Source organism: Grus americana, chromosome 2 (genome assembly GCF_028858705.1).
Source record: "Grus americana isolate bGruAme1 chromosome 2, bGruAme1.mat, whole genome shotgun sequence".
Lineage (NCBI taxonomy): Eukaryota > Metazoa > Chordata > Aves > Gruiformes > Gruidae > Grus > Grus americana.
In genome coordinates this window covers 150,200,255-150,488,612 of record NC_072853.1, presented here as the reverse complement: position 1 = coordinate 150,488,612, position 288,358 = coordinate 150,200,255, and the positions used below count along the sequence as shown (strand labels likewise).

Here is a 288,358-nt window from a genome sequence, read left to right as displayed (position 1 = left end):
GATACAAAGCCTGCATAATTTTGGAATATGAATATAATACAAACATGCCATTTTGAACCATTGGTAGTTATGCACTGTGCATGCATTTTGCTGTGTACAGTGACTCTTGCTGAAGGCTTTGGACTGGAGCAAGAAAATATTTTGGCTACATATGTAGTTCTGGAAATCTATACCAATATTTTGGTACTTTCTATCATGCTCTACTGAAAGAACAAGGAAGGAAAATACTGTCATTTCGTCATTGGGAGGAAAGGGATAGAAAGACCAGATCAGAAGCAGACAGATTATTGGAAATGCCATGATTCAGAGGACTGCAGAAGTGGATTATTTCTACTGTTAAAGTTGCAGTTACAAATCAGGTATTAAAATTGTAATTGCGTAAATAATTGTTGTTGTTCTGATATCACTGCAAAAGTGAAGAACTGAAGAAAAAAAAAGTTTTGGGTCAATCTGGAATGGTATTTTTTTTTTGGATGATGTATGTTTTCCAAAGAAGGGGTACAACTGTTCTGGGTTGCACCCCGCCATTAAATACAGAACTGAAGACTGGCTCCCCCTTACGTGGCATTGCCTGTCCCCCGGCCAGCATATTCATAATGCTCATTTCCTCACGTGTTCTCAGCTCCTTCATATTAATCACAGTGGGACATGTGACAGTGGTTGTTCTCATGCCAGGCCAGGAGAAACTCCTCGCCCTCAAGTCACGTGTGTCTTGTGCGATACACAGGTCTGGTGCATGTCCTGGGTCTCAGACATGGGATCTGTCTGGTGCTGTGTCAGCGGAGAAGTCAGCTGCTTTAACATAGGTGGACATCTGGGGTTGAGTGGTTGGCCCTGAAGCGTTTCACGTTATTGCATAAAATACTCTTTAGAAAAAAAAAAAGATTGAATCTGCATTTATGCCTGCCTTTGCTTTCTCAACTGGCCACTCTGTACTTCTTTTTGCCAGACCAGCCAGGACAGGGCTGTGGCCCACGAAGCAGACGGACAGACTGTCCCTGCAGCAAACATGACCTGAAGCAATAGCCCACATTGTTGACAAAGTGTGTAAGATGTAGCAGATCGCCAAGAACAAAGTTACTTTATGGATCGTGGTAGCAATACGCTCAGTTCTCTGAGAGTATCTTCTCATGGCGTCTGCAATTCAAAGATATCCTGGCTTCTGAGAGGCTTTCTCCTTACCTTCATGAGCGTCCTCTCCTTCCACAAACTTTGGTCATTACCTTCTATCTTGTCTCGTTTCTCTGAGGTGGCAAATTGCCTTCAAACAAACATCTGTGATGCTTCTCTCAAAAGTCCCTCTAGGGGATTCAGCTCCTCATATCTAAGGCAGAAAATGTCAGTCCCAGCACTTCCATCATCCTCTGTGGTCTTCCTCTGGTCTACCTTAGAGCCTTTCCCCCATGGGGTGTCTCCTGGGATACTTACTGGTGTTGAGAAGGTCATCATTACACCTCATTTCCAAGTACACCCACAAAATTTTTGTTTCCAAAAACACTGAGTTTCCCATGTAGTGCGGAAATATGCTGATACAGATAAAAGTTAGAAATAATAATAATAATAAAAATGAATTTGGCAACTTTGAGCAGAGTAATTGGTTGAATGCTTTGAATCAGGTGGTGATGTTGCTTTTGTTATGGTACCACCTCCCTTAAACTGGAGAGTAAAATGAGTGTCTCTTTTCATTGGAAGGCAACACACAGGGTTTTCCTACTGCTGCTAAGCCTGGGAACAGTTATTGCCGTACCCTGGACCAAGCACAGAAAAGTTCAGGCAGAAGCCCCAGTTTTATACAGTCAAATACTTAAAGTCTCTTCTAGAAGCTGTTTGACTCCCTGTTTTTCACATGGGACCTTACCCACACACATGAATCGGGCTCAGTGTTTTGTGGCTGTGTTCTACCTTTGAACTTGGTAATTCTCTCCTCTCTTAATCTCCTTTTCTGTAGGAACTGGCAGCCTGCCTGGCTTTAAGCAGAAGCAATGCCAATGATTTTGCATTTTTGGCTTTGTTTTTTGTTTGGTTTTTTTTTTTTCCATTTTTTTGAATTTTTAGGGTACTGATCAATCTTGAAATTCAGATCTCCCTATCTGATATTCAGATGCAATGACCGAAACAGAGAAGAAAACAAGTCACCATCAGTCCAGTCTGTCTTGCAATATGGGAAGCAGTTATTCCTCAGAGCCCTATGAATCCCAGGATTTCCTTGATTGGCACTTGGGACAAGCAACAGTTAGAGCTATATATCACAGCTGGGCTATTGTGGCATATAAATGAAGAGGTATTTCCAAGTAGCACAGCTGATCCCTGGGGACACTGTATAGAAGGTTTGAGGTATCTGTCCTCTCATTAGATGTTGCTCTCCGCTTTCTCCTGCATAGACATGGCAGACACAGAGTCTTCCTGCCTGTGTCAGTTTACTTCCAGGTCAGATACGTTCAACTCACATTTGGGCTTTCTGTCCTTCAGGTTCTTGTTCCATGTTACTACTTAAGTTTTTGCCAGCAGGTTTAAAAATGTACGTTTGGAGACATAAGAGAAAATCTGAAATGTCTGAGAGTTAAGTCAGCATTGAGATCTTCCTGAGGCCACAGGTGCGGGCTTTATTACGGGAGTTCATTTCTTTTCCCTTAGCCATCTAGGCTCAGATTACTTTCCCCAGACTATTAAAAAAAGAGGAAGAAATCTTTTATTATTCTTCCAGTGTGGCCTCTGAAGGGCTTTGGCACATTGCTCCTGGGTCTCTGCTTCCTGAGACGCATCCTGACTCTGATGTGGTTCCTGACTCCATCCATCCAGTAAGGTGCCCAGCAGTGCAGGGCAGGATTTTCAAGGGTATGAAGAACATTTACGTCACTCCTGCAGCATCACATGAAGTGCATTCTTACCAGAAACATTGTGAATGAAAATAACATTGACTGTATGATGACAACAGTGCTTTTGATCTTGAGATTTACTTTCCTATTCTTTAATGTTCCTAGTCCTTTAAAGAGTAGGATAAAGACTGTACAAAATATTTCACAATTTTATTTGTTCCTTTTTTTAAAAACAGAATCAGCCACATCTCAGTCTCACAGAAATTGGAACATCAGCTTCGTGGGAAATATGAGATGTTAATCAACAGCTCGGGGCTCAGAGGAGTACAACGGAGAGATACTGAAGTTGCTCAGCAAGAATTGGGTTGAATCCAGAAGGTCTGTTAGATATGACTATGCTCTGCCTGTGTCAGATAGAACCTGGTTGTGTGAAAAACCCCCAAAAAACAAATTGCTGTCATAACTCTCCAGGTAACAGAAATTCAAAACAGACAGATCTGTTTTGTTTGCCAGGGTATATCAGTGCATGCACAACACATGGAAGACAAGCGATGTTTTCTCTCACTCTACAAGCAGGTCTGCCCCACCGCGTCTGGCACAGGGTGATGAGGGGATTGGAATTGCAGGCAGACGGGATGGGAAGAGCCTGTCTGCTGCAGTGGCTGTGGCTGCGCTACTGCGTCAGAGACACGCATGGATTGGGACAGATGAGATGCCGTGCTGCGTCACAGCCAGACAACCAGCGCTCTGTCTCTGCCAGCGTCAGCCAGAGCTGCTGTCTGGGGAGCACACATGAACCTGGCCACATTCTGCAGTCCATCCTCTCGTACCTCCCCAGCATGACTGTTGGATTAGGGATGTTAGAAGGACTGTCCCAGCCTAAGCCTTTTAAGAAACTCCTTATGGACTTGTCTGAAAATTGGCGCAAGCGCTTTTGAACCTACTGACACTGTTTGCCTCTGAAACCTCGCATAGCATCTGGTTCCTGCAGCTGGTTGCTACCTGCTGTGTAAGGAAGTGCTTTCTTTCATCTGCTTTAAACTCACCGACTACTCATTTCATGAAGCCCCACAGTTCTTGGATTGTGGGATTTTGTGAATAACAGGTTTGCATTCATTTCTTCCCATGACCTTCACAATCTTGTAAATGTTGAGCCTATCCTCAGTGGGGGAATCATAGTTGCCTTACAAGGACAGACTAAAAGGCTGGGCTCTCCTCCAGTGCCCCATTCGAAGGGTAGTGGTGTTCTCACCTCTCCTTGCAGTGCTGCTGTTCCACCCTCGTGACCCTCAGGCTACCCCTGCCCCTTCCACATGTCTCTCCTCAGATGTGCGCACCAGAACTGCATGTGCCGCTGAAGATGTGGGGTGCCAATGTGCAAAACACGTAGCACCAAAACTTTGTCTTGTTCTCAGGAGCTGAGAACATTTTGTTGGCTTTCCTGCTTGCTGCTGCGCATTGAGCCAATGACTTCAGGGTACCTGAAAATCAAGGATCTTCCTGTGTTGGGCCTGCCACTTCCATTCAGCAGCATCTGTCATGGTTTAGATTGTTTATCACTACCCAGCAAAGCTTAGTGCCATCTGCACTGGTCCACACTGCTGACTCTCCCCATCCTGAAAAATGACCGTTAAATACTGCCTCCTGCTTCTTGCTCCTTAAATCAGCTTTTGACCAGTAAAAGGACCTTTAATCCTATCCTATGGGAATTTAATTTCTTTAATAATTTTTGGGAAGAAACCCAGTCAACACAAACTGTCAAGGCACTGGGACCGATAGGTGCGAGCCTGTGCCCTGGCGTGGCTGGTTCCTCAAGCAAGTTTGTGTCACCTGGTGATGCAGGTCTTGCCAAGTGACAGGTAACGCCAGCACAGCAGGCACAGTAAAAGCTGCTGTTACGGTGAAGACACAAAATAAGCCTGAATGAGCAAAAACGGTGATGGGCAAGTCATGCGACAGAGGAGACTATCAATCAGAAGAAGAAAATTTTAGCTGCCATGCAAAAAGGGAAGGAAATGGACAGAGAAAACTGTAGGGTTGGAAGATGCGGTGTGTGAAGTCAGTTAGAAAAGCAGCTGCCGTCAGTTACCAGTGACTGAGGTACAGGTACCATATAGCCAACTGTAAGTTTGAGAGACGTCTACTTAGCCTCCCTGACTTTTATTGAGGAAGCCATAAACACCAGTAGGTCAGCAGGATACCAACACCAGTAGGTCAGCGAGGATTTGTGCACTCAGTAATAAACCAAGAGTTATTTAGAACTTTTTTTTTTTTAACTGAAATTTTCCAGACATTAATGCTGTGTCAGCTGTAATGGGACATCACTTTACTTTCTATTTGAAACATATCCTACCAACAAAGGAAACAATCCCCAAAACCTCCAAACCCTAGATTTTAGATTTTTTGGCTACACAAATTACAGCCGACATGAGGCAGGACATCAGTGAGAGACAGCCTCAGTGCAGCATCTCTGAAAGCGGCAAACAGAGATCCAGCCAAATGGAGTGATCTTTGGGAAATAAACAGATGTAGAATGATGCTGACATTGATGTGTCTTTATCACACACATCTACATGCATCATAAAACAGGAAGAATGGTGAAAAAATAAGTCAAAGGCAAAAATCTATGAGAATCATTAATCAATGATACGCAACGGAAAGAGATAAGACATATCAAAAGCACAGAATAATGACTTGGACACTTTATCACATAAGACTGGTATATCATTGACTAGGGACACCCCCCTCAACATAGAGAAAAGGATCACATTAGCACGGTTGACTCCCTCTGTCGTAAACTGGGAGGAGTGAACAAGGACTGTTCCTACAGCAGGAAAATGGGGCTATTACAGCTTTCTGGGTGGGCAGCAGTGGAAAGCTCTCAGCGCGTGCAGGTTGCTTCAGTGGTGTAATACCCACGACAGACGGTGATATAGAAACCCATAATAGTAACTATTGCTCTGTATTTTCCAGAGTGCAATCATTGCCAGACTAGAGATCAAACTGAGATGAGGTGTGACTCATAAGGTTAGTTTTGAAGAAAAAGTATTAGTCAAAGCTTTGCAAAGTTGTGCAAGGGAATTAAAATGAACAAAAGGTGTGTGTCAGAATCCCCAGACACCTGTGAAGAAGTTTCTGACAAATTGATATTTCTGCCTAGATGGCAGATTGCTAATAGAATTATGCATTTTAAAGGCAGAAAGGGACCTTTATCTTCCTTTGTTTCTGACGTCCTGCATGACATAGCTGCAAACTTACAACCGAGAGAATATTTTTAGAAAAAACATGCAGTCTTAAGACTTCAAATAATGGAGAAACCACTACTTTTCTAATGCATTAATTTGAATTGTTAATGCCACATACCATGAAGGATAAATACTTTATCAAGTCAATATTGTCCGGTTTTCATTTCTCATTATTAGATTGTATTGCCTGTCTGTAATATGACATTTCAATTAAATACTTTTATTTCCTGAAAAAAAATTAACTTTGTGCTGTGAGAAATATTCATCCCCTGCAGATGCTTACAGACGGCAATCAAGTCACAGTCAGTGGTCTATAAAAGGAAACAAAAACCATTTCTAATATATTACTGTTCCACATTGTTGTATCTGGTAACTTAACTGACAGTGTTCAATTCCCAGAGCTAAAATCACTTTTCTCTCTTATTTCTTCTTTCTCTCTTATAAAAGTTCTCTTTTTGCCTCCTCTACAGAATTTCCTTATAGAAAAAAAGGTAAAGATAGATTATTAGTGCATCAGCTTGACAGCAGACATTGAAAATTTCTTTTGTCAAGAACTTTCAGAGTGATATTTCTCTCAGTCTGTAACAGTACACTAGCAAAGCCTTCCTACCTAGGATACGTGTAATGAGAACAATTTCTGTGCAGCAATGGTAAAGGAGGGATGTCTTTATAAGGTGAAGTATGCTAGCATGTTCTCTAATACTGTTCTTTTTTATGTCCTCTAATAGTATTCTTTTTGCTTTTCCGAGAAGCATCCCCTTCTCCCCAGCTTGTTGCATCCATTAGAGACACAAAGGAACAAGCCAGCAAGCGTTTTTGCTCACAGATTACCTTGTTCTTACATCATCTTTGAAATGGATTCTCTGCTTTAAACTGTCTCTGTCTCCCTAGAAGCACCAACCACAGAAACTTATTTAATTATATTATATAGGAGGAACCTATACCAACCTCCCCTGCCTGCCCTGTCTCACACGGGGCACAAGTGGGCCCCTGCCATGCCTCTCAAATATACCTGCCCACTCCCTCCCACTGGTACCCGAGCGCTGAAACACCCCTTCCTTCACAGCCAGCATCACCCTTCTTCCCGCTTTCTCGCCCCCCTCCCGGTGCCCCACACCAGCAGCCAGCCCTGGCCCTGGCCCCTGCCACACCTCGGCACAGGCTGCTCCCAGGATGCCTGAAAGTCCTGGTTCTGCAATCAGAAAGGAATCTGCTTGATTAATAATAGGTACAAACATAGTTAAATGAGTTAAAATAATATCTATTCCCTATTCATTTTGTCTTATTTCTGTTTGGAAAATAGCTGGAACAATCAGAGAAGAAAACCTGCCAGTGACGGACCCCTAACTGGCAAGGCTCTGCACGTTCTCGGAGGTAGAAGGCAATTCCATAGAGGGGGAGTTCAGACAAATTGTAGAGTTACCTTAAAGGTCTGAAGACCAAACAGATTTCTTTAGACTACAGTCTCAGATTGAATCTCAAAATACCTAAGGAAGACCATTCAAAAAGCATATGAGAAACTAAATGTCTGCATTTGGGTTAAGAATGAGGTTTATCCCTCAGGGTGATTTAATTGCTTTGTTACTAGGAGGGACCCAGCCATACAAAGGCCCTAAAGCAGCTCTTTACAGGAGGAAGGAGTAAACGTGATCACACAGCTGAACTTCTCCATTTGCTGCTGGATGCCCAGAAACTAGAGAACAACAAACCCTACGTGTGTTTCCTTTTGCTAAAGGAAAGCCCTTGTTTATGTAAATACCCTTTTCTAGCAATTTACAAGCAGCTGCTAACCATGAGTGTTTTAATTGCCACTGCACTGTTTCAATTACTAATCTCTGCTTTGTTCCTACCTCTCTATGGACATGCTGTAAATTATTATAATTTGTTATGATGGACAGCATTAGAATGGCATCTATTAGCACTTCTATAATTGAGAGACCCTCATAATGTCTATTAGCAACCCTTGCAGGTGATGGCAATGATGGAGGGGAGGGACACCATCATATATCTACTGTGAGAGGAAATTCAGGCAACTGGGGTCTGAATAATTACTCTTTTTTTTTTGTCTGTCCATCTTTTCCCACTTTTCTTTGCCTGTCTTCCAGACATAAATATTGAAATATGTAAGTAAACTCAGTCATGCTAAAATCCCTATAATAAGGTTCTGCAATATTTTACTGCATTCAAGGCTATTTAAAAATCTAGCATTTTACAGACAATGAGTTCCTTATATGCTTAATGCTGATTTTTGGTACTTGGTTAAATATTGAAAGAGAGCAAGTTAGCATTTTAAAATGTAGCAGGAGGCTTATTATACAATGGGTGGCAACACAGAGTGGGCTAAGGAGCGAGACAGCTTTTCTGTAACCTTTCTGATCCCTGCAAGCTGTAAAAATCAATAAGAGAATCAAACCGATTAAGGGGTACCAAGACATTTACAGAGGCTGAAAATGGAACTAAGGGATGCAGTCATTGATTTATTGTCATGGAGTGATCCCAAATAATAGATTTATAATTCCATTGTTTGCTGTTGGATTCTTTTTCTTCTTTAAAGCAATCAAATAGAAGACCCTCTTCAAATGCAGGTGCATTAGGTAATTATCCTTGTGAAAGGTGCTTTTGTCCTCCTTGCTCTTTAAAATACTTGAAGATTCACTGAGACAAAAAACAAATGACTGAAAATGGTTTATGGCTCAGTAGGTGAGAGCATCATTCTCACTCTATTTCTGTGTGGATGGCAGGAAATGTAATTGTCAAAAAAAAAAAAAAGAAATGTGCTTCCTGCTATCGGTCCTTGCCTAGTGATAAATACCTTAGAAAGCAGTCTCCTGAGACATGTCCTGGTCTGAATCCATGCAGAGGAGAGCACCAAACCTCGCTCACCACCACTGCATGTCCGTTCTCCTAACCCAGCAAGGTGTCACACCTCTTCCCTCAGCTGCTCTGTGCTGCTGCCCCTTCACGGGGCTCCTTTTTTCTCATGTGCACCCAAACAAGATGGTTTCGCTCTGAACCAAACAGAACATTTTGCAGCAAAGCAGGTGTGAGGTTTTCAGGATGTTCTAGTTAGAACGGTACAAGGCCAACCACCCAGTGCAGGTGTGCTGGTCCAGGGCACTGGGTGGCTGATGTTCAGTTCAGTAGCACTGGTACAAGGTGGTCCCCTTCTCTGCATGTTTGAACTGGCTTCACGCTGCAGAAATTTAATCTCTTGAATATAAATAGATACACCCTTGAGTGAAAAGGTCCTTCCCTTGGTTTCACAGGTAGCTATGCAGCAGTGATAGCTGCCTGCAGTCAGGATATCACAGCCGTTATGCAAGGTGGCTGCCTCAGTTTGCTTTGAAATTTTCCCCAAATTATCTCATTTTTCAGCCTCTCTGACATCCCTCCTGGGTAATGTACTGGCTGCCATTTCTAATTTCTTGGAAAATGGGATGCTCCAGCCCAGTGCAGGTACCCTCCCTAGATGTGAGTTGCTCATGTGTAGTCCTCCTCAGACCTCCAAACTCAGAGCCACTGTGAGATACAGCTGAGCAATCCAGGAGCACTTTGGGAACCGAGTGGATCCATCCTTCGCAAAAAGCCTTTTCTTCACTTTGGATTACATTAAAAATGTATAGTTCTACCAAAGAGGTAAGACACAAATGTGTGGTCCATGTCCCACTGCCCTCATTGCTCCAGTATGTGACGAGGGAACCTGGAGTCCTACACCAAAATTGCAATTTCTCCCCTGAACTTTTCCTGTCCTCCATTCCTGCTGCCTCCCTGCCAGTGTCCTTTTTCTTCCCAAAAAAGATCCATTTGTGGTATGCAATTTCTGTCTTGTTAACACAAGCACAGAGGGTGTATAGAATAAAATACAGCATAGCTGACAATTGCAGTACAGGCAAATTTAATTATTTAATCACCCTCTAAGGGAGAGGGGCTAGTGAAGGTGTTGGAGAAGCAGCTGAACTAGGATGAAGGTCTGGCTGGGTTTGGGAATGAGGAACAGTGAAAGGTCATTAATGCCATTGCTCTGCTGCTGCTCATATGTGAAAGAGGGTAGTAAGCGCTTTTGGGAAAATGTATCAAAACTCTTTTGAAAGTAATTGCTTCTCTGCCAGTCTTCACGTCTTCCTTCCTCAGTGCCAGCAGTTGCCAGGCTGGGTCCTAGGGCTCAGCAGGGCCATGGGCACAGCAACCCAGGCATTGGGGGTCCTGAAAGCTACTCCTAAGGACACAAACAGTTCACAGGATCAAACTGGAACTTGCGTGTGGAGAAATCCCTCGTTTTAATACAGTTTTTTCTAAAAATCCATCTGAGATGCTTTTCCTTTTCAATGTTCCCTCTTCAAAGCCATTCCCTCTGGTTTAGTGTGAACTTTTAAAGATTCAAGTTCTGTATTGACAGGAGGATTATAATCTTCTCTATATTTACATGTTTTATTAGAATTGAAGTAATTGTCCTGGGTGAGATTATTAAATTTTACCTTATCCAGATACAAGTTTTTTGAAAGAGAAAGCCTAACAAACACACTCTCTTCCCTCCACACACCCCCTCCATCCAAAGGGGGAAAATCCCACATAAGATACGCTTTTTAAAAACAGCAATTGTCTAACTTCTTGTGTTTTCTTTTTTATTTTTTTTACTTCTTAAATACACAGCTGGCATCTGCTTTACATTAGAAATATGCGTGGGCACTGATGCTGAAGTCCAGAGGGGTTATTCGCGTTAGGTAGCAGCTCTTCACACAGGCAGTCCCCAGCTTCAAGGATGAGTGATGGGTCTGCATCTACACCTGTGTCTCAAAGCATGGTGGTACCACCTGGAAAACCGCTTTCTTGACTACACACGTTGCTTTGCTCTGGGCATCTAGCCAGACGATGCCACAAGAATGCCCCACTGGTGAACCAGCCAGGAAACCATCTAATCGCTTGCAGAGGTAACATGCTGCCTCTGCTCTTGCTGTGGTGCTCAGGGAAAGGAGCTTACTTCTCAGACTACTTCCTTCCTCCCCAAATGCTTCATGTGTTGCACAAGGCAGGGACAGCAAAGGCCAGGGGCGCAGCGATGGCCCGTGTGTGAGCTGTAGAGAGATGGCTGGGGGCCATGGAGAGGAGCTGGATGGAGCAGCGGTGGGACGTGGATGGGGGACCCTCACCAAGACGGCCCTGCAGCAGTCCAGCGCTAGCATGATTGGATGCTAGGGATGCAAAGGTGAGCAGCTGAAGCTCAGCAAACTGAACAGATTTGAAATGAGACCTTTTTGAAATAGGGAGAGTAATAAGCCATGGGAACAAATTGTGAAGTGTCCTTGCTGCCACTACTTGAAAATGTAAACAAATCTTGGGTTTCTTTTTGAAATATTTGCCCTGCTTCCTCCAGCTATTGCAGGTGTTATGACTGGGAAGTACAGATATTAATGATGGGGGTGGGGGGAGGGATCTTTCTCCTTTGCAATATCCACAGTCATGTAACAGCGAGCACAGCAGCCTCTTTCTGCCCTTACCACAGGCTGATCTGTCAGTCCCGTGACACCCGTCAGTTACCAGCCACATCTCAAACAGACCTGTCGATCTAACATCATCTAACATCTCATCTAATGTCATTTGCCTGACATGAGGAACAAGTGGATAACCACTGCCTTGGCAGGAAGAGCGGCACGGCAGCGGCAGAGCTGGTGAGCGAAGCAGTTGGTCCTGAGGGCCAGATGTCCGCACTGCCCACAGCCGGGGGCTGCTTTGGGTCATCTCCAAACACACAGGGCTGGCTGAAGCACCCAAGGTGTGCCTGCAGAGCCCAGCTTCTGCTTGGCTTCACCCAAAATGGAGACACTTTGCAGGCTCTTGGATTACACTGCATGATAGGTGGTGATGGTTTGCTTAAACAGCGCTCTCCTGATCAGAACCATGGTGGTGAGGTGCGGCACAGAAATGCCCCAGTCAAGGAGAAGCCTTGCCTATGACAATAATCAGCACTGGGTCCTCAAGATGCAGGAAAAATCACATCTTATGATTCCCATGGCCAATAGTGTTACACATTGATATGGAGTTGGGCTTAATATCAGCCTTGACATGATAGCAGGATCTGGCTATCTGAATGAGGGACATGTGTCTTTTTGGATCTCTGGGACATATGGTTTAAGTCAGTTACGTAAAAAGAAAAATATTTACATCAGCAAAACTAGAAATCCTGAAACATATGGAACGTTATTTCTAACGACCTGAGAGAAAATGTTGCCTAATAGCAGTTCTTGTCTTCTCTTTAGCAAGGCAAATCTTAGTCTTCATTTGTTTTCCAAATGACATTATTATTCAGTAAATAGAATATGAAGCCAAGGAACAGAAATTACTCAGTTCCTGGCAAACTTTCTTCTCATCTTGCTCAATAATCATGATTATAATGATTTTATTCATAAGTCACATTAAGTTTTTCCCTACGGTAAAATTAAACGCAATGGGAAGTGAATGATCTGTTCCCTAAATGTAAAGCTAAAAGCAATACATCTTGCTCCTACATAAAACAACTATATTTATGCTCCAGATAGTCAATGACTGAATAAGAAATAACTATTCTGATGAACCCTGGCATTCAACTCTTCCTTTTCTCTTTGTTTAATAGCAGAACAAAATGTCAGTCTAATAAATTAAAGCATTGAGATCTCTATCTATGGAGAACCCAGAATGTCACAAAGATTGATACTAAACTGTTGGATGCAGAGTAATCAATGTCATCTGAGAGATCAGGATCCAAGAGACAAATACGACACTGAGCAGATGGATTTGTGCCCCGTTTTATCTAAAACATGTGCCATCAACTCTTTACATTTCCACCAGGCTGAAGGGGACCAGCTTTAGGACTAAAAAGGTACTTTGGTGTGAACATTTTGCTGAATCGAGGTATCCTATAAAAGCAGAGGCTGGACGTAATTTGCTGAGATTTTGTTTTAGTAGAAAGTGAATTCTTACAGTGGCAGGGAATACTCTGCAAACCAGACACCCAAGGAAAGTACCTGGGGTCTGAAGTTAGCAGGCAAAATGTAAAACAATTCACCCTCTTAGTTCACTATTGCCTAGTGAAGGTATGTTGGGCTACAGGATGCCTTCTGAACAAAACAGGATAATCGTACTAAAGTCAAATAATCTTTTCCCTTTGGAAGTGAACCAGCTGATTTTTGGAGGAGGAGGAGGGCAAGCAGCAGCATGCTCACTTGGGGCTTGACACAATTCCCAAACCCGACAAAGGACAGAGAGAACAAGAAGTAAGAAAGGCTGCAATGACTCAGATCAAAAACTCGCAGCCTTGGGAGGTGAATGACTGATGTGCTGAGAGATGAGTGACTGATGTGTTTGTAAAAGGCACCGCAATTGTTTTATATTTGCTTGGCATTTGTGGAGGGTCAGACTTCTGGGTTTATACCTGTCACCTACAGCAGACTGAGGGGATTTGAGGGAAGAAAACTTAATAATAAACCTGCTAAGGCTGTATGAGTATAAACGGTTCTGTAATAACAGTGGTGGTATTTACCTGAGGTATCCACATTATTTTGGAGAAATGTTCACATACGATTTATGGTTGTGATGTTCAGCAATTCACCAAACCTAAACCATGTTTGATTATGCTTGAATAATATATATCGCTTTAATCAAGGCTATGGCATATCCAAGACACGACTTTCAGAGAATGAATGTCCCCACCAGTATTTTGAAGGCAAAATTAGTTAAATGCATGGGATCATTAAGCATAAAGAGGACATGCAGTCCTATTCAGGTTATCATAATACAATAATGAAAGGAGTCTATCGGAGAGCAAAGCAATACAGCTAGGCATGCTACATTGTGTCTGTCTCACCAAGCATATTTTCTGTAGTATGCTGAATTTTCCTGAGGTTTTGCCAGTGAGGTCCTTTTTAGGATTACCTGTTGTTAGCTTGGGAAAACTGATGGTAATTCCATGGGGTAGTGTGAGACACGGAGACTTATGAAGACAGCACAGGAGCACACCACCATTTCACCCTACCCTCCTATAAGTGAACATGGTGGACAAAAGCATCTCCAATGAGGTACGTGTAGGCTAGCTGGATCTGAAATGCACCTTAGCCCCTAAGGGTTGAAATGCCTTAGGTAGGCAAAAGGAAATTAGAGACCGAAACCATCAAAACCGTGCCGGGTCCTGAGCATTACTGCAAATATGACTGCCTGGCTTGCTCAGAACTCTGCTGCCTGAGAATAACCGAAGCAAATAATGACATCTATTTCTTCATTAATTTCTCTGTCTTGTTTCCAGTGGACTAGACATCAGGAATCTATGTCTGTCTAGTTCATGCTAAATTATTTCATTTTTATTGGTGGTGGCTGAACGAAAATGCGGTCACTGTTGAAGCCACATTCCCGCAAATAAAGGAGCTAATCACCTAGTTCAACATAGAGCACCATGGAAGCAGCATGTTTAAAGGAAATAAAAAGTTTTGAAGAACTTACTTTCATGTATATGTATGCATATGTGAGTGTAGTATGTGTAAGAGCTTTTATTTATTTATACCTGGTATGCCTATGAGTACCAGATACTTCCTTGAAGGAAAGAATATGTCCTTTTTGTGTGCCATGAATTTACCTCTTGAACTACATGTGGAAGAACATTAAGATTTACAAAGCTATTATAACTGACAGATTAAATTTCATGGGGATATGTATTTTAATTGATAACCATAAAGGCAGTGCAGTAAAGGTTATCTTACAACTATATTTGGAAAATCACTTTCATAACATCACTTAATTCCTCTGGAAGATATCTTTAATCAAAGAAACTCTTTGCTGATATTATTACACATATTTATCTGAAAGCGACCCTATTTTGTCCTGCTGTGACCTTATCTTATGGGTGATCCGGCAAGAGTGGGAACTCATTTACTTCCCACAGTTCCTTTTACTTCATATATCTTGCGTACATTTTCTATCCCCAAATAGACTAACCCAACCGTATAGCCACTTGCTATGATATACTGAAATCCCTGCTCAAAAAATGGCTGGCACGTAATGGTGTCCTCAAGCAGCCGACTACAAAACATTAGAAAATTATGACAGCTGATTTTTTTCCTCTTGTTTTTTGGAAAATTAAGATTTTGTGGGAGGGAGGTGTGTTGACAGAAAACCAAAATAATATTGCAGTGTCACTTACTACATATAACATAGAATCATTTTCATCATTAAAAATAGAAGAAAATAAAGACTCTAGATTTTGTCTTGCAACACCGTGTCATGTCTCTCCCCAGTGGCAGGCGGACAGCCCACGTTCCTCTGTCAGCGGCACAGTTTGCCTCCGCTTGGGTATCTACAACTTGAATGATGATATTGTGAGAAACAGCAATTTAAAAATCTCCCTAGGCTGTACAAAAGCATCACCATTTCAGGGAAACAACATCTTGGAAGGCAATTTGACTGGCAGCTTTGGTGTTTCAGTCTGTGTTTTCCCTCCTCCCTCATTAAGACATACCGGCTGTTCAGCAGTGTGGGGGGACAGGAGCGTAGGAAGGCTGTAGGGGTGGTGGCGGCAGTGGCTGTAGGGGTGGCTGTGTGAGCACTGGGGAAGTCGTGTGAGTGTGTTTCCAGCTACAGGACATACAGGATCCTGTGGTTTGCCTTCACACGGCTCCTGCTCTAACGCGCGGCACAGAAGAAGAGCAGTGAGCAATAAAGATGGAGGGCCAGCACCTCCTCGTAATGCTGCTGAAGAAGGGGCAGAGAGGCAGACACCTGGGGGTGTCAGAGGCATGATGGGAAACAAGACTGTGGAACAGGTCACCAAACCAAGAGTAAGACACACAGTCGGTGGCCTCGGGGTCCATGGGACGTATGTGACTGTGTCCCAGCGGCTGATGGGGTTCAGCCTGGTGGGTCTCAGCAGGAGCCAGGAGACCACCACTGTCACACTCTCAGCAAGGCACTGCCAACCCTCACTTGGCACTGCACAGCTTTTGAATGGTTTTTCCATCCCACCAATGTTCTGTCAAACTGGTTTATTTGTGTGAGGTATCATCAGACACACTCCATTGTTGGACATTTTTCTACCCTTTTCAAAGGAGGATGAGAGGATTTGTACTGTTTGCCTCACACTATCTTTTTTCTTTTTTCAACACGACAGTTACTATATGCATTAGATTACATATTCAATTGTTAACAAAGAACAAGTGTGCGGTAGGGAGTGTATGCATTTTGTGCATGAAAGGACAAGTGTTAGAATTACTATCAGAAGTGAGAAGATGTGAAATGAGAGCCCTGGTAATGCTCAGGTTGTTTTACCTTCAGTGCTCCCGTACAGCATGTGTACGGTACAGCCTGCCCTCCAGGTCCTGGTTATGAACCATCAGACTGTACTAGAGACATCTAGTACCAGATACATGTGGAAAAAACATCGTGAAGGGTCAGTGGGAAAAATTATGGAGCAAATATGGACAAACCAAACTGCAACAACTTGCTGAGACCAGATAATTTCCAGCCAGCATCAATAGAGAGATGGCCCCAGCCTGAATAAATTAATTCGTTAAAAGACAGGAAAAAGGGGTTAAGAATAAATGGTCAGTTTTAAAAGCTGAGGTGGTTATCAGTGGGCCCTGAGCGGTGCAGCACAGTCATAGACGATCTGGAAAAGGGGTGAGCAGCGAGGTGACATGGCCTGCTGGTGACACAAAGTTATTCAGGGAGAAACACACAAGAGCCAGTTGTTAAGAGCAGCAGCAGAACCCTGGAAGTACCGAGGGACTGGGCAAAAAAAAAATAGGAAATGAGGTTGAACGTAGATATATGTAAAGCACAATGAAAAAGGTTTGAACTGACTCAAGCAAAAACTTGGGCTGTAAGTATCCCATTAAAACTGTTGGCTCAAAGTTCAATAGCAGTCAAAGAAATGCACCAAACATGAGGAGTTATTAGGAAAGGAACAGAGAACAAATCAGAGGAGGTGGTTGTGCCTCTCTATAAATGCATGACACGTTTGTGTCTTGACTCATGTATGTAGTTCTGGTCAGGGGACATACTGGAACTGGAAAAAGTTCAGAGAACGGGAACAGGAGGCTTCTTGGTATAGTGCAGCTTCCATTTAAGCGCTGATTAAATACACTGTGATGCTTTTGCTTGGAGTAGGAACAAATGAAAAGGGTAGTCTATGAAAGCATGAGTGGCCTGGACAGGGGGAATGTAACAGTGAGGAAAGAACAGATGGACTTCAGATAAAAAGCATCATAGGCTCAAAGCAAATCAAATGAGGTTGTTTTTCCAATGATTTACACTAAAACTGTGCAACTCCTTACTGCAGAATTGTTGTGGCTTCCATAGGATCAAGGACAGAAATTCCAGGAAGAAAAATCCACTGACAAATATTAAATATAAAGTTGTTATTTCTGGCTCAAGAAGTGTCTGAGGTGCAAATTTTCAGAGGTTGGAATGGTATAGCCAGGATGCCTCATTCCAGGCTTTCCTTACTGCTCTCCAGGTGCTCAGGGCAAAGTCCTGGGCTGCCCGTGGTTTTCGTCCAGGCACTATAACCACTCTTGTGAGAAAAAGTATTGGACAATAAATACACTTTTCCACATTTTAGAATAATTATTTCAATACAAATAGAAGGAAAGAATTGAAAAAGTGGCAAACTGACATATGTCTTCCAGTGTACTAATGGATCCTGTGGTAGTTGCTGTCCTGCTAGGGTCTATCTAACGTTTCTATACATTTCTATATGCTTTGTTGATCTGTGTTAGGCTTGAACATTTTCATCTATGATCAGGTGAAAAAAAACAGGGGAGTAAACCTGCACTGTTCAGCCTGGCAAAGGCATCAAAACTGATATTTTATAACTGAACCAGTTGCACGACTCTGCTCTGCGGCTACAGAACTGATTGGAGGTTGGAGGACCACCGTGCTCATATTAATTTACCAGCTAGGATAAATAAGAAACTTATGCTCATATAAGATAACCAAATGAAATCATTGGTGGCCTTTATGCTGCTGTTTGCAGAAAGTACACTGGGGCTTCGTTACTCTTCTGTTATTTCTCAGGATTGATTCAGATTAATCAGAAAGCTCCTGAAACCTTTACATAGTATTAGAGAGATTACGCCAGTTCATCTGCATCTTTAGTCCGAGTTTTTTGACTGCATAACAAGTATATATCCTTTCCCTTTCCCCTCCAGGAACTGCACTTTCAGTGAATTAAACACAGGGAGACTGAAAAGTTCAGAAAAGTAGAGATGTACTAGGGGAAAAAAGAAAACAAACAAAAATGAGTACCTGCTAAGTGACTTCAGAAGCATATAACCTCCCTTTGGTCCCCGGTTTAAGGCCAGGCAGCCTTGGGGAAAACACATCTGGTTTGAAAGAGGAACCTGCACACTGAGAAAAATCTGTGGAAGCGAAAGAAAGGAGGTGTTGCAACACGCCTTTTGGGGGAAAAAATGTGCGGTTTAGATATGAAGAAACAAATGTTCTCCTGAGGCTGATATTTTTACTCATCTTTTGGCACCAGATACCATGTGATATATTTAGCATATATCTTATCTCACAACTGTTGTGGGTTCAAAACCCCTGTAGAAACACATCCTTCTAAGTTCTGAAGAGCTTTTCCATAAAATAAATATCTTCCTTTCCCAGTTGTTTTCTTTGCATACGTCTTCTTTAAAGGTTTTTGTTTGACTAAAGCTTTCTCCTTCAAAAACCAGGCGTTGAGAAAATAGCTCTGCCAAGAAATCCTAATCAAGATTTAGAAGAGCCTGTTGCTATGGAAATAGCCATGGCATCGTGTGTTCAATACGACTTCTGCTGCGTTAAAAACCAGGCTGAAAACCCCAGAAAACTCTGGCCTGAGTAAAATAAATCAACAGAGTAAACTAATCAAGTGGATTATATCAATGATACATTAATGGTGAAAATTTAGCCTTTATTAATTATGCTTTCATTGGCTTTTTTTACCTGCAGGCAGAGGGACTGTATTCCCCCCTCAGGCAGGTGGATTACAGCAGGGAGGAATTACTTGCACCCAAAATTAGTTCGCTATTTTGCTGAGTTTAGTTGGGGTGGTTGTACCTGCTCTCACTCAGCAGTGCTGACACCAAGGGTTGAGAAATCGTGACTTAACTCTGCAAAAATTAAGTAGTTTTTGGAAAGCAAAGGCACCCTGCTCCAGGGTAGTGTGTGCACGTGGGCTGCAGCCAGGGCTGCCGATTACTCTCATGAACTGGTGGGGCCCCACAAAATCTCAGCCCCACAGAAAGCCTATGACAGCTTATTCTACATCCCAAATTAATCTGGATGCACTGTCCAGGTATCATTTCTATCCCATCAATGTCCAAGACACAGTAGCCTGCATCTCCAGCCCACCCATCTGACAAGCCCCCTGCAACTCTTTTGTCCTTTCAGCTTCCCCACATCCCATCCATTCACTTAATTTTGGCTTTCTAATATTCAACTGCTATGCCACTTAAATTTAGGCAAAAGCATCATGCTGTACTGCAAAAATTGACCACAAGTTCAGGAGTAACAGGGTCTAATCCTAAGTCTAGTGCAACATCAATTCTTGAGACTATAGTAGCCCTCCTTTTGTTTAGTTTGATCCCAGTTAAGATTACTGAACTTAAAGATATAAATCATCATTTGTGCCTGGACAGTTAACAGCCTTGGAGGTGAATCAGGGTGATTTGCACCTCTCTCTGGTCCTGGCTCAGGATGTTTTCCATTCCAGGTAGATCTCACCACTTTGGCAATGCTCAAGAATGTGGAATCAATTTAAAGATGAAAGCTCAGGTTGTGGAACAAGAGCTGAGTGACTCCTGCCAAGCAAGATGAGTAGATGCACATGCGTTTTAGGGCTGTCCATGATCATATGGAGATTGTGGGTACAATGGTAACTGAGCTCTTTACAGAAATGCCTTTACAGCACTTCCACATGCTATGGAGGATTGCCCCGTTCATGTATAGCTTAACTGTATGTAGAATGTGCAAAAGTTTTTTTCTGGGGATCCTGCACCTGAATATTTGTTTTTAGATTTGGGAATCATCTGACTGCTGCTAAACCTTCCTGCAAAACTGTATACTTTTGGAGAAGGATGTGGTATTTGATGTACAACATGGAAAAGCCCATATTATACAGGATGCCTAAACCTAGTGTTGGCAGATGGATCTTGAAAGTCTTTGGCCTGTGTTCTATGAATCCATGCCTTAAGACCAAGCTGATCCAATGCAGATTCTTGTAAGCCATCTCATGCCAGTGATGACTGCAGTGAAACTACTTTTAAAAACTAGAACAAAATTGTCTAGTTATCTCAAGTGAAATTCTGCACCTTTTAATTTAACCTGATATGGCCTCAGGAGGAAAAAAGAAACAGGAAGAGTTAAGTCCAATGTTGATAGAAGGACATGCTCTAAAAGCCTGATTATCCAGATGGAACAGATAAATCTGTTACTCTTTCTCTAAATATCAACACTGCATAATTAGCAGCTGCTAAAATAATGGAAGCCAATTGAAGAAAAACATGGTATGCTCTACATTCATTTATTAAATACCTTATGTTTCCAAACAGAGCTTTCCATATTTGCTGCAAAACTATGTAGCTTCATGCTCTACACAACTGAGCAAAGATGACAGCACTGAAATGAGCTATTACTATTTCCATCAGGAAGATATGGGGAACTAGTCTGTGTCTTTGAGGCAAAAATATATATTCATCAAATGGAAAAGCTTTAAAAAGCAGCACTATCTAAGATATCAGCATCCCGTCTCCCTTGGAGACAGCTAAACCCCACATTTATCTAAATTATCTTGGTAATATGACAGAGTGATTGCTCACTAATGGTCAGTAACAGTTTTCTTTGTCATTTTCCTAGTCATTACCTCCTCAGAATGAACTCCAGAATAAACTGCTGATGCATCGTGACTAGAATATAAAGCGTACCGTTACAACAGAGACCATTTCTATTAAACTCACGAACCTGTACATTGGACTTCAGACATTTTCATTTACAAAAAATAATACCCCTCTATTACAAACCCTGACGAGCTTAGAGATATTTTATGCTTAAACCAGAAGCAAAGTAATATTTATTTTGCACAGCTGTCTTCTATTTTCTTCCTTTTCTCTCCACAGCTACTCATACACAGGAGCCGCATTCTCTGCAAAGCGAAGCGCACCGTTCAAAGAAGGCTAGTTTTGTAGGTACTGTATTTCATGGCCCATTCAGCTGCATTTTTTAATTTGCATGTTTAAGTCTATTTGCCCTTTTTTGGGAGCTGGAGAGAATCACTGATTACACAGTCTGCCTGAATCTCGTTTCCCCTGCTGAGTCTGAGAAAAGCCGTCACAGAAGGCTTGTGCACGTGGCAGCTGCTTATTGACTCCTTCTTCTCCTCTCGAAGAGTGGAAATTTTCAGTGCTGAGATCCATTGTCTTTATTTCAAATTAAATGGAGCTTATCTGTTGAGCTGCAGAGATGGAAGAAACAAAAAACTCGAGCAGAAGTAGTAAAGGAGCCCAATTGCTGCCGTGTGAAACTGCCTGATTTTGAAATACTGCGTCAGTCTAGAAAAACAGAGTTAGGGTGACCATAAAGGAGGATCGTAGGACTTCCCCAGGGTCACACCTAACAGATGCGTACTGATCCTTCAGGAAGTCCTAAAGGCTGAAGGGTTGGGGAAATGCTGTGGAGCTTCTACACTGCATTGTTTGACCTTCTTTTCTACAAGAGGGGATCCTGCCTGTTTGCACAGCAAATGGGCATTGACAACGTGGGCAGCCATAGAGTGACAGAGGTGCTTCATCCTGTGAGGTGTCAAATGCTCTTCCAACCTTGCAAATAACACATGCACAAGTAAGCTAGACATACAAAAAGCTATCAGTACTTTTTTTTAAACCTCTGTTGTAATTAGGAGGGAGGATCACAGCATGCTCTGACTCTGAAGAAAGAGGGGCCCACTTGAAAAGGCTGATATTTCTAAATCATTAAGGCACAAGGACTTAAAGAGTTAGATCAAATTTCTCTTTCTCTTAAAACAGGCCACCAAGCCACGTAATTTCCCTTGTTTTATAGAAAATGCCAGGTATCTTTTCTGGCCTAGCTTGACCATGGAGTTCAGGTCACGACCATGGAGGTCAGGACCATGGAGTTCAGGTCAGCTCCTCAGTTCAGCTAATCCAGAGGTGCACAGTTTACAAGAGAAAAACAAGGTTATGTAAAACAGTGCAGAGCCGAGCCTCATGAGGTGCCTTTCATAGCTGACTACCAAGAATAGGTGGTGGTTATTTAAATGCATTCAAGTTCTTCCAAAAAGTGCCTTCTGGCAGCATCAGGACCCCTCTTCCCTGGGAGCACGGGAGCAGAGAGCCCGGGGAGGAGCACCCCGAGTGGGGCTTCTGTGCTGAGCCACGTCCCAGGGCTGCACCACGCTCCCCTCACCAAGGTTTTGGCTTGCTTGTGGTAGCGGATTATACAAAAAGCTTGTTGCCAGCAGCTTTCAGGCACAACTTTCCAAGCAATACAGATGTATTCTTTCTCTTTTAAAGGGAGAGAAAAAGACATGGAGCCGAAGTCTGACCATGATTAAATTGTTTGAGTCCAGGCTGCCTCATTCCCATTACCTTCCCTGAAACGCAGTGTTGAAGATTGGCATATTTCTGTGTATACGCAAACAGTAGATCTCCTTGGCAGGCAATGTATTTACCTGAGAGGACAATGAAGGTCTGGCACAGAAAGAAAACATTTTTTCCTGCCAAAGTGTTGGTGCATCACGGCTTGTCATGTCTATTCAAATTCTGCTTTCTTATTTTCCAAAAGCCATCTACCATCTGAACGTGATCAGTCTCCTTGAGGGCTAAGAAACAAAATGGTGCATCTGTTCCACACGCTGGACGTGCCATGAGGCGAGGGCTGGGAAGTCATCCTGAACCGTAGGAGTCCTGCCCCCATGGGGTGAGGGAGGTACGCCTTCGGCACACACAGTAAGAATTCCCACTACATCTGTGGATTAGCATGGACTTAGTTGTTATCTAATATTCTGAAACTAGATGAATTTCTAAATTTTCTAAATGCAAGGTAAGAAACACAACAAGAACCTGAGAGTGTAAGACCCAACAGGCTGAGCTGGACAAAAGCTCAGGTTAGCTTATTATCCTGTCTCCAGTGCCCAGCATTGTGTGGGGATCCACATTCGGCATTTTGTGGCAGCAACTGAGTTCCACAGTTTAATTATGCATTCTGTGTCAAATTGCTTCATTTTTTGAGAGTTGCTGGAAATGTCATTTAATGCCCTTTAGTTGCTGCATGTGAGAAACAGTCACTAATTTTTCACCTTCTCTATACTTCTCTATCCCAAGTCGAGTTTTTTAAGCTGATCTTATCAGGAACGTATTCTCATAGACAAGATTTGAATGTTAAATGACTGATTTGCAAATCAAGTAACTTAATGAAATGTTTTTAAATAAAGCTAATATGCCTAAGAAGAATAACTATTTGAAGGTGGAGATCAGCTCAGATAGATAGCACTGAGACGGGTAAGATTATTTTCACTCTTTAGTCCTCTGCCCTTGCAACAAATTCAAACGCTCAAAGATTTGAAAATATATATATTGCAATAAAGTAGCAGTAAAAATATCAGTAGGAACCACCTAAGTATGTGTGGGAGAAGTGATAGGAGGCAGGAGTAAAGGGAGAATTTTAAGATAGCATAGAAAATTCCCTCCCCAAAATCATTTGAATGCAATAAGAAATTAATCTATTCTATATATTTCCCACTATAATGAGTTATTTTTGCCTCAGGCTGCCAATCAGTTCTGCTGACAAAGACCCCAAACCTTCAAATATCTTGCATCATGCTCTTACATGAACTAAAAATTTGCACTTAAATGTAACAGAGGGTTAGGAAGAGATATTGTAAAACTTTGCTAAATTTATCAACTGGAAAAGTAGCAATAGCTAATTTATAAGAAAATATTTTAAATCTCCAAGGCAATTTAGTCTCCCTGCCTTTTATCACTGCGTCTAAGAACTTAGCAGGCTACGTAAACAAAATAGCTCTTTTCAAAATGCGCAGTAGATCTGCAGACAGATGTTTTGACCCTTAAGGAGATTTTAATCCATCTTTGTGCAATCCTGAACCCAAGCTTCCCAGTGGCCCTGCCTGAGGGGGAAAATGAGGTAAAGGAGATAGTAATACTACAAAGAAACACCACTATCCCAAGCTGGCAAAAGGAGAAGTCTAGCAAGAAACCAGCCGCACGCCCGGGGTTTGCCCAGCTGCTGTGAGAGCAGGGTCCCACAGGGGATTTTCATGCACGAGCCAAAGGCTGGGGGTACCTCAGGACATCCTCTCTGGAAGTGAGAGCACCGAGAAATCACTGCTGATCCCACGCTGGATGCTTTCCTTACCAGACTGGCCCCTGAAGCGGATGAAAGAGATCTTACTCATCAGCATTACACATATGGTTGCATTTGCAGGGAAACTGAATTTTTAGGAAAATCAGTTTTGGTATTTTGAAAATGAACAGGAGGCCTTTTTGACCTTAAATGACACGCACAATTCTCTAATCCTCTCAGAAGCACCCTCGTCACGCCACACAAACAATTCAGAGGAACTCCAGGCCACTCTAGAATCAGGGGGGAATATGATTAGCATTAAACTGAAAAGCATTTTAATCCTGCTGCAAGATTAAAAGGGTGCTGAAAAACAAAGCGGTGTTCCTGTCTCCCTCACAATGAAATATTTCATTCAGTAGAAAACAGGAAGCTCTAGAGAAGAAATGCCTGCACATTGGGGTGGACAAGAGCGTGGCAGGAGTGCTTTTCAGCTTTTATACACCCAGCTATCAACTTCATGGAGGTTGCTCCAAATCTGCATTGCTGTCGCTGGGAGCAGACTGGTCTCCAGCCCTCAGACCTTGCTCAGTTCAGGAATGGCTTATCTGTAGCTCCCTAATAGAGAGGCTTACAAATAAGTGGCTCAGCTTGGTAAAAGCCACTTTATAAGCTGCCTGCTACAGTACAAAGCTTCCTTCTTTGATTAAAAGGTCCTAGATTTATAGGAAGACAGCAGGCGTAGGCCTTCCTGTTGGTTAATGAGAGCACACAGTTTTACTAGAGCAGAGAAGCCAATAAAAAAGCATAGGCTGAGTCAAAAGTACTTTGAGGGAGCTGAAAAATATTATTTTAGATATTTGTAAATGATGAACCACATCCAGGACACTAATTGAACACTTGAAAAAATCTCTCCATACTCACAAACTGTGAACATGGGGCTGAAGTTATCCTACTTAATTATAACAGCTGGATTAAGAGAAGATCATCATCAGCCTGGGCTTTCTCCTGGAGCAATGGGATCAAAAATGCTCTGAAGGTGGCTATTTCTCTAGGAAATAATGAGGGATCTTGGGTGATAAGGCTCCTAATTTATGCAACTCAGAAAAGTAACTGAAGTTCTTAAATCCAGGCCATAGACTGAAAATATGAGGAGGCATTACTGCCATCCTGCCATTCCTTCATTATTTTATCTGTTTAATTTGGTCTTGAACCAAGACTGGACAAGGATTTTCCCTCCGTCTCTATCTGTTTGTGTAGTATCTGTAACACACATAATGATAAGAAATTAAACCCAGAGTGCTGTGCTAAGATGGAGGACATACATTTATTCTCCCATCCGCATTCCATAGTTCTTGTCAAATTTCCATTCCAGCTAATGGAATTTATAGTGTATTGATGGAAGATGATAATTCCACATTGTGCAATAGAGGAGACAGAAAAATCAAAGGGAAACTTGCAAATTCAGTATCTTTTAATTTAAAGAAATTTCATTAACTTGTTACTTGCTTTGGATTCTTGGATTTAAGAAAAAAAAAATCTTAACCAGCCCTTGATGGGAAATGTGCTGCAAGAGGAGCTCTGATGCTATGGTAACAGAGCTGCACGCCTGCGTGAGCCGCACTGATGCGAGAGCCATGAAACACCAGCTTTCCTCCCATCGAGTTCAGTGGGAAGAGCTTCCATGATTTCCAGTGTCATAAAATCACTCCCTTTGTGCCAATACATGATAATCTTTCTCCAGATAATTTCACTTCAAGGTAAATTTTTTAAGGGAGCATGCATACAAATGATATATGTTAAATTGATTTCTTTGAAAAGACCTCCTTTATTCAGGGCTGAGCACCCAGATACCTACTTTTGCTTCAGCTGCATCTTAGATTTACTCATGTTCCTATTACCTTACTTTGCATATAGTCCATGAAATGTAAGGAACTAAATATATATGTCAAAGATCTGAAAAAGCCACACGCACCTTGCCCTGTCTCTACCAAGCGGCCAGTGTCCTCCTGAGTCTGTATTTTCGAGGTCCAACTGCAGACACCGTAATAGGTGCGTACAGGCAGATAGCAATTCCTTCCTATTAAACTTCAGTGATCACCGGTCATTCCTGAAAACGTAAGCTGCTGACTGCGTGCATGGAAGTGCTGGTGGGATCAGGGTCTGGTGGTGACTGACAATGGGTATCTTCTCAACAGCGTCAAATCCTTAAGGAGATTGCCTGACTTGAACTATAAAGCTCTTCAATTATTTTTCAATCTGCACTTACTTTCAGGCCCTGAGATAGTTTTACTGAAAGCAAACAAACAAACTGAGGTTGCTAATTTTAAATTGATTGCAAATGCAGCGGCACAGCTAACTCTGCTTAATGTCATAACTCAATAAATGGGTCACGGCAGAGAAGGGGAAGCGCAGCTGGGAGCTCAGTGTTTCTAGGGTAAGTGTAAGGTAGACTTAACCTTTACTTCAGGAGTTTAATTTCAGTGCTGTGTCCCCCAAATTTTGGGGGAGGGATTGCTGACTCTTCCTAACTTCTGTACACCCATGGAGAAAGGTGCTGCAAGTAGAGATCCAGCCTACCCTGCATGGGAGCCTCACTCCATGCACTGACTAGTTGGGGAGATCTGAGGGATCGCGGGGGTCCCCCGGGCTGCTGCAGTGGGGAGATCACCCCTTCCACTGAAACAAATAGCCAGATGGGTACGGTACGTGCCATAACCCCTGCTGTGTGCTCGCACCTCTTGTGAGGGCTGTGCGCTAGTTAGGGCACTTCTCCAGGGCAGGACCTGCTCAGCTTGGGAGGGACTGAACTCTGTCTCCCACATCCTAGGAGAGTGTTGAACCCACCAGAGCGAGGGATGCACTGGTGAAATGACTCTTTTGAGTGTGATCCCCTGGACGGGAACCCATGAGCCAAGCAGCCCAATGAAGCCCGCAGAGGAGGACGCCTGACTGAGGACGTCTGCTGCCCGAGGCAGGCGGCTGGGGCCCTGTTCCCAGCCTGGCTTGCTTTTCATTCATTCATGGTCCCATGCAGGCTGGGGAGGTGGGACCAGAAGCCCAGCAGAAGTGAGCAGGGGATAAAGCGTAACTTTATCGTTGCTTTAACACACCTTGTTAAAGAGAACCTTACAGCTTCATGATTTAAAATTGCTCTAGAGCTGGCTTTCCTTCATCTTTTGCCAGACAAGATAATAATTGTGGTGTTCATTTTTCCCCTTTAAAAGAAGCAGCCAAATGGACACTGTGCAAATAAAGCTATGGCCCTTAAAAAAACTGAAGGCATATATATTGAACAGATGTAACAGCACTTCATTAAAGATCTCCAAGCACATGAAAACCAGCCCTAACATAATATTGGAGACAGTAAAGAACTTTTTGTTTGCACATTGATACGTGAGAAGTTTTGACTAGGCCTGAAGGCAGCAGTAGTACTCAGGGTATCATGGCAGCGTTGTCCTCAGAAGTGAAATATAGTTCGTAAGCAGGTGTTTATACACTTCAACACAGCAAGTATCAATGCAAAGATGCAAGACAATAATAGGACGTTGCTCGTGCAACTTCCTTCAAGCGTTTTTGCGTGTTATTAGAATCAAAATTTGGGCTTCAAGACTCTGCTGGGACTTTGCATTTGCTAAAAGCTAAGCAAGTGCAAGTAGTGTAGCAAGAACTGGGCCCATGTCAAGATAAGAATATTATAGGGCATCTTGAAGATATTTCGAATGACTTTCAACCCTGCCCATGTTTATGGCTAGGTGCTACCCTCGCTGTCTTCGGTACCTCTTGTACCTCCCTCGTTTCCTCCTGCAGTGCTCAGGCAGCCATCCCTCCTGCCTCTCAGGAGTGAGAAGCCTAGAGCAGGCGTTGTGGGGAGGAGTACAGAGCTACTTCAAAAAGTCACTTAGAAAAGGAGCAGCTGAGAGCGAGTTCCCATCACTCAAATGCGTGTCTGATGTACCGATCTAAAAATAAACCTGTGCAGTCTGTGAGATGTGACAGTCCATTACAGCCTCCACCTTGCCTTTGCTCGCTGCGTCCTCACAAGTTACGGAGCAGCGCAGCTTCAGAAGATCACCTGAGCTGGTCTGAGTAAGCCTGCCTATGCCCTGACAAGTAAAACAAGTAGCCACTGAAAAATGAAGGCAGATCTTTGTGTGTGTGATGGTTCAATGCAAATAGTTGTCTAGACAGCAGCCTAAGACAAATCAATACCTGTAATAAGGCTCATCATGCTCCAATAACTGCTGCAATCTGCATAGAAAAACTCGTGCTGGACAAAGAGGCAACGTGTGCTCCTGAAGGAGAAAGCACTTCAGAGTAAATTCTCATTAAGTGAAAATTATTTGCTGATGAAAGATTAAGCCAGCTGGCAACTGGACAAAAGATGGGTGTATGGCAGGGAAAGAGCACATAATGTTTCCTAATAGATGCAGCCAAGTTTGCGTTGTCATTGTTCAATGTAAGCAGCAGAAAATACTGCAGTTTTGCTCCTTTCTCATCAAGCACAGCTACTTTTTAATTCCTTTTTAAGATTTTGCCCACTCTTCCTACAGAAGAAATGAAAGACAAATCTATTGGAAAATTACTTGAAAGATTATTTTTCTATCTTTAATTAAACTTTGTCAAGAAGTACATTTCTGAGAGAAAAATGTGCTCATATTATAGTGTGGGGTTTTTTTCCTGAAAGGTGTGGTTAGGCTATTAGGGGTAAGAGAATTGATGATTTTCTATATAGATCTGATGGAACAGCTTTTTCATTTACATTTCAAAGAAGGAACTGGACATGTGAATCATGCAAGAAAAGAAAGTAAGACAGAAGAAAAAGAAAGAAACCAAAGAAGAGCATCATACAGCTACAAATACCTCCTAGATTTACCCTGGAAGAAGAGTGTTCACAGCTGACTATAGCTTCATGCCTGACAAATGGCAATTAAAATGCAACAAATTTTGACCATTTTACTGCAGGAACAAGAGCGTGCATCGTGTTTTCAGGGGCTGAGAGGGAAGGTTTCAAATGCTCTAATTACTGAGTGTTGGCTTCACACCGCTAGTTAATTCCTCTTTACATCTGCCCCCGGCGAACAACCGTTCCTTGACAAACCCAGGGAGCAGCAGACCCGTGCAGACAGAGCCTGACTCTCATCGATGTCCGTGGGTCCTTGGGAAGCTGGACCTGGTGTCCCTTGGGACCTTGCAGAACCGATCACCTCTGGCACCACGCTCCTGCATCGAGCGGGACTCTGCTCCGTGATCGCTGGGGATGCTGGCGCAGAGGCAAGATTTGCATTCCCTCTGCTTGCTCTTGCCACAGCTAAAGAACTGAAACCCATGGTGGGGAGGGTGCCTGTCTCCAACGCTCTGCCTCCTGCCACCTGATCTCCCAGCCGTTCAGTCCCTCGCTCTGCTTTCCAGCCAGCAGCAGGCGAGAGCCGGCGAGCCCCAGCCGGAAAGGGAACAGCCTGGCCAAGACAGAGTGAGTACGATGATTTAAATGGAGAAAGTCGGATGGTTGTCAATGGAAAGGAAATGAGTTGGAATCTAAGTCTAACTAAAAGAAGCTACCCAGATTACTGACTGTAAATTGGATTAAAATTAAATCCTACAGGAAAATCAATGGAAAGCCATAAGGAAGTAAGTCAAAATGACAGCAGAATGAGACAGACGCTCTCTGAGAGCTTATTCAAGAGAAGTGGTCAGAAGTAGAAAAGAAAATTTAACTGAGCCAATCCAAATCTAAATGATAGAAAAATAAAGGGAAATTGGAATAGATTAAAGAGAAAACCAAAGGAAAATATTTTTCAGAAGGTTATAAATCAGTATGCAAAATAGAAAACAGGAAGAGAAGAGAAGAGAAGAGAAGAGAAGAGAAGAAGAAAAGAGAAAAGAAAGAGGCAATTTTAATTATGTCTTAGAGCAAGTGAAATTAAATGCCTGGGAATAATTTTGTATACCGTGCATTTGTTTACATAGAAGTAGACTTTGATTGACATGCAGATGTTGTTTTTCAGAAAACAGGGTGATTTTTTTTTTTGCCCTGTATGTGCAGTTACAAAGCCTCTGAAATGCACGTGTTCTAACTCCATGCTCTGAAAAACTCCTTTTTTATTTTTTTTTATTTTTTTTTCTCTTCTCTTTTACAGGTTCATCCGTTCCAGAAGTGCTGCCCCAGGCTGTGGGCAGCTGGATCTGCCTGTGTCCTGCCAGTGTCCTCCAAGGGGCCAGGGCAGAGGGAGCCTGTCCCAGGGCAGGCTTCACCTTTCCTCGGCTACACCTACAGTACCACTGGATGTCACTGTTGTTTCATGAAAGGCAAAATCTTACTGACACCTTTTTGACAGATAATGTTTAGTAAATAAATATATATGTACTTATATTCCCTTCCCCGCAACTGTTCCACACAAGGATTGAAATTACAGAATGACTGTGCAACCCCCTGGCTCTCACTCACATTTTTGATGACTGTTTTACAGTGATTGTGTTTATGGGTCCTTTTGCGGCAGTCTAAGATGCATCTTTTCTGTAAAGGATTGCTTTCTCCTGTGGTAGAAGTAGAGTGTGGCTGAGCTGCCAGAATGCATTTCAATTGTGGTGTTGATTTTTTGCTTCCATTTGTATTATTTCCTGGGAAATATTTTAACTCACCTCAGCTGGACTGATTGCAGCTGTGTTCGGGTGGTGTTTGTCTGCGGCCCTAGAGAGCCAGGCATTGCCCCAAAATTCGGATTACCCTGGGGGGGGGCATCTGCTTTTATCCACCATTACAGCAGAGTGTATAGAGACTCTGCCCCTAAATCAAGCACCTCCTGTACTGGGGGGCAGTGAGAAACTCAGATGCCATTTCTTACAAAGGGAAAAGCTTCCCACCACCACCCCCGGTTGCCTGAGGTGGTATTCAGCTGGCCAAATAATGACATATAACTCTCTTTAAGGTCAGTGGAGAGGAACAGGCAATTCCAGGAAAGTGATTCATCCCATCTGAGAGAACACTTCTAGCAGATAGGTCAGGTAGGCCAAGGCCTACTGGCACCCATTTCTGCCGACTGACACTGCAGGAGCCTTCAGTGACCGGCTGAAGGGTAGACCAGTGCGGCAAGAAGAACCCTACACGTTTTACCTGGTACAGGCGCCTCTGCAGCAGGGGTTTTTAAACAGTATGTAGATCTTTCCTACATAAACTTCACTCCACTATTAACAATCTCTGAGCCAGCTTTCAACATATTTCCCTAATGCTAAACATGCTAGAAAAGGCACGCGATGCCGAGTGACCCCCCCCCCCAAAGTGCCCACCAGGAATGGCCCCAGCCTGTGCTATCCCCCTGGGACTGAGGGTGGTTCAAAAGAGCCCTTGTTAGCCCCCGTTGAAAACACACCAGGAGCTGATCTGACAGTTTGGCAGTATGGGAAGTTGCATTCCCATGCCCAGCAAGGCTCCCAGCACCATTTCATTATCAGTGCTGCAGCCTAGGTGTAAAAAAATGTTTCCTGTTGGTGGCAGGTACATAAAACCCAGTTTCAGCATGGTTCCCAGCTCCCAAAGGCTTATCTGGTATATTGAGGACAGCAAAACTGTTGTTACCAACAACAGGACATGAAATACAATGCTAAGAAAGTGGTCCTCTATTTGCATGAAAATAGACTGGCTCTGTTAGCTGTTCTCCATCTCACACCCATATGAATATCAAGCAACCCCGTCAGAGACTTCTTTAAGACTTCAGTGACCTCACCCAGCACAAATGGTCCATGTAATGAGATAGCAGCTGTGGACTTCTGTACAGAAGCAGAGTATCAGAGTCCAGCTCCTCTTAAGAGGTCAGGCAAGTCTGAACAGCGTAAATAAGGAGAATAAGAAATTTCCGATAGTTGCCTGAATCACTTCATGGGGGATAACTAAAAGAAGAGGCGAAGCTTGAGAATTAAAGCCTAATTATTCCAGTGAGGAGCTAACAAATTTGGGGCTAAAGGTCTTGAATGCAGACTGGCCTAAGAGATTTGCCAATTTTAATTAAAAATTATGTCAAAACCACTAGGTGGAATAATGTGAGTTGTGCAAATTGAATAGGAGCACTCCTCAGTCCCTGCTGTTTTTAGCAGTGCTATTTTCATTCTGTATCTGTAAATAAAGGATTGTGGAATGACTGCCGTCACTTAATAGGGCACAGCAAAATGTGTGAGTCATGCAAAGTTAGTTTCAGGGAATCAAAATGATAAAACATTTCCAAAAATGAGGCTTCTAGGAGTAACTGCTTGGAGTGGGGCTCCTCTGGATTGTGGCAGGAGATTCCCCCATTTCTCCACAGCACAAACCTCTGCCATCACCTGCATCATTGGGCTCCTGGTACCTACAGAGACAGAGGAAGGAAACTCGTCTCCCCGGTGTGTGCACAGACACCCTAGTTGCATCTTCTGGGTCTTATTTTGATTGCCATGAGTAGGCTTGTATCAGCCAGGCGGCTTAGGGCACTCCTTGGAGGTGTGCAGTGCGCCAGGGCTCCAGCCCGTGTTCCCCATAGCCGTGGGCAGGCCAGGCAGCTAAGCGTGCCCCACTCGCCCCACGGGCACGTTGTAAATCGGTGGCTGCTGTCAGGCGGAGACTGCTGTGCTGCCTGCCCAGCCGCAGCCCATATGCCTGACAGGCAGAGCTGCATATAAATTATGCAGCATGCAGAGCGCTCCGAGAGATGCTGCGAGGTGTGGGGCAGGATGAGATTACAGCTCTCTGCCTTCTCCAGTGCTGTGGTGGTTGCACGAGACCCCGCGGGTGCAGGGAGCTGAGTAACATCCTGGCACCCTCACTTGTTCCACAGGTCTGGGGCTCCTCAGAGCAGAAGGCAAGGCTGAAAACGCCAGGTTTTCCATATGCATCTTTATATGCATTTTTTCCCTAATTTGCTGCCATTATTCCTATCACTCAAAGCATGACTGGTGATTTACAGAAGGTGTAGCAGGCCTGATCCTGTCCAGGAGAGCTCGCCTGTGTTTGCTTCCTGAGCTGTTTCATGGAACGCATCTCCGTGGCAGCCGAGGAGATGTGATCTGCTTCACGCTCGTGGCTCGGGCACTTGAAGATTGTCATGGGCAGGGAGCTGAGAAACGTTGGTCCTTCATACTCCACAGCACCGGGAGGCTTGGAGACAGACACAGCCTACCCTGGTGCGAGGACTCCTGCCGACACAGCAGCTCCTCCTCGTGGCTCTGGGCACCCCGAGAGCCATGCGCCAGGGAACCCCAGCCCTGCTGGGAGCATTTCAGGGGGGAGTTACACCCCGAATGGGAGCGGGAAGCCAACAGCATTGCTGTGCGGCATCCTTTCAGAAAGCTTTTTGCATTTGCTGTTATCTCCATGAGTTAAATGTATGCAAATTATGCATGGCTGGCAGCTGCTAAATAGGTATTTCTTGCCAAAAATATCTGCTCTCTGGGGTCCCCACCTCTCTTGCGTTTGCAAACTGCATCAGATGCTCCATAAGTCATTCTCCAAAATGTGCTGAAACCGATACCAGTATCAAGCAAGAAGTTCCCAGCCCTCCCTGCTTTTTCTCTTTAATCTTTTTTTCCATGATTTTAGGCTTTTGCTTTTACATTTCTAAGCAATTAATTTTTTGGCTCCCACATAGGATCAACAGGTACGGAATGACTGGCACGGCCCTGCTACGCTCCATCTGGTTGCTGCTGATAAGGTAATCCTTCGGGCTGAGGGGCAATATCTCCAATAAGCTTAAGAGGCAGCAGCCTAATCTATTTGCAAGAGAGAACAAGCCCCGCAGCCAACATTGTTATTCCATGGGAACAATTGGGCACAGACAGCATTTTCACAGGCACGGTGGGGAGGCTTTCACCCCAGCTATTTTTCCCCTGGGAGTGATGATTCACCTGGTGCGGTTGTACCCCCTTCTCAGAAGAAGGAAAAGCTTTGCTTTGTGAGTAACTTGCCCCCCCCCCAAATCACGATTTCTGAATCAAACCAATTATCACTTTGCTTCTTTGCCTCCATAAACTCTTGGTTCCTTATTTAATCTTCCCCAAAGCAATGGGAAAAGATGATGTCAGCTTCGTGTTGATAATAAATAATTTTTTTCTGTAACTTCCATAAAAATATTGCAGCTGTCAGGATCTGAATGCATGGTGTGATGAAAGCAATAGGGGTGTGCTCAGGGTGCTCTCTGCAGATGAAGGGCTCTGTTGTCTCCTCCATGCAGGTTTGGTTCTGTGGTCACAGCCAGGAGAGCTGCGCAGGCATGCTGAGCACCGACCGCCTTGCCTCCCCTCGGTGTGTTGTCCTGGCTCATGGCATGAACCACAGAGTGCTGCACGGAGAGCGTTGCAAACCCACGCCTGCGCCTATCGCAGAGCCCATTTTCTAGGATTTCAGTCAACAACTTTGGGGTTTATTTTAGTAATGATTTCTGTTCTTAGCTTTCACTATGTGCTTATTCTGTTCAAATACATTCTGTAGCTTCCCCCCAGCAAAACATGCAACGTGGGCTGCAGGTCCAGCAGGCGAGCTGTCCCGCCAAAGGCACCAGACGGCCCTGCTCCAGCTCCTGGGGGAGCCACAGGAATTAGCAGCTCATACCCTCTCCCCCGCGCTTGGGAAGGTGCCGAGGGCATTTTTAAGCTGGTCTCCACCTAGGAAAACAAGCGGGCAGTGCTCTGGCAGGCACCTTTCCCCATGCGCAGGATGAGGTTACCGCACTGCCACCGCACAAGGGCACTGGTGTGACAGAAGCACCTGCCTGCGGAGCCGCCTCCCCGAGCTGGACGTTATGCTCCAGTAACGAGCACAAGCAGCGTCACTGGCAAACACGGCACTGCTTGCAGTGGCAGGAGTTACCGCATCATTGCATCACGCTTTCTACCTTTGCTTCTGTCAGCCACAGTCATTTCTGCTATGTGCCTGCATAACGAATACGCTTGCCTGTGCCCGAGAGGGCAGCAGCCAGCAGCAGCCCTTCAAAGCGGGGGGAAGCGGGGAGCATACGGGCTCTCTTGCAGGAATAATTAAGCTTTTCCTCTTTTATACCTTGAGCTGCTGCTTGTGTCAGAGACTACACCATCTGCTGGTGAGCTAAGCGAAGGAGCTCACAGCAGTGAGGGGGATTTCTGCCATCATTTCCCCTCCGGCGGGAAGGAGGTGTTGCAGGGGTCTCTGCCGCTTCTGGTGCCCAAGACTCCCCAGGGGGAACTGGGAGCCTCTCACCCTGCCAGCTCACTGCAGGGAATCCCTGTGCCTCCATCCACTGCACCGGAGAGGGGCCAAACCCAAATACGTCCCAGAACATGCTGGGAGGACCACTGCCGTCCCATGTAATGGAGGCACTGTGATGCCAAGGTGATGGCCTTGCTGCAAGATCCCAAAGTGGGGTCAGGGAAGACATCATGGGAGGAGGGTGGGCAGGTGACCTGGGAGAGGTGGCCCTTGCAGGGGACACGTGGTGGGAGATGAGCTGCTCTTCGTGGGGGTGTTGTAGCAGCAATGCTGGGCTGCAGCCAGTGCTCACCCCTCAACTGTGGGGGGGATGAGGCCAGGAGCTTCAGTTTTAACCAAATACACTTCTCCTGCCCCCATGATTTATGGCATTCATTGACTTACCAGATGAAAAGCTAAGATTATCAGATTAAATATACGTAGTTGATTCTCCCCTCAGAGAGAGCTTCATCTCTGGTGCCTCCCTTCTAAATCCCCCAAGGACATCTGAGCACTGAGACAAGACTTCCAACTCCCAGTTAAGAAATAGGTAATGCCTCTGCCAGTACTTTTAAAATTAACAGCTTGGAGATGAAAAGTGGCTCTTCCCCCTCCCAGCTCTCCCCCTGCCCAGCCCCAGGCAGCCCCAGGGAGAGGGGCTCCAGCTGCACCTGCCTCAGCACCTCATTTTTCCAGACTCCCGCAGACCCCCTGCCGCCACCACGCCTGCGCCCACACCGGGTGCTCAGCGGAGGTGCTCCTGTTTGCACCGTGGACAGCAAGTGAGGAAGGAGCGAGCATCAGTAATTACATGGAACAGTTTACATGAAGCTCATGTATGTGCCTTTTGGGACAAGCACAGGGCACAGAGGTGATGGGAAAGGTCTGTGTGCTGTCATCCCATCTCAGACAGAATGGATAAGGCCAAAATTCTGATTACTTTTGCACCTGGGTAGCTTCACTGGTGTTAATTAAGTGGTGGAAATGGAGGATCCGTGTAAGCAAGATTCAAATCAGACACTGGTATTTAGCTCTGCTTCAGGTCCTCTCTATAGGGTTGCTTCTGTCAAAGTGAAGAATGAAACAAAGAGGGAAAAGCCTAAATAGTGATTAATGAAGAACAGTCCATATTTAATCACAGCTTTCAATTCAGACTTTATAATTTAAACTTCAGTAATTGTCTTCACAATTTTGGCATCTGCTTGTCCCAGCCTACACACTATCTTTGAACTAACAGCACGGCTTATCTTTGCAATTAGGCATTCAGTGTAGCAACAAATCTTCAATTTGGTGTGAGTCACTCAGCTGCTAAATCAAACAATGTGTCACTAAACAAACCCGTTTCCTCCTGACCTCATATGATGATAATAACGACTTGTGAAACCATCTTGAGATTTCTTTGGTATAATTTGCTGGTACTTTCTGACACACTCGTTTTCATAAATATAATTGGGTCCTGCATTAGAAACAGGATACAGCAGTACACAAACAATTGATAGTAGTTATTATCATGGAAATGCAGGCAACCCACCTCGAAACAGTTGCTAAAAAAGCAAAATAACTTTCTAAAAGTAAGAGCTGTAAGTACAGAGTGAGCCAAAGTGAGCAAAGCTCCGATGGGCAGGTGGGGATCCGGACTGAGGCTATGGGGATGGGCAACGCCAGGGTGGGTACTCCTGGCACAGACGGGAGCCCTCTGCCTCCATACACCAGCCACACGCCTGCTGCTCTGCATCACAAGTGTCTGCATGTGCGGTCTTTATTAGAAGTAATCCGTAATTTCAGCTTAATGTAGTCAAGGTGACATTTGGTGCCGAAAGGTTATGGTACATAGAAACTCCACGTCTGCACTCACCCAGAGAAGAGCAATGCTGGGGTGGAAGTTGTGATGTGCTGTCCTTGGGCAGGCTGGGCTCCCAAAATGGACGTTGCCATTTCACACAGATGAAGTTTCCTAGAAGCTGGATTTGGAGCCTTGGTGGACTTATGTTGCTTACACTGGCAGCATTGCCTTGTTGTAGCCACACATCTCCGAAGCTCATAGTGCACAGAAATTGGTAGTGTCCTTTCGGGTGCTTAGACTTTTAGTGCTCTGTGTCCTCAGCTCAGGAAGCCACTCCAGAGCTCCACCACAGCTCTTTCTCAACTGCAGCTGAAAACACTTGAGAGGGCTTTTACTTCAAAGGTCCAGCTGTGGGACATGAAAGCAGCTCTGCATGGGTTTTGCTGTTAGCTGACAACAGGGTCAGTGGTCATCCTCATTTCAGGCAGCAGAACTGGCTGCAGCATCGAGCTGACACTGCTGCCTGCCACCTGGGTCTGTGTCTTCAGGGCATCCTGGACCTCGTAGAGGCTTATCTAGCAGATACTCTATTGCAATGTCTTCAGTGGCGTACTCTCTCCTTAGCTGAAGGGATCCAGGTAGAAAGTCACTCACCTTCTTTCCCATTCCTACCTCTGATACAGCTCTTTGTCCCTTGGCATAAATAAGCTTGTTCCTCTCCTGAGGTGAACCTAACATGCCCAGGCAAGTTCTCATGTCCACGTGTCAGCTGGTGTCAGATGAATTTTGCACCTTTTGCACAGCACAAAATGAACTTGGCAATTTGAAAAATGTGGCCCAGAAGCTGTGCAAGAGTCAAGATGTCATAGTCATGGTGGCCTCCTGCATTCAGATGAACATATTAATCTAATTGTAGTATTTAATTAGCTTAATCGGATTTTTCATTGTACTGCACCGCTTTACTTCGGTTCTTAAAATGATTTCTAAAGGTAAAAATCATCCTTTTGCCAAAGGAGGAGCTTGTATGAAGCAACAGAGGATTCAGCATTAGATATGGGCCATCACCTGCCTGAATGAACAAATGAACCCTAATAAATAGGCAAAAAAGAGCCACTTACTAACATAATTTCACATTTCAATCAACGCAACAAAGGTGAAATAAAATAAAAAGTCACTCAATTTTGATAGCAGTGCCAAGAGAAATAGGCTTCATGCTCTGTACTCTCTTTAATTATTGTCTTTGTCTGGCTCAGAAACTACATGAGGTACAGTGAATGCTATTACCTACAGCAGAGCTGCTGATCTGTAAAAAAAGCAGTATAATCAGATGTCAGCAGGGAAAAGGCAAGAGTTAAAAAATCAGTTGTTTCTCATAGAAAGCAAGCAGATTTCAGGATAGATGACATTCACCACAGAAAAGGCAACCACTTAGGGAGACCCTGAAGGGATGACAAATCTTATTTGTTTTGATTATGCATTTCAAAAGTTTGATTTTGCGAAACTTCACCTTCATTTGTACCGCTGAGTTCACCAGCATCACTCCAGCAGCCCGGGCTTTCCTGGAACAGAGTCTGCTCCCAGCCCTTCCAAGCCTGGAAATGCTGCCAAGTTGCCAAACCATCTCATTAACAGAAAAAAATTAAAATGATCCAACTTATTCCCTTTACAATGGAAGCATGATGGGTACTTTGAATTTTGTACCTACAGACTGCTGTTACATGATGTTTTCATGTCTGTCTTCACAGCTGTAGTAATTTTTTAAAGGTGAAAGCTGAGATGTTCCTGTGACTCCAAGAGCTGGAAGAAGCATGCTGCATGTCACCAGGCTCACGGTAAAGACAGGTCACAGCTATAGAGATGTTCGTGCCATTACATGTAGTCCTAAGGAAGCGGTGCTAAATAGATCACACCTCTCAGACATTTCAAAGAGATGATTGAAAGATACAGTTCCCTCCAAACTCATGTCAGGGGGTGTTGAATAGTATTAGAAGAAATTGAAGATGCTTCATGCAAACCCCTCCAGCCAAAATTAGTTCAGCTGTTGTGAGTGATAGGTTTGGGGTGGGAGGATGCTCTGAGCTTTGCTATTTACTCATCCAGGCCAGCACACTGGTGTGGGACAGGGGATCACAAGCAGGTGGGTGGCCGGGCAGTGCCCACCCTGCCACCCAAGTCACATCCCAGCTCATGTTTTCTCCATGCCAGCACATGTTTTCTCCACCATCTCATTTGCCTGAATGCCTCCTGCAACCTCCCGTGGTGGGAAGTTTGGGTTTCATCCACACCAGTGACCGCATGGGCGGCCTCTCTACTTATAAACAGCTGTAGCTCTGCAAGGAAATCTGCCTGTGTGTGTCTCACCTCTGGTGTTCACTTACAATTTACTTACTGTAAATACCTGCTGGGAAAAATTTAGTGGCAGGCAGATTTCCTCACAGAGCTATGGCTGTAAGGAAATGGCAGGCCCGGAGCAAGTTAAGTGTTCAAAGTATTCCTTCAGTGTTCTTAGAAGAAAAGTGGGTCAGACCTTGCAGCTTAAGTCTTCTGGGACTTTGACTTTAATTAAAGTGTAAGATATCAGCACATCACCCTCACCCAGGCACACAACGGAGGGGATATGCTGCTATTACCACTTACAGATGCAAAAGCCCGTGGTGGGAGCTCCTCTTCCCCCTCCGCCTGCCTCAGAACACACAGAAATAGCACTTTTGACATTATGAATTCATTCAGCTGATACACAAATGATGTAAATGATGGAACGACACCAACAGGGCTTTTCTGTACATTGCTGACCAGAAGGAAGCTCCCCAGAGGGAGATGCCATGTTGTCTGAGCGGCTTTGCCTTCACAAAGTACTTGGCTTGGGCAGTGCATGATCCTGGGAGGTCCCCATGGGGGCAGAGCAGGGCGACAAACCAAACCCCCAATCTCTCCAAGCAGAACCTGGTATTTCAGCACAAATTTCCATGGCAACTATGTAATAAATTGACAGTTATGAGAAATGTTGTCAAGATTGAAGTCTCTAAGGGCAGTGAAAGGCTGACAGGGAGAGACATGTGGGACGCTGGAGCTGGTGGCAGGAACTGGAAACTGATGTCACAGTGTGTGGTGAGCTAATAGATTACCTCATTTTTATATTTCCAGAATGGGAGAGTGATATGGCAGCCTAAAAGAAAAGATTTTCAACTGGTTTGCGCAACTTATTTTAACTCCTTATCTTGTCATAACAGCACTTTGCTCCACCTGACAAAGTTAACACAACTTTTTGTGGATGTTTATATGGTGTTCTACTTGTACGCTGTCAATTCTCACAAGTTTTTCAAGATTCTTTTAATATTTTGTGTTCTTCTAGAATCTCAGTTAGTGGAGGTAAGGGGCATCCTCAGCATTTTAGTTTCTGCTTTATTTTAAAAATCTTAGCCAAAAATAATTTCAAAAATCCTCAACTGCAATATTTGGAATGCATTCTTATAATCTGGAGGATGGTGCCTTATTTTCCAATACCTGATTTTCAAAACATTATATTGATGCTGCAGAAAGGACTGAAATGCTTAAACACTATGACATTCATGCCAGGTATGAGTTTTATGCACTGGATGGCATACAGAGCCCTGGGCAAGTATTAGTCCGTATCTAACTAGTCTGCTCTAAACATTTGTGATACCATTGATAACTTTCCTCCATTTGCAGTTTTTAATTATCATAAAGTTCTGTTCATTACGAAGACATTCATTAAGTCTATTCAGCATTGGAATGAAGCTGATAAACCTGGGTACTGCTTCCCTGCCCTGCTCCATCACCCCCTGCCTTGCTTCTCCCCACCCAGGACCACCTTTCAGAAGCGCACACCAGTTTACACAGTGAGGCTTAGGTAACTCTAACTCAGTCGAGGTAGACATGGTTGAAGAAAAGAACTTACATTATCTGGCTTAAAACAGGTGACAGAAGAAGTATAACGGTTATATCAAGCCATTTAGGTCTGAGGCACAGGAACCACGCGTCACGTCTGTTCTTTCAAACCTCACAGTTCACACCTCTTCGCCACCTGGAGGGGAAGGGGAACTGGCACCTTCATGAGCGGTTACATCTGCTGATGGCTCTGCTTTCCTCCTTTTTCGTACATAAAACCTGAAGCAAGATGTCCTGGATTTAGCAGACAGGTAGATGCTGCTTAAATATCAGCAGATGCTGCCTGGTATAAGAACAGGAGGTTCGTGAGCTTTGCAATTTTATCACCAATTTCACCTGCTCAGGAATCCCAAAACACATGTATAATCTGAGGGAGCTCTGACACGTTTCCTGCGGTTTATCTTCAGCCAAAGAGTAAACAGGTAAATGGTATCAGACTACTGAGAGGGCAGCCAGGAACGGCAGCGTTTATACACCTGAGTGGTATAATACAGGAAGGAAACACAAACACATCATAAATCCTTATTTTAGAGCTGCAAGACACCCGTGCCCACACCTGGCACTTTTCAGCTTATCCTGAGTACCCATGAGGATAGGCAAATTGGTGATTATAGCATCTGATTTACACTGTCACCATGCCATATGTCCTAGAACATTTAGTCACCTCCTTTACACTTGTACAGAGATACACCATTTTTAGGAGCAAACATTTAAGGTGGAGGGGTTTTTATTATTTTTATACCGGGCACAGCACAGCAGACTGTATTTATGTTTTAAGCATTGCAGGAAAGGGCACGGGCTGTCAAAAGGAAAAGCTAATGATGCTGGCTCCATCTTACTGGTAGCAAAGAAAATATTTAAGATATGAGATGGAATTTAATATCTCTAAGGGCTACTTTAAGACGAAGCTTTAACAGCTAGCATAATCCCCTTTTGAAGCCAAAGTACATCAGCCCTGAGGACTCCCCCTCTGTCCCATTAGCCCTGTGCAGCCCTTCAGAATCCAACCTCGTTGTTTCTTTAGCATTTGGTGCCATAGGAGATTTCCAGTATATTTTGCAGCTGGGATCACTTACACTCGCTTGGCAACTGTGTTCTGGCCACGCTGGCATCTCCTCGGACTGGCAGCCTGCCTTGGTTGCAGCCCTTCGATGAGGAAACAAATTGCAGTATTGCCACGTGAGTGCAGGAGCGTTGCCGAGGTCAGCCAAGGAGAAGGGCTCATCCTGTTGGCTTCTGACGGTCATGCACCATCTGGAAGTAGGTTAGTATGCAGTGTGCGGCACTAATGTGCTGCGCTATCATGATATCCCAGCGGTAGATGAAGCAATCATGATCTGGCTTATTTTATGCAATGGAGAAAGCATGTGGCCTAGTCCTCTAGGTGTCCTCAGTGCAGAAAGAAACTGCTTTTATTTATTATTAATTTGAGGGAAAATAAAGGAGCCTTACAGCTCTAAGAAGAGCTTCCCCATCCTTTAACATAGTGTTAGCTGTTCTAGTTATCCTCTCCTAAATTCACAGGCAGCCCTATAGTTAAGCTGGAAGTCAGTGGCTTGGTTGGCTTTGACTACAAGGGCCTTTGGGGTGTGGGATTCAGCATGAGGTTAATGCAGATGCAAACCTAGATACCTACATACGTATATATGTGTGAGCTAAGTATATAAGCTGCATTATAGTGGATGGAGTCAGTAATGGTGAAGCGTTGGGTGTGACTGAGGCTGTCATAGAGTTGGTTTCTCTGGTAGAGTGGGCTGCACCACCCTCTGGCTCCACAGGCTGTACTGCCCACAACCGTGTTGGCTGTTTGGGACTATGGTTGTGGGACTGGGACATGTACCTGTGCTCCTACTCAGCCTGGTGCAGCTGAAGTCAGTGGAGCCCAGAGCTCACTGGCATCCACATTTAGATATCTCAGACCTGAGCTGAATCCCATCCTGGGTGGTGTCTACAGTTCTCCCTCTTCTGGAAACCTTGCCTGACTATCCCAAACAAGGAACTATTGTGCCTCTACCTGGGGCTGTGAGTGACCAGCACCCCTGAGGACCAAGGCATTCCTGGGCATCCATGCTAATTCCCCGAGTCGCGCTGCAATTGCAGTCAGGGAGGACTTCTGTCATTGTATTAGTTGAATGTAGGCTTTGTACTTGCAAGAGATTGCATCTGAGCCCCAAGTGCAGTTATCTTTGTACTGTGCACATATATGTGATAAGCTGGTTAGCTTTCACATTTAGCAAACAAAATCTTTTGCTGAAGAGAAACGGTTAAATGGAATGATTTAAGCACTAAGCATAGAAAATGCTGCTTAAGCAAAAGTATCTAATTTTCAGTCTTAATGAACTTTGCCACCTACCATGATGCTTTCCCAGGGAGTCACCCCCCTGCCTCATGGCTTTTGTAGACTATTATATTTTGTTAGGAGCCCTCAAAAGCTGGGTAATTAGCATTATTTTCTCTTTTGTTTCCCTGATGTTTGTTTAGCTCTTTTGTCAGTAACCAACCAGCAGTGAAATGGCCTGGGCTCAATTTCTAAGTACTCCAACTGAAAACGCTTGATTGACACCAGTTCAAGCCTCCATCTGGCACCCTGGGAAGCTCTCAGGCACGGCTGGCGTGCTCAGGGCAGAGCGGTGCTGCTCACTCGCCAGCAAAGGGCTGCCTGTACGAATGCAGCCGTGCTAAGAGTGTGTTTGCTGAGCTACCGCCACTCGCTGCTCCTCACCCCTGGGGCACCAGCCATCGCCTGCCACCGGTTACCAACAGTGTAGATGTGGCTGCAATGGCATAAATACCTAGCAAGCTCTGAGAAGAGATGTGAAGTATGAACGCTGTTTCCAAAAAGGCTTTATGAATTGCACCTGATGGCAGCCAGCTTCAAGTGTGCATGACCTTATATCTGCTCTGCCCACCTGGGATGAGTGTCAGCTTTCAGGGCAGTTTATGCTTACTGTCAGACCAGGCTAAATGCCTCCTAGCTGGTTTGGTTTATTCTATCAGTAAAGTTGACTACACTTCTGAGGAAGCAATGCTAGGCTAGCCAGATTGTCTTTTTTGGATATCAAAGCCAGACCCATATACTTCTCCACTCGTGACCCTTCAGAACAGTCAATGTAGAAAGACATGGTCTTGTTAAGTTCTCAGTGCCCACACTAAATTTTCAAAGCAAGCAGAATATCTAAAAATATTGTCATCAACTCAATGCCAGTTTTGGAAGAGGGAGGAACCAATGGAGCAATCTCATTGCTTGTCTGTTACAGAAAGCCACAGGAGTACAACTTTAGTATGCGAAGGACCACTTTAATGATTTGTGCTGGGTGATGGTACCAGAGGTGTGAATGGTCACCCATAAATGGGCACTGCAGGTATCACAAATGTCCTCTCTGTGTATACTGGTTTGGGCTGGGATAGAGTTAATTTACTTCATAGCAGCCCATATGGTGCTGCATTTTGGATTTGTGACCAAAACAGTGTTGATAACACACCAGTGTCTTAGCTGTTGCTAAGCAGTGCTTGAAAGCATCAATACCTTCTCTTTTTCTCATGCTCCCACCCCAGCACGTAAGCTGAGGGTGGCCAAGAGTCTGGGAGGGGACACAGCTGGAACAGCTGACCCCAACTGACTCAAACGGCTATCCCATACTGAATGACATTGTGCTCAGCAATAAAAGTTGGGGGGGGAAAAAGGGAGAGGGGGGATATTTGGAGTGATGGCTTTTGTCTTCCCAAGTAGCTGTTACCCATGATGGAGCCCTGCTTTCCTGGAGGTGGCTGAACACCTGCCTGCCCATGGGAAGTGGTGAATGAATTCCTTGTTTTGCTTTGCTTGTGTGCACGGCTTTTACTTTACCAATTAAACTGCCTTTATCTCAACCCATCAGTTTTCTCACCCTTACCCTTCTGATTTTCTCCTCATCCCTCTGCAGGAGAGTGAGAGAGTGGCTGGATGGGGCTGAGCTGCTGGCTGGGGCTAACCCACACCACCATGCCATCTACCATTTCATTTCAAGCATCCTGCAGCGTGTGGGCTGGCAAGAGGTAGGTTTTGGGGGGAGGCTAGAGGAAAGAAGAAAGTTGTGGGAGGTGAGTAAATCCGCTGTCACTACTGCCCATGTCAAGGTGGATACAACTGCCTGGAAGAAGTGAATGAACAGTATAATCCACAGTTGCTCCTTTTGACTAACTCAGAAACAATGTGAAAAATATGGTTGTTTTTTTTTTTAACAGAGCTCTTCCAGAGATAACTTTTTAAATTTAACTTTTCTGTTTTCCTTAGCTATAATCAAACACATTTTCTGAATAAAGAGTGGAACAGTTTCTGAGTTTATTCTACCCCTTTCCAATTGTATCCATCATAGCAAAGTCAAACTCCATTAATCTACTACCCTTGAGCTTCCCCAAACAGGACCGTGTCAACCCTATTATAGTGCCAGGAGCTTTCCACTAGCACTTGGCCAAAGATGCCCCGAGCACTCAGACGCACCATAGCAACCCACATCAGACAGCAGCCTTCAGGAGGGCATGGAGGCTAAAGCAGACATCATTGATGTACACTTCAGCTCAACAGTCATGCCAGTTTTCAGCAGAAAGGGGAATAAATTCTGGTCTCACTTACTCTGCTGGGAAATTGGAGTCATTTTACCAGTCTCCTTGAAGATTTTTAACATTTAATGATAGAATTTGGCTCTGAGATTTAGGTCTCAGGACTGATCAAAAAAGAAAAAGAGAGACACAATAAGTATCTCAGATGGCTGCATTCACAAAGGGCTGCTCCTAAAAAAAAAAAAAAAAACCTTGCACATCCATCCACATTTACACCTTAAAAAGACTAAGTTAGAAAATATGCAGAAGCTTGAGATCTTTAATGCTGCTGACAACAGTGTGGGTGCAGGAAGGATTTCTGTGCTGGGGCTACCAGTGAGCTGAAACAGTGATAGCAAATGCCAGTGGCTCATGGATGCATTGCGATCCACTTGTTTCTATGTCTTTCAAAGCTTACGTTGCCATCGGTTTGTTAGCTCCTGTGAGAAAACCTGGGAGTTGGATTTGATGGGGATTGCTGTGCAGGTGAGGGAACTGGCTGTGTTTTCCTGTGAATCCCTGGCAGGACTCGCTCTGTGGATCAGCAGCGTGGGCAGCCGTGGCAGGCAGAACGGTCCCCCTCCCCAGCCACCCGGGTCCCTTCACCTTCCCTCCCCGCTCTGCCCCTGCCTCTTGGATAACAGATTATTCATCTCTTGTCAAATCATTTAGGATGGGCATTTCTGTGTGTAGATGGAAATTTGAATGACTGCATTCTTTTGAGAAAGTCTAGTTTCTGATGGGCCCAGTGTTAATCTTTTCAGAGATTAAAAAATTAAATAAATAGAATCGTCAGTGTCAGTGAAGAGTATTGCTGCACTGCTACAGTTACAGTGATACTGTAACCTGCATTTAGAAACCTACATTAGACTCATGTGTACTTTAAGATGTTGTCTGTATCTGTGCAGTCATCCTCAGTATTTCTGCCGTGTCCTTGTCTGTGCTGTTCTCAGCCTGTTCCTGAGATTTCTCTTGTCTAACTTAGGAAAATCGAAATGCAAATATTTCATCTGAAATAATCACCTAAGTAAAAGTTGGTGGATCAGGATAGGACTTTTCAGAGGCAGGTCACTCCCACCTAAGGTAGGCATTTGCAGAGGACAGGTAGCTAACCCTTCACTATGGAGGTTTCATGTTTTGAGGACTAGCATCAGGTAAGATGCTGCTCACTGTTCAAATGAGGTTCACCCTCTCCTCCGTGACTTTCTCTGCTAACCCACTCATAAGGAAAATGTCCTCCTCCTGCAAAAAGAAGAAACCAGGGAGTGCAATTGCATCTAAATTTTAATTCCTTAGGAATGGCTCTGGGGAGGGAAGGGGGGAAGCAGGGGGCTGCTGCCCCTTGGCTACCAGGACACCTATGGCCGTGTGCCACCTTGGGGTGGTCATCTCAGAGCCACGGCGTGTCCGGAGACCTGGACAGCTGTTCCATCATTTAAACTGCTTCATTCACAGCAGCAGGAGACAAAGTTAATTTTCCCCTGTGGAGGAAGAAGGCAGTGGATGTGCTACTACAGCTCATTGCCATCACCTTATGAGGGTGACGCCCACTGGTGATGACAGAAGAGCAAATGAGGCAAGTTCATGTGTTATTATGGCAAAACCATATCAGATTTGGCCACACTTCACCTTCTAAAGTAGAATTTGTTGATATTTGACTTCGGTCTTTTCTTGACCACTGAACTGGGAAGGGGCAGAAAATGGGCACGTAACTGTGGGGGGCATAATTTTTCCCAGATCTGGATCAGAGACAATTCAAATGTCAAATGTAAACTAAAAGGGGAACAGGGAGAGGCAGCAGCCGCCAAAGCAGAACCAGCCCTCATGTCCATACTCCTTCCCCCAGGGAACACCCTGTGATGTCCTCCTGCTGCTGTAGGAGAGAAGAAACCTGCACTGGGCACCACAGCCAGCATTTGCTGTCTGGCATATGATTCCAAGCACAACTCGGTTTTACTCACCTCTCGCCCCGTTGACCGACAGAGATTGGCTTTAGGGAAACATCTCACACCTTCCTGGGCAGTCACACACATTTCCAGCACTTGCCCTGTCATGTAACTGCTTGTCTCTGCAGCTGTTATGACCTGGGGTTTTTTTTTTAGTGATCATTTAAAACTGCTTTTTTCCATTTACTCTTGTTTGGTGTCAGAATAAGGGTGAAAGAGAAATACCAGAACTCAGTTTTGGGGTTATTCTCTCTGTGACTTCTCACTGAACTCAGCTGAACATCTCTTAGTGAAATCTTTATTTAAACTTATTTAAAGATTCTGTGCTCTGCCTTGGCAACATCTTACATGGATGCCAGGAACAAGATAGAAACAATTAAGATCAACAGCCGTGCTGCAATTTCCATTTCCGTGCTGTAAGCGTACAACTTCTGCTCACTCCAGCCCTCCTGCCACCACATGCTGCACCTCTGGAAGCCCCTTCCAGCCTCAGTGAGACTCTGATTTTATGGCTGCTCAAGCACAGGCTTTTGTACACGGCTCTGCAGCTTCAACTGAGTTACATGTAATGAGGGCATTTGTTAAACAGCATGTCCTTTTGAGGTATGTTGATGCTTTTAGATTTCTTTTCATAGATGTTTCCTTGAATAAAATATCCCACAACCTTTATTGTAGTCACATAAAAGATTTATGCCTATCTTTTTCTGAGATGAGTGAAGAGAGGCATTCTGTACAGGAAAAGGGGGAGCAATGCTTAATATGTTTCCTCTTATGAATATTGAAATTAAATCTAAAAAGTATTTTATATTTAATTTGTCACCATGTTACCTTCTAAATTATATGTGCATGGAAAATTTCGTGACCTCCGCCGCCCCTTTTAGTGTGCCTTCCTTTCTTTCTTCCTGGAAACTAACATATCTTGGGTATTTCCATTGCTGTTTCCCCAGTGTAAGGAAATAACTAGTGTAACTTCAACTACATGTTTGGTCCTTCTTTTTCTTCAGAAGATTTACATCAACTTTGGAGGGGAATTTTCCAGCAGGATGCACTTCCACTGGAGGAAGCAGGCTCCAGCAAATGCCTGTTTCCTAAAAGAAAAGTTCACGCATTCATAGATAAATAAGAAATTAGTCATGAGTAATTTGTTGGCCTCAGCTGCCATGGTACCTGGTGGGAGTGACGTGGGTGCGGGCACCCTGTGGCAGCCTCTGCCCTGCCAAGCCCCATAGCGTGCCAGAGCTACACATCCCAGGAGGCAACACCACACGCTCTTGGGTCATTTCAACAAATAAAGACATTTTAGTTCAAAAGTTTGATTTCAGTAGCAAATGATGACATGCAAGTTATTCAACATACATGTTAAAAAATTCTGTTAAAAAATTTGTTCTTGTGGGAAAACTGTTCCAAATTTTTCTCACTTCTAAAGACTATTATAGGTGAGATCTCCGATATGTTTTCCAAACATTAGTCCTTCAGGGAATATTATTTATCTCAATGAAGAAAGGCAGTGACCTCCATGAAGAGCTGCTACCTGCATGCTGGATTGGAGCCCCCCAGAACCCCGTGACATCTTGGAGCAGAGAAGGGAAACTGCTGTCTCTGGCTGGCCCAGGCATCTCCCAAAGGTACAAATTTCCCTTGGAGGAAGGGACTCTGCAGAAAATATGCTCCAGCCCCTCTTCACATACCCGTGCCTTCCCGCTTCTTCCTCTGAGCTGTGGGAGAGAGAACGAGGCCAGTGCCACATCTCCATCCTGCTGTCACACAGCAATGGAAATGTTCCCAGAGTAAATATCAGCCTTTGCCTAGCCATGAATTTCTAAAACTCTCTGTACTGTGTGGGCTTCACTGGTGAATAAACTAGTTTTACAAAAAGAGAACACTTTTTTTTTTTAAGCTTGTTCTCAGAAAGGAATAGAAAGTAACGCACAATTAATTGCAAGTCATAATAATTTAGGTACTTAGGGATAATCAACCAAACAAACCATACTGCAAACGCTATTCAATAAACTACAGACACTGAAGTAAATCAAGCAAACTGGAGCTGTTTATAAATAGAGAGTTGAGAAAATTAAAAATTAGGACAGTGTCACAGAGCAACCAGCTCTTTGCTAGCATTTGGTTGGGAATAAACATTTTTTATTCACAGCAGAGAGCAGTTCCCACTGTGCCAACATTAAATAGTAGTCTTCCCTCAGTGATCCCACTGAGAAAGGAGAACTGACCTGCTGAGAACATTTTGCTTTGCAACGAAGCAAATTTGGAGTATGACTTTGAGGGCAGACTGAAGGAAAGTGAATATTCCCCATGAATTTTCTGTGGAAACCCAACTTCAGAGTCAACTGGGTGTGCTCGTCCTAAGCCCACGTGTCTCTCTCAAAACATGACCAAAACACACACAGTCTCACACCCTTTGCTCAAAGAGAAAACCTTGACGTCCAAACCAATATCTTACCCTGGCTGTTTGAAACCTCACCAACTGCTCCGTCTCCCTTCGCCTCCTCACGGGGACTGAAACCTGGACCACCAGGGCCATAATTTCCTATACAGTGCAGTTTTAAAATTAATACGGAAAGAGGATGTAATAGCTATGAGAGCAACAGGAGCCACGGTGGAAGACATGGTACCAAATACAAAGAAAACGTATGTGGGTCTGAGGGCTTTGGCCTCGGGAAGGGACTAGGGCTGCTCCTCTGCTCGCTTGCACTGCCAGCCCCGCGGTGGGGGGAATGAAAAAGAAGTTTTAAAACAACCTTCATTTAGTTTAAAGTCCTTTGTGCACAAATTTTGCAGGGTGACTCCCAGCCCTTGTAGGGGCAGCTGTGCCGAGTTACTGCTTGCCTTCTAGAAACCGTAATTTAAAATATTTCTAGCATATCTCCCTTTGGTGATCAGTTTTTCAGGCTGTTTACTTTCTCCTCAAACAGTAGCTGTTAGATACTCTGATCATCTTGAACACTACTTTTTTAGGCCTATTTTATGCTTTTGCAGTGTGGGGAAAGAAGGTGGCTCCAAATAATATCTCAGTACTTACACTGTGGCACGTGGCATTGCCCGCAGTAGTCCCTGCTCTCCCACTGTTAATTCCTGAATGGTCAGTTTTTCTCTTTGGCTGCTATCAAGAGAAGGACTGAGTTTTTCCTAGGACTCTGGGACCTTTTTCTCATTCATTTTGGGGCCATTTTACATTTGCAACTTGTATTTTGTCTCCTGCTTATCTTCCATCCCTGCTGCACGGATAGCACATGGCTACCTGCACCATCTGAGGGGATTACGTGGGCCCCTGTGGGGTCTGGCACCTTACTGCTCTTGGGACCATCAATATGCAATTGTATTTGGCATCACAAGTTCGGCTATTTGTTAAAAATTAAATCCCAATTTGCCCTCACTAACTTGTAAGCTAAATGCCCTCTGGGTGTAAGATGATAAGGTGATATTGAAGTCATGATGAGCTGACGTATTCCAGGTATGACATCCCTGCTGTCTCTGCTCTACTTTTCATTCCTTTATCCTGTGTGTTTTGTCAAAGTCCAGCTTTTGCTTTTATGATGAGACCCCCCCAGAGCTGTATGTGATGTTCAGACAGATGCTTTTCCTTTTCTCTCTGCATCTGCCCTTGTTTGGGAAGATGATTTTATGGAGGTGGGAAATGTGGTGCTCATTAGCCCATACCTTGGACAGATACGGTTACAATGTCCCTTTCTCCCACTGCCTACAGCCAACATGACTTTAGGTCTGTTTGCAGAGATGTTATCACGGATGTCAAACTTTTTGCTAGCATTCTTTTTACTTGCAGGGACTCAAAAAGCGCTGGGACACAAGCTGTAGGTGCTGCTGGTTTGTTCTGTGATGAGATCCCTTGAGCTTCACGTGCCTCATGCCCAAGTAGGGCCTGGGAGGTCCATGGACTTGCTCACAGGAGCAAAAGAAGCAGCAGCCAGCACCTGCAGCAAAGCATGCTGAAGTTAGTAAGTCTTTTAGGCTCCACCTTCATTTATTGCCTTGTTCTTTCTCCTTTGCTCTTCAGTGCTTGCAAACCCAGGAGGAGGCAGTGGTGATTTGCTCTTCCCCTCCCACGCCTGCTTGGAGGAGGCTGCCACACAGGTGTGATGAAGTGCCCGTCCACGCAGTACTCTGCACCAGGGCTGAGCGCTCAGCTCTCAGTGCCTGTGCCCACCTGCTGCAGCCTGGGCCAAGGGGCACCCCCTGGTGCAAGATGTTTCCATTGCACGCTTATCTCTTAAAACTGAGGTGTAAAACACCTTGCTGGAAGCACAGGCAGTTTCTTTTATTCTGATTACCAAAATGCTACCTGGAAAGGAGAAACTGGGCAGTATAGTAAAGAGGAGAGGCATAAATACCGCGTAGCATCCTTATATATTCACTCACTTACCTTGCACCTCTCTTTTCTATTATTTTGTAACCATCATGTAAAGGCATTTCTCCTTCCAACAGTCATCCACATCTTTTACTTTATGTTGCAATGGGCTTAGAAACCACTTGGGGGAACTTTTTCCATTGCGGTTAATTATAGATAAAGAAATTGTGTTGTCACAAATACCTACTGATCTGACTCAGCTGCTTTTATGAGCACTGAATATCACAGAAATCTAGCTGATTTCACTGAGAAATGTCAAATGCTTGGGACGCTTGAAAATAAACCACTCTTTAGATTCCCTACTCTGAGCGTATAGTTTGGGAAAGTTTGGATTTGAGTGAGTTCCTAATTAAGCATCAAACTGGCACTGAAAGACTTTTTTTTAAGTCTCAAACTGTATCCTGATCTACAAAAAGGGGGGAATGTTATTTAATTGCTAAATAGGATTCTGTAGTGCCATAAGATAACTATTGTGAACAATTTGATTGATGCCATGCTAGAAATGACTCAGCACAAACCACTGTAAATCTTGTAGGGCTTTTTTTCCTTAAAAATCCTTCATTTAAAGTATCATTTGGGCCCTCATAAGCAGAAGCTCCGAGTGAAGCTGGAATGAGCACCAGGAGCCTTCATGCACAGCAAATTGCTGCAGACCAGCGTTTCCCAGTCCCACCCAGGCGTGGCAGAGACGCAGCAGCATCACCAGGTGGAGCTCTGCCCATCTGTTCGCCTTGAAAAATCCTCCCTATAAATCTAAGGCCATACATCTTCCATATGTAAGGCGATGCATTTTACAAAATACAGTTTTTAAGGAATATCCTTTGAATTTAATTTTGGATGCTAAATAACATTGTGCAGGAGTGCCCATGCAGGGGATGCGTGGCGAGAGGTATGGAGCCTGAAAGACGGAGAGTTTGCAGGGAGGCTCTTTGGGGAAGGGGCACTGGAGGAGGTTCATGGGTGGGAGGCACAGGGACATCTGCTATGGGCACTGGGGGGTTGCATGGGGGTCTCCCTTTCCCTGAAGGAGCCATAGATTTCGTTAGACACTTTAATTATCTGCAGTGGACGTTTTCAGTGGGCCGATTGAGCGGTCCAGTCCCAGTGCAGGCACGTGGCAGCCCCAGCCATGGGGGAACCACCAGCACTGGTGGTTTCCTGGGGCGCTGGGAGACACAGCACCACATCCAGACAGCTCCAAGAGAGGGGATGAGGCCCTGGGGAAGGTCCCTGTGCCCCTCTCACTTATAGCCCTGTGAGTCTGCTGCTTGCTCCCGGTTTCACCACTGAACCCATTTCCAGCCCAGCTGCCAGGCGCCGAGCACTGCCCTGACACCTTTTGCCCATTAATCAGTTTTTCCCCTTGGGTGCTCTCCTGTCTCCCACCCACCCTGCCAGTGGGTGCAGCTTTGTCCGGCCAGGCTGCCCAGAGCACTTCAGATACCAGGATTACAGCATTTCTTATGCTGTGATTTTTCACAAAACGCCAACACAGTAATCCAAAATGCTTCTAAAAACAGCAGAAATGAAAAATTACACAGTATGGGGCCCAGTCACATCCCTTAATGCCTGAAACTACATCTAACTCCAGGAGCAGCTTTACTTAAAACAAATGGCTATTAAGGCCTTAATTTATGCATTTGAACACATCCCTTTACCTAGGGCAAATCATTGAAACATCCGTGTATGTTCCAGTGAAATCAATGGAGCTGAGGTCCACAGGTGAGGTTCGGCCTGCAGCTGGTGGCTGTCCAGGACTAGCACCACTGAACACTGCCCTGTCCCCTTCCACCTCCTCCTTTTCCTCCTCCTCTTCCTCATCCTCCTCACTCAGTGGGGCCAAGGGGACATGATCTGAGCAGGAAGATTTTTCTTTATGAGACTGTTGAATTCTGTGGCAGAAGCCCCACTGTCAGTCCCTGGGGCCAATACCCAAAGAGGAAGAGGCTGGGAGAAACCGGTAGGCTGGTGTGAGAAAGAAGAGAGGAGAGAGAAGAGAGGAGAGAAAATGAGAAATGAGAAAAAAGACTCCTGCTCTTCTAAGATCCTGAGAACGTTCTCCAAGAGCCTTGTCAGAGGAAGCCATAGGGACCAGCAAAGCTCAGGTCTGATCCTCCCCGCTGCTGCAGCCCCCAAGGGGAGAACAGGGAAGCAAATACATGCAAGGAGCAATAGTCCCAGAGGATTTTGTTATAAGTATCTGCCATAAGGTAACTCTCTAGCATTGAAAACAGGAGAGTAAATGCAACACATACAGGCAAAGATAATTCCAGTATTTAGATCTCATTTTTCTTCCTAATTAAACACCAGGATGTCCTGATATTAGTCTGCAGAAATCATCGCTCCCCTGGGAAATGTGTAGCCACAGTGTAGCTGAGACCTTCATGGTCTTGCGTAATTGAGCCTGAAGCACCTCATGGTGGCTGAGTGCTACTGAATAATCTGGAGGTGTCGTGTCAGCTTTTTAAAGGCAGGACAGCATCCCTTTGGACTGTGATGAGAGTCTGTAAACTACAGCCACTGATGGAAAAGAGACTGGCTGGTCCCCAGGTCACCCACGAACAACCACAAGAGAGGCAAAAGCTCCACAAAGCGAGCAGGGAGGAGGCCGGGCATCAGCAAACAGACGTGTCCTTTCAGAGAAGGGAAGGTTAGAGAGCTTGGAGGAGGAGTATCTGTCACTTTGCTGCTATTTTAGCACCCTGCATCCAGAAGCCAAGCTGACCAAAAGCAATCAGGACAGGGATTTGATGGCCTAAACTGCTACTTCTGTGGAAAGTGGATTTCATCTATGCCTCCCGATTGCCTAGCTGTGGGATGTGCCTACCTCCAAGAGAGAGGGACAGGCACATGATCACCATTGAATATTTGGGCCTCCAGCCTGCTGCTTTCCTTGCTGAAGCTGTGGCAGCACTTCTCCTCGGCACAGCCCACAACACAGGGCAGCACTCCCCAGGATGGAGGAGCACCCCAAGACATGCCCTGAGCGCCCATTTTAGCCACTTCCCAAATCATGACCAGTGCTGATGGCCCTTTCTTCTGGTCTCTTCTTTTTTTGTTTTTGGCATCACTGACTCCTTTAACATTCTGTTTCTCACCTCTACCATTTCACATGGTGGTTTAGACATGAATTATACCTACCAACATTTTATCTGTATTTTAGCTGTCATGTATTACCATGGGACCAATGCTTTTGGAGAATTGTGGGACAGATACAATGCCATGGAAAGGTGACTTTCTCAGAGTCCACAGGATACATCCTCATGGGCCTGATAGCAGATGTGTTCCCAGCTCTTCTGCAGAGGAAACCCAGTCTGGTCTGGCCTGGTAGGGCAAAGAGTTCCTGGAACAATGCATCTGCTAGCTGTTGAAAACGTTACCCACTAAGCTGAGCACAGAGATAGGACAGGATGTGACAAACATGAGACCTGTGAGGAGATCTGCTTTTTGAGATCACAGAGAACACACAGAGCACTCGATAGTCCAATGTATGCATATCAATAGTTATTTGTCAGGTTGTTTTTCAGTAATAAATATGATTTTGTGGTCCTTGGCAGGTGATTGGATAAACCTCAGAGACTCAAAGCGCAGCTGAGCTTGTGCAGCTGCCCTTGGTGGAAGGTCATTGGGATTTGCAGGAATTTGCACTATAAAGGCTTGGCTTTGACCAGATCATCAGCAGATTTTTTCCCCCAGAAAAACCAATAGATTGGCATTTGGTATCTCCCTGGTATGGCTTTACACAATTAACAGGAATCAAAAGGTATTACCATGAGAGAGGTCAGAGGTCCAGCGCTGCCTGACCAGCTCTTGCTGGGGCTCTGGTTTGCCCATCTCCCATTGGGAGAACCGACAAGAAACCCCTCAGGTTCTGGCTGGGACATCTTGGGTGCCTGAGGATTTATATCACCCTTTAAAATGTTTGAGTCACAGCAAGCATTGTGTCTATTATGGCAAATTTTTGAATAGAGATTGAAATGATAATTTTTCTTCTTACTGTAGGAGTACACGTTTTTCTTTGCCTCCTAGTCTAGAGGCTTAGGGTTGCCTGGTTACTCTGACTCAGAAGCTCTGTGAGGTATCTCTTGATGAAGGAGCAGATACAATTTGGCAATTAGAGAAGCTTGATTTGTCATCTAAATGTAGAAATCCTTAGGAAAAAATAACCATTTGAAGAGCAGTTGTTCAGAAACCACAGTGAGAAAACTCTCAGAACGTGCATTGGTACTGAACATTGCTGTTTTGCTTATTGTAGAGGCATGAAGGTCATTAATAATATATGCAATAATTAGGATTTTTTTTTTCAGTGTTCAATTAATAGAATCCTGTTCATAGCATATATGAATTGCAAATGTGATCAGAAAAGCTTTTTTGTTGAAGAATTTCCCCATGGACTAGCGCTATAAAAAGACTCCATTCAGCCGGCAATCTATTCATCTCGGGCTGGAGTTAAAGGAACCTGATGTTTTCAGGTGAGGGCCACGGTACGGCCATCACAGCAAGCTAAAAGTGTCTTACCTGCTTAAGTGTGTGTGTGTGTACATATCTATTTTTTTATATATACATATATATAACGTGTGTGTATAAACGCATGCAGATGTTCTTACGACTATATATTTGTGCTGATTTGGGAAATCTGTGATTGCAGAAATGGTTTTATTTTGCAAAGTATTTCCTTTAGAACTGAAGCCATGTTGTTTTAACAGTTGCTTCATAGATGCCCTTTACTTGTTTGCATTTTGATGAATGGCAGCAAACGCTTTAAGAACAAGGAGGGGCTGCCAACAGTCAGGAAGGTGGGGAATGTTTGTGGAAAAGCGAGATCTGTGGACTTACAATTTTGCTTGGAGGTCCAGGGAGCAGAAAGGCTCAGCCAGTGTAAACTCTGAAAGGTCAGAAATTGATTTAATGAACTTAACCTTCAAGAAAACAAGCCTTTTTCATGTAGGATATCCCCTTAGGCTTGTTTCATTCAACTAGCAATAAATGCAGAACAAACAGAATGATAAATTCCCATTTTGTAAATCTTGCCGTGTTTTTAATCAAGTGTAGCCAACTCATTTTATATAGCCTAAGATTAAATTTTGGCTACCTAATGCTGTACCTAGTAGGGGTAGGACAATTCTAGGGCATTGCGATGGTTCCTTTATAGTCTTGTGTTATGCCCACTACTGTAACCTACATCACTGAGGTCTGAATCATCATCTGTAACCTCTGCACCAGATATGCTCTCATAGACTCACTTTGGATACTGCTCGGTTGCAATGGGCTATTGGCTTAAACACCTTCACGCTGCTGAGATTTCCTGCTTCTCACAGTCTGCTTTTTTCAGGTCTTAAAATGCAATGGCTGTAAGAGAGAAACAGAAACCAGTTGGTGTTTCTCCTCTTCTTATTAAAAATTAGAGATAACTCCGGAAGAACAAACATCATCCAGGATTATTATCAGTAGTATGCAACTGGCTGTAACAATCAATAATTTCAAATGTGAAATGGTGAAACTCTTAGGTAGTCATGATATCATGAGATCCTTGCCAGAACTTTGCCAAAGAAAAAAGAAAAATAGTGCCTCATTAATCTCTCACTAAGATTTCTTTTTTTTTTTTTTTTTACCAGAGGCAATTGCACAGTTAATGAAACAAAAAAAATCAGGATAAATACCAGTTTTCAGCATGGCACAAGGCAAACCTAATGGACAGAATAGTCACTACAAGAATCATATCCAATCTGCTTACTAATTACTGTGGGAAAAGTCCAGTAAAATTTGCAGCTAACTCATCCCCCCCCAAATTTGCATTAAATTATGAGAAATGGAGAAGACTACAGGAAGACTTACTACAGCAAAGCTGGGTGAGCAGTGAGATGGCAGGTGGCATGCAGAGTGGTGCTGGTGGGAACAATTGGAGATAACGACAGTCTAAATTACTACTGCCAGTCAAAAATAGCTACGTAGTTCAGATGCCTGAGGTGGATGGTCGGTGACCTGTGGTACCTCCTCTTCTGTGTGCTCCAAGTGGCACTCAGAGCTCCATGTCCTCCCAGGACCGGAGGGACCCCAAGCTTGCTGTTGTTGGGTCGAACCACCACCTGTGCCCTCCCCGTCGCTCAGCACGCAGCAGAGCAGGGAACGGAGCAGGGAGAATTAGCTTAAGAAGAAATGGCATAAGAGATTACACTGAGGGTTCGTTGTTGCAGATGATAAATTAGCAATCTGTCTGTGACCAGCAAAAGGATTTAAAATCTGGTCACCACAACAAAACTGGAGTTAACGACAGGAGAGTGAACACCAGTGATACAGTTATTCCGAGTGAGTGGGCTACCTCCCAACTGGCTGCTTATTCTATAATGACCTATGGAAGCAATATTTGCATCCTCCCTTGAGGATCCTCCACTTGCTTCTTTACTGACCCGGTCTTCTGGGCAAGAGGTAGATGGGAGCCACAGATAGATGGAAGCCAGCATGACAATACTCGTGCTTCTATATTAAGACTCACTCACATGTTTAACAACATTATTCCAACTACTGTTATAGCTTTGACTGATATATGTCTTCTGTTCTGTTTTCTGAAGATGAATGACAGGATGAACTTCACCAACTTGTTTTGTATGTTTTCACTGGCCACATGTATGCCATATACTTTGTCTATACAGATAGTTTATTTAGAAGGACTTAAAGAGAAAATTGCAAATCAGACATACGTTATATTTTTCTTCCTCTCTGTGAATCCTTTTTAGCTATAAAGATTTCTATTTGCCTTTAGTCAGAAATATGGTCTCTCACATCTTTTGCCAGTTGTGTTATGGCTTGCAGAAGTTGCCACAGCACAGGGATACTTTGCATTTCCAGGTTGTATATGTACATTCACAGGATTCCCATGATCTCTGCTGCAGGGGAGGAAGGATGTGATATCACAGAAGTGGAAAGCCCAGGGAGAAGAAGGATCTACTTTTACCCAAAATTTCTCACAACATCAAGCTCTACTTTGCAATGCTGCAAGTATCAGGGTACTCCAGGAAGATTCATTTAACAAAACCAATTCTGAAATATACACAACACAGAGACAGAAAAAGCTCTCAGGTCCAAACCTGAATGCAAAAAATTTACAGAGAAAAAAAGAAAACACGATGTGGAGGAGACTGGATGCTCAAGCCCCGAGGGACCAACACTCTCCTAACAGAATTAGGTAAATACAGTTGCTGAAATGTTAGCCTAAACTGCAGCCCGCAGAAGGATCAGACCGGTGGCAGGCTGTAGAACTCCTTTCTGCACTTTTGATTTATTTTTAGTACAAGGAAAAGGATTTTAATATTGCTTTTTCTTGCCCAATGAGCGATCAAAGTTTTCCGTACGTTTGGATGGAAACATGCTGGGCCCAATTTTTTTCCTAGTCTACGCCCACACGATGCATCCACAGCCTCCCAGTGGAGAAACATTACTTGAGGCTCAGAGAAAGAATAAATAAATTAGTAAGAAGCAGTTGTATGGAATATACATCCACATATATAGCTCACACTCTGAGCTTCTTTTTACAGGCTAATCTGCAGCCTGGTACACTTCTGGCTTCCTACTGCGAACTGGTTCACTTCATTACGTATCTGGTGCATAACGTTAATGATATTCCCAGCAAATGAGGAGAATTACAAACACCAGTGATGACGGAGAAATAATCAAGAAGGAGAAGGAAGTTTCTAGTGGGAACATGGAGCCTCCCACAGAGAATTTCACTTAAAATACCATCTTTTACTAATTGATACGGCCACTGATGTTGGAGATGTTGTTGTTTTTCACCTGATTTAAATAGCATTCAAGTGATACTTAAATCAAATCAGACATGGAATTTGAAGTGCTTATTGTGTTTTTTCCTGAAGCAATGTGGCAAAAAGAGTATTTTAGAAACTCTGGAAACTCGGCAGCCAATGCCAGCAGTGCCCCAGCTGTGTGGGAAAGGGCTGGGACAGTGCAGTTCTGTATCGTTAGGTGGCCTAGGTACTCACCCAGGTATATCCACCTCTGCATGAAGGAGAAATTGGGATGGTTGCCTGGATCTCCAGAGACCAGTGCTGCTGGAAAAGGAGGAGGAGACGAGGAGAATTAACTCACCTGCCCAGTGAAGTGCTCGCTATGAAACCTGCAGTGGGGCAGGTATGGATTTGTAAGAAGGTTTCTGAAATGAAGACTAACAAAGTCCAGGTTTCTGGTTTCCTAGGCTCATCTGAAGGATTAAGCACACACTGCAGTGGATTTTCTTGCACCTGAAGCTGTGACTGCAGTGACAGTATTCACACAGGACCCCTAGGGACCCTTGAATCCATTCCTGACAAAAAAGTAGGCTGCATGTATGTGCTGCTGAATGTAGGAGTTAGCGGCTCTTCTGCCATGAAAGTATCCTCCTCAAAGTTATTTTTGTATAGCCGCTCTTTCTCTCAGTATGTGCAAAGCCTCAAGTTTTAATTGCCTTCTGATGTTTCAGCCTTTAGTATTCATGCTTTTATGATCCTCTTTGCAGCTATTTAATTCATATAAATTCATATAAACGAAAGCTGTTTTTTTTCCACCTAATAAAGTCCCTGCATTTAAGTAAAGAAACTAAAGACACACATTTCTTTCAAAGTACTAACTATTTATTTCAAATGTTTTTCTGCATTATTATTTAAGGGTGTAGGAGGAGGGGGAGATGGAAGAAATGCATTTCTCTCTGATTCAACCAGAGGTGCAAACCATGAGTGAAGCTGCTCCTCCAGCTCCCTTCCCAGCAAACAATGGTTCTTAGACACAGCTTAAGATCACTTTTTCATCTTACTGTTGACTTCCTCAGCATTAACTCTGAGGAAGAGAAATAATGCCATGCAGTGGTCTGGCTTAGTGGGAGATAGCAGCAATATCTACAGGAAGCTTTCTTAAGTCTTTCTGAAAGCAACATATCAAAGGGCAAAAGCTAAGCTACAGAGGATGCTTATTGTGCCAGGACAATAGCACAGATACCCTCACTGGAGCTGGTTAAGATATTTTTTTCATGAAGGCTTTTATATTGCTGTCAGAAAATGCCAGCCCATCAAAACTTTTCATGGCAATGTGCTGATGTACCTTTCCTCAGTAAGAGCTTCTTTAATTCATAACGTACACCTGGTCAAACAAAGAGAAGATAACTCTCCATGATGCACCAACATTGCCATGATCTCCAAGCTACAGTTACTCTTCCCAGATTTTTTAATTAAACTTGAAAAGAACCACAGAAGCAAGCAATGACACTCTCCATGGAAGAAGGTTTTTATTTTTCCAGCTCTCCTCAGTCCTCCCCTAATAGCAACACACTGTGTCAGCTCAAAGAACATATGTCTTGGAGAAGCTCTGCCAGGAGGAAGGAAATTGGATTACTGTTGCTAGAGGGGCAGAGCTGGGGTTTCCAAGGTATTTTAGCTATGTATTTCATTACTTTCAAAAATGCTCATATTTCTTTTAGATTTAAAATTGAGGGTGAATTCATGAGTTGGTACAGGTTTTCTTTTAACTTAAACATTTTAGATCTCTTCAGGCTGCTGCCATACATGATGAACCTTAACCATGTTCAATAAGATCTTAAAAACATTGTATATTGCCAGCATCAATCAAGTCTACAGCTGCAATAGCATAGTTATCTATAACACTCGTGTACAGAAGGTAGAAGCATTTTGTACATTGGAAACCTCTGAATGGGAGTGCTAACACCACCAGAGCATTCCTCTACTCTGGGAAAAACACTGCCAGATAGTAAACCCCAATAAACTCAGACAGAAGACAACTTGGATTAACATCTCATGTCAGAGTAGGTTGGAGTAGATTGGCTTCTTTTTACATAAAAGGATTTCTAGAGCAAGGCTGATGTTTCAGAGCTTCTTGATGTTTCACAGTCTTTTGTCGAAAGGTCTGCCTGCAACAAGCAGCAGTTCACTCCACAGTGACTCACTTGAGTAGATATAACACAGAAAACCTCCCCAGCGGCACTTTATTCTGAGTCACATTTCTCCGAAGTAGCATCTATTCAATGTACACGGACTGACTGTCACCTTACTTGATCAATTAAAATCTGGAGCACTGCATAAACATCACTGGATGAAAGGTATAGCCTAATGGATTTGCAGCTACAGTGGTGATGGAATACATCTGCATAACAATAACGTTCACCTACAGTACTAGTCTCCTGCTTTTAGAGATTTTCTTTGTATTTTTTAAATAACTCCTTTTATATGTCAGGGTCTTTAGACAGCTCCTAGGAGATAACGAGGGATAGTTGGATATAGTTGTGTATGTGTGCTTATGTGTGTTTAAATACATTTTATACACACACACACGTATACACATATACATACACATACACAAACTATTTTTCTATGTAAGTTACTTTGGTTGGCTATTCATGAAAGCATGGTACAAGAGGGAGTGTGAAGACTCATAGCAGAGCGGTGGCACGCTGCTGGCCGTGTAGCATCGGTGCTCCCAGAGGGATTCTGGCTGAAGTCAAAGAAGCCTTCGCAGGGCAAGAGGACATGTCGTAGAGAAGAGCTCAGGGTGGCTGGCTGGCTGGCTGGCGGTGGAGGAGCTGTAGGCACAGGGGCAGAGTTAAGAATAAAGACTTCACTTGTCTCCTGACGGCAAACTAATTGAATTGGTGCAAATTTGAGACTCCCTCTAAATTCTCTTAAGTGTTTCAAGCTTATTCCAGATAAGAAGATTACAATGGATAATTATAATTATGGAATATTAGGGGGAAAAAAATACAGTATACCCACAGAAGTTAAATGAAAGCTTAACAATTATAGCTATTGACAAACCTGACATACCCAGGTTTTATTACTCATAATTGAGTAGTAATCCTGCTTAACAGTATTCTGGGAAGGAAATGTGGCTTTCTCAGTAAAGACAAGTGGTGGTTCTTACCTCAGTTAAACTTAGACATGTACAAGGTCAGAATTGATGTTTGAACTTGAACCTTAACTTCCTTCATGTTCAAGAGAGAGAAATTAGTATAGACTCATAGAATCATTTAGGTTGGAAAAGACCCTTAAGAGCATCAAGTCCAACTGTTAACCCAGCACCGCCAAGACCACCATGGTTTCTGTGGACTGCAGAGTTATAATGCAGGGCAAAATACAACATGCATGCACAGAGAAATGTACGGATATTCATTTCTCAAAGAAAGGGTATGATATGTAGCTGAGTGGTGTAAAAGATTGGCTTCAACAGCAGGCAGGCCAGCTATGTATCTGGGGAGGTGTGATCACACTGCATACATCACACCTGTGCTATGGCATATAACAGTTTTTGAGGAAGAGAAAGAACTTAAATGCCTAAGTAGATGTGCTGATTTAGCTCAGTGGTAAGTGACATTTTGGGGGCAGAAAGAAGGGGTGGTTAGACTTCTGAGTGGGCTGGAGTGAGATGTACCATTTGCACCCTCACCATTGACATGGCAAATCACAGCCGCTCCCTGTAACCATACAGTAATTGTCCGGCTCTCCGCACTTGCTCGTGTATGGAGCATCTTTTAAGCCTCGCTTCATATTAAGCATGACCTGCCACATCATTAGCATTATGATCCATACACTTCATGGATATCCATTTTCACTATCATACAGATTTTCAAACTTGGCAAATTATGGATCCCAAATTCATCATATCCACATTTAATAGTTTCCAGTGCTGGGATAATTCTGTACTACCTAGCACTTCATACCTATGATTAATAGCCTTAATATTCACCTCACTATATACATATATTTTACCTGATACTGATACTATACTGCCACCCTTAATTTCAGTAATTTAAGGTATTCTTTCAATGTTTAAAAACTATATCAGTTTCAAGGGAAATTGCAATCCATATATTATTTAAGTCATTTTGAGCTTCAAGTCACTTGATATGACATCATTTCAATTAAATCCTTGCTCAATATATAGAGCACTTAGTCATAAAAGAGAATGAGTTAGTCAGATGTACAGAGTTTTCAAGGTCACTATATTGTTAATAAAACTTGTTAACTGACACAGGCATTAGTCATAAAGCTGAGTAAATGTAATGATTAAGCCACTCACAGTTCCTCACCATTCTGTTACATCCTGCCTTCTAAAGAGAGAATTTTTAGTTTGGGACCCGATTTAAACCTACTTAAGTCAGTGGAAAAACTCCCTGTGGCTTCGCTGGGCTTCATATCAGACTGCCCCTAGATAACAGAACCACACTGACGAAAGGAGCAGACAACAGGTTGGTAACTCGGAGAGACTCCTGCATACCAGCTCCTGGCACCACTCGTAGCTGTAACGTTCGTCTCAGAAAAACAGATGGAGCTTGACCAAGCTCTAGGTGGAACTGTAATTACATTTTAGTCCTTCAGACATCTCTTACTGCAGAAAGCATAGAATTTCCCTGCTGCAGAAAAGTGTGGAATAATTATTGCTTGGACTTGATGGGGGTTTTTTCATTCCCCCAACGGTGGGCTGTTACTCATTTGCTGGGTGCAAGGGACCAAATGAAAGTACACATGCAACATGCAACCATGCAGTGTGTGCGATAAACAGAATGATCGATAACCAAATGGAGACACTTTAATGAAATCCCCACTCAGCTCCTGGGAGAGATCAAAACAGATCGGCTCCCTTTTAGCGATAAGGAGTACATTATTTCTGTATACATTACCACTCTGTACCAAATACTAATGAGTACTATGTATTCTGTTTAAAAGTGAAGGATTTTGTCCGGCCTGTGTCTGCTCTGCCTTACTCAGACAGTCACTCATGCTGTAAAATTAGGTATTTGAATGATCCCTGCCAGATGAAAAGTTAGGAGGCTGGAAAGAGGACTAAGGCATTGTCAGTGCCAATATGTACAATATAGGATGATTCACGTCCTATGTGGGATCCCACATCTCACCTAGTATGAGACATCTTGGATACTTCAAAATCTGAGCTAGTCATCCTAATCTCCCTTGGAAAATGGAAAGATAGCAACTTTAGGGTGCCATTTAAATGACCTCCTGCAGGCATTGTCTTTAGTGTGAAATGAATTATGCCATTGACTCGAGTGACTATTGAATAAATGTCCATTGACCATACAAGGTCCTAAGAAGACTGTCTCATATGTGGGTTTCCACATGGTGAGATTCACTCAAATCACTCCCATCCTGGGTCGCACGAGGCAACAGAAGAACCAAGTTGCCAGTACCTGTGGCCACAAAAACGGGAAGAATCGCTCCCTGGCAATACCAGACCACTGCAATTGCACCCCTCAGGAAGGAGAGTCTGCCACAGACTAAGGGGCATGGAAATCCTCAACGAGGAGACTGTCCACTGCAGTCCCAGGTAGAAACAAGAACCTGCATATAGGAGAAAATCCCCAGTTAAACAGAAAACTTGCTAAAAAAATATATATATATATAGGCAGGGTGTACATAAAGTGGCTATAGAATCCAGAGAGTGAGGGATTAAATATACTGGAAAGTAGCAGGAGACAGGTAGCACCTCTGACAGAAGGCTGATCTGGTTGGGATCAGCAAGACAGTGAAGTCTTTGTCATTAGATGAAGCTGGAAAAAACCAGACTGTATGAACAGTATCATCAGAGTGTCACACAGCAGAGGGACAACAGCAGGAAGGTGAAAGGACTCCTCCCAGTAGTAATAATAAAAGGGAGCACTGAATTCAAAATCCAGGACACTTGAAAGAGGTATCCAGAAGGTACAGCAGAACAGCAGCAAAGACTTTGTCCTTTAGTGCAATTCATTTATTAGCACCGCAACCCCCGCCACGGCCAGCTGCCACCGAAACAGCTTTTTCTAAACAAAGCACATCCTAATCCAGCATGGTCCTTAGAAAGGAAAATCAAAGTTTTAGGAGATGGACCAGAAAGAAGCAGCAGTCCATGCACATGGTTAGATTTTTGTCGGCAAAGCAGCTAGAAAATGGAGCTATAAAATTCTCTTAAGAATTTGCAGTTTATGTTAACAAGCATGGAGTCTTCTGACATTATTGTAGAATATGTGGTTCATGAAACAGTATGGATACACACAGACTTTAGTTTAGTCAACAGAACTATTTTCATCTCTTAAAATTGTTTTTATCTCTTTTAGCTTTTATTTTTGCCTGAAAATACTCTTAACAAATGTTAAACAATATCTTAATAGGCAAATATAGCTGGAAAAGTGGTGAATAAATTTTTTTATTATCAGTGATGTGTTCACTGTACTCACATGAGAGTCACCCCTCTTCTTTTGCTTTTGTCTTCGTCTTCCCATAATCCCAGGCTGTAAGGACAAAAAAAAAAAAAAAAAAAAAAAAAATTAAAATCAGCACTTATGTTTGTATATGCATTTTTGTACAGTGCCTGGCACGACCCACATTGAGGCACTGCCACTGCCATTCCTGCCTTGTGCAGCTCAGAGAATGCAGAAAGGCTGGCGGGGATGAGGCGGGGGGTGGTTCAGCCAAGTGTCCGGAGCAAAACGCACGTGTCAGTGCGGAGAGGAGAATTCAGAGCAGAAGTCAGGGTGAGGAGCCATGAGTGTTTGGGATGTGAGGATGGAGCATGAGGTCTTTGCAAACTGAAATGATTTTGCTACGAGAACAGGAAAACCAGTAGGGTTTAGCAAAGGCACAAGCACAGGCCTAGTGGAAAAGGCAGAGGAAAACTGTAACACACAGTTTCCATGTCTGAGACAAGGATGGAGAAGCTAAGAATAAAAGACAAGGAAACATGTGGGAGAGACAGGGTAAATAGGGTTTTTGAAGAGAGGGGGAGAAAATGTCCTTGAAGGAGATCAGTAGAGAACTGTAGAAGGGAAGTTCAGGAAACGTACTTAAAGCTTTCTTCAAGAACTGCGTTTACTTTGCATGAAGGTTGCGACAGTGACATTAAATACAAATAAACTGGATGCTCACGACAGATTTGATCACCATATTGTGCCACAACTTAACTTCGTTCTGAGCAGAGTCAGCTCTGTTTACAGAGCCCAGCTATTTTAGTTAAGGATATAACGAGGAACAGACTTTGATATTATTTCTTTGCATTTACCTGGCTCCATGGAACTGAACAGAGATGAAGAGCTGTTGAAATTAAACAGATGTACACAACTGTACCAGATGTACCGGAGACGCAAATACTGCAGATCGTCCCTGTGACATTTGGATAGTATTTGGAGAAGGAAGGAAGATTTCTACTTCACTCTTCACGTGTACACAGGAATGCCGCGATACACCAGCAAGCTGTGCAGGTGGGCAAGGGAAATTCTGGAGAACTCCTGATGCCGGTGCTAAAAACCAGCGAGTTCTCATTTCCTGTGTTTGAACAACTCATGAACTTTAATGTAGGAAAAGGTCAGGTCAGTTCAGCTTCGAGTTTGTCTGGGTTTTAACTGTTTTGCTAAGAAAAATTTCAAATTATAAAACAGCCAAGAGGAAATTTCACATAGTATATAATTTCTCACATTAACCAAGCTTCCACAACTTGCAAGTTGATGACCACCTACTTTGTGAATCAATATGCATTTTACTGCCATTCAGCACTATATAATCCATTGCCATATAAAAGGTGAGGAGCAGGATCGTGCTTGTGTTTCTTAGTGCTGTCAGGAGTATCTGAAGACTGTAAGATTTTGACTGCATCCTTCTTCCTACCATCTTTTGGAAGTAGTCAGGTCATCCCCGCACAATGATGGAAAATTAAGGCACCGGGAGCTTGGGAGCCAGACCAGTACCTGTGTAAAAATCTGCCCCTAAATGATTTGCCAAATATTACACTGGAAGTTTACAGCTAGGCAGAAAATCGTTTTGAGTGTGGCTTTGCGTTAGCTATCTCTGGTTTGAGGGGGGGAAGGTATTTTTACCAAGACAGCTCCAGTCTGTATGGTAGCATGTGATTTAAAAATAAAGTGGGATGTTTCAAGAAGATGAGGACAATAGTGCTGCCATCTGCCCAGGACTTGAGCTCAGGAAAGTAACTCCAGGGGATCAAAAGCAGCTGAACAGCCAGGAGAAAAAGCTGAAAAGAGCTTTAGTTTGCAGCACAATGCTTCTGGCCTCTGGCTGAAAAAAGAGCAAAACCAAGCGTAAGCCACTGTGACATTTTTTTGTACTACCTGGAGGGTGGCAAAGGGCAGTAAGCACCTGGTGGGACCACCAGCTGGAAAGCAGGGATGTGAACAGGCAGAGGCAGCTCATGGGATGATGAATGCTTTTTTTGTTCCTTAAGGGTTTTGTATCAGGCGGATTGCTGACAGCAGGTTTCTGTTTCCCTGGTATGAATGTGAACCAAATCCTGACTTAACACAGGCCAGCTCGTTCGGTGGCCTAGTTAAAATGAGCTTGTGGTCTCTCCATCCCAGTCTATGCTGCTAAACACATTCTCTCTCCTGTTTGGCCCTAAGAACTCATTCCTGGTAGTCCAAAAAAGCATTAATTCTGGATATAGTCAATGTGTGGTCCTGTGTGCTGTTCAAAAGAGTTTCCCACACCAAGAGTCCACCTGGCTCAGCATCAGCCTATTTCTCCAAGTGGTTGTATGAGGGCATGGACTCTTTTGCTGACATGGCAGATTTGCTACTGCCATTTGTAAAGATTCATTACCCCATCAAAAACAATAATCTAGTCTTTCAGACTGGAGTTTTCAAAGAAGTCATTGCATTCAAAGAGGACTGAAGACTAAATTCCTTTTCGATGGCTTTGAGAATCAGTAATTTCTATGCCAAGAATTACCCAACTAATAGTTTGCCTCTCATTCAGTAACTTCATACCTCCTGTTCTCTAAGTCTTCTTTTGGGTCTTATTAAGGTACACTAGAAAATGTGTTTCCTGTGTGAGGAGACAAGAAGCAAGCAGGGGAGAGTAGGAACTCTGCATGAATAGTCCCTAAAAGCTGCATTGTTTCTTTTGTGTAAACGTATTTCATTTTATAACCTACCTGTTTGATACTCTAAACATGCACTCACTCTTGAAGTAACAATATCCAAACCATTTACTTCTGCAGAAAGGCAATTTACTGTGAGGTAAAAGCAGGAACAGCATAAAATGGTGCCTTAATATAAGCACAATCATACCTAGGCACGGACCTTCAGTATGTGCAGATGTGGTTTCTGCACCTTCTGTTGAAATCCATCCCCACGGGGTCAAATGCATCTCTAGTAAAAATTGAGTTTGGGGCAAGAACTACTAGATACGTACTTGTTTCAGCTGAAATCACACGTAATTTAAATACACAGAATGTACAGGGTAGTATTTGATCAGTGAGAAATGTAGTAAAGTTTGCTCTAAGCTCCTTAATACGAAAAATAATTGGTTCTGAATGGGAAAATAATAAACAAAATCCTCATTGTTTTGCTTTGCTTTGTTTTCTTCCCTAGAAATGCCAGGGTTTTCACATTTTCACTAATTATGAAACATGTGTTTAACAAAGAAAAAGAATTTGCAGTTTTGTCTCATTGATTTTCTATTATCTGCTAATCCATTATATTGAATTATAATGTTGTTCCCAAGGAATTAAGAATAATATCTAAATTTACAAGGTAATGCATAAAACACCAAAGCAAGTGGTTTAGCAAGCAGTTAACTTGTGTGTAAAAATGCTTGTCATACACCTATGAGATGGTAAAAAAACCCCCAAACCCTACCTGGGCACTGGATATTCATCATATTATGATTTTGCAATTCCAGTTGTAATGTAGACACCAAACAGTTGAATGGAAAGGTTATGCAGTGCACAACTGGAATCTACAATTAATCATAAATCCTGGAAGCAAAAATACATGTAAATACCACATAGTAACAAATGTAGCATTTTTCTAGCAGTTTTTACATATTACAATTTTGTTGGTCATTAAAACAGTATAGATAATTAATCAGAATAAAAAATTGTCAAAGTTGTATTTTAAAATATTTAACTATTTCTGAAGGAAAATTCCATAAATTTTGAACCTATTATCTTCTGACTTTGAACACAAAGAAATTTGTGAGGATAATGCTGGCCTTGCAACGGAGCAGCTCAGATGCAAATTAAAGTTTTGTAGCAAGTCCCTGTAAAACAATTGGGAAAAAAAATCATAGAGATAAAACTGCTGTCAACAAGGGGAAATTGATATATTATAAAAGCATTAAAATGAGTAGAAACATAACTATTACAATACACTGCCTACAGAGGAGCACTAGCCAATTTTGCTAGCTTACACAAATCATGTGCATTTGCCAAGTACCTCATAAAACGTGATGTGGGAACAGAGTTGGGCAGGTGTCTTCTCCAGTGCTGCTGTGATTTTCCCTTGGTGAAGTCTCCAAGACGATTGTTGGAACCACATGGTTCTTACCACCCTGCAGCTTCAAAAAAATCTTCATGGAACAAAGACATCATTACATGATACTATTTTTAGCAGTGAAGTATGTCAAATCAACCTGTTTCTCACCTGTAGTACTGCACCCAGTCTAAACTCCCTGCCAACATCATCTGCCAAGCAGTACAGCTAATAGCATTCAGCTCCAAAGAGATCCAGGCAGCCTCCAAAAGACTTTGTCAGCCCCACTCGGGCATCCCTGCATGTCCACTACACACCAACCCAGCTCATCGCTGCTGCTCTGGTCAACTCCCGTGTATGACAGAAAACCACCATTACAGATGTTTGCCAAGCAGATCAACCAAATACAGGTTTTTAAGCTTATTCCCTGATTCCCCATCATGAAGAAAGGGCACAGCAGGCCAACAGCAAGCAGGAAAGCAAGAGGTCACACACGTGGGCATGACACCATGCCACGGTGGGACTGGAGAGGCGCCTGCATTTGCTCTGCCTCAGAACATCTCTCCAACAGCCAAGAAGCAAACATGCCACTGAGCCCTAATTTAACACACATTCTATGCTGGGAGACCTGAAAGACTCCCAGTGATTTGAATTTCATGAGAAGACTTCCATTGAGGAGGCTTAGCAATCTTCCTTTTAATTGCTTCTAAAGGCTGCTACCCAGCTACTGGAAAACTTTGCCTTCTGCAGCTACAAAGATGTAATAATGATTCTGTACACTTGTATATAAGATATGTATATATTACACAGAAGATCAGAAATGCACATTTCAAAAATATATGGCTATTTTTGGTACAACGTAATGTTTTTCCATGCTTTGACACAATGAAAAATTGGACCCAACTCATATATCCAGAAATCTAAAATCCAATAATTTGATGGTAAAATGTCCAGTGTTTGATTTGTTTGTACACTTTCAGTGACTTAAAGAGCTAACTCATAAATAAATGGGGGAAAAAAAAGAAAAATCGCCTGCATAAATGGAGAGATAATGTTCAATTTTCCAAGTATTAAAGAACCAGAAGATTGAATATTACAACATGATGGCAGCCTGCCAAACCAAGGGAAACAATCAATATCTTTTACTAACTTTCTAGCATTGCTAAAGCTAATTTCCAAATTGATGAAAAAAGTTCCTTTAGAATTGGAAAAAGTTCACTCCAACCTCTCAGAAATACTATTTTATTAAGGGAAAGAAAAAAAAAAAAGTGTTCAGTTTGAAATAACTTCTCTGCAGGCAGGCATGCAGCCCCGTAACCCTGAACTGAATCAACTGCCGTCTTGAAGAACTGCATTCACAAGTCCCCCAATATTTGGAATTTCTTTAACAGTTCCTTCAGAATCCAGTACTGATTTTTAAAAATCCTCAAAGTGTTGCAGAAAAACATTATCCTTTTTTAAGGGTGGGTTTGTTTGTTTTTCTGGAAGACATTCTCTCAACTGTGCACCAGCTCAAGCACTCGCTCAACATAGGCAGCTAGAACTGTTCTTCCCATCCAGCTCTAAACAAAATAACTTCCTTCTTTGCTTTGTCACCATGCTCGCTCTGGGCTGTGGGGATCAGAAGAAAAGCAAAATGCCTTTCTATTACAGCAGCTGGTGTTTGTTCTGGGGGCTTGCCCACAGGTACGTATTGTATCAATGACTACGTATCCTGTACTGTTATGCAGGAGTTAAAGTTGCCTGGGGTATCCATCTGCAGGCTTTCAAAAGGATGATGTGAAGAACATGTTCTAGTAGTGAACACTGTTCGCAGGATGATAGGATCATTCAGGTAGGACCTTGGGAGGTCTCCAGTCCAACCTGCTGCTCAAAGTAGGATCAGCTAGAAGATCAGGACTTTATCCACTTGGTTCATGAAAAGCTCCAAGGAACTGCACAACCTCTGGGTAACCTTCTCCACTGTTTGACCTCTCATAGTGAAAAAGTTTTCCATGTATTCAGTCTGAGTGTCTCTTGTTGGATTTATGCCCGTTGTCTCTCTCTTCCTCCCACCATGCACCACTGTGAAGAGCCCATCTCTCTTCTCCATACCCTCCCCATGGGTGCCAGCAGGCTGCTGGTGGGCCTCCCCCCCAACTTCTTCTCAGGGCAGGGCGGGTGCACCCACAGGTTCCCCTCAGATGAAACATGTTTTATAACAGGAGAAGGAAGAAGGGTCACAGAAAATGCAGCTGTGGATTATTTCCAAAGCCACAAAACTTTGGAAATAATTCCCTTCTTAAAAGCTGTGAAAACATCCGAAGTGGAGCTCAGAAGGCCACTGTTAGTTTTGACACCCTGTGTCTGAGAGAGCAAAGCTGCCCTAGGTTTGAGCTGAGCCCTGTGAAGTGGTTCAGAGGAAAATCTCCAGGCCTTATTTTTCTGGTATCTGGACTTCTTGCTTGCAAAAGACTTGCACACAGTTCATTTACTGAATGTAAGTAATACCCTTCCCCTTCCCTCCCCCTCATGTCCCCATTACGCCTGATACCATGACTCAGACTGGTTACCCAAATGGCAGCATTTCAACCCAGAAGGTACTGGGAAAGGTACAAATGAATATATATGTCTGTGCAAGAACCTACCAGACCTCTGCACCAATAAAGGGTCATTAAAAAACAGGGATGAGAAAAGAAAATAAATTAATTGAGCTTAACTATCTGTATTTATGCGGACATAAGAAGGTACAGAGGTTGTAATGTATAAAATACTCATCTAGCACCGTATCCAGCAGTGAGTGATTATGGAAAGAACATTGGTGATTACCCAAAGACAATTCTCCTACTTATCAACCATCTACAGATTAGGGATTTAAGAGTTTTGTATCCACCATTTTCAGGGATATTGGTGGATTTCTCTTCTATGATCTCTCCAATGCTGTTTGAACTCATGAAATGCACAGCAACCTGTGAAAATTAGCTTCACAAGTTATTTATGCCATATGTAGAAGAAAACTTCATTTGTTTTAAACTTCTGCATGATGGCCGCTCTGGGTGTTCTGTAGTTTCTGCATGATAAAACCCAGCAAATACCAGTTTCCTAATTATCTTTGGACCATTCATAATTTTATATAGGTCTCATCCCTCTCTCAGTCATCTCTCTCCCAAGCTAAACAAGTCGCAGTTGATTTAGTCATCCCTCACACAGCAGCCACTCTCTGTCTCTGATCATCTTTGTTACCATTCTTTGTACCTGTTCTGTATCTGTCAGACATATTTTAGATGAGGAATCCAGGCATGCACACATATAGTACAGATGAGCTATAGGATTTTACAATGACATTATAAAATGCTATCTATTTATTTCCTAATATTTTCTAACATTCTATTTGCCATTAAATTCAGGAGAATATAGCATGGACCCTACAGTTTTGCTCTCAAAATTACAGCCACTGAGAAAAGACAGCTGCTGGTCGTGCCTTTTCCTTCACCTGAAATCCTGAACACAGTACACAGCTACTCTAAAGGTTGATGTCAAGAAAACATGAGGAAAATCTGGAAAATGCTAATGAGGTGATCAGATCATATAAGCTGTAAAATTCATTGTTCGTTAATTTATAAGTTTGATGAGAAACCTGTTTAGTTTGGACCAGTAATGACTTCAGAAAATCACAACACAAAAGCCTGCAGACAGATTTCATATAAATGTGCTTTATTGCAGAGAAGTTACATTATTTACATGCTGCAACACATTACAACATAAATCTATCAAGTATTTCATGGTGGATGCTGTTGGTTGCCAGATAACATTGTTATAAGAACCACATTATAAAGTGAAGAGACTTACAGCTTTATATACTCTACAGCTTGGAGTAGCTAAAATGTTAAAAGTCAAAAGGCAGTGTTTTCTCAGGCCTGCCTGTTGTCATATGCATGCAAAAGCCTAAGGAGAGCAAATATAAAAGTATTGTCCGGTTTCAGGTCTATGATGCCACCAAAGCTGATGATAGGTGTGTACTGATTTATATTTTAAAGCATATAATCTTGCATAAATTATACAAGTCTAATAAGATTGGTATAAATCTAATTAATTATAAACCATGGCTTAGAAATAAAGGAGAAATGCAGCTTGCACATGCATTTAAAAGGACAACCTAGCAAATGTTTGTGACCTTAGTGTTTATTATCTTCTCTCTCAACAGATCTGCTAGAAAACATCTTAATTCTAGAGTTGCACTTCTCTTGGCTTAATGACAATGAAACTCCAGAAAAAGACAACTAAGCAATCTAGCCAATATATGCTGGTGGAGAAAAATCTATGAAATACAGAACGTTATTTAAGTCTAACTTAGTATGTCTTCATTAAGCAATGTTTCTAGCAGCATCATAGTGAACAGAATAGTTGAGTGAAGTTTGGCCCCTCATTTTCTTAAGTGCAAAATAATTTGAAGTCCCAATTGAATCTGTAGCCCAAATATCAGTTGCTAAATAAACTGGGGAAAGCTTTGTTGCTTTCTAAAGGAAAGTTCTCCAATTGTATCAGTCTTAGGAGATGTAACTACAACAAGCCTAAAGAACCACAACAGACATTTTTTAAGAAGTGAGGGAAAGGGTCAGGATGAAAGAAAACAAAACCAAACAAGAACATACAAGCCAACGCCTTCCCTGGTAAATCAGCCATTCTTCTTTTGCTTGCTGTGCAGCTGGGCTGTTTTACAGCAGCCAAGGAATGGGCTTTGTTTCTGTGTTTCTCATGAAGTTACCTCTTAAAAAAGAAAGAAAGGGAAAAGAAAACGAGCAAGGAATTGTAGACAGGTAGTGGTGGCACAGATACGGTCATGCACGAAGGGCTTGATCCTGCCAGCGATGCAAGGGGCAGTGGTACTGTGTGGATGCGTTGCGGACGCGGATCCCCTAACCCTGGGTGCATGTGGTACCCTGACACGGCTGCCGCAGCGCAGGGGCAGCGTGTCCTCGCGCAGCCCTGAGGTAAGGGAGGGAGGGCAGGACGAGCAAGGGCGCCAGGGCTGGCGCCTGCTCCTTGTGACCATCTGTCTCCAAGAGGCAGTGAGTACGTACAAACATCTCCTTCCATGACTGCTTCATGGATGCCCACTTATAAGTGGCTGCAACAGAGCGCTGACTCCCGTTAGTGAGCCAGGGCAACCTGACATAGGCTGTCCCCCCTACCCTGTTCACACAAACCACCGCTGAGATGGGCTGCAGAACCTCCCTTCAGGGGCAGGAGAGGTGCAAGGTGGTCACCATACTCAGCAGGTTTAAAGTTGTGCATCTCTCTGCACACAGAGTCAGTGTACTCCTTGAGGACTCCCAGAAAGCTATGTTCCCAGGATAGACTTCCTCCCATGCAGGGAAGTTTAGGGTTACTTTCTGAAGAGCTGATCAGATCTCACTAAGTTGATGGTAAAGTTACTGCCAAATCCCGTGAGTGTCTCGGAGCGGGAAGGGAGAATCTGGGCACACCAGGTCTAACCTCCGCTCTTTGCCACACTAAGCAGAGAGCTAGATTTGGGCTGCACGTGGGATGCCACTGGCACTGTGTGCGCAAAGTGGGTGCACAGATGTCCAAAGCACCCAGACTCAGATGCCTGACTCCCTTTCACAGGTGAACAGGGATTGTGGGCTGCAAGAGTCCTGGCTACAAGATGTGTGTTGAAGGCAAAGACCAGATCTCCTAGGCCATAACTACACCCTACTAAAGAGAGGTGGGAGAATTAGACAAGCCCAGGGTAGCAAAGACCTAAGTCAGCATGTCCCCATGGTGGAATCGAGCACCGTCCAGGCTAACCAGGTTGGTTGGGGCAGTTCGGCCACTTTAATCTGGAGCTAATGAGCAGAATTTATGAGCGAGGCCAATGTGTTTAGACAGCACTGAGACCTGAGCTGACTTGTTCCCAGCTGGCTCAGGTGTCGGCAGGTTCCAGGTTAGGGCTTAGCAGAGGAAGATCGGATCCATCTTGATCTGTCAGTGTAGATGTGCCCATAGTCTCACGTCCTTTTTAAAGGACAAAAAAAAAATTTCTCATGCTCAGCTTATCTAAGTCTCTCTGCTCACTGCATTTTATCTTAAGCCACTTCTTCTATGATGCCACAAAAATCAGTTTATACTACATACGTGTATGTGCAGGTGTGCATTAGATATGACATTTTATATATATATTAAACATATATAAATATCTATTTTTTATATATATTATATATATATTAAACAACACATTCTATTCAATCATCCTCCTTTCATGTTCTTCCACTGAATCCCATCACTTCTCTCAAATCACGCAAGTTCTTTAGGACTGAGCTGTCTTTGTTTTGGAGTACTGTACGTATAGCCAATTCTAGTGAATAGCACTTTACTGGTACTGCATTTAGATGAAGGAGGGTTTTTCATTATTAGTGATACTCCTCAGAATCTTTACAATACGTCCTCAGGCCCTGATGGTGTACCATCACTAAGACTTGTAGTTGTGAATGGGCCATCTATGAATTAAGCTAATATACACGATGAGGACTGTAGCTATTACTGAAAGTTAGCACTGTATTAAACACTAACTTTTACTGTAAATGTATGTATAAATAAAAAAAAAAGTCAAAGCATTTTAGAGAGTGGGAGAGAGATGCCACCATTTCCACTCCCATTATCTCTTACAATTGCATATATGGGGAAGAGGAATATTTTGGACTTCTCTCCTCACTCCAAAGGCCAATTTTTGGAGGTTTGCCAACAGGGATGAACAGTACACTGTTGTTCTATATGAGCTAGCTAATATATTTCCCAGAGTTGTCTGGTTTTAGTAAAACAGGTGATCATTTCTGGGGTATACTTGTTGTCATTCTTGCTTATTTAGCAGGATATGCTCAGTGTGCAATACTGAACAAGATCATCACCATGGATGTTTAAAGTAAGAATTCTGGTTTGTTAGATGATATTTTCCAATTAGTAACAAACAACAGATAAGTTGTCCTAAGACTTACCAGAATATGCAGCTAAGACGACTGAATTTCCACTATTAACAAAGTCTATGAGCATTAACAGGGAAGTGCATAACAAGTAACTTACTGAGTATAAAACCCCTGAATAATACAGTATCAAACTATAAATTTAAATAACAGAGAATAAAGCAAAAAATTCACTATATAAATCACAGGAAACTGAAAAAAAATAAAAATCTCCAAAGCCCAAAGGAATTTCCCAATATGAATTACGGCTTCCATAGCCAGTGAAAGATTACTGCAATTCTATAGATAAACAAAAAAGTCTACAGCAGGTATTTTAACTTGCAATTAGAAGAAAGTATCTGCAGATTGCATAAATGTGTTGTTGTGTCACATAATATCAAAGTTATTTGCAAAAATTATACAATCTGGAATGCTTTAATATGAGACACAACAATGTACTTAAACACACAGTAATAAAATGACAGCAATCATTATATAAAATGTATTTTTGGGATGCATTGAGTTAGCAGTGCTATCTAGACTAAATATGTAAAGTGAAAAGTCGTCATTTTAATAAGCTGCTCATTGATACCCCTTTTTGCCACCAGGACATTTTCTGTGCCCTACTTCTGCTGGATCTTTAAAGTCCCAAGGGCAAGGTAAAGCCAGTTGCGGCATTCAGAAATAATTTGGTTAAGATCTACACTGTGCGTTTGTTACCATCATTTTTTTTTCTTTTAAAAGAGAAGTGACTTCACAAAGGCAGGTTGCTTTCAGTGACACAGTAAAATCCTTGGAGCAGGGACCATATTCTGGGCACTGCTAATCACATTGTTGGCACTCAACAAATAAATAATTACAACATTAATGATAATTTACTTTGCTTAACTCCTACTTATTTGTAGTGCTGACTCCCTTGATTTAAGTGATGCTCCTTAGGAATTTTTCAGATCCTTTTGGCTTAAGTCCCCTCTGTCTTTCCTGTTGTCTTTCTTCTCAATGCTGCTACTCTCCTCAGTCCAAAAGCCTCTTATTTTCGAGGTGTTGCTGTTTTATTTGCACTTATAGCAGAGGTGTTCGATAAAGCTACACTTCTTTCTGCATTTGGTAAATCTGGTGTATCATACTCCCAAGGGCAGACTTCAGCTCGAGATGCTAAAGGTTGCTGAAAGTAACTACTTGGCTTATGGGAGTCAGATGAAAGCACATTTTCCTCAGAAGAGGCATTTTTTTTCTGTTCTGCTGATTTATTGAGGTTTTCCTTTTCTGCTGCTTTCTGGGGTAGCTCCTTCTGCTCCCCAGCACAGGCTATAGGTGCATATCTATTAACATTCTCACACTTCAGGCCAGGGGAGACCTGAGACTTGGAATTTGACTGTTTTTTCTCATTTTCAAAGACCTGCTGCTCTTGTGTCTCCCGAGTGGCTGCCTCCACCTTCTCTGAGCTCTTTTGATTTGACTGTTGATACCCCTCAGGTGTCTTCAGCTTATGATGAGTCTTCCCCTTCGGCTGGGAAGGGTGGTTTTTCTCTGGCTCTGAGGAAGCAATAGACACATGTTTTTGAACTTTAGAGTCAGAAGGCACAGGACCAGGAGTTTGGTCATATATCTCCCAAGGACAAACTTCTCCTATGTCGAAATTGTCCTTGTGCAGAGACTTACCTGGGCCTGTGTCTGGATTTGCAGGTGTTTGACTAACCCTTTGCTGTTTCATAATTCCAGATTTATGGGTTTTCTTTGTTTCCTCAGTGTGGGTAGAGTTCTTCCGGTGGGAATCCTTATGCTCCCCTTTGTCGGAGGCTGAGTGCTTTTTGTTGGCCTCCTTACCCTTCTGCTGAGATTTATGAGTTTTAGTGCTTTCTTCTAGACTTTGTGTTTTACCCGTTAGTCCCAGAGTCTTTTCCTTGGCACTAGCAATAACACTGAGGGATTTTTGTAACACAGATGTTCTTGGATGCAGAGGCTTCTTATCGGCACTTAAGTTATGTGCACTTACTGATTTGCACACCAAAGGGACCGATTCAGTGGAGACAGCTTCAACTTTTTCCGGAGCGTTTTTGGTTAATTTGTTACCATTCAAGGAATCCAGAAGTGAATTCTCAGCAGCTATAACTTCTGCGCTTTCTGTAGTTAAGCTATTAGGTTCTTCTGATTGATCCCTAACATGATCATAAGTGCTGTGGGACTTTTTTAATGAAAAGACTCTGTTTTTCAAAGTCTCTTCTTTTGGCTTCGCAGAACTCGTAGAATCCTGTGGGTTTTTCCTCAGCGTGGCCGTGTTCTTCACAGCACTGTGCTCCATCAGGTCCTTCTCGTCCCTGGAACACTGCCTGGTGACCGTCTCGGGGATTTCTGTAATACGTCGCATTATCGAGCGCCCCAAGCCCTTTTTAGAGCACCTTTTTTTCTGGAGATGTGGGTTATTAGCAATCATCTTTTTCCTTTTATAGATTTCAAGCTGGGCATACAGTTTCTTCAACTCATCCTGCAAAGCAAAGCGAATGGCAAAAGTAGCATGCACAGAGTGAGTCCAGTCAAACAAACAGCCTGATGAATGCATTACCCATTGCTCTAAAAAACGCACTAAACTTTCTTCACTGTTTTTTCTAATTCATGAATGTGCCATTTCTCCATCAACTTAAATCCCATTTTTTTCCACTGTAAAAATAAGTTCAGCCCTCGTGCACAAACCAGTTACCTTCCACAGCTGCGCATCACATAGCATGCACAAATCATACACATTCATGCTGTATGTTTCAGATTGTGCGATGCTGTGATGCACGCTGTCCTACTGAACTCTACAGCTATTCTTTATTCTGCAAACAGAAGTCTGACAAGCTCCAGACAGAATTGTCCTTTTATCATGTAAGATAGGAAGTATTTTTTCTGTTAATCATGGGGTTTTTAATTTTATGTTAAATAGTTATGTATACTTATGTATATGTTACATGCAAATGACTAAGCACAGTGACAAGAAGTGCTGTTTGTACTTCAAGATAATTCAAAGAGCCTATGTAAACTGATAAACAGTTCTTGCTATGGATGCTTCCTTCTCTTCAGCCTCCAGTATGACTTCTACTACAACTAGTAATGCAGCTTTCTCTTCACACCAGTGAATATTTTCCATGAGATCTTACATGACCTGATGCCACAATCATTGAGAGACCTAAGCTGGCCTGTTTCACCTGGTATCTGTGAAAAAGTCAAATGGATGCAATTCAGAGTTTACTGGTACGAAAAAGTGTTGTTCTTGAAAAGAAATGATATCTAAATGAGTTATATATACCCGAATATCTTCAGGATCCAAACTATGTTCACTCCATGCTGAATTGATACTGCTGTTCAGATAGGATCCAGATCGACCCATATCAAGCTCGTCTTCATAAGCTTCTGTAGCTATATCATCTCTTGGGTTATTGCTTGAATGTGAAAACTGCAATAAGTATTCATAAAAAAGATGTTACCACCAGTGCAGAAGTTTACTTCAACATCGCTCTAAGAGTTTACATCAACAGTTTTTATGGCACAATCACCCTTCTATGGATTTCATGTGATTTTCTGAACTCAAAATACTAGCTCTAGGCATCACTGGCATTAGTAGTATCTTACAGAATATCAATATTGTATGGAGAAGGAACTCTTATTAATGATGGTCTAACTTGATAAGGCTTAGAGATTTGCATTAGGAAAAAGCCCCTTTGTACTTATTATGATGCTTCTTTGAACCTCTTTAAATTGTATTTAAAATTGAAAAATATAAAGAAATAGACTTTCAGCCAATTAGGCTTCTAAAGCTGTAAGACTGTATTTTATATTCTATACTGTTGAATAATCCTGCAGAAAGCAATTCTCCCATTTTAGGTCCTGACCCTGTAAAGGAAGAGCTGGGAAAAAAAAACCAAAACAAAAAAACCCTAAAAAAAATTTAGCAAACAAATACAAAAGCAGACAAGTTAATCTCTCTCTTCTAAGTGTTCCTAGATGCTCAGATCAACAGTTGGAGAGAGGTTGTCAGCTATTTTTTTATTCGTATTGATTCACTCATCTGTAGTTACTATTGGACACACAGTCGTCTGGCCTCAGGACTTTATGAATCGAACTAAACCTTATGAATCTTCTCTTAATTCCCTGAATTCTTTGTTGCTCTGGAAGAAAAGTCTGTGTAGTGTTACACAGATAATAAGCTAAAAATGGAAATGTTGATCAGTAGTTATGAGTCAGCTTCAGAAAGGTCAACAAATTTTCTAGGTTAGTCTAGAAAGGCATCTCTGAAGATACGTAATAAAGTTCATGAACATAAAATAGAAAATAATAAGACTATTGCCAGAGACCAGAAAAGTAATTTAAAATAAATAAGGTTATTCAGTATTAAAGCTGCATCAATGTGTCCCCTTGTTATGACTGTTTAATGTATGTGTATTTGACAGCTATCAGCACACCCTGTTCTGACACATAGGCAAGACCGGAATAGCAGCTTCATTAAACTGAAAATTCTATCAACTTGAACTGCTTAATGTTCTTCCTTCGTATGCAGCTTTCACCTTTACTGTTCTCTCTGTCTCTTGACCTTTTGATTAACATTATCGGTCATTTCAAAAGCCATTATAAAATCACTCGCTCCATTCCAATCCTACGGACTGGTGCTAGAGACAGGCGGAGCTGCCTGTGGTTCTGCTCCTGGTGAGACTGACATTGTCGCTTTGCTCCCAGAGCTGACGGGAGGCGTGCTGCCGTGCTCGGAGCTCTGTCTCTTCTCTTCCCTGCCTCCTGTTGTTCTCCATCTTCCTGCGTGACACACACATTCATCTTCCTACCCAGCACTGGCTCCATATCACAGGCCACGTCTGCTCTCAGTATGCAGCATCTGTCCGTCCCAGGCTCTGACTTGCAAAGGGTTCTTCTTTTGCAGCCTGTAACAACTGCCTGGTTTAAGTTCCAACATCTCTATCTCATGGCCAGTCCAAGCTCCTCATTCCAGTTTTACTTAGCAGTCTGTCCTAGTCTTTCTAAGCCCTCCCCTAAACTCTTTGTCTGATCTCAGCCAACTCTGGCAGCAGCATGGTCACCCAAATACCTGAAATAAGCATCGCTAGGAAGGATTCTTTCCTTCTTGTATTAATCACACCAAAATTTTAAGTACTTTAAACCCCTGGAATTTTGAAAGCTGAAAGAAAGAATATTTGAAAATGTATAAGAGTTTTTAAAATAAAAAAATATACAGCTTTTCAGGAAACATAGCCAAATTTTACATCTTCCTTTTCTATCAGTTGCTTGCTAATTTTATACAGCATTGCTTCTGCATGACCACGTTTATCTTCCTCGGTCTTGGCAAAAGAAAAGAGACAGGAGACTCGAATACCTTAGGGATCAGAAGTAGCCCAACAGTGACTGTCACAGTCAAGTGTGTGTGTGCAAAGAACAGCATCAGCATCCAGTCAGACTGAAGTCTTGAAGCAAGAATGAATCTGAAAATAGAATTCAGGGTTGCAATTCACTGCCTTTTCTCCAGTGCATTAGATTTAACATTTTTCATATTCCTTAGGATTCTTTTCATTGAAAGGACAAATACAACCGGTTTTCTTCTGTACTGCTTTCATACAGACTAAAAATTACATCTACATGCTTTACTTTTATACCACAATTTCAAAACACCTCAGAAAAAAACAACCAGCAAAACAAGCCTAAACAAAATATAAAAAGAAACAACAGACCTTAAAGGATATTGCTTATTCCATCATTCTCGCTCTACTTAGCTGGTTTTTTGGATGGTTTATATTGTCACAGCTTCTTTGGCCTGAACTGAGTTTTGGCAGTTTACATACATTAAGGATCTGAACAGATGATTTTAGACTAAGTAAGCACATGTGCTATGATAAATTGCAGTGCACTTCATAAATACAGGATGTCCACAGATCGCAGCTACAGAGTGCGGCTGATAAGCCATCAAAGAGAGAGCTGAACTGAAATGCATTTTAGCAGGGAGCAGAGAAATGGTCTTGATTGCAGGACCGCCCAGCTCAGTACCGCAGGGCCCAAGAGCCTTGCGAATGCTAGGAAATGAGTGGCTGAACCTCCCAAATGAAGCAATTCCTTGCTGAGCTTTCTAAAAGAGTGGTAGAACAAGCGCTGCGGTTAAAGCTAGCTGGAGCATGCTTGGCTTATCCGCTTCAGTGAGCTCCCGAAGACAGAAATGGTAAGCAATGCAACGGATGAATGGATGTACCACTGGCTTGTAATTTGCAGGTTTACAAAAATTGTTCAGATAGAAATGACATTTGCAACTTATCCAAGTCCACAGATGCACATTTTGCAGAAGCTTTTGTTAACAGAAATAGTCTGGCATGAAACACTGGCTTATATGCTATAATAATACAGTCACCATTTCTTGTTTAATACTTTGGAAATGAAATGTTTCATGAACATAATAAAATATTATAATTATTTCTTACAGAGATGTTGCTGTTGAGGTGTGCAGGGATATGAGGAGGCTCAGGCCTGAGGTTTTGCTAACTGAACACAGCATGAGAACTATTGAACATGACATGAGAAAGTGCTGGATATAACAAATAACAGTGAAAAGTGAACAAAAGTTACAGATAGTGCTGTGAGGGATGGCAAGATTTCACCGATGGTTAATGTGGAGTCATTTGATTGATGGCCAAACTTCACAGGTAAATGAAGGGAGCACTGGGGGTCTTTGGGGAGCAGAACTTGCAAGGTCAGTGGTACTGATATAACCATATCAGTAACAGCATGTCAGGCTGTGATTACCTAGCTAATGGTATCAGAAATACCAAATTGGAGTACAGATGTAGCAAAACTGGGACCAATAGGAAAAAAGTAATGAGGGGTGGGTTGTTTATTTGGGAGAAGACAAGGACAGAGACAGAGAGGGGCTGAGGTAGATGGGGAAGAATGAGCATGGAAAGAAGGGGGGATAAAAGGGGCTGGTGACATGTAAGCAAGTTGTCACTGGCTGAGCCCTGGACCTGATCACTGCAGTATGTCCTATCTTCTCATTAAATCCTTCTCCTAATGTCTGTGTGATCTCTCTCTACGCTGTGCATATGTGTATGTGCAAGTCACGAGCAAACTTCAGGCTGGACTAACCAGCACGGGGGAGACCCAAGGTCTCCGCCCGTGACTGAGTACAGGGCCCCAAACCCAAAGACTGATATTAGGTTGGCTTAAGGCCTGCACTCGTATTTGCAGGACCTGTGAATATAGTGTGCTTGTGAACCTACACAGGGTGCGTGCTTCATTAGTGAACCTCATCAGCTGCAGAGGAGGAAGAGGACCAGGCTGTACATGTTGGACCTGTGCTGGTCCATGTGGCCAGTCATGTCTTGCGTATGCCTGCACCCATGGCGGGCGTGCTCAGCCTCACTAGGTCTGCAAATAGAAACAGCAGCAGCCACATCCATCAAACAGAGATGGGAGAAAGGTCCCAGGTACTGATGCCCACCAGATTTGGCTAACCCTTAACAGCTCCAGTCCTCAAATTCTGTGAAGGCTTTTTGCTTGTTTTATGCATGAAACCTTGACTAAGGTATCCACGACATACCCCTGAAAGCAAAAGAACATTTGTAGTAGCCATTCAGACGTAGCAGAGATGGGGTTTACATTCAAATGAGATTTGTTCCATATAAATTTTGTTTTTCTCAGTAATATAAGAGAAAGAGCAATGAGGAATATAATGCTACACTGATCTGAAGATAATCAGGAATCCTCTGCTTCTGAAATGGGAATAATACTTTTAAAGGAAAACAAAATGCAAACAGTCCAAGGTTTTATTTAGTGCTCACATCAATCTTAAATGAGCTTTGTGAATTTTCAGACTGGATGGCTGTCTCATAATAGTAGTGTCCTTCAAGGCTCCAGTGCTTCATGACAACTCAGATATGTCACATAAATCTGAGTCTTACATTTCTGCTATTTCAGTTACATCCAGAACTTGCTGAGGAAAACGGAAGCAAAAAAAAAATCCTCACTAGGTCTGAAAGGCCTAGTCCTTTTCTGTTTCCTTCATAAGGCATGTATTAAAATGCCACATTTTCCCCTCTTCCCCTCTCTTCAATCCAAGATTACTTTCACCCTGTCCTACCTATTGTTAAAAGAAACTTGCAGCCCACGTAATAGCTCACCTACTGCACTGAACTGTACCTTCTAACATGGCCCAAAATATGGTTTAAGAACATTAATTAATGGGAGAAAAATTTGTCTGACAAGCTGTCATATTGGTTATAATCAATTCAAAAGTATTGTAACGGAATTTTATATCTATCAGGAATGAAAAGAAAAATGCTTCCATCAAATACTGAAACATTATTTCTGCAGATGTTTGTGTTAGAGAGGAAAGAAGATTTTGAGAGTATGTGATTGTTGAGATATAGGGATAGGAGAAGGTGAAGGAAACAAAAAGTTGCAAGCCTGAAAGTGGAGCGAACTTTACAACAATAATAGGGGAGAAGAGCACCTGGCAGGAATAGAGATGAAAGATTTGCTTTGCTGATGTTTACTCAGAAAAAATGATGCCTCATGGAAGCAAACATCAAGAAGGCAGAGAAAAATGTGAGTTCCAAGACAGACCACGGAACAGAGAAGCATATTTGAAGATTGTCAATGGAGTGATGTAAAAAAAAAAAAAATCTTACTAAAAAAGGTCTGTCAGGAGACAAAGGCAGGTGTGAGAATGTCATAAGAAAATCATAAGTATCTCTGACAGCATGAGATGAAATTCATGCTGCCTTGCTATTTTGGATTTTGTAGGACCAATTCATTTTTACAGGGTACTCTGTAGGAAAGGCATATATAGTAATTTTCATGTAGCTCTGGCAAAGACCTTTATTTATTTGTTGCTATTCTAATAATTTACAAGTATGAAATGTAGAGCTCATTATAAACTTTAAAAGAAACACGTGCTTTATATTACTGTTACAGCATCATATGCCTAACATTTTTTATGTCAGCATATAAAACACTGCGCTTCATGCACAAACCAGTACAATTATCTTACCATACAGCTGCACCTTGCCAATCTGTCACACACCAGGAAAAGCTCTTATAAACCAACATTCTTACCTGCTGTTTTTCTAGGGATACAAACCAGTGAGCAGTATGTAGATGACTGTAGACAGACGGTAGTTTTGCTATATCTAATTTATCATATATACTGAACTTGGATCCAAGAACATATCAGCTAGCTATACTGAAAAAACCCCGTAATTATACAATTAACAAGTTGAGTGTACCTATTATTGAATCCTATGGGAACAGTTTTAAGTTTAGTAATCACTTAATTTGCAGAATTAAATAGTTATGAGACCTGCCATTATGCATCCTATCCCACTCACCCATTTTAAGTTACACCATATGAAACCTGAAAGATAAATAGTTAATTACCAGATCTACAGATCACTTGCCTAATTGTATGGAATATAGCAGAGATAATGAGCTCATTGTGAACTGCAACAGCCATATAACGTGGCTCATGAAATGCTGATGGGACTGTCCGCACTGCATAGCAGAGATAAACACCCCACAAGAGGAATAAAAATTCAGCTGTGAGAAGAACAAAAAGAAATAATTTGCAATTAGTTTTATATATGAAAAAGGAAGGAAATTTATATATGAAAAAGGAAGGAAAGTATTATAGTATCTTCTGTATGTGTGAGTATCTATGCAAAGACAGTATACACTCATACATGTATATATGCACACAGATAGGCATTCAAACTCTTTCAGATTGTCACTGCACATGATACATTTGGGTTTCATTTTACACACTTTTTTCCAGATCAAGAACCTTTGCATTCATGGTGTTTCAGTTTTTCAACTGACAAACTTTAAGACAACGTCTAATAATGTCTTGCTTGGTTTTCAAATTGGTACTATACAAGTTTGACATCACTTAAAACGACAACTACTTTTATTTGTAACTCTGGTTCTTGTTATAGAGGCAGATACCGCTGATACTACTAGACTACAAGCTTTTTAAGACATCAGTTTCATTTCAAAGGTTTATAACTCAGATATAACAATATATTTTGGGTTAAAAAAATCCCTCTGTTCATGATAGGTAATTCTGCTGGTGCCCATAAAATGATGAGTCATTTCTGAGGGCCTAATGTAATTAGAACAAATAACATGTTTCTCTTGTTAGGAGAAAAATGAGTAAAGGAAGGAAGGACGAGTAAAGGGTCAGGATCAGCTTAAACTATCCTGGTAGAGCTAACTCATCTGCACCCAGCAGTACTCTGACTTCAGTTTCGAGTAGGCAGTCTGCTGTGACATCATTTTGCTTTTGATACAAATGAAATAATTTCATACCCATCTTGAAAAATCTCCCCTTCCACAAAAAAACCCCCAACCAACCCAAACCCAACAGCTCTGCCATGTAGTTATGAGTAGAGCTGGTGCCTGGGCCTCCTGCTTTGTGGTCTGGGTTGACGATGGCTGGAAGTGGTTGAGCCCACCCAGCAACATGCAATTCCATGACAGACCCCTGCAATGCTGGCACTGCTCTGGACCAGCTTCAGAAATTGAGTGTGATCCTGTTGTTACTCATACACTGCTTTTGCCTTGTTGAATTTTTGCAACAAATCCACTGACCACTGTATCCCTTTACTTACTGGCTGTTACGTTAGTGACGCCACCATATACTCAACTCTGCTGAGAGCAAGTTCATACACTTGAGAGAAAAAAGTAAAATGTGAGGGATGGGATTTTATTCACCTATGCTCAGCCACCGAAATGTGAGGTGTCTAGCTCAGCCCGTGATCCTTCTACTGCCTATGAGCAGAGTTAGCTCTACAGCGCAATCATCACATCCTGACACAACAGTAGGTGCCACGTCTCTCCTTGAATACCGAGAGCACTCTGATGAGTACTCTAAGCATCAAAATGTTAGATGTTCTGGCAGATGAGCCAAACCCTATCATAGCTCCTCATCTCTGAAATGAATTAAATTGTCTGCTTGAGCTAAAGGAAAGTCCTTTATTAACCTTTTTCTTGGTTTTGTGAATTTCTGTACTTTGTTATTGCATCTTGAATTATCACTGACTATATGTAAAGATAGAAAAAAATTACATATACAGTAAAAAATACAGTCAAATGTAGTATAACAGAAAATGAGTTTTCTCATCCTTCTTTTTGCCAATACATGTTATTATACTAGAAGAGGTGAAGAGTGACATCACCCTATGGTAGTGATTAGCAAATCATTACTGGTCTGGTTTGGATAAGGACACAAATGTTTGTGAACTCCCATTAGCAACAGACTGAAATAAAACATCTGCATGGGCTATCTCATGAGAAGTGGTCCTCCAGTTCTTCCCACTTTCAACAGTCCATAACTGCTGTAGATTACATAGTGTTGTAGAATTTTGAAACTTCTATTTTTGCTATGAATTTCAGCTAAAATCAATGAGATATTTTGATAAAATTATGTCAGTCACACAGATCTCTCTGTGCTCAGAGAGCTCAGTTTGAACAACACTTTGCTGTTTCTTATTTTTATCAAAAATAGATGGCCTAGCTTTAAACCTATCATTTTTACGAGAACATATCCTACATACACCCAGTGATTTTACCAGCTACATAAAACCAAACATCTGAAAAGGCATAATCCACACATGGCGCTGTTTTTGTGTTCTTCCTTAACAAAATCCCAACAATAATAAACCTTTTGACTTTCGTAGTTTGACTTGGGACCTTACTGAGCATCAATATGAAAAAAGCACAATATAAATCTTCTGAGACTATGTCTCCCAGCCTGGTTTCGAGCTTTATGAAAGCATGTATGCAGGTATGTCTTCCCACATTCCCCATGCAATCACCGCTTGGGCAAACTGGCTACTACTCCCATTCCATTCCTAGATCATTAGCTATGCTACCAGTGAAGTCTATTACTCTGGTTTCTTAAAAACACCTACACGGGAATGATCTACCAAGCCACCTTGCTTCTGAAGTCTTCTCTGAGCAACTGGAATACAAATTTGGCTTCAATGAAGTAAGAATAAAGGCTTCTTTACCAATGTTGGCTGTTTTGTTTTTTCTGTTTATGCACACTTGCCTTGCATATGCAGAATCATAGCACTGAAATGTATTGCTCTTCAAAGCACTGACATTTATTGCTTTAATTGCTCCACATTCATTTAGAAGAAATTGAAAAGGACAAAATAGTTAATTAGGTTGTTAAAGCCAAATCGTTTATCGTACTGTCCTATGTTCTATGGAAACTCTTCTTATTAATATGGTTCAGCAGGTATTCCCCAAAACATGCCAGAGAGCCTATTTCCTCTCATTTTGCCTTTCATGCAAAGTCCCCTTACAGTAAAAAAAAACCCAACCCATTAGCAGCAGAGCTGAACAGATGAGCTGTGAAATAACAGGCATACTCCACAAAACTACCCATGGCCCATCCTTTTTCTTCCTCAACTGAAGTGAGAAGAGCCCCAAGTCTCTTACTGATCAAAACGATCAGTTACAAGTGCTAACAGAGGCTGAGAGTTTGAAAAAGTTTGACTTCTAAAGGGATGAAAATACGTGTCTAAAACTCCATGTGCTGAAGGCATTCCCACTTAAACTAAAGAGTATGGGCCAAATTTTGCTTATTTTTACAAGAAAAAAACTTGTTCTAAGTTTGAAGATTTACAAGAATTGATTTTTTTAATACAGATTGAAAAAAACTTTCAAGGTATCTCAGAGAGCAAATGAAAGTCACAAAGCCACACCCCCATAATAAAAAGCAATTTCAGTGAGCTGGGCTAAGTAGGAATGAATCACAGAATCACAGAATGGTTTGGGTTGGAAGCGACCTCAAAGATCATCTAGTTCCAACCCCCCTGCCATGGGCAAGGACACCCTCCACTAGACCAGGTTGCCCAAAGCCCCATCCAACCTGGCCTTCAACACTTCCAGGATTCTCTGAGCAACCTGTTCCAGTGCCTCACCATCTTCACAGTGAAGAATTTCTTCCTTATATCTAATCTAAATCTACCCTACTTCAGCTTAAACCCATTACCCCTTGTCCTATCACCACATGCCCTTGTAAACAGTCCCTCTCCAGCTTTCCTGTAGGTCCCTTCAGGTACTGGAAGGCTGCAATTAGATCTCCCTGGAGCCTTCTCTTCTCCAGGCTGAACAACCCCCACTCTCTCAGTCTTTCTTCATAGGAGAGGTCCTCCAGCCCTCTGATCATCTTTGTGGCCCTCCTCTGGACTCGCTCCAACAGCTCCATGTCTCTCTTGTACTTGGGCCCCCAGAGCTGAACACAGTACTCCAGGTGGGGTCCCATGAGAGCGGAGTAGAGGGGAAGAATCACCTCCCTTGTCCTGCTGGTCACACCTCTTTTGATGCAGCCCAGGATATGGTTGGCTTTCTGGGTTGCAAGTGCACATTGCCAGGTCATGTTGAGCTTCCTGTCCACCAACACCCCCAAGCCCTTCTCCTCAGGGCTGCTCTCAATCCATTGTCCACTCAGCCTGTATTTGTGCTTGGGATTGCACCGACCCACGTGCAGGACCTTGCACTTGGCCTTGTTGAACTTCATGAAGTTCACATGGGCCCACCTCTCAAGCCTGTCAAGGTCCCTCTGGATGGCATCCCTTCCCTCCAGCATGTTGACCGCACCACACAGCTTGGTGTCATCAGCAAACTTGCTGAGGGTGCACTTGATCCCACTGCCCATGTCTCCAACAAAGATGCTAAGCAGCGCCTATCCCAATACTGACCCCTGAGGAACGCCACTTGTCTCTGGTCTCCACTTGGACATTGAGCCATTGACCACAACTCTTTGAGTGCAACCATCCAGCCAATTCCTTATCCACCAAGTGATCCATCCATCGAATCCATGTCTCTCCAATTTAGAGACAAGGATGTCATGTGAGACAGTGTCAAATGCTTTGCACAAGTGCAGTTAGATGACATCAGTTGCTCTTCCTTTATCCAGCAACGCTGTAACCCCACCGTAGAAGGCCACCAAATTTGTCAGGCATGATTTGCCCCTAGTGAAGCCGTGTTGGCTGTCACCAATCACCTCCTTATTTTCCATGTGCCTGAGCATAGTTTCCAGGACGATCTGCTCCATAATCTTGCCAGGCACAGAGGTGAGACTGGCCTGTAGTTCCCTGGGTCTTCTTTTTTTCCTCTTTTTTAAAATACGGGTTATGTTTCCCCTTTTCCAATCAGTGGGAATTTTACTGGACTGCCATGACTTCTCAGATAGGATGGATAGTGGCTTAGCAACTTCATCCACCAGTTCCCTCAGGACCCGTGGATGCATCTCATCAGGTCTCATGGACTTGTGCACCTTCAGGTTCCTTAGATGGTCTCAAACCTGATCTTCTCCTACAGTGGGTGGTTCTTCATTCTCCCAGTCCCTGCCTTTGCCTTCTGCAACTTGGGTGGTATGGCTAGAGCACTTGTTGGTGAAGACTGAGGCAAAAAAGTCATTGAGTACCTCAGCCTTCTCCATATCCCAGGTAACCAGGTCTCCTGTATCATTCCAAAGAGGGCCCACGTTTTCCCTAGTCTTCCTTTTATCACTGACCTACCTATAGAAGCTTTTCTTGTTGCCCTTGATGTCCCTGGCCAGATGTAGTTCTATCAGGGCTTTAGCTTTCCTAACCTGATCCCTGATTGCTTAGACAATTTCTCTGTATTCCTCCCAGGCTACCTGCCCTTGCTTCCTCCCTCTGTAGCATTTGATCTCCAGATCTGATTAATTCTGAAAAATTCACAGTTTTCAGTTTCACAATCATAGTTACAAGGAGTTCCTAAGACAAGAAGAGGAGATTTCAAAGTATTAATACACTGGAGCATAATAGTAGTTTGCACTATTTAATGCATAATGCTTTTACAAAAGCTTTATATTTAGAGCAGAGCTGGCACTCCTGTCTGCAGATAATAATTAGTGTGACATCTGGTATGTAACACAAATAGGGAATAGCTTTTAAAACACAAGGTAAAATAACAGAGTTCCTATACTTGCTAAGCCCAACGTTACAATAATTTCATTAGCAATAACAAACAAAACAGACTGATAGAAAACCAATTTATAATCTAAACCACTAATTACACAGCTTAAATGTAGCATGTAGAAGCTGTGCTTGAGGGGGGAAATCAAGTGCATATAATTAGCTACAGACTATTAGTGCAATTTGTAACAAAAATCTGAAGGTGTTATAAATTTTTGCTGTATCGTTTTTCTATACGGCCTTTTTGATTTCTCAACATAAAATAAGGTGATATAATAGTGTATGTATTACACCGATGAAAAACACACAGATATAACTTCAGATAGGTAGGTAGGTAGGTAGGTAGGTAGATAGATGGATGGATTGATAGATAATGGAGCACCTCTGGCCACCATGCAGCAGGGTTCTTATGTACTACTCATCTCTGAGGTCTTATTAGTTCTATCTATGCCACACAAGTGACTGTTTTGCACCAAATATCTTCAATGATTAAAATCTGTGAGATGTGATATGAAATTTCTATTTGGTTTGCTGAATAATTTCCCACTACAAGCCTGGTGTGGAAGAAAGTGACTTCCTGACCACTAAAGGACTATCTGAGCATAGTGCAAATCTGCCAAGACCAAACTCAAAGCTCAAAACACATGATCTTTTTCCTTTAAGTATGATTTATCATAAGGCTTACCAATTAGCCCATTTTACTTACTAAGCACAAGAACAAGAAATACCTTATTTTCCCCTTCTGAAAAATGATGAAAATTCCTAGGAGAGAGAGCTGTCAACAGCTATCTGGACAGAAAATGTGAAGTCAAAAAAAATAAAGTATAAAAGAGCACTGAAAAAACTTGCAGTAGCTACTCTATAACTATCCAAGCCAGGAATTCAGATTTCAAGCACAAATCTCTTGGTAGATAAGAGAATAAGAAAAGGCACAATTGCTTTAAAGGCATAAATGGACGTAGATATGAATGGAAGGTAGGGAATGAAAATGTATGTTATGTGCACAAATGAATTAATCTTTAAATATCTCTCTTCTTAGTCATTACCTATTTCTTATCCACATAACCTTTTATCTGGTCTTTGCACTATCTAATCAACCTTCTTAGTTATATCCTGTGGTGATTAAAAACCATGATTGTTCATTTTGCTTGCAATGCCCATCATGTTTTCAGAAAATGGAGTATTTTGGAACACTTAGCTTGGTCATCCAATACACTGGACCAGACTCATGCCCGACGCCACCAGCCTGTTATAACTAAGAGTGTGCCATGTCTGCTCCCTTGGCATTTGTTTAGGCCATTGCTCATATTCTGCATCTTCTGATAGCGAAAGACAATGATATATGCTCACAGTATGTGCTGCCTATCTGCTCTGTAGAGAAGGACAGACTCAGGGTTGGTATTATTTAAGTTAATCAAACTTCCTCAGAAGATTTGGGCTAATATATTTACTAGGTTTTGCTAAACATGCAGTTGTCCATGTTGCAAATTATTCTTTCATGTTTAAAGCCAATATGAGGCAAAGCCATATCCAGAGACAGTCTCTGTGACATTTTCTCTCAGTGTCCATTAGCTGAGTTGCGTCATGCCCTGCACAGCATGGCGAATGCAGACTGACCCACTCCCGCCTGTCCAGCCCCTAGAACAAGCAAATTCCCACGTTAATCCATATCTTCTGTCATTGCCTGCTCTGCGGATGTCTGTACTTTGCCTGACTGCACAGTACTGCAGAGCAAGATATGATGAACTGAAAGCAGTGATCAAAGTCACTCTCCTCTCTTTCAAGATTTGGAAAAGTCAATGAGAGCCTCCTTACACTTGAGTGGGTACAGGAAGAGAACACCCGCAGATGAGAAATGGAGTAAAGGCAGTAAGGGCATGACTTCAGGAGAGTTAAGGAAAAATGGATTCAGAAAAGCAAAGATCATATAAGGAAACATGAAAAATCAAGAAACGTGAAGCTGGATTTTTGAACATGGCTTACACACCAACCCTTCTTAGAGGCCTTAGGAAAATACTTCATCCTTACTTCTACAGCTTTGCTGTCTCTAAGAACTGGACAGCACTAAAATAAAAATACCACATATGCAGCCTTAACTTGCTGTCTTTTGCATATATAATCTTCAGTTAACTATGTTATTTCTTAAGAGACTAGACTCATTTAATGCATGTGACAGAGCAATTCCAGAGAAAAATCAAGGTTGGCTAATGAAGAAAGCTCTGTAATTTGTTGCAAATGACATTTAGATGTCTAGTGACTGAGAGAAAAGACTGCAGGGGGAAAAAAGCAATCTTGTGCACAAGCACAACTGAATTCTAACTTTGTCTGTACCTCAAGCTCTTGTGCAAATGAAAAAAGTCCCCACTCAAGGCGAACTTCGCAGAGATGATCAGAGAGCTATGCGAGGGCCAACCTAGGCATTTTTGCTGCAATTTGGAGCAGAACTAAGCATGCAGGGCTGTATTTGTAGCCAGTGAGACCATACATAACATGGTATATATAGATTTGACTAAGCTCTGTAACTGAGCCAAAGGCATTGCAAAATGAGCACCCAGATTAAATGGACCATATAACCCTAATCTTATTGTGCCTCAGCTCTGGCTGTGTAAAATGGGGATAATGCCACCCTGTCACCACAAGATGACAGCGGAAATAAATTTACCCATATTTGTGAAGAGCTTAAATCCTAAACTGTGAGTTTCCTTCCCGCCACGGTTGGGAAAGGAAAATGAGTTATTTCAGGCTGTCCTGGTTGCTTCTCAGCACTCCTACCCTGCCAGAAATGCCTTTCTCTTGTACTTCTTCAGGCCAGCCTCTCGGTGGAGATGGCTGTGGGCTAGAGCTTCTGAAAGGAGCTCCCTGGAGCCAGGATACCCACCCAACATTCGCTTGCACTCTGCTGCCCAAAAGCTACCTGCAAATAGAAGACACACCTGAAGGATTAAAGCCCATTTTCATGACTCTGTATGATGTTCTATGTCTGACCACACTCATTTACTTAAAAAGCACTGTCATAGGCCAAGAACAGGCCAGGGCTCTCCAGAGATGGTGACATGCTCTGCGTCCTTTCCTTACAGTAATAAGGGAGAGCCCATTACAGCTGCCTCTTGACTAAGTTCATTTGGTATTCTGAATTTTGCACTGTTGGCAAAGCAGTACTGTTCCAACAGTTACATCATTTTTTCCACTGGTTTTGGACACAAATTACTGATTGCAACTCTACTTACATCCATAACGCAGCCTCAACAACTCGTCTGCTTCTCCATCACACTTCATTTCATCAGACTAGAGTCTACATTTTAAATCCTCTTTACTGAAATGAAGTGAGGTATGGATCTAGAAGCACAACTCTTCCATCCGTTCATTCACTCAGGGTGCTGGCTGGAGCTGAGTACGCACCATTTTAAAATGGGAAAAAAAATTGTGTCTTTGATTGCTCCTGTGCTTCCAGCCAGCACAGTCTCTTTCTGCCTCACTGCGTCCAATCTCCCACCTGGAGAGTTGCACCATGTCATAGGAGTTTTTACTTCAACTGAAAGGATTTTCATATATTTCAATGAACTGTGGTTACATGTTTAGGGTTGAGTTATTCCTAGCAAATTATAAATTACTAGAGGTTTATCTGTCTCTCTCACCATATCTCAGCATCATTTTAATTAGCTAGGCACAGCAATACAGAGACCTATGTGTATAGTAAGACCTAATGGTGCCGAATCCTGACTTTTTTTTCTACCAGAACTTTCATGGCCTGTGGCACTGCGAGGCTGAAAGAAAAGCAGGGCTCCGTGGGCTGGTGGGGAGCACAGCACACTCCGTGCCCCCCACAGCCACAAGACTGCCTTGCAGGTCCACTCGAAGTAACGCGAGGGACATGCTGACCCCACGGTCTGCAGGTCTCGTGACTTGATGGTGACCTAGAGATGGATTTTGCTGGCAATGGAGACTTATCTACTGACCTGAGTGTGAACAACGTGCCTAGGAGCGTCACTGCACAAAACATAGGCCAGTGCCCAGGTCTACAACCTCCAGGAACTCCCTTCATTTCTGCACTTAGGCCTTATACTGATGCGTTTTATTCCTTCCTCTACACAGATGTGCTGTCCTGCCTCATTCCTTCCACAGTACACTGTTGTTATTAAAGCCAGCTGGCCATTCTTCTGTCTCTGTGTGCCCCATCATCCTCCTCACTTGTGTCTGGATGAAAGGGGGAAAACAGAATCAAAAAGATCTACCACCAGCAGCTGAAAGCAAGCTGAGTGTGGGACCTCTTCTCTCACATCTTAAAAAGGATGCAAGCAAATGCCAATAGTATCCAAAGTACTTGAAGGACTGGAAAGACTTGGAGCAGTACAAGAAGTGGATTCAAAAGAGAGTGGTGCAAAGACAAGATCAAGTCTTCCAGCCTCTTGCAAAGCCATCTTCTCCTGCAGGTGGCTTGCAGAAAGAATCTGAATATGCTATTTACCAATGTATCAGCATGCAGCTAAGGTAACCCAAATATGCTTTCCTTAGCAGAAATACTTTGTAGAAATGGCGCCTAAATAAAGGCGATGGGATTTCACTTGTGATGTAGCAGATACCAAGAAAAAGCAACATCACTGCAGGAAGTAATGCAACCCAATCTGCTCAACCTGTTCCAGCTATTTTTGAGAAAGGAAACCAGAAAAACGTTGACTAGTCATCATTAGAAAAAAAGAACTTTTTTTTAAAAGCTCCATTCCCCATCATCCTTGAGCATGTTTAATTTTAAATTAAATTGGAATAAACAGGTAATCTGAGGTGACTGAATTGTCCCACTTGATTTAGTCTCTTTTCATAGAGAAGACATTCTGCACCACTCATCATCTTTGTTGCTCTTCCTCATACCTTTTCGAGATTTACCATATCCTAGAGATGAGGGACATAGACCGTGCACAGAGTTGGTGATGCAGACTGGGAAAGAGGTGTACCTGGTGGCGGGAGGAGTGGGTTACAAGCAGGAGAGGGACAGATGTGAAAGCTCCTTCATAAAAAAGGATTATTTTCCTATTTCTGCTGCAAACAATTTACACAGCCCTGGTCTTGCCACTTAGAGAAAGCTTTTCACAAGTGATCACTATTTTTACATGATACATTTTCTGAGTATCTAATGTGAGAATTGAAGCCAGATCTTCAGCAGTACTGAATTCTAACAAGTGCCTCCTGGTTGAGCTTTCCACACAGAGGAGGCTATAAACAGTGCTCTGAAAAACATGTCCCTAGATGTCTCAAGACAGACACTCAAAATGGATAGCTACCGTTGACCATTTTGGCTTTACTCTTTGTACGTTGATGCTAAGGAGAACATGTCTTAAAAACGCCCATTTGGAAATGAACAGTTCTTTGTTCATTGCATGCTCGGAACAACACACCCCGAATATGGCATAGGGCCACATCAAATGGGGATAACAAAAAGAAATAATAATCACTCACTCGCTGAATGCAGCAGAGGGCCTGTAGAAAATTTAATGAAGGGCCTCATAAGGCTGTATTACAATGCCCCAGCTCAAAACTGTACAGGCAGTCTTAATGCCCAATCTGTCAGAGCCTGTCCTGGCAACTCATACCCTCTTTAGATGCAAAGATATAGGTTAAATAGCAACAAATGAACAGTGGGAGGGAGTTCTTTTGGGAACAGCCTGAAATACTTATTTTGTTCCTTTTCCTGGCTGAGGGCATGCTGTAATCATGACACAACCTCGTGTTTGAAATCCTCTTGATGCCCAGGACCCAAAGCATGACCCACCAATCAGTGGGCTACGGCAGCAGCTCAGGCCAGCTGCGTGGAGCAGCACAGCTCCTGCCAGCCATAATCAACCAGGTGCCAGGGGAAAATCCCTCCCTGCGCTTAGTTAATACCTGCCATTTGCTTCTCGTTTAAATAAAACATTGAAAAACACACATAGAATGCATAGAGGGCTTCTTAAAAACTACAATTCAAATCCTATCCATGCTGGGTGAATCTGTGGCCCTGCTGAAGTCAGGAACATCCACCTGCCAGGATTTCACCCCTGCTTGTTATTTGTGTTTGTTTATGCACGTTTACCTCTCTGCCTGCCTTTCTCTCCTGCCTGGGGTTTTGTTCATTAAAGTTATTACTTCGGTTTTTTTTCCAGTTTCTGGGAAGTTCTTTTAAATCTTGTGCTGATATCTGTTTCACTTATAAGATTTTTCCCTCAGGATAAAGAATAATAGTTTGATTTGTGACACTGCGAGCCCTTAGGTACCAAAAGTTTATTGCTTGGTTGTTTTTTTTTGTCCTAGCTTGGAACCTGGCTGTGACAGGAAGAGGTATAGAATATATTCAGGCCACAGGAAAAAGGCTCTGTGGGTGAGCGTTTTCAAGGCCTCAGGCCTTTCTCTAAAATCTCGGACTGTCAACCATGCCATGGCTTGTCAATGAGACAGATGCCCCAACCTTGAAAAGCAATGCAGAAACAAACACAAAGGAAATAAAGAATCTAGACAAGTGACAGATAAGTTACCCACAAGTATCGAACCTCAAGGAAAATGCATACTAACTTACATTATGTTGTGTAGATAAAATAAGATTTACTGAATGCTAATTTTTCTCATCAGTATATCACAGAGTACAGAGGCAATGCCAGAAATGGTGACAACCTTTGTATCTAAGTCCCTACTTCTCTCAGAGAGCATCCTCTTAAACTTAATGGAAATGTAAATATAAAACATTCACTGCAATAAAAGTCTCCAGAGATAGAGCCTAAGTAGCATGATCAGTATGGAAAATGCTTCATAAATCCTAACTCCGATAATCTCTAGTAGCATAAAGGTTTCATCTCATTACGACTTTCTAACAGAGCCTTGTTAATTCTCACTTCACTAATCTGCGACCTTGAAAATTCTCTCTCCACATTTCAGTGAAGCGTTGACAGCCAAGTGAAAGAGGGAGGTATTCTAGCGAGGGCTACAGGTGATGGAATATATTCCAAAACACTCACTAGTTTTATATAAAATACTGTGCCTGACTAAATTAAATGAAATAATAAGCCTTTCATAAATTATCATCCAGCATTTTTATTTTAGCATTTTAAATAAAATATCATAATCTATTAATTTATCACACAGAACCTTTTGCAAGGCTGCTCCCAGTCAATTACAGGAATAAAAGGGGTTCTGCATTACAGGTATTTCTCCTGACATCTCTCTGAGATGAAGTGTCTAATTTTGGAACTAGCTCCTACCGGCTGTAAGCTTTTCAGACTGCTATTAACAATAAAAATCTTGAAGAGCGTACAGACACACATATACAAATATATATGTAGTGTGTTAGTGCATGTTAGTACTGACTTGTAGATGTACATCTCCTGGTACCATTAATGTGGCTGCATGGTTTACTGAAGACTTGCACAAACATAACTCTGCTTATAAGGTAGTTTGGGTAAGAAGGCAAAATGACAGAACATAAGAAATTCTGCCCAATTTTGTTCAGCCTCGAGAGATGGCTTTGCCTCTACTGCCCTTGGGAGTATTTTGAAAAACATTAAAAACCCCTCTAAATATAAATATACTCTAAAAAACTATCCTTGCTTTTTCCAATGCTAGACAGACAGCAACTTCTCTAATTTCTTACCAAGAAGGGACTATTGATGATAACTAGGTATTAAGACTACCATAGCTATAAAATCCAGAGAATAAAACCATTTGTTTGCCATTATGCAACAACCACTCCATCAAAGTTTTATTAAAACTACACTGTATTACTGGCTGTGAAATGCAGTAAGATTTTGATGCAAAATGGATTAGGGCAGATGACATCACCAAGTGTTCCACATTTAATTCTCTTTTGTTATTAATTTTACATCATCTCTGGCGATAGTACTATTCCATTATTGCAATGTATAGTTGTATTTTATCAGTACGCCCCTCCAAAAGGGCTCAAATTGAGACAGATTTCAAAACATACTCCTTTATACTCCTCTCCGTGTGGTTTCCCAGCGAGCACACTGACACACGGGGTACCAGTGTGCCTGCCTGCCTCTGAGATCTCACACGAAGGACTGAGGAGCAGAGCACAGCGGCAGCTTAGAGCCACAGAAAGTCCTTGGTGAAGCTGGCAGCACTGGTTTGCCCTTTACAACTGCTGTGCATTACCATGCGCCGGCTTTCTGTACACCATGCTCAGAGAAAACACTTCTCATACCCCCAGGCTGCTTCTACCCATCTCCTCTGCACTCTTACGGGAAGGAGCCACCATTACCTCTCCCTAATCCTCAGCTGCGGAGCTCTGCCAGTGGGATGTCATAGAATCATAGAATCATAGAATGGTTTGGGTTGGAAGGGACCTCAAAGATCATCTAGTTCCAAACCCCCTGCCATGGGCAAGGACACCCTCCGCTAGACCAGGCTGCCCAAAGCCCCATCTAGCCTGGCCTTGGACACTTCCAGGGATGGGGCCTCCACAACCTCTCTGGGCAACCTGTTCCAGTACCTCACCACCCTCACAGTAAAGAATTTCTAACATCTCATCTAAATCGACCCTCCTTCAGCTTAAACCCATTACCCCTTGTCCTGTCACTACACTCCCTGATAAACAGTCCCTCACCAGCTTTCCTGTAGGCCCCTTCAGGTACTGGAAAGCTGCAATTAGATCTCCCTGGAGCCGCCTTTTCTCCAGGCTGAACAACCCCCACTCTCTCAGCCTGTCCTCATAGGAGAGGTGCTCCAGCCCTCTGATCAGCTTCGTGGCCCTCCTCTGGACTTACTCTGACAGCTCAGTGAATGTCCATGGGGGAAGCAGGGGAAGGGCAGGAAGGAAAGAATTTATTTCAGAGTTCAAACCACTGATGTAGTTGAGATAGGACATGGCACTTTTGGGCTGTACTAGAAACAACAGCTCTAGGTGCAGAAGCACCGAAGCTGTTCGGTCATCTGGAAGAAGCATATGATACTGTATAACTGAACCCTGGCATGGGGAATCCACTGTTTATAATAAAATAAAGGAAACAAAGATGTGTCATTTTCCTCCTTGATATGAGTTCTGCAGGATGTCATTTTTTAGCTCCTGCCTATCGCATGGATTGAGATCACATCTAACAAATGCGTTACGCTGGGATGTTTGATGTGCATTTCCTATTCGCATTACTTCGATACTAATTTCTGTAAGGTTATGAAAGAGTGCTCTCGCAAGTTCCTTCCCTCTTCACACACAAGAGCTCTGCCCAGTTCTGTGGTACAGAAGCAAAAAGCTTCTGTTATTCTAGCCACATTTTTTCACTTTAATAGTAGAAAAGCATGGTATCTTCTGCCTTCAAGGACAAAATTTCTTGAGCACCCATCACTTTGTTACTACAATCCAAGTTACAAACCTTTGAAAGTCATAAAATTCTCAGTATATTTTAAATATGCTTTACTCCTCAGCCCATTTAAAAAACATATATGCCAATATTTCATTCCCCTAGAAGCTTTTCACGTGATGTTATGCAGTCTGACAAAACTTTAAGATATTCCAAAAGAAGAAAAATGAAAAGGCATCCAAGCTTTATTTTAGAAATTAAAAGATAAGCTAGAAAATGAACATACCAACAGCCATCATGTAATCCCAGCGGTCTATGAGGCACATATTGAAGATCAGGTGGTCAGATGTTTGCCCTTGGCCAATGAGTGGAATATTTCTCTCCAAATTTTGCGTTATTGCAGAGGTCCAGCCAACGAGAAACCAAAACACTATCAGGAGAATAACAGCCAGCATCCTCATCACTCGCCCACCTGTCATGTATGGAATACGCTGAGCAGTTCGGGACAGGAATACCTTCAAAACCCTGAAAAATTCAGACAGTGCAGAATTAAAAAGAACACCAGCTGAGTCGCAGGAATTAGGCTTTAATTTTATTTCACTATCAGATTACTGAAAAAAATTCTCAACATTCTTTCCCCTGACAGTATGTACAAGAGTGAAATTTGAAACATTATTACTTTCATATTCATTGTATTTAAATGGAAATGATTGCTGCCCAGAGGGTGCTATACAGCAACAATAGGAAATATTAGCTATGTTTATGCTAGAGACACACATTCACACGCTGTGTTGTCAAGCTGTTTGTACCTTCCAGCTCCCCATGGAAGACTTCTGTCTTTGGAAAAGGGAAGGTCATTTCCATAAAATAGCAACCACGTGTGTGAGATTTCATTTCATTTTGATGCTGGCTGTCTGCTCATCCCCAATCATACTATTCCCAGAGAAAAAATTAGCACTTCTTGGAGATTTTCCCCATTGAGTTTGATGCTTCTGAGACAATGCTATACTCCTCGTAGAAATAACTGCGGAAGGCACTGTGCTAATTAAGTGTTTTTTTACTTGTTTAGAGGCAACAACATGTTTTTCAAGCTGGGACAGAACCATCATAAGAAAAGCCACATCGTATGTCAGGCACATATACCATGTAACAGCCATTGAACGCGTAGCACTCACTTCAAAAATATTGGCACTTTCTATCATGGCAGGTTTCCTCCCACCAAGAACTGCTCAAGGAAATACCGCCTGCATTTTCTACCCATCACCAGCTGCTAAAGCAGAAAAAAGTCCTGCTGGGAGCATGAGAGCAACCAAAATTTGAGGAAATTGGTTCGGGAAGAGGGAGTAGTTTGACTCTTCACATAGCACAGAGTATCTTTGTGTTACCTGCAGCACGGGATCTGCCAGAAGCATCTAACCTTCTCCTGGTGTCTTCCTGTGAGAAAAGGGGGCTGCAGGAGCTGCTGCTGCCATTACAGTGCTCCTGCCTTGACCCTGCCAAGTTACTAAGGCTGGGCAGTGAGGAAAGGCTGTCACCAAAGCTTTCATATACCCAGCCCTTTAAAAGTGAATGGGCTGAAGTTTAAAGGCTCTTTTTTTGGAGATTGGGGTGAGGAGCCTTTCAAAGTGAAGAGGTGAGCTGTTTCAGTGTTTTTGTCCTCAAAACCACAGTGGTTCCTGATTCCTGAGCATGTCCAGTGAATAGTCTTGATATCCACGAAGGGACAAATTAGCACTGAGGTTTAGGGAACTTGAATTTTTTCAGAAAGTTGAGTTTTTACATGCCCTTGTCAGCTCTCGTCTTTTCAGTGTACCAAGCACCAAGCCACCCAAACCATTCCACAGCCAGGCCTGCCTTTTCAGCCAAAAAACCAAAAATCACACTCCAGATTAATATTCATGCTTATATTTGTCTATGAGAAGGCAGAAGCAACTGGCGTTGCCTCTCAAACAAATAATAGAGCAGTGTCTTTCAAGGCAGAAGCACAAAAGCTTTTCCACATCCATAAAAATGAATCATCGTTTGACTACAAACACAGCCTTCACAGTGTGCATTAGGTGAAGTCAGAGATCTGAGTGTGTTCAACATTATTCAGCTGTTTCCCTCCCAACAGTTACTCCGCAGGGAGTCACAGTTTTTGATCTTTCCATGTTTGATAGATGTTCTGCTCTCCCTTTACAGATGCTAAGTGTTTTATGTTGGAAGCAGCTTCCCAAAGACTTTAGGCAGGATAGACAGACAACTCTGCAGTGGCGAGGCAGGCGACTCACTCCACGTTGCCCAACCGCACCACCGCTGCTCCAGGGCAGCACCGGTAAATGAGGAAATTAAACATGCCCAGGGTTGTCCCTGGCACTGATACCAACTGGCACAGACCAGCCGGCATCCATAATATTACCGCCAGCACAGGGTGGCTGTATGCCAACTGCCCACTGCCGTGGCCTGTGCCAACACCCGAACCACGCTGGGAGACCGCTTGGAAGTGTTCGGGTTAGCACGGGCCAAGGGCAGGCCAGGGACCACTAGAATAATTCAGCAGGACAGCTGATGGAGTTCCAGTGCCCAGGAATGTTCTCGGATGCTACTTGATTTATGAGTACAGATGTAGCTCTGGATCCAAATCCCTGAGGAAATTAATGTTTAATTATGAGTATCAAGTAAGGCAATGCCAACTGGAAAGACTTCTCCTCCTGTCCTGTGTAACCCTAAGATGCCTGGTAGGGCCAGGCAGTACCCTGGTAGAAGCTTAGGGCACTGTTTTAGACGTATGGCCTCTAAGGCAGAAAAGGAAACTTAACTATCTTCCTCAGCATCTTCTAGCTCTTCTTCCAGCTAAAACATGCATATGTTCATCATATGCAATCCACTTTTATGTGCTGTTATTGGATAATCAAACCATTGTTTTCAGTGAGATGTCATCAGCTCTGTTTACAGGCAGATCAGGCAGGACACTGCAACATGCTCTACCCAGTTTGCGGGAAGACACAGCTGCCTTCAAGCAAAGCTTTGACCTACAGACAGCTACAGGCAGCATTAAAGCTGATACGCAACAGCCATCCTCTTCACAGAGTAAACAGAAGGCAGAGCTCAGGCTGAATGAACTGCCTGGAGACCACTGCAGGTAACTCCCAACTCCGCTGGCTGCACCGTCCAGTCTGGATAGAATTAAGCTATATGGTCTGAGGGTTGGTGGCGGTTTTTTTTTTGGGGGGGGCGCACTGGCTCCATATAAATGGACGGGGGAGGGCTTGGTTGCAAACACTGGGAGCTGAGAGCCAGAGGAAGCCCAGCAGCCAGGACAAAAAGCGATGCCGCAGGTGGATCTGAAGCAGAGGGACAGACTGTGCTGGTTCACAGGACTGGCTGGGATCACCAGCTTGGAAACAGCATGCAAAGCACGTGGCTGCTGCTGAAGAAGTTACATTCTGGGATGCAATGTGTAATCTTAAAAGATACATAAAACTATATTAAATTTTCATGTCATATCAATAATCTGTCCTGTGAACAGAAAACATGGTACCCAAACTATCAGCTGACTGCCTAAGTGGCAGGAACAACAGGTGAAGGATCCTGCTTTGACAGCAATGACCTGGCACGGTTTGTTTATTTTTTATTTCTAGCACCTGTCATTTTGTGACTCTACTGAGTCATCCTGTCAAACTGTTCTGTTCCAGACTGATGATTTCTATTGTGACATGAAAGCTACATCAGAAAGATAAGAGGTCAAGCTCTTATGAAGTATATTGCCCTCCTATGGTGCAGAGATTGCATCTTATCTGCTTTTTCTGGACTAGCAGTGAACATGCCACTAGTTACTTGAAAAAGGTACTAGTAACTACTAGTTACAGTGAAAAAGTACCAATGGCACATATATGGCACCATGTCAATACGAAAGAGAGCCTCCACTTCACACTTGACACACAGGCACACACACACAAATACTGAGTGCCAGTTTTATTTCCACATCAGGAAAGACCAGTGAAGAAGGAACATCAACAATAAGGCTCAAGACCTCACAAATCATATTTAGATGCACTCATACCATGAGTTACTGGCTGTCACTGAAATAGGGAAGATCTGCTTTATTGAGTCTGATCATCTTGAACCTGAGCAAACCTGGGCTGAGAGCCATGCCACGCCAACAGCATGACCGCACCACAGCGAGACCTGCATCATACGTATCATGTTCTGTCCAGTGAAAAGGTACAACAATTAGAAAAAGTAGTTCTGGCAATTATTTGGGTGTATGACTACTTCTGAGAGTCCCCATCCTATATGTAGCCAGCAAACTTGGCCGCATATCACTCATAACCGTCAAAATATCTCAACTCCTTCACAACACACTTGCAATAAATCAAAGTGTAGATAATAGGGTATCTCCCATATTTTCCATTTCAGGAAAGAATTCTGCAATAGCAAACACTCTATCAAGAAGACCAGTGCCACAAAAGGCAATAAATTCTTAGAAGAACTGAGTAACGTTCACAAATGCAGTGGGTTTTGTAACAGAGCACATGCTGGCTGAAGGCTCGTCTGCACAGTGAGAGCACTATGGTATCAGAAGCTTGCTAGGTAGTTACATGGTAAACCCCAGGTACCCATGGTACTGGAAACACCGGGAGGGAGATGGTGCTGCAGGATTGTTTCCTCTGTGCTGGAAGTGTGCCTCACTTCAAATCCTCACCTGGGGGTCTGTGGTTAATAAATGGCAATATTCATATTTGAGGATATCCTGACAGTATATTAACAAATTACTTATCAAATAGTCTTGTGTACTGAGTGATCAGGGAAACAGTGGTGTCCTTTTTCCTTAATAAATTATATTTACCTTCAAAAATGTGATTTTGAAAGTACAGTTTCCTTGATATCTTCCCCAGAGTTTTAAAGTGATTTCCTATTGTAGGAAACTAATGTAATACAAATTTATCAGATGTATGGCTAGAAAACCTAGCTGTGAGGAGCTGTGAAGAGGAGTTAAAAAATGTGTTTTATCTCAGTGCCTGGTAAAAAACACCATTAGTAAGCAAAGGCACATGGGTCATGACTTAATGCTAACCTACTCCGTACAGTAGGTTCCTAGATTAGCTGTTCCTTTAATAGCACATGTATAAAGGTAGTTCTACAGAGCTTCAATGAAAGTCCCCCTTCTGGATCAATGTATAGGAGACAAACCGTGCTGCTATAATTTCCAAGATTTTGAGCAGACTAAGGAAGGCAGGAGGGAAATCACATGCCATTCAAGGGAAGGCTCTGGATACTGGGAGGCAATGGGAGTCCAATAGGTCTCCCACCGCAATCAGAACCACTCATTCCCATGTGACCAGCACTGGACTCTCTGTCTCATGCATATTTAATAACATGGAAAGAGTCTAAAAATACAACTTGCTTTGATGAAAATGTATTGATTTGAAGTAGCTTTTGGCGGTCAATCTGTAGATAAGCCTGGAATGAGCAAACAAAATGATTTGTTATCTCTTTAAATGTAGCCTAGATTCTGACATTTTTCATGCTATACAGTGCTTTATTTTCTCCCTTCACCTGCAAGTCTAAATTCCCACCTGAGGAAAGTTCAATTTCCTGGTGGATTATAGATCAAAAAGCTTTCTCTGTCTGCAGCCGATTCCAAGGATGGCAGCTGGAGTCTTCTGACAGATCAGCTGAGGCTTGCTTTTCCCCAGTGCCTCCTCGCTCCTCAGCTCACTGCCCTGCTGCCCGTGTCTGTCTGTCTGCCTGGTAGCTCCCATTGCAGGAGACGCTGAAATTGCATGCGTGTGTTGCTTTTTGAAGTGCTTTTGTTCATATCACCATATCATCCAGGTAGGTCTTGTCAGAAATGGCTGCTCCTCAGCTGGATTTGCCCATCCTGGGTGTGTTCTGATGGATGTACCAAGCACTGGGGAGCTAAGAGGTAAGAAAGCTCAACAAGGGGACTTGCCATGTCACGTAACTAGGTTTCAGTGATGCAGACCAAGTCTCCTTATTGATGAAATCCTCATCTGCTTTGTGCTAATTATCTCTTGTAATAAACCACTTACTGCACTAATACCCCTTTGAATCCTGCTGAGATTAGCAGAACTACACAGAGTGTCAGTGAAACATCTGACCCTCCGCTGTCAAACTCTGACCAGGCAGAGCTCTTACAGAGCACACGGTGACTATGTAAACTGTTAAACAAAAAGCCCATCAATCTGTCCCCAGACAACTAGCAGTGACATGTCTCCTGTTTCCCAACTATTCACATTTAAGGTTATTCACAAAGTTGCTTTGGTGCTACCAAAATCAAGAGCTCATGACCACAGGATCCTATGTGAGACTCCTAAAATTCTTAAAATCCTTGGGTGTTGGGATAGGCACGACACTGTCTCTTTCTAAGTCTGTGACCAAATGGTTGACATAGCCATTTCAATAATTTCCTCCTGACAGATATGTTTAAATAACTACATCCCTTACTCGGTAAAAATGAGGTCAGCTCCTCAGACATTTTTCTCCATAAGCAAACCAATCTTGTTGAGCTCTTCATTCAAATTTGAGGTGGTTTTGTGGCAGAAACCCTAATTCATAGATCCTTAAGACTCAGGCTGCTAGTAATTTAGACTGAAGATTATAAATCCTTCAGCCTATACAAGCTTTGGCTAAGCTAATTATTTGCTTCTTAAAAATCATCAGGTGATTATTATCTTTTTGTAAATCTAAAGCCATTCAGTTCTTTACCCTTATCAAAGACTTTCAGAACAGGCAGTACAAAAGATCTCAAGGTCACTTATTTATCAGGAAGCTTACATCGTGAAAACAGATGCAAGAACTGCCTCCTGGTAATCCTTTCCTACAACAGGTCAAGAACATATTCAAGGCTTTCATTACAAAATTTGCTTCACAGAGCGCTGTGGAGTTGAACGTACAAAAGCCAACTCCTGATCCCGGCTCACAACGTTTCATTTAACGAAGGCTGATGAGTAAAACCAGCGGGGATGACACAAATTCCCCTCCTTGTTTGTGCCACTCCATACAGGCATCTTCTCCCACTGAAAACATTCATAGACAATTTCAACAACCCTTTCAAATATCAGAGGCATTTCCTAGTGATCAGCAATAAGGCAGCTGGTCAAAGCCTTGTGCCAAAGCTTATATTTTTGTTCTTAAAATAATCACTCTACAGATAGGAAAAGTCTTGTCACGGATAAAGCCCAAATCCACGCCAAAGTAAATTTGGGGTTGGTTACATATCTTGATCCAGAAAGACTTTCTTTCCTTTCTGCTCCTTCTTAGTTCACTGGCAAGCATTGCATTTCTGATCAGAGAATGATAAGCCCCACTTAAAAAAGGATGGTACCTTTTCAGCATGTTTAATGTGGCCACAGAAACAAAATACCTCCTTCCTTTTAAGATACAGTAGATATTCTGATCCACTTGCATGATGTGAAAAGTGGAAGCTTTAACAAAAACAATACATACGAGATTTTCAACAGGACTGTAAGGTTTTGCAATTAATAGCTACACTACATGTTTCCCCACTGTTGTAAGTTTAAATTATTAGATTAATTTATTAAGGTACTATATAAGAACAATGCAAGGCTTTTCTCTGGATCAAAAAGCAGCAAACCAAAATTTAGTGAACTTGAGTGAATTACAATTCACTCTGTTAGCAGCTCTTTATTGTGAGGACTGAACTATATATCCACAGCATATTTACAGATCATTATACTTTGCTTTTTGAGAAATGCACTAAATAGTAGTCAACAACTGAAAAAGCCCAACATAATCATAATTTCATGGATAAATGTCTTAATATTCATAGATGAATGCTTCATTGTTTTCCCCTTTGTATCCCATTACGCACGTGGTTAATATGATATTGTAACAGTTAGTTCATGTGTGCTACATTGTGGATCGAACAAGACTAAAAAGATTTTAACAAAAAGATCTCATTCATTTACTGAGTTTTTATTTCTAATTACATAGCAAGTCTCTATACTAGAGCACCATAAAATGAAATGGGCTTTTACGTGATCTCTTTTGTCTTATTAGCTGCTTTAACAACATTAAAAACTATTAATGGTGCTCTTACAATAATATCATACAATTCTGCTACTGAATTTTCTAGAGCAGGATCTGAGATCCTACAGCTTGAAGGCCAGATGTAGCCCTTCTCTTCATTTCACCCAGGCTGGGCAGTTGCTGGCTGACATCCCTGGGAACCCATTAATGAGCAGACCAGTACAGGAGTTTGCATGGTCTACCCAGGCCCCAGCAACAAGAAGGTTCCTCATCCCTGCTCTAAAGGAACAGACTCTAATCACAGAGTTTGAGTTTGGGTTTATCATCACAGAAGCTTCAGTGACCAAATGATTTCTCTGAACACTCCACTTGTAGGAGGACATGAAAAGCAGAGTAAAATTAATTTATCTTTAGGATTCAAACTGTGTTGTCCTTAGACAGTTTCTCAGGCTGATGAGATTGTTTTGAGGATCTTCAAACTCCATGTGACATCTGGTATTTGCTTTATTTGTAAGATACTGAAGATACAATTCTTCAAGAAAAGATGGGGTCAGAAGACTTCTCTGACAGAAGTGATATTGCCTGTCTGTCAACGGACTGCTGAGCAAGCTCAGGAAGAGATCTGGGACATGGCAGTGGGTGACAGTAGGAGATCTGGAACACATCCACGAGCCTGGAAACAAAATTCCCAAGAACCAGAGAAGATTGTGGAGAGCTTGATGCAACTTCAAAATTCACTAAGATCAAATCAAGACCTGCCTTGCAAGGGCACGGTACACAAATGACAGATTAGGCACAAACACTGCTATTTCTAGCCTGAAATATCTAGTTGCCTTGAGTTTTTTCCATTTAAAAAATCAGTCACTTTGGCTGGTCAAACAGATCCCTATTTTTCTGAGTTTCCTCTTTGCTTTTTTGGAGGAGGTTCCTACAGGAGAAGCTCAAAGCTGTCGCTGACTGTGGGTCTAGCCACATGGTCAGAGAAGATTCAAGAGAAGGATTTTTTTGAAATAAACTGGTTTAAGTAAATTGCCTCAAAAAAAATTCCGGTGCAATAAAGAGACCAGGATCTGTGGAGCATTCACTAAAGCACTATGCACAAAATCTTTTGGCACTAAAAGATCTCCTCACCAATTTACTTGCAAGCACTTGTTTCCTTTTCTGCTGTGAAATGATGTTCCTACACACTACTTTAAAACACCAATCCATTATTAAAGATGCAGGAAGCAAACATCAGCAATTGAAAGGACAGGAACTTCAATCTTTATAAGCTGTAACACATCACCATTTTGATGCCCTTCTATTTCTTCCACGACTTTTGGAGTGTATTTTTTTCTGTTCACTTTCCTTCTGTCAGAATGTTTCAGTACTGGAAGTTACTGTGAACTGCTTGAGAGAGGTTCATACAGCTGCTTCCATACTTGATGACCAAGAGCATGTGCACCTTCCATCCAAATAAAGCCATATAAATGTTCACATTTTTTATCATATCATGCTCCCAATCTTATCACTTCATTGCTAATCATACACAGATATGGAAACCTGATTTAAAAAAAAAATTAAAAAATCCTGAATTCCACCTAACGCTGATAAGATTTACATAAGTGGAATTTCCAAGATTCATGCTTTTTCCTCAAATTAATACAGTTATTATATGGAAAAATCTCTTTTTCTAGTAGTTCACATAAATTAACGATGCAGAGTTCTTACATATTGGTACTCAAAGCTATCTACCTTTTCCTAACAAAATAAGAGTCAAGTAATCATGAACAAGAACAATCCAGATTTGCATTTCTTTTCAACCACAAGGACACTGAAGAAGAGGAATGAGGATACACTGAAAGGTCCAGTCTTTGATGAGTTCTGCTGTCATTTCCAAGCATTTATAACCATGGCAGATAATCGAACAACACAGACAAAACAGAAAGAACTTGTCCTACTGTTTTACTTCCCTTAGGTATAAGAAAGAGTAATCACACGTGCTGGACACAATCCTCCTCTCAGTCCACAACGCAGACTTCTGTACTTAGCAGAGCTCAAGAAGACGTGCTGGGTTGCCAGTACCCTTGTTATATGATGCAAAGCTGACATAATGAGCTGACATCATAAGCTGATTAATGAAATGTGGTACAGAAAATTGAAGAAAGACACATAACTGTAATATTGAGTTATAATATTTGTTGAGGGTTCTGTGCCCACTTTAATAGAATAACGGTTAACCACTTTATAATGTGATTGACAGGCAGCAGCATTTTTGTATCAACTCTACTGAAAACGAAGCTCTTTATCAGCATTGTGTTCTCCTTCCACTTGTGGAATAAATATTAACTTTATCTCACGGTTGTGCATGCAGGTATCATGGCTAAGACCTTCATGTGTATTTGAAAGGAAAGTTTATTCTTCAGCTTGTCTGCAAAAGATAAGATTCAAACCACTCTTACAAGAGATAAAATCAGGAACATCTCCACCTGTCATGAGCTATAGCAGTGTTACCACCAATAGAAACTGAGACCATAAACAATGCTAACTTCTTTGGATAAAATTTCCATGTGATAAAATATTGTTGTTATTAACAATATTCCTCTGCAAATGCGCGCCTGGAGTAGATTATACTGAAGGGAATGAAAATCCTGGCAAGGGTACTAAAGTTCATTGGGCATCTGGGGAGTTACTGTGGCTCTGGTCAACTAATTCACAGAATGCCAGAATAGCGGAGGTTGGAAGGGAGAGATTAAGAAATTGCCTAATCCAACTTTCCTGATCGAAGCTGGATCAACAACAGCAGGTCACTCAGGACCTTGTACAGTTGGGTTTTGAGTTTTTAGTCTATGCTAAGCATGTCCTAGTGTAGGGAAAGGAAAAGGCCGGTTGCTGGCATGGAGGAGCAGTGACCCTCTCATAGAATAAAAAGCCCCAAATGCAAGTTAAATATCAAACGCTTCCACAACAGCTTCATGTCCCTTGGTGCAACTTCCAGGCTCACAGGAGATACTTAAGATGCAGGAACAACATCCAATATAAATATAACTATCAATATAGAGGTGCAGTTATGGCTATTAAAGGTTGCACTACAACCTGCAGACCCCCCTTGCTTTGGTAGTCCTCTCATTTTACATTTTTAAATGACAAAAGGTTCCAAAACTTCACTATTTCAAACCCCTGTCTTTTCTTCTGAATGCAGACAATGCAGAGGACAAACACATTACTTGGTAACCAAGCTGCTAGTCACATCAATTCCCTGACATATTGCCCAACTTATTTATGTTTCCATCTTAGCATTCACCAAGAACTTTAGAAAAAGAAAATTCTACAGTAAACAGACCAAAACAGAATTTTTTAGGTCCAATCTCACTCATATTCCAGTATGTCAAATACTCCTCCTGATGGAAGAACAAGTAGAGCAATGACCATGTAAAAAAATGAACACCAGTATGTGCACAGCAGTTCCTCTGCTAAAGCAGAAAAAAAATTCTGGCCAGAGCATAGTCAAATACAGGAGAATGAGAAGAATGCATCTCTTCTGTTTATAATATTATAGTAAAGGGAACAAATAATTAAAAAATCCAGCAACTAAAAAGCCCCAGCTGTATAATATCAACATCTGATAAAGTGTTGAAGAGGGATGGATTCTTCTGCTCGGATTAGCCTCAGCTTGGCTCGTGCAAGCGGCAGTGCAGACCAGCCCTGTGCTTTTTCCTTATGCTATTTCTGCATGACCTGGCATGCTACTGACTGTTGCTACTGAAACAGATCAGTTACATTCGTGCTCTGGAGGAGGTAAATTGTATTCTCTATGTTCTTTTCCCAATGTTTCATATAAAATACCACATACAATTAAAGGAAATTTAAAGAATTGTAGTCCGGAATCATCGTATAGTGTCAGCAGTATTTGAATAAAATTAATCCTTTCATAAGCTTCCATGGTCTATTGCCAGGTAAACGCTCATTCAACTATGTTTACTCTCAATATGTGTAAGCATGTGTAGCAATCAGAAAAAACTGCTAATTAGGATAATCATGAGCACTTCCGAGGAAGCTACTGTTTCCTGGAAACACTGTTTCTAAATGTCTGTCTGAATTGAAATTTTGTGAAAATAATTAATTAAATGTCTTGACAAATATGCGCTGTTCCCTCCCCTGCGCTGCGTAATACCACACTGCTAGGAATCTGCCTTAACAGCTAGGACTTCCTCCTGAAGCTACAGCACTAACGGTGTCCTTAAAAATAACCGCTGATCACAGGACTGGAGTGCTCCACGGATGGGGACAGGCACTTTGGGAAGGACAGAGGACGGGCAAGTTGCCCTGTTTGTGAGAGGGCAGCTGGGCTGCATGGAGCGCTGCCTTGGGACACCGGCTGAGCCAGCTGAGAGCTTGGGGTGACACTGTGGTGGGTGTCTGCTACAGATTGCCTGACCAGGAATACAAAGACAGCAGGTCCTGAGGCAGGCCTTCCTCAGACAATTGGTGGGACCACCACGTTCGCACATTCTGGTTCTCATGAGGGTTTTCAGCAACCCCAGAGTCTGCTGAAGTGCAACAAAGCAGGGCACAGGCGGTCCAGAAGGTTTCTGGAACACATTGATAATAACTTCCTGATGCAGATAACTAGGGAGCCAAGGAAGGGAGACATTCTGCTAGACCTCATGCTTACAGGGAAGAAGAACTGCTGAGGCCATGAAGGTCAGGGACAACCTTGGCTGCAGTAACCATGAATGGTGGAGTTCATGATCCTGAGAGAAGGAAAAAAGCTTCAAGCTCCTCCAAGCTCAGAAATGGACCATACCACTGTGCAGAAAATCAAGCAAAGGTGGAAGAACGCAATGCATGGATGAACAAAGAACTCCTGACTAAACTCAAACATAAAAAGGAAGCATACGAGAAGTGGAAGGAGGACCCAGGTGACCCAGGAGGGATATAGAGACACTGCCTGAGCATACAGCAATGGATTTAAGAAAGCCAAAATACACCTGGAGTTCAATCTGCCTGAGGGCAGATTCAACTGGAAACAAGAAAAGTTTCTACAGGTGTAACAGCAGGGAAAAAAAAGAAAAAAAGAAAAAAAAAGCCTAGGGAAAATGCAGGCCCACTGCTGAATGATGCAGGGACCTGGTGGACACAGGAAGGACTGAAATACTCAATGCCTTATTCAGGTCAGTCTTTACTAGTAGGACTTGTTTTCAGGAATCCCAGGTCTCCAAGACCAGTGGGAAAGTCTAGAGCAAGGAAGATTTAATCTTGGTGGAGAACAATCAGGTTAGGGAACACTTAAGTGAACTGGATATACTGAAGCCCATGCATGGGACGTGACAAGATGTTGCCAATGTCATTGCAAGGCCACTCTCAATACTCTTTGAAAGGTCTTTGTGATCGGGGGAGGTTCCTATTGACTGGAAGAAAGCAGATGTCAGTCCAATCTTCAAGTAAGGCAAGAAGGAGGATCCCAGGAATTACGGACTGGTCAAACTCATCTCAGTCCTTGGGAAGGTGGTAGAAAAAAATCCTCCAGAAAACTTTTCCAAACACATGAAGGACAAGGTGACTGGGAATAGTCAACATGGATTTATGAAGATGAAATCGTGCTTGACTGGCCTGACAGTCTTCTGCAAGGACATGACTGGCTGGCTGAGAGAAGAGCAGTGGACGTTGTTTATCTTGACCCAGGGAAGACTTTTGACACTGTTTTCTATAAAATCCTCATAGACAAGCTGATGAAATACAGGTGAGATAAATGGATGGTGAGCTGGACTGAAAACTGGCTGAACTGCCAGGCTCAAAGGGTCGTGGATTAGCAGCAAGAAGTCCAGTTTGGAGGCCAGTCACTAGTTGTGTACCCCAGGGGTCAATACTGTTTAACTTCTTCATTGACGACAGAGACAATGGAGCAGAGTGCATCCTCAAGAAGTCTGCAAATGATACAAAATTGTGAGGAGTGGCTGAGAGACCAGATGGTTCTGCTGCCATTCAGGGGGACAGAAACATGCTGGAGAAATGAGCAAACAAGAATCTGAAAGTTCAACAAACAGAAATGTGGAGACCTGCAGCTGGGCAAGAATTACTCCATGTGCCATGAGGGTGCCAAATGGCTGGAAAGCAGCTTTGCAGAAGACGACTTGGGGATGCTGGTGGACACCAAATTGACCATGAGCCAGCAATGTACCCTTGTGGCAAAGCAAGCCAGCAGCCTCTGGGACTATATGAGGCAGACCATGTCCAGCAAGTTGAGGGAGGTGGTTCTGCCCCTCTAATCAGCATTTCTGAGGCCACAACTGGAGTTCTACATCCAGTTCTGGGCTCTCCGGTGCAAGAGAGACATGAACATACTGGAGCTGAGGCCAGTGAAGGGCCACAAGGATGATTAAAGCACTTGAGCATCTCTCATAAGGGGAGAGGTTGAGAGGTCTGGATTGCTCAGCCTAGAGAAAAGAAGGCTCAGGGGGAATCTTAGCAGTGTAAATAAAGATCTGATGGGATGGGGTAAAGAAGATGGAGCCAGACTATTCTCAGTGGTGCCCTGTGACAAGATGAGAGGCAATGGGCACAAACTGAAATCAAGGAAATTCCATTTAAACATAAGAAAAAACTTTTTTTCTGTGAATGTGGTCAGACACTAGAATAGGTTGCCAAGAGAGGTTGTGGATCTCTGTCCCTGGAGAAATTCAGATCCTGACTGTACATGGCTCTGAGCATCCTGCTCTGGCTGAGCCTGTTCTGAGCAGGTGGGTTGGACTATATGGTCTCCAGAGGTCCTTGCCACCATCAACTCTTCTGTGATTCTGTATCTTTGCGTAGTCAATATACAGATGTATAGCTAGATGGAAGAAACTCAGAAGTCACTAATATTTCCTTAGTATGCTTTCTGCAACAAGGTTTTTATTCAGACCTTAAATCTTAAGAATTAATATGCTTTAGAAGTGTATTAGCATTAGAAACATAGTTAGCTTTAGAAGCTCTTTTGTGGAACTTATTCTATGAACTTCTTCAGAGCTTTGACTGAATATTCCATAAAGTATCACAAATTCTGCTCTCAAAGGCTCACTAAAGTACATCTTTTCACTTTTATTTTCCAAATTTATTACTAGACAACACTGTCACCCATTCTAATGAAGAGGGCAACGCTGTACTTGCACTCCCCTGCAAGGTTATACGTATCAATGCAGCATACAACTCCAACAAATAAATGAAACATTCTGTTCATTTGTCATTCTGCAATAAAATATTCAAGTTAAAAAAGTCAACTGCAAGAAACACTAACTCCCATCTTCTATGTTTCCTGTTAGATACACAGGAAGAAATAGCATCATCTGAGAAGCTGAATTCTGAAAAGTGTTGCTTTGTGTGTTCACTGTAAAATAAAGAAAAAAATTAAATTTAAATTATGGTCAAAGGTTTAGTTGTCAAGGGTTCTAAGCCAACATAAAACCCCAAGGATATTTAAAGATAAATTGAATTAAAATTATTCTGCCATTCTGAAGGAGAATTAAGGAAGCATACAGGAGAGCTAATTTAAATTCCTCAATTTTCAGAAAGAAAGAAGGAAGATTTATTTCTATGAGACAGATAAAACACTCAAAGACTCTCACCTGAAATCAAATGTAAAAGATGTAAAAGATGCCGATCCAGGCAATCTACCTACATACAGCAATGAGACCCTACTGACAACAAACTGGACTGAACAGAATGAGAGGACGATGCAGTAAGCTTGAAGTTCTGCAAAATCTGCAAAGATGAAGTAAGGAGGAAGAGTCCCACCTCTACTTTGAGGTCACATACACACTAGAAAAGTGTTGATAGCCATGAATTTTTTTTAAAGAGTAGTTGTTTAAACAGAAATATTCCAATCAGAGAGACATCAAATAGTGCTAAGAAATGCAGTGGCAGTGACCTTGCTTTACAATCAAATAACCCAGAGAAACAGGGAAAAAAAGGGGACTTAATAAAGACTCCTTTCTTATTAATAGTCAGACATTGACCCAAATTCAGCCTTGGTGACATCCATGCAACAAGAGCTAATCGCACAAGAAACAGATTTGGACTCTTGAATGCAGCTAGCAGCTTAAATGTGGTGTTTCATGCAGCATGAAGACGAAAATAAAACAAATCAGCCCAGTCTCACTGAACACGGAGACAAAAGGGAACAGAAAACATGGTTTGTTTTCACTGAAAATAGTCTTGAGATACATCGTTTGGTTTCTGTATTCTATCTGACAAGTCTTGCAAACGACATTGATGACTGTGACATTGCATGCTAATGCAGATGCACGATGACAGACCTGAGGCTTTCCAGGGCAGGGCGTGCTTCCCGCTCTTCATACATCCGAGCCTGCTGGGGCTGCATCCAGGCTGCAACAAGCTTGGAAACAGCCCAGCTTAAATGCTCACTGCCTTCTGAGAAGACAGCTACAAACCCCGTCTCACTAATTTTGATTTCCAATATCTCTCAGGTGACTCAATTTTGCTATTCTTGACAGTCTTGTGTTCATTCCATAAGTTGAGGAGCCCACTCAGGAAACGGTTTCGGGATTTGGGATAAATAGTGTTGTTTGGGTTTGCAGGATAATCTCTGTCAGTGGCTTTAATACAGTCACTATGCTTCTAGTAACTAGGTGCAGAAAACAACTACAAAGTTCACTGACTTCATTTATAAATTCTACCTTTTTTCTTACAAAAAGACTCACAGCGTAAGTCTAAAGGGCTTTGGGTTGGGTTTTTCGTTTATTTGTTTTTTTCCAGAAAGCCTGTGCACACTGGCTGGACAGCAGGTTTAACAGCCACATCGCATTCTGGCCACTACGTGACTCCGTACAAGAACGTGCTCGCCAGCTGTGTAGGAAGATCTGGCAGAAAGCGACTGCAGCTGGTGGCTGTGCCCTTCCTGCCGTGCAGCGCAGACTGGATTGTGCCCACAATTCTCTGTGGTCAACCTATCTTTCTCAGCTCAAGAAGCAGTTTTGGTGTTTCACGGTGCCTGGGGTTGGAACTGGCAAACCCAGGCAAGCTGTGCGCACGCGACCAGGAGCACTGAGGAGTGAGGAGCAGGCAGAGACAGTGACAGCTACCAAACTGCTACACTGAAACTTGAAAGTGCAGGACTTCCTTCATAAAAGTGGTGTTTTAAACAGACACCCAAAAGAAGGTGGGAACAAGAGAGTTTGTAATGTATCTACAGTGAAGAATTGGTCTTGTCACTTGAGGTGGAACAACTGAGTAACAGACCTGGTTGTGGCTGGCATCTGATAGAAAAAACTCAGAAGGGAACTACTGGGATCCCAGAATTAGCCTTTTAAAAAGCCACTAGGATTTGTCTAGCAAATAAATTACCTAAACAGAACTTGGGATCAGAAGACCTGTGGATAAAAGGCTTCTATAATAAACACTGCATTGCAAACACCACACATGCCTGGTGTTTGAAGAACACAGATGCCTCGTCTAGTGCCATGCCTGGTGTCTGAAGAAAGGCTGAAGAGTGACGCAAGCCTGCCTGCTCCAGTTGAGCACTCACACCCTGCACAGGGCTAAACCAGCAACGCTGATGGCTCCACAGCAGTGATGGATGAACCAACAAAGTATCGTATCACTCACCTTAAGGTGGTCCAAGGCAGACGAGCCAAAATGGCACCTGAAAAAATGCCTAGTGCTCAAAGTAAATGCACAGCTAATGGAAAACGTGTCATTTTGGAGTTAAGTGGTGAGGAAATATCCTGTGAGCTGGTAAGTTAAATATATACATATGGATAAATAGATAATTGGAAACGACTCAGTTTATAGCTTTTACCGACAAAACTCGTATGATTTACGAAGATAAAAGCATGCCTCACTCTTGGTCCTGCTCAGCTATACCTTTCTTTGGAAAGGCATGGAACAGGCAACTGTGGAACATCCTGGCAGAACATAGCAGCATCATTAGAGTCCAAATGACCTATAGTTTTATGACGTCAATGATTTATGCTGCTTACCACATGGCAACAGCTTAGGTGAGCGAGAGTCACTTGCTGCTCTGACAAACAAGCAAGGGAGTAGGTAGCTCTGGTTCTCCAGAAGGGAAATGAAAACTAGTTTAAGGTGCAAACCTGCTCCTGTAAGGCTACAACGTAAGTAAGAATGTGAAAGAAATGGTTGGATGCCCTAACCAGTGAAAACCTGGAAGACATGGACTAGCCCAAATGCTGAGGCAACTGTGCAATGCTCTCATCTTCAGGAGACATTATGGGACACGGCACAGACATGTTGTATTAGTACAAAGCACACCAGTATCAGGACTGGAAGCACCATGACTATGTTAGTGAGATGCACATCTCAGGTCTTTGTTAAGAGTTAGGTTTTTTGCTCAAGTTGGCCTCAAGTTGTGCCAGGGGAGGTTTAGATTGGATATTAGGAAAAATGTCTTCACCGAAAGGGTTGTCAATCATTGGAACAGGCTGCCCAGGGAAGTGGTTGAGTCACCATCCCTGGAGGTATTGAAAAGATGTGTAGATGTGGCACTTAGGGGCATGGTTTAGTGGTGGACTTGGCAGTGCTAGGTTTACGGTTGGACTTGATGATCTTAAGGGTCTTTTCCAATCTAAATGATTCTATGATTCTATGTTTGGCATGCTGTTGCAGGGCTCTACTGCTTTCAGGTATCGTCATGACATTGTACCTTGTGGGAGGAAATAAAGTGTAAGCACGTGTTTGGTACTCCTGCATCTTCAATGCATGGCACATGCCCACTGTCTCCTCAGGGTGAGATATAGGTTATCTTGGGCATGCCTCAATTTTCAGTCAGAAACACAAAAGTCGTTTGTTAGCACAAAAACCATGAATCTATTTGTCATTTTGGTACAGGAAGAACTCTAGAACAGCCGTCCAAGGGTCTAAGTATCTTTGATAAGTGCTAAGGGTTCTGAGCAAAAAAGCAATGAATACCAGAACGCTACATGAGAGAAACAGCAAGCACAGGAACAAAATTCAACGAGGAGTATAACTGGACAGTGGCCATCACCATCATGTTTCCTCCTTCCCAAATGAGAAAAAGATATGAAAAGACATAGAATGGTCTACAAGGATTTTGTGTCTTGCCCAGATCAGTGATCCCAATGGTGCAGTTGTGCAGCAGATGTGAGTGCAAATCCTAATAAAGAATGTGAAAAACAGTATGAGTTTGTTCATGGGGCTTCCAGCCCTGAGGTATAATAGTAGGAAGCAAACAAATTGAACTGAGTGCCAGCCAATATTTCTGAGAGGGGACACTGACAAAGTTTCCTTACAAGAGACTGAGTCACAGCCAAAACTGAACTTTACATAATGTCCTTGCAAAAGGACACTACATTTTAATACATTCAAATGGTAAAAAAAAAATGGTCAATGTCTCTTTTTCATGGGTATAATAGGTTTTTATTCATCAGAGGCCAATGTTAACTGATACTCACCAGGAGCCATCAATTGTTACTTCTAAAAAGAGTTTGACCATCACCACCTACAAGGTTCCCAAAGCAATACACAGGCTATTTTCTCAACTAGCAAAGTATGATTTGCAAATGGAATAAAAACTTGGAAGAGATTTGGTCATTGCAGCCACATTCTCCAAAGCATTTGAAAAAGTGCAGAGGAGCAAAGTCCAGAGCTGGATTATGTTAATCCGATTTAAAAGAAAAAAAAGCCTGTCCAGTCTAAGATAGAAGGCAGACTTATTGCTGAGGAAAGATCCTGCATAAAGTAATTAAGGCTGTTACTAAGGGATGGCTGGGACAGTGTAATTCCAGCCCTTTTATTGGTTTCAAGGCTCTCAGCACTATATGGAGTTTTGTTCAAAGCCAACAAGAGAGTGATTTGTCAGGTGCTGGAGAAATATGACAGAAGGAATATATGATGGTCATTTAGGGACTGAAGGAAACCATAGAAGAGCTAGAAATACACGGTTTAAGAAAAACTGGTATCAAATATAAAGTTCAATACAGAATTTTATGAAAAAAATACGAACAGTGGCACGAAAAAGGTTCTAAAAGACTGTCACATATGCCAAAACTAGAAAGACAAGTCAAGCAGAAGAACAGAATATCTCCTGCAAAAATGTGGGCACAAATTTGCTTGCAGCATCTGGAAAAAACAGCTCATAGATTTTGAGCCTTATTTCAGTAAGGCAATGGTACCAAACAATTCCACACTTACACATATCAACTCTCTTTTTACTAGCCTTGGTGAAACTGCCACGGTGCCTCCTGACATCAGCTCTTGATTGGAAGCTGTGAATTTATGTAGTTTGAACTGAAGTATGATTTCAGATAGGTAATGCCAATTTGCATTATCCACAACCAAACAGCAGAAAAAGATGTCAAGGTAATGCTGAAAAAGATATCAGAGAAAGACCTTGGTCCATTTACAGCACCACAAGGCAGCAACAATGAATCCCTGGTTGCTTATTTTGTAGAACAGAAAGCTGAAAACAAGAACGCCTGCACTGGAGAAAATTGATGCCAGAGTCAGAGAAGCCTAATGGATATATAAAAACATAGGCAAGGAGAAACAAAAAGCTTAGGAAGATTTGTGGTGCCACTTCCCAACAACTCCGTGTAAGCCAACGCTTGAGACAGAGGCTGCCGACAGCAGGGGCTTCACCACCAGCAGCCCTGCACGCATGCGAAGTTGTAACCTCCTCTAGGTACACCTGGGAGTAACAGGTGGCATCTTCCCAAAATCTCAGCAAGGAGGAGAGAGCTTGTTTTGCTGAAGAGGATCTCAGAAAGATAACAGATGTTGTTCATGCTGAGGCCAAGTGCAGAACACGGCTCCACCAGAATGACTGTGCTGCTATGAACTGCCGGAGCACAACGGTGGTGATGGCTGGGAAGAGACCCAGAGGCCCTTGAGTAACTCAGCGCTGCTGGCTAACTTAATTCACACGTCAGCGATAGGCACTCAAAATTTTGCACTGATTATTAACTGCTAGTATTTTTGCATTTGCCCAGAAACAGAGGCTCCAGCTTGAATTGTGTACAACTAACTGCAATTATGTGCAGAGGCTCGCATTGTGCACATGAAAGAGGCAGGACTCAAGTCAAGGAAATCCAAAACTCAGCTGCATGTAAAACCTGCCAGTGCGCTGTAATGTAATACTCTGCAATAGCAAAAGAGTTTTCATTTTTAATACAAAATTTTGGTGGTAATTTTTAATTGAAAATATTACAGATTAGTTCTAAAAGGAATAACTTGATACTGGCAACTGAATTAATAAATAACGAAGCTTTCTTCAGGACCTGCTGTCTGTGCATTCCTGAACTTCAAGCAGCCAAGGCAGCGTTGTCTTGGCCTTTCCAGTTCAGATCATGGATCTAATACACTGCATCTAAAATTCTTAGAGCACCTTAGACATCTTTCAGAAAAGCATATACGAGGAGAACTCACCGATGCGCAGACTGGTACAACGCTGACAAGCTTTACCCCTCTGTATGCTACAGCATGGCAACATAGCATTTTATGTCACCAGTGGCTGGTCACCACTGGCCAGATAATGACTCAATTTTTCAAGAACACAATGGCAATTTTTGGCCTTCACAATAATCCAGAAAAGAGCAACTAGTATCTGAGAATATTTCGTCCAGGCACCAGTTTTCCCAGTACTGCAGATCTGCATTAGGGTAAGTGATCAGGACTAATTTCAAAGCAGCTGGTGTGTCCAATTAAATGGTACAACTATAAATACGTCATTTCAGTTTATAAATATGCTTAATTTCTCAATAGACCCATACTAACATAAATGCTATCATTTCTACTGCATGTTCATAAAATAAAGGCCAAATACAGGACTAACCACTAAATTAGATAGCTTGATCAGTATATCACAGACCATTACATTTTTCTGTACCAACTCCTGTAAATTGTAGTAGCATTTAACTATAGAATATCTTCCAAAATGGTATTCAGTCTTGATATGAAAGCAGCACAAAAAATTCCTCATTTCTCTTGTTCAGTTTTTCTATAGCTAAGCACCCTTCTGAGAAGAATTTGTGCCAGATTGCTCACTTGAATTTCTCTGGCTTTGCCTTCCAGCTACCAGATCTTATTGAACCTCAGTCCAATAGATTAGAGTCTTTTGTGACTACTTTTTCTCTCCCTGCTTGTTTGTACACCATACAAGAAGTCATCTCTCAGTCTTCTTGCTCATCTAAAAAACAGATTAGGTTTCACAGTATCAAGCACTTTTCCCAGCCCTTAAATACTTTCTGAACCACATCCATCTATTGCATATCTCCTTTAAAAATGCATCTCAGGAACAGGACGTAATGCATTTGTATTAGTCTCAAAGATGTCACCTCCTGCTGCGAAATCGATTCTCTACTGATAACCTTTAGAACTCCTGTTCTCCTCAATTTTGCATCTTTAACCAGTCCCTAACTATAATTTGCCTTTTGGCTGTATTCAAGTGTATCTCTTTAACTAAGCCCACGTTACCAAGCCATAAAGATTACTTTTCATTACTATCCTTGCTGAAACAAAATTTACCATTTCACCAAGCTTTGTGTCATCTACAAATTTTATGAGTAATCATTTTGTGCTTGGTTCTTCATTGCAACTGAAAATGCTAAACAGTATCAGGCTTACTCCTGATCCTTCACAGTAGCCCACCAGAAGCCTCCCCTCCAGTCATGACTTTTCACTGACAATCAGCATATGTGATCTGCAAATCTCTGCTTCCACTTAACTGTGATCAGCCCCTGTGCGCGGAGTGTGAGTCACATACTTAACTCCCTCTTCACACTCCTCCACAAATAGCCTGTAACTCATGTATTGCAGCGCAATGCCTGGTTTCTCTTTCATGCCATAATCCCACTCAGCAGACAGCTGGGCAGCAGATACCTTGTTCCACCGACCAATTCTGTCCTTCCCATGGAATGAGAAAAAAAACAGTCTGTAGGAGTATATGACTTGTAGCGCAAATGCATGCACAAATGCATGCCTACCTGGAAGGAAGGTGCTGCCGTATTGCACCACAGCACAAAGTTTTGCCAACTCATGGGGTCCTGGACTCGGATAAGGTCTCTGAGAAGATGCCTTCCAGCTCTGGTTCTGAAGCCCTTCTGCTATCATGTAATCGGATGTGCAAAACCAGTCCTTTCTCCCATTATCTGCCATGGTGCTCTTGCATGCCATCAACACAAAAGAGATCTGAAAGCTCTTGTGGTAACTGTGGGCCATTGTAGAGGACCTTCCAACCCACTGTTTTTTTTTCTAATCATGATGGGAATATAATTTAATATTAAACCACCAGATACTTTCTTTATCTTCTCTTTGAACTCTCCTAGCCAAACTCTACTATGATAAAGAAGAATGTGTGCTATATTAAGGTGATTAAAAAAAAGCAGCCCATGGAACAGTACAGCTGTATCTACAATATTCTTACATAAATTAAATATTAATAGGAATACAGATGAGAATATTTTCAGGATCACGGTGCTCTAATAATCTTATGTACTTTATTTGCCACTGATTTTTGTGCTTAAAGATAATGTTTATTAGTCCCACTTCTACGCTGTGCTCCATCAAGATTAATTCTGCACTGAGTGTCTTTATAACAGTTGTGCTACATTTTATTAGTTTATACATATGCAAGTAGATTTTTTATTTGGAAATATGAAACAGAACCATTATACTGTCTAGTTAAGGCTAGTTATTGCTTGAGAATGGCAGGGATACAAAAGAGCTAAATAGGATTTTAATAATATAGATTTTATTGGGAAAAAAGCCACAATAAACCAGAATGTGAGTCTGTTATTTAATCTAGAAGAACTACCAAAATGAGAATTTCATCTGGAATGTGCATCATGCAGGAATGCTACATGGAATTTACTAAATTCTCTAAGTTATTGCCTAAGGCCATGAAAATAAATAAATGAACTAGCAAAGGTTTGAGAAATGCATTATACTTAGGAAATGAATGAATTAGGTTAAGACATGCTAACAAGGAAACAGATTTTTCCAGGACCGGTCTAATTAGTGCAACTTTGTTCCTTATGAACTCCTTCTGTATGTGCATACATTTTTGCAGCAAGTCCAACTCCCTTCCTCCCTAAACTGCATCTCCCAGCCTTTCCCTCTCCCCAGCCCTTACGGTCCCCGTTTCTCTGCTGTCTCCTCCAGCAGCCAGGCAGGAGGCACAGCGTGGGAGCAGCCAGCAGCATGTGCCCGCTGACCGCCCGGGGCACACCAGGCAGAGAGGGACCAGCTCACGCTGCGGGTTTCAGCCTTCGCTCTGCGGGAACATTTATAAGGTCTATTTTCCGCCCCAACACCGTTTTTCACAAAGCGTTGTAGGACTTGGTGCGTATGACTTCTTCACTGCTATCTTTGAACCACCTCTTTTCATAAGAAAGAAGCATCAGTGATGTGAGCTTCAAATAATGCAAGTGACATAAGAATCCGCGTACATTTTCCATGTACTGCTTTACTTCTTGTTTAAACAAAGATGGGTAAATGTGTATGGCAACTAACTGCTACATGTGGAAAAAGCAGTGGAAGAGGACAGAGATGCCCTGCTGTCACAGATTTACTCCTTCCTAATTAAATTAAGTTTGTAATAAATAAAAAAGTAGCTGATGCCTCTTTTTTTTCCCCATGTCTCTCACTTAGCTGAAACTAGGTGCCTCCCTCTCATCTGAGTCATCACTACAAGAAAATAAAGCTAATAGTGAGGTGACAGTAATACAGGAAGGCTCTTTTTTAATCCTCACTGCTGCTGACTCTGATATTCAAAGCAGCATCATGGAGCTTTCGCATGAACACAAGTTAAAGAGGCAGAACAGGGAGCAACAGCTGCAAGAGCATCAAAGAGGCACGGAGCTCCAGCAGCCCACAGCACAAGGTATACGGCTGTGAGCCCGCCTGCCAAGCACCACCAAATTTTGGAAGCTTTATGAGTTAATTTTCCTTGCAGAAGAGAAACTGGCAGTACAAACCAAGTATCTTCTCAGCACAGGATGTTTATTTTCAACAGTCCAGCTGCCCTTCTTCCTGAAGCCGGAACGATAACAAGCAGTGCTTAGGCAACTCGGTTCAGCCAAGGCTTCAGACTGGGTGTCTCTCCCCTCTCCAGAAAAATGTCTTCACGTCTTCATCTCCCTCACTCCAGGGATCTGGACAGACTTGTGTGCCAGACACAGCATTTACTCCTTCTCTGATGACAGCTTCATGTCTGACCACATACCCCTTCCCTTCTCCTGCCTAAGACAATGCGGACACCAGGGAAACTGCACATTGAACCTCCTTCCATGGGCTTGCAGGGAAGATACAGAAACATGGTGTCACTGAGCTTTGTCTACATTATCAGGAATTAAAGTTAATAAGGAAACTTATTACACCTTTGTTATGTAACTGCACAAAACTAACATGAATTTTTATCTGTTTTACCTCTTAATGCAAACCCAATTCCCACAAAAAGCCATCTCACCCAAGAGAGGAGTACTTCAAAGCTGATGAGTCTTGGGGTCAATTTTAACTCAAGTTGCAGTCTGCTCACTTTCAGGAGGAGAAGAGGGGAAATCACTCATTTGTAGACAGTTCCACAAATCCCTCGGAAGGAGAGGCAGACAAATTCTCCTTCCAGGGCCTAGGTGAGATTTATAGCAAATGTCAGCACAAAGATCCGTGGAATAGATCCTGTAACAAATACCCATAGCATTCACAGCAAGTTTGTCTCGGGATGGTTGGTCTTCAGAGGGGAGTTCACAGTGACAGGTCACTTGGCTTTCTGGAAGCTGATGCTGTGATTTATTTTGTGGGAATATAATAAACAAGAATAGCTGCCCCTGAGCATTTACTGTAAGATCACAGGAACTGGATTTACAAAACGAGGAGAGCTGCATAAATATAACAAAGATCAAACTTCTCAGGTGCTAAAATACCCAATATCTGCCTCCAAAACAATTTTTCCCTGTTTTGTTTCACATGGGATACAACCACTACAGACTACAACCAGTGGCAAAATCCAACAGTAAATATATCTGCCCAAAGCCACTTCACACTTGCCTTCCATAAGAAAAAAGCAAATAATTTGATAGAAATTACATCTCCCATTTTTCTGGTGTGTTCAACCAAAATGACCATGAAGGCTTGACTCATTTCAAAAACAAAGGGTAGCTCACTGCTACAGTCGATGCCCATCTCACTTTCCTTGCCCACCGAAGCTGAGGTTATAGCATAACCACTACTCCAAGACAAAACTTCTCTCTGTGGTGCTTCATCACTAGCACCCTTCTCATGGAAACACTGCGTAGTGGTGTATTGGCACTTTGGAACTATCATCTATTGGCACTATGAACTGTGAAATATTGGCCTAGGGACCACCCAGCTCTGCAGGTTCTAGCTGCCGAGGTACCTTCTGCCCCTTTCTGCACCACCTTCCCACCAGCCACTTCTAGACAGGATCATCTGTATGTTCTTTCCCTCCCCTAGCTACAAGAGGAGGTTAGGCCATGCCCTCCTCTTTCATGTTCTCACCATCAATGCACACCTCCACCCAAGTGCTTCAAGAAGCAAAATGACATCTTCTTTGGTTTCTCTGCTAGCACAAGTCTCCTCTTCTGTAAGATACTGAACCATGACACATGACTGCATGCTACCCACACTGCTCTTCTCCTCCTTTCTTTATCACCTACAAAGATCTACAGAAAGGGCCACTACTTGGTCTGACTGTACCAGATGGCAAAGCACAGCAATATAATCTTAGCGCAGCATTTAGATGAAGTGCAGAATTGCCTCATAGTGTTAACATCTTCTTGTCACCCGCTAACATGTCCATCCCACCATCACTACTTACAAAAAAGCCATTGTATGCCATTGTCTTGTTTTCCATACCTGGAATGTTACTTTCTCCATACCTTCTCGTTCTCACTTCCCCACTCGCCTCTTTTTCTCTTAGTGATATAACAAATGGAGAGTCCCACAAACTAGAGACCCCATTCCTGGGTTTCATTCTCCTGAAATGTCTGTAAGCTATCCTGTGTACACACACACACACAAATATGTCTGTATGTATATAACTTTCTTCAATTCTTCTGCTTTAATCCAGAATTAATGACTCTGTATTAATCCTGACACCAAGATGGTAGAAGTTCACAAAATATTAAAAATAATGAGATAACCTGTTCATAAAATACAGGGCTTGAAAAAGGACACAGAGAGTCTTCAGTCACAGAAATATACTGAAGATGCAACATCAGCAGCACTTTTAAACCCCCAAAAGGTTAAATTTGAAACTTCATTATTTCTTGAGAGCATTATTTTGAAGAATTCATTGCTGAGGAAAGTACTGAGTTTTATGTTCACGGCTCTACAGCTACATTTCTTAAATTAAGCTCATTTCCTTACCCCCATCCTTCCACCCCCATAAACATCAGCTCATTATTTTAAAAATGCACAATGAATAAGAAAGAGGCAATTTAAGATGAGGCACTGTAGAAAGTGACTGTGATGAGTGTTCAAAGAATGAATCAGTACATGACTTCCCTGTTCTTTTACTCTTCCTTATGTATCTGCTTTTGGCTACTTTTCTGATTTGTCCTTGATGCTTGACCCTAACGAAACCTCAAAGACCTCCTCGGGAAGTGGGAAGCTACAGGGAAAAAAAGCCACAAAGAAAAAAAGTGTTTCCAGCGCCTCCTACCTGGCTTTGGATAACCTTCATGCTCCAATGCTACTCAAAGCATGTCATTTGTTGAGAAATACGGCTTTAGACTTTTTTGTTATCATTAATAGCTGCTTTTACACAATATTGGTTTTCCCATTAAACTTAGAAAAATCACAAGTTCCTTGCTAGCAATTAGTTCTTCTCCCAGGCAAGACGCAGGCTACCTACAGTAGGGAACCAGTGTTTGTTGTGAGTATTTGTCGTGTCTGCAGTAAGCCATTCTTCAACCCTGCAATGACTGTGGATTAAATTAGATCTGCCAAAAATTTCTATCCAATTTCTATTAGCATCATATTATTCCTAATTAGCATAACTGTTGCAAATGTGTATAATAAAACATATATCTAACTTGACTCAGTCTTTTGCAAGGCACACTCCCTGACTGAAATATACCGTGCTAAAAAAAGACCACAATGTCATGAATGTAGGAAATGAATGGTAGGATACCTGGGTGAAGAACCAAGATAGAGTCCTAGAGAAAGTAATTCTAGATTAACACACTCAATAGTTTGATGGGTTTTTTTCTCTTCACGTTTCACAAAGAAATATAGAATTATTCATGTTGGAATTGCCTCAGAAGGTCATCCAGCACTCACAGCAGGCTTAACACTGAATGCAGACCAGATTGCTCAGGGTTTTATCCAGTTGGGTCTTGAAAACCTCTAAGTATGGAAATTCACAACCTCATGGGCAACCAGCTCCACTGCTTAATTACCCTGATTTCCTTGTACACATTGACCCTGATGCTAATTTATATTGTATAAAGTTGAACTCTCCCATTTCAAGTTGTTATTGTCTTTTGTTCTCCCCATATACATGGTATAAAGAGCATGGCTACATCTACTCACTAACCTCCCTGTAGGTGTCAGATAGCTGCTGTTAGGTTCCTCCAAAGCCATCTCTTCTGCAGGCTGAACAAGCCCTGTTCCATCAACCTCTCCTTGCAGGGCAAGTGCTCCAAGCCCTGACCCTCTTGATGGCCTTTCATTGAGATCCCTCAAGTTCACTGATGTCTTGAGAGAGTCCAAAACTGGACATAGCATAGCAGACATGGTCTAAGGCATGCCAAGTAAAGGAGAATAATCACTTCTCTCAACCTTCTGGCTGCTGTCCTGTTGATAGAGTCCATTCTGCTGCTAGCCCTTCATTGTTTTGTGCTGATCAAGGATGAGGATGTAGTTCATTCTAGGTTTCTTATTCAATCTTTGTCCTGTTTGCTGACTCTGTCAGCACAGGTGCCAAGTAACACCAAACAGCTGAATGAGCAAAGCAGAAGTGCAAGATTTTCTGCCCAATTTTGCAGTCTGTCCTCACTTCATATAAATGGAAGATCAACTGCCCTGTTGGGATATTGCTTCCTCATATCATGTAAAATCATATAAACAACCTGTTAGAGTAACAGAACTGCAATGATAATGTGAGTCTTCCATAGTCTTAGGCTGTTTCTCTATATATCTGAGCTACAGGTAACAAACCATCCAAGCAAAGTCACCAGTTCTGTTCAATCTCTTCTGTAGTGCTCTAGTTGTTATTCTTTTTGCATCAGAAATTGTTCATCCCAGAAAATACCATGAGGGTGTGGGATTCTCTGGATGAATTTCAATGCAAAGATGCAGCCAGACATAGCATTATACAGTCGGAGTTTACCAGCCAAAGTGTACACTTGTAACCAGGGACACAAATAAAAGGCAGCTGCAAGAAGAGGTTCTATTTCAATGGGAAAGCAGGGTTTTCCACCTAAAATGTGACAAGCCAATAGTGCAACAGGAAACACAAGATATTCTCAGTCCTCATTCAGTTTACGAGCATAATATCAAACCTCCTCTATCTAACATGCCAGCACAGTAATGAAACCAAGACAAAAAGATAAGCAAGCCTACTTCATCCAAGATGTCCAAGTACCAATATACACATATCGCATATCTCTTTGCTTCAATAAAAATAGTTACAGAATGTATGAGTAATTTTTTTCCACTAAAGTTTAAAGAGGAAAAAGCATTAGGATTTTACCCAGCATACCCAGAAACAGCTTCAATTTTTAAGGGGACTATAGAAGCAGGATTTGAAGTTGGGTTGCTGAATCTCAATCTCTGAATCGCCTGTGAATGCACTGACAACCCCATGGTACCCAGAATTTCCAACACATTTTTGCTGGCAGGCACTGATGCCTGTCTGCTGTGATTGCCTGAAGCAGCCCTTGGCTTAAGAGCCATAAGAAAACATAGCAAGTATATACGCCATAGTGTATCGCTTTACCCACCATCACTGTATCTAAATACTTAGAAAGCATCTCTCTATGAACACTTTACAGGGAAACGTTTTGAACACTTTTGAACACTCTAAGAATACTTCTGCATTTTCCTATATTCAAGGAAAATATATTTGTCTTCTGTGAAAAGGGGTTCTTGCACAGTTTTACAGCTGGTTTTGGGGTTTTTTTAATTTTTCATCAAATCCTCTCTGCATTCATAGTTCTCTACCGGGATTAGTAGCAGATAATTTGAGCAGGAATAGTGAGGAGAAATACACAGTGGTTTTAAAAACCAGAAACAGTGCTTGTTTATGATAATATTTACAGCTCTTCCATCTAAGTACCCACACAGATTGCACGTACTCCCACAGAGATGGAAATTAATAATATGTGAAATACCTGTGCAGCTTGAGCGTCACAGTTCCATAAACAGTAGCAAAGCCCAGAAGACGAACCCATCTTAGGAGAACACAGCGAAATACACTTGGCTCAAAATACAAAATGACAACCTATAGAACAGAAAGATAGAGAGAGCTTCAGTACCGCTTTCATGCGAAAGTAGTTCTTCATTCAAATGCAGAATAGTTGCAAAACAGGACAGCAGACATATTTCAGCTCGTACTGCTGTATATTTAGATTTTCTAGTAAAATGAAGGGATGATCAGATCAACCAGTTGGCACAGTTCTAGGCACCAACTCCTTTTGAAGGGAGCTGGCACAAGCCCTGTGACAGACTGTGAAGTGACAACACTTTTAAATGCAATTCCACTGACTTTTCTTAACCGAGTGAAAACATGTACCCAGAGAAGAGGATAGAACAGACAAGGACATTTCCCTTGAGCTATTCCAGTAATATGCAGCTGGCGTAATTCTGGTTTGATGGACTGTATTTACTAGGTTACACTTCAAAGTCACTCCTTCTAATAAACCTAGCAAAATGATAGCTGCTCATTTTTCTCTATCAACTATTCTGCCACACTAAAAATGATTGCAGTAGCCTCTCTGTCCAAAACCCCAAAATCTCCATGTCATATTTGACTCTTTCTTATTCTTCCCCATATGTTTGTCCTACGCTATACCAAACCTTACTATGCATCATCACTTTCTTAACAAAAATAACCCTTTTGTTCACTTATGGATTTCTCTAATCACAACAGAAAGGTTTTGCTCCATCTATCAAGTACCATGCATGAGGACAACACTCAATAAACACTAACATAAAGCTACTTCTGCAGGTATAGTGCGTATAAAAGCATCATTATCAAGTAAAATGCCACCCTTATCAAAAACAGGGCTGCTCAAATGGTGGACTTAGTCATGATCTGAACCAGGAGTCCATTTCTTCTCGTTCCAATAGATGTTGTCCCTGGTGTCCTGAGAGATGATCCCATATTCCTTCCCACTCACCCGGCCCCACCAGGAGCCATCTGTCCCAGAGATTCGGCTGTACATTGCCCGTACCCCACTTGCAGACCCTGCTTGGTCCAGCAAAGCTAGATCCAGTGCATCCCACCCATCTGGCCAGAACCTGGTAAAACAACCCAATGCACCGTAGTACAAATTAATTGGGTAATCCTGGTCTAGAGAAAGAAAACACTGAAACATTTCAGGCCATCTGCCACAGCTTCATTTAGAGTCGGTACATTCTGGCAGTAGAGGTAGTATTGTGCCTACCGGCTGCCACATGATCTTATTTTCCTAAGTAAAAGCTTTTCTATGTGGGAATTCAAGCCCAGGATATTGGCCAAAAGCCCAGGACTACGTCCTTTGGGTGACATAAACATATTTTGGAGAGTGGGGGCAAAAATGGCAGACATGTGGGCTGAGAGATAGAAGAAGCTGCTGTGCTTTGCTGGTAGCTTTTTTTACAGCAGAATCAAGCTATTTCTTTAAAAAATATGGTTTGTTGAATCAAACCATGGTGCAAAATTTAATCTGCTTTTTTCACTATTATTGGACTGACGTGTTTCAAGGTAGACATTTTCTGGGAATCTGACAAATTCTGCATGTAGGGAAGGGAACAGCATGGACCAAAAGGCCCACTTCTCCGTGGAAAAATCAGCTACGAAACCAAAATGCATCCACACATGCATGAACATGCTTGTGTAAATAGACCGTCCAGCAAGAAGTTTCTCAGAAAGACGTGAATGACAGTAATGACCTCTTGTCCTAATATACAGTCACACACATTAGGACAGCTGCAGAACCAGAGCAAAGTCTGTAGCAGTAACCTGCCTCCTGAGATTTGCCAGGGGGTAGAAAACACCCTGTTTCATCTTTGATTCTTCTAAACCAGAAAAACAGTGCCAAAAAAGACTGGCATGCAGACACTCCTAATATTTCAAAGTTGAGCTGAAAGCAGAATTTTTCAGATTATTGAAATGGGAAGGTCTGAAAACTTTCCAGGCACTGAATTTTCTGAACAAGGGCAACAGCTCTCTTTGCCATGAAATCTGACACAGCGATTCTATCTGCAGTTGCTTGTTGAAATATTAACCGCTTGTGTCTAGAAAATCTCATTGATTTGCATGGAACCATTTGTATGAGCAGCTGAGGCATTTGGCTAGCTATCAACCAAGAAAACACCACTTCCATGAGCCGGCATGTGGCGGCTCACCGTGAAGGCTGCAGAGGCAAGGCTCTGTTGGCACAAACTGTTCTCATTTCCCCATTTGAGTGTAGACACATGTGAACTACTCCTCCCCAGTGGTCAAGTACATTGTGGAGGCTGTCAAAGACTTGATCCGAGTTTGATTCCCTTCTGGGTCTTTTGAAAATCTCTTCCTATGTTTGTATGACGGAAAATAGCTGCAAAGCCCTCCCAAGGGCCAACATCCATTTCTACCTATTCTTTCATAACTTGCATGTGATCTGGCATGGACCAAGGCTTTGAACAGCAAGAATTGCTAAACTTAGGTTTTGCTTGCTTCTTAGGCTTTCCAGAAGGTTATTCTAAGAGTATGTCCTTCCCATCGGGGCTGTTCAGTTGACTGCCCTCTCTAAGCTTTTGTCAGCATTAAGTCTCTTATAATCACAGGGAATTTTAGGGACACAATTTTTAAATTGAATAATCTTTAATGGATTGGAGCCAAGGGGCTACAGAAACACGGCCCTGGAAGCTCAGAAGACCAAAAGCCACACTCAAATTTTTCATCTTAGTGGAATCAGAGTCTTGCAAAGAATATATATCTCTGGTGAAAAGTACGGCTGCTGCACTCCATCCCTCACTCTCCCTACCTAAAAAACAAACAAAAAAAGAAGCATAACACAGAGAAGTCTTGGGCTTGTTTCATATGCAGCAATAGGTTTCTGAGCTCCAAGCTGGGAGCATAGGATGAACGCAGGATTCACCCAAATACCCAGCCTGCTCTGAAGAGAACAAGGGAATCCCTCTGCAGTTCTAAAAGACTACTCTGTCCACCAAAAATCTGGCAATAATTCATTTTCCCTTTTTGCTTTTATAATGCATTAGACCATGACAGCAGCATAAATCTCATTAAAAATGCTCAGAGGGTTTGCTGATGGATGTCACAAAAACTATTTACTGTACATAAGGAAATGTGATATCCTCTGTTTTGCCAGCTCCTGAAATCCATTTAAATACTAGACATCAGTTTCTATTCCTTAAACAGCAAAGATCTGGGGAAAAAATATTTGGAAACCAGAAGAAGGGAAGTCAGACAGTGCCTGCTCATGTACCAGTTACTGCAGCTGTGCGTGAGACTTCATAAACTGTGGCTCATCTTTGTCATTTGGACAAATGCATTTTGATGTTTGCTTTTAACCTCAATGTGTTTTAAGCTATTATTACCCTTGCCAAAACATTGTCCCAGTAGTCACGCTACCACTTGTGGAGTCAGAGATGAAAAGACTTTCTAAGGTCACCAACTAACTGTCAAGTATGTTTAGAGATGGAGAATTACGGACATGGAAGAGAGACCTAGCTTGCTGACACAGCGTTCAGCCAGCTTGGTTATTCAGCTGACATGATGGACAGGCACACACGCGCTCTAAAGACAAAGGCTAAAGTCGATACAGGCACCTCGCCCACTACGGCAAATTTTTGTTATCAGGACAGGTAGGACAGTAAAAGTGCAAAGAGAACTAATGTTGAACAATTTAATGCTCAAAGCACAACAGACATGGTCCTTACAAAAACTGAGCAAATAATGAATTTTATAACCTCAATGCCATTGCTTCTTAAAAGATATACAGCATTTAGAAAAATTCTTAAAAAAAAAAAAAAAGTAGAGCTCTATAATGTTAATAGTGAGCAATACTTCTATGGAACACAAAATATTCTTTTGTTTTTCAGATTAACTTTACTGTGCACATTATAAGGCAATTAATTTTGCCCTTCACCTCGGGCACCAGATCTAGGAGAAAATATTTTAATTAATACTGTGCAGTTCCCCAAGGTGCACTGACCAGGATTCAGTCTGCCTAAATCGGGCATGTAATTTCCACCTACGTTGTAGGCGTCTAGTAAATTAGCCCTAGTTCCATAGGTAACCCACGGATAAAGGCGTGAACCTTGAAGAACCTTGAAGAAGTTTAGGACTTCAGCTACTTGGACAGAATCTTGGCCTAAAGGTGTCACACACGTATCTCCACTGACTAGAAAGGTACTACAGATTTATTTTAGGGAAGTTGCTTCACTATATGTCAATTAATAATCAGGATTAGGAGGACTAAGACAAACTCTCTAACCAGCTCTAACAATTTTGTGATGTATTTAAGGCAAGTTGTTTTTTACTTTGATTCTTAAGTCATAAAAATCACATGAATAGATCAAAAACTCATTTTCCTTTTCAGTCATCAAATTTCTATACTCCACGTTGAGAGGGAATGGGCAAAGCTATAATGTCTCAAAAGATCAGAAGCCAAGGAACAAACACTTAAAAAAATACATGGAATTGTCAGTGGTACAAATCCTAAACCTAAACATGAGAAATCTTGAGCAGAACCTTAATTCAAAAAAACCCAAAGTTTTCACTTTTGAACTCTTCTTATTTTTGCCCTCAGTTGTAGAATGATAGAATCATAGAATGGTTTGGGTTGGAAGGGACCTTAAAGATCATCTAGTTCCAACCCCCCTGCTGCGGGCAGGGACACCCTCAACTAGACCAGGTTGCCCAAAGCCCTATCCAACCTGGTCTTGAACACTTCCATGGATGGGGCATCCACAGCTTCTCTGGGCAACCTGTTCCAGTGTCTCACCACCCTCAAAGTGAAGAATTTCTTCCTTATATCTAATCTAAATCTACCCTCCGTCAGCCATTACTCCTTGTCCTATCACTACGTGCCCTTGTAAACAGTCCCTCTCCAGCTGAAGGCCCCTTCAGGTACTGGAAGGCTGCTATAAGGTCTCCCTGGAGCCTTCTCTTCGGAAGACAGGCTGAACAGCCCCAACACTCTCAGTCTGTCCTCATAGAAGAGGTGCTCCAGCTCTCTGATCACCTTTGTGGCCCTCCTCTGGACTCACTCCAACAGCTCTATGTCCTTCTTGTACTGGAGACCCTAGAGCTGGACACAGTACTCCAGGTGGGGTCTCGCAAGTGTGGAGTAGAGGGGAAGAATCACCTCCCTCAACCAGTTGGTCATGCTTCTTTTCATGCAGCCCAGGATATGGTTGGTTTTTTGGGCTGTAAGCACACATTGCCAGCTCATGTAGAGCTTGCTGAGGGTGCACTCCATCCCACTGTTCATGTCACCGACAAAGATGTTAACCAGTGATGGTCCCAACATCAGCCCCTGAGGAATGCCACTCATCAGTGGTCTCCACTTCGATATCGAGCCGTTGACCGCAAATCTTTGAGTGCAACCATCCAATCAATTCCTTATCCACCAAGTGGTCCATCCATCAAATCCATGTCTCTCCAATTTAGAGACAAGGATGTCGTGTTGGACAGTGTCAAAATCATAGAACGGTTTGGTTTGAAAGGGACCTTTAAGGATCATCTAGTTCCTAGTGCCATTGGCGTGGATGTTATCCATGTTAGATACATGGAAATGAGATACAAAGCTTAGAATTTGAGCATGAGCATCATCTGGTTATGGATCTGAGGTGAAAGTCACCTACTTTAGATAAAAGTGATGCAAAACTATTAATTTTTGTCTAATTTTCAAATAACCAAATTTCTCTTAAAAGCTTTACAGGAAAACTACCTACTTTTTTATTTAACTTCAGAATTTGCTGCAAGTACTCTGCACAGTTCAATGCAGGACATGACGCAGCCATTTAAGATAATGCCTTTTGGGCTAATTCCATTAACAAGCATCTAGGAGATACGGTGAAGAGATCCATACGATCTGTTCCACTGCCCAACACCATCTGCCCTTGCCTGACTGCAATAGCTTTCTTGGGCTGTCTCTAGGCAATTCTGCTCCGGAAAAAGCCATCAGATGCTTCCTCTCGGTATCCTGCTGTGCTTTGAGATGAGCGGTCTTCTTTCTTCTGCCATGTTTCAGCAGCTTCTTTCAACACGTAAAATATCCTCCAGGGTAACCTAGTACATCAAGTCACCTATTAATGCTTCAGTCCTAATACTGAGAAGGGATTTCCCGCAACAGAGATGCTGTTTGCAATGTTAGATAAGCGTGCCATCCAAACTCATAACAGTCTGGCACTCTGCTTTCTAGAAAAGGGACCACTCCACTTGCATGTGGGAACACTGCCATCTTAACAGATGGGCATGAATGAAGGCATTCATGAGCCTGTGTACACTACGGGCACCACATACCACTGTTCGAAACATGATTCACATCTCAGAGCATCTGCTTAAATATTAGTGAATGCACAACTCATTATCCAATCCTGTACTACCAACAAATATTTCCGGTGCAACTACACAAAACATTTTAGAGGTATGGTAACAGCTGAATATATATTTAGGCTAATGTCCTGTTTTCAGCTTCCTTCCATCTCCATCCCATTTTTTAAACCACATGTGCTTTTTAAGCCATAACATTTTATTCTAATAGGCTTATGGACACACAGTACCATCGAACCCTGTTATCCCTGCAAATCTCACAATTTTAAAGCGGAGTTGTGCTGGATCATTAGCTCAATGCCTCTATAAAGCACACAGTTGCAGCAGGAAACCACAGCAACTACTCAATAGGTTTTATTCTTGCCTCTGAATTGGAACTGAATCAACTCCCCAGTACACAGCATTGGAGGCACTCTGCTGCTGAGGGCAATGCATGTCAAAGTCAAAATACTTGCAGCCGTTTAAGATCTTTTGGGTTTCTTCATAAAAGAAGACAAGTTTTTCCTAGCCACCCACACAAAGTCCAGCTTGAAATTCTGCCCACTGAAATCCTCTTTTCCCTCCCACTATACTTTCAACTGTAGAGAGGTTTTCTCCATTGCCTGTCTTAAAACATATATTAAACCTCTGGCAGTGTTTCAGCAAAGACATGTCTTGCCTGTAAAGTCTTTTGGAAGTCTGTGATGCAGTATAAGAGCATAACCACCAGCACTGGTGTAAAATACAAGGACAGACTCCTAGAACTTGATTCATCAGAATGCTTTGCTATCACTGAGTTTTATTATACTTTGGATTCATCCCCATCAGGCAGTAACAGCAGATCTCTAAAGCTCTTTATGGAACATATTTTTTACAGTGGAGCTCATTTAGCCTCCTGAGAGATTTATCTGGTGATTAAGCAAACAGAACCTTCAAGATTATTCTGGTTTGACACAAGACTGCATACTTAGAATGCCTTTTTATTGATATATCTTCAATTACTTTCCTCCTTTTTTTTTTTCTTGTTCATAAGGCAGATCCCAGCTAACACTTGACAGGGCATCTCTGAATAGGTTACTCTGAGGAAAATAAATGCCCATGTGACTTCCAAGATGCTGTCATGTCTTTCCTCCAATTTGAAGAGAAAAAATGATATGTCACAGATCCTACCAGCTCTGGAAATATTAATTTTTAAGTGACCTGAACACATGGCCTGAAAATGCATTTATCTGCCATAAATTCTAGCTTAGACTTAGAGTTACTCAGGATCTAGCTTCACTGTTCCTATTTACGTTGGCCTAATGAATAGTATTCTAAAGTCAAGTAATAAAAAGTTAACATATAATCCACAATGTCTTTAAAAAGCGACACGTCTGCACTCTGTAAACAGATTTGTTCACAACAAATGAAGTTATGCCCCAAAAGGCCCACGCAGTAGAGAAGGGCATTCCAGGTTTTTTTCCTGATAATGGCTAAAATTTTGTCAGAAAATACTTCCTTAGCTTATGAAAGACATCAACTGACACCCTGGTTGAACCAGTTATAAATGCTAAGGGTTGTAAGGTCCCCCAAGGGTGAATTCACAGCCAACAAGAGAAGGGGATACAAAGACAGACAACACAATAAGTCTGCATCCTCTTTGGGGAAAGAAAAGTGTAAAAACTAGTATTACCAAAAGGACTAGACCCCTACCCCAGGCAGCTGTGGGAACCGTCTGGGGAATTTGGGAGAAACAGAAATTGCCTTGAAACCAAGGTAAATTAAGAGATCGGTTATCACATATGTTCTCTGTCTCTATCTCCAAACATAGAAATTAATGCCTAGCTTTTCACTGTAATATAATAAACTATTTATCTTTAACTGTAAATTTCTCAAAGACAGATTTCAATGGCACTGGCCCAAGGAGTGGAGATCCTAAACCAGTAAAACATGGTCATTCAGGAAGTATTAGGTCTCCCAGCCTAAGGGGCTATAGGCACTGAGCTGCTGGAGGTGGCAAATCCTATTTCTTGGGGGCAAATGTTCTCCCAGGAAAGGTGTCTTCCTGACCGCTGTGAGTTATCGGATGCTTCTGCAGCTTCTAGTACAAGACAGGGAGAAGGTCTAAAGCATAGAAGTTCCCTTGAGACCAGGACAAAGTGTAGCACAATGAATAAAATACCTAACACTGAAAAACCCAAGACTGAGAAAAAAGAAAATTCTATACGATAGCTCTAGTCACATCCCATCTTAAGAGAGAAGAGAAAATAAAGTCTGAATTGTATACTACTCTTTCCTTGTTCTCATTCAAATGTATTTCTGCTCCACCACCACCATAAAGCAAAAGAAACACATAAATATTTTTCAGGGAATCCAAACAAGAACGGGCTTGGTTGGCCCAATGGATCTTCTTATCCATCTGCTTTGATGTGCCAGTTATTTCTCCATCTTTGGTATGTAGGTATCCCTTGTACCTATGTTGGCTCACTTCTGACAGCCTCGCATTCTTTAATACAGTTACCCTAACAGCAGCCTGAACAGCCTCAGAAGTTGGTCCCTGAGGACTTGACACTTGGCTCATCTCAGCAGTTCAGAGACTTCAAGCTGGCCATATGTGGACTTGGCTGGACATCAGAAATTTCCATTGAAATTACCACAGAAGGTTTAAAATCTGTTTAAACAAAATTTTTTTAAACCAGAAACAACTGTTGTGTTTGAAAATCTAAAGCCCATCAAAATCCATGTAGCTAACTACGCACAGTGGAAAAATGTTTTTTGTGACTCATGTAGGTCAGCAGTCACAGCCTTGAAGCACAATATTAATGTATCGTCATTGGTCAGATTTTAAAGATACTTAGGAGCTAGCTGGGGAGTTAGGAGCCTTTGACTTCACTGAAGGCAACTACACAAATATTTAAGAAATATCTGGCTCCTTGACTTCAAAAAGAGCTGCAAGTGTTAAGAGCACTGTAGATCACATTGACGCTCTGCACTCTTTCATTTGACGTTTCTTCTTCCTAAACTTATACACAAAGGCATTGGATTACTTTCCAGGTAAATATTGAAATATATGTGAAAATGTGGGTTTCCTGATCAAGCAAGTTGTTAGGTTTTGAGTGGAGATTATTAGACATGTTCTGCCAGCAGCAACACTAAAAGCAAACATGAGCAGGTGGGACATTCAGGGCTCCAGCCACATGCATGCTAAGGATGAGAAAAGAAGTGCAAGTAAAGTGCAGAGGAGAAGCAGAGCTCCTTAACCATTCAGTGCTTCTATCTCCGTGGTTTTCATTACATTCAAAAAACATAATGCAAAATTAATAGAAGTAATTTCATCAGAACGTTTTATCTAGGCAATAGGAACATATGCATAGGCACATTTCAAAAATTGTTCACACCAGTGCAAAATTATGGCAGTGGAAAATCAAAGGAAGTTGTAATATCAAAATACCTTCTAAAATACTTGCTTCTTCCACCAGTTAACTTTTATAATCCAACTATTTCTTTTATCTGTTCACATAGATTTTTTTCAGTGTGACATGCCACTTGGGTAGATGACAACAGTCAACTGAATGTCCTAGTTTACCTACTTCATATGTGAAAAAAAAAAAAGACCCCAAAAATTTCTTATTGGATGCACTACTATCGCCTTTTCTTAACAAAGATGTGGTCCCCCAAGAAGCAGAAAGAGAAACATTTATAGGAGCTGAATCATCTCTAATGAAAAAGACAGACATCTACCCAGCCCAGTCATTTGCCAAATATTTGACACATTTTAACAACAGGGTTAAGAATATGCTAGTTTCATTTTTATTCACAAAGAAGTGTGCTACGCAATACAATATTTTATTAAAAACAAGGAAAATCTAACACTTAATTTTAACACCACGTCTGTGGTTTTAAGAAAAAGGAACCTTTTAAAAACATAATGGTAAAGTAGTCTATATTAAAATAAATCTTGCAAGAGCTGCAGCTAAATCAAGACATAATAGACTAAATTATTCAGAGCAACTTGCCAAGTATACTTAATGCAAGACAAGGTCATAAAACAGACTCACACAGACTTTTGCCTTTCATTACAATATGGCTGAAATCCCTACAAATACACAGTGCAGAGAAGAGTTTTGATGTATTTTCAAACAGTGACTTCCACCTGGGAAAAAGAAAACAGGCAGCTATTTAGAGTGACAAAAATACCTTATCTCCTGGTCTTAATCTAACAAAGCCAGTGAAGTATTTAATACCAAATTTGTGAGAAAAAAACTACCCGATGGTTTTGGTTCTTCAGGAATACCTCCTTCCTGGGTGCATGCTCTCTCTGAACTACATGTTGGGCAGGTTCACGAGCCAAGGTAGGAATTTTATTGACACCAATTTTTAAGATGGTTACTTGGAAAAGATCATAGGGACAGACCAGGTCTTTCAAATATCCTGTTAAACAACAGCAAAAAGTAGGACAGAACTGGCTGTTATGCTCTGCAGTAAAGTTGTTGTCGGTATTTATTCTGACAACCAGTAATTTAGAAAGCCTCTCTCCACAAAATATCAGCCGGACATTTCAATCCAGCCAGCGCTGATTAGTTTGCTGCAGACATCGCTGCTGGAACATCGACTTTTCATTTTCAGCTTCTGTACCTGTAGCAACAACAGCAGTGGGGACAAGCCAAAGGCCACGGTGTGACAAACCTCCAGAGGAAGTGGTGGGAACACTCCACCCCTTAATGTTCCAAATCAGGAATGGATGCCCGTCTGGGAAATCTGCTTTAGGTAAACTGAAGTTATTGGCTTCAGTAGAGAGGTAATTGGGTGAATTGTGAAAATGAATGACGTACTCTGATGACATCATCTATGATCCCACTGGTCTTAAATCTGCACTAACCATATTAAACAAATACTGTCATTAACATAATTAATTACTTCTGGGTAATTAACAATGTAGAAAAGAAACCAGTCCAGCTGCAAACTCAAAATTCACTCCATAGTAGATACTATAGAAATAGGAAAAAACCACTATTTCTATTCCTATGGATATTCTTTTAGTTCTCATACCACATGGATATGAACATTCTTGCCTTCCAAAAAACTTGTGGACAGTTTGCTTGGCTAAGAGGGCCAGAGTGCTCGTGCTCTTCTGTTCTAGTCAAAAGGAAAAAAAAAATGCTTTATATAAATCCAGGCAAGAAAAATATTTATGTAGTGTTGTGCAGATATTGATAAATTATTATGACTGAGAAATTAAAACAAATTTAGCAAAATAAATGTCTATATTCAAAATTATCAGACTCTTTGGAGATTTTCTCTCAGTCACTGATGATCTCTAGGTGATTTTTAAATCCTCTCTGCAGCACTGGAGCAGAGCAGCCTGCAGAACCAGCCCTCCTCTGTGCAGAGCGTAGGCACATGCACCATGGGTCCTCTTCTCTGGGAACACAGCCATATCCATAGGTAAGTCACTATGTACCAACGGGTGGCTCAGGGATGCTGCAACGCAGTAGTTCAATAATGGCCTAACAAAGGCGAAGTGAACGTGATAAATGTATGAGTGGGATTACTACCCTGGGTGCCTGGAAGAGCAGGGGACTGATCTCAGTGAAGGAGGAGGCCTTTCTTCTTACATGTTCCGAAGACAACTCTTTTCCTCCAGATTTTCATTAGCAACTTTTTCTTCACAGAAAGGGTTCACGGGGCACCTCCATGAGCCACAAAACACTCCTTCACATGGTATGTGAGAAAGTCATATTCTCTATATTCACTCTCCTTCACCACATTCCACTAGGGTGATTTGATACTCTAATCCCTGTATTTCTATAGGGAGTAGAAATCTGGGGTGCAGCTTCTACAGAGCTGAGCTAGGGAAGACAAATGAAATGCCTAAGTCCAAGGCAGTCAGCCTAAGCTCCCTCCGTATTCAATGGGGAGCATCATAGGCAGAGGGCAACTCACATCGTCCTTCTACAGGCACCTCAGGTGGGTTATAAGTGCTGTCCTTCAGAGGTGCCTACTTTTCTCCACAGGCTATTATAAAGGGAACCTAGGGGTAAAATGTGATGTTCAGGGTTAAAATTAATAAAAAACCCCTGCATCGTAAGAGCCACCCCAAAAGTTTGCTCACAGTTCTCAGCAGTTTCAGCACTCCTTCTCAAATGAGTTCACGTGCAGCTAGTAGCCTGGCAGGCCATGTAAAGCCCATCCTATAGAGGAGAACAAGCTGGAAAAGGCTTCAGAACTATTTAGCCTAATTTAATATTTACTACTATTTTAAACTGGGAGTCTCAAAGGAAACAAAGAACTTGAGGACAATTCAACTGATTTGGAAAGAAATGGGCCTAGAACACAAGGTCTGTTTCGTGGATTTTAAGGTAACTATCAGTGAATGCAGAACCACAGGAGTAAAATGGCAATGAAAGTAACATAGACATTAGCTCGTTGAGGTCTATGGTCTGAACGGACAGATGTCAGTTCCATTAGAGAAGAAAAATGCAAAAGTCTTAAAATAAAAAGCAATGATCTCAGACTAGCCATATTGAATACAAACTGTCAAGAAGAGATCTCTAGCAATATATCAGCAACACAGCTGGATGAACTCAGAGAAGCCTGGGAAGAATTCTTTACAGACCTCCGGAGGAATATTTCTTTAACAGTACAAGAACAACATACTCAACTCTGAAAGAGCAGTCTTCAAAAGCTTCAACATGTGTAGGAGGCAACCAACTAAACAGAAGAACAAATCAGAACAGAAATCTCCCCTTGGAAACGCTGCACAAAAGCGGAAGGTAGGAGGGATGGATCTTGGAGCAGATGTTCAGGAAATTAAGTGTGGCCTTGAAAAACTTTAAAGAGTCTGTGGATGTCATTGAGCAGTTGAAGAGAAGTTTGAAGTACAGTGGTGCATGAAAGAAAGGAGTCAGGTGAAAGGGGAGTTGCACAATGTAAAATCATTGGCTGGGGGAAACTAAGGGCAATAAATTCTCCTCCTCTGGAAAACAAAGTGTCCGGACACCTCAATGTATTGCTGCTCATCACCCGAAAAAATCAGCAACAGTAAAATCCCTAAGGGATAACAGGCACATCTCATCTTCCAAATATCACACTTGCTAACCTTTGCATACATTCTGGTTTTCCATAAAACTGCATTGGCAAATGCACAAATAAACATATTGATGAATTCTTAATTGTCTGACATGGGCAATTTCTTTTTCAAAAAGAAACAGATAAACCACAAAAACATTTGAGATGTAAGGTTGTATTTGATGGGCATATCTTTGATCTTTAACATCTTTTTCAGTTGTCATTAAAAATTCAGTCTTCTCTCTCACATGATATGACGTCTTTTCAGGTCCTAAGACTTGAACTCAAATGCCCAGAACAGCATTAGGACTTGCAGTTTGTTTTGCTGAACTATGCCTTCTCTGTAACTTAGGGTTTGGGGTTTTGTGATTAAAATTGCCTTTTATTTCAAACATGTAAAATAACTAGAGAAATAAATTGTGGATAAGGAAAAGAAACTCAGAGGAGCCAATTTTTTATTATTTTGAAAATGTAGTGAAAATTAAAGAAAACAACACACCTGTCCTCAGCACAACAATTAGCAGGTTTCTGAGGAAAGCTCTTGACAGTTAATGCTTTAACCTGGAAAACAACCAACTTCAAGCTATGTTTTTCCAGTGATGACAATTGACATCCGTATGCTACTCTGCTCATACCTAAAAATAACTTCAGCATTCATTGGAGCAGGTACTAGAAGCCAGGTCTCCCCCTTCTAACCAATAGGTAACCTAACCAAATGGTAAAGTACCTGTAGAGTTAGATTATTTGTGTTTATACCTATTTACTACTGCTTAACGAAGCAACATGAAATGGAACAACAGCAGCACAAGAGGCTGAACACTTCTCATGCTACAGCATCTTAGAGCCAAAGTGCTACAACGTTCTTCAAGGTGGTACAAGTTTGTATCTTCTGGCTAGAGGGGGGAACTGAACCTGAGTGTCACATCCAGAATGAAAACATTAACAAGTGGGATACTGGATAAAAAAGCTAGCTATAGGTTGGGTTTTTTACCACTTATACTTGGTAAGAAAGTAAGGCTTGCACAGTGCTCCCGAAGAGAGGGTTCAAATCTGCAGCCCTTTGTGAAGGAAGGCATTTTCCACGCACAAAAACTAGGCAGATCATAAATGACAAATCCCTCTCTCTTCAGCACGTCCAACTCCCTCAGCTAGCAAAGCAGGCATGCTGGCCTCTTTGTCTCTGACTGTGAGCACACAGCCCTCTAATGTAAAGATACTTCACTTGACCTCAAGGGTCCAAAATTAGGCGCTGCCATCTGGGGTTGCAATGCCTAACCCTATGGTAAGTTGAGTCCTTAAAAGACCCGTCATGATAAAAATTGAAGCCATGTTAGGAAACCCGTTCCCTGCTAATGGCGTAACTATTCAACCGTCTTTGGTCTCCTTTCAGAGACACCAACCAAAATAGCTATAACCAGTACCTGCTGGTTCCCTCCTGTTGCTGCAGCTGTAAAACTAAAGCATTAGAAATACCATTCTTCCATGACAAGAGCTCTCATTTGCATTCCTGACACATCTCACTTGCACGGTCCACAAAATGCGTTCATTAACAGATCAACAAAACAGCAGAAGGAGGCTTTCTTCAAATGTTCCACCCCTTTCTGAGCACAGAGGGAGTCCTCCAAACATTTCACCGATTCATCAAAGAAAAGGCCCACTCTCTACCAGGAGAGACACATTCTACTGCATTTTGTTGCTAGGCAGTCCTCTGCATTTAACAGCAATTATTTATTTATATGAACTTCCTTCTCCATCCTCCCTACCAAACTGCTTGGGGTGATGGATAAACAACTGTACAATAAAAACAGCATAAGAGCAGAAGGACAAAACATTTAAGAGCAAAATGAACAGCTGTCACCAGAACTAGGAATGAGATGGTAAACAGAAACCAAAATAACTGAACTCCAGGGAGCCAGGGAGAAACACAGCAATTTTTAAAAAGAGAAGTCAGACTGGTGAGATAGATCGAAAGACAGATAGCAATAAGATGAAACACCCAAGTGGTGAGATCCCATATCTGAGACTGGCCAAAACGAACACTTCAAGACCTGCATTTAGATGAGGAGCTGGGAGTACTCAGAAGGCCATGACCTTTTTCTTCAAGGTTCTTGAACACTTACTATATATATCACAACTATTTATGATTTAAAACAAACCCATTCAGGCAAATTTTGACAGGATTGCTTGTGACATGTCTGAGAAAAATGCATTACTTTAGACGGTTTAAGGAAATGAACTTAGCAGATTCAGTGTATCATGCTACAAAATTTCATCTACTTTATGAAAGACACACATGGAGGGAAATTAACCCATTTCCTTGAACTTGCTTGGGTAACTACAAAATCTCAAGAATGTCTGTCATGCTCTCTAGACCAACAGAGTACTCAGATAGTGTTTATCATCGGGGACTTCTCTGTTCCCTATTTCTTTTTCTCTCTTTCACTCTGAGTGGTTTCAACTTTATTTTTTTCCTGTTCTCTAACCTATTTCTTAATCAGTTAAGACTAAACATTACTTGAAGTTAGATCAAGGTTCCAAACTTTTTTTTTCATTTGTTGAAAATAACAGAGAATTACTTTGTCCAACTTTAGTGTCTTCTCAATAATTCATTCTCTGTCAACTTGCTTGTTTCATCTGATCCATATCTGGGGCCTTGTCATTAATATAAACAATAACACATGCTAATTATGGTGTAAAATATGATTAGATATCTATTATGAAATTAATTTCATGTCTACAAGTTCTTGATCACCTCTGATGCCTGCTATATGCACTGGCGAGTCAAAACAGAAACGAGTGCCTTTCACAGCTACGTCATTTGATACGAAAGGCTTTTGATGTTATCAGGTTAGCCCACTTTATAGACACTTGAGGAAAGCCTAATATACCAGAGGTTTCTTTTCCAAATGTAGTAAGCACTGATGGCACTTACCCTAAACAGAGTAGATATCCTGCCTGAGAAAAGAAGTGTTCCTTATTATTTGTTAACTCCCACAACCCACAGCAGTAACTATAGCCCATGGAAAGGCATCTCAGCTTGGGGTCAAAACAGATCAAGTTTCTTTCCCTGTAAACCGAGTAGTGTGGCATGGCTTTGGCTTCCAGAAAAGTTACATAAAGAAGAGCTAAAAATTACATTTAGATTTTTTAATATTCTTGGTGACATCCGAAATTGGCAGATACCTTATTGTTACCAATATTAAATCTATTAACCGTGCTTAAGACTTACATTGTAGGTTTTTAGGGTCTGTTCTGATTCAGCTGTCTTCAAAAATTCCTGGGTCTTCATAAAATAGAGCGTATGATTGTCTAACAGAGCCTTGTGTTGAATTAATGGTTAACATAGATGTTCCTTAGGGTTTTAAAAGACTTGTTATGACAGTATTTTGCCTTCTCTTCTTGTAGCCACGACTGCTGATTACTTGAACATAGAGTGCCTGCTATTATGGCAGTAACTTATTTGGATTATGATTTCAAAGATGTAAATATGCCTCGAGGCTTGGAAAGTAGATACAAGTTTAATAAATATGGATATAAAAAGCTGACTAAATAACCCAGCACACAGACTTTTACAGATTAGTTCTTTACAGATTTCAAGGCAATGCCATCAATAAAGACAGAAAAAAAGGATGAGCTGACTCCATGGGCCAGGAAGCTCTGCCAGAGTTTTAAAACAACATTTCAATGGTTCAGCAAGCTGGTGATTTCGGATTAGGAGTTTAAGAGAGCGAGCTGAACATTGAGAACATTTGCTCGGTACCCCAATACATGCTATATTTGAGAGGATTAGGCGAGTTAACAAATTAAGCAAGATTAGTAGACTTAACAACATACTACTGGAATATATAAAATTATTTTGGACTCTGACTAATGTGCAACTTGCACACTTGGATTGACATGGAAGAAGAGATCTGAAGATTAAATCATAGCTCCAAGGTTTAAAAACAGTGCTTATTTTAACTATTTCAAATAGAAAATTCCCAAATATAAAAGATAAAACTCTGAACAAGATACAATACTTGAAGGAAAAGTGGAAAGAACTTCCTTATGCCAACAGAACTTCTGCTACTCTTCTTCCTGAATGCCATTATAGTCTGCACAAGTACCAGCATATGCTATACAAAATATACCTGTGGGACACACATGCAAAAGGTTTAAACATTTCTTTCAGTGAAAATGACCAAAAAAATTTCGATAGTACAGGAAAAGCAGCATCAATATGCATTTAACAGAAAAAAAGTGAATTGAAGAACTATTAAGATCTCCTTTATCAAAAAATGTTTCTTCACCAAACTTTGTACACACACCACGAAGTAGCACCAAACCTCTTTGTAATATGCTCTCGGACAGCAAATGCCCACAGCGACGACGTGCTGCTGCCCGAATGGTTGCCAGCCGTGGCGGCAGCAGAGGGTACACTTTCCTGTGAGAAATTCATAATACAACTTTACTCCTTCACAAAGCACCGAGATTTCAGCATACCCAAGGAACACGCTCTGCCTCCATGGCGGATCTGCCCATGTGCACCAGTCCGACACATTCAGAATACGTCAGAATTAATGTGTACACACACTATGACTATGTTTTGCATTTTCCAGCGGATTTGGCCCTTCAGATTACTTTTAAAACCAATGACCCTGTCACTGATAAAGTTTCCAGGTATTCGAAGTAGCTGCTTAGGCAGGCTTACTTTTGCCTGCTTTATGCCTTTCTCACTACCCTCGAGTCAATCTCACACTGGACATACAAAGCAAGGACCTTCTACTGGTTGCAATATGTAAGAAGAGAAGGCGACAAGTAACTGGTAGTCCTTACTTGCCAAGGGTTCTAAGGCATCTAAAGGATTACATTAACTTCAAAACTTACTCATTGCTGTCAGTCACAAAAACCTTGCCTAACGTAGCATGCATCTGAACCCCCTCCAGCACTACCACTCCACACAAACAAACCCACCTAACTCATGCCAGTGCCAAACTATCCAACATCTAACTCCTTTCTGAGCCCTCTTCAGCTGTTAGTATGTAGAACCAAGTCTTGCCGGCAAGGCCAGACCAGGGGACTGAGTGACCTCACTCAGGCCATGGAAAAGCAGTTTTAAATCCCTGATTAGGTTGAGAGAGTTCAAACACCCTTATCTGTAATAGCATGGCAAGCATGAGGCAGCTCGGTGATCTGAAGCTGGCCTCCTCTCAAACCCACGCTAGCAGAGCTGCTCCAGTTCACATGAAATGCTTGAACGCATTCATCGGGACAGTCTGTACCTTACAAGCTCAGGTCACTCCCCTAAAAACAGACAAACCTGAGTTACAAATTCATGGTTCCGTGACTATTCAGTAGAAGACTGAAATATTCATTTGAATAAAATTGGGACCTCTTCTTGCTCTTGCCCCTTGACTTTGCAAGCATTCCCACTGTTTTCTATGTTATCTTAAATCGTGCAGATTGAGGCTTTCTAGTGGGAGTGATGGATTTTCTTCTTGCTATTCCCCACTGCTTTGTTTATCATTTGATGTCTTTTCACACAAGTTGGGTGCAATTCCATAGAAATTAGTAGAGTAGTTCTGAAATACAATCCACATGGGACTGCAATCAGGCTTTTTTCTGTTAGTATTTTTATGGCTTAATCTTTTCAAGCCTAAATCAAATATTCTCAGATCATTCTCATACAGTACCAATCATCTCTAGCAGTATAAAAACAGTTGCATGCTACCAGACCTTTAAGAAGATGAAAAATTCACCATCAAATGTGTCCTTGCTCACACCCTTAATAAAATATTTTTAAACACTTTCATTGTTATTATTAGTAACAGTCATTTGTAATGTGATTCCTACTCATTGATCTGGACCCTGCTGTGCATGGCATAGCTATGCCAAACACCTCTGTACCAAAAAGTTCATAATTTAAATATGAGATGAGAAACCACACGTCAATACAGAGGAAGCACAAGGAAAGAATAAAAGATTTATCTTCTACAATTATGTAAGTGGTGGTTTAGGAAAGAAAAAGAAAGCTTGCAAGGAGTAGTGAGAAATAAATAACTGTATGCAAGCAAGAACAAGCACTGAAGGTACAATCTGTGGTTTTACAGGTATCTTCTATAACATGTTATTGTGACAATGAGAGAAAAGTCAGCACTATATCAAGGTACAAGATGTCACTTTATCTTGTTTTCATTTCTATACTGTTTGCTTGCTCAATTTTGGATTAATTTTCCTGTTGCTATATTAGACTTTTGGCTGCGTTTTAATTCTCAGAGGCAAAGTTCTCTATTCTTTTTTCTCACTATCATCCTTTCCTTTTTCTCTTTACATTGCTTTTACTAACTAAACAATATGCAACAAGGCTTTAGCACCCCAGCATATTTAAAAGACTATCATCAAAGAATAATGAAAATTGTGGATGATCTAAATAATTTAAGTTTGATAAATGATACACTGTAAGAGAACTGTATAAAAATGTTATTTTCTTCCACTTGCAACTTTTTTGTGATAAAAGAAAGTCTCATTTCATTCTCTTATTTTCTGGGTTTTGTCCATATGTTACCTCGGAATTCCTTAAAATTTTTTAGCTTTGAAATCCTCCCATCCATTTCAAATTCTTTTTTTTTTTTTAAGAATGTGCAGAACTTACTGAACTGTATCATGCCACTACAAGAAATCTGCTTTGGATTCAGATTTCAAAGAGAGATCAGCACATGGATACTGTATATTGGCTATGAAGGACACGATATTCCTTAACAGCTTCCTCAAAACTTGCATAAATTTGCAGATCTGTGCTTAGTCCCACAAAGGCAGAGGATCTAGAAATCAAATGGTTTGTATAAAAAACACTTTGCTGAAAATACTCTTTTAGGTGGTCCTAATACACAGAGTTGCATGCAATAAATCAGAAGGTTTATATCACACAGGAAAAAGCTGCTATTTTGTAAAGACTAACTGCTTGCTCTAGTGAACATCTATTCCATCCTCAGTACTACTGTTACTTCTAAGAACAGGAATCTCACCTCTCCCTACTTGCTGTGGTGTAGATACAGACCCAGGCACCACTCTTTTGAATGCCTCATTTTCAGAAATCAATCTGTTAAGGTTCATGGTGAACTTTTTACCTGCTGGCCCCTAACTCTTCATTTTTTTAACCCTGGTGAACTAAAATTTTGAATATTACTGCCAGATGTCTCTATTATTATCAATAAAAGAGGAAATACAGTGTATCTTATACACTAGTACTTCTTGATGTGATTTTATATTGCAACTTATATCTTATGTTGTAAATTGTCTCTGCTCTCGTAAGTATTTATATTACTTTTTTCAGTTCCTCTCTACAAGTAAAAAGCTAGTTTCTTATTTACATCAGGTGATAAGTGGGTTTGTGGTAAAAGCATTGATTTAAATCCCACTAATCTCTTATCCCAGTTTAGAAATGAGAAGTTTAAAAGTGCTACACAGTAATGAAAACTTTCCACTATCACTATTATGATTCTGTAAGTTTTTTCCAGTGCAAAGATTTCACCAGGTATCTTATCATTTTTCCTGCAAACTGAAACCTGCCTAACAACATCTGCCAGTTGCTATTAAAAACCATAAAAATTGCCTGCATCTTCTCGGTTCTCAGCATGTAAAATGACTGAATAAGCGCAGTCTCATCTCTGATGGATGAAATCTCCTTTCTTAAGGATCTCTTCCAAAAACATCAACTTTTCTCTTTCTCCATTGTAATGCATTGAATTTCTCATCTCTCCTAATCATTAACCATTAATCATCCTCCATGGTGTGACACTTAAACTCTAAGTAGATGGTTAGGAAATACCTAATGCATTCATACATAAAAGAATAGGGACTGAGAAGAAAAACTGAGTGGGAAAAAAAAAGCATATTTCAGCTCCTATATTATTCACAGTGAACGGGCTTTGAGATGGAGATTCTGCCTTTCCCCTTTCCTCTGTGTTGACGCAGGGTACTCTGTCAAGTGACATGGAAGTTGATAGGTAAGATATCATGTTTTATCACTCAGCTATACATATTACACAGGTCTGTGTCTTACCTTTAATATCTCAACCTCGTATTCCAAGGCATGGTGAGTTATCATACTGCCCATTTCACTCTGACAGCACCGGTTTACAATTGTACTCAATTTCCTATCAGAAACAGCTTGGTAGTATCAGATTATCTAAGTCAAGTCCTCCTTCAGCATGAACTGCTGCTGCTTTCATTTTGCTTCAGATTCTTGTTGATGCAGATCACAACAACCCTGAACTAAGGAAGCCGGCAACAGCTGAGTTTAGCAGGTTCAGCAAGATTTAACGACAAGCTACAGGACTTTCACTTGACTACAGTTGTTGCTCCATGGGTCTCAGGTACAAAAGCATGAATAAACAATGAGAAAAGACATTTGGTGGAAAAATCTGAACATGCCTCTAGCTTTCACTGAAAGACACTTGGGTAAGAGAAAAAGAATGACTGAAATTTATCTCCCACCAACAGGCAGTCTCTCAGATGCTAAGCTAATTAGCAAAGGTAAATCACTGACATCAGGACTATGCCCTACTGAGAATATGTTGAATGTTGACTACAACTTTTAGTATTTTCCTTTCTGGCACGGTTCAATCCTGGCTCATTTATACTATCAAAACCTCTTGCCTTTAGTTTTACAGTTTAATAAAAATGTGGTATATTGTTTCTCATTATCTTTTCTGTAAAAGTTCTACCACATTTATATTTTGAACTGATACATGAGCGCCTTTTTTCATGTGTTGATTTATTCATAAACTTAAGTCACTACAGTAAAATTTGAACATATTCTAAAACATTGTGCATATTGAATCAGTTCACTTGCCCAGTCGTCAATGTGATCATCAAAACATGTTTGGCTGAGAAAAAATAAAGTACATAATAATTCGATAAGACTTTTTTCCTGTTTTGTTTCTCTAATTCAGCAGAAACAAGGGGGACAAGTGGAGACTTTCACTAATAAGTTTTTCTACCAGGTATTGTTCAGTAATTCCTTGGCTGGCCTATGGCATTGCTGCAGTCTCCCACTCAAGCACTAGTCAAGCCCCTAATGGTTTAGCTTTAGAGAGCAGAGCAAAGATGATGAATTATTATAGTGTGGTTCCAGGCATTAGTAAGGAGCATAGCATGTTTTTCAGGATTGTGGTCTGAAGAAGGAAGGGGGGACATTCAGAGTAATGGCATCTATCTACTACTTTGAAAAGAAGACATTAATATAGGGTCTTTATCTACAAATTCTTATATATGCAAGTAAGTGTATTCATGCAAGTTACTGCAGTGGAATCATGAGTAAAGAGGAAAGACCACAAGATCTTGCCCTGCTCCCCTCACCACAAGATTAATTTCACTGAATGAAGGGCTGACAAGACTATACCACGTGAGTCCCTGCAAACCAGCAGTGCAAGACAGTCATTTAAAATAAAAAGGTCAATGAAAACCCAATGTGGCAGTTGGTTCAGGTCACCGACTGCTGTCCTTTTCTCTCCAGCTCTCAAGCCCTGCACGCACACATATACTTGTCTATTCAGTGAACCTAGATTCTGACAAATGTATCCTTCAAACTCAGTTCTCAAAAAAGTTTTCAAAGTAGTAAAAATAATGCAGCCCTCCTACAACCCTGTACTGCCACTTTGGATCCATGGAAGGAGAAGACTGGGTTTTGTCTTGGTATCGCAAGTAGTGTCACAAGTATGAGCGTGGGAGTCCAAGATGTGAAAGAATAGTAACATCAGTACCTGTACCTTCACTATCTACAGGCTGTCATTTATAAATCCCACTATATGTTCCACCAACATCACATATTTCATCACATGATTCAAAAACTACAACCACGTTATTTTATTATGTGCCTGCACACTGCCCAGTTGGGTAGCCTCTATTCTTGCAGGTTTTTAAGACCTATCTGGATAAAGCCCTTAGTAACCTTGTCTTATATAGTCTTATAGCTGACCCTCCTTTGTGCAGGAGGTTGGACTAGAGGCCTCCTGACGTCCCTTCCAGCCTGTGGTATACTATGAACACAGCACATTGACATACACAAACACACAGAGAAATCTCCTCAGCAAATTCCACCTGTATCATTTTTTTGAATTTATGTCATAGCTCTACTGGGTTTCCAATATCGCAAACATTTGTCTTCTACATGGAGATACCAGTATCAAATCAAGGTCACGAGACATACAGCTGTGGCTAATCACAGTTCTAGATGTAGATAATCTTTTATACAACACCTTCTAGTTATCCCTTTGATAGTAGCTACTAGATCTTTTTAGGATAGCTATGTAGATTAGTGACAATAGAACCATGAATGACTATTACACTGTGTATCTTGTTTATCTGCTATTTCAAATAATTATTCAAAAAGGAGAAATTCTTCAGTGCCTGCTTCCTGTTAATAAAAACAGTCATAAACGTTTTTCTTAGTGAGGTTCAGGGCAAGGACATAAGTGTTCCCAGTGCCTATGAGGTTGCTGTACTTTGAAGCACAAGCTTGTAATGCAGAGGCTACACCAGTTTAGTTTTGGTTTTTGCATTCAGAGCAAGCTGGCTCTCAAAAAAACCTATTGGTTTACTGGTTGCATGTTAACTTCAAAAAGTATGTTTGTCTGACAAGGACATTGCCTGAGAAAGACAAACTATCACATAATCTTTTGCCTGGTTCCCTCACTTCTCTGCCCAAACAAGACAATGTACGTATAAAATCCTGGCAACATAGGAATTAAAATCTGCCCTTTCCATTGGCTGGACATCTAATCCACTATGTTCTGAATAAAATGGAAAGACCCTTTTCTAGTGTACTAGGGAAATCTGCAGTGTTTATCTGAGAGCAGGTAGTTGCACTGTGTCCTTGGACTTCAGTGACATGAACATTATACTGAAGACAGGTATGTTCTTTAGCTACTGTGAATTAAGAACAAGAAAATGATGGGTGTTCATTGTAAGAGCTTTAAAAACTATTTTATGAGTAAAGAAGATGTAGCTATATGCTTAAAAACAATCAAAGCAAAACATCTGGAGTATCAGAGCAGGTTTGCAGTACTAAATGTAAAATGGAAAAAGCAAAGTCTTTCAGCTGGCCTTAGTGAACATCAACACGTAAGGAATAAACAGTGGCTGAGCTCTTGTAACGCATCCATTATAGGCATACGTGAGGGACAAATGCATAAAAGTATTATGCACTATTCCATTTTTGCATTCATTAATGCCAAAACCAGAGCCTTCCGGTGACCTTCTTGCTCTGCTGAGGGCTGTGACTAATGGAGCCACCACAGCTAAACCTCCCAACACTCATGGCTCCCTTCTCCCATGCTAATGTACATACAGATCATTTGAGGGGAAAAAGCCCACATCCACATATAAGCTCCACTACTCCTTTCTTTCTATTCCATCTCGTAACACAAAAGGGCAGGTCATTCTAGCTTGAGTGTGAAAGAGGGAGTAACACAGTCCCCGAATCAGATCTTAACACCTACTACATGCAACGAGATGTCTGAGCACAAAGTTTATTCCAGGCTCCACTGCGGAACTGCTTCATGAGCATTAGTAAGCCAGTGCACTGCCACCCAGCAGCTCCATCTCTCTAAACTGATAGCAATATTGCCTCACTATAATTAGAGGTTTGGAAAAACAAGGGATAGCAGTAAAGACAAATAATTTGGATTCTTTAGCCAAAAGAAAACTGAAGGGAAAATCCTAAGAGTCTTTAAAAAGATACTCCTCAGCCTCCTAAGCTAGTTTATCTTATGGTCTAACTGACTTCGCTGTTATAAAGGTTCCCTCTCACTGTCTAACATAACTTTCAGTTGTTGGAATTTAAACCCGGTACTTCTTATCTGCTATATCAAGAACATGGAGAAGAAATTATTTCCTTCCTCTTTGCATCACGGTGCTCACTAACTTTTATCACTGGCTGTAGACATTATTTCATAATACTGCATGTATTTTGGAGTGCATTTTGCAGTTTCAGTTAAAGTAGACTAGCAGTATGGAAAATGTTTAATATATCAGATAACCCACAGTTGCCTAGGGTGGAATTCATCACCATTTAAGGCAAGTACTCCAGGCTTCCTTTACAGTCAATGAGGCCTTGGCCATGATCCACCTCATCTTCAAGCTGAAGTCTAAAATGAGTCATAAAAGGCCCAGTTTCTCTTCGCTAACTATTTGATGAGTGTAGGATGACTGTTTCAGTTGTGGATACATATATAAGAAACACAGATTCATAGAATAATTTAATTTGCAAGGGAGCTCCAGAGGTCATCTAGTCCAACCTCCTGCTCAAAGTACGTCTTATTGGGCCAGGTCGCTCAGAGCTGTGTCCAGTCAAGTCCTGATACCTCCAAGGATGGATATTCCACAACCTGTCTGGGCAACCGGTTCCAGTACTTGACCACCCTCATGGTAAAAAATGTTTCCTGGTATCTAACCAGAATTTCCTATTTTCTAACGTGTCCATTACAGGTGTCTACAATCAGCCGAGATCTGACCCCTAGTGCCATTATCAGACTACTCTATCACAGTGTTGAGTTTGTGCTTGCTTTATTTGAAGGTCTTTGCAACATGCAAAGTGTGTTCCAAGCACTATCAAGACAGGGAGTTAGGAAAGGTCTAAAACCTCCACCACAGTCATTATTTCTGGAAAAGGAAAGTACTGAGAATCGTCCCCTCAGATGCCAAGTATAGAAGTTAAGAGACTCCTCCATAAGACAATCAGGTTTTGGCCCTCTCTCCAAAAACTAAGAACAAAGAAATATAAGTGAAATCAATTAGAAAGACCAGCATTCATTTGGAGGAGGTCCACTGGTAACTGGAAAGACTAAGTAAAGGAAAATCAGAGATGTTACTGTGAGAACTAAAGAAAATAAAAGAAATGAGAGCCACAGAAATGAAAGCTTCCCAGCAATTGCTGGGTAAAATCTATGCATTTGTAATAGACAAAGCTCATCTGCCTGCTTATAATTCAGGAAAGATCAGTGTGTTGTTATCAATATAGCAAAATTTGAATAATAAATTTTGGTGGAGACCATCATTTGCACTTCCCGTTTGGTTAGCAGGGCATTGTAACAGCTGTTTTTCTCACCAAAAGCAGCTGGCTGGTGATATGATTTTTCAATTAATGGTGCTAGACTATGAATAGATTACTGCATATAGACATGAAAACAATGACAACTAGTGAAAGAAATTAAGCAATGCAACAAAGTAGGTTTTGGTTTCCATGTAATTGGAGGGTAGGGAAAGTCAGAGATACAATAAAGCCCTTCTGGACACAGTGAAATTTGTATGCTGAAGGGTGTCAAAACAATCCAAGACAGACTGGGTGAATGGATCTAGAAAAAGAATTAGAAAAGTGTAGAGGAGCGGAGAGTAAAGATGCAAAAGACTTAAAGCAGTGCTGAGAAAATCTAAGGGGATTTTCATTTTTAAATAAGAACGTAATTTTGCACTGAATCCTTAAATGAACAGAGATTTGAGTTATTTAGAATTGAAATGCTGTCATTTTATCTCTTCACATTGTACATGCACTAAAGCAAGCTGTGTAATTCTGGACTTACTTGAGCATGAAAGTAAAGCTTTTTGGTTTTACCTTCCAAATAACAATAGAAGAGATGACATAAAAAGGAGAACAGCCTTATGTTAAAGGAGAACAACTTACTGCAGTGATGCTTGTCTGGCCCAAACTGGTGAACTCCATTCCGTATTTTAATTTGCATTTCATGCTAGCTGTGGAAAACATAGCCTAAATCGGGTGTATAAGAGGTGACATCTAGATTAATTAGTCTGAAAGCTCTGATATACTCCTCTATTGTAAAATGAGGACCAAATCAAACAGCTGAAACAACTCTACTTCTGTGCCCATGTTACTAAGTCTTTAACCACATCACTGAGTTACAGAATATTCCCAATTCTTCTCAGAAATAAATGAAGACACCAAATAACAGGAAGAAGTAAATAAACAATGCATATGAACCAGGAAAAAGATCTGCTTTGCATGTATGTGACTTGTAACCAGTATGATAATTGATAATCTATGCTCTACACCTTGCTGTGAATGGACATGTGTGTGAATGTCAGCTGCTGCAAATGAGACTCTCCGTTTAGAGACTGGGTTGTCTCTCTTCCTCACTCCATCCTGCTCTGCTTTGTGCTCCTTTTTGAGACACGAAGCAGGTGAGCACATTTAGATACTGTTCATGTACAGCAAAATGTCAAGAGTTCACATTCCATCATTCACACCTTGCAGAAACACAGGCTTTTCTTTCTTAAAGATTATACAGGAGACCTCTCTGGCTATGCTTTACAGACGTCACACATTTATCATTGCACTGGCTTGCCCTGGATCAGAAATGGATGAAATCTTCTTTGCAGTGAATTGAGGGTCAGCAACATTGAAATCTTGGTATTTCTGTATCAGTCCCAATCTTCTCTGTTTTTCTCAAAACCATGTTCTTGCAGTTGGTGAAATCAGGATTAATTTCTCTGTCCGAATGTTAATATGGTGTCCCACTATCACGCGCGCTACGTCCCTCCCCTAAGACCTTGAAAACAGAAATGATAAAATTTCTCTCTTTTCTGTTTCAGTCTGTAGGAGTAACAGCCTGATTAGTAATTACCTCTGTAAGAAAGTAAAAGAGCCCCAGCAAAGAGTGTGGGAGCATAAAACTGCTCTAAGAGAGAAGTCAGGTCGTACACTTTGCATATTACTTTCTAACGGAATGTGTTTTCAGTGGACAGTTTTATATACTAGAACGAGATGTGCAGAGAAGGACAAGCTCTAGTCAAGTATCCACATCCCAACTGGGAGACAGGCTAATGAGGAATTTTCAGCAGAAGATTTTTCCTCAGAGTACACCAATTTGTGATTTTGTACTTGCTGTATATTTAACACGGTTAATGTCAGCGAAAAAAAGTGGGGAAATGTTTAAATGTCAGCGAAAAGCTGAGGGGATGCTTTGGTTGTCGAACCACTCCTTCCCAGCACCCTTTTCCTTTCTTCTCTTCTCCCTCTGCATTTAAAGGTTGTGGACGGCCATGTCTTGCATCTAACAGTATGGTTCTTCTTCAAGTCAACTGCTGAGAGAGAAATCTTTTTCCACCAGCATTATCTCAGTATCCCTGATGCTGAGCACCTGAAGCCTGAAGACAGACAGCCCCCAAAGGGCGTTCGTCCTTTGTGAAATACAATTAGAGGATCAACTCAAGAGCTGAAGAATCAGTGACAGATGAGCAGACTGCTGTCACAGCAAAAGCTATGATGAGGCTTCTGGTGTACTTTGCAGTTGAGGTTGTACAAACACTGACCAGTTCTTACAAAGCCTCTGCCTGGGGAAGCCACTGCATGGCTCCAGGGTTCTCTGGGAAAGCAAAGAGACGACAGCCGGGGAAAGGAAACCCCTCGCTTTATGCTTTATGCTATGAATTTCTGTAAATGCTTCACAGCATTTCTACACTAGCTGAGGAAGCAGTGCACAGGCTTTCTGTTCTGCTCACTGGACAAGAATATGAAAGAAGCTCTGAAAACCCCAGAGAGAGGTATTGCAAACTGTAAGAAGTATTTGTACAACATGGAAAAAACCAAAATTTTGTTCTTCCTGACATCTGCAAGTGAAAGATGAAAAAACACATAAAACTGTCCTAGAACTGCACACACTTTTTCTTTAGAACTTCAGAGGCCCAAAAACTAATGTATAAAAATTCCATCAGGTTTTGCATTTATTATAGTATTCTTCACACCTCAATCTACTACAGTTTATTTGCTACTTGTTCTGCAACTGCTCAGGAGTTTTGTTTTCCAGCTAGTCTCTCAGTAACTACATGATGGTCTGTAAAAGCACAGAAGATTCTGGCTACTGAGGAAAAGAGAACGTAAACATATTTTAAAATAATCCACCACTCCATCTTTGTTTGTCTCCAGATCTGCACTCTATCAACTTCATTCAATTTAGACTTTGATGTCTTGCTTTATCTAGTCATTATAATGGGTTTATGTGGCAATTAACAAACTTAAGTTTTCTGGGATTTTTGAAAAAAGAAAGGATCTATATTTCTATGAATTTTGTGAGATATTCCTCATGTAACTGTGAAATTACTTTTTCCCCCCCCTTATAGCATAGGGATAATACCATCTCATTTTCCCAAATACATGGTATTGCAGATGTCACGTAACTTCAGAAACATCAAAATATATGCCAGTAATACACTGAAATTATTACTCTCCTTTGTACTACATTCCAGAAAAATACTTGCTATAATCAGAGTCCTCCTTCTACACACCTTGCAGAGTTTTCCCACAGCAAAGGTTAGAGAAGTATCATCTTTCAAAGCAAAAGTTCAGCTTAACCCAGAACACCTATAAACTTCCAAGTAAAAAACACTAGAAAGTTCCCTAAACTGAAAACGGAGAATTATTACAAATAAAGTAAAACATTCAAGTGTTCTTAAGAATATTTACAGAAGACAGTACATTTTATAGTCAGATTAAACTAATCATTACATACCAAGGTGATTCATACAATATTTTAAAATGTCACCAAGGATATAATTTTTTAAAAAAGTTATAGTTTGACTTACCGGAAAGTACAGAAGAAGTGATCCAAAAAGAATGGTTTCCAACAGCACCAGCCCTGAAGCCCTGATACTCTAGAAGACAAAAAACCAACACAAAATATTAGAAAATTCTCTCCGTTTGCCATTTAGATGCTGGGTTCTTTGCAGAAGGTACCTTGAGTTTTGTCAGTATAACGCTTCCACAGTACCACTCGTTAAAGCACAGGATTAAGCTGTCACACTGGCATGCTCCACATTCTTTAATTCACAGGCCCGTTACAACGGTTGTGTTTTACAAAACCCAATTTAAAAAATCACTCTTTCCTATGTGAAATACTATTCAACATACATTACCTGCTAAAATTGCTCTCGTGTGAAGAATAACGGATCATGGGAATTACAGATATGAATTTAACTGTAGAATTTGTTCTGTACTATTTAAATTTCAAGGCAGCCTTCGAACATTTTGACTTATTTAATATTAATGACTAGGCTTCTATAATACATATGAATAACCTACAATTTTACTGAATACAGAGTGTGCTCTTAGACTGAAAGCACCTTTATTTTTCCTGAAATTTTGTACAAAGATGTTGATTCAGACATTAACTTGTCCAGATTATAAAATATCATGCCATTTCCTCACTGATTCTAATGCACTCTCTCCATCACAGTTTTCTTACATTTTAAAATAAGTATTTTTTTTTCCTAATACAAAGCATATTCCAATAAGTTGGATGATTTATGTATAGTGTATATCTTAAAGACAAAACATAAACACTGCTTCCTATGTCCTTAACCGTATCCTTCCCCTGAGATATTGTTTCATATGCTGTTCTGGAAGAAGGCAGTGTTTTCCTGACTGCAAGCAATGCAGGCAGAGAAGTCAGCAGAAGAGGCTTTGTCAAAAGTCTTTTGAAAAGTCCCCTTCTTTCGCATCATAAAATCTTCTTGTGGGCTGGAATCAATGGCTCGTGGTAATCTCTCTAATGGTTTTAGATGGCAGAAGTTTATCTTTCAGAAGATTTTCCCAGGAAAATCCTGGGAGCACACTTTTTTTCCTTATTTTATGGCCAGAATTTTTCATGTATTTGAGAATCATTATTATGGCTCCTCTTTTCTAGACTTTTCCAATTCTTTCACTTTTCCTTGTGGATCTTAACCTTAGACTTTCATACTAAAAGTTTCATACTAAGGATTGCAAAACTGTTCTGCTACCTGTGTCTTAAAATTGCACTCTGACACTGAGACATATATTTTTAGCAAAATTTTCATGGAACTGATATACTTCCATGAAATGTTTCTTAAAAAGCAAAGCAAAGCTAAACTAAAAAAAAACTAAACAAAACAAAACACTAACAAATAGCCAAAATACTGTAACTATCTTTCTGAATAGAATGCAATGCCTGCCTTAGCAATTGCTGAAACTTGAATATCGCCCCCCCAAGTGCAGTTTGTATTTACATTGGGTTCCTGCAATGCAAGGCATTTGTTTCAACAAACTGAAGTGTTTTGGGTGGGTTTTTCTCTCTATGAGGATGTTGGGTGAAGCATAAACACAATCTCAAATGCAAAAAGGCTGAGAAAATAGTAATTGAAATGCCAGTGTCAGGTTTTTTAGGCTCAAGTGATCCCATTGTTCAATGACATATCCAATTCAACTGAGTCAGTACTTTGTATCATTTATTTCTGTCACTTGAATAGATGGGCAACCTCACCCACTAGTCTGCTAATGTAAAAATGGTCCAGCACTCCTGTACTGCATCTCCCCATGTAAGAGCCCTGCCTCACTTCATCTAGAAGGATGCTCCAGAAAGACATTCACAAAGCATATTTATCAACAGAGTTTCCCAAAACACATTGATTCTGTATTTGTGAGACACTCGTTTATTATAAACATCCCTAAACAATAAACAAAGACCTGAAGGGATGATACTATCTTTTATGGCTGCTGTAATAAAATTCTTTAGGTACCCATATTTCTGTATTCAGATGCATTCAACTTTTTCAAATGGCACTATAAAAATCAATACATGCAGACAACTTTTCAGGACTGCCTTCTGCGGACACTTCTGTTCTGATCTCATGTAACACCAAAAAGCTGGAAGTAAATGTTTAGATGCCAGTTATGAAGTCATTAAATGGAATACTTCCAGGTTATTTTAATTAAGTAGTGACTAGACTTCCAATTATTTTATAGCTTAAATGTTTGAAGCTATGGATCATGTACACTGCTTTGACATGTATAATAGAAAGTGCAAATATTTTTACAAACTATAAATGGCAGTATGAGTTAGTTCACATTTCTAATGAAGACATAAATTTAGCCTGAGACGTTCATCTTGTATGCAGCAGATGAAAAAGAAAAGCTTAGAAAGCTTAGAAAAGGTTAAAATCTGCCACTGAGAACACAGGTTTCACACTTTGTGAAAAGTTCCCAGCACTATATCATAAATTTAAAGCAAGCCGTACAGGCCCATGTCCACAAGAATCCTTATGTGGCCCTGACTCTGCTGTAGCTGGGATCTCCACACGATAGAGTTTTTCTTCATATCTTGTCATGGTTTAGCCCCAGCCAGCAACTAAGTACCACACGGCCAACTCACTCCTCCCGCCCCAGTGGGATGGGGAGAAGAATCAGAAGGGTAAAAGTGAGAAAAATCCTGGGTTGGGATAAGGACAGTTTACTAGGACAGCAAAGGAAGAGGAAAATGACAACAGTACTAAAAACAGAATATACAAAGCGGGTTACACACAATGCAATTTGCTCACCACCCAGAACCTGATGCCCAGCCCAGCCCCAAGCAGCGATCCCTCCTCCTCGGGCAGCTTCCCCCTCCTTATATACTGAGCATGATGTCATATGGTATGGAATATCCCTTTGGCTAGTTTGAGTCAGCTGTCCTGGCTATGTCTCTTCCAGCTTCTTGTGAAAATTAACTCTATCCCAGCCAAAAACCAGGACGCAGCTTTATAAGACAACGGCACTTTCCTCATTGGGAGTTAATGCAGAGGGGTTTTGCCCCACACCACACAAGACACTGGCAGAGGTCAGTGAACTCATGTCTCCCACTATCCATCAGTCCTCAAACCACTGAAGAAGCCTTTTTTTCATATTTTGTACAGTGCATCTCTATATGACAGAATGACCAAGAAAGTAGCGGAAATGGGTATCATACAGTGAAGATGGAAATGATCTAAAAAAGCTGATCTTCAAAGAGCTTCTGTGTGAACATCCTTTTCTAAACAAGTCTCGCATTCTCATCAGTCTTTTCTTATTGAGCATTTCTCTGGGCGGCATGATCATGTGATAACCTGCAGGGGCAAAGAACTTCAGCATTTCCAGCTCTTCTGCCAAAACTATGAATTAACCCATGATTTTCTTCTCACCCGTGTTGTGGTAGGAACCATTGTCTGTGAATTCTGTCTATGCACTTCTGTTTCCTGCCTTAAAAGAAGTGTGGCATACAGAGCAATACTGGAATTCAAAATGAGCTTGAATCCAGGGTTTGACTGTGCTTTTATCTTTTATCTGTCTTTGATACCTGGAGAATGGAGGGTTTGAACCCAACGTTTACAGACATCACAGCTCTTCTTTAACAGGATTCTTCAGCAAATGGAGTAGACATTCTGGCAGACATGAATGCATCCACAGTGATGAAGAAAAGCACAAAACTTCAAATAAGAAATATTCCAACCAAAGAACTATTTTTGCTTAAATGTAGAGAAAAGAAAAAAATGGGATGGCAATGGAAGCATCAGAATTGTCCTGAACTACATTTTTGAAACTCTAATTGCTAATTTTCCCTACTGCAAAGAAAAAGAGATATTTTAATCAACAAAAAGTAATGTGAAAGCCTTTGGGTTAGAAAAACCACATACGTTGATTAAAAATAAATATATGACTTTCTTCTTCCAATAAGCCCCATTATAGCCCAAGAGGTAAGGTCCAGGAAGTAAAATTTTCATCCCTCAGTGAAGCTTTAATAACAGGGAACAGCTAAAGAGGGGGAAATCAAAACTAAAGCAGGATGTTTTAAAACTAATTTATTAAATAAAGATATTCTATATTAGATAGACAGTATTTCCACCAGTCTCTAAGCACCAATTTTTTTCACCAAAAGTTGAATCCTTCACTATACAGGCTTTGCAAATACAGGCCCCTAAGGCATACATGGCTGTGGGGAGCATCGCAAATACTTCACTTTATGGGAATCTGCAACACATCCCGCAGTGAATACACCCACGTACCTCTGGAAAAAAAAGCCTTTGCTCTTTTAAGAACAGAAATGAAAGAATGGAAACAAATGATATCTCAAAGCCTCCACCAACTGGTGTCCACTTGTACTGCCTGCACAATCAGAAATCTCTAATGGAATTCACAGAAATCAGGGCATTTTAGGATATAGCCCTGAAATTCCATTCAGCGGGATTTTCTTCCACTTGCATACAACATTTGCTCAATCTCTGTCTCTCTTCCTTAACAGATGCTTGGGTTTTTGCATCTGCCTTGCTGGTTGGCATTTATTTTGGTTTTTGTTTATTTATTTCTCTGGCTGTTCATCTTGTGTACAGTTTGTTTATTGCCACTTTGCCTGCGTGCTTGTTTCCCTTTCGGGGTTTTAGTTCTATGTTTACTTATTTGTGTCAGTAAAACTGTCCTTTCTGGTATTCTCTGTCTCACTTAATGGTTACACATTGCTGACACCTAAGTGATACTGCAATTTATTTTGCTTCTAGCTTCATAATAACTTTCACACTTAGCTTAGCTTCCTGTACCATACATTTTCCACATTCTCTAGGTTTCTTTGCTTTTTAATTGCGATCTTTGTTTAATGATAATAATAAGTAAGTCAAAGGAGGAAAAATAATGATTGAACTAGGCATCCAGCCTCCATCCAGAAATACTGGAAGCAAACCAAAAAAAAGCAACTAAAATAGCATGGCATGTATTACAGGAAAGGTCAAGCCCAGGTACGTACTGGTCTCTACCATCTTCTTCATCCTGAGCCAGAGTTTTTTAGATAGTAGCTACCATCCTTCAATTCTGCAGTGAACAATAATGCCCACTAAGACAATTCCAGCAAATCTGATGCAAGTTGTCAGCGATGGGAGAAATTCAAGTGAATTGCAGTCAGGTATTTTATAGAAAGCTATGAAAAGGGCCAGCTGAATGTAAGATAGGTTTAGGTACATGGTAGCAAAAGCAAATAATTCAGTACTGTGAGGACACAGGACGTAAAGGCCCCTGTTTGGTTGGCTCAGTAACTTCTGAATCACTGGGTATGTAATGTAACATCTACACAGAAACGTCAGCATACTAGAGCAGTGAAATGTCTTGCATCTGTATGTAATGTACTTCGAGATGTATTTATGGAAAAAGTGAATTCAAGTAAACTAGTGTAACTTAGGCAGTGGCACAGGACTCATAGCTGAGCACGTACCCTCATGTTATACAGCCACTACAGACTGGACAGCATTTCAGCTCAAGGAGGAAGACACTAGAAATATTCACAGCAACTCCTCTCAGCTGGGATGTAGCAAGTAACAGTTGTGAGATGCTACTGACCATTTTGCATTTCAGTGACTACTCAAAGTTAAATGAGCGTTGGTGATCTAGAGTAAACTGAAAAAACTATTCACAAAGCCAAGAAATAGTCACGGTCATTACCAGCTCAGACGTTAGTTATCATCTCTGCGTAAGATTCAGGATCTGATTGCACCTCTGCACCCAGGTATAGGGTCAGAGTCATGGCACATGACATCATGGCACATGACATCATGGCACATGACATCATGCATGTTCAGTCTATAAACAAGTTCAGGAGCACCTACACTGAAATTGCCTTAGTAGGCTGCTTCTTAGAAGACAAGACATGAGAGTGGGTCACGGTAACCCCATGGCAGATTCTTTTGGTCAGTCAAGCAAGATGTGCTGGTGGGGAGGAGACAGAGCCTTGGGGCAAGGGCAAGGAAGGCAAAATCAGGGTGCTGGGGTCCAAGGCAGCCCTGTGAGAAAGAAGACCTTGCCACACCTTGGTGTGGTCCAAACGCATAGATGGTCAGAGGCATTTTTCTTATCAACTGTGTTTTCAATACTGAAATCTGAGTTCAGCACATACATACAAATATTCTTAATTAGGAAGACAAGGAAGTTGAGGCTGGTTCATTACTTCTGCTCTCCTGTGAAGCAAACATAGTGGGCTCTCTGGAGCAATTCCTTTATGGAAAGCCTCATTCACTGTTTATTAGAGAAATACAGCTATTTTCTAACTTTCTCATATATCTTTTCTCATTAATAAAAACAAACCAAAAACACTATTACAGGAGAGAGGCCATTCACCATAGATGTGTGCTGTTCTGTGAATGGCAGTCCAGCTTAGACAGAAGCACCCCTTTAACACAGAGTAACTCACGGGACCCATCCAAACCAGCAGGACAAGAGCTAACGTCTCCTTTGAAAACTGAAGACTTGAACCGAAGAAGGAACAATGAAAGAGAGAGTGTGTGCCCAAGTGGAATATGTTAGATTCTTTTTATATACCTTTACTAAAAAAGGAATAAAAACCCCAGCATACTACCGCAAAATACAGAAGACGGGATGACCTCTCATCAGTGCTTGAACAGAAGTAACATGATTGAGGTGCAGCTGTTTCAATGTCATGGAGGTGTTTAACATGTAAATCATCCTGATTCCGTTATGAGTTTGATGTCTATAGCTTTTCTAGGAAAGGAGCTAGCATGTAAGAAATATGCAGAGAGAAAACACAAATGTGTTAATCTGAAAAGAAAAAAAAAGTGAGATGGAATGGGCAGGTAAAGCTGCTGAAATAATACAGGTGCTAGGGGTCACATCTGCAAACAAACATTCATTTGCAAAGTCCTGTGACAGGAAAAATGACCAGTGAAACTTGAGACTTATACACCTTTTCATAGGAAGATCACCACCCTTTATCCTCTTGAATGTATCAGAAAAGGAGATGTTCGGGTAAGGTGGCAGAGCAAAAATACTTACTAATCTACAGAATGGATTTGGAAAAATTGAAAGAAGATGAAGTAACACCGCATAGATAGTTAAAGCTGTAACTACTGACAAAGGTAAAACATCATTTAGCTGATTTATAGCAATATTATTCACTACAACGGATTAAATTTATGTAAAGGAAAATTACCATAAAAATGTTCCTAAATATAGATTTCTTGTTCTAATCTACTTTATCCAAAGGAAAGCAAATAAGGAAAGTTCAAAGTCTTGATATTCTCCAGGATACCCTAATAAAGGGAATATGAACCTTACAAACAACTAATCTTCACCTGAAAGAAAACTGAGATGCTCTTTTCTTTTCACAGTTCCTATTATCATGCATGCTTTGTATCTAATCGATAAACACTCTAATATGCCACAATGGCATAATAAAACCAAACTAGTCTCACAGAATCACTGACTCATAGAAACATTTGTTAGAAGGGACTACTAGTCCCACTCTCTGGTCAAAGCAGGAGTACTGCCAACACTAGATCAGGTCAGCCATGGCTTTGTCCATCCAAGTCTTAAACACCTCCAAGAATGAAGCTAGGTAAATAATGTGTTACCCAGCTGACTCTGGTCTGGCACTTCTCTCCTAGTGAGACAGTTTTTCCTAACGTCCAGTTTAAACCTCCCCAGCCATAATTTGTGACTCTTGTCCCTTGTTACTTCCATCACTTACCACACTCTAAGGAGAGTTTGGATCTGTCTTCATAACCACCCTTCAAGTAGGCTGCTACTAGATTGCCCCTTAGCTTCCTCTTTGCCATCCTATCCAAGCTTAGCGCTCTCAAGCTCCACCAGTAGGCTATATGCTCTAGTCCCCACTAGAGTCATCCACTGGCCTGTCTCCAGTTTCTCCACACTCTTCTTGAACCACAGAGCTCAAAACTGGACCCAGCATTTCAGGAGTAGCCTCACTAGCACTGAGCAGACAGAATAACAGCTTTCCTTTGTCTGCTGGACACCCTCCTGTTGCCCAGTAGATCGTTTTCCTGTATTGTGCTGAGAGCTATTCAGCCTGATTCCACTTGAGCTTCCTGGTCTTCTTCAGCCAGGATGCTACTCAAGACATTTGATTAATGAAAAGATCAGGATAAAATAAAGCCTTAGACATACAACATAGGAACAGATGCCTTTGTTAGGGTGACAGTATCAAGGCAAGGGGTTTTTATAGAGCTTCCTCATCCATCTCATTCCAAGACTGTGTTTCAGCCAGAGTGTTTTGTCTATCTGACTACTGGCTCCAGTTTGGGATCTGAGGGAGGTGGAACTGCATGTGTCTGGAGCATAAAAATGGAATTTCATTTTTTATTCTTGGTATTACCTTCAGCTACTTCATAAAGAAGCTGACCAAAACAAGAGGGCAGCTCCTGGAGAAAAACTGAAATGATGACTACAAGAGATGAGGAGCAAGCACGTGTAGTCTAACTCTCAGATGTCACTGGGGAAGAACAGGTAAAGCCAGATCACGTTCATGTCACAACACTTCAAAAGTGGAATTTCAGTGTCACTGCACCGTTTGGTTTGCTCCTGAGGCTTTCTCCATGGTAGGAAGGACCTATCCATCAGCTCCATGCATGCTATTGCCAGCCCACCACTCAACTTAGAGCTTTACTGAAGATTGCCTGTGAAACTAATGAGGGGTTGGGGAGTTCCTAGGCCGCACAGGTCAAGTGTCCCCCATCTTACCTTCTGTCTTCCCCTACCAATTGCCTTAGCGGAGCACATTTATTTGACTAGGCCTGCAAAAAATATTGTTTGTGAAGGGCTGCTTTATCCCTCAGGATTTGTTCAGTCTTCAGTCTATCCATACTATCTAGACCACATTAGTAGCCTTTGAGATAAACAGTTATTCCTTACCCCCGGATCTCAGAAAGCAACAGCATTTCTGTGGCAAATCATATTAGGAAAGTCATACATGCCACTTGGGCACTGCTAAAGGGTCATAAATAAATGCTTAACAATTATTTGCATGAGGGAAATTTAAAAAAAAAATGTAGCCAGCCAAGTTGCATCAAGTGTAACAAAACAAAAAGCTAAAACAATGGATAAACAAGCATAGAAGATACTGCATTTCAATTCTCTGTGGTCCTAAGCAATCCAGAAAATACAGCAGCATTAATTAGCATTGAATTTCTGAATGTCATCACACAAAGTCAGTGATATGAGTGTCAGAGTATTTTCAGAGAGGAGAAAAAAGAAGAAATTAAATAGTCAAAATAAAATTGAAGTCATTCTATATCTGCTACATTGTGTATTACTGAATTAACAGAACTGTAGACTTTTGGTGTCAGTACAGGAAGACTGCAGATTTTTCCAGGGCCACATGTCACTGTGTATTACATGAGCATAGTACCATGGAAACCTAGTGAGGGGAAAAGGTTGGCATATTTTGATTTTTTTTTCACTTTCACAAAACAGTTCTGCCACTTTTACAATACAAAGAATGACTGAGTTGGGCTGTGATTCACAGAAAATTTCCTTTTGCCAGGGTGGCTTACCACCAGAATGTGAGCTTGCCTTACAGATAAATGAGGCCTACAAGAAATTATTAGAAAAAAGCGAAGACAGATTTTGTCTTTGATCTCAACCTTGAATACAACACATTCATACTTATTCAACTGTAAAGGCTATCTACCACTCAATGTACAGCTGGAGAGCACATATGGATATATGACAGAATGGTACAGAAGCAAGGAAACACAGAGATACAGGTTTGCTCTGCTGTGCTAAGCTGATGTATTTGAAGTGACAAGATAAATTACTATGCAAAACTGTCTCAAAACAAGTGAAAGAAAACGCCTAGCTAAAGGTACATGTGAAGGCAGTGCGCTCGCTCTCCAGTGCTCCCAGGAGAAGTAGCTCTGGCGTGACCCTCGTGGTGCAGGTCTGGCAGATCCATTCTACTCTACATACGAGGACACAGGAGATGTGATGAGAAGTTATTGGACTGTATTCCCAAATCTGTCTCTTACTTCTCTGAAACCTCCTCCTGTTCAAATTCTCGCTTCCTGGTATAGGTGGTTCTTCTACCAAACGACAGAAGGGAGATGAGATTTTGTCAAGTTGAAAATATTTGATCTGAAGTGGAGCTGGTTGAAATGTTTTATTACCAGCTCCTTTTCTTACTAAGATACGCCTTCCCAGCAAATAATTTTTTCAGTATGACTGAATTTTTGCTTTGATTTCCATGTGCTGTTTTTCTAAAGCCCAATGAACCTTCTTCCTGACTCTTATCCCATATAACTTTTCCCAATTACAAACACATTGTTATCTTTTTCAGTGAAAAAGCTGTGTGGAAAAACTAAAGTGCTAATTTTCAGAGATTTTATTTCACTTGAAGTTTACCTTTAAGAAATAGACTATAGAAATCTTTCTTTCTGTCTCTGAGGTTGATCTACAGCAAGCAAGATGTTTGGCTTCTCTGCTAAGAGACAAAAGCTGGACCTGCTAGTTCCTAGACAGCCGCCGACATTAAGAAGAGCAGAAAACAGTGGAACTGCGTTTCATTGTGGTGTTTATCTTCATACTGTTCACACCTGGACGAGGACTCCTAGGGAGCAAAGAATGGGCACACAAGCAACTGGAAGGAGTCCCCTGAAGCCTCAGTTAGGTACCCTGGAGTGGTGCTGTCATCATTTCTTTATTTTCTTGATAATAAATTCAGGGACAGATTAGGGCTGCTACTCAGGAAAAGGGAAATTTCAAATACCTTAACAAGGCTATGATTTCATTTTGTTATTGCTGGTTGACATACAAAATTCAAGCAACTCATTCCCAGCTAGCTGCAGGAAGCTCTCTTTACTTCAAGGGAGAGAGGGTTGTACCTTTTTTGAAAATTTCTTTGTAAAATAATCAAGATGAAATTCTATGTCCTGTTCAACCTTACCACACTGACAAATACTTTTAATGATAATTGTTCTATTTGAATACTAACCTCCTAATAGAATATGGACAGCAAATACAGTAAATTTCATAGCAAAGGCAAATTTTCCAAAGATAGGCCTACAGTTATGTGCTACCACTTAAGCTATATTGGCAAATTGTCAGAATTTTCTGGCATTTGCAGGTTTTGTGCAGTATTCCTAAACCAAATAAATATAATCCTCATGCTTTTTCATTTCCCTTTAAAGAATACTTACACAAAGGTCAATTTTTTTTTTCCCTATTACTAGTTATAGCTGAGTTCACATAGAATATCATTATTAAATTTACTTTTTTCTTGAAAAAAAAATCAGGAAAAGCAAATGTCAAGCAGCCATCAATCATAAATCCATTTCATTAAAAGTGCACAAAATGTCAGGGATCCAAGAAATCCCCAAATACTTTATTTTTCAATTCATACAGCCCTTGATCCTTTCTGTTATACCAGTTATGAAACCCATTACAATATATCATGATGAAGATAAGGTGTTCTGCATTTTGTAACATGGGTCTTGCTGCATATAAGTTGCACTACACCACCTACAAGACAGGTACATGAAAAAAACGTATTTGTTGGTGAAAAACTCTCACAGTGAAAATGCTTAATGTCCCAGGGACACCTTTTCTTGTAAGAACAGGAATTCCTTCCTTGGGGACTTCATGCTTAGATCAAGATACCTGGTTCTCACCAAATAGTGACGAATATGTAGATGAAGGAAAATCAGCAATGAAGTAAATAATGTCTAATTTCAGTTTCATTCTACTCACATTCTTACGGTTAATTTAAAAGCTGAATATGTAAAATGACTATCATCGAAATTCTGGATCACTTGAAGTGCCTATTTCACTAGGTTATGCATTCAAGTAATGCAGAAATGAAATGAAAGGAAGATGCAAAGGCATTATGGTCTTCAAGAATAAAATGCATTTTAATATCGATAGTTGTTTAATCAGCAAGAGATCAAATGGAATGTACAAAAAAATCTGATGGAAAACAAAACCAAATTTCACGAGCCGGAGGTGGGGCTCAGTTAGCATGTTCCCCGATTTAGTTTACAAATAGCTTCAGAACACCTGAACTGAATTTCAGCTTTCTTATTCAACATGGCATCACCTATCATAGAAGATAATACCACAGCTCACTAAAACAGTCTGTATAATTGTAGTTCAATCATGTAGAAAGAAATAGTTTGTGGTAAATTACGGGAGAAAAAAACAACCTGACTGCAAAACTCAAGACTCATAATATCTCAGAGGAAACCAACCGAGAATGATATAAGAAGAGAAGGGTTAGAATAAATGTGATAAAGATAAAAAAATCTCATTATTCACATGACTGAGAATGCAAATGAACTATAGACGAAGATCATTATGCTAATTTCAAATCAAACAAAACCTCATAATTCTGAAGATTTTAAATGCAACTCCAGTTTATTTTATTCACTTTTACTTTTCAAGAGCCAAGTGGCTAAACTGCTCCAAACTAATAGCTTATGATTGGATCTGAGAAATGCTGATCCAGAAAATGGTGAGATTTTTCAGCTATTCAGAATTTATTATGTTAAGTAATCTCTCATTAAATTTAGATCATGGATTGTATGTTTCACTGGAAATAAAAGTACATTTGTCTTTGAAGCAAATATTGCTATGTATAACTTAATTATTCTTCCTACCACTGTATTGCTGAAAGCTCCAGCCTCAGGTCAGCCTCAAGTTATCGTGGACCTTGCACAAGGAGGAAGTAAAAAAGACTGTCCTTCCTCCACAAAGTTAGAGTTTAAGATAAGGGACAACAGACAGATAAGGATAGATGAGAAGAACAAGGGAACGACAAGGCAGTATCACATATCGTAACAAGCAATCAGTAGTTCCAGCCTGTCAGTATCCCACCCGTAGTCACGTACTTTGTCAGCACTGGAATCTGAATTCATGATATGGAGAGCAGGGGACGGTCTCAAAAAGCCTCTACCAAGCATGAGGAAAGTATGAAGGGAACAAGGGGTGTTTCTTGAAAAATGTAACAAGATGATGATGATGGAGGCTGGTGTTGACACTTCTGCATCGAAGAAATGGCATCAGGAGACAGAGAAAAGCTCATGTAGGAGTTAAAAAACCAAGAGGTGTAGCTCATGTACGATGTCAACAGGGAGATGCAATGAGGACAACACAAAGTGGCAGGACAGAAAATCGTTTGCAGCACCATTTTGAACAGATAGGAGCAGGCTATGACTGCATTTGCCAAGGCCAGCTGAAAGGACATTGCAGTAGTCAAGACACAAGATAACAAGCTGAGACAAGAACTTTAGGTCTGTGGACCGGCAGGAAACACACATTAAAAGGGAACTTAGGAGGAGTTCAGTAAGGCTTAGACATAGCCAGAGGCAAAGTGAGCTCCAGAGTCCAAAATTATGTTAGATAACAGGCAGGTTGCTACAGTAACTAAGAAAGCCATAGCTGCGATGTCTTAGAGGGAAGCAGGAGGAGATCAAGGTTTATTTTCAGCTATATTGATATTGATGAGAAGATGTCAGAGAAAAATGTCAAGATTTTATTCCAGACAGAGGGAGGCATGGCTGGGACAGAGAAGGCAGAAAGCAATCTGACTGTGTTCACAGCACAAAGTCCTAAAGAGACACTGACAGCATAAGGCTGCTGCTTGTGAGCTATAACCCTTCAACTTTTGCCCAAAGAAATGAAGAAAAGAATGAAGAATGGGCATATGTTTTAGTCTGAATGATCTGTGTTCAGTTTCCATCACATGATCCAGCCAGAAAAACACATAATAAGCAGCTCACAAAGTTTCTCTGAGGATGCTACCATTAAGTAAAAGTTCTACGTTAAGAAAGTATTTAGTAAAAAATGCAAGACTTTGCCTAGACTAAGGTTTCCAATACAGTTTTATTTCTGCTGCTCGAAAGTTCTCATCCTACATTTTTTCTGATAATTTGTTTTCCCAGTTTCTTCATTTAAGCTTTTTCTTGCTTCTCTTTGAGTGAAACTTTTTTAAACAAATATTTTCTCATCTTCAAATGTACTTCTCCTTAGTTATACTGGCTTTTTTATACTCTGAATTTCTGCAAGCCTTCCTGGTTGAAAAGTCTCTCCACCAGAAATTTGGCTCACGCTTGGAACAGTTCTTCTGAGCCTACACTTAGACACTTAAAACAAAAAGAAAAGCCTACTTCAGACAGAAGTCTGCTCTTGGAAAAAGAAGCATGCCAAAGACCTCATGCAAGCCACCGGGGACTTTGCTATTGCTATTGATTGTACAAGGAATGTTCACAGCAGCACACAACTCCAAGACAAATAGCAGGATAAATAAATAATGTCGCTGTTATTCTGCTGACATGATAGGAAGTCCCTTCCCAGCAAATCTGTAAATGCCCATTCACAAACCCAAATGAACCTTCAGGTAAATGCAACTGTCCTGAAGTTACTGCATCAAAGAATCAGTTGGGAGAGCTAATTATCATGTGACAGACCATTTGGTCTACTCAGCTTCCCTACAAGGGCCATAAATACGAGACTCGGCAAGAATCAAAGAGTAACAGACAACCAAAAATCTTAGCAGTTTGCTCAGTTTAATTTCTAGCTCTAAAACAGCTTTGGAAAAATTATTCTATGCTGTCATAGTTCTCATTGTTGGAAAATATATGCTGAAATTCAAGGATCTGATTGCCTTTATTTTACATAATTTATTTTAAGAGTCAAATCATAGTGTAATGCAATTAAACTTAAATATGCCTTCAAGGCTACCACAGCCTTGTCTCTGGTGACAGCTATCTTCCTGGCTAGCACCCTGCACTGAAAGTGCACTACTATCAGCTCCATGAATTTGAACGGTGAGTTTTGTGGAGTATTGGCGGAACAGAAGATGACAATGATTCACAGACTGCAAGGTCTTAAATAGCAAGACATTAAGGTCAAAAAAGTACAGGCCAGGAATCAGTCTCAACACCAAAGTGGAGCAAACGTGTCATAGTCCACGGCTGATTCACATCACTTCAAAGGCAGTGCACTCCCTGATAAACCACGTGTGTTTTCCAGATGAGCCCTGTGGTGCTGTGTAATTCAACTTTGTGAAGACAAATGTTGTCTTAATATAAAGATATATAGAGAAGATTGTAGCTTTTGAATCCTTAGAGCTACTGTTGAGTATTATGAAAAGTCATTTTTAGGATCTACCTTGTCCATTAGGGATAGACTCTGCCTAGTGAAGCCTGTATATCGCCTTTTTGTGCTTCTCATTATCTCTTCTTCATGAGACTGAACTAAAATCAATCTTTATTTTCTTCACACTTCAGTTTTTCCTCAGGTCTAAAGCGTCTACAGTGGAACTAGGTTTATTCTTCTATTCACAAGTACTTAACTCCTCTAAACCATATATTAGAATGCAAATATATACAAATGCGAAACCTTGGGGCTTATGAAGTGAATGCCACAACACAGGGCAGCACCACCGTTGCAGCCATGCCTACCAACGCTGTCTTTGGGAGCTCCAGCAGCCAGTACATCATCTCTGATTCTCAACTGCTGCCGCAGGCTAACAGCCCCTGCACTTCTTATCTTTTCAATATGGCACTCTGCAATTATTTATGTGAGAGTTAAAAAAGTACAGCATCCCTAAAGGCATATCTTAACTACACAGAAAAATGGGAAAGAACATTTTATGAGTTCTGGTTTATGAATAAAGGAAATGAGAATTCCACTAAAACCAACAGTTTTGAAAACAACATCACTAATGTCTTTAAAGCTGTACACCTCAAGACTACAATAAACTTCCCTGAGAAATCACAAGAAACTAGGTTCTCACCCTAGGATATGATGAAGAAAGGGTGTATAAAGCACTGCACAGAATGTGTATGTGCTGAATGAACTGTCAGGTATGCCCACCAGCGCAGCATGTAAAGGCAGCTGCTCCATTTGCGCGAGATCTCTTCCCTCTATCAAGTTTCCACTTCAGCTGAAATGTCAGAAATTGGCGTCTAGGGAGAAAAAAGCAGAATGTGCACCAAAGGCATCAAGGCATAAGCACATCAAGACGCCACTGTAGAGTTAAGAAAAAGAAAGGATTGGCTGATTTACATTAGCAAAGAAGGTATGTTTGCAAAGCCAGCATGCTTTAATATTTAAAGATGTAACACACATCAATAGCCTGTGATTATCCCACTCTGAATTACTGCATCCTATCAGGGCTGCAGTACAGGAGAAAAGACATCCTTGATTTCTCAGTATTAGAAAGGGGAACTACAGAATTAATTTGCATGTCGCCTTTCCATCTATGTGCAGTTTTGTGCAGTGTTTAAAATTGCATTGTTTAGGGACTATCTTCACATTTAAAATGTATTTACACTAAACAGAAAAATAGGAAAGTTGTGGCATAGATTATCTAGCCACCCTGAACTCCAAGCACTGGAAATTTGTATTCAACAGAGAGTAAAAACCATATAAAAACAGTCAGTTGCTGTTATTTGCCACAGTTCCCTCAAGACAGGTAAAATAATTTATTCTTATTGATGATTAGCCATGCGGTCTTGTTGGCTGTGAATTTTTTTCTTGATCAGTGTTCCAGGTATATATTTTTCTCCTCTCATTAAACATATTCGTATTTCTGTATTTCCAACAGTTCTTGAGTGTTCATAAATGGGGAGGGGAAAGACCAGTACAATAAAAGGTCATTTAGTTATAAATTACTAATATTTGGGATTGGAAATGGTCTTGAATGGGGCAAAGCTCTTCATTTCAATGGGCTCTATCACAGTCCTTCATCATTGTTAAAGCCATATGACAACACCAGTCCGAACTGCTGTTTTGAAGACTTTCCTCTGAGCAGTTTTTCCATTATTTTTCAGAGCTGAAAACAACCTGTTCCAAGCATGCTGGTTGCTGTCAATTTTACCTTGATGTGCTGGATTCACATCCAGAGATGCTGGCCACACATACGTTAGGAAGCCAGAAAGACCAGACCCCCCCAAGGTTTCCTCCTGTGCACCCACGGTTCCCCTACCTGCTCAGAACCTGGCAGCACCGCAGTGCATGACAAGGAAAGATGATGGGCAAGTAGCTTGGCTTCAGTGCAACTACTCTGAAGCCTTTAGTGTTGTCCTGAATGAGAATTCACAGCAAACAAGACCCTACTGAATAGGTCTAGTGTGAGTCAAGGTGGGCGTCACATTCTCATCTCTTGTCACCGAAGCAGTGATCAGCCTCTTCCACTCTACACTGACATCAGCTTCTCTGGTCTCTTTTCCAGTAGTGGTTCTTAGCATTTCTTAAGGGCACTGACAATTCCTCACAGCAGCTGCATTCTACCTGATAGCTCCATGTTTGAGTTGGTATGCCGCTATGCAAAGGTCAGTTATTTTCAGCTCTTCCTTCTCATTCATTTGAAAAGGCGGCCTGATAACTGATGAGCTCTTTAGGTTCTCTGCAGGTAACGTCCTTCCACAGCCTGATGCTTTCATAAGAACTTGTTTACAACACAGCTGGTTTCCTCTCTAAGGCTCTGGTAGATCTTTAGCCCTTGAAATCCTATGCTAACTTTGAAATAAATAAAAAATATATCTGGTTTTTATTTATATTTATTTAAACATTCTGTTTCTTTCTGTTGCCGTATAACTCTGCCACCCTTGCACAGGTAACCAATACTGCAATTGGTCACTCCCCATTTGAGGTCTCCATTGGTTCATGAAACACTACTCACACAGATGAATTCTCCTATTTTGTTCATGCTTTTTCTTACAAAATCGCTTCTCATGTTTGAGAATATTTGTTTTAGCATCAGTGATTTCTGTCTTTGCCTAGCCAGCTACTTTTGTTAGCTTAGCCTCATACTTTCTGGACATGATTTTAACAGTAATGTTTGCATTATCCAATCAATAATAAGGCCACAGTAGACAAGGATGTTTGCTAGTGTTCACCTTGAACTGACTTGTTTCTTAGCTGCTCAACTTAGAGAATGTTTTGCACCTCTGTATACAGCCACGAAGATCTGACTCCATAGGGTTGAAAGTTGTTCTGCAAAATCCTCTGATAGTCTGTCAAAGCCTTTTGAAAACCAAAGAAATAAGAGGAGCCTATTCCTTTATACACTCCTCTACAATTGCTAGGACATATATCTAGTCCATCCAAAGTGCTGAGAGCCTCCGTTGAGCCTGTTCCTTGCTTTGCACCGTGTCCCTTTACCTTCTTACAGAAGCCTCAACATCTCCCCAGCTGCAGTATTCAGCAAGATCACCCTGTCGGGGCAGGCTAATAAGACTCCAACATTTTCACTATTGAGGAAAAATCTTTTTCCCAGGCTTCATTGCACAACTCCCTCAGTGTCATTAAACTGGTGCTGTCAGGTGCCATCACCTTCTCTGACGGGATTTCATCCATTTCCACCTCCCAGGAGTTTTTCAGCCTCTTGCTGTTGGTGTTAATGCCAGGCTCAGGGCTTCTAGCTTTCACTACTGCTTGGCATGAGGGTTGTCGAGGGTAGTTAAAGATTTCTTTGAAGTGATCTGCACATCTACTTTCCCTTCTGTATTAGCTGTGAATATTTTTTCCTTTTTTTCTTTGTTTGGCACATTTCCTCCATTTACTCTCCTGCTGAAATGTTTTGTCTTTTTCCGTTACAGCAGTAGCATCTGCTTTATCTGTTACATTTTTCATCCTTTCTCTGTCTTTCCCTACAATGCTTTTCACTAGCGGTTTAGCTTCTGCTACTCCTTCTGTGCCCTCTTCCATTTTTTTTTTATTCTTAGCATTTTGGAGTTCTCCCACATTTTCTGCCTGTGTTTTTCTCCAGTTATGACTCTTACAGTTTAATAATGTTGCTGCTGAGCTAATCTGGCGGCTGCTGAGTCACTTTCACCTGCGTTTGACAAAGCCATAAGCGAAGGTGCCCGAGATGTTTCTTCCCAAGGTGCTTTCTGTTGGCAGACCTTAACTTTTCAGGACCTTAGATTTTTGAAATTACTATTCACCAGGAGCCTCCATAAAGTACAAGCATTAAGTAGTGTTTTGCACAGTCACTTTTACAAGAGTGGTAGCCTGATCCCATTTGCCTTCTCATTTTACTGATCAACAGCTATACCAAAATTCCACATATCTACACTTCCCAGCACTAGGGTCTTAATTTAGCATTTTTTATTCTTAATCTCCATTCTTTTGCTCTTTTAAAGACTTTGAAGATTGTTTCTTCATATTGTAGCAGTACATAGTTCTTTCTGTTAAAATGTTCTATTAAAAATTACTTTTTGTTGCTATTTGAATATTGTAGTGCCATACGTGGGAGAGAATCCAAAAAATGCTCTTCTCTGACACCCACCCAGCACAATGGAAATGAGCAGTTTAACACAGTAAATTTAATCACAGACAGATGTACTAACCTAATTGAGGTTTGTTTCACTAACAGTTGGAAATTCTCAAAATGTAGATATTTTGAATATATTTCAGTATCTGTTCTTTCATTTTCGTGACTTTCCCCTCTTGGCAGAGAGTACACAGTTACTAGTTTTCTTTCTCCACTCCAAATTTCTGTCATTATCCAATGTAACCAGCAGTTTCCTTATGCTAATACTCATTGTTCTCAGTATGGCTGCCCTTCATACAGCTTCTCATTTCATGGTAATCACACAAGATCTTTTTCTTTTTAAAATCATGCTGTACCAACAAGATAAAGAACACAAAAGGAGTCCAAGAAAAAACTCAGCTGAATGACACAAAAAGTAATGGAGCATCTATTTATCAGTTTCTGTTCCTTGAAAACATTGATCATACAGGAAAGGACTGTTAATCACCATATTACTTTTTTGTCTCATTTTTACTCCCCTTTTCCTTGTGACATATACATTTAGAGCAAAGTCAACTCTCTTCTAAGGTAGCAAAATTATAGTTGAATCCATCTCTGTCCAACTGAATGAAATGCAATGTCTCACAGGCATCACTTTTATTTCTGGAAAAAAGAATGTTTGTTTTATGTCTGGTTCTCACTAGTTCAGATGTCATGATGTCTGATGGTAAGAGATAATCTGGAAAAAAATAAGCTCAAACGTTTTCATAACAATTGAAAAGTTCTTTAGAAACAAGGAAAGGTATATACGTGCCTCTTTGGTATTGCTTTGGTATTAAATATTCAGATCCCATCTGGTTCTTTACTCATAGCCTACTTTGGAGAAATGACTAATCATCACAAAAATAAAAGTGCACCTTTTGTTACTAGCAGGTTTTGTGAAATACAAAATTTCTGTAGTATGTTTAATAAAGATGTATCTTTTTGTTACTGTAGTGAGTGCATATACCAGAACATAGTTAAGTGTACAAGTACACAAGTGTACGCAATTTTACTCATCTCTGATCTCAAATTATGAGCAAATATAGAAATTTCTTATAAAATAATCAATATTTCAGTGTGAAGAAAAAATCAAGCCAAACTTGCAATAGCTGCATATGAAGTAATCTACTCCGTTCACTTTGTAGGTCTAGAGAGTAAAGTTTTTACTCAGAAGGAATGCTTCCTTCATGATGTTGTCTATGACATTAAAAGAGAGTAACATTACCATGCGGACTAAAACCTCACAAAATTGGAATGAAGTTCTTCTGCTGAGTTAATGTTAAGCAACTAAACAGATGCCTACAACAGACTTTTCATAATGAAAAACTTTATAAATACAATTAAGTCTGTAATTTGAATCATTTTATGCACTATCATTAAATACAAAGACTCAGAAACAGAAAAGAAAAAAAAAGGTTACTGCTCAGTCTGTGGTTTCCTGCCAGGATATTAAAGTCTTTCAAAATGAGCCACGCATTTGTAACACAGACACTGTAGGATTGGGAAGACTGTGGGATCGAGTGTTCCAAAAACCAAAATGGAAATGCTTATCTAGTTATGGAAAGTGGATGAAGCTATTAATTTCAACAATGTAGCACACTGTGTGCACACCTACGTCTCCCAAATGTAGGTAGTGAATATCTGCCAGCTTCAATTCTTTTTTTTTTTGGTAAATTGGAAGTTTCAGAGAAAATTCTGCATTTACTGAGGCAACAGTGAGATTCCACAAGACATTACATGTTTAAAAGATTTCCAGTGAGGTAAAAGCAGCAAGTTCATTAGGTTAGTACAATACATAGCCATAGACTGCATCAGAAATTTACAGACACTCCTTAATATATTCATACTTCAGAGGAAAAAAAAATCTTTAACCATAGAATCAAGTTTCAACTTGCTAGGAACTAGAATTATTTGGAAAGATTCATCTTTGATAGAATTATTTTCCAGCTAGTCTCTCAAATATATTGAAACCAATCATCATTCCCAGCAGTGGCAGAACAGAGACTTTGAAGATCCCAAGACTATAAATACCCACACGCCTCCTTAGGTACTTGTGTGATTGGCCTGATTTTCCAAAATTACTTCAGACATAATAGGTTTCCTTGATTTTTGCTGACCATCTATAAATGTAAGCAGATTTCACTGGGAGACACAAATTGCTCAGTGGTTTGTTTTGGGGTTTTGGTTTGGTTTGGTTTTCAAAAAATACATAAACAATTTAGGTACCTCCACACCTAAAGCAAAGCATTCCTGTTTGGAAATCCAATCCTCGCCTTGAGGTGATCTCCTTACCTGAGAAATTGACTGTCAAAATGAGAAGCTATACACCTAACATAAATGAGTCTGTTCCACACAATGAGCAGGAATATCAAAGCAAAATATGTCTGCTTACCTTTGCTTTGCGAAAATGGTAGACTACCAGCATGCTTATGAAGTCCAGCAGCATACAGAGCGTTTGGAATGAGATGATAGCCAGCCGTAAATACTTGTCCTCCTGTGCATAGCAGGGAGTATCGTCTGTGCAGTTAGAACATCCTTCCCTGCAGGGCAGGCAGGTGTAGACTTCCTCCGACAACTCACCACCAGGAAAGCGATTTTCTGCATCCTTTCCTGAAAGTATTAGAAGGGCAAGGGCAGACACCTTTAGATGTACAGTATGGACACTTCATCCGTATGAACAAATCAGTCCTGCGCTGACTCCCTTTCCCTCCCTGCTGGCCTCTTTCATTGAGTTACAAAACGGCTTGCCAGGGCTGCTTTTCTCATTTCACCCTCCTTTGTCACGTTCAGAAAATGCAGACCAATTTAGACATGAGGGAAAGTGAGCTTATTAAATGCCAAATGCTTTCCCATTGTATTTAAAGTGGGCTAAATCTATGCAGGGCATTCTTCGAAGGAGTCTTCTGAATGGGGAAAAGAATTCCATCAAAGATTGGGAATAAGGAAAGGATTTTACACAGACACATGAAAAGCAGACCCATTAACTACTTAAAGTTCACAGAACAAGCTCTGATCCTATTTCAGATTGTTCTCAATTTCATAAAGATGCTATCTAGTGAATTAATTAGCTTCAAATTAGATAGAAACCTTCTTAATTAACATTTATTCAGCACACTGTTACATGATTGCACTATTCTGTCCCCAAAGCAAAACCAGTGCACTTAATTTTCCATTGTTCACACAAGCACACCAGGAAATCTGGAAAACCTATTGGCAAGTTAATATTTTGTCTATGAAAATCAATTATTCTTGAGCTGACATCTCACCCATCAAAGTGAACCCACCATCAGAGCACACAGGAGGATTCCTACTTTTTCTGATCCACGAATGCGTGCCCATAACACCCGGCAAGACTGCTTACTCTACAGGCAACTAATGGAATAAAAAGGTGAAAGAAAAAGGAGGCGAAAAGAATACTGTTAAGGAAAACTGAAAATGTTTAATATAAGCAAGACAGGCTTAGGAGCTTCCAGAAACAAGAGAATGTGGCTGAAGCCAAATCAATGGTGTGTTAAAACCTGTGGTAACTTCTCTCGCCTTTCACAAGACTAGAGAATCGTTCCAATATCTTTGATCAAAATTCTCCTCCTCTGTCAGTCAAAGTAGTAAATCACGCATTGTTTAGTCTTAATTTAAGAGACAGCCTATTGTACTGATGTTGCACATGCTTATTGGCTTATGAAACTCTCTTCAGACATTTAGCTTGAAACATTTGAAGCAGAAGGTTATCTACAAGGGTATTTATTTCTTGCTTTCTCTAATCTATGTACGAATGCGCATGAGCACACATTTGCTGACCGGCAAAGTCTGGGAAAGCGATAAAGAGGCTGTACACCCAAGTCTGTTTATTTGGCGTGCCTTTCCAGCAACCCTGTGCTCCTCATCCTCAGTGCAGGATTTCTCTTTGGAGCTTCATTCTAAACAAAGGTGTTGGAAACCTGAATGTAGCAGAGTAGTGCTGACTCAAGTTGGGAGCCAATTTCCTTAGATACAAGCAGACGGTAAGAAGAGATGTTGTGTCTTTTTGATCCAGACTGTGGGAGGCAGGAATGGAAATGCTGGGAAATAACGGCACTTGGGCATCCCAAGAAGGCAGAGAACCTCTAAGGAACACTAATCACGAAGACATCCTAGGACTGGAACTTCTTTTCAGTCCAAACACCCATAGACCTCAGGCCATTATCACTTCAAGAGCTTGTCTCCCACCTCCCATCTCATATCCAAATCAAGAGTGCACTACCTACTGTCCACGTTTTCCACTTTCTTTCCTCAACATTTGCACTCATGTCAACCTGCTTTTCCACCACTCACCTGTTCCTTTATAATTTCTGTGAAGAGTTGCCTTCAATTAACCCATCTCCAAACAGATTAAATAATCTCTTTAAAACTTCACATTTCTAAGCCACACATGACCCATTTGTTAGTGTATTTTTATTGTGGTAACTAAATAAATTCTTTTCAGTGTAAAAACTTAACCACTGAAAAAATATAATTTAAAACCTAAAGTTATGAGAGTACTTAAGTCCAAAATATTATATGAATATGGTCTGATAATTTTGCATGGTCCTAAACTTGATATTCTTACTTTATTTCTGAAATGTTCAACCTTGAAAGTTGTTGCAAATACATTATAATCCACTTTATCAAGCATTCTCTTATGAGAGTCATGCATGGAGGTTTCTTCATGTGTATGCTTATCACACACTAGAGAGATAAGAGCCAATAAACAGTTGCATGTTGCAGTGAGTATCCCAAAGGATATGACCTCATAACGCAACAGCAAGCCTTTGCTTAGATGTGTCTGGTGTCATGCTGTCTGCTGTATACAAAGGAAGATCACCGATATGCATCTACTGCGCTGCCAGCTATGACTGATTATCTGGTGAATATCTTTTGACTTTGAAATGATTCTTCATTATACCTAATATAAGAAAGAGCAAAAAAATTGGATCTACTTGAGATTTGACACAATGTGACAAGGAACTATTTACAATCTCCATCTTTTTGGTTTTTTCTCCTTGCCAAAAAGAAAGAACATTTTTCAGACCCTCTCACAGAAGTTCTTGGGAAAGAACCGATCACTGCATTTACCACTGACTGGGAACTTGTTTAGCCACCCACACCCTTGCCCTGACTCCTTGTCTCAGGGCACTGCCACCCACTGCGTATTTGAACGTTTCTGCCCTTTACATCTGGTCCTGTCACCTCACCAAAGTCAACGTAATGTCAATTCAAACCATAGACAGTCCAAGCCAAGCATGAAGTTACTTCCTCTTACAGCACTGCTAGAGATTTCACTGTGCCATACTTTCTCCTATCTCAGCAGCAATTTGGGATTACACATGCCTCCTCCAGTGGAAAAAAAAAAAAAATTCCCCAAAAGATGGCAAAAGATTTTAAACACTGGTAAGGTAGACTGACAAGAAGCCAATTCTTCTCCATGTAAGGCAGCAGTGGTTTTAGCACTGACACAAATGGATGCAAACACTGGAAGACTGACTGTGCTGCAGGAGTTCAAAATGAGGATGAGAAAGGTGTAAAAAAGTACTATACTGTCCTCAAGGAAAAAAGAAAAGAAAAAATATAAAATGCATTAACAACAAAAAAACCAGGATAAAATGGAAGGAGAAAAGAATAAAGAATTGGTAGAAAGTAGAAACAGGGACACAAACTAATATCAAGTATAATAAGGAAAATGCTTGAGTACTGGAAAAATAAAACAAAATCTTAAATGCTTCAGCTATGTCCCCTCTATATTTTTTTCCTGGTTCTACCCTCTTCTATCCCAGTCTGACTTTTCTGCCTGATCGGCCCATCTGTTTTTGAAATGGTCTCCTGAGGGTAACTCTTCATCAGCTTTCGTTCTCCTAAGCACACTCTGCTATGCCAGGGGTGCCTCGGCAGCTGCGGCATTGCCAGCTGAGATCTTCCTGCCAAGTAAGAATGGCACCACAGACTGCTAAGTGCCAGGGCAGGGACTGCTACCATCCCAAACAAAATCATCTCAGACCCCAGTCAAAACTCAGCAGATGAACACAAGAGAGCACAGCACATGCTGAGCAGAACAAAAGATTGATTCTGTTCCTGTTCTATTACAGCATAAATTAGGAACAACACCAGTAGCATCAGCGATGCTGCAGTAACTCAGTGTGCGTGAGTGTAACCGGACCTGCTAAGCATCAGAACCTGGTAATCAGCCACGGGCATAATCCTCACCCCAGAAAGGGATCACTTTTTTTTCAGGGACAGCCTTCATACGTGCAAAGATCTACACTTGCAAGTTCTGTTGAAGAACCTAAACCAAAGGGCAGGTGTAAAAAATGGGAATTCCCATGGAACTGGAAACCCCTCTTGGGACTTTTTATGTGATTATAGCACCATTAGAGACAGTACAGCCCCATATCCAAACAAAAGAGCCTCTTCTGGTGCAAGCACCTTTTTGTACAGGGCAAGTTCCACATCCAAACAGCAAGAGCTGAGCAGAATCTCTGCAACATATGGATGATGCATTGCTAAAGAATGGAATTTTAGGTTCAACAAAGCACCGCTGTTCTACTGAGGATCTTCCAATGCAAACCTGATCACCCCGTGAGGCAGACAACATAAACACTTTGGAGAAGGGTCTTACAAAAATGTTAAAATGTATAGGGACGCAAACTGTAGTCAGCAGTTAACCTATTCTACCTATACTAATAGTGCTACCTAAAAACGAGCCATTAGGAGAAAGTACATAATTATGTACTCAAGCACTTGCAGGTTAATGCAACTTGCATACATGAAATATATCTTTTTCTAACATCAATTTCTGTCCTCAAAAGAGACCCTGGAAATACAGCGATAACTTTGTGCCCCACTAGTATGCAGGGTAGCTGCAAAAATAAAAAGGTTTTACATATTTTGCCACTGTCAGTTCTGAAGAACAAACTCAGCCTTGGGAGGGAAACAGCCTTCTACCTGGCTTCCTATTCAGTAAGAGAACAGCCTAAATTTCAGCCGTGCCCCTGTCCCACACCCACTTTGGGAACCCGCAAGATGAGCTGTGCAACCTCCTTGCGAACAGCAACACCGGGCTGCTTTAAGTCAGGAAAGCAACTGATTTGCAGAATCTTTCCTATGGAGGACACTGTTTATGCAATATTGCATCTTGGCGTCCAGGACCCCAGCTGAGTTTGCAGAGGAGGCAGATAAGCAATATTTTAAGCCTTCCCACCAGCAAACCATGTAGAGTGTCCAATATCCCTGCAAAGCCATTTTATACAGCTATCTTTCAGACTGTACCCAAAACATTCATCTGGACCTAAAGCAAAACCGTGTCCCTGCTTAAAAGCCTGGCACTTCAGGTACAACTCTAGTTAACCATACTTTGCTGCGATGCAGAGTCCCGGTATCATTGAGAAATGCTCCCGTTTCAAGATATAACCCATTCCATCAAATTTTTCAGTCCACAGAAGTACAGAACTGGTCCATCCTTCTTTCTTTCTTTCTTTCTGTCTGTCTGTCTGTCTATCTATCTATCTATCTATCTATCTATCATCTACCTACCTACATCTTATCTTGAGACCTGCAAATCTTTCCTGCCTCTTTATTTTCTTCCTCCAGGAATACTTTATAAACAATCAACATTTCTACTCAGCTTCATCTCTTTTATCATCAGACTTCACCAACCTATCTCCACAAAGAGATCTTCAGGTAAGACAGTTTCTGTCAAAACTGCTTGCAGGATTCATGTCTAGAATTCCTGTATTAGCATCATTTTGAACTTCCTAGCTAGTTACTAGAGCTGGTTTAACCACTTCATCTTTTCCTTTTTACAGCATGGAGCTGGGTGACAGGGCGAAGTTCCCTTGAAACGCTGGTTTTTCTCCCATTACTTCCCAGTCATTTCCAGTCTCACAATAACTGTCTCACTGTTCATTTTTTTAAATCACCTATAGAGCTTGGCAGATTGAGCTGCATCTGGATAAATTAAAGCAGTTTTTTATTACTGACTGTTTCAAAACTCATGTTTATGTTAGCTCACAGTAACACACGCTCAAATCAAAGTGGCCCCAGATCATGTAATTACACTCCCTAAAATATCAGCATATGCAAACGCTTTCAGGAGACAAATTTCGCTCTATGTTAGCTATTTAGAAGCTAAATATCCAATCTAAGGTAGCTATATAGGCTCCTCCTTCTATAGTAAATGGAGAGAAAAGGTTATTTGCCTGAAGCATTTTCTTTCCCCTCTAAAGACAAATTCTGCCTTTCTAAAGCAGCAGAATTACCCTCCAGGGGAGCCACGCTCTCACTGCTGACTGCAGTTGAAACCTAGGTGACTAAGACACACATACACATTTCAGACAGCTGATATGAGATAAAATGAATCTCATCCCTAATGATCCCTAGCGCTGCTATGATCTCTAGCCACATTATTTTGTGTGTTCCGTGGTGTCTGGTATGACAAAAATCTAAGAATGATCTTTTTTTTATATGTTCATTCAAGGAGTTAAATCCCAACTCCACCGTTACTCACTGCACTGCAGGAATAACCAAACATCATCCTTAATCTACCAAAAGATTCACACAGCCCAGAGAAAAAGCACTATCTCAAGGCTGCCTTCTGCCACACTCCACAATATGAAAAGAGAAGGGGAACAAACACTCACGAGGTAAACTGTTGCACAAACACACTGTGCTATTTATGCTACATGTTTAGAGACGAGGCATGACATATATATGAGATCTGCTGAGTTAGGGGTAAGATATCTTGGCTAATCTATATCCAAACCAGATCAAATCAATAAAAGACAGGCCAACCCATGACACAGGTTAAAGTATTTAATATCTGGAACTCAGAGATGCGAACAAATAGGGAATTCTAAAGCTTTCCTAATATTAAAAGTTACTTACCTTTCATCTACAACCCCTGCCACTTTTTATGTAAGAAAGCAGAGCTCATGAGTAACCAATATAGGAAGGAACTTGGAAGCTTTATTTGCAGCTCTTGAGTCCACACCAAATAATTTATTTAACCCAATTATCAGGTACTCTGTAGCATGGGGGCATGCTCGTACAAGTACCGTGTCATATAATCCTGCACATGATTTACCAGCACAAAACACCTGAATCTGTATCTGTGAGTATCACAGAGGTGCACACTAAGCATTGAATACTACTAGAGGTATTTCTATAGTGGAACAGGAACAGCTATGTTCACACAAGGCAGGAGATAATACACACAGTCCTGGACCAAGCTTGGTGAAAGCTACTCATCGTCATTCCCTGGGCATCTCATACAAACTGCTCCTGCAGGAGAGAGCTGATGACATGAACCTTTTGCTAAAGGATGGCGCGAAGAAGCTGGGGATGGTATTCACTCAAAAGCTGGAGGCAGAAATGCCCTGTTACTCCTTCAAGCAACACCTTTACACCTGTGACTGCAGCATGAGCTCTACTAGCGTAACTGCAACAATTTTGGCACAAAATCTGTGCAGAGATTATGCTTTGGTCATATGATGAAAGTAACAGACATCAACTCCGGGCATGCGATTTATATATTTTCCCTGCTGAGTATCAACCAACTTGTGTTTCCCTTACTGGGGACAACTCACTCTAAGTACCATACAATGTGTGTCCTGGGCAAGCATAGACTATATGTCATCCGCATCATACAGCCAACCAGACTCTCAGGCTTGACCCACCTCCAATACCTCATCAGCAAGTATTAAGAGTTTGGATGCTCCTTTGGATTCTCCTTTGCAAATGAAGTAAAATGAAAACAATTAAAGCCCCCAGAAACCCAGAGGCTAGGGCATTCTAGTTTGCCCTGACCAAAGAGAAAATTACTAGATTAATTTCCTCAATACTTGTGCTTGAGCACAGATGCCAGAAATCTCTATTTCCCCATAGCAAGGCTTCTTTTCATGTTTTTAAATTTATTTACAAATCAAATATTCTTCAAGTGGGTATGTTTTACAGGATCCTCAAGAGTACCGTGAATGACAAACCAAAGGGCCAGAACTCCTTAAGTGATTATATAATCCGAGACTTGCAAACCACTGGGATTTTACTGTATAACCCTGATGAGGATAAAAAGGAGCCCTGCATTATTAATGCTAGCACTGTTTTCTTTTTTCTTTTTCTTTTTTTTTTTTAAACTCAAGCAAAGGCACTTACTCTGAAAGCTGTTCCCTGAGAAGATGTTGGGATGATAGAATCCAGCTTTGCAAATACATTTGTAGGCTCCGAGCACAAATCCAAGGCCTTTAATTGGCATGCACTGTGAGAAAGAAAAAAAAGAAAAGTCATGCAGATGATCATACAATGATATACTCAGATGTACATTCAAGCATAAAAACATTACAAGACACTCTGAGCAGACTTCTAAGAATAAACAGGCACCCCTTCCAGTCTGACAGCATTTTCTCAGCAACTTTTCCTATAGTCATGTATCACTCCAATTTTATTTCTTCTTGCTCATCACCAGCAAACAGCAAAGACTATCATCAACCCCATCCCACTGATCAACCGACCAAGTGCCAAATTTGACTCTTGTGCTTTAGCTCTAGGTAGGACATCAGACGGCTGTGGTTTTTTTCCTGGAGTTTCTAGCACTTTTCCGCAGCAGAGCTGGTGGGGTTCAGACAGCTGGAGCTCACGCTACGCGAAGGAGAACGTGGACACCTGCAGCTGAGCCACCGACCTTCTGCAGGCAGCACGTGCTGGTGCTGGTGCTCCCACCACCCTGGTGACCCTACCGGAGTAGACACTGACCCAGCCAAAACAAAGCCAATAACTCCTGAGAGAAAATGGTTGCAGAGCTAAATCTGACCTACTAGGGGAAAGAGAGCAAACCTACGCCAACGGGAGCCCCATACGTCTAAGCTCTTGTGTTGGGTTTGCATGGCAAGGTTTTAGTAGCGGGGCAGGGGGCTACAGGGTGGCTTCTGAGAGAAGCTGCTAGAAGCTCCCCCTGTGTCTGACAGAGCCAATGCCAGCCGGCTCTAAGACGGGCCCGCCGCTGGCCAAGGCCAAGCCAATCAGCGCCTCTGTGATAACATATTTAAGGAGGAGAAAAACACTTAGAGAGAGAGCCTTTGCAGCCGGAGAGAGGAGTGAGAAGACGTAAGAAACTCTGCAGACTCCAAGGTCAGTGCAGAAGGAGGGGGAGGAGGTGCTCCAAGCGCCGGAGCAGAGATCCCCCTGCAGCCCGTGGTGAAGACCATGGTGAAGCAGGCTGTCCCCCTGCAGCCCATGGAGGAAGGATGAGGGGGTGTAGAGATTCCATCTGCAGCCCGTGGAGGACCCCACGCCAGAGCAGGTGGAGGCACCTGAAGGAGGCTGTGGCCACATGGATAGCCCGCACTGGAGCAGGCTCCTGGCAGGACTTGTGGACCCGTGGAGAGGGGAGCCCACGCCAGGGCAGGTTTGCTGGCAGGACTTGTGACCTCATGGGGGACCCCACGCTGGAGCAGTTTGCTCCTGAAGGTCTGCACCCCGTGGGAGAGACCACGCTGGAGCAGTTTGTGAAGGACTGTCTCCCGTGAGAGGGACTCCATGTTGGAGCAGGGGAACGATGAGAGGAGTCCTCCCCCTGAGGACAAAGAAGCGGCAGAGACACCGTGTGCTGAACTGACCGCAACCCCCATTCCCCGTCCCCCTGTGCCACTGAAGGGGGGAGGAGGTTGAAGCCGGGAGTGAAGCTGAGCCCGGGAAGATGGGAGGGGTGGGGGGAGGTGTTTTAAGACTTGATTTTATTTTCTCATTCCTCTACTGTTTTGTTTGGTAATAAATTAGATGAATTCCCTCTCTCAGTTCAGTCTGTTTTGCTCGTGATGACAATTAGTGAGTGATCTCTCCCCGTCCTTATCTCGACCCACAAGCTTTTCATTATACCTTTTCTCCCCTGTCTAGTGAAGGAGGGGAGTGAGAGAGCGGTTCTGGTGGGCACCTGGCCCCCAGCCAGGGTCAACCCACCACAGCTCTCCTGTCCCTTTTCGAGGAAGTAACATGGGAAACAAGTTTTGTTTTAACTCTTGCTTAATTTTGACATCAGGACAACCACAGCAAATTTATTACAGTGACAGAACGTCTACTGTCAGACCATTTCTGTATCACAAATAGACTCTGCCTAGTACAGAGGGAAGAAATGATTTAGCAGCATAAAGGCAGAAACACTGGTAAAATGATTTTCCTCTGGTACAGCCCATTTCACTTCATCAGATCAAGGCAGGCTACTGTACTAGATGCCTTTCCCATCAGTATAGGTGTACCTATACCACCACGCCTCCACAAATAGGAACTAGACACTAGAAGTTCCTCAGTGAGCAATTGAATTAATTGATTTAATTGATTGAACTAAAGCACCCTCTGTCCTCTCACTTCCTTACGTTTCACGTGTTTGTGACTGTCTGTGACTTCGGAATATGCTTCAATCTCTAACTGCCTGTGACTGTGAGGAAGATGCAGAGGCCAAGGATTAGCGAAAAAGATTTGAGTTTCAAAAATCAAATGCAAACCAAGAGAGGACAGTCTGCACTGACACTTCAGAAAAACTCAATTTTTTTATCTCAAATTTCAGCTTTGTGACATAATTCTGCCTGATGCTGGGAAAGCCACTTCACTTTTCTTTGCCTCAGTTCCCCAGATGGCATCGTCTTTTCTCGCACCCTTTGCCGATCTGATGTCCGTGCACGCAGGGCGGGCCTGCGGGTGCTATTGGAAAACAACTCATAAGCAGGAAACCGGCATGCAAGAACACTGAAAATTCGTTCAGCCTTTGTATAAACATGAAAGCAAGAAAAAATGGAAAGAGAAGGCACAAATCATCTTTCTTCACACTTCATCTTCACCCTACAGAAATGTGACTGTTGACAAGGTGGAGGACGGGAGAAATCGAAGTGGGATGAGTGTGTGTGCAAGTCCAGTGACAGCAAAACCTCTTTAATCAAGCACAAAAAAGCAGTTAAAGTAATGAAAAGAATTTTTCAGGGGAAAATTCTGCTCTGCCTTTCTGGCTTCTTGCTTTGTAACGGGAAGGTACACACTGCTACAGAGACTGCATTTTCTTTTTGAAGGCAAGAAAGAAAAGATGTAGCTTCTACTGAATTCTGCGAACACTGCAGCACCCCTAAGTACCATATCCATAGTCCATTCCTGCTGAACAACTTCTTCGTATAAAATGTCACAGGCTCATGAAACTGTTCTGCATTAAAATAAATGCTTTACTGATGATCCTTTCACACGCATCCAATATTCACACCAAATAAAAGTCTGTAACTTTTATTTTATTGTTGCTGACATGTCTAGAACTTGAAAATGAGCACAATATTTCAGAGGCGGTTGTCCTTCCTTAGACTAGGATAGTAACCCTGTTTCCAGTTGTTGACAGCTGTATTGCACACCTTAAAAATTATAGGTCAAATTCCATTTCTTGCAGTCCACATAATCCCAGGCAAAGGCGTAACAGGGATCAGAACATCAGTCTGTTGAAAGGAGGGAAGGAGAGAAGGAGAGAAAGCAAGCCTAGACCCCTCCAGATACAGTTTCAAACTCTGAAATGCTGCTGTGCTCAACACTGCATGGAAGCAGAACTATTTACAGCCTGACTTTTTTTAATAAATTGCAGCAGCTAGGCAGGGAAGAACAGGGAAATATTGTGTGCCCAAAAATGGGGAAAATACTTTTCTTGGAAAGAAAAAATTCCCCTATTTTTACAAACTATTTAACAGTTAACATTATATTAACCAATGTTGGTAAATATGATGGTTGAAAAGGTAATAAATAAACTAAGAGTTTGCTGGTGTACAGAAGGTGTTTAGCAAACAAAATCCAGATTCGTTTAATCAGGGTTCTTCTGTCAGATTACAGAGGCTTTTCCTGGCTGGCTGTGGGTCAATCCTTACAACACTCGGCAGGCACAGGCAAGAAACTTTTCTCCTTGCCCTGGCAAGTGGCACCCTGGTTGCAGTGGCCCCAGTGGCAGCCCCAGAGCCCTGCAAAGCTGCAGTAGCTCAGCCACGGCAGCCCACCGTACGGGTCGTGGGCTGCAGACCACCAGGAGCACAGAAACTCAGCAGCCTGCAACAGACTGTGTAGACGTAGCCAGTAAAATATTAATCTGCTGCTAAGTTACTTGAGATTTGATCCATATAGAACTTAGCACCAAAAAAAGCAGATGTGTGAAAAATATCCGCCTCCACATAAGCAAAAAAAGGAAGCATAAAACTGACCTGGTTTCAGATATCATTATAAATGTGAAAGCAAAGCTCTGGGAATAAACCCGCCACATTCCTGAGCATTTTCTTCTTCATCGGTGCTCACCAACTTTTAAAAAAAACATGCTTTATTTAATTCACGAGAGCAGCTACCTTAGGTTAGACCACAAGCTCCATTTAGGCGTGTATCATATCTGTTACGTGCCCAGCAGCCAGCGTCAAGGCAAATGGTAAAAGATGAAGGCTATGGAGTGAGCCTTCCTCCGATACGCCCTTCAGGACATCACACTCCTTAATGGAATTTGCATTGCTTTAACTTCCAGCCATTAGTTCTTATAGATGGCTTGATTACAATTCAGATCAGCTTATCGTAATATTTGCTAAAAGGAGAATAATAGGCAATTGTAGAATTCACACAGCACATTTATTCCTGCTGTCTGTTTCCTGATTTGCAAGTTCATATTTTAAGCTTTACAGTATTTGTACAATGTAACGACTCCCAGGTTTAACACAGCACGCTTTAAATTATACAGTCAGTGCAAAAAAATAAGATATTCAGTGAATATTTATCTTGAAATTACTTATAAATAAATAGCTCCTGAATCAACACAGACACAACATCTAAACCAGTTTTAAAAAGGTCGTATCGGTTTAATTTTATGCTGCTTGCTGTAAAGGACAAAGTTGGAAAAATCTAATGCGATAAAGAATATATCTGTTGGATAGAAAATAAATCCTTTGAATAACCTGTGCAATTGCTTTGGAAGTCTGAACCAAATCTTCTAGCATAAGAGCGGCGAAGCCCTTCAGCTTCAGATCTGATTCTTCAGAATCAGATCTGATTAGCCAGAAACCAAGTGACACAAGCATTCAGCAGACACACAAAGCAGGTGTTACATCCACACCAGAAAACAGAAGGGAAGAAAAAGGCAAAAAGAAACTAGTAGTTTAAGAGAAAGTGTGTGGCATCGTGTCCTGCATGTGATTTAGAAACTTAGATAAACCATCAAATAAATCTGTTCTGTGGCGTTCTGGTGCAAAGGGGTTAAAACAGTAATTTTAGAATAATAATAATAAAAAAAGACTAAAAATGCAGCCAGCCTTGACTTGGGTATTTCAAATTTTTCAAAGAGCAGCTTTCAAAATCTGTACTTCCACATGCATACAGCAATGAGGACGTCTCCCTTTTCTAATGCCGACTCCTTGTTCAAAGGATGTAATAAGAACAAAGTCATGATAGAAAAAGCTTAACAGAAATAACACAAACAAGCCCACATTTCTTCGCTCCGGTTAGGGGCAGCACATAGGGAATTTCTAGAAAACGCTACATATGTAAGAGTCATGTTGTGCCTGGCACGTGATGGCGGCTGGAGCAGGCTGGTGTCCTGCGAGACTCCGTGAGCTCCCTCGTCGTCAAGCACGCTCGCTCATAAAAATAAATGAAAGGAGATAAAAGAAAGAGTAAAATTCTGCCTGCCGAAGCCAATGACAGCTCTGTCTCTGAAAATCCTTTACCCGTTTGGTTTTCTCACTTCACCTACCCTTCAGGAGCAGAGTTTCGCGTTAAAGCGTGTTTGCAGCCCGCTCAGAAGTGAGCAGCAAGCACATCCCCGTGCCCGAGGGGCCGGCCCGTCACCCGGGAGCCCCCCGTGTGCCTCCGGACAGCTCAGGAGGCAGCCAGCCGCCAACACTACCCGTAAGCTTTTGCTCTTCAAATACAAAAGGACAGGACAGGGCTGGCCGCTCCATAATTTACACCGCAGGGTTTTTTGGTAGGCCCCCATTGCTTTTCTCCTCCCTTCTGAGTGCATTTGAGGAGTCAATTCTTTTTAAAATGCAAGTTTAAAAATATGTTTTCCAACAACAGTGGACTTAAAATGACACCGAGTTGTTTAAATTCTGAGTCAGACAAAGCATAGCAATAGCTGATCTGATTCAGCTTAGAGCAAAGGTAGCCGTCAGAACAAGTCGTCTCAATAGTCTGATGCTTTGCTAAAAATTCCCCACTGATTTTTAATGTGACTTTTCATTATTCCGGTTTTGTTAAGCCAGGGGGCCAGAGTAAATACTGACGGTAAGGAGCCTCAGCTCATTCACACAAGTAATTATAAATGATATGTGATCGTTAAAGTTATAATATTTGATTTTTTATTAATCTTTGCTCTCAGTCAAAACACTCAGAAATTAAACAAGTTGTTCACACCATGGGTTTTTGTTAGGATACTTTCATTACTACTGACAAACCACAAACAGAAAAGTTAATGTCAAATCATCCCCTGTTCCAGCAGGAAGACATTCACTAAATATAAGAGACTGCAGAGTCTTTAACTTCTAATTAACCTCTTCTGCAATGTGATTCAGTTTGGTGACCAGGCTGAATGTCTGAGGACATACAGGATTCCCTTCTGCTTCTCATCTCCATCACTCCCAAAATGCCAACAGTATCAGCCCATTGGTGGACAAATGTGATGACAATACAAGTGCTAGTGAAAAAAAATGCTGGAAGTGCAGCGTTTTGCAAAGAAATGGAAGAGAGGAGATGAGAAATACATACAAATCATCGTACCTGCTTAGAAGGCAGCGAGAGGGGAAAAAGTTTAATTTAGCAGTGTTTGAAAGGAGGTTACTTGGGGGCCGCGGGGGGTTAAGCAGCAGAAAACTTATCTGCCAAACTGTCCTGCACATGGAGAACCCAAAGTCAGCTTACAAACTGCTTCTCACATCCGGATCCTTTACAGAAGGATGAAAACACAACAATTACAGCAATTTTCAGAGGACAAGTAGCTTGGACTCTCAAAGGTTCTCAGCAATGACAGTGTTTAAGGCAGATTTTTCATTACTGTTGAAAATACCTGTGCAGGCTACAATCAGGCTACTTAAAAAAAAAAAAAATAATCTTTATATGGCAGGCTGGAATTGTCATTGGTAACCTGAATATCATTTTAGAACACATCAAACTTCGCTTCTGATTAATGTTCTAAACAACAAAATTACTATTTCTCCTCTCCTGGAAAACCACGCAGCAATTACAGGGGAACCTGTTAACAGATACCAAAGGGACTGATAATTTTATAGCCATTAAATAATGCAGTGTGATTAATTTGAAGGCACTTTCTCAGGACCAGATTTCCTTGGCTTTGAGGATAAATTAAACCATTTTTTTACTATCTGCACAGGTTAAGTTGCATTTAGAGCAAAGTCTAATTCACTTCCTTAGTGTCTTACCTACGTGAGAAAGAATTCTCTTCCTACTGAATCTCTACCCCTTTTTTCCTATCACTAGGATAATTTTGCGCTTTACACATGGGCAATGCTGGAAATACCAAACATTATCTGCAGAAGACCTTCCAGAAGCTGTCAAGGAATATGCCAAAAGACACAGAGGTCCTTTGCCTCTGGACATCTGGTTCTGCCAACTACTTCTGCATTCATCTGTGACTTGGCAGCAAGCGTGGCAAGTTTGCCTGGAAGATGGGCCACACAGTAAGACAGGGGATTAAGCAAGCTGCCAAAAACTGCAAGAATGTGAGGCATTTCCAAAAACATTCTGTAGGGACAAAGGGTGGATCCATTCCTGATCCCCATGAAGGGTGCAGTTCTGAGTAGTGGGGTACTCGTTCTCACCCATTCACATTTCTCTGAATTATTAACAAACTAGCAGAATTTTGCAATGTTTTTAAAAATGTAAAAAACCTCGGTTTTGTATTACTTACTGATGTTCATTTTTTTTAACCAAATTTTCACAGTTGGTCAACCTCTGCCAATAAATGCTATTATCTGCACTATGACAACACAAATTACTTTCATTCTGAAATCCATTTTGCATGTTTATAAACTTTATTAAAATATTTATTTATAATACTATGAACAGCCATTCACATTTTCTTCCAAAGGCCGATAGGAAATACTAGAATAGCCAGTCCAAGCCAGTAACTCATCAAGAGAATTGTGGAGTTTAAGCAAAGAAAAACTCATTCAGAATAGGGAGGAATAATAGAGGGCGCATGGGAATTGCTCATCTCACAGAGGGGCATGGCTGAACGTCTTGTAGACTGCACCATTCTTTGGGAAGAGCCTGACTGTTAAAGTACCGCCAGCACGGAGAGCCTGCTGGCCCTGCTATTTGGAAAGGGAAAAAAAATTCCTCTAGTTCATCCAAAAGCTAACAAATAGCTGCTATAATCAATGGGTAATTTAGATGAATAATTCAAAGAGGGGAACAAAATGGTGAAAAACAGTGCACAATATTTTAATAAGTTAACATGGACAACATTGCTAAACCAACATTTTCTAGCCAGCTGCTGTATCTTTCATTTCTATTGCATTTCCCAGCAATCATTAATGTAATTACTTCTTGACTCTTAAACATTATTTTTAGGCTGGTTCCACACATTAGCGAGACATATGCCATCACATTGGAAAAGGTGTGTAACAGTTTGTGTCTATTTTCCCAACCCACGGTAACTTTTTGGACCTACTGCCTGGTTCCAGACAGTGCAGCAGGGGTGAGTAACCTGCTAAGGTCCCACAAGCTTCATGAAAATAGCATCCCAGTAGAGAAGAGATACCTTATCAGTGTCCCTGCTGAGGGAGACACTACATCATGAGGACATACCTTTTATTAGACACTAGAGAATGCCTTTGAAATGCCACAGTCACAAGGAAAGCTTCAGCTGGCGCTGATGCCTTCTTAGACGTCAGCTAACAGCATAAGGAAATGCATTAGGAAACCAGGCTACAATAATCTGATGTTCCTGTTCCTTGGCATTCGGTCCATCTTTAGGACAAGTTGGCCCATTTTTCCAGAGGTTTTTATTACTCGGGACTGCCAGGAGTCTTGAGTTGAGTCCAGCTATGCAAAGTTGGATAAATAATGCTCCTAGACACAAAATCATTTCTTACTGAAAATCTACTTGAGTATTATTCTTTCCTTTTACATTAGTACAACATTAGACAGCGATTGAAGGAAAATATCCATTTAACTGGTACTTGAATGAAGACACAGCATCTTTTATCACAAAAGAGAGTCTGACATGGTCAATTACTGTCCTTCTGTTTACTTGGTGGTCATTGGTAAAATAAAACTCCCAGCTTGGTTCTGTCTGTCAGCAGCATGTATTTTAAAAGTGTGTTTCATTCAAGAAGACACTTAAGTCCTGCAGCAGAGTGATTGCTATGTCCACAACTTCATCAATATCCTTCTATTAATTTTGCTTTATTCTGGATTGTAGCCTCTACGGTTTGACAACCCGTCAAGAAAGTTCATCTTGCTTACAAGATAGTATCAGAATTTTATTTTTTTCTACTTGTCAAACCTATCTCCATGTTCCAGCCTCAAGTCTCCCATCCTCAAGGCTGGGACATCCCTCAGAACTGAAGTTCAGAGCACAGTTTCTAGGTTTAACCTATGACCTGAGCTCTGTTAAACTACAGATTCTTCTGGATTGCTTTCAATCTCATCACCCGGCTTCTTTCACAATTTCATCTATCAAAGGAAACAATGATTTTGTGACAAAGTCATCACTCCTCCTCTTGCCCAGGAACACTGCAGACCATGGTCTGTCAGACTGCTGTTCAAGCACCATCATAACTGTCATATCACGGTCAGAAGAAGCACCATAGTACTGCTGTCAGGAAAAAGTTCCTCCCAAACTCCCATCACTTGACAGTACCAGCTTCACACTGATCTTCAAAGCCTGGAGCTGTACACTCACTCATGACAAGGCAGGAGTCCCACAGAGGTGCTACATGTCCCACTAGCACCATGAAAATACAGCACCCGCTATTTGCCAGCTATTCGCTAGCCCATTCAGCCTCTTCTCCAGCACTAGGCAAGCACAAGGGTTTTAAAAAATGCATTTGGGTAAGACATATAGTTATACTTTTGGGTAACAAATCCGAAACAGAAGATTATAACTAAAACAAATATGACACAGCAATATACGTAACAAATTAATATCTGTCTAGTTGCTTAGTGCTTCCCATCCAGGACACCAAAGAGAGATCAGCCATGACAGTACACCATGAAATCCTGTTTTTTGCCCCAAACATTTGCTTTCTTCTTGCAACCTTTATCAGCTTTGGGGAAAAATGCCCTAATTTTGAGTAGTAACTGTCCTATAGGTAAGCCCTCACTTCTAGGTCTAAGGCCAGTCAGAGGGCTGGTGATCCAGCTCCCTGTATGAAGCCACCATATTCTAGACAGACACCTTGAAAATCTTTCCTCTGTTCTTCTGCTTCCCTCATCTCAGATCTAGATTCTTACTTTTTATCCAAAGCCAGTGTAGCCTTGATGATTCATTTCTCACTCCTCCATTGCTTTCTGGAGCCAGAGGGTCTGGCCATGAATGTAAATTCCTTAGAAGGCTCTCTCTAAATGACCCCTTCTGATATTTAATGATGCTTCTCTCTGGCCATCATTATTTTCCCCTCAGGTCTGCACTTAATCCAACAAGGCTATTCCTGTGCCCCGGTGATTAAAAGCCACTTTTCCCTGTTCTGATCAACTGTCATTTCCTGCCCAAACGGAACTCCTCCTTTACACAAACCTGCAGCCAGCCTCCACTTAACATTGCAAAAGCCACCCATTATAAAGATGTTCTCTGAAGCTCACGGTACAACACCAGCTTTGATACCTATAAGACCTATAAGAAGCATTCTTATTTTAACAAACTGAGAAGAAACTACTGTGTCTAGACATGTATAAAAAGCAAATATTTCCCTGTCCTGTCCCCAACAGGGAGCCCCTGTGTTACAGAGACCTCTTGTATCCACAGAAATTTTAGGCGGGTGTCAGCTGCAGCACATCCCCGACAGCTTAAAGGGTCCCAGAGCCAGGGACCCCACGGAGCAGCCCAGACTCACAAGTGTGCCAAGGTGGCTTAAAATCCTGGTAGCAGCCCTCCTGCATTGTGAGAGCTCCAAGCAGGACAGCTTTCTTCCTCTATAAATTGAAGTGTAACTAATCTTTACCACAGAAGTATAGCCACATTTAATTAATCCTCCAAGATGTATAACAACACACACACACCAAAATGAAGGTTAAGTTCAAATCTAAGCTGGAAGGATGAAATACACTTCTAGTTTTAATTTGTTCAGTACTCTGCTTTCCCTCAGGTCAGCAATGCACTGTTTTTGAGCCAAGGTCCCAAACTGGCAGACGGCTTAACCAATTCTAAAATGCTCACCCCAATGGCAGATGGCAACACCACAGAGATACAAGAAAGACGACGTTGTTCCAGCTTGCAGCGAGAAACCAAAGCAAAGCATCAAACAATCTCCGGAACCAGAAACTCTAGAACTCTGTATTCCTTCTTCTGGCAGGGTAACTACTGACAACACTATTTGAAAAGCATGCGACTACAAATTCGGAAACCAATTTTGTAGGGATCATTACGAATGTCAGAAAATTCAGCAAGTTAATCTACACTGTAATTACTTTTTCCTCAAGTACTTGCAAGTATACAGTGGTGGAAGGGTAACACTAGACCATGGGAATCAAAGCAGCCTTCAGGCAGTAAGGTACCTATCACCCACCGATTGTATTCAATGAACTGGCATGAAAGCAGGGATTAACGAATGACAAGGAACGTGGTATATCCACTGGAGAGAAAGCAAGCTGGAGTCTTCTCTCTATTATTCAGCAGCTGCTAGGAGCTGGCTCACAAAGTATGATGGACTGGATCTTTTCTGGCATCGTTAAAATTAAAAAGGAAATTGTTTTCTATTATTAATTATGGAAGTGTACCTCTTGTTCTCAGAGCTCTCAGAAATGGTGAAACAGCATCTGGTAGCAGTACATTGTAGGGATATAAACCTCAGCAGACAATAAGATGCTTGGAGGAGTTTGCTTCAGACTCAACAAAATGTCAAGTTTACTTTCCATCTGACAGAGCAAACCCATTTTATTGGAAGCCACTACAGAAATAGCACCAAAGACCTGCCAGCCTTAATGTGACACATGCATCCACACACAAAACCCACCCTTGCTCCACATCATCTCACTTTTTAACTCTCACTTTGAAATCACTTGAAGAGGTTGCAACACAGCTAACACTTCTGTCAAGTGGCAAAATCCCCGAGAGCAGCGAAGCTACAGCCAGGACAAATGAAGACAGAACCAGATCCTGTCACACATGCATAGGTTTTAGTCGGTAACATGTAGATATTATAAAGGTGACAATGGAAAAATAAACAAGTTTCAGGTTAAGAGGGAAAATGTTTGGTTAGTAACTTCATTAACCTGCGGTTAATGGCATCAGATTGTGTTTCATATTTATAAATAAATAATGCTCATCTGTCCTCCTGGCTTAACAATTCCATAAGAATGACAACGTTATAGCACACAGACTTGTAAAATTAATTTACTGTTGTGTTTTGTAGTACTGCTGTCCCATCTCTCTCCTTTCTACTCATGTTCTGCTGCAAAACGCAACACATCACCAAGGGCGTGAGACTTGTGGCCCCAGAAAAGTTTCCCACCTCACCCCCAGGAACAACATGGACTCTCCATTTGCCTCCAACAGACTCTTATTCCCAATGTTTACGAAGCAAGAGGCAAATCCATGCACCAGCCTTTTCAGCAGTCTGAAGAGTCTTCCCCGTTCAAATACACTGACCAGTACTCTTCCAAATCTTCTAACAGCACAAACGGGACACAGATCAGGTCTTCCAAATTTCTATTCTGAGACTTCTAAAATTCCATCTCGACCATTGGCTTCATTAAAACAAACAAACAAACTCCTGAGGTAAATTGTATTCATATATTTCTGTATGGTAAGTGAATTACAAACCAGCTAAGTTCAAAGACAAGAGTTTCTATTGAGTTTTCTTGAGTCTGAGGCAAACTCTCCCAAGTACTGTCATAGCTTCATAGTTTCCAGGAAGTTTCTGGATTCTATATCCAAAACTTGTAATTCTATAATATCGTGAATGCAATCCTCTAATATAACTATATCCAAAAGTTTTTTTTTTATATAGTTATCATATTATAGACTGCATTCACTATATTATAGCATTATAAAGCCACATGAATGGATCATGGCAGAAGCTTATGGTGAAATTCTACTCCCAGTCACATCAGACAGACAGCTGCAGAAAATGTAATGAAAATTCTAAAACCCAGAAGCAATGTTTTGAAAGTTAAAAAAAGTCAGAAACAAGTGAAAAAGCAAAGCATTCTCTATTAGCAGCATGAGAGCCTTGCCAACCTGCAGAGCCCGCACACTTCCAGGTCAAGTTTGGAGGTTCTTCATAAAGCTTGAAATGCTCAGAAGTTCATAGGCATCTGCATGGTCACTCCGGGACAAACACTTCAGCAGGCTGTCAATGGGACTTATCTACTAACAATCCTTACCTGTCTCTCACTAGGAAGATATTTCCTTTACTTATCTACAGGGTTCTTTTTTGCTTGTCTTGCAAATGATACATCTTGGTTTTCTTATGTGTGAACTTCTTGGGGGTGGGGGACTTTCTTTTTTGATCCCACTTGCAAATCCTCAAAGCATCTCAAGATTAGGCATTTCATACAGCTTTGTACCATGGGAAGTGTTTCGGTGAACTAGTATAAATACCAGGATATTTAGTCAGTATCATATCCATAAGGAAATACAGCAAAAAAAAAAAAAAAGAAAAAGAAAGAATAAAAGAAAGGATCGATCCTTGCTCTAAAAAATAATAACTTGCTCGCTATAATGTAAATACTATTAAAGTATTCCCGTGACATAGAGATGGTTACCTGACAAGCTAAATTGCACTTAGATTTTGCTATAACTCTTTGCTATCCTTATTAGCTCATTTAAGACTGTTATGCTGCTTATAATCACCCTGACCTGTAAAAAAACCCTGTTAATATTGGCAGTGATGCTGGTACTGGCAGAGCAAGTTATAGACACTGAAGTTAATTATATTCAAACTAAAGTAAATTTGGGAAACGTATTTGGATGCACTCAGCATTTGGCTACCTTTCAAATTACAGTCTACTGTAAACGCAGAACTTCATTTCCCCAATGAACTTTTACAGGCTTCTGTTACAATTAGCAGCTTTGTGAAGGAAAAAGTTCCCTGGGTAGGGACCAAAGGTAAGGAAGTGAGCGGGCAATTAAACACCTCCACCTACAGAAAGCATCCTTCCACCAGCAGCCAGGTGAGTGCTAGTGCTGTCACCTGTGAGAGAGGGGAAGGACGGGCATTAATATACTGCACCCATCGTGCTTTTTCTCATTACAGTTTCCACAGCTGCAAGACAGATGATTTAACACAGAAACACTACTTTCAATGGCACTCTTTAGCACCTTTTGAGATCTTACCCAGGTACTCAATGAAACTATGAGTATCCTGAAAGCTGTCTACCTCCCTAGAGATACACTACAGGCTCCTCAGCCACATCTCATAACTAACTACTATTATAAGACTCCGAAACAAATACACTCAGAGTGAAAAAAAGAGACATTTAATCTTGTACCAATCTCTTAGTAATCATAGTAAATACTGTTAATTTAGAATAATAAATATGAATTATATAAATTTACATAAATATCAACCATATAAATCTAATATACAAGAACAATATATAACACACACTTAGCCACGAAAGAAACATTTGCGTGTAAACCTGCACTGAAAAAACCAGAAATGATGACTAGAGTGGATATTTAAGATCACTATCAGTTAGCTATAGCTAAAGCAACAATGTGTCTCTGTTTGAACTACAAGGAATTTGAAATACTTTAGAGTAGAAGTTATCAGATCAGTTAATGACATTGATAATAACAAACACATTTTTTATAAAATTTCATTTTTATTTTAATAACTGCAATGTACTATAGCAGTCCTCACTGAATCACATCTTAATGTATATAGTCTATATATTTTTTGTTTAATATCTCTAGCTTACAAATCAGGAAATTTCAGAACTGTTGTTTTCATCAGTAACTGCTGACTTGCTCAGTCAGTACCCTCGTGGATTACTTCTACTCAAGTCAGAATTCGGATTAAAGGATGGTTTGGCAATAAGAAATTTCTAACTGTAAGAGTGTAATATAGAACAATGTCAAGCAAAATTCCAACAGAATGTAGACACAATCTAATATAACCATGTAATCTGAGGTAGAGAAGACGGGAACAAGTCTGTAGCCAGCAGGCAGCCTGCTGGAGGAGCAGACAGGGGCTGCAGCCCAGCCATGTACCAGGGTGGTCTCCTTGTCTTGCTGCACAGTTGATATGTGCCCTCAAAAAAAATCACATCAGTTGAACTAGCATTTTTATGAAAACCTTTTTCCATCAGAAAACTGTAGCTAAGCTCCTCTTAGTCCAGAGGAGGGCCACGAGGATCATCAGAGGGCTGGAGCACCTCTCCTATGAGGACAGGCTGAGAGAGTTGGGGTTGTTCAGCCTGGAGAAGAGAAGGCTCCGGGGAGACCTTATAGCACCTTCCAGTACCTAAAGGGGCCTGCAGGAAAGCTGGAGAGGGACTGTTTACAAGGGCGTGGAGTGACAGGACAAGGGGTAATGGGTTTAAGCTAAAAGAGAGCAGATTTAGATTAGATGTTAGAAAGAAATTCTTCACTGTGAGGGTGGTGAGGCACTGGTTGCCCAGAGAGGTTGTGGAGGCCCCGTCCCTGGAAGTGTCTAAGGCCAGGTTGGATGGGGCTTTGGGAAACCTGGTCTAGTGGAGAGTGTCCCTGCCCATGGCAGGGGGGTTGGAACTAGATGATCTTTGAGGTGCCTTCCAACCCAAACCATTCTATGATTCTGTGATTCTATGATTTTAGTTTCTCTCACGTGAAAATTAGCAATATAGAGGAAGGGGGGAAAATTTAGTATACCTTATTATCCCAAGGACCCCATCCAGTACCTTCCTCACTCATACTCCTTCCCCAACCTTGTAATCTCTAAATGTTCCAGACAAAGACATTTATCCTCACAGGCAACTGTGCTGCTGAACCTCAAACTACAGCTGAGGAAACACACTTGAAAGGTGAACCAGCTTTTAGTGGCATAATGTCAAAAGCAGCTGAAAATACACTGCGGTTCATCAAAAAGGACAATTCTTCAGGCAATGATTAGTGGTTATTTTCAGAATCACAATAATGTGCTCAGAGTTGCACAGAACAAAAGATGTATACGGTCTCTGTCACATGAAGTTTATTGTAACAGTCACTTGAAAGACAAAATGAGAAGGATCCAATTCTGTTCTCATGTGCCTTTATTTTAAATAAACCAAAATTCCAGCAACTCAAGTGCTTCCAGTCACCTCACTGAAATTACTGGCTAACGGTGCTAGAACCAAATCCACTTTGTTTCTTTCTGCTTTTATACTTTAATTTATACTCAATTCCTTTAATATACATTCATTTGTTGAGACTACTAAGAAGTTATAAATCTAAAACCAATGTAGCCTCAAGTGCCACCCATGACATTGGCTTCCAGCAGACTCCAGAAGGACCAGAAGGGAGGGCAGCCTTGCTGCTATTGCCAATTAGCAAATAACACTCATTTAGCCACATGATTTTCCAGGTCCTTACCAAAGTGCACCCTCAGTGAGTTTGCAGACAACACCAAGGTGGGTGGGAGTGTTGATCTGCTTGAGGGTAGGAAGGCTCTACAGAGGGATCTGGACAGGCTGGATCAATGGGCCAAGGCCAACTGTATGAGGTTCAACAAGGCTCAGTGCCGGGTCCCGCACTGGGGTCACAACAACCCCAGGCAACGCTACAGGCTTGGGGCAGAGTGGCTGGAAAGCTGCCTGGAGGAAAAGGACCTGGGGAGGTGTTGGTTGACAGCTGGCTGAACATGAGCGAGCAGTGTGCCCAGGTGGCCAAGAAGGCCAACAGCATCCTGGCTTGTATCAGGAATAGTGTGGCCAGCAGGAGTAGGGAAGGGATTGTCCTCCTGTACTCAGCACTGGTGAGGCTGCACCTTGAGTACTGTGTTCAGTTTTGGGCCCCTCACTACAAGAAAGACATTGAGGTGCTGGAGCATGTCCAGAGAAGGGCAATGAAGCTGGTGAAGGGTCTGGAGCACAAGTCTTGATGAGGAGCGGCTGAGGGAACTGGGGTTGTTTAGTCTGGAGAAAAGGAGGCTGAGGGGAGACCTTATCGCTCTCCACACCTACCTGAAAGGAGGTTGTAGCCAGGTGGGGGTTGGTCTCTTCTCCCAAGTAACAAGCCATAGAACAAGAGGAAATGGCCTCAAGTTGCACCAGGGGAGGTTTAGATTAGATATTAGGAAGAAAGTCTTCACTGAAAGGGTTGTCAATCACTGGAACAGGCTGCCCAGGGAAGTGGTTGAGTCACCATCCCTGGAAGTACTGAAAAACCACATAGATGCAGTGCTTAGGGACGTGGTTTAGCAGTGGACTTGGCAGTGCTAGGTTAACGGTTGGACTTGATGATCTTAAAGGTCTTTTCCAACAAAAATGACTCTATGATTCTGTTCTGTTCTATTCTATTCTAAATTCCAGCTTTATCAGTGATTACCTTCCTAAAACTGTTTAATCCTCAAATCCTGTTTTTCAATCCACACTTTCAGCAAGCCCCTACCCTTGCTGTAAATTGTAGAGCAAACTTGGCTTGAGACACCAACCAGTTGCCAAGTTCTACCACTGAAACAGCTGGATTTCATTGTTAGCAGGTGGAAAAAAATCCCTGAGCTATTCTTGAAGTCAATAAAGTGGACTGTGGGATCTCTGAGGGGAGAAGAAAGGTATATGATTGTATGATTGTTAACAGGACTTGAATTATTTTTGCCGAACACCCTACTCACCATAATCAATGCCAGAGCAATTACGGACACAGCCTGAACTTCACTGGTAGGACTAACAAAGAGGCACTTTCTAAGGAACCGATGATCCTGTAGAACATCTATTTGTAGCATCACTTGAGATTACAGAAAAAGCTAGCTCTATAACATAACGCTGTGCCATGGCCTGATTCACATCTTTATTAGACACCCAAAACAGCTATTAGGTTGCAAAAAGCCCCTGTCTCAAAAAAGCAGTTCCACTGGCAGAACTTCTGACAGCCCAGAGACACCTTTTCACTTTCAGTAAATTAGCCAATTTTTACACAGCAATAACCCATAGCTGAGCTATGAGAATTTCACTGTTCCAGTAATCACCCAGATCTCTCTACAGACAGCACCCTCGCCCTTTATCACATAAACCCCCCTTCTTTTCATGTCCTAATTCATCTTTCATGCAAACTGCCTGCTGGATTGTAAATGCCGTCTGCCGCAATGCACAGGTTGGGTTTGCCCTTTCCCTGCTCCTGCCTGCATCCCCGTTTGTTTCTTTGGGAGGTTTCTCTACCTGCACAACCTGAAACAGTGCCAGTTAAAGCTCTCTCTTCTCTGCCCTGCTTCACATATTCCTTTATTCCACTTTTCTTTTTGGTCTAAGACATGCTTCCTATTTTATAGAAAAATTGGGGGAAATTTGTTCAATGTTTTTAGGCCATCGTCCTGGCATTCACATTCATTACACCCATCTCCTTAACCAAATGTGTCAGCAGCTCCTTAGAAATGAAAATTTTTAGAATATTATTCCTATTAAGATGGCACAGATTTCAATCAGGATGTTTATTACACAATTTCATCCTTTAAAATAACTTTGCAGAATTCTCTTCAACTTATTGTCCAAACAAATTACTTATTTCACAGAGATAAGAGGCACTCCCCACGTGAAGAGACTAACTTCAGGTATATTTTCTCCGCATTTGCTCTCACAGAAGTAGGCATCATAGCTGCATATGTCTTAAAGCTACAAAAGAAATTCCTTCTTTGCATGGGAGATTCTGTGGTCTTCTCTACACTGGTTTGCTTCTTACTCTGAAACAGCCCCCCAGATTTTCATGGTTGCTTTGCTGGAGTAAGAAACTACCAAAATGAGCAAGACAATGAAAATACAGCCCTAAAATAAGGTAACAAAGCTGTTATCCTGTTATCTGTGGAGATGTCAAGTGTTCCTCAGCTTTTGGAAGAATCATTTATACAAATATTTAAGCCCTCAAAGCCAACACATTTACCAATCATTTAGACATAATCATCTTGTCACTTACATACAGCTCAACAAACATGTCATTGGGGAAACCCTACAGTGTAATTAACGTTGGGTTGAATGACAACTGAAGAAAAACATTATAAGCATTTTCATTCAAACCTGAAAGGCAATATCTAGTATGTCAACACTCCCTTCACCAGGAAGACTGATTTTCCCCATTATTATTCTTAATCGTACATATGTAGCTTTCAATTTAATTTCACTGTGGATTTTAATCGTGGCTTGGCTTTAAGGTTTTCTGTTTAGCAGTGCAGTCCAAACTTTTATTCTCAGGAACACAAGAGATCAAGCCGTGTCGCCTGATGGCACAGTTGAGAGATGCGATGGTCAGAGAGGAGAGAAACAAAAGAGAAAAACTTACAGAAATTTTTAAGAACCTTCAATTTTGTAGGTAAAATTTTAAAAAGAAACAGTAAGTGCCAGATCCACTCCAATAATCATGACATTTTCCTAAATATCCTGAAGGAACTGTGGCCTCAAAAGGTCTTATTTTGCTGTCAGTGTTGTAAAATTTCAGAGTGAAACAACTTGCAGTCATGTTTACCTATATTTCCTCTACATTGACTGCAGAGATATAAGCAGAGCTATCTGTCAGTATATCATTTTAAAATACACACACAAACATTCTCTAAGCAGCACAACAGCCTGAAGCTCCGAGATGCAGCAAGGTCTCACCAGCACATCTGAATTCTGCATAAAGTGCTATCAGTGTCCAATTAAATATTAATTACAAGAATGTAGTTGTACAGCATTTAACTGGGGAAAGGCCATTAGTGAATCACAATTTTTCTGCCAAAATATACCTAGCACAGCACAATGTTACTTTCTGCCCTATTTAATATGGATCACAAGGAGGGAGTAAGTGGCCTGAAAGCATCAGTCCCACCCAGTGGCAAAGGCTGTGGTCCACAGTCCTTCCCACTTCTAACCAGACAAAATCCTGGCTAAAAAGCATGCCTGGGAGACATGAGTACTATTTGTTTCAACAGGAGCAAGAGGAAAATGTTCCATTTCAAAGAGAAGCCGAGCCTGTACGCGGGGAGCCAAAGCCATGGCTGCTCCCGACCTCTCCACTCCCCCTCCCCACCTGCCTGATGCAGCCATGCGGGCGTCCCCGCCGACCACACATGGACCACGGCCATCCTTCTCGAAGAGGGAAGGACCATCTCCAGCTATCCACACATATGTTTTGCAGTCAGTTTTACCAGCAGATCCAACCGAGGACCCTTCCCACGCCCCTTGCCTTGCCCTATCACCAGCTCTGCCCACGAGTGCTGCCAGCAGCTACGCAGCCGTGACACCACTTTTTGCCCTAACAAACTTATATCCTGTGATGGATATATCACAAAGACTTGAAATCTACTGACTGAGGAGAGCAGACCTAGTGCCTCTGTTGAAAAATTGGGGTCGTTCCTATTTTGCTAACTTACAGCAATGAGATATGGGCTGAAGGAAGGTTCTAGCACTACCACGGGCAGGGCTGAGCAAATACTTTTCAACTATTATTTGCAAAATAAGAATTGTTTGGGTTATATTTAAACTACTTAACCATCTGAATCCACTCCAGTGAAAAATACTGGTGAGGAGAGGAAGAGCTTAAATTCTGTATGATTAAAACATGGGTTCAATAATGGTTTTCCCACTGGGCAATGAAAAACCAGGAGTACCTACACCTACCATGGTGCAGTAGGCATCACAGGTCCAGGTCCTTCCCTTGTGTTGAATGACCAAAACTTGCATCTTGCATCCCCAGAGACTGCTCTGTCTCTCAAAATTGTTCTGGGAGTGGCTTCTCTCAGGCTCTGCCACAACAGTGCAAGATACTGATCTCTGGGCATTTTACTTCAAGTCTCTGAATGTGCCTTAGAAAAAGCATCTCACCTCTCAGCTGCACCCTTATAGCTACTGGGCTACTGATCCATTCACACCTCCTCGGTGCTTCCATGCCTCATAGCAGCACTTTATTTAAGTGGTTTTATAAGTGACACTAGTGGGGTAGAGTCGAAGCGTACAATTTACTTCCCATTTCCTCACACCAGAACACCCCCCTTCCCCTTCCACTTTTTTTCACACACACCTTTCCTGTTCAAGGTGCCCTCTAGGTTTTCACGTTTCACTAGAGCACTGAAATATTTTATAGCGCTCGCAACAGCGCCGGATGGCAGAGACATGTGATCCTTGCCCAAGGAACTCACAGCCTGGAGAAGCAGGCAAGGACCAGGCAGTTCAGTGTTGCAGCTATTGAGCTCCGGGAGATGCTCTTCCTGGGCCTTCCCACTCAGTGCTGGCTCCCCTCCTGTCCGCCCTCCACAGCCCTCGCCTTTCGGGAGGCATCTTTACAGCCCTGAGCTGCACCTGCAGGAATTGCTCTGCTGTTCTTTCTTTTTTTCCCCTCCTTTTTTTTTTTTTAATTTCTTTCTCTGCTTCTTGCTTTTCTCTCCTTTTCCATTCCTGTGTTAGCTCAGTTTGATACAGCTAAAATCAAACCTATTATCACTTTTGATATGAAGGACAAATCCAGCCACACTATTCATCCCGGTAACCCAGAACATACGAAATGCTTAGGAATCAAGAAATCATCGAGCAGGTCTATGTGATTTAACTATTTTTTCAGAGAAACCTATGCAATCAAAAAAGGACACGAACTCAGAAGCACCTTTACGTTGGCTGGAGAAGCTGGGCATCCTCAGTCAGGATGAACCAGCTCCCTACAACCCCGTACCACTTCTGTCAGCTTCCCAAGGCACTTCCTCTCCAGTGATCTGCATTACCACATTTTCAGTACTTTTTGTGTCTTCAGAGCGGTTGCTAATGGGAAGCTGGTAACCTCCAAGAGGATTAGAAACGAGGCACGCAACCTGGTAGAGCACCATCATGTTAAGAGCTCCCAAGGGCTCTGTGGGAAGCGCTTCTCCCACCTGGGGCCACTGAGAAACAGCGCTGCAAACAGCACCACGTGCGGAAGTAGGAAACTACGCTTGGGGACAGAATTTGAGAATGTTTTTTCCATCCACTCATTCTTTGCCTGCAGCTGCCTTAAATACACGTGAAATTGCTCCACGTGATCCAACTTCCTCAGTTTCTACATGGGGTTTTAGAGTAACAGAACAAGCTGAGCTTGTGATTTTTTTGCTTTAGTTGTTGCCTCTGTATTAAATAGGTTATGCTGAATGCTGAGGGAGAATGAAGAAAAAAGATTTCTTCTTCTTAAGTGTTGTCAGCGTAGGATTAGCCTACTAGGAGATGAATGCCAAGGAACCTCTCACTGGGCAGCCTGGATTCAGGCACTCTCGAGCTGCAGATGCCCTGGGAGAGCACAGGCTTTTATTTGCAGATACACTTGATCCTAGCTTACACTTGTAATTATTTGTCACTGCTCATCTCCATAGAAATAAAAGTATTTACAGCTTTTTAAATAACTGGTTTAGAATAACAGATAAGGGTTTGATGAATTTTCAAATGTATCTTACAAAGACAATTAAAAGCGTTCAGGCTGTGTTATCTAAAAAGCTGCTAGAGCAGAGAAGCAAACAAACAAGTATTATTCCCCCTTCTTTTACTAATGCATTTTTATGTTCTGCATACTTAGATATTTAGCTATACTTTTAAAATTGATAAATGAAGAGCTGCAAGCACTATTTGAATGCTACATCTAGGATTACTGTGCCATTTCTCAGGAGTCACAGGGAAGATTTTTAATACCTATTTTCTTCTGTAGTGTTGCTCTCCTTTCCTTTCCTATATTTTTCAACTTTCTACTGTAGTATTTGAAAACAAAACTGACCAAGAAAGCTCAACAATTAATTCCAGAAGCAGGGATTGCTACAAAAAGATGGTATAATAGATTTAAATAGGCCAGTACTCTGATGCCTCTACTTTTCACAGTCAACAATCATAAATCCTAACTCATTCTTTGAAATCAGGGGCAGGTTGCTGATGCAGACAGCTCCAGTTTCACCTGGGAAGTAATGAGGTGAAGTCATTGCACAGGAGAGAAGAAAAATACAGCCAGCTGACTATGCACCATTTCACTCAACGGCTTCCTAGTGGGAAGCATTGGCAGCAGGGGTGCAGCTGACAAGTGAAATGCTGCTTTGTATAACACTTTACTACCCATTTGTGTGCTATTGGAATAGCAAATAGTTAAAAGGCCACAGAGGAACAGAGCCCCATCACAGGGATCTGCAGAGGTACCCTTTGTGGTTAGTAGGCAAGAATTCAGCAAGCTCATGGGCTGGCACAAGGCTTTGTCCCTTGAATTTTGTTAGAAATTAGTTCTGTCAAAAATGCCTGCCCAGACTGTGCGGTAATTCATAGTATTGATAGAATATAAAGTCCTTGCTTTTAGATCTTAGACTATAGAAAGAGTGGGTGACAATAGCATTTAACATCTCTCTTGCTACTCTGGATGCCTTTGTTACCACCGAAAAAAAAGTTCTATAGGCAGTACAATGAAGACAGTCTGGTTTCCTTACAGATGTACCTCATGTTTCACTGTGAGCTCTACTTAAATTGTCTCACGTGGCTGGGACGCTTACAACATCTCCTGCACTTGTGCAGCTTCTCCTGTCTGAAACAGATGAAGTCATCCCACGTCTTTCACCTCATGGTGAGTTTTCATTCTCCTCCACTCCTTTGTCTTCTCAAAACGTGCGGGACCATAACATATTCATGACATCCATCCCACTGTCAATTGGCTCAAAATTTTCTGCGTGAGACGATCCGACAGTCACACAACACAGTTGCAAATGCATCTTTTCCATGGGAAACCAGGCTAAAATTACATCAGAAAGATATCCAACAGTAACAGTTTCCCCCAGCTCCCGTGACTCACAGACCCTAGATTCTGTGCTCATTACCCACTCTGCTGCAAGAGTGTCCCTACTTAACCTGGATGGCTGGCCTCCAAAACACTGCCAAGCAGACTCCCTGTTTAGCAACACTGGGGTATTGGAGTGTGCCCACAAATTTGCCAAGATCTGACTCTCTTTATCCCGGGGCAGGACTGAACACCATTAGAGAGTGCGCAATTTCAGCACTTTTCTGCTGTTGAGCTTGCACATCTCTGCAAACACAACTTCACCTGTATGACCTGGATAGAGATGTGACTATAGAAACATAAGAGTTTCCAGTATATTTGACACTTTACCAATTAAAAGTAGAAATCATCAGAAAAAACCCCATTCTTTTTCTCAGAATCGTTTATCTCCACCATAGCTTCCACGTTTCTACGTGCACTGCCACAGCTGCAGAGAGATTAATCTCATTATAGCTATTGAAAAGCAGGTCTCTCGTGTCCAGTACCACTATTTGAGTCAAGTACAACAGATAAAAGTCATGACATTAGCATGCTAATAACCTCTGTAACCATGCGACAACAGAAAGAAGAAGATGGGCTCCTACTGATTGACGGTGTTTTGAGACAAGAGAGAACCGCGCAACACTTCATGCTTTCTGAGCAAGGAGACTATAATACCATTTCCAACCAATCCCATCCACTTCTCAGTCAGCTACAAAGAAGTCAACAGTACCAGCTGACCACCAAGCCCAAGCAGCTAACCGTCAGATGCTTTATTTGATAGCACTCCGAGGCACTCATGCCCACCACCGCTGCCATGGCTTGTCCTTCCCAGCATGGTTTGTGTCCTGTTCAAAGCAGCAACTAAGCAAGGGTAATGATATAATCCTAACTGCTTATTATCAATAATTAACTTGATTATCATCAGCAGAAACCAGCTTCCTGAGCAAAATTTACCCAGTGGTCTCACCATCAGATATTCTATCCTTCCCTCCTAAAAAAATCAAGCATTAATAATTGCCATAAGCAAGAGTATAACGGTTTCTCCATGGACCTTTGCCAACCAGGGAGGTCACATGTCTGCAGCCTAAAAGGATCTGCCCCAAAATCCAGAGTTCCAAAGATAATACAAAGCTGCCTAAACAATTCAGTAAGCACCATGGACCTACACCCAGCCAGAAAACACAGTACCACTTGATCTGTCATCTGCCACGTTTGTAGCCTTGATAGCAAGCTGGGCAGCCTCGACCTGCATCATTTCAATTTGAGACTCACTGGACATTTCCTCACTGCTGGAGGGACGCTGCACCTTGTTGAGACAGACGTCATTAATCAGACTGTCCCTGATCTTTACCGTGGCTGCAGTTGCAACTTTATGGATACTAATGTGAGGACGGACTACAGAGAACTGCTTATGGAAAAAAAATGTACTTTCTAATCTCATTTTCCCAATGGATTCCATTCATCCCGATGGATTTGCTAGGTTTAAAAGCAAGCAAATAGCAAGAAGCCTTGATTCTTTCCCCACACACCAGGAACATGTCTTTGCTGTCTTGCCTTTGCTGTCTCCCAAGCAGTGCAACAACGGTTGGAAAAGATTTCTAGGAGAAAAGGGAGTCAGAGTCTAGGACACAGGCAACATCTATTTTCTTCTTTCTCTTAGTAAATCTCCAGAGTTTTAATAATTATTAGATGCCTTCTCTAAAAAGGAGTTTCAGTGTCAGAACAGAAACATAAATAGCAAGAAAATGCAGGAATTGAAGTGTCAATTCACTAAGGTCATTTTTGAATTTAAAAAAATAAAATCAAGTTCAAGGTTGAGTAAACCACTCTTTGGGTTTTGCCATTATTGGTACTGACAGATAAAAACATCTTTGATTTGTGTGCTGCTACTCTTTCAGTGAAGATATGGGTACACATTTGCATTTGTGTTTAGCCTTCTGTTTGAATTTAAGATTTGCTTTTTGGCGTATTGGGAAAGTCTAATAACACTCTAATAAGATTTTTAATTAGCAGATATGTATTTACACTTTCAGCTAAATTAAGGATGGGGTTTTTGCCTGGGAATTACATGATTTTTTCATTTCATTTCTCAGTGGCTGTGGACTGAAAGCACGCAATGCTTCTCTCAAAGTGACTTTCCTTAAAAGGATTTAAATTTTATATTCTGTCTTCATTTGCAGTTGTTCAGTTCAAAAACGCACTTATCTAGAAACTAATGAAGTGTTTATATGAGGATCATTGTATTGCTTTCATAAAAAAGAAATCATGCTTTCTTTAACTATTTAGCAATATAAATAGCTGTCATTCCAAATATGCATTATCTTCATCATTCATAAGAATAGTTTTAAACCATTAAATGCACATTTTCATATCTTTTCATCGTTTTTTTCACATAATACTCTGGAAAGATTAGAAGTTTCAATGAATTCAGTTCTTATCCGAACTGCTTATTAAATTTATTTTTCTGGTTTTAAGTGTTGTGTTTCTCCCACATATAATCAGCCAAGCAGTTCACCAACAGAAATAATGGTGCAAACAGTGAAAAACAAATTACAAATGCTTAATAGCTGGACATTTGTAATATAAATAAGGGTACAGAACATATGTGACAAACACATTCTAAGAAAACCAAAAGAGATGGCTTGAATTTGGAATATTAAATTGTGGAGAAAAGCTAAGGTAAACCAAGAATTAGTCATCAAATTATTTTGTGAATGTCTCTGAAAAAAAATACCTAAGAAGTCAATTTCTAAAAACAACCTGTGCATTTTTCAGCTGTCTGGGTTCTACCTAGTACACATGAAATAAAAGAAAAAAAAATACCAAAACCAATACCAAAATTGTGCAATAATGAATTTAAGTCAAATACAGTCAAAGTTAGTGAAAAAATTCCTCTTGCCTTATTATGGTGTTTGAACCAAGCTTTAAATAAATATCAACATGAAGATACTACATAGATTTCTGAAGAAATATAGTCCATAGCATTCTACATATGTTTTTTTTTGCTTTGGTAGGTAACTTGGTTGCGCAGCATCTCTGCTGCTTGTCACTTACTCCTTCCTCACTTCATCACTCCTTTACACTGGCAGGCTGAGGTTACTCAAGGTAGTTTCCTTCTTTTCTTTTTCCTTTTTCTTTCCCTCCCAAGATTAATTGCATATTCATGTATTACCACAAACCTTCCCCAGACCGTATGGGAATAATTTCAATCTGCCCCAGGATCATTTCTGTCATTATCAGCTATTCACTCCCATTGGAAGCTGTTGCCCATTCTGTTATTCAACACAAAACCAAAACCCTGCACTGTTCTCTGCATCACGGTGATGCCAGGGTTCGCCTCCTGCCTTTTCAGCAGTTTGTGGCGGCGACAAGAAGACCACCACTCCTAGAAAGTTTGCAGAGGCAGCTCCTCTGCTCGTTCAACAGATGGTGGAAACCAAGTCATCACCAGTATGGTAAAACCGGGCACTGACATTGCTTCCCACTAACTAACTGATCCTGGAGCGTGGAAACCTGACTTACTTTCTGTAGGAGAAAGAAACCTGAGTTTCTGTCCAGAGAACAGTCAAATTACCTTTACCCACAGCAGTTTGAGGAAGCAGAGGCTGAAAGGTCCAGGTCTATCCACTGCTCTGTACTTCTGGACAGTATTAGGAGAGGACCATGGAAAGACAAGTGATCGGTGGTCTCTGTGCACCCACTTCTAGACTAAAGAAAATCTTCTTTCCATACTTCGAATCTTTGCTCACACTTTACTTGCAGAAGACGTGTCTGTCTCAAAAGTAATATATACAGAATAGGTTGTATTTCAAAGGAGTACAGCATAAACTGTGGACTGTCTGCTCCAAGTTCAGACCAGCTCTGCCGCAGCTTCTGACCGATGGGAAGGAGCAACAATTCAGGACTTGTTTTCAGCCTCAGCCCTGCACTGTACCATGGCTCCCAGGAGCCGGCTTGCTCAGTCATAGCTCCTTCCTAGCGGGCACATCAATCAGAAAGGTTGCTCTGGGTAAAGCTAGGAGAGCAAACTGCAGCCCCTCTCCCCTCTTGTGGTTGCCTTGGCTTTCTGACTTTTCCAAGACAGCTCACCAACACCAACATCATGCCAGGGGGTGGGGGCCATTCCTGATCACCACCCTGGGATGCTCCTGGTGACACTTCAGCCTTGGTGAGCCACATAGAATCACAGAATCATAGGTTTAGGTTGGAAGGGACCTCAAAGATCATCTAGTTCCAACCCCCCTGCCATGGGCAGGGACACCCTCGAGTAGACCAGGTTTCCCAAAGCCCCATCCAACCTGGTCTTAAACACTGCCAGGGATGGGGCCTCCACAACCTCTCTGGGCAACCTGTTCCAGTACCTCACCACTCTAACAGTAAAGAATTTCTTTCTAATTGCACAATCCAAGGCTGTCATCCCTTCTTCATTCAAGACACAGGCTAGATCTGGGACAAATCCCGGTGCTTACTGACAGTGCCTGCTGCCTGAGTAACCCTTGCTTCATTTGTTGCAGTAGTTGAGCAGAGCACTGAAAATGAGGCAAAGCATTAGAGGACTTGCAAGATGATTTTGTGATTCAGATAACTATGTACTTCCCTGAAGAACCTGTTTCTGTCCCTGCCCGGGCTGCAAAGGGTATGTGTAATCGATCTGGCAGACTTGAGCTGACCCTGCCCTTTCTCCAAGTCAACATGAGCTCACCCTGCCGGTGAGCTGATCCAAGACCACGTACATCCACAGCACAAAGCCCAGGCTCATATGCCCTGTGCAGGAAGTCAGGCACTCGGCTGCATATAAGGTGCCCGAAAGCAGAGTGAAGTATTTAAGAATGTAATATTTTTCTACTGAGGTCCAATTGGTTGAACCCCATCATATCCAGGGATGGCTCGTGCTCTGTCTCAACAGCTGCTGGGAGGAAGGTGTGCTGCCCAGGGCAGTTCTTGTGAGTTCTCCTGACAGCCATCCTATCAAAATATAAAGCAAAAAAGAGTTTTCCAAGAGGCAGAGATCTGCTCAAGTCTGGGTACAGCGGACTTTGGATAAACCAAAATCAAGAGAAAGTAGGTGGCAGAGATCAGAAGAAAGAAACAAGCGCCCAGCAGATAACTCATACATTTTTGCTGCTGGGGAGGGAAGCCAGCTGAAGCAGTCTGGTAACTACACGTGCTACAATCAGCAACTTCAATGGTTAGCCAGATGGGAGCATGAATTAAAAAAGATGTCATAGAAACAAAGTCCGTGAGTAAATAATGGAAAATAATTCCAGCAAAAGCTGCCTTAACAGTGCCTCTAAAACTGCTGCGCAAATAGTCCTCCAAAGGCTGCCTCACAAGAAAGCTGAAATAACTGCTCGAGTCAGAGCGCTCAGCAGCCAGCAGCCATTCGCAGGTTGGAAGCATCCTGTGTGCCGAGCACCGGGGCTTACAGACTCACGGGGCGCTTGTCCACCCCCCGAGCCGCACAGCGAGGCACAGATCCTGATGCCACTCGGCCCGGGCAGCAGGAGCAAGCTCTGCTGGCTTCACTGCACACCCACCCGGTCCCAAAGCACCCAGCACACATCATCCATGCCTTGTGTGGAGGTCACCTCTGTCCCTGGCTGCCGCCTTTCTCAACGGATAATAACTGCTGCGGTTCTTCCTATATATTTGTATGCAATAATACTACTCCACGTATTTCTGCACAGTCTAGCAAACAAAAAGCGTGTTGCACGCTTACGTTTAGTTGCATAATGTTACATCTAAAGTAGTATTCCCAACGGTGTTTTATATGTGAATTAACCTGTAAATATTCTAGGAGTCAAAACAGTAAAAGGATGTAGACTGTGCTGTTTTATTTTTAAACAGGCAAGTACTACATTTCATTTGAGCAAACATTTCTTTTCATTCTCATTAAAGGAAAAAGCTGTTTTCACAGGGGTTGGTAGAAACCGAGTAAAGAATGCTATATGTCTTATGAATCCTATGTAATTTCCAGCTTTTGCAAGCCCTCAGAGTTAACAACAAATAGGAAACACCCAGCCAACATTTCATATAATTTAGCCAAAAAAAATGGGAAACAAGTGCCAGGGGTTAATATGCTCTGAATGACTCCAACAATAACCTTAGAATAAAGCTCTGAACAGAGTTTGATGATCAGATGGCCTGTACCAAGGTGACAAGAAGTAAGTGTCCTCAGACACCATGAGTCCTTGTTTTCCTCCCCCTTCCTATGATCTCTGACCCCGCTCTGCAGTGATCATACACTGCAGCTTTTCTTTTATCTAAAAAAATCCGTGAGAAGGTTACAATAGGTGAAGTGATAATATTGTAGACATAGCCTACTTCTCCTTTTGTGTGGCAGTTCTCTGAAATACTCATAAAATATGCAGGTTTTAAGCTTCTTTGTGGCACCGACTATTGTGCTAGTTAGCTTGACGAAAGCAGCGCAATAGCAAATTTAAAGGGACAGTGCAAACTGGTTTGAGGCCTTAAAAATGGTTTGACTGAAATTCAGAACGTGTGTTTGGAGGTGTTGGATGTTAAACAAGCCTAATAACTACAGAAAAGCACGTTGCAACAAGTGTCTTAAACATTAATTCAGAATAATTTGAACTCTTTCAAATTATCTTCCATAAAGTTGTGAAGCCCCTTCCAAAACATGACTGTGCCAAAGTAAGAATATAGAAAAGAACTCTGCAAACTCTGTAACATAATCAAATTTATGTAGTTTTTTTTAAAACTACTTTAAATGTTTCTCTATTTTTGCACAATCATCCCCAAGCAAAGTTCTTTACCTATTCCACTGTTGCTGTCTTCTGAAAAGATGGCTCTAAAGCAAAGATAATACCACAGGGAAGTTCAAGCATCTTGGTTAAGTCTGAAAACTTTTCAGTCTCAGTGACAAAACCTTTGGAGAAGGTTACCCCAGCCTTTGGCTCCAAGTATCCATTACGTCAGTCCACTCAGGAACACACAAGACAAAGAAGTTACATACACAGCAGGAAGAAGGCAAGGCTCCTCTGTATCTAGTGAGGTCCCCGACCAGTTGGCTACAGAACAGTGCTTTCCCCAACCCCTTTCTCCTCTCCGATTCATCTTGAATCCTTGGTTACACAGTGGCATTGAGTCAACAGAGAGGCGAGTGTCCCAGCTAAGAACAGCATTAGCCTGGTGGCACATTACTCCTCTGATCAGAGTGGCTGTGTATTCACTCACAAAGAAGAACAGTGGAATCTGGTCTCCTTCATCCTGGGTGAGAGCTTTAATTACTGAGCCATTGCAGAACGAGGATACCAGCAGCAGCCCTTCCTCCAGCTGTGTTTTAATTTAAAAGAGTGAGGCATGGCGAGTTCCATGGGAAAAAAATAAACAAGACTGCCCATAATGAAGAGGAGCTCAGCAACACGTAAAGAAACCTCTCTGCTGCCTTCAGTGACTTGCCAGAAGTCATACCATGGGTCAGCAGCAGAGCGGGGAACTGAATCTAAATCTGCCTCCCAGTGCCCCTTCTGCTGCATCTTCTGAGTTCCCAGCTTCCAGCGTTGAAGTAGAGCTCAGCTGCCCAAGATTGCCCAGCTTCACCTGAGTTTGGCTTGCAGGGGGCTAAAGCCTTTCAGCACATTTCCTCTTGGACAAATCCAAGAAGACATATGCACACTATTCCTCCCCTGCTGGTTTTATGTCTAGGAGCCATTCCCCTGCTTCAAAGAAAAGGACAAGGCAGAGGAAAAGCCAAATGGGGGAAGATTCAGAGAGGTAACCTGCCCAGCCTCTAGGGAGCCTTCTCAGTGCGTGTCTATGGTCAAATGATCGAAGCAAAACCATTTTTGATGTTACCACTGTGCTCTGGGTCCTTTGAAGAAAAGAATTAACAGTTCACAAAAAATTGAGTATTTACTCTTGCAGTTTACATAGCATATGATCATTATGCAGCTTCTTTGAGTTTTGCTACAGCTGCTGACACGCTTCCCACAGCTATTGGAGGGGGGAAAGGCTTCTTATTTTCAGACATCAGCTATTTCAGCCTCTTAAAGATTTCTCTCTCTTTTTTGCAGTCAGCCAGCAGAGAGTTTCTCTTTAACACTAACTCCGAAATTGCTGCCCATGGAACTTGGCAGTCAAAGGAATAACATCTGCTAATGTCACCAGAATAATCTATACGTTATCACCATCACCTTCTTCCACCTTCCTCTCTCCCCCAAAAGGATCAATCAAACTAACCATCACTTGCTTAAAGATTGTCCCTCTCTTTTGTTACCCTTCTCTAATGTCTACTTACAACTGTGTGGCTCAGAACATTTCTCAGTGTACGGCAGATAACACACTGATAGACAGTAGGATAGTCTTGACGCCAGAAAATTTGGAGTGACTCATCTTCATGAAAGCAAGCCATGTGAGTCACAGCCATGATGACTCAGAAGCCTGAGGAGAAGGCACCTTTCTGGGAGGAAGAATTGAGATTGTCCTACTTTTCCAAATATATAACTTAGCGAGGAGCTTCCCATAGGGGTAGATTTGGGGGGCAAGGAGTGAGGGGGAATTACATGACCAAAAAGTAAAGGGACAACATGTATATTAATAGCACAGAAGAAAACCACCAGTTACATTGTGACTCACCGTATTTTTATTATTAGACCTCTCATTTAATAAATAACATCCTTCTTTTCTTGTTATGGCAAATTAAATTGTGTTAGGCTTTTTGTTGAAGTGCTTGATTGCCTGACTTCATTGACCATTCAATAATGATTTCATGAGTGACCACAGGGAAAATAAAACTTAGAAGACCTACAATTCATTAAAGCTGTCAGCAGAAGTGGATAAATATGACACATTGAATAACAAATCATGATGTTTCTAGATGTGCTGGTTTGGGCTGGGGTAGAGTTCATTTTCTTCATAGTGGCTAGTATGGGGCTGTGTTGTTGATTTGTGCTGAAAACAGCGTTGATAACATAGAGATGTTTCAGTTATTGCTGAGCAGTGCTTACACAGAGCCAAGGCCTTTTCTGCTTCCCACACCACCCCACCAGCGAGTAGGCTGGGGGTGCACAAGGAGCTGGGAGGGGACACAGCTAGGATAGCTGACCCCAAATGACCAAAGCGATATTCCATACCATATGACATCATGCTCAATATATAAAGTTGGGGGAAGAAGAAGAAAAGAAGGATCTTTCGGAGTGACGGCATTTGTCTTCCCAAGTAACCATTACACATGATGGAGCCCTGCTTTCCTGGAGATGGCTGAACACCTGCCTGCCCATGGGAAGTGGTGAATGAATTCCTGGTTTTGCTTCGCTTGCACACACACAGCTTTTGCTTTACCTATTGAACTGTCTTTGTCTCAACCCACAAGTTTTCTCACGTTTACTCTCCCGATTCTCTCCCCCATCCCACCAGGGGAAAGTGAATGAGCAGCATTTATCTATCATGCTTCAATTGACAGTAGCAGAAATATCAAATTGGATCATCTGAAATAAACAGTATGAACTTATAAGTCTGCTTATCATAATTTATACATAAACTATAATTTAGAACACTGCTTATCAGAAAGTGTGCAAAGATCTAAATTAGCAAGCACCCAAATGTGATGGCAGAAGTCATGCAAATTTCTATCTATGGACATGTGGTCCAGGCTATGTGAACCACAAGGCAAAACAGTCTTTGTCTACAGAGGTCATGAGGCTTTTCTTTCAGGGTCTTACACAGAGCTACAGAAGGGAGAAAATTCAGACAGGTAGATTAGAAAACTCCATCTAGTTATCTGGTTTGATCCATCAAATTTCAGCTAACTTATCCACCTGGTGCTGAAGCACATGCCTCAAAGTGGTGTCTCATACCCAGGACCTCACTGCTCCGTGCCAATCCTGAGGGCACACTAAACCCCATCACACAGTTGTTCATCATTCATCTTGTTGCCTGATTAACGCGCTCTGCTCCCTCAAGCTCTTTATCTTTCTTTTTTGTTTGTCTTGTCTTCCTTCCGTATGTCCTTAAAAAAACTCTCTAGGTAGTGTCTTCTGTGATTTCACCTTCAAAGTTTTTAGTTTCCTTTTCTAAACTCTGTGAAGACAGTCTCATTCTTTTTTTTTGACTGCTGACAACAGGATCTGCACTACTGTTGAGTAAACTGTCCTTTAAGTGCTTCCAGTGTCAGAATCACTTTATTCTTCAAGTTTCAGCCCTTGCTGCTAGATTTGGCTTTAGAAATTTGATTTTTCTTTCTTCAAACTGACCATCCTACCCGTGACTCTTCTGGCCATGTCCTTTAAGTACACTGTCACGTGGACTAGACTAATCAATAGCTATGTCTAAATACCTTCTTTTCAACCTGCTTCCCATTCCCTTGAATTTCTTTTCATATTTCAATTCTCCATATTTATCTTAGAGTTATGAAGTAATGCAGCTTCACTTAAAACCTCAGCAAAAACGTTTAAGCTAATACATTTGATTTGGGAAGACTAGGGACATGCAAATGAACTCCTGAGGTCCCTTCCAATCTGAATTTCTCTGTGAGTCTAACAGATTGATAGTTACAGTACCTTAAATAAAGAGCAGCAGTTTGTTACCCCACCATAACCTCACTATTTGTCTGAGACCGCGTCACCATTTGAAGCCCCAGCTCACAGCATGTACCTGCCACATGGGTGGTCACACGCAGAGCTGCTTTGAAAGGCTGTCGGTGTTCAGATACTTCATAAGGAGAGGAAGCACGTAAGCATGCAAAACAGACAGACAGGTTTTGCAGATGCTCCTTGGAGAACCCACCGGTTGTTAGTTATTTTGAATATCTGGGCTGGCTCTAGCTGCCCTGCCACAGGTGTTGATTCTGCCTCGGCCACAGCTGAATTACTCAGCTCACACTCTGGCCTTACCATCATCAGCTGGTAAAGGTGGGTTTGCACTAAAGCTCAGGATGGAAAACTGACGCAGGTAACGTCCCTGCCCGTAATCCCTTCTTGGCACCCCGTGGCAGGGGTGCAGGTCTCCGACCGCAGGGACACGCAGAGGGCTGCAGTGTTGCAATCTACTACATGTAAGCTTGCCAGCAAACATCTGCCAGAGCCTGGAATTTCCCTGGACTTAAATTCAGATAATTGTTTGTCTTCCTATGGCTACAGGTGGAGCGATGCTCCCCTCCCACATTTGCATTACCACCTCAAAGGTATTTATAGATCTTGGCAATGGTTTCCACAGCGGCCAGCTCTTGTACATATTCTGCTTTCAGGATGCCTCAGCTTGATTCACCTGAAAAGGCCCCGTTACCAAACGTGCCAAGCGCCAGCTCTCTCCAGAAGCAGGTCATGGTGAGGAGGCTGAGCTCCACGGTCCCTCCACACAATCAAAACACTTGATCCATCTCCTTGACTCTTCCTCTTCGTCAGGCCGGATCTGTGGCGGGCATGAATCAGTAAAATTCCTGCTGGCTAATAGAAATTTTAGTACCATCTTCTTACAGGTTTTCTACTTCCGTTGACACAGACATATTACTCTTCAGTTTTCCATATTTTTTTGTCACCTCTTAGATCTGAGGTCAGACGACAGACTACTTATGTCGAAGCAGCAAGTAAAGGCAGCTTAGAAGAAGCATAAAATAGCAGCATGAACCAAGCCAAAGTAACTTGCTGATCTGTGTGTACATATGTGATTATATGGTATTGCTACTTTTTATGACACACACTAGCATGGTCAGTGGTCTGGGGGCTGCCTTCAGACAGAGAAGCAATTGATCAGAGATCCGCAAATTCCTCTGACGCAATTGTGTTTGTGTCTAGAAAAGTCCTATTTCCCTGAGCTCAGAAGGAATCAAACAGCAGGAGACAGTGGGTGTGTTGATGCTGCAGGACGCAGTGCAGCGTAGAGATACCATCTTTAAACAAGCTGGCTTGCGCACTGGGAAACCACGCTGCCGCAGCAGCGCAGAGCTCTGGTTTGGACCAGCACATTCACCCAGGTTCGGACGTTAACTCCTTAACACTTCCAAAAAATTTTTTTTCTTTGGTCCCTGGCTCTCTGACTGTAGTTTTAAAAGTCAAAGAAAAATGTGACGGGAGCAGGCTGAAGCAGGTTGCAATGTTGCTGCAGGCAGCACCACAAGCCCTGCGGAGCGGCTCGGAGAAGGTCTGAGCGGTGGCAGAGGCAGGGAGCCGCCTGCCCAGGCTCTCTGCAGAGCAGCCAGGCAGCACACCCAGGACACAAGTCCAGGCTGCTCCAAGAAAGCACAAAAGTTTCCCGAGCCAGACTGACTCTTCTCTATAATCAGGTGCCCTTATATTTAAGTGTCCCCAGTGCCACTGCATGTCTTGCTGCTACTATTTCTCCTACTCACCCAGAATGATTTACATGAGACTTCAGGAGCTATCGCAAGGTAAGGCTGGATGTGGGAACAATGTAGTCACTGTAGCTTAGAAAACATATTTACACCTTAGACAAGTACACGCATATTCTTAAGGGGTACCGATAAAGCAAACTTCAGTGGCTCCAGGATCTAAAACCTGGATTAGGCTCAGGCTTGTCCGTACTCCTGGCTCAGTCCGTGAGCCCCCCTGTCCCCCAGTGCCCAACACCTTTGCTCTTGTCATTCCCTCTGCGAAAAACCACTCAGAGATGCTGCGTGAGCAGTGAGGACACTGCTTACCCCCTGCACCGCACCCCACCTTTACAAGCTGCTTCTGCAGGGAACCGATCAGATCCTGAATTACATCAACAACAGGAACAAGCGCTGCTGCACAGCAGCGTTACATCCTCTATTAATGCACAACCTACATGAAACACAGGCCAAAATTCAGAGTCATCACTTCCAGGAGACTCCAGACACAGCCCAAATCAGACATAATTAGCAGACTGTATGTCTAATGATAAGGTATTGATACTATTTGACATTGAAATTAGTTCAGAACTTCGACTCACAAAGGCTATATATTTTAATTATGAAGTTATTTATAGCCTTGATAAGAGGATAAAACTAAGTCCCTTCTGCCTGTCTCTGGTTGCTAAGCACACGACTGTTAAAGATCCCCCTTGCATTCAGGGATCAGGACAACTCATCTTACTTCTCCAAAATAACATTGCTCTGAAAACTAATTTCACAAGTGTTGACTTGTGAATGACTTGTGCTTGTCATCATGTTTGAATATAAATAAATAAATAGATATAAACTGTTAGGGACAATGGCCTACACCTTAAAGTACTAGAGCAGTGTAATGTTAAATTAGAAATAAAAGTAAATGGTTCAGTTTTCAGCGGTGAAGAACACAGCTCAGAATACAATAGTTAGTACAATAGTTGTATACAGAATGTACACATAATTGTAAGCATTTGTTCTGATCTACAGAAAATTGAAAGTAATACTTTTTATAAAATGCTGTTTACTAAAAGAATAAAGATGCAGAAATAGAGTATCGTGCTTTTTGTTGTGTACACAGCCAGCTGAAACATAATGCAAAGTTGTGTGGACAAAGGAGCAACATATTTGAATTTACTTCTCAGCCTCCTAGACATAGGGCTGCACTGCAACTTGAAGGACCCGTGGAAACAAGCGTTATGTCAAATTCAGAAACTATCTCTATAAAACCACTTATACGGTTACTTAATTCTGACGGAGTAGTTGGCTATACCAAAAATGGTGCCACCATATTGCAGGCTGGAATTACAGCATGATATTCATTTGTAGTCAGATTCATACATATATATATATATATATATATATGGAGAGAGAGAGAAGCGTGAGAGAGATGGGTGACATTAAGAAAAACACCCCCCCGCCAAAGTATTTTCTATTGCACAGCATTCTTGAATTCAGTATCCAGAAATTGCAACCACTTGTTCCGAAGAGTTACCAAAGAGACGGATAAGAATTAGGGAGAAAGCACAAATTACTGAGCACAGCAGACAAGGAAGAATCCTGCTAGACCCAGAAGTCAGAGATGTGCCTTTCAAAATCCAGCCTTGCTAAGCTTTCCTGAATTAATACAGAGATAAGCTACATACCTTCCTATCAACTTTTCCACAATTCCCAGATCAAAATATAGGTTGGTTGTGCAGTCTTAAATTCCCACTTACTCTGCAAGAACTAATATCTTCCTCACTGTCCCAGAGTTTTGCAATTAGAGCTTCAAGAAATACCCTTCTGCGACTAGCAGAAGTTCCAGAACATTTGGATAGGGCTGCTCAAATAAACATCAAGGACATCTGTTCTGAAAACTAAACCAATCTTTGTGGTTTTATATGAGTAATACGCTAAAAATGGATCATAAGTGGCCAAATTCTGTTCTCAATCAAACTTAAACAACTTCAATGATTTCAACACTACTACCCTAATTATCTCGGTTGATATGCATCACTTCTGCCTGTTAGCAAAGAAGCTGCAATATTCACTGTATTACAGGATGAGGTGCTTTCTGCAGTTGATATTCTCTCCTTTCATTGTCTCTTCACTGGTTTTATTTCCCACTAGTCTTCAGCCTACTATAATTTAGTCATTTCATTTCACTTTGCACAGTTTTCATCAAGTTGAGATTTACAGCTTGAAAAAAGTGCATGAGGAGAAAGGCAGAAACGGAGATGGGCTAGCATTACCACCCATGTCATCCGCTCAAATCACACCTCCGTTCAGTCTAACCGCAGAGTATGAGCCAGTCACAGCCATGAGTAACACAGCGGGACAGATTACCAAAGGAACTAAGGAATTTCTCATTGATTAGAGTCTTTAATTCCAGATTGCAGGTTTCTCTCAAAGACATACCAGATTTCAGCTACAGTTTATCAGACTTGACAGATATTACTTACGTCCTAGAAAGATGAATTTCCTCCACAGCAGGAATTACCGAGTGACATTATGTGCTTTGCATTATGCAGGTGATCACACCACTTACTCGTATCTTCTCTATGTGGCCTTGAAATTGGTGAGTCACGGCTGAGGCTATGATATCTGATTTGATGTGGTCTAGACTTTCCAAATGAATATTTGACTTTACAGACTAGTCTCTGGTTAAAACAATTGTAAGATGGCACAGTTCATCAAGGTACCAGTTCCTGGCTGACTCCGACTTTTAGTATTCTTGGATAGGAACACCTTTCTTAGCTTTGGTTTAATCCAAGTCCAAACTTAGGAAACATTTCATGTATGCACAAGTCATAGTCCTAAAGTAAAGTAATAATCAGTTTTAGATTGTAGGGGGAAAGAAAACAAAACCCATCAGCATTTTCTTTCAATAACATTAATACATTAATTCTTATCAGTGCTAACTTGCAGTAATTTTGAGACAGAGAACTAAGTGATTTTGTAATCTTTACTATATTCTTTTTATGCCTTTGTAGAACTCAAAGAATAAAAATTACACTAGCGCAAGACTCAGTGAATTCAAATTTCCACAGCTCCCCACAGAAAATCGTTGGAGGCTGGGGAAGTTAATATCTCATGGGACATCAGCAGCAGAACATCCCATGCGCTAATAGAACACAGCAATTCTCAATTACCAAATGGTAGAAAGCATTTTATTCTATTCCTGGCAAGTGGCATAATATCCGACATTAAAATCACATAATTTCATTTTTATAACATTTTTACTTTCCTTCCCCCTCATTTCAATTTGGATGCGATATTAGCAACCAATAATTCAAGAGCAGACAGGAATAGAAACCAGATCCTTGTACTATCCAAGAATAGCTTAAAAAACATTTCAAAGGCTAGGAAGCACTAACCTTATCCTTTAACTTTTTTTAATAAAGTACTATATACTGGATCCTCAAGTCATATCTGAAATGGGAGGAGGAAAGATTAGAAGCAGATATCAAAGGGTCACATCTCGCAATTCACAGTAAACAACTACTTTGGCAAAAGCATAAATAATACAAGGTTACATAAGAATTTCCAAGTGTGATTGGTAGCCTGTAATCTCTTTCAGTAGCAGAACCATAAAGCACCCTGCAACCGACTGCAGTGTATTCCTTGTCTCATTGCTTTTTACACTGCAGGAAACAGTGTAATGAAAAAAAAATCATTTAGGCCAAATTTGACCAGGGGAAGTAAACAGGGACCAAACTCAGCCCTTTTGTGAGTATCACGCTCCAATAGCAGCAGAAGGGGATAAATGTGAGGCTCTATTTGGGCCTGATATAGAGCAAATTGAAGTCAGTACCATTAAATTTTTCCTACTTTGTCTCAATCTAAAGGAGTCTCAAAATTAACAAAACAAGATCAGAATCTTTTTAAAATTTTCATAGAAACAATACAGAAGTTTTAGCAAACTCGCAGTGATATCTAAAATTTGAAGTGTCTACTGATTCAGTGCCTACACAGAGATTTTAAAAAATAAAGAGAGAGACAATTTCTCATTTAACACCTTGACTTTCACAGTCTCATTTTGTTCCACCAGTGGTCTAGAATGATATTCTGAATTTTGTAGTGCTACTATCCAAGCTACTGTGAGAAACATGTTCAAGTCTCCCTTCAAACACAACACAAACCCAACAACATAGGAGAACCCAGGGGATTTCTCCATAGCAGAGAAAGGATCTGTCACCACTTTTACATTACTGCAAGAACTGTCAAAGGTCTTACGATCTTTTGACCATTTTCATCAAAAGAAACTACTTAAAATGACTGTGGGATGTTGCCAGCTGAAAATATGGATATCGAGCAGTGAGATTTTTGGCTGTGTTATTTGACAGCTCAGCAAGGTCTCAGACACCTTGATACTACATGCATTAGAATAACGTACAGTACTTCTGCCAACAGGCAAAATTGCTTTACACTCAAAAGGGAATGTGCTAATTTCGCAAACCTATATATTAGTTAAAGACTAATAACAATGATCCAGGAGTACTGACAAAGATTAGGATACTTTCAATTAAATCGACCTCGCTATATTTGTGGTTTTAACTGAAAATAACTCTATCTGGAATCAGGCTACAAATTATCAGCATATCATAATAATTTGAAGCATCTACAGAGTTGTGTGCTTTAGCTGTACACAAAGCATGAAGCAGTAAAAGGAGCACATTTTGCACTCTGCACAGATATGTACATAGTATATGAGGAAAGGCTGAGAGAGCAAGTTCTGCTTAGCCTGGAAAAGAGAAGACTGAGAGGGGATCTCATCAATACTTATAAATCTCTAAAGGGTGGATGTCTAGAGGATGGGGCCAGACTCTTTTCAGTGGTGCCCAGCGACAGGACAAAGGGCAATGGGCACAAACTGGAACACAGGAAGTTCCATCTGAACATGAGGAGAAACTTCTTCACTGTGAGGGTGACTGAGCACTGGGACAGGCTGCCCAGAGAGGTTGTGGAGTCTCCTTCTCTGGAGATATTCAACACCCGCCTGGATGTGATCCTGTGCAACCTGCTCCAGGTGATCCTGCTCTAGCAGGGGGGTTGGACTAGATGATCTCCGGAGGCTCCTTCCAACCCCTACCGTTCTGTGATTCTGTGATATGAAAACCTTAGTAAAAAAATTACCAAACGCATGATTCGATATACTGGGATCTGTACTGGGTAAAAGGGGGCTACAAGTCAAGCTGCTGGACAGTTAAACTGAACCTGCATGGGCTGCCTGAGGTGCTGTGGGTGTGAGCAGTAATTCAGCTACCGAATCAGTTCATGGCTTAATGGTCCTGAAATGGTAGGCTAGAAGGCAAGAGCAAGCTCACACCTTGCAGTGGAAAGCTGTATAGTACAGTTACTGCTCAGCTCCAGAAAGAAAGTATATGCATGTAGTAAGTGCTGCAGACGAGCGAGTAAGCCCCCTTGTCGGTGGGAGGTACTAGCTCAGGACAGCCAGGCTGGGTTGGCTAGTTGTTACACACTATATGTTTAACAAAAATGCAAAGAGAAAACAAGAAACTGTCATCTTCTCCTTTGCTCACCCTGCAAAACCAGGGTTGTACAAAAGAGCCTGTATGACCTGCCGCACAGCCCCGGACCGAGAAGCGCAGTGGGCCAGGCGTGCATTGGGAAGCACTCCCTGCTTGAGGGACAGCACAAATTGTCTGCAGCTGAACTGAAGAAGCTATTAGCCATCCACAATCAAAAGATAATCACACACAAAGTAGACTTAGCAGAAAAAAATGTAACCGCACTCAGCAATGGGATAAAATTTCTTAGTCTGCATATGTATTTTTCTGGGAACTGTAAACAGATTTCCAATTTTAACACAGATCTTTAGAATTCTTCAGCTTCTAGGAGATCCCTGCACAGTTGTGTGTGTCCTGTCCAAAATGATGCTTGTAAGAGGATCTCTTGGAAAAAAAATTGCATAGGTTTAGGACTCAGTAATGTACGGTGATAGGCAGAGAGCAAGGGAAGACTTCAGAAAGCTAAGCAAAAGAGAGAAAATTACTACTGTTTTTAACCCTTCCCATTCTTCATAAAGGTAGAAAGCTGCAGTGACATGGTGCAAGCTGACACTCCCACTTTCTGTTCCATGCAGCTAGAGACCTTAGCTGGTTTTCCTATTATGAGTATCCTTTGAAGAAAGCCCTGAAAAGCACAGGAGAGCCACATTAAATTATACCAAAGGTGCCTAGCATGCCATCTGGGACTGTGGCTAATAGCAAATGTAGGGAAGCCTGTAAGGACTGGAATAATGTACAGTGAGACTTCTCTACAACACTCTCCCAACTTCCAGTTCAGGGATAAGAGGTGGTGTCATTGGCTTTAATAATCCGCATTTGATTTTTCTTCCCTTCATGTGTCCAGACATTTTTTGAACATACGTGAACCGTTAGCTTCCACGGTGCTCCCTGTCAAGGAATGTCAGTGCTCAACTACTCAGTGCATGAAGAAATCCTTTCTTCTGTCACCTGCTTGATGCATTTGGTATCTTCCTTCCCAGAATGTCATTATTATGGAAAGAGAAAGAATCTCTGGTACCTAGTCACCACTAGGATAAAAATAAAATAAAATCAAACAGATCTTGACCTCCTTGTACAGAACAACAAACCAGTGCTGGAAGGTGAGTTGATACAGGATGGTGTTCTCCTAGCAACCTGGGAAATCAGAGTCCTCCCCTCCAGGAGAGAGCTGTATCCCAAAGGCTGCAGCAGACCATTAAAGTTTGTGGTTGTAACTGTAGTTGGTAGCAGAGATTGCAGGGCTCTGCCTCCCAGGGCTGTCATGAAAAAGTCAAATCATTGCCACAAGCGTCCAAATGAGGAACCTGAACTGTCTCTGGGTCTGCGAGCCTGTTTGGGAGGGATGCGAGGCAACGCTGAATACACTTAACAGACTAATCAATAAAATTACTCACATTCAAAGGAGTTATGTGCATGCTCCAGTGTGTATTTATATCCAGCCATTTAACAAGATTTTTATGTAAATGTTGAAAGAATACTCCTGAGTGAAACAGAAATGTACAACATATTTTCACAGAAAGCTCCTTACAACTGCATTTCTCATGTGAACATGGCAGGCAATTAAATATGCTAGGGTCAATAAGCACAGACTTAGCAAAGTTAACGAATATAGATCTAGTCCCAAGGAAGAGAGCTGAAAGTAATGAGGAAATAACCACCCTACAACTATACGCAAAATTGCAGAGGTTTTGTCACCACAGGCTTCCAATATGGTCATATAATGGTATATAATCCTGGGGGACAGACAGTAGAGCCTGCTTAAAAGTAACCATCGTTACGAATACACGGTGAGCAGAGCCGGTCTGTAGCAGAGAGCCCAGGAAAGGCACGGTCTGCTCCGATAGTGCTGGTAACCGGTAACACACTTTGGGCCCGGAGGCAGATGTCAGCCGTCACACGCGTACCTCCGCGTGCCAACACGGAGCGCAGCCTGGCTGTGCACTGCTTACACACTCGTACACAAAATCCCTAATAGACATCTAGTCCATACTGCACAGAACTATTTAAAAAAACCTCTGAATTTAAGAGATATTCAGCTATTTTAAACAGAAAGGTCCACTTTGATTCTGCTACATGTCATGTTTTAAGTTTTAATGGTTTTGCATTTTTCTGTTTCACTATTTGGGGAAAGGAGTAAATGTCCTTTTCTGTTAACCTCTCTTTGCACAACTGTTTATCCAAAATAAAATGCAAATCTTCAACAGCTATTTTACGTACTCATATATACACAAAGCTGTGCCTTTTCACATCTACTGTTTTAAAGACAGCCCTCAATCAAAATTAGCCACATTCCCAAGCTGATTTTCAACACTCTACCCATTTAACGAAAAATCAGGCTGTTTTCTCTAATACAAACAAGGACACAGATATATTTACTAAGGAATCCAAGATCTCTTCCTTTTCCTCTTACACACACCTCACTTTGCTATTAATTTACTGAGCACATCATACTATGTGCTTCATCAACACTAAATTCAATTTAATGCTTAAGTGAAATAAAAATAACCAGACATTCATAACTAGAACAACTTCAGATTTTTCATTCTGAATTTTTTTTTCTATTTGATTTAGTTCCGATTACTGTTTACTTTTTTAGTAGTTGATTGAATTTAGGAATTATGCTTGCTGACAAATTGTACATTCTGCTTTTCAAACATTATCCAGTGGGTTCTGCTGGTGTTTACCATACCACACCATGTGTGTTCCCAGTAGTGTTTTCACTGACTTTTTTTTAAACTAGAAAGATCATTATCTGAAAAATGTATTTAAAAAACAGTGCTAAAGTACCGGCCTTTATATTTTAAGTCCCTTTAAACATTAGTTTAAAGACAAACAAGGGCAGGGGGGTTTGGAAGGGACCTGAAAGATCCCATTCAATGATTCTATGATTCCATTCTATATACTATATATACTTTCTATATACTCAGTGCTGTATACTGCCACAGTAGATTAGGTTGAAAGGGTCAAAGTGGACTTCAACGCCAAGCAGCCACCACCACACCACCTGATGCTACCTACTACTCCAGGCAATGCTTTCCAGGAGGCAAAGGAAGGAGAATCTTCGTTCTCGTGTATGTCCATGGTCTGTTACTTGGGTAAGGATGTTAACGTCTGCCCTAAAATTAGAAACTTAATAGCTCAGATTTCAAGATTAAAATGAACTATGGAATAGCTACTTTAATTTAAAAGAAAAACAGCTGCCATAGAGATGGGCATTGCATCTCTACGCTGTAGTCTATATTCTTACAGTAGAATACAGCATATTGATGTATAGGCTGAATAATTCCACAGTCATGAAGGAAACCACTCCCAATTGCAGCCGAACCTCTACAGCTCCTGGCCTCCATAAACAGAGCCAACACCTCATGGAAGCCAAGTGGTCAGCACAGGCTCCTGGTGTCCTCTCAGGCGAGGCACAACCGTGCCTCCACTTTGGCCCCTGCGGCCCTGCCACCTTTAGGCACCGCTCCCGACGGAGAAAGCTGAGAGCGCTTCTGACTGGTGCTTCTCACGGGACCTGCAGCTGACAGCCCCCCTGCACCAAGAGCAATGCTGACCAAGCAAAAAAGAAATTAAGCAGAAAATGCATATGAAGGTGAGGAACTGAACAGAGTGGTACCCTCCAGCTTGGAAAAGAGATGCTTCACTAGTGGCACGATTGAAGTTTATAAAATGACAGCCACAGAGAAAGTGAAGAGGGAGAGACAGTTTGCAGTTCCTTACAGCTAGACGCAGAAGAAAACTACTTTTTCCCCACAAAACATGCTATACTACGCAGGGGCAAGAAGCGGAAACATTTTACTCCAGTCAAGTCAGCATTTAATTCTGATCGGCCTTGTAGGATTTTGTGTGTGTTGGCTCTCATGGAGAAATCATGGACATGAATCATAATAACTAAAGTTAGTGGTTTTGTTGTTTTTAAGATAGCAGAATATCGATTCTAGGAAGACCTTTTCAGAAGAGCAAACCCAAAACTTTACATGACTAAAGGGATTTCATTTGTTCTGCAGAATTATCTTCCTTCTGTTAGTGACAGCCTAAGTAGATCATATTTTGCTTTCCTGAAGCTTTGAAATGTGTCTATCAAAATCCATTACCACAGCAGCAGCCATTCCTACTAGAAGCCATTAGCCAGCAGGAAATAACAAAATTGTTCAGACACAAGCAAGAAGAAAAGAGCAAAAATTAGAAATGTGCTAAGACAAGAACAGACTAAAAATATCAGTGAGCAAGTTTCCAGATATAACTGAAATACAGTCATAGGAAACACATCCAGCTCCCAACAAATGCTGATGCTTGCTCTACATGGGCAATGGTCACTAACTTGAAGCAAAATATTACACATGAACAAACTTCCAGAACTTGGTTTAAAAAGCTGAGAATATTTTTGAAGATCATAGATCCACTTTTTTCTACGTTAATAGAGGAAGATTTGCTTCTCCCCCGCCAACAGTCACATCAGCCTGAAGAACTGTCCTAGCTGTACAGACTGAAAAGGATTGACCATTTTTCATAAAGTCTTCATTTTAAGCTTATTACAGGATTTATTTTGACTGACCAAGTTTGCCCTTTGGTAATATTTATCTGCATCACAGAGAAGAGAGGAAAGCATTTTATTTTCTATTTGGATGACAACAGTAACTCCGGGCAGAAGCAGATCAGCATCTTCAGGGCAAGGGAGATCTGGCTACTCTATTTGGAGTGTACTGGGCCAAGACACCTACAAGTCACTGGAAAAGATGTAGTCCTAACCACCCTGTGAATGTTCCCAGTGCTGACCATGAACGGTTTGAGCTGATGGGAGTTTTAACCACACTCCAAAACACTGACTTCAGAAAACCGCAGGCACTGCGTCGCGGTGCCTATGGGTGCATCTAACGCGGAACCGAAGCAGACAGAGGAACAAGACAGCTCAGCCTTGCTGTGACGCTGCATCTCTTTAATTGGTCATTCATTTGGCTGGACCTTACTAATTTGTAGGTCTTCGGTGCTGTCAATTTTAAAAGGCCACAGAACATGTGATAATCAGTTTTCTCAAGAAAGATTTATAACGAGCAGTAACAGCTAATATTTAGACGCAATTCAAGCCTTCAATGAATAACCTCAGGAATTTGCAATAGGAATACAAAGTCATTTCTTCTGTTTCTAAACACATGCGCTTTTTTTTCTGTTGGGGAGTTTTGTACATTTTTTTTTTCTCTATTCTGTATGGCTACTTAGTGCATGTGGCAAGGACCTGCTCTGTGTCAGGTTCCATAACCCAAGGCAGTGACCACATTTCACAGCTGAGGTTCAGAAACATCTTAATTCCTACAGCTGCAGCTGGGGGCTGAGTTTGTAGAAAGAAAATCTCATGCCCTGAGAAGACATCAGGACAAAAACATGCTGACCATTTCCATTAGGATGCCAGGACATTCCGTTTTCAGAACTGTCCCGGCGAGACAGGGATGTCTAGACACGTTATGTAGCTACTACAAACCTGAAGCTTTGTCTGTACCCCAGCTGCTCGTGCTGCCAAGCTACTGCTGAAACTACAAAGGAGAGCGTGTACGTCCAATAGGCTACGCTGCCCTTCTGCTACAGAAACATCTGAAAAAATTTCTCATTTATATGAGCAGAACAAAATTTTACCCAAAATGATGATGCAAAATACTTCTGTTGTAGATAACAAAAAGCAGTAACTCTTAGTAGCCAGAAATCCAGGACCAACAGTCTGGGTAGGGGTTACTTGAGTCTTCTGACACCTAAACTAAAAACAGGCTTGGGCAGGTACTTCAGATAGTATGTCGAAGATACCTAATTTGAATGAATAAATTCAGTCACCTGCTTCACCTAATATCAAATGCATAAGTAGCTGATGTAAAAAAGCGTTCACTTTGAAAGAAGAGCAGAGATATTTTCTCTTTTTTTAATATATGGGAAATTCCTCCTGATGTCCTAGAAAATGGAAAACCAAACTTGGAAAACCACTATTTAAAAGAAAGGTATAATCAAAAGCAAGTGCTACTAAGATTACATAGAAAAAATTGGAATTTCACAGCTAGTTAAGGAGGTTCACAGAACGTGCAATTTAACGTAGCTCTACCTGAAATTTTATACCTAAAGGAGCAAAGGAGCTAAGGTAGATGAAGGACAGTGTTGGGAAAAGCAGTTCCGCAGAACGTGACTGAAGTTCAGATCTTCAGAAAATACTTAGGAGTCTGATAACCACTGAACTTGAAATCAGGGAAAGGAAACTCTCAAGGACTTCTGAAAGACTAGAAATTAGTGATCAAAATTCATCACCAATTACTCTTCATTGCTAAGACAGCAGAGTTGATCCTGGCATGTATCATATTGCAAGCATGAAGAGACAATGTTAATATCACACTATGGCATTCATGACGCCATAATTAAAAGGCAGTGTCCTGTCTTAGCGTCCAAATTTCAGAGAAGATACGGACAAATAAAAGGGAGAAGTCAAAAACAGCTATAGGAATGTGTCAATGCACAATGATAGTCTAATTTATTCCAAAATAAAATAATAATCAATTAGTTTCATAAATACTTCCCTGTCAGACAGACTTCTAGTACTGGTTGCTTCTTTATCCAACGAAATGGTCTGACTCATTCCAATTATTAGAAACTGAAATTATGTAACCTCAAAATGGAAATAAGTTTATTATTTTTGCCAATTATAGTCACAAACTTTTGGAACAGCCTGTCATCTCATGTGGTTGGTTGTAGATCACTGGAAGAAATTCAACCAAGATCAAATACCTTTACAGAAACTGAATGAGTAATTACAAACATGCCGAAGAGACAAATGAAATTGTTTAGCCGGTATTATACAAAGACGGTGGTTCCTCTCACCCCTAGTTGACAAAGCTATTTTAAAAGTTTTAGATTTCAGTGTATCAGGGCAATTCCATTGATTTCAGATAATTTATCCAAGAATCACTTCAATACAGCTGACATTAAGCACTGCCACAGTGACTCTGAATAACGCACTGAAGATTACAACATCCAGTTCAAACTGAAGTAAATACATTTGGAATGTTTTAAGGAAAACTGATACCTAGGCATGGTATATTGTTGAATATTATCTCCAAAGGGTGTTAATTAAAACTACTTGGTATTATGCCATCTGCTATTTTCAGTGGCATGTTTTAAGCACTGCAAGATGTAACAGACGTACCAGCGATCGGCCAACCAAAAAAATAAGCACGGCTGGTTCAAGTAACCAGCCCGCTTCGGGAAGCATCCTAGGCAAACAGGATCACAGATCGGCAAGTGCAGTTCACTTCAAATTTCCAGTTCTTTTTCATATCAGTTACAGATACACAAATACACTACTTGCATGTATTTCACATTTCAAATTCTCAACAGCGGCAAAAAACTGAGTAAAAATATCAATGCATACAAAATTTACAAAAATCACTTCCTATTTCACTAAAGGCTACATTCAATTCACAGTTTGGGTACAGATACCAACCAATTTTTATTATTTTTTTTTTCCAAAAGTATTAATCCACTCAGAAGTCTAAACATGTTAAAAGAACAAAGGTAAACATTCCAGTCACCTGAAAGACTAAAAGAGAACATAATCTTTGAATATAATGCCAGGAAAAATACCAGTGAAGTAGGGAGATTATATCGTCTCTGAATTCAGCAATGGTGAAGCACATTCTAGGATGTGTGCCCACTCCTAGTGTATACATTTTGTGAAGGATCAGCGGTACACTGGAGTAAATTCAGAAAAAGATTCATAAAAATGAGCTGAACACCAGAAAATGGGCTTTACAGGAAGGCTTCTTCATGATAAAAAAGACTGAGTTGTTCAGATCAAAACACATTTTCACATAGAGGGCAAATTTTATTTGATGACCAACAAGTATCTATAGTGGAAGAAGTTAATCGACAGTAAAGATCTTTAGATACGTGGTGTGACGAGGCTGATATTTACATGTTATCTCTGAATCTGCATATGACATTTATGATGAAAAACAAACTGAAGCTAGACAAATGCAAATATGGAATAAGAGACTTATTTTCAACAGAAAACCTATCATGCCACCAAACAGATCATTTACCATTTGAAATGTAAAAACAAGAGGGGATCTCCCTCTCCAAGTCATCACCTTGCGGTCTACCAGTTTCACACAGGAATTCATAGGTAACTCTAGGTAACCTGTGCTGCACAAGGGCTTGGTCTTTTGATTTCTTTTCTCAGGAAATTACTTCACAGAATTGCTTCACGAAAGATGTAACCAAGAAAGCCTGGGGTACTCTCTCTGAGTAATAACATAAGACTAGAAGGCTTCTTGTTCAGTCCCTATGACTGCTAGCACTGCATGATTTTTAACTCTATCAGTTAGTAATTTGGCTGGTGCCTTTGATTTTTGTTTGCTTCACCTTGAAATACTTACAATCTTGGCATTCTGCAAAGGCAGAAGACTGTGAAAGCGCAGCTGCAGTCTATTACAATCACAATACAGTGAACGCAACCATGAAGACTTTCCTGAAAGCAAGGGAAAAATGTTCTGAAATAGAAGTAACAGCAGACTGATGGAATATGGCTGTGTGTTCCTTCTGTAAAAATGGGTGACAGAATCCCTCAGCTTTTTTTGAGTTAAAAACATGACTCTGCTTTTAATGTTCACAGTAGGTAGGGCTAGTTGGGACTAGGGTGACAGCGAGAATTTTTCATCCTAAGAAATAAAGAATTACTCAGCATCACTATTCATTTAAAAAAAAAAAAAAGAGAAATAAATTATTTTAGATGCCAAAAAGACACACATAAAATTATGTACTTTTATTGCTCTTATGAAGCCTTAATGAAAAATGCACCTTTATTCAACGGCAAGCCAACTGATCGTAATCAGGACAAGCTGTGGATGCAGAGGGTGATGGCTCTTACCTATGTTAACCACCCTGTAAACGTTCCTCTTTCCCTTTTAAGCAAAGTATCCTTTGGAATCAGCAAATACCAGACCTTGCAAAAAAGACTGTCCAGACTGAAATGTTTCTATATTGTAAGAAACCTGGAGACTGAGGAGATGGAGACTGAAGGTAGAAGGACAAAAGAAAAAATGCTTAAAAATAGCTTTTAATAGTTTCTGACTAAATAAAAATGAATGTTTTCAAATATACTGTATGGTGGATGACAAAGAAATGAGGATTCCTAGATTCTGTGACTCTTACATTAAATAGCACTTTTTTCCCTAACATCACCTCACTATACTCAGTAGAGCTGCCTGTGAATTGAGGTGTAACTGAAGTAGAGAAGGGTAAAAAGCATCTTTCTCAGAGAATGCAATGGGAATGGTCCTGTATTTCATTAGATGTATATTTATCATGCCTCTAACAACAGAGTTGTGATACAATTTGCACATCATTTCATCTTTCTACTGACATAAAAAGATTTACCTATTTCTACTAAGCACTGGTAGGGACCTATACAGCAGTCCACATCAACAAGAAAATTCCAGTATTTCTTTCTGGTCTGTTAAAACTAATAATCAGTTCTACTGCTGTGACAATGCTGACAAGTTAAAAAATGTGGATTTTACTCAGTAGGAAAATTATCATTTTTGCAAGAGAACTGAGACTGAAGAGATTCTCAGTAGATAACAAATGAGATCCACAGGGCTCACCCCATCCGTTTGATTTCCCCAAATCTCTGTTGTTGTCCCTCCCCACCATGAAGTGAACCCCAAACACACGCTGTTTTCTTTGCCTGGGGAGTCTCACAAGGTTCACTAGATGATACACTCGTAGCATTCTTCGCATGCCTTTATCAGTCTTCACATAAAAATGGCTTGCTTTGTGTCTGTCAAAGCAGAGAGGTTTCTAGAGTTCAACTACTTGGACGAATGCTGACACATCCTTTTGATTACCACAGGCAAGATTATGCCATCCATTGTGGCATTTTCCTCAGCTCGTTCCTCGTCATATAGTCCATACTTTTTTGACTTTACTTATGAGGTATGGTGTCCCATAAGTATTTATGCAACACTTGGGAAATCACATCTTCACCATGAAGAGGAAAGAACTCAGCTACCTGTACTTAACCAGGCAACATAAAGACATATAAATTGGTGCAATCTGTTCCAAACCCTGTGTTACCTATCTTTCTTTGCTACTGCTGCTACCTGGGCTAGGTAGATGAAAGCTATCTTATGGACCAACTTTTGTCACTTTTATCCTCATTTAAATGTGAAAATACCTTTTGCCAGAAAAGTGACACAAGATGGACCTACTGAACGATCCTTTTCAGTATTACAGGTCTCCTCTGGAGGCATGTAAAAAAATTCACTACAAAGATGGGTAGCCCACGTATCCAAAGAGAGTGGTCTTGTACCCTTTTCTGATTGAAGACAAGTTTGACAATGCACTGATCTCACTTCTTCAGTGAATTCCAAGCCAGACTTCGTATCAGGAATGCACTTAAGCTTGTGCTGAAAATTAAGGTGGCGTTTCATTACCATTGAGGTTTAAGTCCTTCTATCCTGTTCCTGATGTCTTCCTGCACTAGGACCTTGACCTTGAACCAATATGCGAACAGATTCAAGGTCAGAGTCTTCATTTGAGGGCGAAAGACTTCGGACAGCCAAGCCAACCTTATTGTTGGCTCCTTCTTTGCTGGTTCTCTTATTGTTTGCAGTGTTACACAGAAACAAAGCCCTCAAGCCTTTCTCCCTAGCATTGTTTTTTTTAAAATAAGGTCATTAAGGTGTATTGAACCTGTAGCCACTAAAGACAACACAGGTATTGTCATTATATTCCTGAGAAATATAATTCCTCAATTTTTCACTACATTCTCAGGAAAAAAACCTTTATAGAGTGCTCAGCACCTATCAGTCACAAGAGAATCGAACTTTCCAAGTCTCCAAGAGCTAAGCTCTGCTTTCAAAAACAGCTTGTGTGTTTGACCTACTTTTCTTATTTTCCAGTGGGAATATACAACCTAAAAAAACTGGAATTTAATTATAATAATGGTTCATAAATAAAAATTTTGTTTTGGTACAGTCATCCATACAGGGAAGTCTTTTCACAGACCACACATGCACACGAGTTTGTTTACCTTTCATTACTGGCATTGCTACCTACTGATTAACTGACAAATATTGTAGACAAAGTGCATACAAATACTTGGGAAAAGCAATGTCAAAACAAGATTTAAACCTCAAATATTGAAACACTGAACTGGAAAATGTTTAGATACATACTTACATTTAACACTCAGTGTTGGATAGAATACTGAATTGATCAAACTATTCGTAAGTTTGGTCCTGCTATAGACCTGGACGGGAAGAAAGATGGCACTTTCTTACCCAGGAAATTTTTTCCCCTAATTTGAGCAGTAACACACACACACAACTTTGGAGAAAGGTGGTCCTCAAGTACCTTAAAGACCAAGTACCTTAGTTTCAAAATGGATAAATGAATTTCATTATTATTTCTGAATTCAGTCATTGGTATCTATATGATACACTAATATGGTCAGACAAACATGAACCTGATTTTGTCTCGTATAAAGAAGCAAGAGCACATACTAATTTTTAGATTTCAAGTTGAGTTTGTATGGGTGTGTTGTGGTTTTACCCCAGCCGGCAGCTAAGCACCACGCAGCCGCTCACTCGCTCCCCCCACATCGTAATGGGGGAGAGAATTGGAAAAGTTCAAGTGAAAGTGGAAGTTAAAATGAAAACATCTGTAAAAAAATGTGAATACAGAAATTAGATAGTAGCCACAAATATAAAACATAAAGGAAGGGAAGAAGTAATAATTAAAAAACCCCCAGAGTCATGTTTTGGGACTTTTGGGGGAACTAAACACCTTACACATGACCCTTGCTAGAGCAATGCCTCAGGTTGAAATTGCTCAGAAACACAAGGCTCAGTGACAATTTGACAGCCTAACTCAGAAGCGGGTCCTTGGAGCATGCAATCACATTCAAGTAAACCCTGCGCAAGCAAGAGGAAAAAGTAACCCTTTATTAACCTGTCAGTATTGATCCTCAATAATCTTCAAGTATTCAATTTCCTCCTGCCAGGGTAAGAGTGAGACGTGAAACAAGCAGCAAGATATGCTCCCTACCACACAATATTTCAGTTGGGCTCTTTCTTAAAATACCTGGTTCTCAAATCAGTTTTTTTCATCCCAAGAAGGCACGCAATTATATAAAAGCAAACTCAGTTACCAACTGTAGCAGTAAAACAATCCTCAAAAATTATGTCCGCTGCTGGAGTTTCCAACTTTAAAACTAGGTCTAGCTTTTTCACTTTGGGTAAACTGGACAACCTGACCCTGCTCTGGGTTCTCACAAGCCACCACCAGCAAGAACTTTTAAAAATAAATAAATAAACAAACAAACAAATAAATAAATAAATAAAGGAGCTACTTTGTGCAGGATCAAGGGGTTTTTAGCTTCTTCATTAAATGGAAGGAAATAGATCATATACAAAATGTATGAACTGGGAGAGACAGAGATGAATAATGTATCTGTTACTTGTTTGCATAATAGAGGTATTTGATCTACTTTGAATTCTCGGGCAGAGCAAAAGCAAAAAGTCATGGTTTTCCCACCTTCTTCCAAGAAAGTCCTCAGCAACTCACGTCCTCCAAAAGGCTACAGGAAGCTACAGAATACTAATAAACGTCCAGCTGTTGTGGGGACACCTGTCAAACAGCATAGCTGATTTTGCCACTTGCATTGGGAAGATACCAACCACTGAGCATCTGCCTGATTTAATGAGAGAAGCTCAAGCACTCGTGCAGAAGGTGGCAGACAAATGTCCATTTGTGCTCAGATGGCAAGAAGAGAGAATTTGCATGAGGGAGTGAGGAGGAAAGGCATTTCAGAGAGGTTATTTTAATGGATTTAGGGTCCTTTTACCCCAAAACAATGCATATTCTTGTGAACTTTTAATACAATAGTTTCTCACACATAAGCATTTCAGAAACCTTTGGAAACTTCTAAACGCTTTCAAAAACCTTAATCAGTACTTTCTGAATTCAAAGGCTGTCTGATAATGTTCAATCATTTGTAGGGCAAAGTTCTGCAGTGAGAAGTTCAGTCCTCAACTGAAGTCCACAGCAGCACTCTCCAATGAGAAGCAAAGCTGAACATCTCTAAGACCTACACCCAACCAGCTTCTGTTGACTTTACATGTAGTAGCCATACCTGTGCAGGTACACATGCAACTGCCAACGCCTATGGTCTTACTGCAACTTTTACACAATTGCAATGGTCCTGGAGCTCCTGCAATTGGATCTCTCCAAACACTTTTTCATTCCAGTGTTCAAACCAAAAGTATTTTGCTTGGATTGGCATGAAATCTTCTTTGGGCTGTGAAGGGCTAAAGGAGGATGGGGAACACTGATGTCCTTGCTGAAAAAAAAGCTTTCCCAGTTTCCACCACCACCCCAAGATAACTAAAATGTGTTACTTTTGTTTGAAATGCCAAAAATGAAAGCAAAGCACTATCCACACCAAAAAAAAAAAAAAAATCAGGAAGATCGTTATGTCTGGGATTTTTTGTTTGGTTTGGGGTTGTTTTTATAAAAATCTTTTAAATTATTCTTGAAAGGATGACATTCCCCTCAAAACCAAAAGACACACTTCCTCTGTGGCTCTTCAGCAGTAATATTCTGCTAGGACATCCTGCAGACAGGAAAGGTTTTTCAGCTTCTCAACTAAAGTTACTCTGCTTTCATATAACGTGACATAGTCTTTATGCAGAAAGCTGTCAGGAATACAAAGGCACTGCTGAATACAGAAAGACCCTTTTTGGTAAGAGGAATTTCCTCTGAAATTGCAATCAGTTTTTCTACCCACACTTACTTAGTTCAATATCATTTTGTTTCTGGAACTCCCTATACAATACTTGTTGGGGGAACTATTCCTATTTTTATTTTTTTTTTTTTAGATTACTGTTAAAATCAATGCACAGAAATAAAAAAGTTTTTAATGCTTTCCAATTCAAGGTGCCCTTAAGACAAAATATCTCATACTCTGAGTAATAACGCCAGGTTTATGCACCAAGAATAGTTTTATGCATTCTTTTAGACTTATACAGTTAATTCCTTGATCCTAGCATCTTCAGCCATGAACCCTGAGATTTATAAATGACTTAGTAGTAAGAACTTTTACAGCCAAACGTCAGTGAGAAAGGAGTAAAACAAGACATAACTCTTCAGCCATCACAGGTTCTTTTATCCTCATTTCATCCCATAGCGTACATTAACAGTTGCCAAATGTCTGTGGTCCTTCGAATTGTGGTTAAAGTCAGTACCAGGTCCCGCAGAAGGTTTGGTCCAGCAGCTGAAGCAGACTGCCTGGCCTGCTCAAACTGTTACCATGGCTCTCATGTAGGAATTTAGGGTGTGGGCAGATACGGTGTACTTAAAAACCCTGAGATCACCTGTGGACAAACTAACTTTATAGGTGCTCCTTATCATCTCTATGGGAACAGCTGCTTGCTCTGCTTTTTCTGAAAATTTCTTAGGAATCCTTGTCTCCTGTAATGGCAGAACTATACTACTACTGGGGAAAAAAGTCATATTACAGAACAGCTTTGGCATTACTTTCATTCTGGATAATCTAAAATTAACATTAAAACCAGGGATTATCCAATAGAAAAACTGCCTGATAGAAATTTATATACAAGATAAGTCTAAATTTCGAGTCTAAAATGTAAGTTAGTTCTAACTTATAACAGTTTCCTACATAGTGCTCTACTGAATAAAAATGGTTCACTTACCTTAATGAAAACAATTACATTGATAGGACTGCATTTTTCTCAGTGTTTACATATTTGAAATTTAATAAAATGGCTTTTTCATCATCTGATTTGTTTAGTTAATATAATATCCTCACTATGCTCTCTCAAATAATTACATCCTCAAGAAAGAGGCTCCTGTTATTTATCTTTCATTACGCTTTTTTTTTTTTAGCTAAGGAGCCTGCTGATCTCTTTTCCTCATTACTTCTCATACCTGAAAGCACCTTTTATAGAATATTATTGTAATTTTTAAGTTCTAGGAAAAAAATAACTAAGAAAGGATCTTCTCATTGTGACCTAGAAGATGCTGAGCTGTGTTCTACAAAACAATAGCACGTAGCAAGATGCACTGGCAATACGGCAATACCACATGGCTCCTCTGTAAGAATTCACTTGGGTGTACTGACCAACTGGGCATTCATGATTTAATCACTTCAAACATGACTGTACTCAGCCAAATACAAACCTGCTTTTAAATTACTGTCCTTATACAACAACTGACTTCATGGCATAACTTTCACGGACAGAGGTTGACCAAGTAGTTCCACAAACATTGGCTTTAGTCATTATAAATATTTTCAGTGCAAGTCATAAGAAAGAGCAGTTTGTTTCCAAGCTTCCTATCCAGCATCAGGAAAGGGATCATCCAAAATTGCCCAGCAAGGTCTGAATCCATGCTCTTGTATCTATCCTGAACAAGATTTGCTTGGTTCACGTTTGTAGCTTTTCTTCTCCAAAAGCCAAACTGGCAGTCTCAGGCAAGCATCCAGAATCTAGTTGTTTTTCTTCTCTCAGACTATTTTCAGGGAGAGAGAGATGTGCCCAGTCTGGTGGTGCCCCCCACGAGGCTCTCAGGCTGTCACAACACCCCATGCATTGCCTCTTTTCTCTCAACAACATGCGATGTAGCAAATAAACAAGACTAATTCTGTAATCGAAATGTAGCGGGGATATTTAAGAAGGCACAAAGAAAATTGTCAGAGGCCCACTGGACGTCTTTCCTTGATTTTCATTACAGAGACAAACTTAATAGGAATTAGGCTCTTAACCATCCTGCAAGTTAACAAATCTGAGGAAGATGCATAAAGGAAAAAAAGTTTCTTCTACTATTGCTCTATTTTTGTTCGGCTGTGCTAAGAAGAGTTTTCATATGTATGAGCAGAACTGGTTCAAAATAGAGACAAGCTGCTGATTCGGCAAGCCAGATGCTGCCGTTTCTGCATTCTGAGGTCTCACAGGAGAGGCAGAGACCTTTGTGGTACCCACCTGCAGCCACTCGTACCGCACAGCCCCAGGAACACACCAGCCGTTGCTCCACTGTCCAGCAACCAGCAGTTTTACAGCAACCACATTAACTCCTGTCATCTTGAAATTCATCACAGAGTAGTAACATTTTAAAGCTTTAAAGAAGTTTTGGAGTTTTTTCATGTGCATTAGGCTGTTAATGGCAAAAAGTTCACAACTGTGAGTGGCTGAAGGGAAAAGGAAACCAGCTCTGAAGTTGAAAGCTCTCTAATGGGGTTAGACTAACTAAAATTGTACTGGACTGTTGTATAATTGTCTGAGTTTGGAAGAACGTCAGCCAACTTTGTTTAGAAATGACCTCAAAGCAGGGGAAGACATTTATTATACTTCAAAAATCCTCAGCAACTGAAATAGTAACAGGACCAAAGGTACATATGATAAAATGATTCAGCACTTCTGATTTATTGACTATATTTTAAGCCAAAGGGGAGTATTAGAGAATATAATCTGACCAACTATGTAACACAGACCACACTACTTCAAACAAAACACCTCTGCCCAGATCCCAACAGCATGTGAATGGCTAGCAGGGGTCTTCCAGAAATGTATCTGGTCTGCATTTGAAAACCAGAGAGAGAAGAGGTTGGACCATATCTGGATTTGATTTCCCTGGTTAACAGTGCTAATATCACCAGCCTACAGTTCATTTGCACTCAGGGCAAAATACACAACACGACCAAATGCTTGTACCTTCATGCCCCCACCCTCCTCAGTGGCGCGGCTATCAGACAGCAGAAGGGATTTCACGTAGACTGGAGAAGAGGAAGGCCCAGGTCCAAGGGAGAGTGCAGGAGTCCGCTGCTCCCTGCACACCTAAACACTCACACACTTCTACAATACACAAGTTTCTGCCGATTTCAAAACTCATTTCAACCCAGTGTATTGCAGCATATTTACTAGAGGTGCTACATAAGCTGGTGAGAAAACAAAATAGGAAGACAATAATATAAGAGATCAGAAATATAGTTAGAAAGAAAAGCTGAAACTCCAAAGCATTTCACTGGATAGTCAATCTAGAGAGGAGAAAAGCAAAACCAGATTTAAGGCAAAGAGTTGCACACAAATAGCTTCATTTACATCTGCATACTTCCCAAAACCAGGAATACAATCTAAAACTAAAGCTGGGCTAAGCTAGAGACTCCCATTTAAAATAAGACTGCAGACTCAAGAGCACAAATTTACACAGTTGTTTGAGGTTGTGGGGTTTTTTTCGAAAAGGCAAAGTGTGGTGGGGGATTTGGTGGGGGGAGAAGGTAAAAGGGAAAGGGTCTGACTGTCGCAATTATGACACCGTATCAAAAGACAAAAATAATTATTGGTACCATCCAAGATGACCAAACAGCCCGAGGGTTCCATTCTACCAGGTGCTAGACAGAGTCAGATTTCACCTCCACTCAAATAAATTGCCAATGAAAGAAAACATTAAAAACACATCACTACAGTGGTGGTTCTCAATACAAAGCTGCTTGTTCAAAGGTAAAATACGACCACTGTGATGTCTGCAGTCATTCAAAAAATGAAGGGAAATGCTGCTAGTAAGGTAAGTGGTTATTTTATTTCAGAAAATAAAAGGGTTCTCCTTTCCAAAAGAAGAAGCAGAAACGAAAGACTTTTTTTAACCTGCACAGAGGTGCTCCAGAAGTCAGAATGAATGGCTGCCAGACACCAGTCTGACCTCAATGACTTGGACCACGTCCACAGAGCTATACTTACTAAGAGTATGTTGCTTGTACTGATGGTTAAATTGAACAAGAAGATCAATAGTACCTAAGAAAGTGATAAAGGGACAATGATCCACTGAATGGTGAGCTGATTAGCCTCTGTTGCAAGAGTGAAGAACATATCCCATTCGCTTTCATTCTCCCTCCAAGATCTAAAATGCCTCGCTACAGAGGATACTCCAAAGAGCTGGTCATAGAACAAGGCACAACAGGGGCTCTGACGGCCAGCGCAACAGGTCAGCAGCTCTGCTCATCTCTGCGGAGATCACAGATTACTGCCTTTGTTCTTCAGGATCAAACAAGGATTAAAATCATATTAGTGAGAACTGTCTGCATGCTCCAGACTAAACACCAATTCCTAATGTAAAGCTATTGTTATGAAATCACACAGCTATGGAACATTTGAATGGATAGCTATACTTGTAATCAAAATTATTTGGGACTTAACCAAGGCAAGAAAAAATAGGGAAAAAAACCCAAGGACTGTTCTTTGTAACAGCGTTTATATCTTTGGAGAAAACAAATGGAGTGGAATAAGTGCACAGACAAAGTCAAATGTTTGATGTTTCCAACTGACAAGTGAGACACTATTTCACTGTAAATAAGAGTTAATGTTAACACAGCGTTAACAGTGTTATTCTTGTGTCATGTAACTCTTACTAAGAAGATAAGTATTCAGCTGTTGTACAGAATTTATCCTTTTCAAGCCCGCTTCTTCTTCCATCACTCTTTTCTCAATAGGCTGTTGAAGCTCGTAGCTCTAGCTTAAGGGGAGCCTTCTGCGGCCATAGGATCCCGCTGACATACGTGGTGCTTCACACACCACCTTTGCTTGCTTTCATCCATCTGTGAGACGGGGCAATCATTTCTTGTGTAACATACATATACATCTAAACACAGAATTAACTCAAGGGCTATGGAAAATTCAGTGAGAAGTGAAGACTTCAAAATCGATGCATCTCTCAATTATTCCAGGTGTTCCAACACTGTCACCATTTAGCAGTGTAATAATAAAGATATGCAGATAGGGAAAATCTGTTTAAGTTTGGTGCAGTACAATACAATGAGATGGATGCAAAATGTGACTCCTTATAATCATGTAATCACTGAAGAAAATATTTTTAGGTTACACTTGTAATGAAAATGACTGTTATAATGTATCATTTTTGTTAAGCAATGTTGGAAAGCAGCTAGAATAATCCACTGATGCATAATTAAAAGCAACTCTCAATCACCTATGGAAATGAAACATAACTGGAATATGCATTGAACCTGTAAAAATAATTCTTCTTTAAGTGGCTTACTGAGTAATACTTTATAAAAATTGCTTTTTATAATTACACAGACAATGTAGCAATAAAATGATCCCTTAGAAAGCAATCATTATTATGGAGTCCTATCCTGCAAGAAAACTCAAACTTCAAAATTAAACTTCATTCCATTACCAAGAAAAAAAAAATCAGTCTTGGAGTTTTTCACAAAAATATAATAGAAGATTCATATCAGGATGACTGGAGCATTTTATTTAGACATTTATTTCAAACAAGCATCCTATTAGCTATCCATATAAAAATTCTGTATAATTGAACTACCAAGAAATGGCCCCTTGAGCTAGTGTAATGCAGTATTCACTTGGAACAATATGAATTCAGAAGTTTAAGTTCTACAGGGCAAATGTTTGCTCTCACATGCTTAAAACCAATTTGTGCCATGTCTTGCACATATTGGAATAGAAAGGTGTTTTATCATGTCTTGTAAAAGTTTACAAGTTCTGCAGCGCTGCTTTATTTGACTTCCTTTCTTAGAAGAGAGACAAGCTGTTTTGGCTGAGCTAAAAACCACAATGACTAGCCAACAACGTAAGATAGATGTGATTAGTGATGGAACTGGACAACTGGTATCAAAAGTTTCTAAACCTTTCAAGAGGAAAAAAGGACATGTTTTGGTGGGGCTTTGACTGGTAGATAGGTTTCCAGAATTGCTCAAAATGTTATCACCAAGCTGTTTTCCATTACCATACAACAGGACTTTCTCAAAATGTCTTTTTCTCATTTTTTCTGCATGAGAAAGGATTAAAACTAATGCACATTTTTAATCAAGTTCTATCAGTTTTTCAAATGATGCCATTTTCTAGAGCAGCTCCCTGAAATACATATTCTCACATTTCCAAATTAATACTTTTTTTTAAATGTTAATTCAGGAAAATGCACTGGTGGTGTTGGTTTCACTCCATTTCAAGATGAAAACAAGTATCATAGAATCATAGAATGGTTTGGGTTGGAAGGGACCTCAAAGATCATCTAGTTCCAACCCCCCTGCCATGGGCAGGGACACCCTCCACTAGACCAGGTTGCCCAAAGCCCCATCCAGCCTGTCCTTGAACACTTCCAGGGATGGGGCATCCACAACCTCTCTGGGCAACCTGTTCCAGTGCCTCACCACCCTCACAGTAAAGAATTTCTTTCTAACATCTCATCTAAATCGACCCTCCTTCAGCTTAAACCCATTACCCCTTGTCCTGTCACTACACTCCCTGATAAACAGTCCCTCACCAGCTTTCCTGTAGGCCCCTTCAGGTACTGGTAAGCCGCAATTAGATCTCCCCGGAGCCTTCTTTTCTCCAGGCTGAAAAATCCCAACTCTCTCAGCCTGTCCTCACAGGAGAGGGGCTCCAGCCCTCTGATACTCTTCGTGGCCCTCCTCTGGACTCGCTCCAACAGCTCCATGTCTCTCCTGTACTGGGGCCCCCGGAGCTGGATGCAGTACTCCAGGTGGGGTCTCACAAGAGCGGAGTAGAGGGGCAGGATCACCTCCCTTGACCTGCTGGTCACACCTCTTTTGATGCAGCCCAGGACACAGTTGGCTTTCTGGGCTGCAAGCGCACGCTGCTGGGTCATGTTGAGCTTCTCATCAATCAATACCCCCAAGTCCTTCTCCTCAGGGCTGCTTTCAATCCATTCCTTGCCCAGCCTATAGCTGTGCTTGGGATGGCACTGACCCACGTGCAGGACCTTGCACTTGGCCTTGTTGAACTTCATGCGGTTCGCATGGGCCCACCTCTCCAGCCTGGCAAGGTCCCTCTGGATGGCATTACTTCCCTCCAGCATGTCAACCACACCACACAGCTTGATGTCACCAGCAAACTTGCTGAGGGTGCACTCGATCCCACTGTCCGTGTCGCTGACAAAGATGTTGAACAGTGCCGGTCCCAGTACCGACCCCTGAGGAACACCACTCGTCACCGTTCTCCACTTGGACACTGAGCCATTGACCACAACTCTTTGAGTGCGACCATCCAGCCAATTCCTTACCCACCAAGTGGTCCATCCATCGAATCCATGTCTCTCCAATTTAGAGACAAGGATGTCGTGCGGGACACTGTCAAATGCTTTGCACAAGTCCAGGGAGATGATGTCAGTTGCCCTTCCCTTATCCACCAACGCTGTAACCCCATCATAGAAGGCCACCAAATTTGTCAGGCATGATTTGCCCTTAGTGAAGTTGGCTGTCATCAATCACCTCCTTATTTTCCATGTGCATGTATCAAAATGTCATCATTTCAAACAAGCCAATGACAATTTACTGAACAGCCTTAGCAATTCTCCTCTATCTCTCGGACAGTATCCTATACATTGTAGACTAATTTACTGTGTTTAGAAAACTCATATTTTATAATACATCTTATGTTATCCAAATAAATCCCACTATCATATCTATATTACAGATCTTACCTCCTTTCAAAGCTTTAACCATGAGATACTTAAGATATATGAAGGGCTAAAACTATTTCAACCCTGGCCCAAGCAGCAATCCAGTATCATCATTCAAAATCTTAGTGTTATCTCTGCTAAAGTAGCTTTGGAAGTTCTGAAAGTAAACAGATATATTTGCAGCTATTAACTAAAAAATAAGAAACTGAATATACTTACTCCATTTCTTCTATTCTAGTAGGAGAAAGAAGTGTTGAACTTGTTATAGAAGATGTATCAGAAGTAAAAGATTTCTCAAAAAACTCACATGCACATCTTCACACACTTATAAGAAGTTTAAAAGAAACAACTGTTGACCAAAAGCAGTTGGCAATGGACAAGAGTCTTGACAAAAGTGTCAATACAACAGAGTGGACATGCAAAGCTCAAAAGGGATACCATATTCTCCAGATATAAATCAGGAAAAACAAATCATGCAAAAGATGAAAGAAGAGCTGACCACAGAATCACACAGAGGCTGCGGCTCAAGGCAGTTCTGGAGATCATCAGTCCCAACCCCTGCTCGGAGCAGGCTCAGCTACAACAGGCTGCCCAGGGCCACATACACTGAGGTTCTGAATATCTCCAACAGTGGAGACTGCACCATGTGTCCGGGAAACCTATTGTAGTGTCTGACTACCCTCACAGTGTAAAAAAAAAAAAAAAAAGTTTTCTTTTTCTATTTCAGTTTGTGCCCATTGCCTCTTGCCCTATCACTGACTACCCCAAGAAAAGTCTGTCTCTGCCGCCTTTACACCTTTCCATCAGGTATTGACACACACAGACAAAATTGCCCAAACTTTCTCTTCTCCAGGCTGAACAGTCCCAGCTCGCTCAGCCTCTCCTCGTTCAACAGGTGCTCCAAACCCTTAATCGTTCTGGTGGCCCTTCACTGGACTCACTCCAGTACATCCACATCTTTTGAACAGAAGTGGAACAGTCCTCCAGATGCTGCCTCACCAGGCTGGGTCTAAAAAGGAAAGATCATTTCCCTCGACCAGCTGGCAATGCTCTGCAGCCCAGGAGGCCGTTGGTCTTTGCCACAAGGGCACATTGCTGGCTCATGGTCAACTTGACGTCCACCGGGACACCCTGAGCCTTCTCTGCAAAGCTGCTTTCCAGCTGTTCAGCCCCGCAGCCTGTACTGGTGCATGGGGTTAGGTGCAAGACAAGGACCAGCAACTCCCCAGCCTCTGTAACATCTCATCACAGTTCTGGCAGAATGCCTATGGGCAAATGATCTACTCATTCATTTTCCCTGTATATGTACACATAGGCATGCATGCATGTGCATTTAGATGATGTTCATACATATGCACACACATACATAGATTAGCTGTAAATAAATGTATATATAAAAACATACACACGCAAAAGTATTTGACGGTTGCAAATAATGCAATTTATCAGCTCTAGAGAAAGCTCAGTTTGTTTTTCAGGTCAGGCCAACCTAGTTAGCTTTATTTTCAAATGTAAGAGCAAGACCGTAACTGTTTCAGATGAAAGTTACAGGACTCACTTTGCCTAAATTAGAATGCATAGTTATATCACTCCATGAATATTTTTTTTCCCTAGCCAACCATATTTGAAAGATGAAAAAATTAACGGAATGATTAGATGGAATTGGTGGTGTAAAAAATGTAACTACTATATTCTGACAGAACAAGTGGAGCTCAGTAAGCAAAACCTACTATCTATTTTATGCAAGTAAATGGAAACTGATTGCCCTGCAAATAATAGTTGTGGTAAATGTAGGGACTAAATTTAGCTGCAGAGGAATTCTGATCCTGCTGTAAGAAGAAAACAGTGCAGTGTTACAAATAGAAAATTGTCTTATTTGTCTCTACAATAATATCCATTTTTCCTCACCATCTCTTCCAAGTAAAGGAGGAATCAAAGATGGTAAATATCTTACTTAAGAAGTTTACATGCGTAAGATGTTGGGGAGAAGTGTTTTTTCCTTCACTACTTATTCACTGACAGAATGAAGAGTAAAACCCTTAAAGGAGATGAATGAGAAAGAAAAGCAGTAATATGATGAAGCTCGGTAATGGCTTATAAACTAGCCAAAACATGAAAAAAGAAAAAAAGAAATACTCAAAAAAATAAAGATTAAAAATCATATGTTCTGCATTCCCATGTTAGTACTGGTGCTTAATATATTCATGATCTAAAACAGTGCAGGGCAACAAAGCAATGAAGAAACACAAAGGAAGATATTAAGTAGGTTAGTAAAGACTGAGAAATTTCTGGGAGAGCAGCCCCTGCTCAGTGAATGGATGACCTGATAGCCATCAGTTTACAGTACTGGCAAATATAAACTAGAAGAACAAATCATATGAATTACTGGGATCTAAACAAAAGCCTAGGTAAACCAAAAGCAGTTCTTTTTCATTTGCAAAAAAAAACATTCACCTCCTACCAGAAGTCACGAACAAAAATAATGGTATTTGAATGTCTAGTGCCATAAAATTGTGCTCCAAAAATAAAACTAAATTAGTTTGTTTCCATTAAAGCTATTACTATGGCTCAGTACATCGCTTTGAACATGAAGATTCAGCAGCTATTCTCTCTAGTTTTTCATCTTGGGATCTTTAATATGTTTTCAATCTAATTTTAATTTGTTATAGAAAAAGAGGAATGAACTTTCTTCTCAAGGCTAAATTAAACTTGTCCCTTGTGCAGGTATCACGAAGTATAAAAAAAGCAGGAGAAACAGTTGCTACTTTTAATAAAAGCTGTTTTAAAATAAGGCAGACGAGTTTTTTTCGTTGGTTTACTGTTTCTCAATTCCATGTTTTTTCAACAAAAATAATTAACTGTAGAATATGTGCATGAGCAGAATTTTCGTATTTTAACAACCAAAAAACCCTCTGCAGTATACTGCCTGAGTAAGCAAATAGCTAAGTGTGCCAGTCAGGAACAGAGTCTGCACAGTTCATAGGAAGCTGGTGTCCTTTGCAATGACAGCAAGCACAGCAACAATGTCGTTATCTAAGAGGAGGTTGGGTGGCTTCATTTTTGACCAAAATGCTATCACAAATCAAGACCACTAAGAAAACTATGATGCTGGTCAGACACGGGTTTCAAAAATATATCAGGAAGCTTAACTCTTCCTGGAAGTATCTGAAGCATGGGGTGGATGCATGCTGTAACACACCCCAAAATCCCACTCTGAAGGTGACCCAGCCTGGCCCTGGCTGGAGCACATCAGGACTCCCTCTCAGCTCACCTGCTTGGCGTACCTTGCTGCAGAAACTGGACTGTGGAGAGGGAAATTTGCACACCTGGAGATCACACTTCACTTTGAGTCAGGGGGTCTATCAGTTTAGAGATAATCATTTTGCCTCTGTGTCCCAGCTGTAAGACGGGGGTAATAGACTTTACGTTATCTCACAAGATATGGGAGTAGTTGTGTACCTTCCAAGATAAGCATATCAAATCTCACATGGGATGGACTAGAAGCTTTGATACCAAAATGCTGTATATTTATCTAATTGCATATATCTAATTGTCCTTAATGCTACTAGAGACATTTTTCAGATATTGTATGGTCGTCTGAATGCAGTGATAACAAATGAGAGCCCTGAATGAAGCTGTGCTCTATTTATGCCTAGATCTGATACAGCTACTGCCATTTCACATCTGGGAAAGGTAACTCGCAGCCAGCCTGCCCAAGAACGGTCCAGCCTGGCTACAGTCCCCAGGCTCCTCGCTGCAAGGTTTTTGGTGGCTCCCAATAGACCCCGATTTCCCCTCTCTGGCCCCAGCCACAGACAGTTTCTTAGTCTCTCTCCAGGGAAGAGCTCTTCCCTGCACCCATCCTCCTCTCTGCAACTTCCCCTTGGCTCCCTCCAGGTATATTTTGTCCATGTCCCCCCACAGCGAACTAAACTTCTGGGCCTCACCTCTTTCCTTCCCAAACCCAATGGGGAGAACCCCCAGTTCAGCTAATTGGCGTTGCCTAATAGGCTGCTCTGTCCGGCAGAGAAAGATCAGAAAGCTGTAGCAATAGACCTGAAGGAACTGGTAAGTGATGCAATGCTATCATCGCCTGTCAACTGCAAGAGAAACCAAATGCCTCCCTGCTGTTCTCGGTTTTGTCAGACAGCATCATTCAACCGATCTTCTAGTGCTTTTCACTTTTTAACTCTGGGGGAAGGAAAACAGCAGCAAATAGAACTGACCCAGCTGAATTTAAATGCTCGAGTTAACACTGCTAACCAGGATGAAAGGAATTGTTGGAAAGGTTTTCTTGTTTTGAAGAAAACATTGATAAGCAAGATTAGCTCCTGCAAAACTGCCATTTAATTATTTTTTTTTTCTAAAAAGGCAAAGATGCTGTAGCTAAGCAACCTGGCTCTTCCTTAAACTGAAAGTTGGTTTTCATAGCACCTTGTTTATCACTGAAAGCTCTGACAAACCTCCACCTTATTTTATGTAATCGTGTCTGGGGGAGTGCCAGATTAGATCTGGTATACTGTCATAAAGGAACTTTTCCCATGAATGCAGATGATGCAAAGTTATTTTTAAAACAGCATCCAAAATGTTCTTTGTGTCTACTGCATGCTCTTCAAATACACCGAGCTGTGTGAGCAGGCATCAGTCTGAGAGAACAGATATGCCTTTCTGCTGCTGGATCCAAGAAGTGCTGGCTATGTTTTCTTTACATGTGTACTGAACCAAGCCACTCCCGTTTCTGTCTCAGATTGCCCCTTTAGCCCAGGATTTGATGTGGCATTTAGTATTTGTGTTCTACCAGTAAAAATCTTGTTTTCTTCTAAGAGGAAATATCAGGACATATGCTCTGTACCCTGGCTTGGGTACCTCTCTTGCCCGCTCTTGGATGTAACCTGTAGCTTCAAGGATGATGATGACCTCCACATCAGAAATTAACTATATTCCATAAACCCTGTTCACTCAGATTGAATCACCAACAAACAGCTTTCTTTTCAAATTTTTCTCATTCTGACCGCATTTTTCCTAATGGACAGGACTGAAAATACATGCAAGTAAGAAGCAAAACCAATGATACTGGATATGAGCCACTGGGTTATGACTTTGGATGCTAATCTCCTGTCATGTTTCTCCTCCCACGGAGTATGTGCATTAATAGCTTTTTCCCAGTCTGACAACGGCACTGGAAAGCATCTGTTTGAAAAACCTGGAACGCACTGGGTTTTTTCCTCTCTCCCAACTCAGTCCCCATTACAATTTTATTTCTAACCAGCCTCCACCTCCCCCTTTTTTCGGTTGGTTGTCTGTAACACTACGTACAGTATAATAAAATACGATAGTCCCAAATGTTTTGTTGAATAATAGAAAAAAAGATTTTGGCTGTACTGCTCATTTGTTTTCCTTGCTCAATTGGTTTTGTGTTTGTGCAGAATAAATACAGGCACAGTAGGCCTATGCCTCTTTCTACAAATACAGATACACACGTGCTATATAGAGACAGCAATGCAGCTTTTTTTGTTTACTCTGCCTCTCTCATTCCCGCTAGATATTTTTGCACGCTGTCATTTGTGGAATACTGTTGAAACCCAAAGGGATGTCAGCTGAGCCTGCCTCACATTGCAAGCTGTTGCCAGTCTCATTAAGGATGGGGGAACAGTGTGGAGTCCGCTGCCGTTTTTCACAGGCTGATGCTGCTGGTTGGAAGCGTTCGGCCGAGCTCAACGGGCTGTGCCGGCTGATTTCTTCAGACGCTCCTCAGCCTTGATTTTATTGTTGGTGTCTCAACAAGGACTCTAAAGTTGTTACTAAAAGTGCCAGCAGCCGCTGCCAGCATGTATGGGGAAGGAATCTAATATTAAAAAGAAAAATCTGGAAAGCTTTCAAATAGGGTAAAAATGCATGTTTTCTTACCTGCATAACCAGCCTTGCCTGTACAATGAAATTACTTTGGATTTGTTAATGGTTAGCTGTATTTTTCTATGCTTGTTAACTTCAGAATTACCTGCATCATTTTGCTCTCAACTCAATTCATTTTAATTATTTCTAACCCTGCAGATACTACCCGCATCATCTGTTGCAGCCCCACGGAATCCAAATCTCTTGCCCATGTATCTTTTTGGGGAAATTGTTCCCTATTTGGGTGTCAAGATAGAGGGCAAGAAGGAGAGTATAGCTCTCTGTGCTTCACCATGAGTTGTCCCTTATTCTCTCAGGTCAAGAAAAGAACACCTGGCCATCAGCCTCTTTTTGGCTGATACAATTAAAAAAAAGAGAGAAAAAAAATCACAACTGAAATAGCCTTTAGCTGCTGCTTGGCTTTCCTGTGTAAAGCCTCACTAACTTCCCGCCAAATTAAACTGGGCAGTTTCTAGTCATCTTGAGGTTGAAGGAGGTCACTCTTGTTCTCTCAGTTCATCTAGCCTGCTATGAAATCAGGGATATACGGGTCCTGTGCACAAAACAGAACAAATCAGGAAAAAATATAACTATATTTTATTTAGGTAGTCAATTTAAAAATGGGGAATCTAAAGTTACCAGCGTTTGCTTTTGGTTTGTATTAAATTTGAGGGCACTATACATAAGCAAGATACTTAAGAGTCACCAATCCGCCTTCTGAGGAACACCTAAATCTAAGGACAGATGGCAGTTAAAGGCAGAATAGTATGTCCAAGCATTTTATGTATCTGAGTCATAATATTCTTTAATTCCCCAACCACACACCATTTCTCTTTCCAGCAAGGACTAGCACTTTGTACAACTATTCCATCACACAATCAGGTTACTCTTGATGACCTTCCAAAGCCAAATCCCAATGTCACAGTCAGCATCATCTCCTACTGATTCTGTGCCAGAGCACGTGAAGGCAATACAGTACTTTGAACAACGATGTCTTTATTTTCTGGTAGAATTTGGGTTCTATCCATTCCTTCCTTTTTTCCATCTATCACATACAGACCACTGATTTACCATATGCTTACATTCACTGTAATGCACCTCCATCTCCCTCCTTTCAACTGATTTTTATTTAGAAGACAAACACTTCAGGACAGCACAGAAAGTAGCAAAATTTGTCTGTGATGCGTCTAGTAGATTTCAGCCACTATAAAATTAACTGACAAAGAAGCATTTTAGGAACCCATAAGCTGGGTTTTTTTCTCCTCTTGTCCATTCCCTAAGTCACTCCCTTCCCCTTCCTCTGTCACTTGCTATATTTTCACAGTGCTAGGGAAGAGGGAAATTGTATCTCTGAAATATTGAGCTTTATGCCTTAGATTTAATGGCACTGGTAGCCCAGCCACGTAGTATGGGCTATGCAGTAAACAGACTTTCAGAGCTAAATCAGAAATTCACTACAGCAAAGGCTCACCAAAGAGTCTGCAGAAAGGGTATGCTGCACTAAATACTCAAGTCACCTAAGAAAACTAAAGAGAGGAAGGAGGGCCTAACTTAAGCAGAACTGGAAATCCAGAGATCTCTGTTCTCTTCCTTACACTGTTGGAGACAGACTTTGTAATCTGGGGCAGAGCATTCCAGTGGCAGCAGGTATTTCTCTGTCTGCCTCTACAAAGATAAATGAGAGGATTTCATTAGCATTTATAAGGCAAACTGTGTGGAAAGCGTTGCTGCACAACTATGTATTTTACCCTTATTCCACAGGGTAGATTCCAATGAAACAAAGTGTGAAAAGCAGCATATGGGACCTGCTTGTAAAGAAAGAACAGAAGTCCCCATCAGACTGAACTCTCCTGAAGTGATGACCATAGGGTAAAAGGAGAGAAAGCTTCTCTACAGATTGTTGCCAGCAACTCCCCATCTCCAGGGTCACTGTTGTTAACCAAGGAGTCTCATCCTCTTCAGGCACAATAATGAAAGGCACTCCTTGCCTCCAAGTTACATTTTGGGGGAGGTTTATATTACCTATACATCCTTCTCTTAGTCATGACAGCCTTGTTGATTTAACACTCTAATAAGTGCTATGAGAAGGAAGAACAGCTGGCAGGTTTTTGCTCTACATACAAGTTGAAAAGCCATTTGTGAAGTAGCATTTATCTCCTTACCCATGTTATTAACATCTTAACGTGTTAAGGAGTGAGTGAGCATCACTCATTAAAGAACTTCTGCCCCAGAATGTGTATTTTAATTCCTTTTTGCATCACAGGAACTCACTTATGGACTACAGCATCACAGGAGGCTTACTAAAATAAAAACATGCAACTGCCCAGTTTGAAAAATAAAACATCCTTTGTAACATCAGCAAACGTAGTGCTTCCTATTATCAAAACAGCACAAAGCAGCTCTGGTTTTATACTGATATATTGGGTTGGACTCAACTGTAGCAGAAGTACTGTATAAAAAAAAGATTCCTGTAAACTATAAGAGCAGCCTTTGTTAGCTCTAAAGAACAAGGAAAACACTATGCAGAATAAACAGGGACAGAAAAAAAAAAAGAGGTAAAAACAACAGTGCAAGTAAGTCTGGCAAATAAAAGCTCTGCAAAGAAACTTACTTGAGCACAGCCAGCTTTAAACAACATACCCCAGAATCCCAACATGGAGAACAGATCCATAATGTCCATTTTAAGTAAAGAAATGTTACTCTCTCCTTCAGCAGACAGGAGATGCCCACCACCCTCTCAGCAGCCCAGAATGCCAAGAACCCAGTCCTGGCTCAAAGCTGTTGGAGACGTCTCCGTGGTCCATAACAGCCACCTCAGTTTCTCATGAGCACTAAGAGATCAAATCATAGAGGTGAGATTTTCCAGCTTGCCCGCTGAGACAATAAAGACTGTGAAATTAAAATGTTTTTTGCAAGTCATAGAAAACTTTCTGTAACTCTTAAGGTTGTCTTTCATGCAGAATTTCATTCTGCACTCAGTTTCCTAAATGACACTCTGCTTGCCTCATGTGCAATAATAAAATGGAAGGCAGATTTTTACTGAATGTCATATTCATGAAGAAAACCCCTTTTCATAATCAGAGTGAATTCTACAGAGAAATAAGAACTACTTTTTACTCCCATGAAAATGAATTGTGAAGAGTGAAAAAAATTCATTTTATTTCCCCCCCCCTTCTCCAACAAATTCTGCCAGAGAGAGCAGCTTTTTCATTGCTCTCTCCAGGACTCACTCTTAAGGACTTAGATTTGGAAGGGAACTATATCCAGTTTGGTTCGACTCAGATTCTGTTTTCCTATATATTAAGAATACAGAGAACGATTCAGAGCCCATTACAGCAAACAATGGGCTTTGAACTAGACCAAAGGTGCATTAAAGCCCACCATTGATCTTTCTTCATTTTCTCCATTTTACTTTTGCCTTGGTTTTTCTTAGTCTTCTCATAGGGCTTTTTTTTTTCTCTTTTCTTCTTGGTTGTAGGAAGAGATGCAACTTACAATCCCACCCCTCTGCTGACAATTTTGCTCATAAGACATTAGGAAAAGGAGGAGCACTTGGCAAAATGTATAATCACATTCAGGATAACTAGCATATATTAAAAACCAAGGTTTACCAGATCTCATGGGAAACAATATTTTCTTCTAGGAAGCAACATGAGATATTAAAAAAGTGTTCTCTTGAATTCAGAAGTCAAAAGGTACTTGTCAAAGAAAAAAAGTCTTTTTTTTTTCCATTTGCAGAAATATTTCATTTAAAATTAATCTTTATCAAAGACTTCCTGATTTCCCATTTCAAGTTCATTTTAAGAAAAAAAAAATTCAAGTGAAAAAGACCAAAAGGATGTTTCAAAAATTCTGAGTTTTTCTTGTTCAAAAATGTTAGTCAATGAATTCATCAAAACCAACTCTTTACTAAATTTAGATTTGGCTTTGATAAACTGGCATTTTACAACAAATTGGGCAAACATCTCCTGACTTCTGGTAGACAACCGTCAACTTTCCCTACATTTTAATTGTCCTTTCTAAAAGCACAGAAGCGTATGAGGTGCCTACTCTCACAGAAAACAAATGGGTGCCTTTGAAAACAACATCATATGCCATAATAAATAGAAAAATCATTGAATGTATTTTGTTTTAAAGTTTCACTGAACACATACGACTGGCCAGGCTGAATGATCTACGATACGCTGACAGACGGAGCCAGACACAGACCTTCAGAGGAAAGGGGAAGCAGGAAGGAGCTGAACAGAAACATTTAGTCATCTCTGTCAAAATGCTGGCATTTCTATTAAGAAAGAATTACAGTATCCAATTCTGGCTGTTATTCTGTATCATTCTACCAAAAGCCCATGTTATTCTGATTAATTATTAGTAGTATTTGAGCTACTTTTACAGGATTTTGCAAGGTTGTCCAGTCAAAAATGACACTGACATTAAAAGTCTGTTTTGATTTTGAGTGTAAAATAATTGCTGGACTTGCAAGCAGAACTTTGTAAATCATTTCAGTGGTAATATTCCTTTTTCCCTATAGCTGTTATTTCCACACAAGAACTTAGTTTCTGTTTTATTTAATGCCAATATTCCTGAAACTCACACATACCATAACGTCTTGTGCAGAAAGATTTTTTTTCAGCTTACAAACCACATTTAAAGTCTATAAAATAGATAGCATTTATACTACAGGAAATTATTCACAGTGGAAAGACTTGTTATTGAAGCGTAGCTCAGTCCCTTAGGGGCAGACATACCTCGGAATTGTTGAGATGACACCTGTGCGTCCCCGAGAACCACCCCTCACTGGAACACTGGTCAATGTCCACCTTCTGCAGATTGATGTCGACTTTGACAACCCCTCTGAAAACAGAGAAAAACAGCCTTGAACACAGCAACTACAGAAACAGATTAAACTTCTTTATGATGCTATAGCCTGCAAAGCGGAACTACACCTTTCTTCTAAATACGGAATTTGATGAAATGTCCGAAAACAGAGAGGTTTTGTGTTCCCGAAGCCACGACTGCAGCGACACATTCTTCTGTTGGACCTTACCGAGATGTATTACGACAAGAGCTCGGTAAATCTAATGCACTAAGTGTGAGGTGGCAGGTAAGAATGAGTTATACGCTCAAACAATTTAATGCCCTTCACATTTTACAACACAGCAAAGAACTAAAATAAATACAATGGACAACCTGCACTACTTTTTCAGAGGCCAGCAACCTCCCTGGCTGACCCCAAGTACAGTACCAGGCATCACACCTCACCCCCAAGCCCAGCACTGACAACACCCTCCCCTTTGCTCCAGGGAATGCTCTTTGCCAAAACAACCGGGAAAAACCTTTTTCTGTACTCTTCCCCAGAGACACCCTGATCTCCAGTGACTTCAGGCCTCTCCTCCACAGGCACCCAAACCCCTCTCTCCCCATCTCTGCCAGCCGGCGCTGATAATACCTGATACAGCATCAGAAGGCGCTGATGCCCCGGCGCAAGCCCGGAGCAGGCCACTGATGTCTGCGAAACAAAAAAAAAAAAACATTTTCTACACGCACAGGTCCTCAGGGACTGTCTGAACTGTATTAGTTCTATGCCAAGAACACTCAAGTTTTCATCATCAACAGTTTCCCTCAGAAATTTTTTGAATGAAAAGCTAACAACCCCATTTCAGAGCCAACGCTCTATTTTATAAACAACTCAGAAATCACCAGAAGAAAAAAAAAGCTGTAAGGCTGTAGTTGCATATCTTAAAAAACACCTTCAAAAATTTCCTTACTCTCTCTAAAATAACCTCCAGAATGACTCTGGACATAGAACATTTATAGCATCACCTTGCGAGAGCACGTATCTGTGACTGCCTTGCTGCTGTCTGGACTTAGCAAAAATGTCAATATGCAACTTCTGGTATGTAGATCATTACACCGACTCACTCGTAACGGATGAATGCTCTGTACTGATTTCTTAAATCTAGGGTATCATTCCTTTTAAGGCACCCACTTCAGTCACTTTAGACAAAAGTTTTAATTTCCACAGTCTGAACTTCCATGACTACAAACACCATCATCCTGCCTTTCAGGCTGTGGACTACCAAAGGCATGGCCCAACCTCTATCTCAAGAACACCTCGCCCACCCCAAAGAGTGTTCCATCTTTTAATTAAAGCTCAGTATATAATAATAATAATAATAATAATAATAATAATAATAATAATAATAATAATAATAGCAGCTACAGAGCCATATATTTGAGGCCACATGAACAAAATCAGAACAGGCAAGCTTGATCAAAACCAGGACAGTACTGCTCCCTCATACCTGGCCCCAGTACAACCAAGTGCAAAGCATCTGCAACAGTTATATTTGGACATTCAACTTCAGACATGCTTTACAGTCATTGGACAAACACAAGCACATCATTTAAGTGATCTGAAGATGAATGTATTAGGAAATTATGTAGGATAGCCAGTAGGAAGTTAGACAGGACAGGTACATTTCATCCCCCTCCGTCTCCTGCCTATTATCTAAACAATCTGATACTAGGCACACTTAGAAATTAAGTGCTGGCTCTAGCAAGTTCAGTTTGAAATAGCACACACTATGCTTCTAGAATATTCAAAAATATTTTTAGTTCACAGCTTTGTGCCTTTCCACTTGTTTTGAACAACAGCTTCCCCAGGGACTGCTAAAACTACACTTCCACCCCAATGAACTGTTTTTCCCATGTACCAGGTGGCCAATGACCTCAAGGGGAAAACTGTCATACTGTACAGACTAACTCTTTATAAGATGTTGATGTCAGTGGATTACAAGCTTAACCTGATAACAAGCTATCTGTCACAGACGGTCACAGGAGTAGAGGTAACTAACTCATCTGGTCATGTGTAGATCCCACCAGGTAGGTTTCTAATATTTTCTGGACTTTTCTGAACATAAATATTAGCTTGTGGGCTGGGGACAGGACCTGTTCTGCAGGTGAATAATCTCACCGTGGCTGCATACAGGCACGAAGCAGACAGCAGGACCAGGAACAACACTACTTCTTGCTCTCCTTGTTCATGTTATGGGGTTGGAACTAGATGATCTCTGAGGTCCCTTCCAACCCTAACTATTCTATGATTCTATGTTACACACCAGGCACCTTGGCAAGGGTCTCTCAAGCATTAGCATCAGTTTGACTACTTTAAAGAAATCAGTTTACAGAGTAGGAAAAACAGTGATGATTCATCCTTGTTAGGACTGCAACAGATTCACCTGGGAGACTCTTGAGCACCTTAGGGAAGTAGGTCTTTATTTCCTTTACATGGAAAGCTTTTCCCTCGTGCATATTTTGGTTTTAACTGGTAGGAGAGGAAACTTCACTTTCCTTCTACAAAGACTTCCGAGGAGAGAGAGATACAGATTGGAAATTAAGGGTAAACTAATCACTGCTAGGAGAGGAGAAACACCTTAAGAGCTTGCCCTGTAGGCATGAGCAGGCTCTGCAGAAACACAGTGTCAGAATGCCGGGATATAATAAAAATTTTCAAAAGAAAACTTACTGTGCTGATTTGGGCTGGGATAGAGTTAATCTTCTTCATAGCGGCTAGTATGGGGCTGTGTTGTTGATTTGTGCTGAAAACAGTGTTGATAACATAGAGATGTTTCAGTTATTGCTGAGCAGTGCTTACACAGAGCCAAGGCCTTTTCTGTTCCTCACACCACCCCACCAGCGAGTAGGCTGGGGGTGCACAAGGAGCTGGGAGGGGACACAGCTAGGATAGCTCACCCAAGGGATATTCCATACCATAACAATGTCATGGTCTACATATAAAGCTGGGGGAAGAAGGAAAGAGGGATCATTCAGAGTGATGGCATTTGTCTTCCCAAGTAACCATTACACATGATGGAGCCCTGCTTTCCTGGAGATGGCTGAACACCTGCCTGCCCATGGGAAGGGGTGAATGAATTCCTTGCTTTGCTTGTGTGCACAGCTTTTGCTTTACCTGTTAAACTGTCTTTATCTCAACCCACAAGTTTTCTCACTTTTACTCTTCCACTTCTCTCCCCCATCCCAATGCGGGGGGAGCAAGTGAGTGGCTCTATGGTGCTGAGCTGCCAGCTGCGGCAAAACCACAACACTTACCTAGAGGTTACTTATGAAAAAGGCAACGCATACAAGCCAGAGGAATTAGGGACAACAAGCACACTGAGAAGCGTTTGAGTATGACCTCATACCAGACATGCTGCAATTTGAAGAATTAGTAGCATGCTCTAGTGGGCCAAGAGGCAGAAAGCAGGACAGCATCCTAACGCTCAGATCTATGTACTGGAAAGAAAGGAAACTTATTTCTAGATTTTTCACATCAGACTTTATTAAATAACTTGTATCCCTTGAAAACCCTTTAATACAATTATTTTGTTCAAAATAGATGTGAAAAATCATAGATTCATACAGCAGCTGTCATTGGAAGAAACCTCTTGTGATCATCCAGTCCAACCACCTGCTCAAAACAGGCCCAGTTCAGTTGGGTTCTTTAATACCTCCAATAACGGAGAGTTTACCACCTCTGGGAAACCTGATCTAATGTCTGACCACCATCACAGTGTCAGAAAAAGTTTTGATGTTTAAATGGAATTTCTTATATTTCAATTTGTGCCTCTTGTACTTTCTGTCGTTTCACTGACTACCCCTGAGAAGAGGCTGGCTCTGTCTCCTTTATGCTTTTCCATCAGGTATTTGCACACATGTGTGCAAGATCCCCCTGGAGCCTTTTCTCCTCCAGGCTGAACAGTCCCAGCTTGCTCAGCCCTTCTTGTCTGTAAGATGCTCCAACCTTTAATCATTTTTGTGGCTCACTCCAGTAGATCCATGTCTTTTGTACTGAGGAGCCCAGAAGTGGACTCCCAATGGGGCCTCACCATGCTGGGTACGAGAAAGGATGACCTACCTCAACTCATTGGCAGTGCTCTACCTCTCACAGCCCAGGAGGCTGTCAGTCATCTTTGCCACAAACACTTACTGGTGGTTCGTATCAAATTGGTGTCCACCAGAAACTCCCAGGTCTTTTCTGCAAAGCTGCTTTCCAGTCATTGAGCCCCCAGCCTGTACTGGGGCATGTGGTTATTCCTCCACAGGTGCAGCACTTGGCATTTCCCTTTGCTGAACTTCACAAGGTTTGTTTGCTCATTTCTCCAGCCTGTTTTAGTCTCCCTGAACAGCAACACAACCATCTGGTCCCTCAGCCACTCCTCCCAATTTTTATCATCTGCAAACTTGCTAAGAGCATACCCAACCCTATTGGCCAGACCACCAAAGGAAAATGTCAGACAGAACTGGCTCCAGTATCAACCCCTCAGGTACATCAATAGTGACTGGCCTCCAGTCATATACAGAAGGCTATTGGGTTGGTTAAACACTATTTGCTCTTCGTGAACCCATGCCGACTAGTCCCAATCACATTCTTCTCCTTCACATGTTTCAGAAGTAGCTTTCATAAAGATTTGCTCCATCACTTTCCCCAGAATTGAGGGGAGGCTGATCAGCCTGTAGTTGTTGGAAGAGGGCAAGGTACTTGATGTCTTCCATGTCCTCTGTCACAAAGACCACTGAGCAGCAGGCCCACATTCTCCATAGGCCCAGTTTTGCTACTAGTGTACGTACTTCTTGTCACCCTTCATGTCAGTCACCAGATTCAGCCCCATGTGGGTTTTGGTTTCCCTAATCCCACCCATGCACAGATTCATAGAAATGCAGAATCAGACACACTCCAGCACTTCAGTGTTCTTCGTGTAGCAAGGGGCCCAAAACTGAACACAGTACTCGAAGTTTGGCATCCCCCAGTACCAGGGGACGACCACTTGCCTAGTTCTGCTGGCCACACTATTTCTGATACAAGATGGTCACGCTTAGACTGCATCTCCATATTTGTCCCAGGTTACCTGACCTTGCTTCCACCTCTTGTGCACTTTCATTTTATGCTTGAGTTTTGTCAGGAGCTCCCTGTTAAACCATGAAGGCCTGAAAATTATCTAATTTCAAAATATTTTCACAATACTACTTTTAGAAACACTACAAAATTCTTCCATTTGAAACTGAATGCATTTTAACACAAGAGAACCAAAGGGAAAACTTTTCTTACAAGAATGTTCACCTTTCAGAAAACCCGGTCTTCATTAACTCAATATAAACATGTCTACCTACACTCTTCTGTCTGCAGCTCTTCTGTAGCACAACCTGAACTTCTGATATGATTAAGTTGTTTTGCTTTTTCCTTTTCTCAGAGCTTTATGAATTTCTGGGGTGAAAATCTACAGGAAAAAAACAGTACAGTCCAGAAGCTGGCATATGAAAACAATCTCTCCTGACAGTTACAATCTACCATAAACTTTCCTTTTTTTTCTCCCCCCCCCCCCCCGGTGCATATTATTCTTTTTTTCACTAGACCTGTGCGCTATATGTTCATGCTAGCATCACAGTTCTGCTGAGGTAGTAACAGGGTCTGCAACTACTTGAGGATATAACGCTTTCAGAAGAAAAGTTTCTCTAAGCATACATTTGGCATTTACAGAAAGCATCACGATGACACAAGACTTTTACCGCATTCATTTAGGATACTTTGCCATTTCAAAACACCATCTCAGACTCGTACCCCACCATTATTACACAGAGTACACCAATATGTACATGACGATGTATTTCTGAAATTCATCTGTGATTAATACAGTATCTGGCACAGCCTGCTTAGCCACCCACATTTTCAGTTATTTTTGATTCAGCATTCGGAAAATGGAACATATGGAAGAATGCATCCTCCTAGATTATTAGAATGTATATGGACCAGCTACATGCAAGTGTTATATTTATTGAACTAACTGGGAATAATTGCAGCTCTGCTATCTTGACAGAAGCGATCAACAACAGATATCAACAGTATAAGAGTAGACTCAGCTTGTCAGCATAACACATTCATCCACATTGACAATGCTGCCTGGCTGATCCCAAGCCACAGTGATAAGTTAATAACAATATTACTGGTAATTGTGGACCATCTGGCAAGTAAGTATATTTTGTTAATCTCCTTATAACAATAAATATTTGGGTTTTGCCACAATTTTACAATCCTTACACAAAAAAAGGATAGTTAAGGATTGCACATTTGTGTTTTACATGTAAGTTAAGAATTAGTTGAATTGTACATAATAGATAATCATTGAAGAATGATGTCATCAAGGATTTTCTGTCAGATCAGAGGTTTGATTTAAGAGGCTTTCCTGTCTGTCAATTTCCAGCACCACTGTTTGTTGGCATGCTGTTTGCCTTGAAATCTGTGCCAGAAATTGATTTAAGCTTATTTTCCTAACCTACTAGCTATCTTGATAGGTTCTGTAGTTATAATATTTCACTGTAACAACATGTTGTAAAACCCATATCTACAGAAGAATTTTTTTGCCTGTAATGTTACATCATAAAAAAGCAGAAGGAGCATGTTCTCTTTCTCCCAGCCAGCTTACTCCAGAACTGCACAGAATAATAGCCTGCCAACATTTAAATGGTGATAAACAATATCTTTGTCCTCTAGATCTTCAGAGGCTTTTTGGCACAGGGCTTATCACAACTCAGCTAAACAGGCATCCAAAGTTTGTCTTCCAAGTTTGTACATTTCTTTTTGTACCTGTAAGCACTGCAAGCACTATAATTAAGGTACAAGACATGGTTGTCACATGCTGAAGCAGACATCACCCCCCCAAATCTAAATGCCTGCCTAGATTCTTGCTGCCATATTCATTTACCCCTACATGCTGTCCTTCATAAGTCCTCCTTACCACAAAACAAGGAGATAAGAAAAACAAATTCTCTACAGCTGTCCCAAATCTGCAAATGCCCACACCTCTAGATAAACACGCACTGTAATTAGAACAGCTGTTTTCAGGGCAGATACCTTTTCTGACCATTCTCATTTTGGAGGCTGACATTTTCAAGGATGTTCATTTTCAAACAGTGCTTACTACCTGACACCTGAGGGTCCTTCAATGTATTATCAACTGAGCATCCAAAAAATAATCCTGGTGTCAAATCCACAAGTAACTTTCAGTAATAAGTCTTACTGACAAGTCAGCAGCTTCTGCGAGTTCAAGTTACTTTTGAGAATTAAGATTTAGGATCATTTAGACGTTTTTAGAACTATTACCTCTGCATATCCAGTCAAATTCACAAAAGGCTACTGGGATGTTACATGCAACACGATTTTGACCTGGTCGCACAGTTACCACTGATTTCCTACTAATAGGCCAGAGACACACTTAACTAATTCCTCAGCCATAGCATGACTGCTGCTTTTCAGCACACATTTTCACAGCAGAACTAGCTTTCACTAAAAATAAACTTAACTGAAGAGTAAGGTGTAGCAGTGTGGGCACATGAATTAGGATTCACCTGCAAAGAAAATCCCTCTAGGCCATTTGGAACAGTACCACAAGGGCGGAATACTTAAAGCTGAATCCTCTGTTGTCTGAAGAATTATTTCAGGTTCAAATCTGCCTTCAGATTTATAGCATGCAGTGCTGCATCTCTGGGGATTTCCCCACAGTTTAGTCAGAGAGCTTCCTAGATACTTTGAGGGGTGGCGATTTTTTTTCTGCTTGAGAATGTTCAAGTTGCTGCTAGCATCTTAACTCTGTCACAAAGCATCACTTTATAAAGGCATGCGAGATGTCAATGATGCTGGGGTACCACTTATATTAGATTCTTCCTATGAAAAGAGGTCTTGGAGCCAAATTCAAGCTGTTTAGTAAGAAACCAGCATTTTTTTTTTTAATGGTCCTATTACTATCCATGGGGTCAAAGAGATAGGTGGAAAGAAAGGGCCTCAAGGAACAGTATAGAAAATTACATAAAAAAAGAGGTTAGGAACAAGAAAAGCTTTTCAATGGGAAGAATCCTACACAGGAAAGACAGCCTCAGCCTAACTATAACCAGTCTCCTGACACTGAAGATTTATTTAAAGGTAATAAGGGAATTTTAAAACTGAAAAGTGGAAGCCAACATTAGCAAAAAGGGAAATGGAGAGGCATAAACCTGGGCAAGGAACATACAAAACTACAAAGTGCGTTTTGGTTTTGTCTTACATTCTTGAGCAACATGTGAAAAGCATAGGCTCTACTAATTAAAAACGTTTCAAATACCTCAGGAAAAAGAAGCCTGAAGTAGAATCCGTGAGGCCAGACAACCAAGATATAACCAAGCTATAAAAATTGCTCAGAGTAGAGACAGCCTTTGCAGAAAATGAATTATTTTTGTCACTGCGCACTTCAGAGCCAGGAAGGCTCCAACCTTTGAGCCACTCTTGAGAGTATCAACATGACAAAAGTCAGTTTTTACATGCAGGGAGCTTAACAAGCTGGGCACCACAATTACCCTTTCTTTGTTCAATACATTCACAGATGACCACGAATAGGTGACCAGTGACAAAGTTTGCAGGTGATAAGCTTAGTATAACCTACAACTAAATCTGCCTGACACAGAGAAGATGAATGAACACTTTCCAAAGTCGTTTATCACAAGAATCTAAGGTCTCCCAATGACTTTAGATTCATGGAGCAAATTTAAAAGCAGAATTTATTTTTTTTGTCTCCAAACAGTTCATAATTGTATTATGGTATCCAATGCCAAACTACATTGCAGAAGACAAAAAAATGGGTTAAAAAGTCAATTAGAATCACGGAGGTCAATTTAATCCATACTTACTATCAACTCTCATTCAGATAGAGTCTGAAAAACAATTTTTTTTTATTGCTTATTTTTTGTAAATGGGATACAACCAAGATAGAACTCCACTCACTTTTCTTCTCCTAAGTACCTGCAAGAATGGTTTTGGAAGAAGGGCTAGGTAAGCCTTTCATCTGACCTAATACAGCAATGCTTTTGTTCCTACTTTTAGAAACACTTCTCTCTCTCAGCCCAGGTTCATGAATAGACAGAATAGGAGGTGACAGTCCTGGAGCTGAATCTCCAATAGTAAGGACTGCCACATGCCCATTCCCTTCAGAAGAGCTTTGATAACCTGCTGTGCTGGAAGCCTTGCCCAAGGGGAGGGGGGTAAAGAACAGAGGAGTGGAATCAGCAGTTTGACCCAAAAAGCTAGTTCCTTTTATTGCAACTTACCATGTGCTACGTAATTGTGGACATAAATGTAGTATGTGTTTCAATCCCCTGCTAGCCATACTTCTTTCTTCAAAGACCCAGTTCTGTTTCTCCAATAGTGAAGAAAGCTGAATCATGCCTCTAGAAAAAAAATCCCTATTTATTGTTCCTCTTGTTTCATCACCATCCAGTTTTCTATCCTTATCCATGATGTAATACAAAAAAAGGCAGAGACATAATTGATTGTCTATAGAATACTTAAAACACACTGGGGGTTTCTATAAGCAGACAGTAAAGCACAGGAAGACATTTCTTTGTTCTCATCTCTTTTCAGGAATATAAGTCCAAGACTTTCAGAAGTTCTAGGAAATAAGTTATTCCTTTTCATTTTTAAACCCTGTTCTAAATCCACCCACACCTTCAATCATGTTATATGGGCCAGGGCATGCTACAGAAAAAATGTCAGCCTCACCATTTTAAAGTATCTTCAGGATTATACAACTAATATATCATGTCACAAAAAAATTAGAAAGCCTCCTTAAACAGTTAAAATTAATTTTCTTTCCTAGTTCAGTACTGAGACTAAGGAGAGATGAGGGGGACTAAAAAAGGCGGCTAAAGGAAGAAATTAAACCATGTTTAAAAGAAAAAAGTTACTAAATTTTACAATCTTTTTTTATGTCTACATTTAGGGTTATTTTACCAAACAATTAAATAGCTGTGAAATATTTAGCAGAAGAGGAAATCACATATATTCCCTAAGAAATTACTTATTTGTCATATATACTTATACCTCTATGGTTTAATTGGCCTTCAGTAATGCTTCCTTTACTAAGAGCCCCATTAAGGCCTAACGCTGGAGTAGTCTGAGTCACTGTTAATAGTACAGTAGAAATCACTACATTACACTGCCTTTAGGGAAGAAACAACTAAATTTAACTGTGCAATAAAGATTAATCTTTGCACCAAGGAATACATTTCCAATAATTAAGAGAGAAGTAGCCAGAACAGCCATTATTCCATTGCATTCTCCCAACAGTCCTTAAAGGTTGCAAATACTGCCCTGGATTTGGTGAAAAAATGACCTGGCCTCACTGGAACATGGTGGGAGAGGAAAAAAAATGTGCCTGTATCCTAAAGATATTCTGATCTCCTAGATGAAAAATAGTGAGAAAGAGATGACCAGTTCCCAACATGTTGACATATTACAACACAATATTAAAGAAAATGAGAAAAGCATGCAAGAGAACATTTTGAACTGCAAAAGCGACGATTCATTCATCAGAGTTTGGGGATAATTGATGTCATTGCACATGAATCTGACTAACCACGTTCAAGAAACACTGGAACAAGACTTGAGAAGAGGGACCATGGCAACAGAGAGCTGATAACAGGAGACTAAAGAAAGCTGGTTTGTGTAGTCTAGCAAACAAAAGTGGAGAAGGGACTGCTGCCTATAAATAGGTCAGGGCAGTAAACATCAGCAAACAGTGCTATTTCAGATAGAAGGCAGTTCTGGAACAGGAATAAATGGATGAGAACTGACTGTGAATAAATTTAGATCATAAATCAGAAGAAGCTATCCAACCTGGCATATCAATGGACTGGAGAGTCAAGAGGGAAACTCACCCACTTTAAGATGGAGGTTGGGCAGCTGATGACATTAAGTGGGCTTGTGACAGCAGGAGATTGACACAGCAACCCAGGAGGTTTGGTGGGTTTTTTTGTTTGGGTTTTTGTGTTTGTTTTTTGGGGTTTTTTTTAAGACTTGTATGTTCCTAGTAGCTGACTACTCATACATCTTCCTTCCAGATCAAGGAGTGATCTTCCCCACTGGCCTCCTAGACTGCTGAAGCAATGAAAACCTCCCATTTCCTTGCCAGGGGCCGAGCAAGTACTTTTACAGAAGGAAATGTACTCACAACATGCAGCTTCTCACACCCTTCCACTTCCACAACATAGCTGCAAAGAGACCACCTGGATTGACACATGCCATGGAATACGGTTCATTCTCATCATGCAATAGGAAGTAGCAGAGGAGGTCACAGAAGATCAGGGACAAATACTATCATGCTCTACCCTCTGCAGCACTAGAGTTGTAGAGTGATTAGGCACATTAGATGGTGAATTCCAGCTGCAAACTGCATCAGTTTAGACTTTAAGAAAGGACAACGGAATGATTAATATCACCAAGTGATTACTTCTAGTCTCTACAGATCCTCATTTCTGAATGCAAGTCTACACTGTATTTTATAAGCAAGCGGTAATGTTCTCTCCCTGCACTTTAGGCAGATCAAAGTCCAGTGAATGCAGACAACAAAACACCAGCAAGCACTGCTGAGAAGCTACGGACAGTCAGCACCACTAGCTTAGCATTGCGTTGGGCTAACGTGGTCCCACTGGAGCTGAACAGCTTCTGGTACATTCATCAGCACAATCAAGTTGTCTTCGGTTTCTCTGCTTCATCTCAGTAGGGGCCTACGGTGCTACCCTTGGCAAGACAGCTTGAACAACCATATTCTCTCACCTCCCTTGGCCTTCACTTTGGACAGTTTGGCTGTCACCTCTTGGGAAGGGGGGCAAGGAGGACGTGGGAGGTGAAAGTACAGACAGAGAGCAAGCTGTTTGCAAGAGCCCCCCATCTGTAACACCTGGCAGAAAGCACCATAATCCTTCATGACACAAAGAACAAAGCTTTGTTTTGCTGCACTTTCAGAATGCTGTTGACAATAGCATCACAGTAGTATCACGTATTGAACATAACCAGTAGTAGTTATTAGTATTGACTTCATTAAACTCTTTCCATTGCTATGCCACATGACTGTTACTGCAACAGATACCAAGAAGCAGAATCACCGGGTTTTCCTTCTGTAATCTGAAGGAATTTTTCCATGGAGATAATGTGTTCCTGAACGTCTCTTACCCTAATGTATCATGCCATAAACCTATTGTCAGCAAAGAATAAAGTACATAAACTCTTAGAATAATATTAAAGGGGCATGCACTAAATTAACATTGATGATGTCATGCCAGGCTATTAAATGGAAGAAGCATGTAAACTCATCCATTATGTTCCTAACAGATAGTTCTGAGATACTGTGTTGGGAGAACCCATGTAGCTTTCTCAAAAGATGGAGGTTAATACATACTGCTTTTTACCATATGGGCGGGCCTTAAATAGGAATTTAAAGGTAAGTTATTGTGTCACTCAGATGGTGAAGGGAAATAAAGCTTATTTCAAGAGGTGTCTTCTGGTAATTAATACTAATGATCTAATAACCACATTAGAGTTTACATTTTTGTATTACATGCTTATGCTTTAAACCATTTCTTCTCAAGATCTCACACTGAGGCTGTGTGTCTACCAAGCACAGAAAATATCGTGCAAATATTAAGATATCCCACAAGTCTTTGGAGAAAAGTATTTTGTTTATAATATTTCCTATGTAGCTGCAGAGTTACTTTTTCCAATATCTCACATAATAAGCTTTTATTAGAAGCCCATCTTTCATGTAACATACCTCAAACCAGGAATACAGGCACTATCATTTAGCCTTGCCAGAATATGTGCACATATATATGAACTTCTTCCACCTGCTTCCATATATAGCTACCAAAAACTTACTGACCCATTTTCTTAGAAATGCTTACCAACTCATCTCTGGTTTTGATGCAACAAAACTTTGTTAGTTTCGTCCTAACTGTTCAGTACAACAGCAATACAAGACTTTGAACTTGCACGGCATACCCCATTGCAAGATCTTCTAAATAAGTTCTCCAAGCTTAGATGTGCTTAATGGATGCCCTTTGAAGTATCAGGGTTACAACACGTTATTCTATTTTTTCAACTAAAGTGACTCCCACATGGTAAAGAAAGGCTGGGAAGATGAGGAAGTGAAGGCATTGCTTTGTACTGCACCCAGGAGGACCTCTACTGGTTGCCTTGGTTGGCCAAAGTTACTCCAGAATGGACCCGGCATGTTTAGCACACCAGAGACCCACGCCACTGAGATGCTTCCTGGCATCACAGGATCCTGGCACAGAGCAGAGATTAAAGTTTTAGACTATTTTTCTTAGAATACATGTTTTGTTGCTCTCCGCTGAAGTCAAGATTGAAGCTTCTTTAAGTTTTATATCAAGATCTAAATTCTCAGATCACTGGTTAGTGCCTGCCACCCCACCCCCAGCCTCATAGTTCTTCAGGTTATGTGAACCTCTATCCCTGAGAAGAGAGTATCAGCCTACACTAGCTTTCATCTGCATCCTGAAGTTCATCAGGTGTGAAACACTGCATTTCAACAATCTATAAGAAGTTTCCTGAACTTTTCTGGACCCCCTGCTAGGGTGCAGAAGAGCTCTGCATTAGAACTATTCTTGGCTTTTGGTCTTGAGAGGAATTCAGCAACAATGAGCTCATTTTACGTTAACCCTACCAGCCCCACAAGTATGAAAATTTCAGGGCAAAAGGTGATTCAACAGAGAAATAGGTAGCCACTCTCTATTCAACAGATTTCTTTTTTTTTTTCAAGGATGCATGACTGCATTCATACCTGTTTGATCTCACCAGATTTCAGACCAAGCCAAGAAAACCAGTGTTCACAAACACTACTGCCTCACCACCTAGGTGTGGCAAAATCTCTCCTGTGCCCGCTGTGTTCTTGTCTATCTTTACCTACTACTGATTCACAGCACAAAGCAAATTCTGTGCTCCTCTCTCACCCCCTGACAAATGCCAGCTGCTTCTGGGCAGCGGGCATTCCCCAGGGTACAGAGTTTCCCATGAGCCCCACCACAGAAGTGTCAGTGGGAAAATCTGGCACCTCGTACCCTGCAGGCTGCTCTTATTCTTTGGAGAAATCCCTCTTTGCTGTGAAATACAAAGACACAAGAATGGGCATTTCTATAGCCTCCTCTCTGCTAGTCGCAGCCCAGTGGCAAAGTCCTGGGGCTAACAGCAATAAAAAAAAGCAAGTCTTTATGTATGCCAGTTATCAGCTATGCAACCGGGGGTGTCCTAAGGAAAGCTCTCCTACTGCTGGTTCAGGTTGTAGCCACACACACTCTGACAGACCTGCAGTCACAAACACTTATTTCCTTACAAATATACTGACCGGGCTCGAACACCCCACAGTGGATGTGCTATGGAGACCAGAAACTGTAGTTTACCAGCATAACAATGTTGTTTCCCAGCTGTTTACAATCATAGCTGGGGTCAAGCTAGTTTTAATTATATAGTTTAGTTAGAAATAACACCTCAGTAAATAAATGTCTTCCTCTTGCAGTCAGAAATAAACTACAACTGGCAATTGCTGCCCTCCTCTCCCCACCAGAAGCACATGAGGAACATAACCCACATGCACACCTGTTTCAATGGGAGCAGGTAAAGCAAACGCTGCCTTACACAGATGAAAGCGATTCTTCTACTGAGCAACAGCTCCCTAATGCACACAAAGGTAGAGCTCAACAGGAAGGCCTGAGGTTGCTCTGGGGTGTGACTGAGCAGCCTGTCTGGCAAGGGTTGGTCAGGGCACTGCAGAGACACAGCACAAGGAGGGGCACAGAACCAAAACCCCATCCTACCCCCTTCTCGACAGAAAGCAAGCAGAGGAACACTCCTCCTACCTGAACTCGGGGAGGAGGTTTGGCTGCAGCCCATAGAAAGCTGCTGAGAGAGTCACTAGCCAGCCGGGTTTGTAATTCCCATTCTCACACTCCAGGTAAGGCGAGGACCACCTGATGTGGTTCTTATCAGCAGTGAAGCTCTCCCGTCTCTTCCAGCTGTTCTCCAAAGTTTTGGGACCCGTGTTTAAGACCTTCCTGTGCAGATGTGGCCTCCACTTGCGCTTCAAGCTGTGGAACCACTCTGTTTCCACAGAGGCGTTGGCCAGGCGGTGAGCCGAGGAGGACAAGTCCTGCAGGAGGACCTGGCTCTCGTGCCTGCTGGCCTGGAGGAAAACCTGGGGGGTGGAAGAGAAAGGCGCCGTGCTGAAAGTGATAGCTGCCCTGGAGATGTTGGGGTCCCCCTCCAGGAGGCTCCTGATCAAGGCGCGGTACCACTCCAGGTCCTCCTGCAAGTTCTGCTCCCGCGACTTATTGCTCTGGAGGATCATGTTGAGGAAGTTGGTGGCGTGGGTGAGGGTGTCTAGGGCCCCGTGCAGTGAGGGGTGCGAGGTGAAGCGCGACTTGCCGGCGAGGCTGGCCAGCTCGTACCGCCCGGAGCAGTTGGCACGCCGCAGCTCCCGGAAATCGCCCGTGTAGAGGAACGAGGCCACGTCCTGGGGCACCTCCTCGGCGAGCCGCTGCGCCAAGATGGTGCTCTCAGTAGAGCGGCTCCGCGGGGCCGGCGGAGGCTCCCGGCTCTTGATGTGGTTGTAAATAGGCTGCCTCCCTCTGAGCGCCCGCTCCCGGCCGCGCACCGCCTGCCCTTGGCCAGCGGCGGCCCCGAGCCCCCGCTGGGCGAGGAGCAAGAAGAGAAGGAGCCGGAGCAAAGCCATGTCCCCCGGCGCTGCCGGTCGCGCAGGCACGGCGAAGTGGCTGAAGATGGGCTTCGCGTAGGCGGCCGCGGCGCAGGGGCACGAACGCGCAGGGGCGGCCGAGCGGCAGCGGGACGGAAAACGGCCCCCGGCCCGCGAGTCACCTGTGGCGGCGCCGCCCGCGCCTTCCCCAGCGCGGGGCGCCGCGCAGCCCCACCGCCGGCGCGGAGCGGCTCGCAGCCCCTCCGGCGACGGCAGCGGCTGCAGCGAGCCCGCCTGCGCCTCCTCCCGCCGCGGCCACCGCGCTCACTGAGCTGCTGCTGCCCAGCGCAGCGCGCAGGGGCGGCGGCGCCCGCGCCCGGCGCAGCGGCGGGTCCCCCCGCGGCGCCCCGCCGCCGCCCGCGCTCCCCCGCTCCGCATCCTTCGGGCGCCGCTGCCGGAGAGGGGGGCCCGCGGCGCGGGACTGCCACTTGCTGCGGAGATCAGCGGGGCTAGGCGGGCGGGGACGCTGCCGGGGAGCCAGCGGGCGAGCGCCCGCCTCCGCGAGCGCTCGGCTCTCCGAGCGAGGACCACCACCGCCGCCCCCGCCCGTAGGAGGCTGCTCACCGGGCAGCCCCTCACCGCCCGGTACCCCTTCCCCGCCGGCCCTTATAGGTGTACGCCAGGCAGCTGCCGCCCTGTGTGGCCGCCTCGCCTGTCAGTCAGCCGGCAGCCATTCACGGGGCAGGAGGACGGGGCCGTGCGGCACCGAGGGAGGCGGTGCCGCCGCCGCGGAGAGACGTCGAGGCACCTCGCTTCACCTGCCGCCGGCTCAGCTCGGTGCGGAAGTGGAGGAGGCGCCCGCCGCACTGGCAGCCGCTCACCTTTCCCCACGGCCGAGGGGCGGGAGTCGCGGGTGGGAACCGGCCCGCGGGGGGCTGCACCGCGCCGCCCCCGCCGCGCCCGGGCCGGTGCGCGGGGCTTGCCCGGGGAGTGTGGCAGCGACACCTGCTGGCCGGGCGTGGAGCGGCGCCGCTGCGCTCTGCGCGTACGCGCTGGGGGCGATCCGGCGGGAACCGCGGGGCAGCGGCCGCTGGTGCTGAGGGGAGGACGGGGGTGCCGGGTGTTAAAAATATCTCTGCCTCCCACCCCGCCGGGGGGGGCGGGAGAAGCCCGGCGCTCAGAGGGAGGGCAGCTACAGCTAGATCCGCAGAGTGTGGGCTGACGCCTGGCAGGGCTGCCTGCCGCTGTGAGGATGGCGCTCCTGCCTCAGGCTGTTCTGGGGGTGAGTGGCAGGGGGGGACACAGGGACGCGTCGGGCCGGCCGGGCTGCCCCGGGAGTGATCAGGGAGGCGTTTGGCGAAGGGCACGACGTTTGGGTGCGAATGGGCAACCTTGTCTTCCGGGGCCTCCGGGCCCACAGCCAAGATACCCCCATCGTCGGCAGGTGCTGTCACATTCCCCGGGCTCCGCGCATGGCCTGCCCCACGGGTGGCCCTTGCCTCCGGACACGGCCCAGCACGGAGTGCATCCCGCCGTAATGGGAACTGAGCTGCTTCCCTCTCCCTGCAGCTACAGTGTTTGGCTAATTGTATATCTGTAACCATAATCTTTCCTCCTTTTTTTCCTTGGCGTTTTAACTCCAAGATGCTAATGCACACTGCTGTCTTCAAAACTAAACCCCTAATCCAGCGGCTTTCAGCGCTGACCTGCAGAGCACCTGCGTGGAGCCAAAGCAGTGCTGGCCGATCCCCTGGCTTTCCTCCTGCTCTGCTGAAACCACCCTTGGAAAAACACAAATGCATTGAAGATGTAGTTCGGGTTTTCCAGATAAGCCATCAGTTATGGGGCCATCATGATCAGTAATACGGATCTAGTTTAGCAAAGCGTTTAAACATATGTTTAACTGTGTGCATTTTCTTTGGCAGAAGTATTCACCTGCTCAGTATCTTTCTGTTGGATGAGGGGTTTGTGACAGGAGGCAGTTAGCAAAGGGTGAATTTTAGAGGAGATGGTCCACAGCAAAATCTCCTAATTACAATTAATTCCATTCTGGTTTAATATAAAGCTCCATTTTGGAATTCAAAAGCGCAGATGAAAAGAGTAGTAAAAAGAGGATCCTTTTTTTTCCTTTCTCCCACACACACATGTGCATGCACATCCTATAAGGAGCAGATTTCAGTCATGCAGAATGTATGATCTAATTTTAAACCACCAACAAGATATATCTGGTCCTTACAGCATACTCTTTATTTTAGAATTATTTGAAAGTGTGATTAAAGAAATAGTCATTTTAATATAGCTAAGTGAATTACATTTGCAGTCCATATATGCTAGTGATGTAATGCACTTTATCTTTGCCTATGATCACCTTTAATAATTATAATTTCACATGTAGATAAGAAAGTTATGAATGCTTTTTTTTTTCTCATTGTATGCAGTTAAAGAGGATATTCACTGCTTAGGAGTAATTTATTTGTACTGAACTTTCCCTCAAATGAATAGCCTGTGAGATTATTTAGAAACCACATATACGGAGCAACTCAGAAGCTGGTATTTACAGTTTAGCACAGCACAATAGGTCTGTGCTTCCGAGGCTGCACTGAACAAATACCTAAAGATGCGTCGTTTGCTGTGGATAAGTGAGAACCAGGGCTTTTGACAGGAGCAGCTGTCAGGACTGAGCTAAGCTAACATGGGATCAGTTACATGGGGAGATAGCAATGGCAACATAAATAAACAAGCATTTTTTTCAATACTGCGCCTGTGCTGATTCTCTTTACTGACTGTCACAGGCTGCTCTAAAGGAAAGGTCAGTTCCCTGACGGGAATTCGCTTCCCCTACCGTAGCCTGACTATTAATATCTATCTAAATTGCACTAGGCCTGCTAAACGGCCACGTTCACACGTTCTTGGGATAATCAAATATCCCTTTAATGTACTGGCACAGTAAGTTCCTTCTATTTCCTGATCTCCTCATATTCCTTCCAAATACCCTTCTCCAGTAGCACCCCCCACTCCCCCACCCCCTTGTCTTTCACTAACACCCCCAGAAGCTGTTGTTCTTATCCCAAAGGTTTGCCAGGAGCAAAGACCCAAGTGGGTTAGGGCACAACTCCAGCTGCTAGAAGTCTCTCCCTTATCCCAGAAGACTTTTCCTGCCTCATAGGTTTGCTCTGTGTTTGCGCTCTCTGCACTACCGAGTCAGAGGGAGAGGATGAGAGGTTAGCTGGAGGACTGTCTTGTTAAGGGAGCCAGGTCCGTTGTTCAGTCTTGGGCAGCTGCATCACGGAGAGTTCAAAGAGCTTTTATCCTCCTGCAGTCAGTTCAGACCTGCTCCCAAATAGCTACTGTGTACAGCCAGGTCCAAAATGAGACACAAACAGATTTTAAGCCATTGCAAATGTGATTCTCCTTACAGCTTTGTAAAAACTATGCCGCAGGACCCAAAGCCTACCATTCATTGCCCAGATCCAGGGAACTGGCAATATGGAAAGATAGTATCCTCTTAGATTAAAGAAATCCACCAAATATTTTATTTACATGATGTTACTAAGGATTGAAAGAGATGTAGGAATGTTAGATCATTGTGTTTTTATTTTAATATTAAAATGCACTGATGATTCTGGTGTGTCATTTGTGATCAGTTGACTGTGTCAGAAAACTGTTCAGCTGTGACCAGTACAACATGAAAATGGACTGGGAGTCCCCGAGACACAAGATAGCTGGGATTGAATAACGTTTCCTCTGCTTCTGCCTTGGTTCTGCTAGAGGTGCTGCTTCAAGCTATCCACCAGTGAGGAATCAGGAGGCTTCTGAACCACCATCCTGCATATTTCTGAGTTGTTACAACTATTGCAGTTGCTGCATGAAAAGTACCTGTACGTGAAGGGTCTTGATTGGTTGTATTACTTATCGGGCGAGAAGTCTGCATTTAGATGTTGTGTGAGCTCAACCTGAGTCTAATTACAGTGTAGAAAAAATAGCAGTGCAAAATGTTAGCAGTTTTTAACAGACTAGAGTGAGTGTAACCTACTTTCTCCAAGTATGGACTATACTGAACTGTTTGAAATGCTAGAAGCATCAGAATTATGAAATTGTTAAAACCAATTGGAACGATGGAAAGATCGTTGTAGCTGTGAAATGCATTTACAAACTCATTTATTAATTTTTGTCCTAAGCTAATTAGGTGGTCTGCAGAGTATACTCATTAAGAGTAAGTGCTAAACCTTTGAGAATGATGCGTTGTATTTCTCTCACAAAACAGAAACAAAATGTTTATCAATAATGAAGCGTTGTTAAAATAAAACTACCCTTACTTTTAAGCTTGGTTACCTGAAGAAATAATGCTCTTCCAGTCATATTTTTTGTCTGTCTGATGAGTCCTCTCTGCCAATAACTTCTGATCCCAATAGTTCATTTCAGCCAAGTTTGACAGCAGTGCCAAGGTCTCAAATCTTCTGCAACCTCCTACAAATGCTGTGAAGCTCACAGCTGGATCAAAGAAAGCAACTCGCGTTCATTTTCATTCTGGGGGAAAAGCTGCAGAGTGAATTCAGGAGTTACGCTGCCTCTCGTTTGGCCACTCATAGTGGCCAGTAAGTGCAAATATACCCCAAAACAAACTGAAGCGAGTACTGCTGCCTCCCTACCCAATAGATGGGGAGCAGTGGAGGGGGCTAGTGGGGGGAACTCAAAAGTCAAGGGGAGCTGGTGGCACTGTTGGTAGTGGGCACAGTGCCACAAGGCTTTCATATACCATGCAAAGGGTACGTGGGGGCTGGGGGAGATGCTGGGTTTATTGCAGCAGAGGGTGAGAGAGAGTGGTGGAAACCAGGCTTCGTTAGTTCTCTTGTTTCCTCTCACAAATGAAGGTCACCTAAATATTTCAGAGGAAAAAAAAAAGAAATATGAAATAGGAAAAGTGCAGAGTACAAAAGTTCTTTCTTAGAAGCTGATGGGAGAAGCAGCAAGAGCTTACCTGCCAATTAATTTTCACTTACAGTGCGAAGTTCAAACCCACTGGATATTTTCTCCGAAACTGAGACAGAAGGAATCTCACAGAGGGTACCCAGTACAGCACTCTTGCACTGCAGCAGGGTTATGTGCAGCATGACTGTTTCTGGCAGGAATTTATCTACCTTTCTCAGAGAACTTCCAGTCAGGTAGACTCACTCCCCAGCCACCCTAACTACCTTGTTCCTTGTTCCTTAGCACCAAGTGCAGGGTGAGGGGGTTCCCTAATATACCAAAGTCATCTTTACTTTCTTTGGGTCTTTGCTTGCTTCTTCTCAGAGCACAATCATCATAAGCTATTATCTATCTGCAAAAGACCACTTTGACTTACTCCTTTTTTTTTCTTTTCTCTGGTCTAAATTAATCAAATTTCCTAATAGGCTATGCTTTCTAAAACTGTTGCTGGTCCTGCTGTTCTCTTCTTGACTGTCCATTTTCTTAGCCTGTTTTTTAGGTGTCCCAGACAAGGCCTCCTGCTACGCATCTTCTGCAGGCTACATAAAATTCTGATTTAATACACCCCACATTGAGGTCAGCCTGCTTTTTCACCTTCACCACAGTATTGACCACTACTTGAGTCTGTAATGCTATGTAATCCTCATAACCTTTCAAAACATATTGCTTCCTAGTTATCTATTATCTATTTTTATTTGAGGATTTGAGCTCTGCTTCCTCTGGGTAGTACTTTGCACTTGTCTTTGTTGAGTTTTACCTTACTGATTTTTGGCCGGCTCTCTGATTTTTCAAGATTATCTTTAATTCCTATTCTATTCTATTTGTTTTAATTTAATTTCATTCCTGTTCTACTTGTTCTTCAAAATGCTTTTAACTATCTCCTTGTTTCTTGTTAGTCATTTGCTAATTTTATGACCTTTTATTTCCTTATCCGATGTGTTCATTAACCTAATTAATAGAATGTAGCTGAGATCAGAACCCTTTAGGAACCTACTTGAAATGTCCTCCTGGTTTGATAGTACACAACTGATACTTACTTTTTGAGAATGACTTCAGAGGCAGTTGCTTACTCATGACCCACCTACACAATATTTCCTTAGCTTACTGATGAGAACCTCATGCAAAGTATGTATGAATGTTGCTGATGCAGACATATAGCACATCTACTGCTTCATCAACTTCATCACTATCCACGAGGTCAGTTATGAGTCAAAGAGGAAATTTCAGTTTGTTTCATATGGAGTTTTCTTGGCAATCCCACATTGGCTAATTTTAATCAATTTATTATTTTTTAGGGGATTACTAAGAAGTAGTTTAATAGATCTTTTCTGAATCCTCCTGGTGATGTTTATTTCATGAGCTGCTTTATAATCTCTCTCTTTTCTTTTTCTGAAAATACATAGTATGATTTTTTCCCAACTTTAGAATCTTCCTCCCAAACACTTGAAATGGCAAGTGGTAGTACATGTTTGAAAGATCACGTTTTGTCTCCAACAGAAAATGTTATTCTAGGTTAGGAGAAAATTGTCTGTCAGAGAGCATATTGATGGCTTTGACTGCTAATTGTTTATGGAGAACTTGCAACTGGTATATAAATGTATCTAAAATGCAGATGCAGACTGTGTTTTAAATAAACACTATTCAAAAGCTTTGTAAGCTTGTTCATAGTTGGGAAAAGATGAGGGGATGCTGAAGTTAAGGTTGCAAACACAGTCCATTCCACTTGTACTATGCAGACTTGATTTGAATGCTGGGTTACATTGTGCGCTTACGCAGAGAGCTGTTGGTGCCTTCAGAGTCCATTGCAAGGACACGCAGTGTAATGCACTTACACTAAGGAGAGCAAAACTGCAACTCAGAACACATACCAAAAGCAGTCAGATCGCTAGACCAGTTTCCATGAATTTCTTTATTTTAAATTTAAACAAAGGTAAACCAGAAATATCTGTGGCAATACAGGCAGAGTGCAGCAAATGGAATAAATTAGTAGCATAGTACCTGGGCTGCCTTCAGAGTGAATCCCACTTCCCCATAATTTCCAGTATAAATGTTGTGCTAAATAAGGACGTTAAGTGAAAACACCCCTAATAATGGTACAAGATGACTCAGTGCTGTATCCAAAAGGAGATATTAGTGTTTCAGGCCCTATGTTATGAAGCCTAAAAGCTAGCCTCAATCCCCAGCCCCTGCAGCAGAACGACCAGCTGAGCTCAGCCCCTCGGCCATCCCTGGGAGCGCAGTAACACGCGTGGAGGAGGAGGAGGAGGCGGAGGAGGCGGAGGAGGCGGAGGAGTGCTCGCTCCCCTGCTGATCTGTTTTAGCTGCAGCAAGAACAGCATTTAACTGCAGCCTCTCGTTCAGGGGGTAAAAACACCTCTTGTGCTTAGGCACTTCAGTCATATATTTGGGTACAGATTAATGGATGTC

General features: G+C 41.7%; 1 protein-coding gene across 2 annotated transcripts; it reads right to left on the bottom strand.

The window, feature by feature from the left end:
- Positions 1-74,092: 74,092 nt before the first annotated feature.
- On the bottom strand, positions 74,093-281,633 carry GPR158 (G protein-coupled receptor 158). Of its 2 annotated transcripts, XM_054818196.1 has the most exons (12): positions 280,131-281,633; positions 265,148-265,253; positions 191,273-191,375; positions 183,507-183,724; positions 161,865-161,933; positions 131,890-131,999; positions 101,874-102,112; positions 86,757-86,895; positions 82,694-82,799; positions 80,621-80,767; positions 78,997-79,819; positions 74,093-78,870 (listed from the first exon to the last, which is right to left on the bottom strand). In XM_054818196.1, the coding sequence occupies exons 1-12, from the start codon at positions 281,000-281,002 to the stop codon at positions 78,365-78,367; spliced, it is 3,438 nt and encodes a 1,145-aa protein (XP_054674171.1). In that variant the 5' UTR covers positions 281,003-281,633; the 3' UTR covers positions 74,093-78,364. The 2 variants fall into 2 exon arrangements, with proteins under 2 accessions (XP_054674171.1, XP_054674170.1); XM_054818195.1 differs by having other exon boundaries at positions 74,093-79,819.
- Between the last annotated feature and the right edge of the window lie 6,725 nt (positions 281,634-288,358).

Coding starts and splice junctions, on each gene's coding strand:
- GPR158 (XM_054818195.1), bottom strand. CDS start 281,002: ATGGCTTTGCTCCGGCTCCTTCTCTTCTTGCTCCTCGCCCAGCGGGGG. Junction 132,000..161,864: donor CACTTCTTCTGTACTTTCCG/GTAAGTCAAACT, acceptor TCTGTTCTATAG/GTTGTCATTTTGTATTTTGA. Junction 82,800..86,756: donor GCTATATTCCATACAATTAG/GCAAGTGATCTG, acceptor TTCTATTTTCAG/ATTCATTCTTGCTTCAAGAC.